Source organism: Pongo abelii, chromosome 6, assembly GCF_028885655.2.
Source record: "Pongo abelii isolate AG06213 chromosome 6, NHGRI_mPonAbe1-v2.0_pri, whole genome shotgun sequence".
Lineage (NCBI taxonomy): Eukaryota > Metazoa > Chordata > Mammalia > Primates > Hominidae > Pongo > Pongo abelii.
In genome coordinates this window covers 1,537,208-1,797,045 of record NC_071991.2, presented here as the reverse complement: position 1 = coordinate 1,797,045, position 259,838 = coordinate 1,537,208, and the positions used below count along the sequence as shown (strand labels likewise).

At 55.6% G+C, this 259,838-nt stretch overlaps 4 protein-coding genes, 3 long non-coding RNA genes and 5 pseudogenes across 15 annotated transcripts; 6 read left to right on the top strand and 6 right to left on the bottom strand.

Moving 5' to 3' along the window:
- Positions 1 to 16,527: 16,527 nt before the first annotated feature.
- Positions 16,528 to 101,739, bottom strand: ELFN1 (extracellular leucine rich repeat and fibronectin type III domain containing 1). Of its 5 annotated transcripts, none has more exons than XM_009242490.4 (3): positions 101,611 to 101,739; positions 57,566 to 57,727; positions 16,528 to 22,294 (listed from the first exon to the last, which is right to left on the bottom strand). In XM_009242490.4, the coding sequence occupies exon 3, from the start codon at positions 21,999 to 22,001 to the stop codon at positions 19,515 to 19,517; it is 2,487 nt and encodes an 828-aa protein (XP_009240765.2). In that variant the 5' UTR covers positions 22,002 to 22,294; positions 57,566 to 57,727; positions 101,611 to 101,739; the 3' UTR covers positions 16,528 to 19,514. The 5 variants fall into 5 exon arrangements, with proteins under 5 accessions (XP_009240765.2, XP_054401674.1, XP_054401673.1 ...); XM_054545699.2 differs by lacking the exon at positions 101,611 to 101,739 and adding an exon at positions 98,510 to 99,806; XM_054545698.2 differs by lacking the exon at positions 101,611 to 101,739 and adding an exon at positions 98,141 to 98,418.
- LOC129053687 (uncharacterized) lies at positions 41,087 to 46,226 on the top strand. Its single transcript, XR_008518472.1, has 3 exons — positions 41,087 to 41,885; positions 42,529 to 42,656; positions 45,169 to 46,226. It is a non-coding gene; the product is annotated as an uncharacterized LOC129053687 (long non-coding RNA).
- On the top strand, positions 71,726 to 73,980 carry LOC112131296 (uncharacterized; annotated as a pseudogene).
- A 177-nt stretch (positions 101,740 to 101,916) lies between the features above and the next one.
- Positions 101,917 to 107,216, top strand: LOC134761740 (uncharacterized). Its single transcript, XR_010140805.1, has 2 exons — positions 101,917 to 102,029; positions 105,617 to 107,216. It is a non-coding gene; the product is annotated as an uncharacterized LOC134761740 (long non-coding RNA).
- An 18,780-nt stretch (positions 107,217 to 125,996) lies between these two features.
- On the bottom strand, positions 125,997 to 154,520 carry LOC100936918 (transcription factor A, mitochondrial-like; annotated as a pseudogene).
- Positions 154,521 to 179,900: 25,380 nt separating this feature from the next.
- LOC100451597 (putative uncharacterized protein PSMG3-AS1) lies at positions 179,901 to 183,017 on the bottom strand (annotated as a pseudogene).
- Positions 183,018 to 187,359: 4,342 nt separating this feature from the next.
- On the bottom strand, positions 187,360 to 203,554 carry LOC112128536 (uncharacterized). The gene is made up of 6 exons (XR_008518468.2): positions 201,378 to 203,554; positions 200,290 to 200,438; positions 193,825 to 193,926; positions 192,168 to 192,284; positions 190,921 to 191,038; positions 187,360 to 188,084 (listed from the first exon to the last, which is right to left on the bottom strand). It is a non-coding gene; the product is annotated as an uncharacterized LOC112128536 (long non-coding RNA).
- Positions 203,555 to 205,076: 1,522 nt separating this feature from the next.
- On the top strand, positions 205,077 to 207,840 carry PSMG3 (proteasome assembly chaperone 3). 3 transcript variants are annotated; one of them, XM_002817636.5, is made up of 3 exons: positions 205,077 to 205,157; positions 205,798 to 206,034; positions 207,320 to 207,840. In XM_002817636.5, the coding sequence occupies exons 2-3, from the start codon at positions 205,819 to 205,821 to the stop codon at positions 207,470 to 207,472; spliced, it is 369 nt and encodes a 122-aa protein (XP_002817682.1). In that variant the 5' UTR covers positions 205,077 to 205,157; positions 205,798 to 205,818; the 3' UTR covers positions 207,473 to 207,840. The 3 variants fall into 3 exon arrangements, with proteins under 3 accessions (XP_002817682.1, XP_063581932.1, XP_063581933.1); XM_063725863.1 differs by lacking the exon at positions 205,077 to 205,157 and adding an exon at positions 205,165 to 205,320; XM_063725862.1 differs by having other exon boundaries at positions 205,134 to 206,034.
- Positions 207,841 to 222,739: 14,899 nt separating this feature from the next.
- On the top strand, positions 222,740 to 232,908 carry TMEM184A (transmembrane protein 184A). The gene is made up of 8 exons (XM_024241287.3): positions 222,740 to 222,975; positions 226,890 to 227,055; positions 227,479 to 227,569; positions 227,676 to 227,751; positions 227,932 to 228,023; positions 229,203 to 229,372; positions 230,360 to 230,557; positions 231,128 to 232,908. Exons 1-8 carry the CDS (start codon positions 222,757 to 222,759, stop codon positions 231,355 to 231,357), a joined length of 1,242 nt encoding a protein of 413 aa, XP_024097055.1. The 5' UTR covers positions 222,740 to 222,756; the 3' UTR covers positions 231,358 to 232,908.
- A 2,346-nt stretch (positions 232,909 to 235,254) lies between these two features.
- Positions 235,255 to 237,407, bottom strand: LOC112131312 (uncharacterized; annotated as a pseudogene).
- Positions 235,255 to 247,584, bottom strand: MAFK (MAF bZIP transcription factor K). 3 transcript variants are annotated; one of them, XR_010140804.1, is made up of 4 exons: positions 247,400 to 247,575; positions 239,049 to 239,128; positions 236,948 to 238,344; positions 235,255 to 235,975 (listed from the first exon to the last, which is right to left on the bottom strand). XR_010140804.1 is itself a non-coding variant. In XM_063725861.1 (3 exons), exons 2-3 carry the CDS (start codon positions 239,082 to 239,084, stop codon positions 237,910 to 237,912), a joined length of 471 nt encoding a protein of 156 aa, XP_063581931.1. In that variant the 5' UTR covers positions 239,085 to 239,128; positions 247,400 to 247,584; the 3' UTR covers positions 235,255 to 237,909. The 3 variants fall into 3 exon arrangements, 2 of the variants coding, with proteins under 2 accessions (XP_063581931.1, XP_063581930.1); XM_063725861.1 differs by having other exon boundaries at positions 235,255 to 238,344; positions 247,400 to 247,584; XM_063725860.1 differs by lacking the exon at positions 247,400 to 247,575 and adding an exon at positions 239,823 to 240,791 and having other exon boundaries at positions 235,255 to 238,344.
- Positions 243,544 to 244,298, top strand: LOC100450110 (uncharacterized; annotated as a pseudogene).
- Positions 247,585 to 259,838: the final 12,254 nt, after the last annotated feature.

Below are 259,838 nucleotides of genomic sequence, written 5' to 3'. Positions count from 1 at the left end.
AGTGCCTTAGTTTTCTATGGCTGCTGTAATGAATTGCCACACATTTAGGTGGCTTAAAATAATACAAACTTATTCATACAGTTCTATAGGTTAGGTGTAAAGTCCAAATTGAGTCTCCCTGGGCTAAAATCAAGGCGTCCACAGGGCTGATTCCTTCTGGAGGCTTGGGGAGAATCTGTTTCCTGGCTTTTCCAGCTCCTGGAGGCACCCACATTCCCTGGCAAGGGGCCCTTCCTCCATCTTCAAAGCCCACAGAGTAGCATCTTCTGTGCCCAGATGTCCCAGGCCCCCCTCTTATAAGGACCTTTGTGATGACCTCAGGCCCACCTGGAGAACCCAGGAAACTCCCTTTCTGCAGAGCCCTGCCTGAGTCACGTCTGCAAAGTCCCCATTGCCACACAAGGCACGAGGGTCACGGGTCCTGGGGGTCCAGACCTGGGCATCTTCAGGGCCATCACTCTGCCCACCGCACATAGGAATGTAAAAGCACAGACACGGAACCCCACTTCCGCCAGCCCTTTATTCTCTGTGACCACGTGGAGATTGTATCTGGGTTTAAAATTCAAGAGTGACACAGAGTATGAATTGCAAAGTGTCATATTTTGATTTGGTGAATGCAAATTTTATTTCATATGTGAGATATTTTACTAAAATTGGCTAATATATTTTTAATTGAAATTTACTCTTAGTTTTTTTTTTTTTTTTTTGACAGAATCTTGCTCTGCCACCCAGGTTGGAGTATCGTGGTGTGATTTCAGCTCACTGCAACCTCCGCCTCCCAGGTTCAAGCAATTCTCCTGCCTCAGCCTCCCAAGAAGCTGGGATTACAGGCATGTGCCATCATGCCCAGCTAATTTTTGTATTTTTAGTAGGGACGGGGTTTCGGCATGTTGCCCAGGCTGGTCTCGTACTCCTGACCTCAGGTGCTCCGCCCACCTCGGCCTCCCAGTGCTGGGATTACAGGCATGAGCCACCGCACCCAGCCAATTTTATTTTAGAACTAAAGAATGACTCAAGAAAATAAAGATGTTGCCTAAATTGTAGCTTTGAAGATATTTTGGTTTTATAAAATTCACTTATTTTTTGACTGGAATAATCATATACATGAAATGCAATAAAATAAAATGTTCACAGCTGCATTCCTGTCCTTGCTATTATTATTATTATTTTCTTGAGACAGGGTCTTGCTCTGTCTTCCAGGCTGGAGCACAATCATGGCTCACCGCAGCCTTGACTTACCCCCAGGGTCAGGTGATCCTTCCACCTCAGCCTCTGGCATAGCTGGGACCACAGGCTTGTGCCACCATGCCTGCCTAATTTTTTTTTTTTTTTTTTTGAGGCAGAGTCTCGCTCTGTTGCCCAGGCTGGAGCGCAGTGGCGTGATCTCAGCTCACCACAACCTCCGCCTCCCGGGTTAAAGTGATTCTCCTGCCTCAGCCTCCCAAGTAGCTGAGATTACAAGCACGTGCCACCATGCCCGGCTAATTTTTGTATTTTTAGTAGAAACGGGGTTTCACCATGTTGTTGAAGCTGGTCTCAAACTCTTGACCTCGTGATCTGCCTGCCTCGGCTTCCCAAAGTGCTGGGATTACAGGTGTGAGCCACCACGCCTGGCCACGCCTGCTTAATTTTTGTATTTTTAGTAGAGACAGGGTTTCATCATGTTGCACAGGCTGGTCTGAAACACCTGGGCTCAAGCAGTCCTCCCTCCTCGGCCTCCCAAAGTGCTGGGGTTACAGGTGTGAACCACCACACGACCTTCTTATGGGACTGTATCAAAAGGCACAAGGAACCACCATGAGCACTCCACGCTGGGAGCACTCCACGCTGGGAGCACTCCACGCTGGGGGCATTTCCCACACTGGGGCTCCAGGCTCTGCAGGCAGGGGATGCACCCCAGCAGCAAGGCCCCTAAACCAACGTGCTACCCTCAGACGAGGACCACTTTCCTTCCAGCTGGGGGTGAGGGTCCCCACCTCTCCCTGGACCTGCCCCCCTCAGGCCAGCCACCGTGAGGGTCTGTCGCCTGCAGCACTCACTCCTGGACCACTTTCCAGGTTGAGGAAGGAGCCCAGGCTCCACCACTGACCAGCTTCCTGGCCTTGGGCAAGTTATGAAACTTCTCTGTGCCCCGTTTCCACACTCGTAAATGGGATGACGATGATTTTGTCAGAGCTGAGATGCGGCTGGCACATACTGGTGTGGGGTCTGTTTCAACCAGGCAGTGCCGGGGTCCTGCCAGTCATCATCATCATTGTTATTATTGAGACAGGGTCTCGCTCTGTGGCCCAGGCTGGAATGCACTGGTGCAATCCTAGCTCACTGCAGCCTCGACCTCTTGGGCTCAAGCAATTCTCCCGCCTCAGCCTCCTGAGTAGCTGGAACTACAGGTGCTCACCACCACGCTTGGCTAATTTATTAAGTTTTTTAGAGATGGGGTCTCACTATGTTGCCCAGGCTGGTCTTGAACTCCTGGCCTCAAGCAATCCTCCTGCTTTGGTCTCCCATAGTGTTGGGATTACAGGGGTGAGCCACCGCGCCCGGCCCAGTTATTAAATGTTTTGAACATCACACCTATCTGTCCCCATGCGGTTATTGTGAGGAGAACAGGAGTCCATTCTTGTAAACTTTGGAGAGCAGGGCCTGGCACACAACAAGGGCTCCGCAATTTTTTTGTCGTTGCATATCTCAGGCAGGCAGAATCCCCCCAGACCTATCCCGTCCTTACAGATGGCAATTCCAGAGAAAGAAAAGTTTCATTTCCAAACACCCATATATCAAATCTCACGGAGGGACCGACGGCCGGGCTGTGATCCATTGCTCTGGTTGGGGAGATGGAGTTCTCTGATTGGCTCCAATTGGTTCATGGCTCCACCCCTTTGGTGGGGACCGCATCCCTGGGAGTGCGAAGGAAAGAGGCTCTGAGGCCGGGGTAGTGGTTGCTGGGTAGATACTAATACAGACACACAGGCACACACATGCACACATGCACACACATGCACACATGTGCACACGCACACACATACACAGGCACACACATGCACACATAGGCACACATGCGTGCACACACAGACGCACACACGTACACACATGCATGCACACATGCACACACGTACACACAGGCACACACACGCACCCACATGCACACATGCACACACGTACACACAGACGCACACACGTACACACACATGCACACACATGCATACACGCATGCACACACGTGCACACATGCACGCACACACATGCACACACAAACACGCACACACGCACACATGCACAAACGTGCACATACACGTGCGCGCACACACACACACACACGCACACACACAAACACACGCACACACACACACGGGAAAAAAGAGAAATGTCTTCTCCACCAGGGCATGTAAAAACCCACTTTGCATAAAAGGAGAGAGTTATGATGTTGCTGCATTAAAGACAATATTATAAAGATGTAATTTCCCTCCAAGTTAGTCTATAAATTTAAAGCAATCCCACACAAAAGCCCAGCAAGCGTTCTGCAATGTGGGATCGTGATTCTAAGGCTCATCTGAAGAATGCTCGCATGAGAACAGCCGAGAAAAATGTGGAAATAGAAAGGAATAATGAAGAGGGCTTACCCTATCAGACATTAAAATGCATCACTAGCTAAACCAGCTAAAGCAACCTGAATCTGGGGAAGAAGAGACAGATAGATCAATGAGTGAGAACGCAGGAGCCGGGAACGGACAGGACCTACATGAGGATTTAGTGAGAGGTGGGAGTGGCGTCTCGCGTCAGTGAGTGTACAATGGATTGCTCTATAACCGTGCTGAACATGTGGTCAATCATTTGGAAGAAAATTCCAAAGCTCCCTACTTCGTATGCCAAACCGAAATAAATCCCAGAGTAGTAAATGTTTAAGATAAAAGGATATTGGGCCGGGCGCGGTGGCTCATGCCTGTAATCCCAGCACTTTGGGAGACCACAGTGGGCGGATCACTTGAGTTGAGGAGTTCGAGACCAGCCTGGCCAACATGGTGAAACCCCATCTCTACTAAAAATACAAAGATTAGCCGAGCGTGGTAGTGGGCGCCTGTAATCCCAGCTACTCGGGAGGCTGAGGTAGGAGAATCTCTTGAACCCGGGAGGTGGAGGTTGCAGTGAGCCGAGATTGCACCACTGCACTCCAGCCTGGGCGACAGCACAAGACTCTGTCTCCAAAACAAAAAAAAAAAAAAAAGAAAAAAAAAGATATGGAAAAACAAAAAGCAAATTATATATTATTTTCTATTAGGAGCGGTCTGGGTTTCTTAGCGATTAAAAATAGGGCCCGTGGGAATCTTCTAGGTGAGGCCTCTGCGGCACAGCATGGTGTGGTGCAGCTCACCCGTGCTGTGCTGAATGCCAGCGATCCATCTGTCTTCACCGCTGCCGGCGTTTAGTCTCTGGTCATATTGTAATTCGGTCCTTCCCCTGTTGGTGGACACTTCAGTGGTTTCTATTTTTGGCTGTTGTGAATGGGACTATTATGAAATTCTGAAACGAAACAGAATCTGTAAAGACAAGAGATGGATAAATTGTGTTAAATAAGCGTTCAAAACATCTTCACATCAAAATAAACATGGGCCCATGGCCACATGCCTCGGTGCGGCTTTTTTTTTTTTTTTTGGAGACGGAGTCTCACTCTGTCCCCCAGGCTGTTGTGCAGTGGCACAATCTCGGCTCACTGCAACCTCCACCTCCCAGGTTCAAGTGATTCTCCTGCCTCAGCCTCCCGAGTAGCGGGGATTACAGGTGCCCAACACCACGCCCAGCTAATTTTTTTTTTTTTTTTGTATTTTTAGTAGAGATAGGGTTTCACCATATTGGCCAGGCCGGTCTCGAACTCCTGACCTTGTGATCCGCCCACCTCGGCCTCCCAAAGTGCTGGGATTACAGGCGTGAGCCACCACATCCGGCCCTCGGTGTGGCTTTGTGGTGGGCAGGGTCCGTCTGCTTGTCTGGCCCCCCAGGTCCCATAGCTGCAGGTGGCAGCACTGAAGCCCTCCCTGGAGACTTGGCCCCTGGAGCTGCCCACCCTGATGCGATGATGTGTCAGGAAGCTCGGTCCCCACCCCTGGTTGCCTGCGGTAAGTTCCTGACAGACCCAGAGCAGGACAGATTCTGTGATTCCATCTGTGTTGCAGAGTCCTCTGTGAGATCAGGCAGAGGCCTCATAGGGCATATGGCATCCAAGCAGCTCAACTTCTCCACTCTCCTTCCCTGTCGGAGGAAGGGTAGGTGGAACCGGGAACTGGCAGCGTCCTGGCCGTGCTGGTCTGTGGGGGCTGCCGTAACAAACACCCCAGGCTGGCCGAATTAAACCACTGACATTTATTGCTCACAGCTCTGGAGGCCGGAAGTCCTCAGTCAAGGTGTGGCAAGGCTGGTTCCTCCTGAGGCCTCTCTCTTTGGCTAGTGGATGGCTGTCTCCTCCCTGGGGCCTCACAGCACCGGCCCTCTGTGGTCCGTGTTCAAATCTCCTCTTCCGGCCGGGCGTGGTGGCTCACGCCTGTAATCCCAGCACTTTGGGAGGCCGAGGTGGGTGGATCACCTGAGGTCAGGAGTTCAAGACCAGCCTGGCCAACATGATGAAACCCCATCTCTGCTTAAAATACAAAAATTACCTGGGCATGGTGGCAGGCACCTGTAATCAACTACTCAGGAGGCTGAGGCAGGAGAATCACTTGAAGCCGTGAGGCAGAGGTTGCAGCAAGCCGAGATCGCACCACTGCACTCCAGCCTGGGCAATAAGAGTGAAACTCTGTCTCAAAAACAAAAGCAAACAACTCTCCTCTTCCTCCTGAGAGAACCCCCTAATTACTTGCAAAGAACTCCTGTCTCAGGCTCTGCCTCAAGGGAGCTCAGCCTAAAACAGTTAGTACCAGACGTGGCCCTGCAGACCTGAAGGATGACCTCTTGATCCTGCCCCCGCCCACTGGGCAGGTGGCCAGGGTGCCCCTGGTAACAGTCTTTGGCAGGCTGGGATGCTTCCTGAAAGGTAAAAGACAAGCGATGGTGCCTAGGACAAAGACAGGAGCACCGGGCTCAGTAGGCTGTGTTAGATGCAGGAGCAGACTGTTCTGCATTAGGTAAAACGGCTCTGCCACAGTCATCAAAAGGCATGGAAAATGCCAGGTTTAAGTGGTGCTTTGATGCAAGGACTCTGCCACAGCTCGAGGCTCAGGTACAAGGAATCCTGCCACTTGGGCCATTTGGCCGGCAGATCCTGTGGCACTCAAGGCACCGGCAGTGGGTGAGTGTGCTGGGCAGGATGTCAGGCCAGCCACAGTACAGTTGCGTAGCACAGGGCAAGACCGGAGTCCCCGAGCAGGGCCACGCCGCAGTGGGGAACCACATCCAATTCCAAACAGCAGCTCCTGGCGTGCTGGGGGGCCTGGTCCTGGCCGGGCATCTAACCATGGGGTGTCCAGTGACAGTGCCGCCTGCAGGCTGCCCACCCTGAGCCAGGGGCTGAGAAACCCAACAAGCCACGGGCACACAATGGCCCATCAGCAGGACTGGGCTTGGCCAGCCACACAGAAGGATGGCCCGGGCGCCAGCGTCTCCTGATTGTTGGTCCCATGACTCTGTGTCGGCTCACGCCTGTGGGTTCAAAGATGGGCTGATGAGAGAGAGAAGGCTGGGCTTGTGGGAGCTGAGAGCAGGCAGCCCACCAGGCCACGCTCCCCTGTGCAGAGAGAAGGGACGCAGGGTAGGGATCCACACGGACTCATGAGCAGCGGCAAATGGCGTGGCTGCTGGGCTGGGGAGGCGGAAGGAGCAAGATTGGAATACTGGGGACAAATAATTTTGGAAGAGACATGGGGGACCTGCAGGAGTGGGCTCAAAGTACGAGAATCTTTGCAGCTCACTGTGGCACCCACCAGAGGGAGCCCACGGCAGACCAGGCTCTGAGAAACCAGGTGGAAAGGATGGCTGATGCCGGGAGGCCAGCTAGCCTCCACCCTCAGCCACCCCAGCCTCCACCCTCAGCCAGCCAGCCTCCACCCTCAGCCACCCCAGCCACCACCCTCAGCCAGCCAGCCTCCACCCTCAGCCAGCCAGCCTCCACCCTCAGCCACACCAGCCTCCACCCTCAGCCAGCCAGCCTCCACCCTCAGTCAGCCAGCCTCCATCCTCAGCCACACCAGCCTCCACCCACAGCCAGCCAGCGTTCATCTTCAGCCACCCCAGCCTGCATCATCAGCCAGCCAGCCTCCATCCTCAGCCACACCAGCCTCCACCCTCAGCCAGCCAGCCTCCACCCTCAGCCAGCCAGCCTCCATCCTCAGCCACTCCAGCCTCCACCCTCAGCTAGCCAGCATCCATCCTCAGCCACCCGAGCCTCCATCCTCAGCCACCCCAGCCCCCACCCTCAGCTACCCCAGCCTCCATCCTCAGCCACCCCAGACTCCATCCTCGGCCAGCCAGCCTCTGTCCTTGACCAGCCAGTCTCCACCCTCAGCTAGCCAGCCTCCATCCTCAGCCAGCCAGCCTCCATCCTTGGCCACCTCAGTTTCTATCCTCAGCCAGCCAGCCTCCATCCTCAGCCAGCTAGCCTCCATCCTCAGCCACCTCACCCTCCATCCTCAGCCAGCCAGCCTCCATCCTCGGCCACCTCAGCATCCATCCTCAGCCATCTCAGCCTTCACCCTCACCCACCCCAGTCTCCAACCTCGGTCGCCCCAGCCTGGCACCATGGTCACCCCAGACTCCACCCTCAGCCACCCCAGCCTTCACTCTTGGCTACCTCAGCCTCCATCTTCAGCCAGCCTCCACCCTCAGCCAGCCAGCCTCCATCCTTGGCCACCCCAGTTTCTATCCTCAGTCAGCAGCCTCCATCCTCGGCCATCCCAGTCTCCACCCTTGGCCACCCCAGCATTGCCCTTGACCACTCGGTGCTGGGGCGGTGGCTCTTATTTGGTACAGCCATGGTAGCAGGGAGGGAGGTTCTGCAGGGCCCAATAGCAAGAACTTCCCCTCACCAGGGCTCGTCTAGCTTCTGCCACTGCCAAATGTCCGAACCTCGCTATGAGGCCGTCTCTCGAGGTGGTGGTGGCAAGTGGATTTCACTGGACTCCTTCCGGCCTGGACTCGTGCTACCTGGGATTCAGCCAGGACCAACCCCAAGGCTCGTGGAGTGTCTCATGTGCTGGCACGAGGACCCACCTAACCTCACTTTGGCTTAAGGGACCCGCTTTATGGAGGAGAAGGTGTGTCAGCCAGCACAGGACCCCGGGATTCTCTGATCCCACCACACAGTACAGCACCCCCAAAACTGCCAGCTGGATAGAGTGGTGGGTGGAATTGTAACGACAGCAAGGGGACCTGCTTGGAGATGACGCTGTGAAGACAGGGACACGTCCTTCGGCATGTGGCATACACGTTAACACGGTGGTGCTATTTATACAGTGCTGTTTTCCCAGTGAATAGAAGACAGGTTCCTGAGAGCTAGAGGGGAGGAGGTAGGGGTGACCCCACTGTCCGTCACCACCGGTGACCCACCTGGGGGATGTCTGCTTTCCATCCCACAACTTCAGGCTCCGCGGCTCACAGGATCCTGGCTCCCAGAGGCAAGAGGCTTCCACCTGGGGACACAAGCAAAAGGATTACTTTTGAGATAAGAAAAAAATCAATAAAAGTTATTATTCTTTAACATACTGGCTGGGCGAGGCAGCTCACACCTATAATCCCAGTACTTTGGGATATCAAGGTGGGCGGATCACTTGAGTCCAGGAGTTCAAGACCAGCCTGGGCAACATAACAAAACACCGTCTCTGTCTCTATTTTACATGTCCCACTACATTTAAAACGATTGCAACAGCGAAACAGCCAACTCACTCCACGTTTGCTAAAGGGACTTTTCCTTCTCCTGCACCTAGGCTAGGATAGTTTTAGAGCACTGAGGCAAAAATGCAAAAACAGCAATCATGTGACTTTTAAAACTAACTCTGGGATTAAAGGGAGCTGTATAAACAGATAACTACGTTTTGTTAAGGATTTACAGGAGCACTGTGACCTGGTCAAGGACTAAGAAGCGTCCGACCTCCTTGGAGCCTCCCTGGCTCCCAGATGTCTGTGGTCATCAGTCACCTCTTGGTCCCAACCACTCTCCCCTACATATAACATAAACCAAGCCTGAAACTTGTGCTGACTAAAGATGGTGTTTAGGGCGCTAGTCCACCATCTTTCCGGTGTTCAAATCTCCTCTTTCGGCCGGGCGTGGTGGCTCACGCCTGTAATCCCAGCACTTTGGGAGGCCAAGGCGGGTGGGCCACCTGAGGTCAGGAGTTCAAGACCAGCCTGACCAACATGGTGAAACCCCCATCTCCACTAAAAATACAAAAGTTAGCAGGGCATGGTGGCGGGTGCCTGTAGTCCCACCTACTCGGGAGGCTGAGGCAGGAGAATCGCTTGAACCAGGGAGGTGGAGGTTGCTGTGAGCCGAGATAGCGCCATTGCACTGCAGCCTGGGCAACAAGAGCGAAACTCCATCTCAGGAAGAAAAAAAAAAAAAAAAGAAAAGAAAAGAAAAAAGAAAGCAGTCACCAGCTGGCAAGAGTAATAGACCGTGATCAGCATGAGAAAGCAAGGCTGCCTGTGATGAGGGCTTATGGTTGGGGTTAGGGTTAGGGTTGGGTTAGGGTTAAGTTAGGGTTAGGTTTAGGTTTCTGGTTAGGTTCGGGTCATGGTTAGGTTTCAGTGGTCAGCCTGGGCGTACTGCACCTGTGGGTTAGGGTTAGGGTTAGTTTGGGGTTAGAGTTAGGCTTATGGTTAGGGTTATGGTATGGTTATGGTTATAGTTAGGTTTCAGTCTTGGGCCTGGGCATACTACACCTGTGGGTACTAGTGTTCAACCCTCTACCCCTCTCCATATGTCTCAGCAGGTGAACCAACTGAAATGCAGGCAAGCTGTGTCGGATAGAAGCCATCTAATGCAAGAATCAAATGCATTTCAATAGTGCAAAGTGAGTCGGCAGCAGATGCTGTTGGTGACCTACCCACATGCTGTGGGATTCCCCCAACCCCTCCGGGGTACCCATGCTCCAGCTGCTGCCTGGCGCCTCTGCTGAGGTTCACACCTGCTTCCCCTCTGGAGGGTTTTCCTTGGGCGGTTTGCACCACCCCTCTCGCAGGTGCCCGGGGATCCTGCTCCCTCACCCAGGGGCAGCTTGTGGTCAGTGACCACCTCACAGCAGGGCACAAAAGCCTCACTGCCTTGCGGCAGGACAGGGTCCATGACAGCCTTCCCCAGCTGAAGTTCCAGGATGGAATTAAGTCCTTCGGAAAAATGATTTGAGTGACTGTTTTCTCAAGCCTGCCAAGGATGGTTGATAGATGGTACCATACTCAATGCGTGGGAGAGAAGATAGTCGATCATAGATGGTCCAAATCTTAGGGCTAAAGTCCAGAAGATTCACTGATTATATTAGTTTAAAAGGCAACACCAATCACAATGGGTGGCTGTCCTTGTTTAGAAATTTAGTCCCAGGAAAGGAAGAATCACGAACACTTTGGACTTAAGGACACCAGGCACAGCTGAAGATGATGGCACTTATTAAAAGCAGAGAGATTGGCTGGGCATATTGGCTCACGCCCATCATCCTGGCGCTTTTGAACATTAATTCGAAATAGGCCATGAATTTAGATGTAAAAAGTAAACTATAATCTTCTAAAATAAAATACAGCAGAAACACTAGAACATCTTCAGGACCTCTGGCTAGGTAATGTGGCACCACAAGCATGATCTACGAAATTAAAAAATGGATCAATTAGACCTCAAAAAGTTAAAAAAAAAAAATCTTGCATTCAAAGGATGAAAAGACAAGCCACAGGCAGGCAGAAAATGTTTGCAAAGCACACATCTGACAAAGGTGTTGTTTCTAGAAAAATGTGAAGAACACTTAAGACCCCACAGTAGAAACAAACGAAACATTAGAAAATGGGAAAAAAAAAAAGGCTGGGCGCGGCGGCTCACGTCTGTAATCCCAGCACTTTGGGAGGCTGAGGTGGGTGGATCACCTGAGGTCAGGAGTTCAAGACCAGCCTGACCAATATGGTGAAACCCCGTCTCTACTAAAAATACAAAAATTAGCCAGTTGTGGTGGCGGGTGCCTGTAATCCCGGCTACTCGGGAGCCTGAGGAAGGAGACTTGCTTGAACCAGGAAGGCAGAGGTTGCAGTGAGCCGAGATCATGCCACTGCACTCCAGCCCGGGTGACAGAGTGAGATTATGTCGAAAAAGAGAAAGAAAGAAGGAAAGAAGGAAAGAAAGAAAAAGAAAGAAAGAAAGGAAGGAAGGAAGGAAGGAAGGGAAAGAAAGAAAAAGAAAGAAAGAAAGAAAGGAAGGAAGGAAGGAAGGAAGGGAAAGAAAGAAAGAAAAGAGAGAGAGAGAAAGAAGAAAGGAAGGAAAGAAAAAGAAAGAAGAAAGGAAGGAAAGAAGGAAAGAAGGAAGGAAGGAAGAGAAAGGGGAAAAAAAGATGTAACGAAACATTTCATCAAAGAAGAGCTACAGAGGGCAAATAAGCACATGAATAGGTTTCACATGAATAGGTGTTCACCATCAGTAGATACCAGAGAATAGAAATTAAACCACAATGAGATCACTATACCCTATTAGAACGGCTGAAACAGAAAATAGCGATACTACCCAAAGCCAATGAGGGTGTGGAGAAACTGCGTCTCGCATACATTGGTGGTGGGGACAAAAAAATGGCACAGCCACCCTGAAAAACAGTTGAGCAGCCAGCACGCACTTACTATGCACCCCAGCAACTGCATGTCTGTGCATTAACCCCAGAAAAATGAAAACTTAAGTTCACACCAAAGCCTGCACGTGAATGTTCATAGCAGTTTATTTGTAATGGCCCCAAAGTGCAAAACCACCCAAATGTTTTTCCACAAGTGAATATGGTTAAATAAACTTGGGTGTGTCATCTGTACAATGGAATACTACTCAGTGATGAAAAGGAACAAACTAAACTGTTGATCCATAAAAGAACTTGGGTGGGCCAGGTGCGGTGGTGGCTCACGCCCGTAATCCCAGCACTTTGAGAGACCAAGGAGGACAGATCACCTGAGGTCAGGAGTTCAAGACCAGCCTGGCCAACATGGTTAAACCCCGTCTTTGCTAAAAATACAAAACTTAGCCGGGCGTGGTGGCAGGTGCCTGTAATCCCAGCTACTTGGGAGGCTGAAGCAGGACAATCGCTTGAACCCGAAAGGCAGACGTTGCAGTGAGCCAAGATCATGCCATTGCAGTCCATCCTGGGCAACAAGAGCAAAACTCCATTTCAAAAAAAAAAAAAAAGAATTTGGGTGGATCTTAAGGGCCTTATGCTGAGTGGGGGAAAAACACCTCAAAGGTTACATAGGGCATGATTCCATTCATATAACATTCTCAAAACGACAGAAATGGAGAAGAGATGTGTGGCTGCCAGGCAGGGGTAGCGTTGAGGTGGAGTGGGGGGCGGCAAGATCCCTGTGGTGATGGAACAGTTCTGAATCTCGACTGGGGCGGTGGTTACTGAAATCTCTATATGTGAGGTAACTTTGCAAAGAACTACACACACATACACGCAGGTGAATGCGTGTACAGGCTGCTAGGAACTGAATCAGATCTTAGTCTAGTTAACAGAATTACACCCAGGTGCAAGCTGACTTCCTGGTTTTGATACTGTACGCCAGTTACGTAAGGTGTCACCGCTGGGGGAAGCTGGGTAACTCTATTTTTACAACTTCCTGTGACTCTATAATTACCTCAAATTTAAAGTAAAAAATTTAAAGACTCCTAGAAAGTAGAACAAAAGGGCAATGCAACGGGGTGAGAAGAAATGCTGAGAAAATCGCAGTCACCCAAAGAGACTGTCCCTACGCCCCGTGTGTGCCCCCAGCTCCCACGCCAGAGCCCACATCCCCACCTTCTCTCCCACCAAGGAGGAGCGACGGCCGAGTCCAAGACCTGTCTGGCCAAGCCCGGCCCTTCCATGGAGCACAGTGTCTCGTCCCGTCTTACTCAAACATTGCTCCGGCAATTCTCTCTCTCTTCCGTTTGCCATCAACGTTTTCTTCTCCACTGGATCCTAAAACACACGTTATTTCCCCATCTTCATGCACCACGCCCTATACCCCATCTGGGGGAACAGAGGCTACAAACACCCGTTGTTACAGGAAATAAAGAGATGCCTCTTTGCACATCCTCCTGCAGGGTAGAGATTTCAAGCCGGCTGCATTTTTAGAGAGAAAGGGCTAGAAAGGCAGATACCAATATATTCCCATGGTTAGCTCAGGGTGGGGAGTAAATGATTTCTGTTTCCTTCTTTAACTGTTTTCTGAAGTGTATGTAGCAAAAGGATTACTTTTGAGATAAGAAAAAAATCAATAAAAGTTATTATTCTTTAACATACTGGCTGGGCGAGGCAGCTCACACCTGTAATCCCAATAGTTTGGGAGGTCAAGGCGGGTGGATCACTTGAGTGTAGCAGTTCAAGACCAGCCTGGGCAACATAACAAAACACTGTCTCTATAAAACAAACAAACAAACAAAATAGCCAGGTGTGGTGGCGCGAACCTGTGGTCCCAGCTACTTGGGAGGCTGAGGCAGAAGGATCACCTGAACCCAGGAATTTGAGGCTGCAGTGAGCCATGATCGTGCCACTGCACTCCAGCCTGGGTGACAGAGCAAGACCCTTTCTGAATAGAATAGAATAGAATAGAATAGAATAGAATAGAATAGAATAGAATAGAATAGAATAGAATAGAATAGAATAGAATAGAATACAATAGAGTAGAATAGAATAGAATAGAAGACTGTCAATGGCTTCCTATGCCCAGAGGCCAACTGTCATTTCTTCACACTTGCAAAGCAGGCCTCCAAGCCTGGCTCCGCCCTGTCCCTGGTCTCAGCAGGCCAGGCCCCCTCACTGCCCCATGGTGGCCCCTCTGGGTGGGCTCAGGGTCTGTGCTCTCTGCACCTTGGCCCCCGCCATCTTCTCTAGGTGGAGGTCCACTCCCTGTCCACACCACCTTGTCTCTGCCACGCCAGCTCCTGTTTGTCCTTCAGGATCTTTTTGTTTGTCTGTTTTTTGTTGTTGTTGTTGCTGTTGTTGTTTTGTTTACTTTTTTTGTGTGTGTGAGACGGAGTCTCGCTCTGTCGCCCAGGCTGGAGTGCAGTGGTGCGATCTCGGCTCACTGCAACCTCCGCCTCCCGGGTTCAAGCTATTCTCCTGCCTCAACCTCCCAAGTAGCTAGAAGTACAGGTGCCCACCACCACACCAGGCTAATTTTTATATTTTTAGTACAGATGGGGTTTCGCCATGTTAGTCAGGCTGGTCTTGAACTCCTGACCTCAGGTGATCCTCCTGCCTCGACCTCCCAAAGTGTTGGGATTACAGGCATGAGCCACCGCGCCTGGCCACCTTCAGAGTCTTGAGCGATCACCTCCTCTAAAAGCCTCTCTGTCCCCAGTGGAGATGACGGCCCCCTCCTCTGTGGCTGCCCCCAGGCCAGCCTCCCCCATCACCCACTCCAGGTTGTCTCTGAACCTTCTCACCCTTGCTGTCTGTGGACTGAGCCCTGTGGGCCCCATCTCGGGCTCCCTGGTGTCCTGGCCATGCAGCCAGCAGGGAGCCCAGCAGGAGATGGGAGGGAGATTGGGTGAGAAGCGGGGGTGGGCATGTGTCCCCAGTCCTCCCGCGAGGCTGCCGAGGCCCACTGGGAACTTCCCCTGAGGTCCCTCTCCAGGGCCCCGTGGGCTTCTCTGCACCTCTCTCTCTCCGTCCGGGTTCAGGGGCTCTCCTCCTCCCCGTCTCCCAGGGGGCCAAGGTGTGCTGTCAGCTGGGTGTCTCTGGAAATGACCCCTTTGTAGGCAACCCCTTGAAGGATTCTACTTTGAGGTGTCTGCTCTTTCCTGTCGGGACCGTGGCTGACACATTCATGGTGGGGAGCGGAGAAGGCAGTGTGTCTGGTACAGGGTAGGCCACCGCAGCTGACTTGTTCTCGGTGGGGAGCGGCAGGCAGCGTGTCTGGTACACAGTAGGCTCTTTGCGTTTGCATGCTGAGTGAATGCGTGGGTGGCAGAGACCTGGGGCCTTGGATTTCCTGCTCTTCTTGCTCTGCCCTCTGCCCCAGGGAGGGACACCTGGACTCAGCCATGCCTTTGGCCTCAGCGCACAGAGGCCCCCTGTCTTTGCCCTCCGTGTCTGCAACCTTGGCTACGGGCCTCTGGGCTGGGGCGCCCTGTCCACCCTTTTCCTCTGAGCTCGGCCCCGTGGCTCACCCTGGCCTGTGGGATGCCAGCAGATGTGACCCTGGGGTTTTCTCCCTCGGCTGTCGCCACAAGAACCGACCTGTGCTGGCTCAATGGAGGATGGGAGACTGTGGGGAAGAACCCGGTCCTCCCTGTGCCCCGTGACATGAGAGTGTGCCCTCTTGCCAGCCGCCCCCCGAGGGGCCATACCGCGCTGTGGTTGTGGGTTAGGCAGCGTGATCACGGCAATGGATAACGAGTGCACGGCATCCCCCCTACTGGACAAACGAGGAGACTGAGGCAGAAGGGCCAGTGGCTTGCTATGGTCACATGGTCGTAGGGGTACGGCCTGGGCCTGAGCCCTCGCTGTGGCTTAGCCCTGGTCTCACAAACGAGCAACAGCTGCCCTCCAGGGCTGCCCCTCGGAAGCTGGGCACCCATCCCAGCTGCAGGGCAAGGCTGGCTCTGGGAGGTTTTTCTCCTGCTCCTGAGCCCAGCTCTGAGCCCACAGGGCACCAACCCCTCTCACCTTGGCAGCCTCCACCTCCTTCCCTGCCCAAACCAAATACCACCCCTTCCAGGAAGCCTTCCCGGCCCTTCCCAGTCAGGAGTTCCCATCCTTCCCAGACCTCCAGCGCCTCCCCTACTCCCCTGAACCAGGTCACCCACCTCTGCACCGAGTGCCCTGCCAGCCTGTGAGCTCCCCGGGGGGCCGGGGCCGGGCTGGGCTCTTCCCTGCACCCACACAGAGCTTGGCACAGATCCCTGCACACAGTGGGCGCTTCCTAAGTATGTGTCTCCTCCTGCTTATGTTCTGTCACCCCCACCACGACACCTTCAAGCAAGGGCATGGGAACTCGGGGCTCTTTGTCCCAGGACTGGCTGGGCGTTCGAAGCAGCGGCGGGAGAATCGCTGAACCTGGGGGTCCAGACCAGCCTGGGCGACAAAATAAGACCCCCTCCCACAGGGCTCCCTTCTTCCTCTCTCTCGCATGTGCTTTTTGTTTTCTTTCCTTTTTATTTATTTTTATTTATTGAGACGGAGTCTTACTCTGTCGCCCAGGCTGGAGTGCAGTGGCATGATTTTGGCTCACTGCAAGCTCCACCTCCTGGGTTCACGCCATTCTCCTGCCTCAGCCTTTTGAGTAACTGGGACTACAGGTGCCCGCCACGATGCCCGGCTAATTTTTTGTATTTTTAGTAGAGACGGGGTTTCACTGTGTTAGCCAGGACCCAGGAGGCCTGAGCTCCCGGGTGGGGTGTCCTGGCTGTTGGCGTCCCCGCACCTCGCTGCCTGCCATTTTCCCTTGTTCCTCTGTGGGCTGTTGACTCCTGGCCAGCTGCCGGGTGTCCCCAAGGCAGGTGCTTCTTTTCTGTGTCTGCCCTTCTCCCGCATTTCCTATAAATAGCCCATCTTCGCTCCTCAGTGAAAGGGAGCGGCGGGCTGAGAAGGCCTGGCCACCTCTCTGTCCCATGACCAGACTGTCATCGAGTTGCTGTGTGACCTTGGGCAGGTCAGGGCCCTCTCTGGGCCTCCACCCGTCAGCCCTGGATCCCGCTCCTGGTCCCCACTCCTCTCCCCTGGGCCTGGCGTTGTGGTCTCCAGTGGTCTCTGATGCCCTCCCGGGACCCCTCATGGAGGACAGGGAGCTGCCCAGGGCTGGGACTCCCGGGCTGGCTGGAAACCTTGGGTCAAACGGGCGAGAGCTGTTGATGCAGCGTCCTCAGAAATGGCCGCCTTTGGAGGGCTGAGTCACAGGGTGCCCGTGGAGCCCACCCGGGCGTGCACCCCCAGAGCAGGCCTCACACCCTCAGGTCCCTGGTGGGGTGACCGGGGTGCAGGTGGCAGGATCGGGCTAACCTGGAGGGGACAGATGGGCCCTCAGTTCTGTGGCCCCTGGGGGACTGCCCCCTGGGCTTCTGCTGTAAGGGAGGTCCCAAAAGCTGGAGACAGCTACAGAGGAGAGGGGTGAGCTTCCTGTCACCCAGGGCATGCAAGCAGAGGCTGCCCCTGCTCCTACCCCCACTGGGCCTTCCTCCCTCCCTCCTTGTCCTCCACTGGGTGAGACTGAGACTGGGTCCTTTCTTGGGGACCCGTCAGAGCCTGAAAACCGGCTTCCATCCCTCCGGTTCCTGCCCTGGAGTCCTCCGGGTTCCTGTTGCCTCTGGGACCCAGCTCCAGCCGCAGCCTCCTGCCTCCCTGGGACTGTGCCAGAGTTCAGAGTGGGGGGTGGGTCTGCTGTCAATGGAGGAGTGGGATGGGGACTCAGCAGTCGGGACTTTAGGAAGGACAGGGGAGGGGCCATCCAGACAGGAAGACAGGGGTGACAGGGAGCTTTGACTCGGCAGTCCTGGCATCAGGCAGGTGTCCGGACCCCAGGGCCACATGGGAGGGAGGGGCCCAGGGCGAGGCGTTCCCCTTCCTCACAGGGCCCTCCCCCTGAGCAGAAAGGCAGCTCTGCGTGGGATGCACGGCTGGAGGCTGTTTCCCTGGGGTGGGCACAAAACCCCCACTCAGCTGGCAGGTGGATTCGAGGGCCTGGGAATCCAGTCTCGTCCTCAGCGTCTCGCTCTGGCTCCTGTAGGTGGGATGAGGGGCACCCTGTGCTCTGGGCAGCAGGAAGCCAGGGACTCTCTCCACCCTCCCCTGGGGATGCTGAACAAGCTGGTGCTGGTCCCACGTGGACTCCAGCCTCTTATTCACTCAAAACGGGGGCCCACACCAGGGTGTGCTGCCTGGAGGGGTGGTGGGTGAGATGCATGTGGAGGGGGACGCAGTGCAGGGTCTGGCTCTGGGCTCAGCGTCCTGAGAGACCCCCGAAGAATTAGGGGTCTCTGGGCACTTCCTGTAGGTGGGGCTCTGGTGACAGCAGGGGAACCCGCCCTCACACAGACGCACCCTCCAACCACCTCACGCTCGCACTCGCTCACATGCAAACCCACAACATCAACTCACTCGGAACCTCACTCAAGAGCCTCTGGGCGTCCCAGGCCCACTCACACCCCCTCGGCTGCTGGGTTCTGCACACACCCCACTGGCATGCACAGCCAGACACACAGAGAAGCAGCCCCGCACCGCGGATCCACCACACCAAGACCCTGCTCCCATCCATCCTCCCGCCGCCACCTGAGCTCGGCTCCCTCCTGCCCCGTCCACACCGGCTCTCAGGCACACTCGAGCCCAGTGCGGGCCGCCCACCTCGCAAGGTTTCCCACGTGCACCCCCCTGGTCACACCACACTGTCGCCAAGAGAGCACAGCATGTCCCCACCCCAAGGCCAAAATCAATAAAACCACCCCTTAAACGGGACATAAAAGAAACCTCAACTCTTTCCCTGAAACCCACAGTAAAAACCCAGGACAAACAAGCATTTGATTTTTTTTCCTTTGCAGATTTTTTTTAAGTAGACATAGTCTTTTTTTTTTTTTTTTTAGTAGACATAGTCTTTTTTTTCTTTCCCATTTTACAGCAAACATTGCAAATATAGAAATATTTTTTTCTGTACAATAGAACGACTACAGTGTACACGGGGGCTGGGCTGGGGGACATGCCTCCCAGCCCTTGGCCGTCCCAGCCACCCCGGCCGTCCACAGGCACAGCCTCCACCCACCCTGAGTCCAGCAGGGCTCCAGGACCTGTCCCGGAGGCCACTTGGCCGCCGGCATTCACTCTGCCCCTCTGCAGTGGACTCTGGAGGCGGCAATGAAGAGACGGACTGGACAGAGAATCCACAGAAAACCACGGACCGAGATCACGTGAGGGGCCCCGAAGTGGCCACGCCGGCCACACCCCCCCACGGACGGCATTGTATGTCTTTTTAAAATAACTTGTCTTTTATTATATTTTTTTAAAAAAGGAAGAAAATAAAGAGAGAAAGAGGAAAAGAAAAGGCAGAGAAGACTCAAAAGAGGAAAGATAATGAAAAAAAAATCCCCACCCCCACCCCCCATCCCTAAGACACAGTTTTCCGAAGTCCCTCGTGTGTGTGTGTGTGTGTGTGTGTGTGTGTGTGTGTGTATGTGGACACATGCCACCCGGGGCGACGAGCGCATCCCAGGACCGGCCACAGGAGCTCGGGACGTGTCCCCCTTGTCTGTCCCTGCCCGCACCCCCCTCGCCTCTGCAGGGCCCCCCGGCTGTCACAGTTGCTGTGGTGTTGTGCGTGTGTTGGGTTTGGTGCTGAGTCTCTGGGTGGATCCTGCATCCTTTTTGGTCCAGTGGGCATCGCGGGTCTGGGGGGGCTCAGGACTTGTGCTGGGCCGACACGCCCTTCCAGTAGTCCAGGATGTCGTGCAGATCCTCGTCTTTGGCGAACTGAACCTTCTTGCGCAGCGCGTGGCCCGCGGCCATGAACTCCTCTTCCTCCTTGTGCCGCCGGCGGCTCAGTCTGAAGCGCTCCCAGATGCTCTGGGAGGCCCGGCAGGTGTACTCGGGGCTGGAGGAGTAGCTCAGGCTGTGGTACTGCGGGGACAGCTGCGAGTAGGCGAGGTCGCGGGGCCGCGGCCGGGTGAGCGGCTCCAGGATGGACGCCTTGCGCCCCAGACCCTCGTGCGGAGGCGGCGGCGGTGGCCCGGGGGGCGCAGGTGGCTCGGCCGGGTGGGAGCCGGGGTACGAGTGCCGGTGCTCGCCGTACTGGCGACCCTTCTCGGCCTCGGCCCGCAGCACGGCGGCCGCGGGTGTCACAGTGAGGATGGCGTCGGCCGCGGGGGAGCCCTTCTCGATGTACTTGGCCTCGGCGGCCGCGGCCTTGTGCACCCCGACGGCCTCGGCTCGGAAGGCGCGGGGGCTGCGCACGGAGCCGCTGGACGAGGTGCTGGCACGAGGGGGCCCGGCGGCCTCCACGCTGTGGTGCCGCTGCAGGCTGTGGCCGAAGGCGTCCTTGTACCCGGGCGCCAGGAAGCCGTGCTTGGCGGCCAGCGGCTCGGACAGCAGCACCAGCGGCGGCTCCGCGGCGGACACGGGCCCCGACTTGACGCCTTGGAAGGAGGTGGACTCGGACTTGAGCGCGTCGATGCAGTTGTTGATGATCTGGTTGACCTTGTCCACCTCCTTGGCGATGGTGGAGATCTCGGCCACCGAGCTCTGGCTGTCGGGGCCCGGCCGGCCCAGCTCGCAGTCCCTGCGTTCCGGAGGGTCCCCGGTTCGAACCTCCATGTAGCTGCCCTTGCTGGCCTTGGGGGTGTCCGCGCTCTCCACCAGCTTGTACTGCTCCACCTCGCCGGCGGCAGGCAGGTAAGGGATGCGCGTCACGGCCTCGGGGCCCAGCAGCGGGCCCTGGGACAGCGGGGCCAGGCCAGGCGCCTCCAGCTCAGGCCCATACTTGAGCTCGATGATGGTCTTCTTGAGGCTGCCAGCTGCGGCTGCTGAGGCGGCCTTCTTGTGCTTCTCCTCCTGGCGCCGCCGCCTGCGCAGGCAGTAGTAGACGGCGCCCAGCACCAGCACCATGCCGAAGAGGCAGCCCAGGATCGTCATGATGTAGTGGGTGGCCGTGGAGGGGCTGGGCACCGGGCCGGGCGGGCTGGGCAGCCGGGGCAAGCAGATGGTGAGGCAGGTGTGGTTGTGGCGCAGCCCGGCGCTGGTGGACACCACGCAGTAGGTGTAGTTGGTGAGCGTGAACAGGTTGGTCAGACGGATCTCCTCCTGGGCCTTGGTCAGCCTGGACACGGTAGAGGCCTTGCTGTTGTTGAAATGCTCCAGGGTGTACATCCGGTGGAACGGGCTGGGCAGCTGGACGGTGATGGTGGCCGAGTTCTGGGTGAGCTGCTTGACCTTGATGAGGGGGCGGGCCTCGGCCTGCGTGGCCAGTGTGGGCAGGGCCACCAGTGGCGTGGTGCCATCCCCGGAGAAGCACTCGTCGTCGGCACAGGGCATGTCACTGGGCTCTGGCGGAGGCGGGGGTGGCGGGGAGCGACCGGGCTGTGAGCGCCCCGATGCCGGACGTGGGGGCCCGACCACCTCAGCCGCGTAGGAGTCCTCCGTGCAGACTGACTGCAGTTTGCTGAGGATGCTGCGGTGGCCGCGGCGGCCCTGGCCCAGGAGGTAGTAGCCGGAGTAGACGGGCGGCGACTCGCACTGCATGCGGTCGTACGTCTGCGTGGCGTTGGTGAAGGCGGCCAGCCAGCGCAGGAAGCCCAGCAGCTCGCAGGAGCAGTAGAAGGGGTTGCTGTAGAGCTCGCACACCGACAGCTTGGCCAGGCCGGCGAAGGTGCCGCTGTTGAGCTGCTGGATGCGGTTCATGGACAGGTCGATGTTGACGATGTTGGGACACTCCCAGAAGCTGCTGGCCATGACCACCTCGATGAGGTTGGCCTGCAGGTACAGGTACTCCAGCTTGCCCAGGCCGCGCAGCATGCCCTCCGTGAGGTTGCGCAGCCGGTTGTAGCCCAGCTGCAGCACCTGCAGGTTGAACTGGCCCGAGAAGGCGCCGTCCTCGATGTAGCCGATCTCGTTCTTGGTGAGGTTGAGGTACGTGAGGTTGCCGAAGCGGCTGAGCGAGGCGTACTGCACGCTGCGGATACGGTTCTCGTTGAGTCGCAGGTCCACGATGGTGTTGTTGATCTGCTGCGGGATGGCCTCGTAGGGCGGCTGGTTCTGGCTGCAGATGGCCAGCCACACGAAGCCCTTGTCGCCCTCGATCAGCCAGCAGTCCCCGCGGGCTAGGCCGCCCGCGTGCAGCAGGGTGGCGGCCGCCACGCACACCCACAGCGCGCCCCACCCACGCCCGGCCATCGGGACCGCCCTGCAGGGAGCCCCAACTCAGCCTGCCCAGGGGAACCAGGTGGGGGGCCAGGCGGCAGCCCCCAGAGGGATGGAGGGGCGGGAGGGGGAGGTGCCTGCACTCTCAGGGGTGTCCTGTCCCAAACCGCATGGCCGCGCGACGTAAGCGCGGGGAGGGAGGGTGCCTCCCTCACGGCCGGCCGCCTCTCTTCTTCCGCCCCAGTCCTGCGGTGACCGAGGCCTCCTGCCCCATGGGCCTGGGTGTCCTGATGGCTCCACTGGCTCCTCCTGCTCCGACGTTCCTGCTGCAAGACAAGAGGGAAGACAGCAGTCAGGGGACGGCCAGCATCTCACAGCGGTGGCATCCCAACATGGCCTGAGTCCCTGCTCCACTGAGCCCCCTGAATCTCTTCTGTAAAACACAGAAGAAAACAGAAGCTCCTTCCTCAGAAGCCCCTGGGGGGTCCTGAGACAGGTCAGGATAGCGGAGGAAATGCTTCACCCTCCCGTGGAGGGGTCTCCTCGGCTCTCGGGCCTCAGTTTCCTCGTCTGCAAAATGGATGGGGCACTGCCTGCTTGGCCGCGTTCCAAGGTACTGACAGCCCAGAATCGAGGTCCCTGAAGCCCATTTCACTCTCGGCGCAACCCCGGTCGGATAAGGAAACTGAGGCAGGGGACTGGGACCAAAAGTCGCTTGGCTGAGGAGTGACCGGGCTTCTGCTCCCAGGACACGCGGCCACAATGCCCCTGAAGCCGCCTGTAGGAGCTGCCCTGCGCACTCATCGCACGGTCCGCAGCCCGTGACGCAGAATCCTTCCGGGGCACGGGCTCCTCTCCAGCCCTCTGGGAGGGAGGCACCGGGAGGTATTCTGGCCTGTCTGGGGACTCGTGTCTGCCAGGTCTCGGTCTGAGCTCGCCTGCCCTGTGTCCCTGGCACGCCGTGCCCCCTCTGGGCCTCAGTTTCCCCAAATGAGCTAGCTGGATGGTCTCTGAGGGCATCTACCAGGCACTGGGACTTGGCACTGTCTGCACCTCACCTTGATGGAGAGGGGCCGCCTCCCTTCTGGAAGGAAGGGAACCACTTGCTCTGCCGAGAATTTCCAGGCTCCACACATCCTCCTCAGGCTGGGAGAGGGACAGCTCCGAGGTCTCTGGGGGAGCCAGATACCTCTCCCACCATCCTCCCCACCACCATACGGGGTTCTCTGCTCTATTCCTCATCCTCCACTGGACCCTGAGGGTCTCCAGACAGGACGGTGCCTCCTCCATCTCCCTAGTGTCTGCTGAGCCTGGACACAGAGGATGTGGCGACCGAGCTGTAGGTGGGGAAGCCCCAGGCAGGAAGGACCCTGAAGACAGGGCTGGAGGTGTGTCCGGGGAGCGAGGCATCCCGCTGGGCTCCTGCTCCCCCATGGACCCCTCACCACCGCCCTCGAGGTAAGGGGGCCCCCGGTGTGCGGCCTCACCTCCCGGCCGCCTGTGTTTTCCCTGCAGGATAGAGAAATGGGTGTGTTTGCTTGTTAATATGTGGATTTACAGTCGGCCTCTGTCACCGAGCCGTGGCCTGGCGGGCAGCCAGCTGGGTGTATTTCACTGATATTGATGTTTGCAACTAGTCTGCACTGAAGCGGTTTAAATTAGAGAAAAAAAATATAATGATGTAAAATGGGTTTTTTCCTCCCTTTGGAAACTTCATAAAGAACAATTTTGTTCCGGCTCCTGGAGAAGAGTCTATTTCTGATTTAAAGAGAGGGAGAAATCAGATGGCATGGGGGCTGCAGCGAGGTCCTAGCAGGCCTCGGGGAGCTAACCCAGGGCTTGGCCTGGAGTGGCCAGGGGACGCCCAGCCCAGCCGGGCAGGACCTGGCTAGGCCCACTCAAAAATGGCTCAGGGGGCTGCTTGGGTCGGGAAAATGGGGTCCCCACGTGGTCCGGTTGGATGTGAAATCCACCATCATGGGAGTCAGTGCTGTCTCGGTCACCATCATGCCGTGTGCACCTGCCAGCCCGCACCCATGCCAGCCCCTCCATCCTCCCCACCATCCCCCCACCGTGCCCAGACAACCTGTGCCAATGCTGGGATTTAGCTTTCCCAGGCCTCCTGGGGGCCCAGGTCTCAGGCAGAGGCGTGTGCTGGCTGGGGGCGGGCCGAAGGCGTGCAGCGGATGGTGTCCGGCTGTGCCCGGCCTCCGGAAGGGCGGGTCTGGTCAGCAGCCGCGCAGGAAGTGTGTAGGAAGCGTGGCGCCTCAGCCACAATCGTAATCACCTTTAATCTCTTACTCAAAATAACCCAAAGTCAAGGTAAGGAGGATTACAGGGCCTAAGAGCCCTTACCACAGGCACAGGGAGGAGGCTTGGGGGCCTGGGGCTGCCCCGGCTCTCCTGGGCCCGCAGCTGAGGGCTGGAGGGCTGCGTGCACATGGGGTTCACGTGTGTGTGTGTGCACACGCACGTGTGTCCATGTGTGTTTGTGGACACATGTATACCAGCATCCACCCACACACGTGTTTGTACATGTGAGCCCTTGTACGTGTGTGCCAGGTTGTCTGTGTGTGTGTGTGTGTACAGATGTGTGTGCACAGGTGTGTACGCAGGGCGGGTGATTGTGTACATGAGTGCACAGGCCATGCTCACTGGGGCACTGGGCAGAGCAGGTGTCACTGAGGGCGCCCTGTCTGGGCAGCGAGGCCTGGGGCTCTGGTGCGTCTCGGGCTAGGTGGAGGCAGGTGTGGATGGCACCTCGGTGGTGCAGCTCGGACCCCCCAGATTTCCTCCTCATGTTCATACATGCACGGGGGTCTGTATGTCTGGCATGTTGCATGCATGCAGGAAACACGCTCTAAGTGTGCACCAGTGGCTGACATCTCCAGGGCCCGGGTGGTTGCCACACTCTCTCCCCTTTCCTGAGTCACATGGTTCCTCCCTGCCAGCCCTTTCCTTAGCACCATGCCCCACTCCCCCTATTGTGAGTATAAGAATCTGTGCATCAGACTCCTTGGGAGTGGTGCTGGGAACACACCCTCACCTCCCCACCCAGCTCTGAGCCCTCCTCCATCAGGCTAGGGAGCCTGTGTGATGAGGGAGGCAGGCCGTCCCCAGCCCAGTGTCCAGCCCTCACCTTCCTGCTCGGCCCCTGCCCCAGAGTCCAGGTGAGCAGCAGCCTGACCTGCAGGGGCTCAGGGAGTCCTCCCCCCACCCCCAGCCTGGCCTCGCTGCCAAGTCTCCTGGGCAGGGAGATCTTCAGGGTGTATGGGCACGACTCCCCAGTGTGGCCAGCGCCCTGCCAGGGGGAAAGGGTGGGCCCGCAGCCCCTTAGGAGGCACGGATTTTGCCCTTCTATGGCCCCCAGCTTTGGAGGGACCCCAAAGTTTTCTTTTTTTTTGAGACGGAGTCTTGCTCTGTCACCCAGGCTGGAGTGCAATGGCGCCATCTCAGCTCACTGCAACCTCTGCCTCCCGGGTTCAAGCGATTTTCCTGCCACAGCCTTCCGAATAGCTGGGATTACAGGCACACGCCACCACGCCCGGCTAATTTTTGTACTTTTAGTAGAGACGGGGTTTCACCATATTGGTCAGGCTGGTTTCGAACTCCTGACCTCAGGTGATCCACCTGCCTTGGCCTCCCAAAATGCTGGGATTACAGGCGTGAGCCACCATGCCCAGCCAAGGGGCCCCGAAGTTTTCATTCTGCAGCTCACTTTACAGCGGGGAAACTGAGGCAGAGACAGAAGGACCTCTCCAAGGTCACACTGTGAGTCAGCCCTGTGCAGCCTCCTGTCTGGGGCCGGGGGGAGAGGCTGGACGGGTGCTGTGCTAGGAGGGGTTCGGGAGGCACCCTGGGTCTGGGAGTCCCCAAGGGCAGAGGCTGTGGACCTGGCACAGGAAACAGGGAAAGGCTGAATCACCTAGGAAGGTTCTGGACAGACCACAGGCCCCCCAAGGCCCTTTCCAGCTAGGCTCGCTCAGTCAGTCATTCTCGATGTGCCACCAGCCTGTGCCCTCGCTGATCCACACTCACACCTGCCGCTGCACCCCACGTCCAATGATCTGCTCATTAAACGACGTTTCTAGAAAGGAGTGCTGGCTGGCACGGAGGGTGGGTGTGGAGACCCCACATGGGCGTTGCTGTCCTGCACAGACTCAGCCCCAGCCCTTCTCCCCTCCTCAGCACACTTGCCACCTCAGACCCAGAGGCTCGCATGGGTGTGGACCACAAGGCCCCAGGGAGGCCAGCAGGCCCGGGGCATCCCTCAGGTCCCTCAGGAGGGCTGCTCCCCACTACCTGAAAGGAACTCCCCTTCCTCTCAGCCCGTCTGCACCTACTCCCAGGGCCTGGCCTCCTGCCTCAGGAAGACGCAGAGGCCGTGGCCCCTCTGGAATGGGCACCCCTCGGGTCTGATACCTCCAGCCCTCTGCAATGCCATCCTTCCCACACAGCTTTCTTGGATGCACGGAGGTTCTGTACTTGCACTGTCCAACAGGGTGGCCACGGGTCCCCTATGGCTCTAGAGTGCCAGAAACGTGGCTAGTGGCTGCTGTATTGGAACTCGTAGTTCTAGAACCTTCCATAAAACCAACTTGACCTGCATAACTTCCAGCCTCTGCCTCATCACAGCAGGTTTTCTTGGAAGGATCGCCAGCGGTTCTCATCCCCCTCCCTCACCTCCTCTTCCATCCTCAGCCCCACCCCACCGGGCATCCCCCCTCAGGCCCTCTGAGCAGCTCTCACCAAGGTCACTGGCAACTTCTGCCCTGCCAGGGCCCATTTTTTGTCTTGCTCAGCCTCTCGGCAGCCTTTGGCCCAGGCAGCTCCTGGCTCCCTCCTGCCACCCTCTGCACTCCGGCATCCCAGCTACCACCCTCTCTGTCCAGCCTCCTTCACCTTCACCCCGACTCCACGTGTTCCAGGCCAGGCTCGATCCTCACCGCCTCCTCTCCCCAGCTCTCCCAGGGGCTCTTGTGCCTTGTGCTCTTGTCTCTGTGCAGCTGACCCTCGGTCTATCTTGAGGCCCTCGGCTGCCCCCGACTTGAAGATTCTCCCCCGTCGCGTCTAAGTGGCCGCTCCAAGCTCCTGTCCCCGCTGGCGTCTCCCTGCCTCACCATCCGCCGCGTTCCTCCACCAAAAGTTGACGCCGCATTCTGGACTTCTCGCTTTCCTCCCCCCACACCTGGTCCAACTCCAGCAGCATCTAATCCACCTGCAGAAGCATCTGGAATCACTCCACTCCTACCACAACTGCCCAAACCCACCTCCGGCGGGGACGACGCCCACGGCTCCACCTCGTCTCCCGGCACCCACAATCCATTCTCCCTCCACAGCCGGAGGGAGCCTCGCTAACCACCAAGGCGGTCCTGCGGCCCCGCGCAGCCCTGAGGGCGTCCAGTTCTCCGCGCGTGGAGGAGAATCTGGCCTCCAAACACGATCTCCAGGGCCCACCGGATCGGCCTCCGCTCCTTCTCGCTCCCAGTCCCCCGGTGCACGCCCCCTTCCTGGCTGAAGAACCTGCACCAGCCGTCCCTCCGCCTGGGAAGCTCCAGCTCCCTCCCGTCATTCACTCCGAGACGCAGCAGCGTTGCCCCAAGAGCCCTCCCTGCTCTGCACCCCGAATTCACTCTCAGCCCCCACCTAGTTTAAATCCTGGCACTTCTCTCTCCCTGATGTTCTGCTTGGTTATTTACTTTTAATTCACGTTGGAGCTCCCCCTGCCACCGCAAGAGCAGGAGCTGTGTGTCCTGGTCACTGCTGTAGCGTCCCAGGGCCGGCGCGGTGCCCGGCAGCCAGGACTGGACAGACTCGGGCCACACTGCGCACGGGCTGGGACGTGCCGGCTCTGCTTCCTCTTCCGTTGAATGGGAGTAAAGACCACTCCTCCCAGGGAGCTTGCGGTTTCTCACAAACATTAACTTCCTTTTGTACTTTTTTAAAGAGGTGGGTCTCACTCTGTTGCCCGGGCTGGAGTGCAGTGGTGCAATCATAGCTCACTGCATCCTTGGCCTCGTGGACTCAGGCCATCCTCCTGCCTCAGCTTCCCAAAGCACTGGGATTACAGGTGTGTGTCACCACACCCGGCCATCCACTTCATGTTTGATCAAGCCCATAGGAGCTGTTACCCCCTCAGGAAAGATATGACGTGCCCGCAGGGGGTTAGGGGGTCCTGCATCTCAGCTTTGGGCCACACCCCGCCAGGTCTCATCTGGTCTGTGCACGTCCCTACCAGCTTCAGTGTCTGACGCCCCTCACCCAGATGGAGAGAGGCCTCCACGTGCCCGGCCCTGGGCAGCCACAAGAGCACCACAGGCCACGCCATGGGACATGGACCACGTGCCCTCTCTGGTCTAGGAGGGAAGCCCCTTGAGTGAAGGGACTGGCCAAGGTCGCCTGGGCTAGTCGGGGAAATGGGCTCCCAGAACTGCTGCATTCACTCACAGCTGCTGGCGAGGTCTGCTTGTCGCACGGGGACCCCAGCTGTCCTGGGGGCATCTGCCTGTCCCAGGCCTGAGCCTACCAGGCTTCCATCTTGGGACAGCTCTGCCTTCCCCAGGCAGGGCCTGGAGGGAGCTGGAAGGGGCGGCCGGCATACCCTATTCACAGAGAGTGCTGATCAGGGGACAGACACGGAAGCCGGGAGAACAGAGAATGGGGTCAGACTTTAGGCCAGGTGACCCTGGAAATGTGCTCGGCTCTGGGCCTGTCTGGAGGGTGGAGAAGGGGCAGGAACCGCCAGTGGCCTCTGGAAACAGGAGCACTCCTGGGACCCAGCTCTGTCCAACAAGCTGTGACAGGTAGTGAGTCCCCCATCAGCAGGGGTGTTCAAGCAGGAGCTGGCGCAGAGGACAGGGGTGCAGGGAGGTGGTGTGAGCGGGAATGCCCCCGACGGAATGAGCTGGCCCCTTCAGGGAATGTTGAAGGTGGAGGGAACACTCAAAAGGATGGAGTCTGAAGCATATTTGACCTTCCCGAAGAAGCTCTCTCTCCTGGATGGGTGAAGGGCGAGTGGCTTAGCATCTGAGAGTGGGACCCACCCGCCTCGGACAGCAGAAAAGACCCCGACTCCAGCTGGAATCTGCTGGGATTCAGGGCCAGGAGCCAGCAGGTCTACCGCCTGCCGTGCCCCCGAGACCCGGAGCAGGAGAGTCCGTGTTCATCTCCTGGCCTTGCTGTGTCCACTGAAGATGGGTTGCCAGGCACTGGACATTTAGGAACCATGGGGCCCCTGAAGGGCTTACAGACCACCGTGGGGCCTGCAGGGAAAGAGGAGGTCTGGCTGGGGCTAGGGAGGTGTGCGAGACGGGGGGGTAATCAGACCACAGTGGAGCCTGCAGGGAAAGCGGAGGCCTGGGTGGAGCTAGGCAGGTGTGCGAGACAGGGGGGTAACCAGGCAGGGCTTTGGCAGGAGCTGCTGCTCGAAGGGCCCCAGCAGAGGAGTAGGAGTTAGGGAAGGAGGATAACAGATATCCCAGGCAGAGGGGGTGTGGTCAAGCCATGAAAGCAGCAGGCCCCTCCAGGGAGTGTGGGGTGTCCAAGGCGCAGGCAGTGGTGGGCAATGCTGGGCAGGAGGTGGGGCTGCAGGGGTAGCTAGGGGCAGGTGGAAGGGCTTGAGTGCTGGGAGAGAAGCCTGTTCTTTAACCGGATCATCTCCCGTCCCTGGGCTTCTCTGCTCAGAAGGGGTGGGAGGAGAGAGTGCAGCATTGCTCCCTGAGAACCCTCTCCTGGGAGACCCTCTCCCCTCTGAATACTGGGGTTGCTGGGAGAACTGGTCACAGCAGGAGAGGCCAGGCATCCGGGCCAGAGTCAGAGTCCCGGGTCTCCAATTCCCGTCTCCAGGCCTCAGTTTCCCCCATCCTAACATGAAATTGTTGAACCAGACGCCTCCAAGGACTCTTAGGATTGTGTCTGGGGCCTAGTGTCTCCCCAGCTGGAACCCTCATGACGTCTCGTGATCACTCTCACACACACTGCCCCTGCAGAGAGCACCCCGCTGTCCCCCAGGGGACGATGGGGACAGTGCGTGCGAGGTGGGCACCAAGTTCCTTCCACGGCCTGTGTAATCACTAATGAAATCAAGAAATGTGGTGGTTCCAGGCTTTTAAACTTCTTACGACTGAATTTGCATAATCACAACAGCCGTGCTGGGACAGACGTGCATCTGTCTAAAAATATTGTTCCTCGTCTCGATCATTTAAACCAGACGACAGGCCAGGGCTGGTGTGGGGCCGGGGCCAGGGCTGGACTGAGGATTCTGCTGATGGAGCGAAGTTTCCAGCTCCAGGGGGAAAGTGGGCGGAGGGCCAGACGCATGGGGGAGGCGGGGAGATGGTTGGAAAGCTATAGATCGATAACTTTTCATCGTTCCAATGTTTTGCCGATAGATCATGTTTACTGCTAACGTCTGCCTGCCTCTGCAGCTTGGCTCTCGCCCTGTCTGTCTCCCTGGGCTCTGCCGCAGAGCCCATGAGGCTGTGATGGGCATATTACGGCAGTTGGGCCTTGAGCCGCAAGGCCTGCAACAGTGACCCGGCCCAGCTAGGAGCAGGTGGGGGGCCCGCCTGTGTACCTGCCGCGTCACGGGACACAGAACCATCGTGGGGCAGATGGTGTTGGCTCTGACGTGCTCCTGCTGTGTGACCTTGGGCATGTCACTTAACCTCTCTTAGCCTCAGTCCCCTCATCTGTCAGAGATCATCATGGTGTCTGCCTCCCAGGGTTGTGGTGGGGATGCATCACCAGTTACTTAAGGCTCCTGGCATGATGCTGGGTACAAGGGGGTGCCCAGTAGACACTCATTTCCTCCTCGGTAGGGGAGGGAAGGTCAGTGCAAGGCAGTATGGGAGACGGAGCCGCACGCTGGACACACATGGGTTCTCCTTCAGCACAGTTGCCGGCCCTGGTGCCCACACAGGGGGGCCCATAGAGGGATCTCACCTGCTCTGGGGGCTCCCTCATGGCCCCTCAGGCCCGGCCCTCTCTTCCGCTCCCTGATCCCATCCTGTTGTCCAGGGGAGGCTGGCGGGGGTTGCAGGCAAGGCCGGGGCTGGGAGGGCTGACTTGGCGGGGCTGGCTCCTGGGTACATGGCCGCAGGGTTGGGTCTAGCAGGCCCCTGACCTTGGCCTTGCCCTCTAGGAGGCTGGGCTGGGGAGTAGAACGCAGGGGACTGCTGCCTGTACCACGTCCCCACTGTGTGAGGACTCAGTGAGTGCTGGGGAAGGTCAAGGGTCTGTGGGAATGGTGCCGAGTGCCTGACAACCTTACCATGGGACCTTGGGCCATCCACAGGACTCATGGAAGCTGCAGGGCTCCCCCTGCCCTGCCCCCAAGAGCAGGAACACCCTACGAGTGTGCAACAGAGAAAAGCTCCTGTTTCCTCCACGGTCCACTGGTGTGCAGCGCCTCCCGCACGGAGAGCCCCTCCCCAGGGTTCAGGGAGGCAAACGTTAGTGTTACCTCAATTGGACAGATGGGGAAACAGAGGCTCAGCATGGGAAAGTCTAGCCAGGAGGTTGAGACTCCCCCACAGCAAGGCCCAGGAAGGCGCCAACAGCACTCCATTGCTACTTAAAAATGCAGATTCCTGGAGCGGGTGCGGTGGCTCACACCTGTCATCCCAGCACTTTGGGAGGCGGACGCAGGAGGACGGCTTAAGCCCAGGAGTTCGAAACCAGCCTGGGCAATGTGAGATCCCATCTTTACAAAAAATAAAAAAATTTGCCGGGTGTGGTGGTGTGCACCTGTGATCCCAGCTATTTGGGAGGCTGAGGCAGGAGGATCCCATCGGCTCAGGAGGTCGAGGCTGCAGTGAGCCATGATTGTGCCACTGTGTTCCAGCCTGGGTGACAGAGTGAGATCCTGTCTCAAAAAAAAAAAAGAAAAAAAAAGTAAAAATGCAGATTCCTGCCTCACCCCAGAATACGCAGAGGCAGGCCCCGGAGTGGGAGCCCAGGGCTGGGTGAGGCAGCCCCTCCCCAAGGCCCTGGCCCTGGAAGGTGGGGAAGGGGGTGCCTGGTCCCCTCTGCCTCCTCCCGACCAGAGCGGGGAGGGCTCAGGGCTGGGGCTGGGGCCCTGAGTGCTGCCTCCTGGGATGCACCAGGCTTATTCTGCTGTCCCACCTCTGGGCCCACAGCCCCAGGCTGATCTGGAGTTAATTAGAGACCCAAACATTTAATGGTCTGTTATGCTTCCACGGAGCATCTTTTAAATTAAAAAACATGATGTACGGCACCGTTGGAGGGAGAAATCACTTTGCAATGGTTCCCTGCTCCGGCGCTGGCAGGGTTGTGGGGTGCGGGTAGCTGGCTGGCCCCGGGAGAGGAGGGATGACCCTCTCCAGGAACACTGGTCCCCCTCCCGCCACCGTCAGAAAGCGCATCACTTAAGCCAGGCAAGGGTCTAGGTGTCCAAGGATGCCTGGCACTTTCCTCATCATGCCCTCATAACCCTGGCAGCTGGAAGTTCTATCTTTAGTCTGACCTGAATCTCTCCAGTTGCTTTCAGGGATGGCCGGTTTGAGACTGAAGGCAGAGAGGTGCTGGTTCTTCTCTTCCTAGTAGTACCCTGACCTCCAGGAGCCCCTGAGCTCTGGGAAAGCCTTTCTGATGATCTCAAGCTTGCAGATTCTGTCCCTGTTCTGACCTGGGGTCACAGCCTGATGGTAGAACAGGACCTCCTGCTGAGATGCTGGAAGGACCCTTTAGGGGGGCTGAGGCCTGGCTCCCCTCTCCCCAGGCGCAGGTGCACAGGCGTGTGGGCTGTCTGCAAGCACAGATCCTGCCTCACAGCACCATTACCACTATGACTGAATCTGTGTGTTTCCTGGCTGCTGTTAATTGTGCTAGAGATTTGGGGCATGGTTTTGGGGTGAAGGTTAGAAATGAGCAATTAGCCCTCGAATGTTAAACTAATAAGGGAAATAAATGATCAAGCAAAGTCTAGCCTAGGAGGTTTCAGCAACGGAAGATAGGCTGGGATGGGGCTGGGATGCGGCTGCCCCAGGCAGGGAGTGGCCCAGCCCGGTTTGCTCAGTGACCAGGATGTTTCCACAGTCGGAAGGGATGCTATCTCCTGTCTGTTACTAGAAAGTTCTATCATAACCCCAGGGATGCTGACACATCACCGCGAAACAACTACTGTCCTACCGCCCAGGGCTCCTCCTGCCTCAAGATGACAGGGAAAGGATTTGCTGTCCCCACGCCCATCAGCACCCAAGAGGCCTGTCACTCCCTCCGGAGGCTTCCCTGGCCACCAGCCCTCGCTCACACGGTCACACCACTCCCACTCCCCAAGGCCACCTGTCGGGCACTGCGTGTCCCAGGGACTGGTGTCCCGGCTGCCAAGGAACCTCAGCTGGATCTGGCTGAGCTGTGAAAATAAAAATGTGGGCCGGGCGCAGTGGCTCACACCTGTAATCTCAGCATTTTGGGAGGCCGAGGTGGGCAGATCACTAGAGGCCAGGAATTCTAGAACAGCCTGGCCAACATGGTGAAACCCCGTCTCTACTAAAAATACAAAAATTAGCCGGCCGTGGTGGCAGGTGCCTGTAATCCCAGCTACTTGGAAGGCTGAGGCAGGAGAATCGCTTGAACCCGGGGGGCAGAGGTTGCAGTGAACTGAGATTGTGCCACTGCACTCCAGCCTGGGTGATGGAGTGAGATTCCGTCTCAAAAAAAAAAAAAAAAAAGAAAAGAAAAATGTGATGTCTCTTGACCTCATCACACGGCCTTTCCCCGAAGCTTGTTCAGCACTGTCCCCGCTGTGGCCTGAGCTCACTTCCCAAGAAAGAGGTTTCTGCAGACAAAGCCAGTGCCACAGCCTGGAGACGCTTGCTTTTGACTTGCTTGTCATCAGCTCCATGGGGCATATTTCTCCCCACAGACATGGCCTTCCACCGCTTTGCGGCTGGGGGAACTCCACACCATCCTGAGATGGGACACCCGCCTCTGTCTACCAACCTCTTTACTGTTTGAATTCTTACATTTAACTGTCAATCCACCTGCAAACTATTTTTCTGGTGTAAAGAAGGATCAAAATTGATTTTCTCCCTTCCCCCAAATAGGCAACAAATTGCCCTGACACTATATTGAGTAATCTATTCCCTCGGGCTGATTTCTGGTGCTCCATCTCCACCCAAGCTGGAGCGTCTCCTGCCTCTCCTCCTATCCCCTGCAACATTACGTGGCTCCCCAGTACCCTGGAGAGAGTTTGCACTTCTTAAAGGGGCTGACCGGGTGTCAGTGAGGGTCCTTGCTGTCTCTCAGCTCTCATTTTGCCATATAAGGCTGTGATTCGCCTGGACTTCTTGCATTTTTGCTGGCATGCTGTTTCCTCTGCCTGGGACATGAACTCCTCCCACCACCCCAATGTTCCCCCACTCAGTGGGCTTCTCTGTTCAGCCCCCAGGTTGGGGCTGGAACCTCCCGTCTGTAACTGGGGCTGCCTGTGCTTGCTCCACTGTGACCCCACGCTGCCAGGCTCTGATTCCCATCTCCCTCCACCTGGAGTCCACCTTCTGCACCGAAAGCTCAGGGCAGGTAGGGCTGGAGCTGGGGTTTCCTTTCCAGGCACTGAGTAGGCAATGCATGCTGAATGAATTCAGGGAAATATTAACTCCATAGCTGCCTATAAAGGAAGGCAACCAGGCCAGGCACCTGGGTCACACTTATAATCCCAGCATTTTGGGAGGCTGAGGCGGACGGATCACCTGAGCTCAGGAGTTCCAGACCAGCCTGGCCAACATGGCGAAACCCCGTCTCTACTAAAAATACAAAAATTAGCCAGGCGTGGTGGCAGGGGCCTGTAATCCCAGCTACTCGGGAGGCTGAGGCAGGAGAATCGCTTGAACCCAAAAGGCAGAGATTGCAGTGAGCTGAGATCGCACCACTGCACCCCAGACTGGGCGACAGAGCCAGACTCCGTCTCAAAAAATATATAAATAAATAAAGGAAGGCAATCCGAAATTGGCATATGTCACGGTTTTCCTGGGATGGGCCCTGTTCATGTCTATTTCCCAGTATAATGGTGAATACATCCCCTTGTCACTCTAAAAGTATCCTATTTGGGGCAATAAATTGTCATATGGTCACCCTCTCACAAGGCCTCCGTGTGGGACCATTTCTGCTATTTCTATTGATAACACCTCCCTTCTCTTCTTTTACCAATTTCAGCACAATATCCATCACCGTAACTCTATAAGAAGCTTCCATACCTGGCAGAAAAGACATCCTTCATCATTCTCCCTTTTCTGCGTTTCTTTACTCTTGCCATTTGAATATTCATTCAAATGAACTTTTAGAATGATTTTATCTTGCTTTGTAAAACTCGCCGCGAGCCTGTTGATAGATGGCATTAAACCTGTGAATTAATTCTGGAAAGACTTTCGGGTAATATTCCAACACGGCACATCTCACCACTCTTGTTTTCTTTGATATCTCTCAGGATAACTTTAGAGAGTTTTTCATAATGATCCTAAATTTCTCTTGTCGATTCGTTCCTGGGAATTGGGAGGGTTTTGTTGTTTTATTGGTGCCGTTGTAAGTGGGGACCATTTATTTAATTATGTGTCTCGACTAGCTGTTGTTAGTTCAGAGAAAAGTTATTGATTTGTATATGTTTGTTTGATTTCCAGCCCAGCACCTTCGTATTAAATTTTTATATTAAGTCATTTTTTTTCTCAGTTGCTTCTCTTGGGTTTCTAAGATCTTGAATCATTTTGTCAGCAAATAATTACAATTCTTCCCTGTAGACATCCCATTTAATTGTTTCGTGTCTTATTGCTATGTCCAGAATTTCTGGACAATGATGAAAGCATTGCTGTTTTTTAATATAAGTTTCTGAATGGGAATCATTAAAAAAATCTCATCACCTAGAATGATTCTGGCTGTTGAACTGAGACAGATTCTTGACTTCGATAAAGACGTGTGTTTCTGGTTCTATTTCCAGCAGTTACTTTAAAATCTGAAATTGGCACTGGATTTTATCAAATGCCTTTCGTCATTATGAATGTGCGTTCCAGCTGACCTGCGGACACTGTGTAGTTTATTAATAGATTTATCTAATATTAAGCCAACTTTGAATTCTTTGTATAACTTCTACATAATCATGGCCAATTCTTATCTCCGCGATATTCTGTGGAATTGGATTTCCTTGAGCGTCTTTGAGGCTTTTTGATCCAATATTCACAGGTGAGAACAGGGTGGTGTTTCATTTCCTGCAGGGTCTTGGCTGGTTTGGGGTTTGAGGCTGTCCTGGCTTCCTCCTCCAGCTCATCAAACACTGCCGCTGCTGGAAGCCCCTGGCTCGGTGGGCTTGGCCCCCCTTCCCAGTGGATGTGTTCCGGAAAGTCCCACAGGCAAACACCACGCACTGCTTTGTAAAGTGAATGATCATTTTCTCAAGTGAAATGTCACGCCTCATTTGTCTTCTGTGCTTTCCAGATTTTCACGATTCAGGGTCGGCTTGAAGTAGGGTGAACGACAGAGCAGCCTCCTCTGGGAGAGCTCACGACCGCCTGGAAGGCGTCTGACGTGGCAGATTCGGAGATGGCATCTGGGAGGGGCTGGTCCCCAGGTGTGGCTGCCGAGGGCCTTGGAGGGAGACCCCAGCTCCCTGCCCTTGAGGCTAGGCCTGTGAGACCACCCCCACCCACCTCCCGGGGCCTGCTGGTCTACGTGCCGCGGCATCCGTGCTGACAGATGGACATCCCAGTAGGCATTTGAGAGGGGAGGGCACAGAGAATACAAAATGAGTAAACTACAATCTCAGCCCCTTCGGGACGGCCGTTCTAACATAGGAGAAAAGGAACAGATGCAGGAGGTAAATAGGGGCTCAAGGCAGGACTGCTAGGGCCGACCCTGTCTGCAAAAGACAGCTGCATCTCTACCTCCCACCTGGAGTCTGCAGAGACCTTGACATCCCCTGCTGAGACATAGGGTCTAGCTCAGCACCCCTGAATCTGGGCTGGCCTGAGATAGCCTCGACCAAGGCGCTGGTAGAAGCGAAGCTGTGTCCGTCCTGGGCACAGCCCCTAGCTAGGCCGGCCGCCCTGCCTCCTGTGTCCTGGAAGCAGCCACCAGGTGAGAAAAGCGACTTTCCCAGCACCCTGCTGTGAGGCCTGGGTGGTGGGGGGTGTGGTCCCATCGAGACCGAGAGGCCAGGGCCATGGCACTGGCTTGTGAGTGAAGGAGCCGCTGCTGAGCAGAGGTGAACCGCCCCGCTGAGCCCTTCCCAGTGCCTGACCCAAGAACCCTGAGCAAAAGAAGCCGGCCCTGAGCCCTGGGGTGCAGGACTTTGTGGCGCAGTGGAGGATCACTGACTCACGCCAAACCCAAGTCCTCAAGTAAGAGGGAGTGGGTGGGGAGCCCCAGGCCTCCTCCAAGCTCACATTCCCCATCCACCACAGGGCACCGAGCTCTGGCTCTAAGAATCCACTGGAGAATTGGAGGGCTCCTGGCAGTGGGTTGAGCAGAGGGGCTCTGTGTGGTGTGAGGGCCAGAGGAAGCCGGCAGTGGCAGCTTCGTGGGGCAGGAGGAGCTGGGCTTTAAGCTGAGTTTGCCTCCTGAGCAGCAGGCTACTCCCCAGCTGGGTGATTTGCAGAATGTCCTTAACTTCTTTGAGCCTCAGTTTACCTTGCTGACAAATGGGGCCACTGATAGTCATCATGAGATGATGAACAGGACCATCATGACAGTGAGGTGTGATGGTGTTTATGAACACGCTGGGCACACGGAGGAGCTGGTGTGAAAATCCCCTTCCCTGACAGGAGCTGGGACCCGGGTGGAGCTGGATCCTCCCACTCAGTTCCTGATACTCACAAAACTCTGGGTCTTTCCCAGCCTCTGTTTTCTCTCCTCTGAAAACTGAAAATACTAACATCACCTTGGGGTTCCTGGATGGGGGAACATGAGAAAACACATGTGTTGTGTGCTGCCCGGGGCGTGAAGTGGTCCACAAACCCGTTGGTGGGATTTGCGTGGACAGAAGGAAAGGTGGGGGGTCTGAGCAAAGCCCAGGAGGTGCCTCCAAACCAGGGGACCCTGAGCGCTGGGGCAGTGGCATTCTGCGAGGGAAGGTGGCCAGGACCCTGAGTGAGGAGGACTAGGTGCCTGTTGGCAGCATCTGGCTTCTGCTCACCCAGCCAGCTCTGCAAACCCTCCGTGTCTGAGAGCTCCGTGTCTCAGAGCCTATCAAGAATCTCTCTAATAACACAGCAAACATTAATTACAGCTGAAAGCCCGCAGAATGCAGTTGGTCTGAAAGAGACTGCCCCTTGTTAGTCAGTGAGCCTCTGGGAAGGGTGCAGGCCGGGGCTGGGCTCCCTCCCCTGGGGCTAGTGTGGTGGCACGGGGATGGGGAGCAGGAGCCACTCCCACAGTACATGCAGACCACAGGTCCTGGGAGAGACCTGTTCTCACCCGTTTGGCGCCCTAAAGGAAAGCCTGTCCTCGCAACCTGGAGCAGGAGAGGCAGAAAAAGAGGCCCCTGGGTGGAGCAGGAAGGTCTGGGATCCAAGTCCAGCCCTGCCTCTCAATGGCTCTGGACAGAAAACGGTCCATGCAAAGGGGCGGTGCTTGGACCTCTCGGCCTCTCTCAAACCCCTCCCCTGCACACAGGGTGGAGAGAAGGCCCATTCCCTGGGCATTCACAAGTCCAGCAGGCTGCAAATAAGGACTAGGGGAGGTGAGGCACAGTGGCTCACCCCTGTAATCCCGGAGCTTTGGGGGGGTTAGGTGGGAGGATTGCTTGAGTCCAGGAGTTCAGGACCGGACTGGGCAACAAAGAAGACCCCATCTCTGCAAAAAATAAGAAATCAGCTGGGCATGGTGACACATGCCTGTAGTCTCAGCTGCTTGGGAGGCTGAGGCAGGAGGATTCCTTGAGCCCAGGAGGTGGAGGCTACAGTGAGCCACGATCACACCATTGCACGCCACCCTGGGTGACCAAAAAAAGACTACCGGATAAGGCCAAAGCATCCAGGCAGACAGAATATTGGAAGGGAGTGGAGTCCTCGAGTTGAATGAGGAAATGAAGGGAAGCCCCTTGAGTGGGGCTGGGGAGACAGCTTGGGGCTACCCTTCTAGGGCAGCCCAGGACTGACCATAGGGGCATCCCACTATTGAAGGTCCCAAGACTTAGTTCCCCTCCCTGACCCTCTCATGGAAAAGAGAAAAGGGAGGATTCAGCCCTAGTTTCTTGGCCCCTGGAAACATCTGATCTTCAGGAGATACCCCCACCAGAATAAAAGCCTCAGGAGATAACCCCATCAGAATAAAAGACCTTGTCTCATCATTTCTAGCTACCCCAGGGAGAAGAGCAAGACTGCATGGTGGAGAAGCCTGGCTGAAGCTTGGGGACTCACACTCACCATCTCCACCCTCCTCGTGTGCTCATTCATCCTTCATTCTCACAATCATTCATTCACTCGGTATTTATTGAGTGCTTGGAGCTGGGCAGGGAAGGAACCAAGATGGACAGAACAGGGTTGCTGTCTTCACGGATCACAGAGGCTCTGAGCGCTGAAGAGAACATGACTGATGGAATCCCACAGCCCGACCCCGATGCTGGACACCGATCCTGTTGCTTGCTGCTGTGCACCCCTGGGCAAGTGGCCCACCCACCCTGGGCTTCAATCTTTGTGCCTGTAAAATGACCCTGAGAGGACGAAATAAAAGGACACATGATGGGAAGAACCCAGCCCGGCTCCTGTCTCAGCAGACGTGGGTCCCCTGTGGAAGAATTGGGACGTGCAGGGGTGAGTTCTGGTGGAGGAGGCATCCCAGCCTGCCTGTGGGCCCTACTGGTAACAGTTGGGCTCATGTCCCACCTGAGGCTGGGACGACGGCCCCTCCCCTCTTCTCAGGGTGACACCCTTGCCGTGCCTCTGGCTGTCACCTCCCACCTGCTCACCTGTCTGTATCCAGGAGGTAGGGGGAGAAGGGACTTGGGGGCCCTCCCTGGACAGAGCCTGGGCTAGAAGCGAGTGGCTGGCTAGCTCTCCCTGGAGGCCCGGGTCCCCTCTGCAGCAGCTGCCACACCCCAGGGGATCCAGGGACCCCAGGGAGCACACACTGGTGGGCGTGAGGCCTTGGGGGAGCTGGGCCGGCTTGGCCTTGGGGAGGGACTTGGCGTGGTGTCGGGCTGAGCGTGCCGCCAGCATATGTCTGAGCGGGCACATTTGGCAGGGTCCATATGCTGACTGCTATAAATAGATCTTCTCATTTAGGCTTCAAAGGGCCAAGGTGAGGAAGAACTGACAGGGTTTGGAGAGGCACCGTGCAGGCAGGGCTGCGGCTCTCGGCTTGGGGTGGGAGCACTACCCAGAGACCCACAGGGGTTCGTGTCCCCATCCCAGCACAGTGGCCGGGACAGAGCTTGGGTGCGGTGGCCACAGGGCAAGGAGGGGTCAGGCCCGTGGCGGATGAGAACCTTGGAGCCCTGCGTTCTCCAGCTAAAGACCTGCTAGGCCCTGGGAGAGAACAGTGTGTGTGGGTGTGAGTGTGATTTTTCTGTGTGTATTGTGTGTGAGTGTGATTTTTGTGCAAGTTGTGTATTTGCGTGTGAGATTTTGGATGAGAGTGTACTCTGTGTGTGTGATTTTTGTGTGAGTGTGATTTTTGTGCGTGTGTATTTGTGAGTGCAAGGGTGAATTGTGTGTGTGTGATTTTTGTGCGAGTGTGTATTTGTGTGTGATTTTTGGGCGAGGGTGTATTTGTGATTTTTGGGCGAGGGTGTAATGTGTGTGTGTGATTTTTGTAAGAGTATTGTGTGTTTTTGTGCGAGTGTGTACTGTGTGTGTTATTTCTGAGTGTGTACTGTGTGTGTCTGAGTGTGACTTTTGTGTGAATGTGTACTGTGTATGTGCGCATGTGTGGGCATGTTCTCTGGCCCCTCCAGCCATGGGTCTACCACTTGCCCCGCCCCACCCTTTCCCGACATGCACACAAAGACATGCACACATGTGTTACACACACGAGCGTCTAATTACTGCCTCACAGCAGGCAGGCGTCCGACAGCTGGGGCAGCCAGAGGACATTCCATTTTCGGTGAAGCTGACAACACTGGAAACCACCCAACTGGGGTGTGAGTGCACCCTCTCAGGAGTGACTTAGTCAATGAGACGGCAGCCGGGCCGGGAGAGAGGCCTGTGTTCTGCTCCCACCCCACCCCCGCTCCGCCTCACACCTGCTGCTGCCCTCCCTCCCCTCCGGTCTGTCTAGCTCCCGCCTCTCTAAGGCTGCACCGACCTGGCAGACACACACACCTGTCACCGGCCTCGCCCGCGCCCTGTCCCGTCCCACTGTCTCCTCTCCTCTCCACACCACCAGGGCCCCCACCAGCTGCCAGGAGCCCCAGCACCAGCTGTGGGCAGGATTCTGGCCGGGCAGCCTCCCTCTGGGAGTCATCGGCCTATTCCCTGGGTTCCTTCTTCCCTAAACGCAGTGCCTGGCCCCTGCTGTGGGCCAAACTGCCTGCACCCACCAGGTTTTGGGGTGTCAGGGTCACCTGCTTCCCCTCCCTAATCCTGGCCTCTGCCGCACTTCTGGGAGACCCCTCTTTGATCCCCAGCCCAACCTTACCCAGGGACAGAACCACCCTCTGGGGTGCAGGGCTGGGCTGTGACACCTTGTTCTGCCTCCTGGGCTGAGCCCCTCCCCACAGGGGCCTCGCCTGTGCCATGCCTGGCATGGTGCGGATGGGGCTGGCACCTGACATCAAGGCAGGGCCAGTGTCCACTGTGAGGTAAGGAGATGAAGGTGACAATGCCCTCAGAACTTGGCAAAGAGGCTGACACAGGCCAAAAGGGGTGCCAGGGGTACAGGAGGGGAGGTGGGTGTGAGGCACAGGTAACCCTGACCTTGAGGAAGGGGCAGTGGTGGCCGTGAACCTGCGAATCCACCGAGAAGAATCAGGTGAGACACACCCAGCCTCTGTGACAGGCCCTGGGGGGGAGTCGCGTTCATGGGGACCCGGGCTCCAGCAAGGCTGTGGTCAGTGATCACTTATGCTTGAGTCCCTCAAAGGGCCGGGGTTCCCCAAAGGGGGTCCGTGCGGAGGTCACGAGCTCTGTCCTCACCTGGTTCTACCTGTGAGCAGCAGTTTGGATGAAATTTGAGAGTTTGCAGGAGGGCCAGGACCAAGACCCAAGCCTTCCCTCCTGCTGGACTGACTGAGGGTCAAATTCATCTCCACAAGTCACACAGGGCAAAACTCACACCCACATAGCCAGCCAGCAGGGAGGTGGGGCCGCACGGCACCTCAGGGAACAGAAAGACCAAGAGCAAGTTCAAGGGTAAACATGGCCACCTGAGAAGGCAACGCGGGCTGACTTAATAGAGATCTCTTAGGTAGAATAGAGGAGGTGATCTGGTTCTGCCCAGCACTGCTTAGCCACGATAAAGGGTTTGGTTTCAGACCTCCAGGGAAATCACAAAAGCTCATGCTGACATCGCACCCACCACGCGCCAGACATTGTGCTAGAAACTCTGCATATATTAACATGTTGGATACTTATGGTAACCCCATGACGTCTGTGCTGTTATTTCCATTTTACAGACGAGGCGCAGACATGTTCATGAACTTGCCTGAGTTCCCATGGAAACTAAGTGGTGGGGCCGGGGCCTAAGCCAAGGCAGCCTGGCCCCATAGCCCCAGTGACTAACCACATCCTGAGTGGCTCGCAGGTGAGCGTGGGCATGTTTCCGGGTGAATGAGTGGCCTCAATGGGAGGGAACACAACGTCAGCTCATCCAAAAAACAGTGGGAGGAGATGGGGTGTCTGGCTGAGGGAAGGGGCGTCAGGTGCACTGCAACTTGCAGAGCTGCCTACAGCAGAAGGCTCCCCTACCCAGTGCAGGCACTGCACGTGGCCACTCCTCATCCTCCCAGAGACTTCTCCACGTCTGACAATGAGAGTGGGACCCAGTACACAGTGCTGGAAAACAGCTAGGCAACATCTCACCAAGGCAAAGATGCTCGTGGCCCACGAGCCCAAGCCCCAGGCCGGGGCACAGCCCTGGAGAAGCTGGGAGAGCTGCCCAAAGATGTTCATAAATTGTTTATAATGTGACAGGGCGGACACCAGATGTCCATGAGAGAGTGGACCAGAACCTTGGGAGGCATGGGCCCGGTGGAGTACTATGCAGCAGTGAAAAAGAAGGAACCACAGAGCCGTGCACACAGAGTGGATCCCACTCACAAATATGCCTCCCAGCCAACAAGCAAGCCATCCAAGATACCTGCTGCACCACACCCCATATCCAAAGCATCAGAGCTTGCAAAAGTGTATTACATAGGCGTTTATACAAATGTGGTCAAAGTATAAAAAATGTGTCACAATAACGTTGTGGAGGTCTGTCGTACAGCACTGTAAATCCAATGAACACCACTGAACCACGTGCTGAAATGCGTAAGATGGTGAATTTTATGTGTATTTGACCACTATGAAAAAAGTTTTTTTTGAGATGGAGTTTCACTCTTGTCACCCAGGCTGGAGTGCAATGGTGCGATCTTGGCTCACTGCAACTTCCAATTCCTGGGTTCAAGTGATTCTCCTGCCTCAGCCTCCCAAGTAGCTGGGATTATAGGTGCCCGCCACCACACCTGGCTAATTTTGTATTTTTAGTAGAGATGGGGTTTCACCATGTTGGCCAGGCTGGTCTTGAACTCCTGACCTCATGTGATCTGCCCACCTTGGCCTCCCAAAGTGCTGGGATTACAGGCATGAGCCACCGCGCCCGGCCAAAAAAGTTTTTAAAGAGAAAGAGGGATATAGGATCTAGAAGGGGAAGCTTTCAGTGCACAGGGACTAAGCTGGGAAGGGGGTGGGTATTTAGGTATTCATTGTATTACTCCTTAGGTCACTGATTGTATTAAATATTTTATAACTTTAAAATATTTATAAGGGATTTCTTAAATATTTGAGACATCTTAAATATTTTATAATCAATTTTTAAATGTTTTAGAAAGCAATGGGCTGCCATATAAGACTGAGCTCCCCATTAGTGGAGGTATACAAGGAGAGGCAGGACACCAGAGACGGCATTAAAGTACTGGAGTGGAAGTTGGACTGAAAAAGTGGCTCCTGTCCAGGTGCGGTGGCTCACACCTGTAATCCCAGCAGTTTGGGAGGCCAAGGAGGTCAGATCATTTGAGGTCAGGAGTTCGAGACCAGCCTGGCCAAAATGGTGAAACCCTGTCTCTACTAAAAATACAAAGCTTAGCTGGGCATAGTGGCAGGCACCTGTAATCCCAACTACTTGAGAGGCTGAGGCAGGAGAATCGCTTGAACCCAGGAGGCGGAGGTTGCAGTGAGCCGAGATCGCACCACTGCACCCCAGCTTGGGTGACAGAGCGAGACTCCATCTCAAAAAAAAAAAAAAGTGGCTCCTAAATTGGGCTAGCTGTGAGGATGACTCATGAACTTTAGAAAAAGAGGCTTCCAAGACGTAACTCTGGGGTCCTGATTTGGTAAGTCTAGGTAGGGCCAAGCACCTGTACTTGTTAATGTGCTCACTTCTCCAGCTGCACAACCTGTCTGGTCTAAGCACTGTTTCTCTAGTCCCAAGGACCAGGGCTGGGCCACCTGGGCCCCTGACCAGCTCAGCCATTCCCAGGGCTGGGGCAGAAGACCGTCCACTTCGCACCTGTTGTAGTAAAGGATGGGATGTACACACTCCAGAACATTCCGGGAGCCGTAAGCCAGGGGCCTCTGGCAGTGAGTCACACAAAAGCTCCCATGGCACAGATAGAAGCACTGAAGACCAGAGAGGGGAAGGCAGTATCACAGGAGCACGGGGGACCGAGGGACACTTGAGCTTCTCCTTCTCGTTGGATTTACAGTGCTGTACGACAGACCTCCACAACGTTATTGTGACACATTTTTTATACTTTGACCACATTTGTATAAACGCCCATGTAATACACTTTTGCAAGCTCTGATGCTTTGGATATGGGGTGTGGTGCAGCAGGTATCTTGGATGGCTTGCTTGTTGGCTGGGAGGCATATTTGTGAGTGGGATCCACTCTGTGCGCACAGCTCTGTGGTTCCTTCTTTTTCACTGCTGCATAGTACTCCACCGGGCCCATGCCTCCCAAGGTTCTGGTCCACTCTCTCATGGACATCTGGTGTCCGCCCTGTCACCATTATAAACAATGCTGTTATGAACATCTTTGGGCCTTCTCGTTCCCTTCCAGGACCTCCCTATGCCATGGGCAGGGGTACTGATTGACTTCAAAAGCTCCTGGACAACAGATGGTGACCGATAGTTTTGGGGGCAGTTCCTCCCTCAGAACACCCTCTTCGACCCTGACAGGCCCGGCTTCCTCTGGGCACCGAGGAAGCACCTGACGGACTGAGTGTGGTGGGCTTGGCAAGTGCGTAACTCGATGCCCTGCATGCAAATGGTGCCCATGAGAAGCTGAACCTTCATCTCACAGGCTGATGGCTTTAAGGCCCCAGCTGTTCTTCTTCCAGCCGACAAGGCGTTTAAAGCACCTACTATGTGCCAGGCGCCATGCTAGGGCATGGCACAGGGCAAATGAGATGCACTGTCCAGCAAGTTCGCTGCCTTGTGTGTGCCTTCCAGCATGCCTGGAGTCACATCAAGAGACACTTCCAATATTGGCCTCTGCCCCCTGAGAGCTTGCACTCACACACGTAGGCCCTGAGAGGGAAAGGGATTTTCCCTGAGTTACACAGTGAGGTCATCCCTCTCCAAGGTGACACCCCTGTACCTCCCTGAAAACATCAGGCCTGGTTGGGCAGCCAGGAGGAGGGTGAGTGAGTAACTCACCATGTAACTGCCTCCCACCGGCTCTCCCTCCCCCAGTGCAAGTTGCTAAATCTCTCTGTGCCTCTCAGCTACCTCACAGGGATGAGAGAGCTCATTACAGTAATGCCAGATAGCTTTTATCCAATGTTTAATTTTGCAAGTGCTGACACATGTTTATTTAAACATGTTATTAAACACATAGAAACACTATGATGTGGAGAGTCCTCTGATCATTCTCATTTTCCAGAAGAGGAAACTGAGGCACAGAGAGAGTACAAGGGACACACTGGTAAGGGACACAGCTGGGACCTGGGCCCCGGCAGGATGGGTGTGGGGCTGCCTCTGTACCAGAGGCCACACAGTCATCGGAGCATGCAAGCTCTGAGTTTGAGTTAATGCTCACTATTTAGTAGTTGTTACTTTAGACGATAATACAATGATGTTCTATGTTACATAATAAAAGTAAGAGCTTACACTGTGGAAGAGAGATCCAAGTACTAGGTGCGGGGGGTGGGGTTGCTGAGGGGAGGAAGGGATCCCACCACAGGAAGGGGAGAGAGGTGGTCTCCAGGGCCTGAGATGCACTGGAATAGGAAGGAGCTTTTAAGGAGCTCGGAAAGGCATCACAACCTGCTGAGGTTCTTGGCACACAAGCTGGCGCAAAGAGCCATCTGGTCTACCACCTGCCTGGTTAGATGGGGCCCGGTTATTGAAGGCGGTTTTCCATTCATTCATGCCACAAACCTGCACGCTGGTTCCCTGGCTCATGGCCTCGGTGTTCTCTGCTGTGCCTGGGTGGAGGCTGGGGACCCATTCCTGAGGCTTGTTGGGGCATAGCTGGCTGCCCCTTTCCCGCAGCTGTATGGGCCTCCTGGCAGGCGTGAGCCAGCAGGCCTCTGGGAAAATCAAGGGCAGGCAGAGGAAGCCTGGGGCCCACTGTGGAGACGTCTGCCCCCTGGCTGTTCCCATCTTCGTCTTCCCACTGGAGTAAGGGCAGAGGCCGTGGACTCCATCCAGGCTGGGGCCTGAGTGCAAGGATAGTGGCTTCCCTGGGATGGGGAAAATGGGCAGAGGGTGGGGTTTAAAAGGAGAGGTGTCTGGCTGGGACATCTCCAGGCAGCATCAGGCTCGCAAAGGACACCGTGCCAGGATGCTGTCAGCTGAGTCTTATTTCTGGGCTGAGAAAGGGGAACCCAGGACATGGAGTGCTGGGTGGCTGGGGCTGGGGTTTGCAGAGGAGATGGTGGGGGAGGCCCTCACCTGAGTGCCAGTGGCTGGGGCTGGGGCTTGCAGAGGTGATGGTGGGGGAGGGTTTGCAGAGGTGATGGTAGGGGAGGCCCCCGCCTGAGTGCCGGTGGCTGGGGCTGGGGTTTGCAGAGGCGGTGGTGGGGGAGGGTTTGCAGAGGTGATGGTGGGGAAGAGTTTGCAGAGGTGATGGTGGGGGAGGCCCCCCCACCTCCTAGCCATTTGCTCCTGGCCTGATCCCAGTGCTTCGAACCCCGCCATTTGGGGAGATTCCTCTGGGCCCTGTTGTGTCTTTGGTTTTCAAGAAGACGCCAAAGTTCTGCCAACAGATCTGGAAAGGGCAGTGTCCTCACAGAATCAGAATCTGTGGCCCCATCCAAACTCGGCTCCTCCTTCTGTCGGTTGAGGGAGGGAGGGAGGGCACTTAGGGGGCTGGGAGGCTTGGGGAACAACAGGGCCATCTCTAAGACACAGGGGTCTCCAGGGGTGGGTGTGCCCAGAGGGCCCTGGCTGTGGAAGCGGGAATTAGATGGGGCTGCCTAGCCCAGAGCTGGTCCTGTTGGTGGGCGGGGCCCTATTGGTGGGCGGGGCCCTGTTGGTGGGCGAGGCCCTGTTGGTGGGCGGGGCCCTGTTGGTGGCTTGGGTCCAGTTGGTGGGCAGGGCCCTGTTGGTGGGCGGGGCCCTGTTGGTGGCTTGGGTCCAGTTGGTGGGCAAGGCCCTGTTGGTGGGCGGGGCCCTGTTGGTGGGCGGGGTCCAGTTGGTGGGCGGGGCCCTGTTGGTGGCTTGGGTCCAGTTGGTGGGCGGGGCCCTGTTGGTAACCCCTGGGGGTGGAGATGGAGGCACTCATTCAACCCCGGATGTGATGCAGGCTGTCAGGACCCTGGACAGCTCCGGGCTGGTCCCAGACACTCTTGGGGGCAAAAAAAAAGGAAGCTCACGTTTCCAGCCTCCTGTGCATCCCATCTTAAGAACCCCTGGAGTGTGGCTCCGCGGAGGTAAGATTCTCAGGAAGAGAAATGAGGGCAGAGGCCCAAGACACTTCTGTCCAGGATAGGATGCCAGAGAGGTCAGAGCTGAGGTCCACAAACCAATCAATGGGTGAGAGGGAATCTGAACCAACATGGCCAGGGAGGGGGGCCTTTCTGGAGTCCTAGAGTGACTCCATCATTAACTTTAGTGTGACCGAGGACCTCAGCTTCCCCAGCCAGAACACAGATGGAACAGTCTCCAGGTGGGGTGACCGCACATCCTGGTCCGCCCTACTGTCCCGATATCACTACAAACGCCGCCTCTTTGTACTCTCAGAAGTGCTCTGGTTTGGACACTAAATTACATGGTCAGTGTCTCTCTGACCATGCTAATGACTTCAAATCAAAGCATGCTAATGATTTCCTCCTGTTTCAACTTCTAGCAAGAAAGGCTTTCGGCCAGGACCAAGGAGAGGCCCTGTGGATAGGTCAGTCACCCCCGACGCTACTTCCCATTCTCCAGCCAGGCCCGCTGAGGGTGACCCACTCTCCCTTCTTCCCACAAGGTACTGCGGCCCCAGGGTGTCCAGAGGAATGAGTGGCCAAGACCTTTCGTTGGTCCCTATTCTCCTCTTCCTCCTTTACTAATTGAACTCCAAATTTAAGCTGGACCCACCTAAATACTACATTTCTAGCTGCCCTTGCAGGTAGGACCACATTCTAGTCAACAGGACATGAGTGGAGTTGAAGTGTTCCACTGGTGAACAACTTCCTTAAAAGGAATGGGCATGCATGCTCCTTGCCAGCTGGGATGCAGATGTGATGGTGGGAGCGGGAGCAGCCACTTTGGTTCCAGACATGGAAATTGAAGGTAATGGTGACAGAGCCACCCTACCAGCCCTGGGCCCTGACTTCTGGCTGTTTGTGAAAGAGAAATAAACTTCTATCTTATTTAAACTACCGTTCTTCAACAGCTTGTCCTACCTAATACAGATGAGAGGCTTCTCGCTCAGAGGAGCAGATTACAAGGGAGGGGGCCTGGCACAATCTGGAGGTACTCTGCGCATAGGGGGAAGGGAGGAGAAGCAGGACTACAACTTCCTCCTCCCCTGCAATCTGTCCCTGACATGCCCACCCTGGCACCACAGCCCCACCCTGGCCATCCCTATATGCTGCAAATGCCACGCGTGGTGGAGACGCCACTGTTCACACCCAAAAGCCCCCTGTGCCCCTCTAAGTTCCACACACTCTTCCTTCCTAGAAGGCCACTCTGATCTGTCTGATTCTCTGAGGTCTGCATGCATGCACTGTTCCTCTCTGGGAGGGTCAGGCCCCCCCATGAACCACATCCCCAGCCAGGCCTGGGATCCCAAGGGCACAGCTAAGGCTCCAGCTCCCCCGTACCTTCCTCTGAGTGGAGCACACAGTAGGACTGTAGCATGTGCTTGCAGACTGGGCACACTGCCTACCTCCACCTGTCCCTTCCTGGGTGTCCCAGAGTCTCAGAGTGTCAGCTGAGCAAGCCTGGAACTGCGGCCCACTGAGGTGCTCATGGCATCTCAGGACCATGCTGCAAGCGGCCAGGCCAGGATGCTCCAACGTCCTGAGCAGCCTAAGCTAGGGCAGGCAGAGAGCCCCACGGGCTGCTCCAGGTGCCTGTGATCTCCATGCAGAGAACAGCAAGGCTGCGACACTGGAGTGTGGGCGGCTCTCCTGGGCTCCGGCTCTGGGCAGATGCACGGCCCCTGTCTGCCTCTATTTCCTGCGTGCGGCAGCACCACTGACGCCCATCGCTCAGGGCTGTGGTGTTACAGAGAGGCTGCATCTAGAAGGTGCTCAGTAAATGTGTCCTTCTCCTTCCACGCCTTTCCCCCTCCTCCCTCCTACACACTCTCGCAGAGAAGCAGCTCCTTGAGCTCTGGGCCACGTCTCTCCAGATCAAATCATTGCTATGAAAAAACAGCAGTCCTGTCTGCTAATTTCCCTCTGGCTCCCATGCCCCATGCCGGCCGCCTGCGCCCTGGCCCCTGCAGATCCTCCTCTTCTCCCGACTCTCCTTCCTCTCCTCTCCCCATCCATGGCTGCCGTCAAGCCAGGCCTTGGCGCTGGCCTCCTCCCCAGGCCCTCCAGTTCCCCTGCACGCTCTCTGACCCACTTTAGCTGCTGGATTCACAGTTTCCCGGGTGAGGCTGGGGGAGTGCGGCTGCAGCCCTGGCTGTGAGTCACTGGGGCTGAGTTTGCAGGGGGAGGGGACGGCTATGATAGGCATGCAGCCCCCAGGGGTCATCACGCGACATGTATGCACAGGGATGCCTACACCTGTGTATGCAGAATGCGGATATCCTTGCACATGCAGGGGACCTGGGGATCACACCTGTGCAGGCACGTAGCTGGGCCAGCCTGGGGCATGGAAACACGCATGCACACATAGACATACGCCCACGTCCAGCGGCAGGAAGGAAGGCAGCTAAGGCTCTGGAGGGAGGATGGGGGAGAAAGACTCAGTGGCACCTGCCCAGAGGGCTCACCAGGCACATGCCAGGGCCCCAAGAGGGCTTCAGACTTTACCCAGGCCGTCACCTCACCAGATGCTGTGTGAGCCCCTGGAGCCTGGGCCTCCACAGCACACAGCACGATGACCCTAGACCCTCTGGCTGTGGGACCAGCAGGGAAACCTGGAATTAGCTCAAGCCAAGGCTGGGTTGCAGGGTGGCAGGACCTCAGGGTGGGCAGAACCCTGGGGTGGGCAGGACCTTGGAGTGAGCAGGGGATGGGAACAAGTGGAAGAGGAGCAGGCACAGCTGAGAGGGCTCTTGGCTTCTCATTCACTTACTCACAGACCCTCACCCCCAACTCACTGAGGAGGAGCACAGAGAGGTTACATGACTTGCCTCTGTGTGCACAGCTGTTGGGCAATGGTGCCCACAGTTAAACCTGGGCCTGGGACAGATCCCTCCTGCTGGGTGCCAAAGAGCAGGTCAGAGACCAGGGATCAGAGGCCAGAGTTCAAAGTCAGGGGTAGGGTCTATGAGGGGAGGAGACCAGAGCTCAGGCTGAAAGACAAACTCTGCGGCAGGGATGGGCAAACTGGGGCCAGAGGCAGCCTTCAGGAGCCCTGACGCAGGGGGAGGAGGGAATCTCCAGGGCCTGCCCAGCGGGAGAGGCCAGAGGCAGGGGGCTGGGCATCTGCAGCCATGCCTTCTGTCTGCTAATTAAGTTACAGGAGTCACAGGATGTAAATTACAGGAGGAAATTAAAAGACAAATGAAAATCTAGGAGCAGAAGCTGGATCTCTGCAGCCTGGCCTGCCTGCAGGAGGAGGCTGATTGCGGCGGGGAAGAGGCTTTCCGGGAGGCAGAAGTGGGCAGGAGACCCAGGTGCTGGGGAGGAGAAAGGAACAGCTCCCTTCTCATCCAGGGTGGCCCACGGGGCGACTCCGTCCAGGCTGGGCTTGGGCAGTCCTAGGTGTGTGCAGAGGAGCGATAGGATGGAGGCAGGGGGTGCCCTTGTGCTGGGCTCCTGTGAGGAGAAGCAGCCAGGTGTGGGGTGGAGGCGGAAGCAGGGAGAACCCAGGCTGGGGGAAGGGACACCCCTGGAGGATGCCCCAGAATGGGCCGTGGCTCATCTCACAAATGCCAGCATGCAACCTTGTGAATGCCACCAGGACAAGGTCTATTGCCTGGCAACTAGTAGGTGCCAAACAACTACCTGGCAAACGAATAAGACATATAGTAAGCACCAACCCAAAGGCAGCAGTGACTGCCGTGGGCAAGAGAACGGCTCAGGTGTTGGCTGCTACCTTCCTAATGACAAGGAACAGACTTAGCTGGTGTATTGCCTTCTACTTCACCTCTACCCCACTTCCCAGTTTCCTGCCTGGGATGCAGATACAATGGCCAGAGGTGTGGCAGCCATCCTGAGGCCATGAGGACAAACGTCCGCAGCGGCAGAGCAGGAAGCTACAAGGAACCTGGGCCATTGACAACCCCCTTAGGCTGTGTACCAGCTCCACTGCTGCCCTCTTTGCATAAGAAAAATTACCCCCACGTGGGGTTCAACCATGCAGTGTTTAGGTTTGTCTTGTACAGCCAAATTCAGTCCCTAGCTGACACAGCATAAAATGCTACTGAATCATTTTATGACAAAGTTACTCTCACTTTAAAACTCTTGATTACCACAAGAAGAAAGTCTCAGATCAGGGTTGGTGAGTCTTGAACACCTCTGCACACTTACTGCTCTCCCTTTTTAATAAAGCAATAGCAGGCCTTGGCCTCTGAGCCTCCCCTGGGGCTACAGCATCCAACTAGAATTTAATAACATTGTTTTGTTTCCACTGAATTTATTTTTATGATTATGAATTCTATTTATGGCAAGAGAAGCTTGTTTTCCATTTGTAGTAGTGCTATAAAGCTTCCCTTTTAAATAAACGTATTTAAGTTTTTAAAAAGTGAATGGATTTAGAGGAAGGCGGTAGGTGGTGTGGGGGGTGGTAAACGGACAGCTTTGGTGGGGATGCTGCCCAGCCCTGCACTGCTGCTTTGAGGGACAGTCTGTCCCGGGCAGGGGGAGCGGGGAGGGCTGGGGTGCTTAAGCCTGGCCCCTCCGCATGCTGGGGGCTGAGCCTCTGTCGTGAGAGGGTTTGTTCCGCCTGGAGAGAGGGGATGGGTTTCCCTTGGGGCTGGGGAATCTCTAGAAGATGCAGCCTCAGAGGCATAGGCTGGTCAACTGGGCGATGAGCTGTGGGCAGTGACTTGAAGCTGACCTGGTCACTGAGCCACTAACTCAATGTCCCAGGTTCCTTCCAGCCCACCCGTGTGAGGCACGACATCAAATGCGGGGGCTCCGGGAGCCGGTGTGACCTTTTGCTGATTAGCTCGCGCTGTTTGCTCAGCAGCCGCCAGCTGATCTCTGGACGGCGGCTCAACACGCCAGCCACAGCCGCCTGTCACCCTCTGGCAGATAAATAATTGCTCCTGGAGAGGTGGGGGAGGGGAGCCGGGTGTGCAGCAGTGCTGGGGGAGTGGCACGCGGGGTGCAGTGATTGGCGAGGTGGCCTTGGGCGAGTCGCTGGGATGCCAGCCCTGCACTTCAGCAGCACCTCTGCTGGCAAGGGCATTGCCCCCACTCCCCAGAGAGGGAAACTGAGACCTACGGAGGGGAAGGGGCTTGCAGAGAGGGTCTGGGCTCACCTCCGTGGGCTCCCAGGCCCTGCTGTCTTGAACAGTTCTCTGCCTCCTGTCACAGCCGCCGGCCTTTCTCCCTGGTGCTGAACGAGTCCAGCCAAGGTCACCCAGGGTCACAGGATACCAGACAGCCCCTTCTAGACTCTCAATCACTGCCTGGATAAAAGCAACTTCTAGGGACCAGGCCTTGAACGCAGGAAGTCGAGGAGAGGGGGGCAGGGACATTAGAAGCTAGGAAACTTCAACTCACTGAGTGACAAAAGGATGTCTCTAGAAGGGATCTCGGAAACAATGCGTCCTACCCCAAGTTCCTGAGGAAGACTCAGGGGAGCGGCTGCCTCCACCGTCAGACCGCGCAGGAGCCAGTGCCCATCTGTCTTGCCACCTGCCTTCTGAGGTGGTCCGGGCTGGGAAGCATCCCATCTACTCATTCAACAAACATTTATGCACTGTCTCCCACCTGCCGGGCTCTGAGGCTCACAGCACAGAGCCTGCAGCCTGGGGCTGAAACGAGAGAGAAGACGGAGATTTCACGCCTGGCGAGGACTCCAGAGGCTATGGGGCTGGGGTGATCCCACCAGGCTGCGGTGAGCCTGGAGGAGCCTAAACTTGGGCTGGGATGGAAGGACAGGTATCTCTGGGAGGAAGGAAAGAACTAACATGGATGGAGCATCGGTGTTCCGGAGACTGCTGAGTTCCCATTCCATGCTCAGGGCAATACCCAGGGCGGTCGAATGAGTATCTACTTGATGCCAGGTGGTCTACACATCCCACTGAACGCTTCCCTCCCAAGGGGCCTTATTTTCCCCATTTTATAGATAAAATGTGGGCAGGGACTTGAAGCTGTCCTGATAAAAGATAAGAGATAAAAGAGGGAGGTCAGAGGTAGAAGATGACTTGCCCAGCATTTCACATCCAAAACCCAGCAGGGCAGAGGTGGTCTGACTTTTAAAAAGGAGAGAAAGGCTGGGTGTGGTGGCTCACACCTGTAATCCCAGCACTTTGGGAGGCTGAGGTGGGCGGATCACTTGAGGTCAGGAGTTTGAGACCAGCCTGGCCAACGTGGCAAAGCCCCATCTCTAATGAAAATACAAAAATTAGCCGGGCATGGCAGCAGGTGCCTGTAATCCCAGCCACTTACGAGGCTGAGGCAGGAGAATCACTTGAAAATTGGAGGCGGAGGTTGCAGTGAACCGAGATTGCACCATTGCACTCCAGCCTGGGTGACAGGGCAAGACTCCATCTCAAAAAAAAGAAAAAAAAAGAAGAAGGCCGAGCCCGGTGGCTCACGCCTGTAATCCCAGCACTTTGGGAGGCCGAGGCGGGCAGATCACGAGGTCAGGAGATCGAGACCATCCTGGCTAACAGGGTGAAACCCCGTCTCTACTAAAAATATAAAAAATTAGCCAGGCGTGGTGGCGGGCACCTGTAGTTCCAGCTACTCAGGCCACTGCACTCCAGCCTGGGCGACAGAGCGAGACTCCTTCTCAAAAAAAAAAAGAAAAGAAAAGAAACAGACAAACTTGGGGGACAGGGTGTTCCAGGCAAAGGGACCCCCACATGAAAAGACACAGAGAGGGAAGGCTCATAGCTGCTGCTGCTGGGCATCTCAAGCAAAGCCCAGCTCACGCCTCCCAACCACTGTTCCATCCCCAACGGCCGTGCAATGGCCTGGGGTCCGCACAGCCCAGTCTGCTGGCCTCACCCTAACTGTCCGCACTCTGCCGCAGCCCTGTGGGCCTCTGTGTTCTGTCTGCCACAATGTGGGTCTCAGTCTGGAGGCCAGGGGGTTCCTGGGCTCCTGGCACGGTCCGAGCTGCCGCCCCCTCCCCCAGACTGCCCTGTCTTCCCAAGAGCTCCCAGCCCAGGGAAGCCCCATTGAGAGAGGGTCTGTGGGGACACCCTCACATTTCAGGTGGGGACACTGTCGCCCACAGAGGGGCAGGTGCAGGTCACTGTCACAGGGCTTTGCTCCGGTAGGGGATCAGCACAAACTGGATGAATACATGAAGAACTGAAAACTGGGATTTCCGTTTCTGAGTGTGCTTTCTCCCCTCGCTCTCTCTCGCTCTCATTCTCTCTCTCTTGCTCGCTCGCTCTCTCGCTCACTCTCTCACTCTCCCACTCTCTCTTCAAGGTTTTTCCTTCCCATGTCTCTCTGAGCCTCTGGCTGTCTCCTCCTTTTTCTGGAAGTCTCTATATTTTCTGGGTCTCTCTGTTCCTGTCTCATCTCCTCCTCTTCCCACACCCCCTGCCCCTCCCTCCCCTCCCCTCCTGTGGCCTCTGGATGTTTGGGGCACAGGCTGAGTAGGGGTCCCACAGGCTGACCTCAGTGGCAGCTGCTACCACCCACCCCTGCGCAGTGGACCCACCCCGGGTTCATTCCCTCATTTCCACTTTCTAGGCCAACCGACAGACCCACATGGAACACAGTCTGCACACAGGGAGGACATCACTCCACTCTGGAGACACAGCCGCTTGGAGACTGGCCCACATATTCCCAAGGGGAAGGGTATCTTTCCTGAAATACAAAGGTGGTATCGAGGTCAGCAGGGCTTGGAGGGATCCCAGATGGGAAGGAGGGACTATCCCACTGGGGAGCAGGAAGACCACAGATGGCACCAGGTAGGGGCTGGCGTCTGAATCCCTGCTGATCCTGGCTCAGGGGGGGCAGCCTGCCCTGCCGCAGGGAACTCCAGGCTGGGGGCCTGGAACACCTGGGACCTCGCCCCCACTTTGTGAAGATTTTGCTGGGTGGTCTCGGGAGTGAGTCCCTTCCCTTCTCTGGGCTTCAAGTTCCTTATCTATACAACAAGAAAGTTGGGTTCATGATCCCGATGGTGCCTCGCAGCCCTAATATTCTAGGCAATATTCAAGGCAGCAGAGCAGGACAGAGCTTGTTAGCAGCGGTGGACCAGGGGCTGGGGCCTGGGCAGGGAGCAGCCTGCCCTGGGGACCCCATCGCCTGCCAGCCTTTGTGGGAAGGAAGGAGAAAGACGTGGAGAAACGAACACTGGCCTGTGAGTTAGAGGAGACCTATGGCCCCGATCTGACTCTGAATCACTATGTGGCCCCCCTGGGCCTCAGTTTCTCCACCTATAACATGAGACAGCTGCAATGGATGAGACTTGAGGGCTTCCCAAATTGGAGATGCTACAAGCTGTTGGCAGGGCCAATGCTGTGCGTGGAACCCCTCCCTACCAAGTCCTGGTGAGGCTTTCATATAAGGCCATAGTGGCAGGGGTGAGGGGGCAGGATAGAGCCTGGGAAACGAGGTCCTCTAGGATCCCTCCCCAGAGTCCAGTTCAACTTGTCTTCCTGAGATACCTCCCTCTAAAAGCTGCGGAGAGGTCTGGGGAACCATCTGACCACCAGCAGAAAAAGGCAAGCCTTGGGAGGTTCTAGACAGATTGTCTGTCCCCCCATGTAATGAAGAAGAGAACCCGAAAATTCCCAGATGCCTTCCTCTTGTGGTCCACTGGAATTGGCAGAACATAAGCAACACAACCACTTTAAATAAATTCAATGTATAGAACTCTTTAATATGGAAGACAAGGTATTTATTGAGGAAACCCACAGTCTAAAATCCAGACTTTTCAGTATACTGTGTCACTTAACAATAGCGCCTCCTTCTGGTCAAGTTAGATATTACAACCGAGCTCTATTAGACAAAGAAACTACATAACAGGACCTGCTAAATTTGAAAACTGCCGAGTTGGAGTCCCAGAACAGGGTGAAGTACAGTTGCCCAAATCCAAAGTACAGTTGCTCAGAGAGGACATATCTGCTATTTCTGAAAAATGCTGCAGAAAAAGAACTTGTCCTGCTACCTTCCCACTGCAGGATGAAACTCAGAAAAGACACAGCATAACCGGGTCACCAAAAGATCTGGCAAGCCATTGGGATGGAGACCTCCACCCCCCTATTCACCTAGGCAATCAATTCAACATTTGTATATATTTTTCCAGACAAGAACCTGTTTCAGATACATACTGCAAGTCAATATTAACCTATATGACCTATGCCATGTTATTCACATGCTGGTTTTACGCTGAAACACTGGACCATGTCTGTTCACAAAAGTGGTGGAAGATAAAGTCTCCTCTAATCCTCAGGGCTGATCCTGGCTTGTCAGGGAAGGATAATGGGCATACCCCGAGTATGGCCACCACCTACTTAGACCATTTCCGGGTCCCCCGGCAGCCCCAGCCTCCTTTTGTCCAATTCCGAGGCCACTCCCTTCATCTGAGGGCAGCACCACTGAACAAGAGTCAACCCCTAAGAAACGCTTATTTCTGCAGGACACCTGGCTCTGTCTCCATCTCCTTCCAGGCACACCTACTCACAGGTCATTAGGAATTGTTCCTGTCCCCCTTCTCTGCAACCCCCTGCGGAGAGCATGAGGAACAAGAGCATGGCTTACTTGCGTGTCAGGGCCCGCCAACGACCTGGTGCACCAGCGAGGAATAGGCTGGAGGATTCCTCCCTGCTGGGCTCAAAGACATGTTCGCCTCATTCCAGCACACAGAAGGACAGCCTGGGTCCGGACAAACTGTAGGACAAATGGTCGCCAAGGCAGCTGCACCTGCACAGAGACAGAGGGGAGGAGGGTGAGGAGAGATGGAGCACCATCTCCTGCAGCCGTCTCAGCTGCTGGAAGACCCCATCTGCCGGAGCCACCAACTGTCGGTCACACATTTCGGACTGCAGGTACGTCACACCTCAAGAACAAATCAGAGAGGCTGGGGACTTCCTGACACACAGAGCAGGCTGACACACGGAGCCATGTGCCAGCCGGGATAGAGGGGAAAGGAGCCAACAGCAGATGCAAGATATGAACTGAACTGCAGACCGAGGGAGTTGCCAGACCTGCGGTCACTGCAACCAATTCCAGCTCTAGTCACTTGGCGGTCGCCCAGGTGTTTGGGGTAAAGGTGGGGCTCACCTCTGGGGCGGCTGGGTCCATGGGAACCTTCCAGGCACATCGCATCCAACATCCCTCCATGAGGTGAAGGCAGATGAAACAACAGCTGGACTGATTAGGTAGAGACCCTGGGCATGCTCACCAGAACTGCTCCACCACTGGCAGGGCCCTCTCCCTGGCACCTCCCACCCCAACTGCCTGGGAGCAGAGGATGCCAAGTGCCAGGCCAGGCCAATGACCGAGAAGGAAACTAAGTCAGAAGGCAGAAGCCTCAGGCCCAAGCCCAGCTCTGTGCTGGTCTGCTGAGCAAGAGACCTTGGGCTGGTCAGAGAACTATGCTGCCCACAGGTCAGGTCATTCATCTACCCACTGGATCAATCCCAGGAAGCTTTGTGCACCCAGCCCTGGTGCTGAGGATTCTCCAGGCCTCATCTCATTTCACCAGCATACTTGCTTCCTTCACCACGAGGAGGCACCTGATCCCCATTTTGCAGATAGGGAAACTGAGGCTGAGAAGGGAAGTCATCCTGCCAGGGTTGCAAAGCTGGGGTGTGGTGCAGAACCCAGCCCCATGAATGATGCCTTTGCACCTGGAGGGCGGGGGGGGGAGGGGGAAGTGCTGTAGGGTGCTGGTGGGGTGCAGGGACCAGAGGAGGTGGTGTCTGCAAGACAAAGGGGGGTTCTGGGTGCAAAGGGCTTCTCGAGGTTGGTGTGGAGGCAGGGGGTTGGCACTGGGCTCTGCCGCACCTGCGCCCCTGGAGGCTGAGGGAGCCTCAGGAGGCCCTGGTGGGGGCCAGGAGGGGCCCCCTGGTCTGTCTGCCTGTGCCCCGCTCCCAGAGCTCCAGGGCCAGAGCAAGTGCTAGAAGGCAAACAGGAACCTGTCGCTGGCGGAAGTGTGTGTGTGCAAATAGATGAGTGAATGGCATGTAATTACCTAAAATTGTGGGTTAGAAGCAGATGTAAATAACCAAAAAAAATACGTGGGGAAGTGGGGGGATGCTCATCAGTTAGAGATAATTACTTAACCACTAACTGAAATAATAATGGTGTGTATTTGAATATGCTAATGAGGCTGAACCTGTGTTGGAAAAGGTAACTGAAATAAAATAAGAGGAGGCTTCCAGGCTCACACCCGCTCTGCCCCAGGCCTTTGCCCCACGAGCCCCCCTGCCGTCTACCCAGCCCGTGCCCGCTTCCTTTGCTTGGTCCTGCCCACGGCCTCTCCCAGGGCATCCATCAGCCCCAGGGTTGCCCCTGCTTCCCGCGCTGGGAGGGCAGATGCTGCGATGCAGGGCATTTGCCCACCAGCCTCCTGCAAAGCCCCAGGGAGAGGCAGGAATGCATGCTTGTGGAGTGCCTACTGTATACTCAGCCCAGCTCTGCAAAGCACTCCATGTTACAGACTAGGAGACAGGCGTGTGCGGCCAGCCTGCAGTCACGTGGAGGGGTCGGGCCAGGACGCGGATTTCCAGCTGCTCTTGGACTTTCCAGCAAAGCCATCCAAAAGCGGAACAGCCAGACATCACGGAACCACCGTGTCACTGTGAGCAGAGGCCCAGACCCCTTGGGAGCGGGCTCTGCACGTTCTCACACGCGTGTGCTGGGCACGGTGTGCACGTCAGGGCACCTGCCCTGGAGCTTTTCACTCTCCATTAGCATCACAAGCAGACTGTGTGTATACACAGACACGTGTGTGCGTGCACGCATATGTACACATGTACGTGTGTTGCACATGTGTGCACATACACATGAACTCACACATGCATGCACACACAGAGGCATGCACGCTCAACGCACACAGGCACACCCATCGCTCTCCACAAAGGCTCACTCAGACACATCTGGGCCCAGGCATCCAACGCACCACCTCAGGCACAGCCCAAGCTTTAACCCAACATCCCGCCTAGCACCTGCCAACGCATGGCACCCAAGGGGCTGGACACAAGGTGGGGTGCAGGGGCCCACTCATCCACTCAGTAGAAGCCAGCCAAGCCTGGAGGGTGGTCTCTCTGGGGCTGTGCACTTTATAGGAGTGAAGGTGATTAGACAACCTCACAGTGGCCCTTGCATTGCTGCTAGAAACCCATGCTTCTGAACAGCCAGCATCGATCAGGCATTTGTGCGGTCACTGGTGATCTAACACGCAGCAGCTGCTGGCCCAGGGGCTGCACTGGGAAGGCGGCGGAGGGCGGGGGGGCACACCCAGATTTGCATGTCATGGAGATTCAGGGTGGTGTGGGTGGCAGCAGTGCACGGTGGGACTTGGAGGATGTGGAACTGCTGGTTTTTTTTTTTTTTTTGGAGACAGAGTCTCACTCTGTTGCCCAGGCTGGAGTGCAGTGGTACCATCTCGGCTCACTGCAACCTCTGCCTCCGGGGTTCAAGCAATTCTCTGCCTCAGCCTCCCGAGTAGCTGGGATCACAGGCACCCACCACCATGCCTGGCTAATTTTTGTATTTTTAGTAGAGATGAGGTTTCACCATCTTGGCCAGGCTGGTCTTGAACTCCTGACCTCGTGATCCACCCACCTCGGCCTCCCAAAGTGCTGGGATTACAGGCGTGAGCCACGATGCCCAGCCAGCTGCTGGGTTTTGAAGAAGTGGTGGCTCCTGCTCTTGTATGTGGTCCGCGGTGGCTCGGAGGAGGAACCCAGAGGGAGGCTAGACTGGCAGCTCAGCGACACCACCACTGCCGTGACCTTGACAAGCCCCTGAAATGCTGTGCCTCACTTTCCCTTCCTGTAGAACAAGGACGATCGTGACCATCCCTTTGTCGGGGTGCAGGCTCACAGTTCAATCTCGTCTGGAACCGCAGGCTGGGGAGCCTCAGAGACCACTGGGCTGGAGGGGTCAAAGCTAAGAACCCACCCTGGAAAATACACAGGCAGTTTTGTCTGTGATATTCGGGGGCTCATCAGACCTCCCCGAGGACCATCCTGGGACACTAAGACTCTACTTTACAGAAGGGCAATGAATCTGTGCAGGATGTTGTGGATGGGAAACCGAGGCCCAAAGCTATCCACTGAGTTGCCATGAGCCAGAAAGGGCAGGGCCAGAAAGGGCAGGGGCCCAGAGGGAGAGCAGCCTCCAGAGGCGAGGGTAAACTGAGGCTCCGAGCGGCTGATCACACAGGTGCACGGTGAGGTTGTGAGGTCTGCCGTCTGAGGTGCCCACTGTGTGCCGTCAGAAGTGGGGCCCAGCAGTGCCCTCCGGCAGGTGGTGGCGGCTGCTGCACTGGACTCACTCCCCTGGCACCCTGGCGGTTGGGGGTGGGGGCCTCTCCTCCTCCTTGCAGGACAAGGAACAACTCATCAACTTGCAAATGTCCGGGTGAGAGGGTTGGAAAAATGAAGGCGCCCAAACTTGACATTTGCATTTCAAACACTTATATCAGCAAAACAAATAACAGTAATTATACCATTTGCATATTTTGTGCCATGATTGTTTAGCGAGGTGGGGAGGAGGGGCGCCTGCTGATGCCAGCAGCCCAGCCTCCCACACAGCTGTGCCGCCCCGCCCAGGGTCCCTGCCACCCCGCATCTCCATGCTGCCCACCCCTGGGCCCTGTGGGTGTGACGTGCAGCCCTCAGGCTGTTACCTCCTGTGGGCTCTGCCCTCTGGCTACTGGGTGTCCCTCTGTTCTCCAATACGCCCTCCCCCCACAGCAGGTCCCCACCTCTGCCCTCTGCACTTCCTGTGCCCCCGACCTGGGAGCCTCTCGCAGACCCGCCCAGGCTGGCTCCTCCGTTCAGGGCCCATCCTCACTGTCCCCATCTCCACATTCTGATGGGGACACACACGGCTGCCTTCTCTCCAGCCGGAAGCTCCATGAGGCTCTAAGCTGACCTTGAGCCCTCGTGGACAGGGCTGACCCTTGGTGTGGGGCCTGCCCAGCCCACACCCCAGCATACAGCAGGCAGGCCCTCAGCAGGCAGGGGACATTCCCACTCAAGTCCCTGCCCCCGCACTGGGGGGCTGGGCACCTGGCTGGGGAGGGGTGCCCAGGCCTGGCACTGACCTCGCAGGGGTGATGTGATGCGGGGTCTCAGAGTGAGGGAGACGGGACTCACAAGCAAGGGCAGTGGGTGATCTGACTGCGTACCCCACGTCACACTCAGGACCCCAAGCTGACCCCCACCTAGTACTGCTACGGGTGGAGCCTCCTGGGGTGGGGAGGAGTCAAGACCCAGTGACCCACATGGCTTTGTGTGTATCACCATGTGTTTACGGAGGGTCTGGCTGTGTGTGAGCACGTGTACACATGCATGTGTGCATGTGTGTGCGACTGTATGCACGAGTGTGTGCGCATGTGCGTGTGTATACATGTGTGCTTGTGTGTGCATGTGTGAGTGTCTGTGTGCTTGTGTGTGTGTAGTGTAGGTTCTACAGGCAACGCTGGTCCTTTTGTCTGGATCAGGACCAAGAGACTGGGTCTCTGGGTGCCCATTCCTCACAACCCAGTTTTGGGGTGAGGAGGGGGAGAGTATGGCCTCCATCGGCGCTGGGAAAAGGACGTGGCCCCACCCACCAGCCCACTCACAGCTGGCAGGGTCCCCCACCCAGAGGCCACCATGCCCGGCTGCAGGCTCCCTTCTCCTGAGCGGCAGCCATAACAAGAACAACAGCGGTTGTGCACCTGTCGCAAACGCCAGGCCCTCCCGTGGGCTGACTTGCAGAATCATCCTCCAGCCCCAAGAGGAGGTGGAAACTCCAGCTTTATTATCCCTGTTTTCAGATGGAGAAACTGAGGCACACCGCAGTGACACCTCTTGCCGAAGGTCACACAGAAGAGCCAGGATTTGTACTGAGCCCACCCAGCCCCTTGCTTTTTGCAGGACAAACCCCCCGGCACACAGTCCCGGCGACAGCCCTTACAGGACAGGTGTCATCAGTACCCACATTTCACAAACCGGGAAACAGAGTCTCAAACATACACAGAGACCTCCCCAAGGTTACACTGGATGTGGCTAAACTTGGCCGAGAGTTCTTTGCTTTGGACTGAAACTCAGGCAGAGGCTGCCAGTAGGATTGTCCCCGTGGTAATTAGGGCTCCACAATCAATCCCAGCGCACAAGATGCCACCTCCCTGCTTCCTTTAATCTCCCCCGCTCAGCGCCGACAGAGGAAGCTGAGCCCAGAGACTTGGAAGTGCAAATGAGGCCCCATCCCCTGGTAAACTGCAAGCGGCAATTAACTCCTCACTTCACACCCCACAGCCCCACAAATTCCAGACGGGGTAAACAGTTAAATATGAAATATTAAGCCATAAAAAAGCTGGAAGAAAACAGAATTCAATACTTATCAGTTCTCAGGAGGGAAACAGGCTTTCCAAGCTCAGAAGGAAGAGAATAAATTTTAAAAGAAAAAGGAGGCAGATTTGACCAAATAAAAATAAGAAAAAGGAACACAAAAAGTAACCCAAATTAAAAGCTGTATAGCAGACAGGGAAAGATATTTGTGGCGAATGTGACAGATAAATGATAACTATCTTCATTATGTAAAGAACTCATTCAAATTCATTAGGGAAACATCAACAGCATATAAACAAATTTGTAAAGGAACAAACACAAAACACAAAATACAGGTGGTTATGAAACGTATGGCCCAATGCTCAACCTCCCGTATAATCAGGAAAATGCAAATGTTTAGAAAATACAATGAGACACCATGGGCCCATCAAAGTAGACATGATCTAAAAAAACAAAAACACCAAACTAAAAATAAATCGCAGTGCATTGCAGTGCTGGCACGGTTGTGGTGAAATTGGCACAATTCTTTTGGAAAGTCATTTGGCAATACAGATCTAACACTCTTAACATGTGTGTAACTTACAGCACATCACACCACGGTGCAGCTAGAACTTTTTGCAGTCAAGAGCAACCAAGGATACTTGCTGCCACCACTCTGATTCAGCATGGTGCTAGTAGTTGCAGCCATTGCAATAAGGCAAGAAAAAGAAACAAAAATTATAAGATTCAGAAAGAAAGAAACGAAGCTCTCACTATTCACAGACGATGTGATTATGTACATAAAAAGTCCAAAAGAATGTATGTTACCAAAATTAATAAAATATTAGCATAAAATTCATATACAAATATATATTGAATTTCTATACATCTGTAATGAATAGAAAATGAACATTTATGAAACATCAACACTCTTCAAATTAATTTATACATTCAAGGCAATCTCAATCAAAATCACAGTCCTTTTTTTTTTCTTTTTGTGGAACTTGACAAGCTAATTCTAAAATGTATATGGAAGAATAAAAAGCCAAGAATGTCACTAAATAAAAAGAACAAGGTGGAGTGAGAGAGGGTCTTCTTTTTTTTTTTTTTTCTTTCCCCAGATGGAGTTTCACTCTGTCGCCCAGGCTAGAGTGCAGTGGTGTGATCTTGGTTCACTGCAATCTCCGCCTCCCAGTTCACACCATTCTCCTGCCTCAGCCTCCCAAGTAGCTGGGACTACAGGCACGCACCACCACGCCCGGCTAATTTTTTGTATTTTTAGTAGAGATGGGGTTTCACTGTGTTAGCCAGGATGGTCTCGATCTCCTGACCTCATTATCTGCCCACCTTGGCCTCCCAAAGTGCTGGGATTACAAGCGTGAGCCACTGCGCCCAGCCGAGGATGGGTCTTCTTCCATCAGATAATGACAGTTGACTATAAAGCTATGGTGGTTGAGATATTATTATAAGATTAGACACACAAGCCCATGGAACGAACAGAAAAATCCAGACCCATGAGGCAGCCCTTAATAGAGAGAGGAGGCATAACTTTTCAATAAATTGAATATATATGGGAAAAAATGAAACTGAATACCTGCTTCACATCACATATAAAGTCAACTCCAGGCTGATTACAGAGCTAAATGCAAAAAGAAGAACTGTACATTTTGAAAGATAAAGCAGATAAAAAGATAAAATATGTATACATAATACAAATATATATTTGTGGATTGAGATAGGGTCTCACTCTGTTTCACAGGCTGGAATGCAGTGGCATAATCACAGCTCACTGCAGCCTCGAACTTCTCAGCCTCAGGTGATCCTCCCACCCCAGCCTCCCAAGTAGCTAGGACTACAGGCATGCACATCTGTGCCCCATTAATTCTTTTTTAGAGAAGGGGTCTTGCCATGTTGCCCAGGCTGGTCTTGAACTCCTGGGCTCAAGCAGTCTTCCCACCTCGGCCTCCCAAAGTGCTGGGATTACAAGCACGAGCCACTGCATCCAGCCAGAAAAATATATTGATGACCGACAGACAGGGAAGAATTTCTTCCCACTCATGCAAGAATATATTCATAAATATTACTACATAAAAATAAAGAATTTCTGCTCGTAAAAATATACTATGAAAAGCTAGCCTGGGCAACATAAGAAGACACTGTGTCTACAAAATTTATGTAAAAAATTAGACAGGCATGATGGAGTGTGCCTGTAGTCCCAGCTACGCTGGAGGCTGAGGTGGGAGGATCACTTGAGCCAGGGAGTACAAGGGTGTAGTGAGCCATGATCCTACCACTGCACTCCAGCCTGGGCAACAGATCAAGACTCTGTCTCTAAAATATGCACACACACGCATGCACACACACACACATACACACAAGCACGCACACACACACGCACGCAGACACGCACGCACGCACACGCACACACATACACACAAGCACGCACACACGCACGCACACACGCACACACATACACACAAGCACACACACGCGCACACGCACACATACATCATGCAAAGTATTAAAACACAAACTACACGATAGCTATCTTCTGAGAGAATGTGATCTCATTCAGAATCATAAACACCTCTGATGAATTAATAAGGAAAACCGACACCTCAGTCATAAAATGAGCAGAGATCTTGAAAAGGCATTTCACAAATGAGGACATCCACACGGCCAAAAACCCCGTGCTCAACTGCATTACTCGCCAGGGAAATTCAAATGAAAGCTTGGTAAGATATCAGGACACACCCGCCAGACCGGTGAGGCTTCAGGCATCTCATCAGATCTGGCGCTGGGGAAGGAGGATGTGGAGCAACAGGAACTCTCGTCCGCTGTCCTGAGGGTGCAAAGCCTCATCACCGCTTTGGGAAAGAGCCGGCGACTGTTCTCTGGGGTGTAAATCTCAGGGAGGGTCCCACATGTGTGAAGCAAGAGATATGTAAGGGAGCTCACCACGGCCCCAAACTGGAACCGACCTTGATGCCCTCTTAGGACAGAACACTCTTCACTGATGAGAATGAACCAGCACCAAGCACAATGAATGGGTACATCTCCCCCCGATAGTGCTGGCCAGAAGAACGAGGTCAGAAGGGAAGAACTATGCAAAGATTTCATTTATGGGAAGTTCAGAAACAGGCAAATCCAGAATCAACTGTCCAGGAATGCTGGTTGTTACGATCAGGAATGACAGAGCGCTGGGATCGAGAAAGAAAGCACCAGAACCCTCTGAGGGGCGCCAACATTCTAGGTCTTCACCCTGACTGGGGTTACACAGATACATTCACACAAAGTTCACACGGCAGTTATTCTTTCCCTGACTCAGACGGGACTTTTGCACCCTGCTGCACAGACGGTTTGTTCCAATTCAGTCTACAGCACTACAGGGCTGTGAGGGGTGGCGTGACTTTCACCCAGCAGCCCCACTCCTGAGAACCTACCAGAAGGAGAGAATCACAGACAGAAAACCATGTACAGCCAAAGATTTCCATTGCTGCTTGATAGAGAAGGAAAAAAACCGGAAGCCACCAAAGTTTTCAATAAGAAGACAATGATGAGGCCGGGCACGGGGGCTCACACCTGTAATCCCAGCACTTTGGGAGGCTGAGGCGGGCGGATCACCTGAGATCAGGAGTTCGAGACCAGCCTGGCCAACATGGTGAAACCCCATCTCTACTAAAAATACAAAAATTAGCCGGGCATGGTAGCACGCGCCTATAATCCCAGCTACTCGGGAGGCTGAAGCAGGAGGATCGCTTGAACCTGGGAGGTGGAGGTTGCAGTGAGCCGAGATCGCGCCATTGCACTCCAGCCTGGTCAACAGAGACTCCATCTCCAAAAAAAAAAAAAAAAAGAGGAGAATAACTAAATCAATTAAAGCACACCCTTATTATTATTATTATTAGACTGTGGCAATTTATTTATTTATTTATTTATGATGGAGTCTCGCTTTGTCAACCAGGCTGGAGTGCAGTGGCTCAATCATGGTGCACTGCAACCTAGACCCCCTAGGGCTCAAGTGATCCTCCCACCTCAGCCTCCTGAGTAGCTGGGCCCACAGGTATGTCTCACTACACCCAGATAATTAAAAATAAATAATTTTCAGAGACAGGGTCTCACTATGTTGCCCAGGCTTGTTTCAAACTCCTGGGCTCAAGTGATCTGCCCACCTCAGCCTCCCAAAGTGCTGGGATTACAGGTGTGAGCCACTGCACCTGGCCGCAACTTGGAAACTGCTGGAGATCAGTGAATGATCAGACTCAACAAGTCCATTCTCAAGATGGACAGACATATCAACATGTCTCTACAAAACACACGTGCGGGGAGGTGCATCACTGCTCACAGTACCCACGATAGCCCAGACAAGAAACAACCTGAAAGGCCATCAAGCAGAGAAGGGGTACAGCCTTACCTGGGAATACTATTCGGCAATGAAGAGGAAGGAACTGCCATCACATCTAACAAGGATGAATGAATTTCACAGGTGCAAGGTGCAGAAGCACCCAGACAGAATATGTGTATATAATGGATGGTTCCATTCATACAACATAAAAACACAGGCAAAATTCAGCTATGCTGGAAGGAGCCGGGGTAATGTTTACCCTGAGGTGGAGGAGAGGTGACCTAAAGAGACCATCAGGAGACTTCTGGGGCTGGTGGCGGGGGGGTGGGGGGAGCTGGTTTTGTTCTGTTTCTTCACTGGGGTGCTTGTGAAAATTCATTAAGCTGTGCACAGTGAGGATTTGTGAACTTTTCTGTATGTAACTTACATCTTACATTTTTAAGTTTCTTTTAAGAGTGATATCAACCCTGAAACAAACGCCGATCGTCAAAAGAAGAAAAAAGACCAGAAGGAGAAGCTCTAAAATGCTGACAAGCTTCTCTTGCATGGTGGAGCCAGAGTTTACATCTCCTGTTTTCAGCATTTTCCTAGTTTTCTTTAGTGTATACACATGTATATTGCTTTTGAAATTAAAGAGAGAAATAATATGTTATTACACATATTTAAATGCCAGGTCCCCAGAAAAGGATTCGTGTTTAATTAGGACTTTGTGATTCAGGATGGCACAATGTTTTATACGCTGTAAAAAAAATCTCATTGTGGCTGCTAATGGTGGCCAGGCCCCCTCGCCCCATCTTCTCACTGCTGTAGCCCAACCACTCCTCACCCGACAGGAAGCTGACGTGCTAATTTGCTTTAGCAAAGTCAGAGAGAGTGCCGAGGGTGCAACGCAGGAAAAGAAAATTGCCACAAAAGGGAGGCAGGAATATTCCGAAGGCATTAACCTGATGAATTGTATATGAGAGCTGTAAATTTGATAAATGCTTATTAGAAGTAGAAAATGAGGCTTGAAATTTGCTTGTTTGCCTGAAATGAAGGCTGAGGTTCCCTCGGAATCTAATCGGCTAAAAATTTGGCGAGATGTTCAAATGTAGGCATCATAGGAAAAAAAGACATCTAGAGAGATGCACAAGGCCAGGAGAGATGGTAACTGTTGTGTCAGGCACATTTGGAAATATTTATTAGAAAGAGAAAAGAAAGTCCAACGTCTTCTCCAAGCCCGCTGCCTCAGTCAGCACCCGCCCGCCGGCCGGCTCTGCGGGAAGCCGAGGCCTGGCCCCAGCCCCACTGCCCTGTCTGTCTCTCCTTTCTTCCCACACCTGGAGGCTGAGGCGGGAGGATCACTTGAAGTCAGGAGTTCAAGGCTGCAGTGAGCCGTGATTGCACCACTGCACTCCAGCCTGGGCGACAGAGAGAGACCCTGTCTCTCAAATAAATTACAATTAAATAATTTTTTAAAAATCAGTTCAGGTGACACATGCCTGAATGTGTTCATGGGCAGGCAGCCCCGATCTGGGTGAAAAACAGAGACAAAGTCCCTGAAGGACGAGGGGTGGGGGCAGGAAGTGGAGACCGCCCTAGAGAAGGGTCTCAGATCACACAGCAGTTGTTGCAAATGTGACAAATACCGATTTTCCCAATTGTACGCCTGGGTCTGTGGATGAGAAGACAGGCTCAGAGGTCCCAAGGCCAGTGGGAAGCTGGGAATCCAGACCCTAAACACGTGCTGTACACCGGGCTGGCCTCGGCTGTGCCGGGACCTGGCAGGCAGGGTCAACCTAGTGGTGCTCAGTCCCACCCCACGGAGCGGGGAGTGTAGGCCCCAGGGTGCTCCCAGCGCTGGCTCCTCCCTGCACAGGCCCCTCCAGCAGCCCAGATATCCCCGTGGAGGAGGAGCGGGCAGGGGCGCGATTGTTCCTCTCTGAGTCCCACACCCTGCGGCAGCTGAGCAGGGGTCTCAGGCCCTCTGCGTGTCCATGGATGGGAATGCGGGCATGAGACCCTCCCCCTTCCCCCATACACCTGGCACCTGACCTCTCTCCTGCCCGGAGGGGTGGGGGGGGTCCTCTCTGCCCTGCCTGGGGAGGCACAACTTGCCATCCTCATCTCCAGCACTGCCTCTAGGCTGTCTTACCCCTGCTGCGAAGCCCAGATCAAAGAGGGCAGCAGCTTCTCCAAGGTCTCAAAGCCAGTGAGGGGCGCTGGGCCTTGGACCCCAGCCTGGGCGAGTCACCTCCTCCGAGAAGCCTTCCAGCCTGCCCCACCGAAAGGGGACGACCAGTCCCTGCTAGTGCATTGCTCGTGGTCATTTCCCGTGGCACCCGTTGTTTTCCTAACGCCTTCCTTTGCTCGAGTCACCCCACCAGACCCTCAGCTCCTTAAGGGCAGTGCCGTGGGCTGAAGTGTGCCCAGCATCCGTGGGATGAAGCCCTGACCCCAGGCTGATGACAGGAGGCAGCGGGGTCTCTGGGAGGCGATTGGGGTTAGCTGAGGTCATGAGGGTGGGGCCCGTGATGGGATTAGAGCCTTTACAAGGAAGGATGCCAGGCTGGGCGCCGTGGCTCACACCTGTAATCTCAACACTTTGGGAGGCTGAGGCAGGAGGACTGATTGAGCCAGGAGTTCAAGACTAGCCTGGGCAACATAGCAAGACTCCATCTCCACAGAAAAAAGTTTTAAACAGTAATTAGTGTGTGGGTGTGGTGGCACGGACCTGTGGTCCCAGCTACTCTGGAACCTGAAGTGGGAGGATGGCTTGAGCCCAGGAGGTGGAGGCTGCAGTGATCTGTGATCATGTCACTGCACTCCAGCCTGGGTGACAGAGGGAGACCATCTATGGAAAAAAAGAAAGAAAAAGGGAGGGAGGGAGGGAAGGAAGGAAGGAAGGAAGGACAGAAAGAAAGAAAGAAAGAGAAAGAAAGAAAGGAAGGAAAAGAAAGAAAAGAAAGGAAAGAAAGAAAGGAGAGAGAGAGAAAGAAAGAAAGAAAGAGAAAGAAAGACACACACACCAGGGCATTTGCGTGCTCTCTCTCTCCCTGCCTCTCTTTCCCTCCTTCTTTCTCTCTCCCCCTCTCTCTCCCTCTGTCTCTCTCTCTCTCTCTCCATCTCTTTCTCTCCCTCTCACCCTCTTTCTCTCTCTCTCCGTGTCTTTCTTTCTCCCTCTCTCTCACACACACACACACACTCTGTCTCTCTCTGCCTTGGGAGGACACGGTGAGAAAGTGGCCGTCTGCAAACCAGGACAGTGGCCCTCCTAGAACCAACCCCGCAGGCACCCGATCCCAGACTTCCAGTCTCAGGGGCGGGGAGACAATGCGTGCTGCTGTCTAGACCCCAGTGTCCGGCTTTTGTTATGAGAGCCGGGGCCGACAAAGGCAGGGAGGAGGCATGTCTGCCCTGCTCACTGCTGTGCCCCCACATCTAAACCAGCCTGGGGCTCGGCATACAGTAGGCATTTAATAAATGCACACTCCAGGAGGAAACAGACTTTGTCTGGTAACCGTAGGGCCTGGTGGGCCCAACAAGATTTGCTGAGTAAATGTTTGTGAACAAATGAATGGGAGTCAGTGAAACCAAACCAGCACGGTTTTTTTTGTTGTTTTTGAGATGGAGTCTCGCTCTGTCGCCCAGGCTGGAGTGCAGTGGCGCGATCTCGGCTCACTGCAACCTCCACCTCCCGGGTTCAAACAATTCTCCCTGCCTCAGACTCCCAAGTAACTGGAATTACAGGTGTCCGCCACAACGCCCGGATAATTTTTGTATTTTTTAGTAGAGAACGGGGTTTCTGCACATTGGCCAGGCTGGTCTTGAACTCCTGGTCTCAGGTGATTCGCCCACCTTAGCCTCCCAAAGTGCTGGGATTACAGGTGTGAGTGACCGCACCCAGCTGCATGGTTTTCAAAGTGGGGTTCATGGGCTTGAGGGGCTGAGTATGCTCCTGCCTCCCAGCGAGACTCGCCCAGGCCTGTGCCAATGGTCCTGCTCCTGCCCTTTAGGGAGTGCCCTCGATGCAGACACCTGAGCCTTGAGCTGCAGCCCTGGAGGAGAAGGACGCAGCTGGTGCTGGGAAGGGCTGGGAGGCGCGCCATGCACCTGGCATGCTACTTCCTGGGGTTCTCAGGCAGGACCAGGGTCCTGTTGGCTTTCCTGGTGGACGGACAGAATCCTCACAGCCCCAGCGGGCTGCGCATGAGCTCTGGAGCCACAGAGCAGGTCCCACCATGTGCCTGTCGGCCACGTCTGCTGCCTGGCACAGCCATGTGCATCCAGAGCCGTGTGCAGTGTAACTCAAAGTGAGGGGGATGGGCACATGTTGCACGACGCCCGACGCCCCTCTGCAGCACTCAACAGGGAGGGCAGGGAGCTGGAATCTGTCCCAGCCGGGCACAGGGCTGCTGTTGGCAGCTAGGGTCAGGGACACTCTCAGAGTCCCCCACTTCTGTGGAACAGACAGTTTCTTTGGTTCTGGAATTAAACTATCAATAGCAGTGGAGACCAAGAAACTCAAGGGCAGGGCAGCTGACAGGCAGTCTCGAATGCACCCTGGGTGGGGGGGGGGTGCAGCCAGCAGCCCTCAGAGCCAGTCTAAGTTTGGCAAAGGGCCGCTGTGCAGGCCAGGCATGGTAACAGTGACGTCTTGGTGTCAGGGCCTCCCGTCTCATACCCTTGCTCGTGCAAGGGCCTCTGCACCTGGGCAGGTGGGTGTGTGGGTGCTTGGGGAGCTGACTCCTTCAAGGAGGTGGTTTCCTGTCTCAGGGAGGCGAGGGGTGCCCCTGGGATCTGCTTCTAGGGGCATAAGCCCCGGCCTGTTGAGTTACTGATGGACCAGAGCTCTATCTTTCTAGAAGGCCTGGGAGAAGCCAGGAATCCCCTCCCAGAGCCTCACCCCACTCCTCCCTCCAGCCATCCTCCTCCAGCTCTTTGTGACATCACTGCCGTTGCCATGGGAACCCTGCCAACTGAGCGGATGACTTCACAGGAGGATGGGAGACGCTGGGCTGGGCCGGCCTGGGTCTTGCAGCAAAGGTCTTTGATAACCAGCAAAATGGCAAAGGGAGGCAGGAAAACCACCAGCAGGGAGGCCAGTGTGGGTTTAAGGTGGTGGCATTCCCCAGCCCTGCCTGGCACCAGCCTCCCAAGCCTGGGACCTGGGGGCTCCCTGCCTCCTTCCAGATGGACGTGGGCATGGTGGAGTGTGAGGGGCCTGCGTCTGCCCGGGCTGGCTGGGGACCCCCGGCTGGAACTGCTTCAAGCCTCTGTTTCTTTCTAGGAAGTGAGACCAGGACCTCAGACTGGGGGCTCCCTGCTGAGTCTGTGGCCCTGAGGGCTGTTCAGCTCTAAGCGTGGGCGCACGGACAGGCCAGACGGGGCGGTATTGCTCTGATCGCCCTGCAGGAATCACAGCCAGATGGGGGCTTCCCAAGCGCTGCCCACCTGGCTGGCACGCAGGAGGAAGTGGCATAGACTGGGGAGGAGGAAGCACTCTCACTCCTGCTGGAGCCTCTTCTCCAGCAGGAACCCCGATTGGCCCAGCCATCCCTGGGGAGCCCCATCCCACGTGCCCCGCACCCCGTGTCTGTCAGCACCGATCAGGGTCTCCCAGACACCTGCTCTGGGGTTGCCATGGGGACGAGCGGCAGGGTGAGTGTGGCGCACACAGCTGTCTGTGGACACACAAAGGGCATGCACACATGTGTCTGTGCTCACCTGCACGTGTTCACATGGACTGGGCACCGCCGGAGGTGTCCACACAGCAGTGTACACGGACCCCCCTGCAGATGTGCACACACCCAGCAAGGCATGTATGTGTTCTCGCACCAGGAAGTGGGTCACGCCCCACACCACACACCGTACACTCTGTCCCTGGAGCACGCACCTGCCTGGGTGCACCAGGCAGTCTAAGCCCATGTCGCCTATGTGTACATGTATGTGCAAATACCTACTCAGGCACACCAGTGTGTGTACACGGCTGCCAGGCACACTGGGCAGTCCAAGCCCATGTCACCTATGTGTACACGCCTGCCCAGGCTCTTGGAATCAGGCACTTTCTGAGGCTGCCCCGATGGGCGTTCCCTTCCCCAGCCAGTACATCCTCTCTTCCTAACCCCACGTCTGCTGGACTCTGAAGGTGTCCACGCGGCCATGAACATCTCCAGGGCCTGCACTGCCCACCACCAGGACCCCAGCGGAACCCAGCATCTGGTCACTAGGGATCTGCGTGGGCAGTCACTTCCTAGGGGCCTGTACCCCTTAAGGAGAGTGAAGGATGGGCCGGCCCAGCTGGGGCTGAATCCTCACAGCCTTGTTCACGGGAGAGGCTGACCTGCGCCCATTTTACAGACAACAAAACTGAGGCTGAGAGAGTAACAGCCCGGCCAGCACACGGCAGAGCGTGGCGCAGGCCCAGGCCGGCCTTGTGAGGTCCCTGCTGTTCCCTGCAGGGTACATAGAGGCGGAAGCTGATGCAGCCCCCACTGGGCGTTCTTTCACTTTCTCTCCTTTGATTCCACAGTCCTCAGACCTAGGAATTAAGGAAACGTCCCTAGTTTCCGATGAAGGAAATATTAATAGAAGCTCAGAGACGTAAGGTAACTGACCCTAGGTCACACAGCAGAGTCAGGGAGCTGGTGAGGTTGAGGGGAGGGAGCCCCAGGAGGGCCTCAAGAATCTCCCTCCCCACTCCACCCAGCCAGGGGCAGGTGCAGCTGGCAAGTGGGCCGCTGGCCCCAGGTATGCCCTGTTTATGCCTCTGTATCTAGCGTACATGACGAAGGCAATTTTCCATGTTTAAAGTGCCACAGCATCGCCCGCCTCTGCTGATCAGCCCCAATCTTTCTTGGCTGTCTCTTCCCCAGCTCCACGCGGATGCACCCCCAATTCAAGCTCCCTAAGCTCTCAGCCCCACTCCTCTCCACTCTGCCTGTCCCAAGGCCCTCCCGGCCCAGGCTTGGGAGAGAGGTGTGCCCTACACTGCCGTGAGCCCCGAGTGGACCCGGACGGCCAGAGCGAGCAGCCCTCAGCCCAGGCTCCACAGCGCAGCCCAGCCCGTCCCTGCAGCCACGATCGGTACTCGCGGAACCCTCTGGCAATCCAGCCTTGGCAGGGCAGGCCAGACAGATCTGTGCAGTTTACAACCAGCTTCTGCTTCTAAAACTAGAAGTGCTACTTGGCACACAGACCACAGTGAAAGTGGAGAAACTGAGGCCCAGAGGCAAAAAGTGTCTCGTCAAAGGCCACAAAGGCAGGAAATAGCAGATGCCAGGAGGGTCATGGCACTCAGAGATGAAAGGAGTCCCTTGTGCCCGGCACTCCCCCGCCCGCCAGCCACCGTGGCCATCCTGGGCACGTGAGCACCGCTGCGCCAGCCCAGCCTGGAGCCTGGTACTGCCGGCCTTGGCAGGCAGACACTGCTGGTCAGGAATGCAGAATCGGCCTTTAAATACCTCAGCAATTTCATGCCCTGGCATCTCCTTCTTCCCCACACCGCCCGAGGCACCGCTGAGGCTTAATGAGCTGTGAAGGTCCATTTTTCAAAGTTAAACATTTCCTGGGCTCCCTGGCCCAGCCTTTAGACACAATCTGGCAATGTCCCGGGTGTGGGGTTGAGACAGCTGCACAGGGAGGCCATGGTTCACACAGATCTCCACGACACCCTAGGCTCTCACTGGCCACCGATGCCAACAGAGACCTACCCGGTGGCCAGCTTATGGGACGCAGAGCTGGCAGTGGGCCAGGCCTGGGCCGTGGGAGCGGTGGGTCGGGCCTGGGCCCCTGAAGCTGGGAATTCCAGCCTAACACAGCCTTCAGAGGTGTCGATTCTAACCCCCTGCCCATTTTATAGATGAGGAAGCTGAGGGAGGGCCATAAGTCCCCCAACATCAGGGACCACAGCGCTTACCCAACCGAATATCTCAGGGTCCAGCCCAGGGCCTAATGTTTAGACCAAAAACAGCTGGTGCTCAATCAATGCTTGTTGCCAGGAGTAAGCACCCAAGGCTGCAGAGCAGGAGGTGGCAGCCTTGGGTGGAGACCGCAGAGCCCTGACTCCCAGACTCCCTGCATCGGCCTCCGAGGGTGCAAACAGACCTCCTGTCTGCTGGGATCTCTGTCAGCATCCCGGAGGCCCCTGGCCCCTGGTTTAGACCCTGCTGTCTGCAGACGTGAAGCAGTGGAGAGGGAAGCCTTGATCTGGACTTAGGCAGGGTCAAGTTTGGGTCCCAACTCTGTCACTCTCTGACTCCCTGGGCTTGGACAAGCCACTTCTGGGGGCCTCAGTATCTCCATTTGCCATTTGGTGACATTAGCCTCTTTACCTGGGGGACTTCTACACTCCCATTTCTTCTAAGCTCCTGTCCATACTGACACTGTCTTTTTCCAGTCCCTGTAGGTCTCTGCATCTCTCATCCACTCATTCATTATCTACTTCCATCATCATTAATCTACATCCTCCCTCATTCAGGCATCCATTCATCCATTTGTCATCCATATATCCTTCTAGCATCCACCCACTTACCCACCAATTCATCCATCCATCCACCTCTCCACCCACCCACTCATCCTTCATCCATCCATTCACCCATTCATCCACCCATCCATCCATCCACCCACCCACCTATCCATTCATAAATTCACACACCCACCCCCATCCATCCATCCATCCATCCATTTATCATCCATATATCCTTCTAGCATCCACCCATCCACCCACCTCTCCACCCACCCACCCATCCATTCATCCATCCACCCACCCACCCATCCATTCATCAATTCACACACCCACCCATCCATCCATCCATTCATCATCCATATATCCTTCTAGCATCCACCCATCCACCCACCTCTCCACCCACCCACTCATCCATTCATCCTTCATCCATCCATTTATCCATTCATCCATCCATCCACCCACCTATCCATTCATCCATTCACACTCACCCATCCATCCATCATCCATATATCTGTCTAGCAACCACCCACCAATCCATCCATTTATCCATCCACCTATCTACCCACCCACTCAACCATCTACCTATCTATCCATCCACTCATCCTTCATCCATCCATTCACCCATTCATCCATCCATTCATCCACCCATCCGGCCACTCACCTATCCATTCATCTATTCACCCACCCACCCATCCATCCATCATCATCCATATATCCTTCTAGCATCCACCCACCCACCAATCCACCCATCCATCCATCCACCTATCCACCCACCCACTCACCCACCTATCCATCCACCCATTCATCTTTCTTCCATCCATTCACCCATCATCTATCCATCCATTCACTTATTCATCTATTCATCCATTTACCCACCCATCCATCCACTCACCTATCCATCCATCCATCCATCCACTTGCTCATCCATCCACCCGCCCATCCATCCACCCATGCATCCATCCACCCACCCATGCATCCATCCACCCACCCATGCATCCATCCACCCACCCATGCATCCATCCACCCACCCATGCATCCATCCACCCATCCATGCATCCATCCACCCACCCATGCACCCATCCATCCACCCATGCATCCATCCACCCACCCATGCATCCATCCACCCACCCATGCATCCATCCACCCATCCATCAGTCCATCCATCTATACATCCATCCACCCCTCCATCTGATGATGCATATGTCAGGAAGGCAATGTGCCAGTTCTGTGCCAGGGCTAGAGTCCCAATCCCCAATTCCTAACCTAATGCCCTCTCCAGATGCCAGGTGTCCAGAGGGCTCAAGGGGTTCCCATTGTCTGGCTGCATTGGCTCAGATCCCTGACTGCTTGGGGAAGAGCTCCTGTTACCACTCTAGGTCTCATGGAGACAACCAAAAGCTAAAGAATCAGAGGACTCCCCATTGGCCCTGCTTCAGGACGGTGTGAATCTGGGCAAGACACTCATCTCAGTGTAGCACTCACCATCTGTAATGGGCACATGATTGCAGAGGCTTCAAACTGGGCCATGCCAGGGAAGTTGGCTGGCTCAAGGCGCTGTAAATGGATAATGTTGTTAGGAGATTCAACATGATTAAAAATAAGGAGACAGGACATGCTTTTCCCTTGTCACCAATTCCACAGCATCTCAAGGGTCTGTAGTGCACCAGGCCCAGCCCCCAGCAAAGGTGGAACCAGGCCTGCCCAGCTGAGCCCTCTGCAGATCCCAGGGGAACAGGGTCAGTCTGCAATCCCAGAAATGTATTCATGGTTCCTTAGCAACCGGTGGCTTGGGGACTGAGCCGGGAATCTGTGTTCCTCCCAGCGTCTCACCTCATCTTTTGTTCCCCTCACTTATCCATCTGAGCTCTCAGCCCTCAGACACATTAGATGACTGGAATGGTGACTACAAGCCTGTGCAATGCTGAAATTATATTTCCACACTCACGGAAGCACACACATGCGTGAGCATGCACAAATGTATACACACTACATACAGTATGCTGAGTAGAGAGGCCCAGGTTAAGAAATAATGTCACTACTCAATTACAGAAAAGAACAAACTATTGATAAGCATCACAACTTGAATGAATCACCAGGGAATTTTGTGGGGGAAAACAAATGTAATCCGAAAATGTTACATACTGTGTGATTCCATTTACACAGCAGACTGACAGTCCCTGACTTAACGATGCTTTGATTTATAATTTTTTTACTTTATAATGGGTTTATTGGGGTATTAAATGCATTTTTGACATATTGTTGACTTATGATGTGTTTATCAGGATGTAACTCTATCATAAATTGAGGAGCATTTGTACTTGAAAAGACAAAATTATAGAAATGGAGAATGGATTAGTGGTGACCAGAGGTCAGAGATGGGATAGGGGTGAGGAAAGGGGGTGTGGCTATCAAAGGGTAACAAGAGGAATATTTGTGGGATGGGACTTTTCTGTATCTGGACTGTATCACTGTCAATATCCTGGTTGTGACACTATACTATAGTTTTGTAGGATGTTGCCACTGGGGGGAACTGGATAAAGGGTACATGGGATCTCTCTGTATTATTCTCACAATTGCAAGGGACTGTACAATTGTCTTAAAATAGAAAATTTAATTTTAAGGAAATAAAATAATGTCATTGAAAATGGATGGTATTTTTCAATAAAAGGGGTAAAATCAACTGGATTAGTATACCTGGGAAGAACTGACACTTGATCCTTACATCTCACACCATAGATAAAAAATTACAGGTGGATTAAAAGTCTAAATGTCAAGTGTAAAACAATAAAGCTCCTAGAAGATTACATAGAAGAGCATCTTCAAGAACTTAAGGTGAGAAAAGATTTCTTTATAAGCTAACAGAAAATGCTAGCCATGGAGGAGAACTTCAGAAACATTAAAATGAAGAACTTCTTCTCATTAAAATACATGACTGAAAGAGTGAAATGGCAAGCCATGGAATGAGAGAAGATATTTTCAACATATATAATCAAAAAATTAAGAATTACTAGATATATAAAGAATTCCTACAAACGTATAAGATAAAGAATGCAACTCAATAGAAAAATGGGGCCAGGTGCAGTGGCTCACACCTGTAATCCCAGCACTTTGGGAGACCAAGGTAGAAGAATTGCTTAAGTCCAGGAATTTGAGACCAGTCTAGGCAACACAGGGAGACTCTGTCTCTACAAAAAAAAAAAAAAAAATTAGCCAGGCATGGTGCCTGTAGTCCCAGCTATGTGGGATGCTGAGGTGGGAGGATTAATTGAGCAGGAAGTCTGAGACCAGTCTGGGCAACATAGTAAGACCCTGTCTCTATAAAAAAAATAAACAAATAAAAGAAAAAAGACAAATATGACTTTTAAACAGACAGGTCACAAAAAAAATGACATACAAATATCCAAATGGCCAATAAACTTATGAAAAGGTATTCACTAGTAATGCTAAAATTTAAAAGGACTGACAATATCAAAGGCTTTTAAAAAATTGTTTTAGATTTAACATTTAGACCTTTAATTCATCCAGAATTAATTTTTAAATCTATGGTGTGAGGTAGGCATCAAGTTTCAGTTTTTTCCAGGTATACTACTCTAGTTGATCTTACCCCTTTTATTGAAATATACCATCCATTTTCAATGGCATTATTTTATTTCCTTAGAATTAAATTTTCTATTTTGAGACAATTGTACAGTCCTATGCAGTTGTGAGATTCCCCTGGAGGGGAGAAGGGTAGTGATCAGGAGGAGATGGGGTGGGGGGCTTCTGAGATACAAGTATCATTTTTTTTCTTGAGCTAGATGGTTCCTACATAAATTTCACTTTGTGGTACTTCATGGAATTGCATATGTTACCTTTTTTTAAGTTTTGTTTAAAAAAAAATATACCACAGGGTGTGAATTCTGGCATAGAATAGTGAAAAGGTCACCAAATCTTCTCTCCAAAAAACAACTATAAAACTAGTCCAAATTCTCAAAAACAATCATTTCCACATCCTGGAAATTAACCAAAGGCCTTCATTCATGAAAAACTGATTAACTTAGGCTAAGACAGGGGGAATCTGTGGAGTTCTTACCTGAAGCTCTCCCATCTCCCCCCACCCCTCCCTCCGACTCAGTTGATGCAGTCATTCCAACAGGGCAGGGCAGGGCAAGGCAAATCATAAAAACTAGCAGCTTTGCTGTCAGGGGCTGATTTTATTTGAAGCAGAAGGCACAAACTCTCGTTTGGCAGAAGTGTTGTCAGTAAGAAGCAGCAATCTCGGTGGCAAGTGAATGGGGAAAGCCACTGGTTCTACCGGGCTTAAGCTGTGATCCTGACTGGGGCAGCAATAGACCAGTAGACTAGCTGGGAATCTGATAGAGAGTTGCATGAAATATGACAGTCACAGAGATACCTGATAAGCCTTCCACATGTGCCCAATGGATGGGTAGCACACATACACAGGGGACAGCAGAGAGGGCCCAAGGAATTCACAAATTTCTGGCCTGCTGAGAGCCTGTAAGCATGTGCAGAGGAGACAAAAGAGGGTCTGGAAAAAAGTAGAAACCAGGTCAGGCCTGAAAACTACATGATCTTTGGATGTGCTTACAGACCCACATGTAGATCTATCAGCAGCATGTGTAGGCCTGACTGGCTCAAGGTATTTGCAAACAACCCCAAACCAATCACTGACTGATCACAGAGCTATGCAAACATAGAGGTAATCTAGGAGGCCAGAATTAAAATAAGTAGGGATTTAACAGAAGAGAAGAAAGCCAGGAATGGTGACATGTACCTGTAGTCCCTGCTACTTGGGAGGCTGATGTGGGAGTATAACTCAAGCCCAGGAGTTCCAGGCTGCAGTGAGCTATGATCACACCACTGTACTCCAGCCTGGGCAAGAGTGAGATCCCATCTCAAAAAAAAAAAAAAAAAAAAAAAAGAACAAGGACAAACTAACAGAGACACAATGATCACACATTCACACATGAGGGGAAAATGAATTTCACAGCTTCAGTTCAGGTCAATTACTACACAAACAACAACAACAACAACAAAACCCAGCAATACTAGCAACTCTTGGGGATACAAATCAGAAACTGGAACTGCTGCAATATATTACCTGAAATGTTTGTTTTCAACACAAACTTACAAAACATCCAATGAAACAGGAAAGGGTGAGTAAAAAAAAAGTCACTGGAAACTGTCATTGAGTCTCCCCAGATGTTAGATATAGCAAAGACTTCAAAGCTTTTTATAATATAATATAAATATATGTTTATATGTAATATAATTTAATATATATAATATATATTATATAAACTGTTGAAAGACAAAGAAAAATTATAATATAAATATATATTTATATTATACATTTATATAATATAAATACATTTAAACAGATAGGTCACAAAAAAATGACATACAAATATCCATATGTTTAAAGAATTGAAGAAAAGGATAATAATAGTGACTCAAAACACAAAACCTCAATGAAGAGACAGAAATTATTTAAAAAATGGAAAATCTGGAATTAAAAAGTATAATTGCTGAAATGAAAAATTCATTACATGAGGGCAAAAGAAAAAATTAGTGTGCTTGAAGATCAATCAATAGAAGTATTCAATCTAAAGAACACAGAGAAAAAATTGAACAGAAAAATAAACTGTGCCTCTGACATACATGAGACATCAAGTGCACTAGCATATGTGGTGATGGGAGTCTCAAGAGAAGAGGAGAGAGAGAAAGAGGCAAGAATAAGATTTGAAGAAATAATAGCTGAAAATTTCCCAAATTTGATGAAAAGCATTAATCTACAGATTCAAGAAGATCAACAAACACCAAATAGGATGAACATAAGAAAAATCCAAACCTGGACACCTCATAGCCAAACTGTTGAAAGACAAAGAAAAGAGCAGGAGAAAATTGATTCACAGTGTCCAGAGTAACAGCAATATGATCAATGGCTGATTTCTCATCAGAAACTATGGAGGGAAGAAGGTGGTGGAATGGCATATTCAAAATGTGAAAACAAAAAAAAATGTGTTAGCCAAGAATGAAGGCAAACTAAAAACATTACAGATCAAGAGAAACTGAAAGAATTTGGGGCTAGTACAGCTTATTTAGAAGAAATACCAAGAGAAGTCTTTTAGGCTGAAAGGAAATGTCAGATGGTAATTCAAATTCACAGAAAGAAATGAAGAGTACCAGAAATGGTAAATATGTAGATGAATATAAAAAGCTCTATAAATGTATTACTTTCTCTTTCCTTCCCTTAACTTCTTTTAAAAACATAAGATTGTATAAAGCAATATTTTTAACACTATATTGTTATATGTTATAACACATGTCAACATATATTGATGAAATATATGACAATAATAGTACAAAACAGGGAGAAGAAAATTGAGCTATGTTGGAGTAGAGTTTCTATATTTTACCATAATTGTTAGTATTAATGAAAAATAGATGGTAATAAGTTGGTATGCATACTGTAGTCCCTAGGGCAACCAATAAGAAAATAACTCTAAAAATTAGTTTAAAAATTAACAGAGGAATTAAAATGGCACATGAAAAGTATTTACCTAGCTCAAAAGAAGGCAGCATAGGAGAAAAGAATGGGTGAAGACATGAGACATAGAAAACAATGAAGAAAACAGCACCCATAGGAAATAAAAAAATTGCATTAAGTGTGAATGGACTAAATAAAAAGCAAATAAAAAGACCAAATAAAAAGCAGAGATTGTCAGACTGGACAGCAATATGATCAATGGCTGATTTCTCATCAAAAATTATGGAGGGAAGAAGGTGGTGGAATGACATATTCAAAGTGTGGAAACAACCCAAATATATACTGTCTAGAATGGGTAGATTTTAGTTCAAATATACAAATATGTTGAAAATAAAAGGATAGAAAAAGATATACATGCAAACAGTAACCATAACAAAGCTAGAAAAAGATATACATGCAAATATTAACCATAACAGAACTGGAGTAGGTAAAAAATTTTTTTTGGGAGACAGGATCTCATTCTGTCACCCAGGCTGGAGTGCAGTGGTGTAATCATAGCTTTCTGCAGCCTCAACCTCCCACACTCAAGTGATCCTTCCTCCTCAGCCTCTCAAGCAGCTAGGACTACAGGTGTGCACAACCATGCCCAGCTAATTTAAAAAATTTTTTGTAGAGACGGGGTCTCCCTATGCTTCCTAGGGTGGTCTCAAACTCCTGGGCACAAGCAATCCTCCTGCCTTGGCCTCCCAAAGTGCTGGGATTACAGGCATGACCCACCACACCCAACCTGGAGTAGGTAAATTAATGTCAGATAAAATAGACTTTAAGACAAGAAATATTGTCAAAGACAAAGAGGAAGGTTTCATAATGATATATATGTCAGTATCTCAGGAATATGTAACAGTTATAAATAAATATGCCCATAACAACAAAGTCCCAAAATACATGAAGCAAAAATTGGCAGAATTAAAAGGAGAAATAGACAAATCAACAAAAATAGTTGGGGATTTCAATACTCCACTCCCTCTCAATAACTGATAGAACAACTAGAGAGAAAACCAGCAAGGACAGAGAAGACTTGAACATTACCACCAACTTGAGCTAGCTGACATTTATAGAACATTCCACCCAAAAGACCACACAATGTTTTCAAATGTATGTGGAAATATAAAGGAATATTATGAACAACTTTACACCAACAGATTAGACCTAATTTAGATGAAGTGAACAAATTCCTAAAAAGACACAAATTATCAAAACTGGTTTAGTAAGAATAGAAAATCTGAACAGACTTATAACCAGTAAAACAAAAAACAAAAACAAAAAAAACTAAACTAAGACATAACAAGTTAAAAAACAAACAGATTAATTTGAAATCTTCCCACAAAGAAAAGCCCAGGCCCCTATGACTTTAGTGATAGGTTTTGTCAAATATTTAAAGAAATAATATCAAAACTTCACAAACTCTTTCAAAAAAAAAAAAAAAAAGGAGAAAAACTTCTCCACTTATTCTGTGAGAGCAATATTTTCCCTGATACCAAAATCAAAAGCATCACAGAAAATAACAGACCTCATAAACAGAAGATTCAAAAATCCTTAAAATATCAGCAAACCAAAACCAACAACATATAAATATAGGTAGAATTTTCCCCAGGAATGCAAGGTTGGTTTAACATCTGAAAATCACTAATTTTGATCCCCTTAATAGATACAGAAAAATAATTTGACAAAATCCAACACCCATTCATGGAAAAGCTCTCAATAAACTAAAAATGGCAGAGAACTTCTCAACCTGATAAACACTATCTATGAAACCCCACAGCTAACATCATATGGTGAAAGACTGAATGCTTTTCCTCTAAGGCCAACAACAAAGCACCTCTGCTATTCAAGATTATTCTGAAAGTTCCAGTTAGTGCAATAAGGCAAGAAAAAGAAATAAAAGTGCTCCAAGAGGCCAAGGTGGGAAGATCATTTGAGGCCAGGAGTTCAAGACCAGCCTCAGTAACATAGAAAACCTTGTCTCTACAAAAAAAAAAAAAAAAATTATCCTGGCATCATGGCACATGCCTGTAGTCCCAAACACTTGGGAGGCTGTGGTGAGAAGATCACTCGAGCCCAGGAATTCGAGGCTTCAGTGAGCTATGATCACACCACTGCACTCCAGCCTGGGCAACAGAGTAAGATCCTGTCTTTGAAAATAAAAAAAATAAAATAAAATAAAAATAGGCATATAATTCAATGGAATAGAATTGAGAGTCCAGAAATAAACTTTTCCATTTATGATTCCAATAAAATGTAATGCAGAAAAGATAGTCTTTTTCAAAAATATGTATACAGCAAAACAAGCTATGACCCTCACACACCATACAGACATTAGCTAAAACTGGACAACAGGCCTAAGTGCAAGAGCTAAGGCTATAAACGTCCTAGAAGAAAACAGAAGAAATCTTTGTGACCTTGGGTTAGGCAAACAATTCCTAAATATGACACCCAAAACATGCTGCATAAAAGAAAACAAAATGATAAATTGGACTTCATAATAAGTTAAAAAACGTTTGTGCTCCAAAAAGATACCATTAAGAAAATGAAAGACAAGCTCCAGAGTGGGATAAGAGATCAGAAATTACATTTCTGATAAAGGACTTGTATCCAGAACATATACAGAACTCACAATAAGTCTGAATAATTTTGAAACCCAATAATAAGACAAATCCATTAAATATGGGCAAAAGATTTGAATAGACATTTTATCAAAGAAATATGAATGCCTAATGAGCACATGAAAAGATGTTCAACTTCATCGGTCATTCGGAAAATGCAAATTTAAACCACATGGGACACCATTACACATCCGCCTGAAGATCTGTAATAAAAAGACCGACAATAGCAGGTGGTGAGAGACACGCAGGGGCCGGAACGCTCACGTGTTGCTGGTGGGAATGTAACATGGTCTGGCCAGTTTGGAAAACTGTTTGGCAGCTTGTTAAGAATTTAAATATGGCCAGGCACAGTGGTTCACACCTGTAATCCCAGCCCTTTGGGAGGCCGAGGCGGGTGGATCACTTGAGGTCAGGAGTTCAAGACCAGCCTGGCCAACATGGCGAGACCCAGTCTCTACTAAAAAATACAAAAATCAGCTGGGCATGGTGGTGCGTGCCTGTAATCCCAGCTACTCAGGAGGCTGAGGCAGGAGAATCACTTGAGCCTGGGAGGCAGAGGTTGCAGTGAGCCAAGATTAAGCCAGTGCACTCCAGCCTGGGTGACAGAGTGAGACTCCATCTCAAGAAAAAAAATTTTTACAATATGAACTTAGCAGATGAACTCTACTTCCAGGAAGCTGCCTAGTTTGTGCACGCATGTTCACAGTGGTATGACTCATAATGGCCCCACGCTGGACACACATGCTCTGCATGTGTTTTGGATAATGGATAAATAAAACTTGGTCTAGCAATACAACAGAATACTATTCAGCAATAAAAACCAAAAACTACTGACACAGTCTACAAGATGATTGAACCTCAAAAACATGACACTAAGTGTTAGAATCCAGATGCAGAAGACTGCATATTGCAGGATCCAGGATCCCATTGACGTGAAATGTCCATTAAATGTAAATCCGCAGGCTGGGCGCGGTGGCTCACGCCTGTAATCCCAGCACTTTGGGAGGCTGAGGGGTGTGGATCACCTGAGGTCAGGAGTTTGAGACCAGCCTGGTCAACATGGTGAAACCCTTTCTCTACTAAAAATACAAAAACTACCCAGGCGTGGTGGTGGGCGCCTGTAATCCCAGCTACTCAGGAGGCTGAGGCAGAAGAATTGTTTGAATCCAGGAGGCAGAGGTTGCCGTGAGCCAAGATCACACCACTGCACTCCAGCCTGGGCGATAGAGTGAGACTCAGTCTCAAAAAAAAAAAAAAAAAAAAAATGTAAATCCACAGAGACAGGGTGCAGATCAGTGCCTGGGGGTAGGGTGGGGGGTGCTGACTACAGTTGGGCACGAAAACGTTCTATAGCTGGTATGTAGTTATGGTTGTTCAACTCTATGAATGCATGAAAACCGCTGCCTGGTGCCCTTGCAATGGGCTTGCAGATGGAGAGTGGAAGGCACGCTGACGGTGTCAGCGCACATGATACCTCTGTAAAGCTGCTCAGGAAGAAAGGAGAAGCAAGCTCAGGCAAGGGAAACAAGCGCAGCACAGCCGCTGCCCCTTTCAGCATCCTCCCCCAGGTGATCAGAGTCTTGTCCTAAGGGTGGCGAGAACCAGAACTTCACCAGCCGCCAGACCATCCGCGTCTTGACCATCCTGCCACACTTGGTTTTCACTCAAAACAGGAGGATCTCCCCGTGACCTTGGGGTACCTTCCCAAAAATCGAACGCACAATTTGTTCCCCTACATGATCTGCCTTGGACACTCCTCCAAGGGGTGTTCCAGCACTGCCCTGGGCCCACGGACCGGGTCAGAATGAGCCAGAGTGCCCAAGGCAAGCCCAGGCTACTCCCAGGATAACACCTGCTTTGCTTTCGTATCCAGACCACGGAGCCCAGCATCGGAGAATGTCCACTGGGTAGATGAATGAATGAATCAATCAATGAATAACACTTTTAATGTGTAACTCCCATGTCCTGACGTCATGGTCATGTTTAATGAACTGTGCACCTGCACACAGGTGCGCTCAGGGGCACACGCACCCCCTTGTGCTCCCCGTTCCATCTGTGTCCCTGCCCTTTCCTTTCCTCGACGATGGTGATCTGGGTGCCAGGGCCCCGTGGTGGACAGGACAAGGCAGAGGTGACCCTGCAATGGGGCTTTCAGAGGAGTGGGGGACACCGTGCCCACAATGGCCAATGATGCCAAGGATAGGGGCAGAGTTACAGCAGGGGGTCACTGTTGGAGTGTGGCCGGGGGGCAGGGGGAAGGGATCCTCGTTCTGAGCACCATGGCATCCAGGCTGTGCCAACGCCCCACAAATGCCACCCCGTGTGGTGGGACTCACCCCAGCAGACAGGAGTTAGCAGCTCCAGTGCACAGGTGCGAACATGAGGCTTGCAGGAACCCTCTGTTCCCCTCCCCACATCCTCCCCGGGAGAGCTTGGTAGGGATGAGGCTGAGGCAGCAGCCTGGGCCTCAGTTTCCCCTCCTGCCTCAACCTCCAAGGAACGTTCCTGTGGGTTCCCTCAGCCAGCAAGCTGCAGGGGACCCCAGAGCAGGCCCCGGGACTGTCCTCCAGGCCCCAGGCCCAGAGTTCCCTGCTCACAGCCCAGCTGGTCAGGCCAGGCACCCCCAGGCTTGGGGAGGTCCCAGAGCCTCCTGCAGAGAGAGGGATGTGCAGCCGTGATAATGCCCGCACAATGGACCCAGGCTGGGCTGTAGCTATGGCTCCCCCGCTCGGCCCCGGTCACCAGCTAGACCCTCGCAGGGTACAGAGCCCTGGCTGCTCTTTTGTCAAATGGGAGCTATGGGCAGTTCTGTGTGTGTGTGTGTGTGTGTGTGTGTGTGTGTGTGTATGTGGGGGGTGGGCTCTAGCTGAGTAGGTGCCAACATCCCTGCAAGATGGACATAATCGTTAGTGCGTAACTCAGGGTCATGCAGCCCAGCGGAGGTGACGGGAGATGGGGGTCAGGGTCCCCAGGCCTCTCCTCTCCTCACCCAAGGCCAGTTCCTCGGGGTGAGCACTCCTGGGAGCACAGGCCAGCCCCTGACATCACCCACTCTGGCATCACCCATGCTCCAAATCCCAGTTCACAGCATATCCACGCGATGCCCGCACCCCACACTCCCGATTTCGCTGCTGTGCCAAACATTCCCTCACTCGCTAAGCCGGGTAGTCACCAAGACCGTCGCAGAGATGGGGGATGCCCTGGTACCCACACGGACAGGCAGAGGGCACAGTGAGAGCCGGGCTCAGGGGCCACACCCACGACCGCTGGGGCCAGGCAAGGGCAGCAGGGCTGAGGCTGGTGGTGGGTGCAGGAAGAGGACGCCGGAGGAGGCTTGGGGGAAGTCTGGACACCGCGGGAGGTGCTCAGGCTGTTTACAGACCTTTCTGTAAAATGTGGGGTGGGGACCCAAGGGTGTCTGAGACAGGCTATGCTGGGTTCTGGCACATGTGAGCCGTGAGCCTGGACCATGTTACTTCCCCACTCCATGCCTCAGCCTTCTGGTCTGTGAAATGGGCACACAGCACCTCCCTCCGGGCTGTGTGAAGATTCCCAGTGGTGTGGGCCTTACCCACAACTGGCATGCAGGGTGCAGGGTGGGGCGCGAGAGCTGCTCTGAGCCCAGGTGTGGGGTGTGAGGCTCAGGTGCCCTGGGTGGTCACGGCAGGATGGGAGCTGAAGTCCCATGTTGGCACACGCTGCACTCCAGGACCCCATGGTATGTGTCTGTGTGCACCTGTGCCTGTACACCCCTGTGCATTCCTCCACAGTGTGTGTGGGAGCACGGTGGCACACACACACTGTGCACGGTCAGGGCACAGGCGCCCAGGGCTGGGAGCTGCCCGTTCAGCCGAGTCCCCTTGGTCCCTGACTGGCATGGATTCGGGTGCAGGAACACTGGATTTCTGGTGAGTTGTTTCTCTGAAGAGCTGTCTCTGGGGACTCACAGCCCTCAGATGTAGCATGCTCTTGCTCTGTGGGGACAATGTAATGAAGGAACAAAAATAAGCCCGGATGTCTGTCAGACAGCAAACACCTCAGGGGCCTGACTCTCTTCCTGACGTCCCTCCCCACCTACCCCAAGGACAGGGGAGCTGGCCGCTCCCAGACCCACCAGGAGCCCGCGGGAGCTCCACACGCTCCCCGCATCTCAGAGCCTCCATCCGCTCGACTGAATTTGCAAAAAAAAGAAAAAGCAGACAACAAATTCATTTTACAGAACCTACCCCTCAGACTGAAGGAATTTCACATCAGAGCCACGATCATTCATGACTCCACATCGGCTGCCCACTGTGGTGTCTGAGAGGGGAAAGGTGTGGGGGGGCCAGGAGGGTGTGCACACTCCTCTATTCATGCAGACACTAATCTACACACACGTGAGCTCATGCACGTGTGTGCACACTCCTGTATTCAGACACGAATCTACATGCACACACCCGCGAACCTACGCGCACACACGTGCACACTCCTCTATTCACACAGGCGGTAATCTACACGCACACACATGTGAACACGTGTGCCTGCTCCCATATTCACTCGGACACCCATCTGCACCCAGAGCCACACACAAACTAAGATCTGAGAATCCCATCTCCTGGAGGAAGCTGGGATGCCGGATACCTGAGGAATGCGCCCTGAACCCCACTTCTGTGGGCACCCTGAGGGGTTCTGTGCCAAGCTGACCCCGCTGTTTCACACCAATCCATTTTGGGGGGTTCATCTCCCCAAGAACACAGCTCTGAAATGCTAATGGCTGTCAAAGGGAAGCACGACTTGCTTCACACAACCTTCCTCTCCACAGGACTGCCTCCCTCATTTCCTAATGAATATAAATAGGAAAATGGGTTTTGCCTTACAGAATATTTTTCTGTATAGGAACGTAGCTCCAATTTCTAAGCACTGTCAAAACAGAAGTTACATCCTCTCTGTCTCTCCGTTGCCAGCGTTGTCACCCAGTACAGGCTACCCTCATGGCTCTCAGACGTCGGCAGTCCCCTGGGTGGCTCATTCCCTCGTGTGCCCTTAAAAACCCTTTCTTCGTCGACACTGGAGGGATGCTTTAAAGCCAGCCTTGTCTCTCAGCTGCTGCAAACTCCCCAGAGACTTCCCAAAGCAATCCGAGTACCATCCAACTCTTACCAAGAGCTCCGACACAGGAGCAGCCCTGACCCTGGGGCCTCTCCCGCTCATCTCTCAGCCCCCACGGCCAGCTGCACTGGCCTTACCCTTCACCCACATGAAGCGTGTCTCGGCTGCGGGGCCTTTGCACCTGCTATCCCTTCCCCAACATCCTCCTTCCCTGTCTCTTTGCACAGCAGGGCACAGAGGGACGCAGGGACCGAACTTGCACCCCATCCAGGATCCAGGGCTGCAGGTCTGAGGGTCCTGCAGGGCAAATCAGAAGGGCTGGGGATTCTGCCAGCAGCGGCAGCTCGGCCCTTTCCAGAACTGGTGTCAGCCATTTACACTCCCCACAGCCATCCATCCGCCCCCATCCTCACATGACGGAGGGGAGGCCGAGGCTCCAGGAAGGGAAGGGACCCACCTCAGGTCAGGCCGAACACCAGAGGCTCCCCAACCCGGGCCACCCCATGATCTGCAGCCAGGCCCTTCCACCATTCCACAGGACAGACAGATGCAGGGGTGGTCCCTCAGTGAAGAGGGCAGAGGCTGGGCCCTTCCACAGCTTCCACAGGGCAAACAGACACAGGGGCGGTCCGTCGGTGAGGAGGGCAGAGGCCTCAGTGCAGGCTCCCCTCAGGCAGGGAGACAACAGACTGGGATTCCTCTCCAGGGTGCCCTGGAGCCACTACCAGCACCCTCTGGGCAGAGGCAGGCACTTGGCTAATGCCATCTGCCTTGGGATGTGGTCTAGGAACCAGCTGCCACCTTTCCAGACATGTCCAGGAAGCATCCCAGTCCCCCTCCCAGGCAGCCTCCCTCGGTCAGCACTCTGACCCGTGTGGGGCCAGGCAGGAGCCACAGCACAGCCCAGAGTCCAGGCCCAGGAGACACATCCTGAGGGTCCCCAGCCCCTTGGGCTTCTAGGGAGGCCATGGAGGTCGAGATGGCAGTGACGGAGCCAAGCGCTGGCCACCCCTCCATGCAGCCCTGGCGGGGCGTCTGTGCTGTGGGTATTTCTGGGACACCTTCCCAGCCACTACTTCGGGCTCTGTCTCGACAGCGCAGGACTGTGAAGGCACACAGCTGTCCTTGACTGGTCCCTCTGGGCCAGCGCTGCCTCACTGTGTGCTCTGCAAAGCCCTCTCCCTGCAGTGCTTCCCGTGCACCGGCCGAGGGTCTGGGGATCCCCCCGATGGCCCCCCATTTCCAGACCCGGCTCCTCGGCCCCAGGAAGCCGGCCGGGATTCTCATCCATGTGGGGCGGGCACATGGCTGGCTGTGTTTGTATCTGTGTTTATTAAACTAGAGGGAGTTAATGACTAAGAGGTGCCTGAGTTTGATCCTGCTGAAAATAAGACTCGGATCTGTCGGTAAACACGGGGGAGCCTCCAGGCTGTCAATCACCTCCCGGGGTTTCCATCCCAGGCAGGATTCTGCCTGGACCCAACCCAACAGCCTCCAAATGTCGGGGCAGCAATGCCGGGGTGTGCACCTGTCACGTGGACAGACCCCCGAGCCCTTGGCCGCCAGCTGGCCACATGTCCAGCGCTGGTGAGAAGGTCTCAGCGCGCTCAGCGCTCTGTGACAAGCCCTCTGACAGAAGTCACCATCGGAGGGGACGGACGGCAGAGAGATGTGCTTCTGTGGGGTGGGGTCCCAGAGGGGGTAGTGGGCCACAGGGGGCCTGGGGGTGTGTAGGGGTGGAATGTGGCTTCCCAGACAAGCCAGTTCACCTCCACGCCGTGGGCTGCCGGGTCCCCGTCGGCAAGGCCAGGGGCACTCTCCCAGCTGAGGCCGGATATGAGGTGTGGGGAGCCCAGCGTGGGAGCAGGGCTGAGCCCAGATACCGCTGCCTGGAAGCCTCAGTGGCTTGCGGCCACTGCCCTGTCTGGGCCTCAGTGTCCCTATCTTTAAAATTCAGAGATTGAATTGGAGGCTCTAGCAAACACAGTGGACCTGGTGACGGCTGGGCTGGGCTGGGCTGGGCTGGGCCGGGCCAAAGGACGTTTCCCACCCGGCTGCACCTCCTCTGTCCCCACCCCTTCCTCGGAAGCCCAGAGCATGGTTTTCAATATACCCCAGCCTCATGTGGGGGCACTGGGCACAATACACAGAGAGGCAAGGCCCTGTCCCTTCCACCGGTCTCCCACACTGTGGCTGCCCGAGTCTGTCCTGGAACTGGCGGAGGAAGACATTAGGGCAGACGTCGTGGGCAAGGGGTCATCGTCCACTGTCAAGGCCCCTCTCCCCAGCCCCCTCACTGCTCTGGGGGCCTCACACCTTCCCTTCTGCTGCCTCTCCTGCCTGGATGCCCGCCTCTTCCTGTGGGGTTATCTAAACTCTGCCCACCCTACAGGGGCCAGCTAGACCCCTCCTCCTCAGCCCCAAAGAGAAGCTTGGGTCCAGCTCACAGGGGAAGGGAGTCTGGAAGCCGTGAGTCCTGAGGAACTCACTGCTGGGCAGAAGGGAGGCAACCAGGGCTGAGTAACCGAGACCCTGAGACTCCAGGGTCTCCCACCACAGAACGGCCCCAGGAGTCCTAACCATGTGAGGGAAGGGCTGTGTGGACCAGCCTCCATGACTCAGTTTCCCCACCGGCTCCTGTGTACCCCCATGGCCCGGAGCAGGGAGCGGAGGAGTGGTCCTCTCTGACTCAGTTTCCCCACCGGCTCCTGTGCACCCCCATGGCCCGGAGCAGGGAGCGGAGGAGTGGTCCTCTCTGACTCAGTTTCCCCACCGGCTCCTGTGCACCCCTCATGGCCCAGATCAGGGAGCAGAGGAGTGGTCCTCGCCGCCTGACTCAGTTTCCCCACCGGCTCCTGTGTATCCCCGTGGCCTGGAGCAGGGAGCAGAGGAGTGGTCCTCTCTGACTCAGTTTCCCCACCGGCTCCTGTGCACCCCTCATGGCCCAGATCAGGGAGCACAGGAGTGGTCCTCTCTGCCTGACTCAGTTTCCCCACTGGCTCCTGTGTACCCCCATGGCCCGGAGCAGGGAGCGGAGGAGTGGTCCTCTCTGACTCAGTTTCCCCACCGGCTCCTGTGCACCCCTCATGGCCCAGATCAGGGAGCGGAGGAGTGGTCCTCTCTGACTCAGTTTCCCCACCGGCTCCTATGCACCCCTCATGGCCCAGATCAGGGAGCAGAGGAGTGGTCCTCTCTGCCTGACTCAGTTTCCCCACTGGCTCCTGTGTACCCCCATGGCCCGGAGCAGGGAGCGGAGGAGTGGTCCTCTCTGACTCAGTTTCCCCACCGGCTCCTGTGCACCCCTCATGGCCCAGATCAGGGAGCGGAGGAGTGGTCCTCTCTGACTCAGTTTCCCCACCGGCTCCTATGCACCCCTCATGGCCCAGATCAGGGAGCAGAGGAGTGGTCCTCTCTGCCTGACTCACTTTCCCCACTGGCTCCTGTGCACCCCTCATGGCCCGGAGAAGGGAGCGGAGGAGTGGTCCTCGCCGCCTGACTCAGTTTCCCCACCGGCTCCTGTGTATCCCCGTGGCCTGGAGCAGGGAGCAGAGCAGTCGTCCTCTCTGCCTCCCCTCTGAAGGTCCCTCAAGCCCTGCTGGACCCCCTCCTGCCTCAGCCTGGGTTCCAGCTCTTCTCCAAGACCAAGACCCCGGCTGCCTCAGGACAGCCCTACAGGTGTGGAGGCCTGGTCCAGCCACAGCTCCAGCTTACTTGCTGTGTGACCTCGGGTGATGCTGGATCCTTCTGGAAAATGGGACTGGACCGGCTGATCTCCGAGGGAAAGGAGGCGCATTTATTTGTGAGACCATTGTCTTTCCATCTGGGGATGCCGGCTCCAAGGCAGCCGGGCTCCTCCCAGCTTTGTCCCAAGCTCCAAGTAGGGCACACCGTCGGCCCTCGTTTGCCATCAGCGCTCCCAGGGTGGTCTCTCCACCTCCTGCCCTCCCTCCCCAGGAGGCTGGAAGAGATGGGACAGAACCAGGTCTCAATCTACCAGCCTTGGGAAGGGGACATCCGGGGCGGGGGGCGGCGGGGGGCATGGTGCTGGGCTCGAGTGGCCATAGCTGCCGCCCTGCTTCCTGTTCACTGTCGGTGCCACTGACTGGCTCAGGGTGCACGGGGGCGAGGGGAGGCAGCAGCCCCCAACAACCAAGGCCTCCCACCCTGCTGGAATCCCCTGACCTGAACCAACACAGTAGGACACAGACGCCAGACATAGGACTCCTCCACCACCCTCTCCGGCCCCACCCCAATCCGGGCCTCAATCTCCCCATCTGCACAGCGGGTGCTGGAATGGATGGCGCCATCGTCCTCTGCACTGGCTCCACCACCAGCCACCCCCACAAAGACCCACCCAAGGCCACTTGACACCCGAGCTTGTGCTGGAAGAAACCAAATCCACAACAAAAACAAAAAAGAAAGAGCGAAGCGGTTGGGGGGGGCGCTGGAGAGATGACAAATGTATCCAATGTCCGCGGCGGTGCCACCATCCGCTCCAGGTTCACGCCCGGAAATTTATGGCCTCGTCACCCGGCCCTAGAGATCTATCTCTCGCCTGTCACTCACCTGCGTTTTTAATCCTGCCCGCCCCCGGCCCCCTCGTGTATTTATGCACCACCCACCCGGGCATCTCGAGGGCCTGCCTGTTTCTTTCTTATGAAGATATATGAACACCCCAAGTCCATGCACCTCTGCTCATAAATTTCCTCCGGTGCGATGGCGTCTGAATCTGGCACGGAGAAACAGGTCCCCTACCAAAATGGGGAATTGGCTTGTCGGGGGGTAGGGATCCTGAGGTGGGGGCTCTGACCTCAGGGGGACCTTAGAAGGAGGCTTTCCTGAGTGCTTAGAAAAATTCTACCAAAATCTAGAGCTGATGCGTGTGTGTTGGAAACAGACAGACAAAGTCACCAACATGGGACCCAGGCAGCCACTCCGATTTTACCCCATTGATCCCAGGCACTGTGGTCATATTTTAGTCCCATTAATTTTTCTCTCCTGGAGAGCAGGTGAAGCCTACAAGTATACATTTAGGGTGAAAACATTCAAATGCCAGGGTCCGAGACAGGCAGCTACTCTAGGCTCTGGCCCTGGGCGCTTGTTGGGGCCCCGGACACCTGTTTCTTGGTGGGGACCGTGGTGGGGAGGTGGAGGAGCAGCAGCCTCTCCCTGGCCCAGGTGTGGGGAGCCTGCCTCCAAAGACACTTTGAAAAATCAGTGCTTTCCAGTGGCAGTCCTGGGGCACAGTGGGGAAGGGACGCCGCCCTCCCTCCCCTCCTCTGGTCCCGGGTGCAGGTGCCCACCACATCCCTGCACCCTTACCCCGGACTTACCAGGCCTCAGGAGTGTGGCTCTGGTTCAGGTGCCCACTGGCTTTTCTGGGAGTCGGGAGCTGCCTGCCCAGCCTGCTGTATCATCCTGAATTATACGCACACAGCAGTCCTGCTGCGGCCAAGGAGGAGGGGGCTGCACAGCTGGCTGGAGGACAGGGGGAGGGGCATGGCCCCCAACCTTTGACTTGGAGACCCCCAGGTCTTCTGCCCAGCAGGGGTGGGGATCAGAACTCCCTGACCACCCTATGCCCAGGAAAATGAGGGACCCAAGTGCCGGGGTCCTGGCTGGGCTCCAAACCCCCTCAAATCCACGCACGGCCCCCTGTAGCTTGTCCCCCCGCTTTGGTGGAGTGGGGTGCAAACCTGGGCTGGGAACTCTGAGCCAGTCTTCTCAATGCTTGTTCAATTAAAAGGTGGCAGGGGCAGGGACCCAGGGGGCAGGAGGCCAGGGGGCCAGCCAGGCAGAGAAGAGGAGCATGTTGATGCTTTTCAAGCAACCTGTGCCCAACTTAATGGGGTTTCCCCCAAGGCTGGGTGCTGAAGACCTCTTTGGAGGCTGGGGGCCTCTCTAGGGGGCAGCCCCTGAGAGAGGCAATGTGGGGAGATTTGCCATTTATATCTGTTCCTGGCTCCCGGTCCCTCCACAGCTTCTGTCCCCAGGCTCTCTGCACAGCCCTTAGCCCAATCGAGGGAGTGAGCGGCAGAGCCAGCCAACCCAAGCCAGGGTCCAAAGAGGCCCCACTCTGGGTGCGCAGGAAGGGAAAGTGCTGGCACGGAGGCTTTCTGAGGACGTGCACACCTGGCTCGCCGGCCTCGACCCTTTCTGCTAAGCCTTCGTTTTTTTCAGAACGCATTATCATTCTATCCCCATTTCACAGGTGTGGAGACTGAGGCTCTGAGATTCACCTGCCCCAAGGTCACACAGCTGAGACCTGGAAAAGCCCGATTTTCATCTCAGAGGCTGTGGTTTTTATGGGGGGGGGGCGGTGTGCGGTACGGCAGGCAGTGCCCCCCGCCCCACCCTCAGCATCAAGCAGGTGACCTGCGGGTTTCAAAGGATGGAAATGGGGGCGCTTGTCTTTAAAGGCAGGTTGGGGCACGGAGGCTTGGCAGCCTCCTCCCATCCCCCAGAGGCACGACGACGAGGATGGACTCCAGGTGGGGCGAGGGGTGGAGAGCACCCAGTAAGTTCAGTTCGGAGCGAAGCCCCCCACCCCCCCGCCAGGGGTTGGACTCAGGGGCTGGGACCGAGGAATGTGACCCCTCCCCGTGCGTGACTGGACGGTCCCAGCGCCGAGCGAGGAGGCTCGCAGCGTCGGGGGGAGGGCGGCCCAGCAGGGAGGGCGATGCGAGCCTGGGGAGGGGTCAGCGACTCGGCCAGGAGGTGAGGACAGCCCCCTAGTTTCCGGGAAGGGAAGGGCAGGGGGCCGCGTCCGGGGGGCGCCGGGCAGGGTGCGGACGGCGAAGGGGGACGGAGGGGAGAGAGGCGCTGGGGAAGGGACCTCTCGGAGGGACGGGGCAGCGTGCGGGCTGCGGCAGCGACCCCGACCCGGGCCCCCGGGCTTTGTCGGGCTGAGCCTGCGCCCGCTCCGCCGCCGCCAAGTTCCTCCAACTTTGCCCGCTGCGCTCGGATCGCGCGCCGGGCCTGGGGGCGCAGCAGGGGCCGGGGGCGCACGCTGCGCACTCGGGGACGCCCGGGGTTCGAGGTGGCGCGGGGCTTGGCCGCGCCGCTCCCGGGGGGTGGTCCGGGTCCCAAGTCCCCCAGGTTCAGCGCCCGGCCGCGCTCGCCGCTTACCTGCCCGCCCGGCCTCGGTTCCGGGGCTGCGCCCGCAGCCGCCGGCGTCCTTCAGGCTCTAACTTCGCTCCCGGGATTGAAATTCCTCCCCAGCTTCGCCCATCGATCTGCGCGCGCGGCCCCGCCCCTCGCCGCGCGGCCGGGGGGGAATTCAAGCTCGCCCTGCCCCCTCCCGCCCCCCTTCCCTCCCTCCCTCCCTCCCTCCCTCCCTCCTTCTTTCTCTCCCTCCCTCGCTCCCTCGCCCGCCTGCGCGCTCCCTTCCACCCCCTCTTCCTCCGCCGCGAGTCCGGCTCGGAGCCTCTGGCCCTCCCCTTCTATCCCTGGCCTCCCGAGCCCCCTGCTCTCCTCCGCTCCCCGCGCCAACCCTCTCCTTCCCTCTCCCGGCGACGCGCAGGGGCTGGGGGAGGAGGGGAGGTCCTAGAAAGCGCAGGGGGCGTCCTCGCGGTCCGTCCCCGGCCCTCCCCGCCTACATCTAAAAGGTGGAGGGGGTGGGTGGGTGGGGGGAGTGGGGGCGACAGCTGTTGGCTGAACAAGCTACCCGCGACTCCCACCACCCCAAGCAAAGCCAAGGTCCTCCCGTCGGTCCGCCCCTTATCCGGGAGGGCAGGGACCTAGGGGCGGAGAACGCGGGGCGCAGGCCGGGCCCCCTCTGCCCAGCCCTGGCCCTGCTTCCTTCCTTCACTCACCCCAGCCTCTGGGAGGACTTCAGGGGGTTCTCGAGCACTCTTCGGCTCAGTTTCACCCTGACAACCTGCCTGTGCGGAAGCCCCCGTCCGCATGTTACAGGAGGGGAAACTGAGTCAAGAGAGGCCCAGAATCTGGCCCTACACAGCGCGTCGAAGGCAGAGCCCCAGGGGCAGCCTGGACCCCCGGCAGGAGCCTCGGGACTCCACGCTCGGGCCGGGCAGGGCCCGGCGGTGCCTGGACAAGCCCGCGTTCGCAGAACGGCCGGCGCCTGGGGGCCCTCTCCAGTCCCCGCGCAGCCCGCGCGTCCCCGCCGGCGCCCCCTCCCCGCTTCCTGTCCCCCGCCCGCCTCTGGTTCCCGGCCTCAGTACCCCCGGCACGCTCTCCGCTCGCCGCCAGCAGCTGGGCAATTCAACGAGCATACAAAAGAGTTGACTCAATTCAAAGGCAGCAAATCAAGATAAATCCTATAGTGTGTGGGGACCGGAGAGAGAATGTGAATGAACGCCCACGACGCCGTTCAGTCCTGTATGGACCGGCCTAGCCCGGCTGCAGGGCCTGACACGCCCGGGTCCTAGGGTTTTCCAGGAGCCAGAATCGGGGAGTGAGCTCCGAGCTGCCCTGACTCCCAGGCTGGAGGCCCGAATTTAGGAATTTAGAGCTTGTGGCCTCCTTCGGCTGGCTGGGTGGGGCTCCCGTGATAGGGGTGCAGAGCCTTGAAGGGGAGTGCTAGGACAAAAGCCAGTGCGCCCCCACGATTTCATGCAAATACTGGGGGGCAGGGGGCCTGGAAACCCAGCACAGCCCCAGGGGCCAGCAGGAAGGGCACCGGTGGTTTGGAACACCTAAGCTGTGGCCTGTCTCCTTCTGCCCCGACCTGGACCACGGTCAGAGCCAGGCCGCAGGCCAAGAGCAGGTCCTTGTTTACCCACCAGATAGATGCTGCAAGCTTGGGATGTGCCAGGCCTGGGCCTGTGGAACGAGGCAGGCGGTGAGAGGGGCACCCTCTCCTCCCTGCCTGTCTGTGAGGTCTCCCCAGCTGCAGCTCCACTAGGGAGAAGCTGGTCGGCCCCCAAAGCTTCCTTGCTCACGCTTGGAAGGTCCCAATAAGCTACCCTCCAGCTTCTGGCCTGGCCAGCCTTGTGCGGAAGATGACCACCGGGCTCGGGGCTCCAGCCTGTCCATTCCGCCTGCCAAACATAAACCCCAAGAGAGGTACTGGCTCCCAATTTCCAGCAGGTTCCCCCAGGCCTGTGCTAGCCAAGTGCAGCCGAAGCTCTGGAAGGAGCCTCCTGTGCCTTCGCAGGTGTCCCCCGTGTGCCCTGCGCTGTGCTGGGCGCCTGCCCGGAGGAGCTGCGCCAGGACGTCCTGCTACTTCCCAGGAGCAGGCATTATGAGCCCATTTCCTCGGGGTGCAAACTGAGGCCGAGGGCCTCTTCAGAGCGCCCTTGACCGGTACTGCCTGACCCCAGAGGTCAGTTCTGCGGTCACTCGGGGTCTGAGATCCACGGAGAACCTCAGGGGTCAACTAGAGGGGCGGGTAGGGGTACGCGCGTGGGGCCGTGGGAGGCGAGATCCCGCAACCTGAGGAGCCAGGACCCCAGCAGAGAACGAAACCTGGAGCTGGGGAGGGGACGGCAGAGGACTGGAGGCCGGGCTGCACGGCAGGGGTCGAGTCCTTGCGGCCGCCCCCCCCCCCACCCCGAGCGGAGGCTGCGCCGTCCGGCTGCGACCGAGTCCCCGGAGTCCCGGCCGGGTCGCCCCTCCCCCGTGGCCGCGCCGATTGGCGGCCTGCTGTTACCCGGACGCCGGCGCCGCCGCCGCGAGGACATCTGTCCGGGGCCCAACGCCGCGCTCCACGCCCCCTGCCCCTCCCCCAGACCCAGAACCGGGGAGAGGACGCGGCGGTGAAGCTGGGAGGTTGGAAGCGGGAGGGCGGCGGAGTCCCGGAGTTAACGGGGAGGGGGGCGGGGCCGGCGCTGGCCCTGGGGACAAAGATCCCCACGCTGCCTGCGGGCTGGGCTCTGCAGACACCGAGGCAGGAAGAAGGACACCGTATTCCCCGTCCCCCAGATCCTCAAATCCACTCAGGCTCAGACCTGAGTGTCCAGGTGGGGTGGGGGAGACCGAACCCTCCTGGGCGCTCGAGGCGCGCGAAGGCGACGCTGAAGGGGGGACGCCGGGACGCTGCTTCCTCCCTGCACACGCCGCCCGAGCTGCATCCCTAAACGCTCCAGGAGCTTCGCGGGTCCCCCCTGCCCTCCACAGCCCCCAGCGACCTCTCCCCGCCCTCAGATGGGGCCGCAGGGGCGGGCGAATGTGTTGCGCTCGCCGTGGGTTGGGAGGAAGGGCGCGGATTGTAGGAAGTCCCTGCTCCTCCCTGGGCAGCCTGGCCCCGGGGACTCGCGCTCAGCCCGCGGCGGAGGACTCGGTCGGGAACGGTGCTGAGATTGCGCGGGTACGGCCCAGGGCCCTGACCGGGTGGCCACCGTGCAGTTTGGGAAGAGAAAAAGTTCGGGGGGGCAGACACCCCGAGATCGAAGAGGGAAAATGGGAGGAGAGCAGGCGGCAGGGAGGGAAGAGCGGCAGAAGAGGGACCCGGAGAACTGGGGGTCCGCTCTGGGCCCCGGGGTCCCGCCCCACTCGGCAGCCCAGCCCAGCCCCGCCGCGCCAGCTTCCCGGACCGGGAGAGGCTAGGGCCACCGACGCCTATTAATAGCCGCGAGCGGGTCCTTCCCGGGAGCTCCGCAGCGGCCGCCAGAGCCCGGCCACCGGCTGGGGTGGGGGCGGGGGTCCCGTAACACCCCCTCCGGAGGTTCAAGCTGCGCGGGGCGGGGCGCTGCGCCCCCCCACGCCGGCTTTGCGAAGGCGAGGCACCCACAGCCCACTCCCTCCCCACCTCCGACTCCGAGACCAGGTTTCAGATGAAGAGGGGTTCGTCTGTGGTTCAACTTGGGGCGCCGCGGCTACCCCAGCGCACTCGAGGGCGCGCCCAGCCCCCTCCCCCTCTTTCTGCCCAGCCGGCTTTTTGCTCTCAGCGCGCTCCGGAAAGTTTCCGGGTCCCCGCGGCGCCTCCCTAGCCCTAGGGGTCCGGAGTCCTGGCCCTTCCAGCCGCGGCGTCGGGAAGGGAAGTTTGTCCGGCCCAGGCTCGGCGGCCGCTAACTTCGGGTGCGCCCGCCTCCGAACCCGGGTGGTTGGATGGGGACGCCCGGGAGCCGCGGGCCCCGAGCGCCGCATCCAGAGCCTCAGGCGGGGAGATTCGGCCCTGGCGCGGACGCCGAGGTCAGGGCACCAGGGATGGGGTGGCCCGGGCTGCGAGAGCCGTTGGGGACCCTGCGCTGCCCCCCGCCGCCCCCCCCGGGAGCATCTTCTTCCCTGCCTCCCCCAGGGGCGGGGACCCTCCGATCCCGCAGCGGCGACAGAGGGGTCCCCCGGCCCCGGACAGCCCCCTGCCCCGCAGGCCCCTTCTTACCTGGGCCGGGGTGCGGGCCCCGGGCTGGAGGCACTGTCGCGGGCGAGCAGAGCGCGCGCACCCCGGTTCCCCGAGCGCGGCGGCGGCGGCGGCGGCGGCGGCTTCCCCTCCTTCCTCCTCCTCTTCCTCCTCCGGGCTCGCTGGCTCCAGACAGCCCTCCTCCCCCTCCCGCCCTGCCGGCCCCTCCCGGAGCCCGCCCGGCTGGACTCGGCCTGCGACCCGGAGCCCAGCGGAGCCGGCGGGAGCCAGGCTGCGGCGCTCACTGCGTCAAGCGCGGGGCGAGCGCGGGGCGGCGGCGGCGGCGACGGGGACCGCGCGCTCGGAGCCCGGGGCCGGCCGGGCAGGCGGGGGAGCGGCGGCTCCGGCTCCGGCTCGGGCTCGGGCGCGGGCGCGGTGGTGGCGGCCGCGGTAGCGCCGAGGTTGTAGCACATTCTTTCTGAGCGTGATGGAAGGTTTCATGTGGGAGAGCGCGCGGGGAGGGATGGGGAGGGGGCGGGGGCCGCGGCGGGGGCGACCGGAGGGGCGGGGGGCGGGGTCGCTGCCCGCACGTCGGTGGGCTGGGGGGTGGCCGGAGGGGGGCTCCGGAGGGGAAGTTGGAGCCAGCCGCGGGGGCGGCGTGGGAAGCCGAGTGGCGGCCTCGCCCCCTCCTCCTGGCCCGCCCCGCTCGCCCCCTGCCCCCGCCCCAGGCCACCCAGAGGCTCCCAGGCTTCGGTTTGGAAGAGAAGCGTCCGAAGGTCTGGGGGCCGGGACCCTGGTGGCGCTGGGAGGTGGGCACCTGGGTGCGGACACGGCTGTGCTCACAGGCGCCCGGCAACCGCGTGGAAGTTGACCCCAAGTCAGACCCTCTGTGGGCGCGCGCGTCCGCGAGGGCCAAAGCACAGCCCGCAGGACGCGCGTTTGCGGGGCGGGGGGAGAGCCGGGCACTTGGGGGCGGGGAGGTGGAGCGAGAGGGTGGTCTGGCCCCTGGCGGCCCCGCGTCCCCAGGGACTCGCCCTCCCCTAAGGTCGCCGACCCCTCCCTCCCTTCCCTCCCCGTTGCGCGTCGCCCCCCGCCTTTCGGCCGGGAGGAGGGGGAGGCGTGGGAGCGGCCCGGCGCCTTCCGATTCCCGGAAGGTTCGGTTTAGCGGATTTCCCTCTCCCTTCATGCGCCTCCGGAATCCCAGCGGATCCGAAATCGCTCCCTCGGGCTCTGAGCCGAGGGGTCCCCTGCCGCTCCCTGGTGGTCCCGAGCCCTCGCCGAGCGGTCTCACGGCTTCCAAGGGCGTCTCCCACTCCCACCCGCCCCTTCCCCAGCCTGCGGCTTTCGCGTGGGCTAAAAATTCCAAACCAGGCTCAAGAGCGCCCTCGCCGGGCTAAGCCCCCGCGCGCCGCTTCACAAACCGGCCGCGTGCGGAGCTGCGGAGCCCGGGACCCCCAGCGCGCGCTGGGCGCGACCCTCTGGACGCCGCTGCCAGCGCCGCGCCCCGGCCGGGGAGCCCCACACCATCAAGAGGGCAGGGAGAGGGGAGGGGAGGTGACTGCTGGAGGGGAGGGGACTGCTCCCCGCGTGTCCTTCCCGGAGGAGGTCCCGGGACAGGGGTGGGGGTGGCGCAGGAGGCCGCAGACAGCGCGCCCCGAGGATGGCCCGGCCGGGGATGGGCGCGCGGGGCTCCCTTCCGGACGCGGGCCCAACGGCCTCTCCGCAGCCCAGAAACTCCGTCCAGCCCGCGGGACGGCCGCCCGCCCTCCGACCCCGAGCCTCTACCACACTTGTTCCTGCGGGACGGGGTTGGGGGGACTGAGACCGTGATTGAGGCCGGGACATGGAGGAAGTGCCGCCGCCTGCTCCCGGGATTGCTGGACACGAAGGGTGGAGGCCAAGGACGGAGCCCCTGCCTGCGGCTGTCCAGCCCTTAGTCCCTGCGCGGGGGCGCCCGGACCTCCAGGGAACAGGGAGCCAGAGGGGGCAGAGCCCAGCCTGGGGGGGGGGGTCTCTTCCTGGTCCCTCAGGGAGGGTCCCGGCTGCTCTGAAGCGCGCAGTGGCCTAGGTGGGCACACAGCCCCTTTCTCTCACTTCCCCCCTCCCCTACTCGCGGGGCCTGGAGAGTCCCGGACCTGGCTCCTTGGAGGAAGCTGGAAGAAGGGAGCTGTCCTGCGGACCTTCCAGGTCGCTGAGGAATTTCAGCCCTGACTGACTCCCTCTGCAGCGCCTTCCAATGCTGAAATATGCCCTCCTGTCCAGTGAGAGGGCAGGGCCCCCGCGGGACCTGGCTGACCTCGCACTGCTGTCCCCCCTCAGGCTGGGAATGGGCCACCCCAGGACAGACCCGAAGAGAGGAGATGGGAGGGAGGCTGTCTGTCTCTGGCCTCTTCTGGAGCCCTCTCTCCCCGCCTCTGTTTAACTCTGTTAGAGAATATGTTTGTTCTCTCTCTCCCTCTTCCTCTCTCTCTCTCCCTCCCCCCTCCTCTTCTGTCTCTTTCCCTCTTCCTCCTCTTCTCCCCTCTCTCCCTTTCCGCCTCTCCTCTCTTCTTTCTCCGTCTTGGTCTCTTTCTCTCTGACATTCATCTCCTCCTGATCCCGCCCCCCCAGCAGACACAGGTACCCAGAGGTAGCCTGTGTGGTGTAGACACCTTACAGCACATCCGGGTAAGATGCGTGTGGATACCCACCCCAGCTCCCCGCCGCAAGCCGGTCTCCCACATGAAGATGCCGCAGCCTCCCTGGGACAGGAAGACTGGAACCCTCCCCACCCCATAGCTCACACCGTGGTTGTGCAGAGAGTTGCAAAGGCATCCTGCTTCACACACCCCCGAATCGCACACACCCCGCCCCACCCAGTGTAACCCTCACACACACGCATGCACACTGGTGTGGCACTATGACGATCCTTCCTGTCATGGAGCTTCCTAGTGGTTGGTGGCTGGCATGAAGTCATTTAGTCCTCACAGCAACCCTAGAAGTGAACCAGCTGTGAAGATCTCCAGTTCCCAGAGGGTAAAATCGAGGGGTCCAGAGATCAAGTACCTTGGCCAGGGTCACCATAAACTGGAAATGGCCAAGCCAGGGTTTGAATCCAGATGGTCAAACTTGAAGGCAGCTGTACTAAGCATGTTCCCATCTGCATGCACACACGTTCACACACAGTCGCTCCACACACACGTGCTCGCTCAGGCCTCCTTTCTGAGGTGCTGCCACTGCCCGGCAGCAGCCCAGATGCAGCAGTGATGGCCCGGTCCATCAGACAGCCTGTCTTTCCAGAGATGAGTCGGCTGGGCCAGGACCTAGGACAGAGCTGGGGATGGTGGGTACACCCCCACCCACCTGGGCACCGTTGCCAGATCCAGGGCTCAGCAGGCGCTTCTGATGTACACAAGGTCCTCGTTCAGAATAAAACAGCCCAGTTTAAGACCTGCCTGGGCAACGTAGTGAGACCCTGTCTACAAAAAATAAAAAATTACCTGGGTGTGGTGGCGTGCGCCTATGGTCCCAGCTATTCAGGAGGCTGAGGTAGGAGGATCACTTGAGTCCAGGAAGTGGAGGTTGCAGTGAGCTATGATCGCACCACTGCACTCCAGCCTGGGCAACAGAGCAAGACTCTGTCTCAAAAACAAAAAAAGAGCTAAACTGACAGTAAGATTCTCATTTTTATGGAAACAAATCAACCGCCATCTCATGACCCACCCAGCTACCCTTCGGGGAAGAGGCTGGTCAGTAAGAGCCGGAGGGGCCTGGGGCTGTGAGGCCTCAGGGCTTCACTTTTCTTAGGTGGTTGGAAGCACACGCACTCCCCCCAACCCTGCCACTGCCCCGAGCCTGTGTCCCTGGATGCCCTGGGATTCCCTGGGCAAGTTGTCACTGTATTGACTTGATGTGTCAGTTTCATCCAACAGAGTGTGAGCTCGAGAGACCAAGACAGACTGACTCACCTCCAGGCCTCAGTGCTCCACTCCAGCCCCACATGACCACACCCACTTCCAGGATAAGTAAGGACTCACCTGGTGGCTTTGATACCTTTGTCCCCCTGCAGGTGGTTCCTGTGCCCTGTCTCTGCTGAAGATGGCCTGGCTGGAAGCGAATGACCCAGCTGCCTGAGTGTGTTTGTGGGAAGCAAGGGAGGGACGGAGCAGCTGGGATTAATCTCGAAGGAGCGGGGAGAGAAGTCCCCGCCCGCCACCCCGGACCCATCCTAAGGAAATGGTAACCAGAGAAGAACGGTGACAATCTCTTCCTGTTCCCAGAACTTCACAGCAAGAACAACAAATGCCCATAAAACCCCGAAGCCAGAGATTAAATGATGTGTCCAATTTCTATCTCAGGCAAAGAGCCAATTCCCCCTATATAAAGAGCTCTTACAAATCAATAAGAAAAATAGCCAAGAGGCCAAAAAAAAAAAATAGGCAGAGGTAATGAACAGAAAAGGAAATCAAAAGGATGTTTAAACAAATGAAAAAGTGCCTACGCTTACTCTTAGTGACAGAAATGCACACTGAAACTGTACTGAGGTGATTTTTCGCTCATCAGATAGGCACAGATTAAATAGTCTGAGGACACACCCTATTGCAATAGCGTGGGGAAGCAGACACCCTTGGAACCTCTGAAACAATGTCAAAATTCCAAATGTACACACCCTTTGGCCCAGCATTTGCTTCTAGGAATCTGTCCTCCAGATACTCCTCACAAATGTGAAAAATGATATATTGCTTTGTACAAGGTTATTTGCCGAAGCACTCTTCGTAATAACAGCAGATTGGAAGGATCCTAAGTGCCCGCTGACAGTGGAGTGCTTAAATCATCATGGCACATCCAGCTGGATAAAGGTGGACTGATTGGAGTTCATCTGCAGATGTTCTTTAGTGTGAAAAAGCAAAAGGGGCCGGACGGTGTATATGGCACCTTTTTTTTTTTTACACTGTGTACAAAAAGGAGGTAACGAAACGACATTTTAGTTGCCTGCACACACTGATTTCTGGAAGGAGACCCAAGAAACTAGAAATAGTGGGTGCCTCCTGTAGGAACCTGGGGGCTGCAAGTCTTGGGGAGAGGGTGGAAGGGGACTTTTTTCTTTTTTTTTTTTGAGACCAAGTCTCGCTTTTGTCCCCCAGGCTGGAGTGCAGTGGTGCGATCTTGGCTCACTGCAACCTCCACCTCCTGGATTCAAGCAATTCTCCTACCTCAGCCTCCCGAGTAACTAGGATTATAGGCACGTGCCACCACACCCGGCTAATTTTTGTATTTTTAGTAGAGACAGGGTTTCACCATGTTGGCCAGGCTGGTCTCGAACTCCTGATCTCAGGTGATCCACCCACCTCAGCCTCTCAAAGTGCTGGGATTACAGGAGTGAGCCACTGTGCCCGGCCAGGGACTCAATATAAAAAAATTTTTTAACATATTATTTATTTACAGACAGTGAAATTCATAATTCTTCAGTTTTATACTGTTCAGAACTACAGTTCTGAAATCGGACAAATGTGGACACTGGTTGCCATCACTACCTGGATCAAAATACTGAACATCCCCATCACCCCAGAAAATGAGACTTTTCCCCGTGTGCCCCTGTAATGCCATTTGAATTCTGTGCAATATGCAGACATGTTCCTTTATAATAAATTTCAATGTGAAAATGAAAATGCAAAATTGTTTTCTATCATCTCATCTGGTTCCACTGTAACCCAGGGAGGTGAATACTTCCTTCCCCCTTTTACAGGTGACGAAACTCAATTTTAGGGGGTGACTTCCCTAAGGGGATCCTGCAGGAGCAGGAGCAGGAGCAGGTTGGGATGGGAACCCAAGGCTCCCTTTTTTTTTTTTTTTTTTTTTTTTTTTTGAGACAGAGTCTCGCTCTGTTGCCCGGGCTGGAGTGTAGTGGTGTGATCTCAGCTCACTGCAAGCTCCGCCTCCCGGGTTCCCGCCATTCTCCTGCCTCAGTCTCCCGAGTAGCTGTGACTACAGGCGCCCGCCACCATGCCCGGCTAATTTTCTGTATTCTTAGTAGAAACGGGGTTTCACTGTATTAGCCAGGATGGTCTCGATCTCCTGACCTCATGATCCGCCCGCCTCGGCCTCCTAAAGTGCTGGGATTGCAGGCGTGAGCCACTGCGCCCGGCACCAAGGCTCCCTTTTTAAAAAGGCTTTCTTGATGATAATGCACATAGCATACAATTCACCCATTTCAAGTGTACAATTTGATGGTTTTAGTATGTTCACAGGGTGTGCAACCATCACCACCATCTAATTTTAGGACATTTTATCACCGCAAAAGGAAACCCTATATCCACTGTCAACCACTTCTCATTCCCCACCATCCCCCAGCAACGGTAAGCAACCACTCATCTGCTCTGTCTCTACGGATTTGACTATTGTAGATTTATTTTATTTTTTTGAGATGGAGTCTCGCTCTGTTGCCCAGGCTGGAGTGCTGTGTTGTGATTTCGGCTCACTGCAACCTCCGCCTCCCGGGTTCCAGCAATTCTCCCGCCTCAGCCTCCCAAGTAGTTGGGATTACAGGCACGCACCACCACGCCCGGCTAGTTTTTGTATTTTTAGTAGAGACGGGGTTTCACCATGTTGGCCAGGCTGGTCTCGAACTTCTGACCTCGAGTGATCTGCCCACCTTGGCCTCCCAAAGTGCTGGGATTACAGGCATGAGCCACCATGCCCGGCCTATTGTAGATATTTCTTATAAATGGAATCAGACAATATGTGTCTTCTGTGACTGGCTAGTTTCACTGAGCATTGTTTTTGAGATTCATCCGTGTTGTAGCATTTCAGTATTTTATTCCTTTTTATTGCCAAATAGCACTCCACTGAATGGCTGGAGCACATTTTATTACCCATTCATCAGCTGGTGGTCATTTGGGCTGTTTTCACGTTGGAAATGTGAGTCACACAGCTAGATACATTCATGTACTAGTTCTCGCGTGCAAATGTGTTTCCATTTCTTTTGGGTAAATACCTAGGAATGGACTTGTTGGGTCATATGGTAAGCCTATCTTTCACATTTTGAAGAGTTCACAAACTCTGTCAAAATTTTGATGCCACATGTTATGTTCCCAGCAGCAATGTAGGAGGGTTTCTATTTCTCTGCATCCTCGTCAACACTTTTTTTATTATTATTTTCTGAGATGGAGTTTCACTCTTGTTGCCCAGGCTGGAGTGCAATGGCACGATCTCGGCTCACCACAACCTCCACCTCCTGGGTTCAAGCGATTCTCCTGCCTCAGCCTCCACAGTAGCTGGGATTATAGGCATAAGCCACCACACCCAGCTAATTTTGTATTTTTAGTAGAGATGCAGTTTCTACATGTTGGTCAGGCTGGTCTTGAACTCCTGACCTCAGGTGATCCACCCACCTCGGCCTCCCAAAGTGCTGGGATTACAGGTGTGAGCCACTGTGACCGGCCAACACTTTTACTATTATTATTATCATTTGAGACAGGGCCTCACTCTGTCACCTGAAGGGTGACACTCTGTCACTGTCAGGCTGAAGTGCAGTGGTGCGATCTTGGCTCACTGCAACCTCCGCCTCCTAGGCTCAAGCAATCCTCCCACCTTGGCCTCCAGAGTAGCTGGGACTACAGCCATGAACCAGCACGCCCGGCAAATTTTTGTATTTTCAGTAGAGGTGGGGTTTCACCACATTGCCCAGGCTGGTCTCGGACTCCTGGGCTCAAGCGATCCGCCTGCCTCAGCCTCCCAAAGTGCTGGGATATCAGGCATGAGCCACCACACCCGGCCTCAACACTTATTATGATCTGTCTTTTTTATTATGGCCATCCTAGATGGTGTGAAGTTGTATCTCCTGGTGGTTTTGATCTGCATTTCCCTGGTGACTAATGATGTTGAGCATCTTTTCCTGTGCGACTTAACTTTTACATATCTTTTGGAGAAATGTCCATTTAAATCTTTTGTTCATATTTAAATTGGGTTATCATTTTATTATCGAGTTGTAAGTGTTGTAAAATATATTTTAGACACAGTCCCTAATTAGATGTATAATTTGCAAATATTTTTCTCCCTTTCTGTGGGTTTTCTTTTCACTTTCCTGTTGCTGTTATTTGTAGCACACAAGTTTTAGATTTTGATGAAGTCCAATTTTTTCATTTGTTGTTTGGGCTTTTGATGTCGCATCTGACAAAATTTTGCCTATGACAAAGATTTAGTTCTGTATTTTCTTCTAAGAGTTTCATGGTTTTAGCTCTTCTGTTGAGGTCTCAGATGCATTTTTTTTTTCTTTTAAACGGAGTTGCACTCTTGTTCCCCAGGCTGGAGTGCAGCGGTGCGATCTCAGCTCACTGCAACCTCAACCTCCCAGGTTCAAGCGATTCTTCTGCCTCAGCCTCCTGAGTAGCTGACACTACAGGCATTTGCCACCACGCCCAGCTAATTTTGTGTGTGTGTGTATTTTTAGTAGAGGCAGGGTTTCACCATGTTGGCCAGGTTGGTCTTGAACTCCCGACCTCAGGTGATCCACCTGCCTTGGCCTCCCAAAGTGCTGGGATTACAGGTGTGAGCCACCATGCCTAGCCTTGGATGCATCTTGAGTTGATGTTTGTAAATGGTGTGAGGTAAGGGTCCATCTTCATCTTGAGTTGATGTTTGTAAATGGTGTGAGGTAAGGGTCCATCTTCATTCCCTTGCATGTGGCTACTTGACCCAGCACTATGTGTCAAAGGTCTCCTCTTCCCCAGCCCCATCAAATTGTCTTAGCTCCCTTATTGGAAATAAATAGAGTAAAAATACAAAGGTTTATTTCTGGACTCTCAGTTCTAGCCCATTGCTGTTTGCATCTGTCCTTACCACAGTACCACACTGTCCTAATTACCATAGGAAGTTTTCACAATAGGAAGTGTGAGTCTTCCACTTTTTTTTTTTTTTCTAGAAACAGAGTCTTGCTCTGTTGCCCAGGCTAGAATGCAGTGGTGCAATCATAGCTCACTGCAGCCTTGAACTCCTAGGCTCAAGCGATCCTCCCACCCCAGTCTCCTGAGTAGCTGGGACTAAAGGTATGTGACACCACATCCAGCTAATTTAAAAATTTTTTTTGTAGAGATGGAGTCTTGCTATGTTGCCCAGGTTGGTCTCAAACTCATGGACTTAAGTGATCCTCCTGCCTTGGCTTCCCAAAATGCTGAGATTACAAGCATGAGCCACTGCACCCAACTGAGTCTTCCCGCTTTGTTCTTTCCTTTTCAAGCTTGTTTTGGCTCTTTGGGGTCCCCTGCACCTGAACCCAGTGCAAACCCCAGCTGTTCCTCAGCATCTCTGAGTAGCTGGAGGACACGTGGCTGATACTTTCAGGGCTGCGGAATAACGTCAACAAAGGGCACATTTATTAAGTACCTGCTGTGTGCCAGGCACTGTCTAAGTGCCCTGCCTGTGTTAATTCACTCACACCGTGGGCAGTGGTGCTATTACCACCCACACTTAACAGTGAGGACCCTGAGGCACCGTGAGGCTGAGAAACCCACCCAGGACCACACAGATACTGGGCCGTGGCCACCTCCCAGCAGTTTGTCTGCAAAGCCCAGGTTGTTTTTCACTGCCTTTCATATTGAACTCTGAAATGTTTCAAACATCTGGAAAAGTTCAGATGATTTCACAGCGAGCCCCCAGATGCTGTCACCTGTATTCCACAACTGACGTTTCACTAGACCCGCTTCATCTTCTTTCTCTGTCCCTCTGCCCACCCATAATCAATCTCTTTCCAAGTTGCAGGCACCAGTACTCTCTCCCCCTTAATCGGCCGACTGCATGTCGTGAACTAGAGTTCAATATTCGTTTCAGATTTTTTATTCCTTTGGGTAAAATTCACATACCATAAAATGTATAAATCTAAAGTGAGCCATTGAATGCTCTGACGAAAGGATCACTTCTGCAGCCCAAACCCTTATCAAGAGACAGACATCAGGCCGGGCACGGTGGCTCATGCCTATAATTCCAACACTTTGGGAGGCAGAGGTGGGGGGATCACTGGAGCCCAGGAGTTGAAGAGCAGCCTGGGCAATGCAGGGAGGCCCCATCTCTACAAAAATTAAAGTGAGCCTGGTGTAGCGGCACATGCCTGTGGTTCCAGCTACTCGGGAGGCTGAGGTGGGAGGATGGCTTGAACCCAGGAGGTCAAGACTGCAGTGAGCCATGATTGAGCCACTGCACTCCAGCCTGGGCACCAGAGCAAGACCCTTCCTCTGAAAAATAAAAAAGACAATGCCCCAAAAGGTTGCTGCATACCCCTGCCCAGTGCCTTCCTACCTCTGGCCCCCAGAGGCCACTGCCATTCTGATGTTTTCCACTTTAGGTTAGTTCTAGAATTAGTTCTAGTTAGTTCTAGTCTGTTAGTTCTAGTCCAGGTTAGTCCAGGGTAGATCTAGTCTGTTCCAGAATTCCACACACCTGGACTCCTGGCGAGTGGCTTCTTCCCCCTGCACAGCCTCCCAGCCTCATGCGTGGCGTAGGTGTCCCTTTATTGCTCTGGGAGCTGAGTCCTCCACGTGTGGCTACACCACCATCTGCTCGTCATCCTCCCCAGGGCAGGCACCCTGGACCCTCATCTGCATCACCCACCATATCATTTCTCAGCCTGAGGAAGGCAACCAGAATTTTGTAAGCCTTTGGACACCCAAGGAGCTCCCTGGTGGCCTCAGCCCTGGCCTCCTCAGCTGCTCATCTGTGTGACCCTGTGAAGGTGGCCATACCTCTCTGTGCACCTGGTTCCCCATCTGTTCCTTAGCCGCATGATGATCAGAGGAAGTTGGGAAGAGAGGCAGCCTTCCCGGAAGCCAGAGGTTGCAGAAATGCCACCCTTCGTTGGTGTCTTGTGTCAGGGATAAGCCGTGGGATCAAACATTAGGTGAGGAGACAGCAGATTATAAATTGCAAATTGAGGCTGGGTGCGGTGGCTCACACCTGTAATCCCAGTACTTTGTAATCCCAGCACTTTGGGAGACCGAGGCAGGCGGATCACTTGAGGTCAGGAGTTCAAGACCAGCCTGGCCAAAATGGTGAAATCCCATCTCTACTAAATACACAAAAATTAACCAGGCGTGGTGGCAAGCGCCTGGTTACTGGGCTGGTTACCTCAGCCACTTGGGAGGCTGAGGCAGGAGAATCACTTGAACCCAGAAGGTGGAGGTTGCAGTGAGTTGAGATTGCACCACTGTACTCCAGCCTAGGCAACAGAGGGAGACGCTGTCTCAAAAAAACAAAACAAAACAAAACAAACCAAAAACAAAAACAAAAACAAAACCCTAAAAACAAATAAATTGCAAATTGGGGATTCCAGTAAGAAGAATCCCAAATTTATAAAACAATTTTTAAAAAGAAAGAAAGGAGGGAGGGAGGGAGGGAAAGAAAAGAAACACTACATATGTCTACACACTACACACAGACACTTTGGTAACCAATGGACCACATATGCAATAGTGGTCCCAGAAGAGTATAATACCCTACTTTTACTGCACCTTCTCTGAGTTTAGATGTGTTCAGAAACACAAACACTTATCCATGTGTTGCAGCTGCCTACAGTGTTCAGTGCAGTCACCTGCTGTGCCGGTGTGTAGCCCCGGAGCCACAGGCTGTACCGCGCGGCCCAGGCATGGTGTAGGCTGTGTGGGTCTGTAGCCCTGGAGCCACAAGCTGTACCGCGCGGCCCAGGCATGGTGTAGGCTGTGTGGGTCTGTAGCCCTGGAGCCACAAGCTGTACCGCGCGGCCCAGGCATGGTGTAGGCTGTGTGGGTCTGTAGCCCTGGAGCCACAGGCTGTACTGCGCAGCCCAGGCATGGTGTAGGCTGTGTGGGTCTGTAGCCCTGGAGCCACAAGCTGTACCGCGCGGCCCAGGCATGGGGTAGGCTCCGCCATCTGCGTTCGTGTGAGTCACTCTAGGATGTACGCACAATGACAAAATCACGGAACCATGTATTTGTCAGAACATATCCCTGTTGTTGAGTGGTGTGTGGCTCTGTGTGTGCGTATATACGTGTGTGTATATATATGCAGACACGCACACACATATGTAGCCTGGCAGAATCACGGATGCTGCTTTTCCTCTGTCTGCCTTATTTCATTTCTCTGAATTGTCCATATTCACTAGGAGCAACGTGGATCGCAGCTGGGCGCTGTGTTCCCAGGAGCCAGGGCCTGCCCTCCCGGGCTGCTACAGGGGTGCGCTGGGCCGGGCGAGGCTGGGCGCCCCCTTCGCTCCCCCTGCATGCTGAAGGCTGGGGTGCAGATGGCCTCCTCAGTGATGAAGGCAAATGGCCAGGCCTCAGGCTCTGCTCACCTGGTCCCCTGTGATTCATTCTGCTTTATTCAGACTAAAATAGGGCTTAATGAGAAGATAACAGGAGTGACATTTTGCAGGCTCCTACGTGGACTGCGCCCGGAGGTATCCTATTTCTTAAAACAAGTTTCAACTGCCAGGATGTTTCACTTGGAGGGAGAGACCCGTGATGTCTAGGAGTGGTAAGGAAATGGTAGAGGGGCCTCAGCCTCCACCCCGTGGGGTCCCTGGGTGGAGATGGAGGCACTGTCAGCAGCCACCTGTGAACATGGCCTTGAGCTCGGCGCACCCCTCCTGCTGTTATGATGAAGGGGGGGCCTCAGGACTTGTCTTCCCTCCTCCCTGGCTTCCCTCTGTGAGCCCCTCGGGGATCAGGCTAGTCTGATCATCACTGTCACTTTTGTACACAGTAGACGTTCACCGTAGACGCTTTGGAACCCGGGTATGCTCTTCCTCAAAGCACACCCTCAGCAAACAGCCTGTACACTCTGGGCCATTAGCCCCAGGACCAGTGCCCTGGCCCAGAGCCCACCATGGCGCACTGCTCCCCAAGACCCGACTCACTGCAGCCAAGCACGGGGGCACAGATGCCCGCTGGCTCCAGGAACCGGATGGACAGGCAGGGCAGGGTCTGCATGGGAGCTGGTCTCCATCTCTAGCAGGGTGCTAATCTGGGCCTGTGTCCAAGCACATACTCCAAGTGTGTGTGTGCCTGTGTGCACACATATGTACCTGTGTGTGCCTGTGCATGTGTGTATGAGTGAGCATGTCTGCATGTGTTCACACGTATGTCTTGTGCACCTGTGCGTGTATATGTGAGCATATCTGCGTGTGTGTGCACAGTATGTACCTGTGTGCACCTGTGCATGTGTGTATATGTGAGCATGTCTGCATGTGTGCACACGTCTTGTGCACCTGCACATGTGTATATGTGAGCATGTCTATGTGTGCACACATGCATGTGCCCTTGTGTATGTGTGCCTGCATGTGCGTATATGTGTGTGCCTATGTGAGCAGGCCTGCATGCTTGTGCACATGCATGTACCTGTGTGTTCCTGTGCATGTGTGAATTCCTGCATGTATGTATACATGTATGTGCCCTTGTGTGCATGTACCTGCATGTATGTGCACATGTGCCTGTGTGCATGCCTGCATGCTTGTGCACACATGTACATGTGTGCACGCGTGGTCACCCTATTTCTTTCCTCCATCACCTGTCAGCATCTACGTGGAGCACCTGGGGCTGGAAGGGCCAACAAGGTGCCGCGAGTCTGACTTCAGGGCACACAGACAGGGACAGGTGACGGGGGCTGGTGGGGTAACACCACAAGGAGCTCATAGCATTTCTGCAGAGAGCCCACATCTGTCCCTGTATCTGCGTCCCGGGGCCACCATAACACAGTGCCACACGCTGGGGGGCTTAAGACAACAGGCATCTGCTCTTTCACAGCTCTGGAGGCCCAAAGTCCAAAATCAAGGGGTTGGCAGGGCTGCGCTCCCTCTCATAGCTCTTGGGGAGGATCCTTCCTGCCTCTTCCAGCATCCCTGAGCAAGCCTTGGTGCTCCGTGGCTGGTAGACACGTCACTCAATCACAGGGATGTCTTTCGTCTGTACATGTCTGTCTGTGCACAAATATCCTCCTTTAAAAAAATCATCGAGGCCAGGCGTAATGGCTCACGCCTGTAATCCCAGCACTTTGGGAGGCCAAGGCAGGCAGATCACCTGAGGTCAGGATTTTGAGAGCAGCCTAGCCAACATGGTGAAACCCTGTCTCTACTAAAAATACAAAAATGAGCTGCGTGCGGTGGTGGGTGCCTGTAATCCCAGCTACTCGGAAGGCTGAGGCAGAAGAATCACTTGAACCCGGGAGGCAGAGGTTGCAGTGAGGCAAAATCATGACACTGCACTCCAGCCTGGGCGACAGAGGGATTCTGTCTTAAAAAAAAAAAAAAAAAAAAAAAAAATTGGGAGTTGGGGGAACAAAGTCTTGCTCTGTTATCCAGGCTGGAGTGCAGTGGTGCGATCACAGCTCACTGCAGCCTCCACCTCCTAGGCTCAAGTGATCCTCCTGCCTCTCAGCCTCCTCAGTAGCTGGGACCACAGGCATGTGCCACCACACCTGGCTGAAATGTTCCCTGTTCATAAGAACACCAGGCACACCGGATCAGGGCCCACCCCAATACATTTTAACTTAATCGCCTCTGTAAAGACCCTGTCTCCAAATAAGGTCACGTACTGGGGATAGGACACCAACGTGTCTTTTGGGGCACACACTTTAGCTCATGATAATCCCCATCTCAGTTCCTTCACCAGCCCTGGAGCTTGACTTTATTAGTCCTTTGATAGTCAGGTGGTATTGAGGCTCAGAGATGTCAAGTCCTTTGCCTAAGATCACCCAGCCTGTGCACTAATATTCCCCACAGCAAGCTGGTGCCACAAATACCAAGAGGGAGCTGATCTCCATCCCAGGCAACCCAGGGTGGCTTCCTGGAGGAGGCGTTGTTTGACATGAGTATTGTTGGTTAGGGGGATTTTTAATCACTTACAAAAGCATCAAGAGTCAAGTTTCAGGGAAAAGTCCGACCCCTGATGGGGGCGCTCCCCTCACTCTCCCCACCCCGTCTTTCGGGCAGGGCCTCCCCCACCCAAGGGCAAGACTGCAGTTGCCCAGGGCCTCCTGCTCGGGGCAGACCTCAGGTTCCAAGTCCCCGTCCCAGTTCTCTGAGGCTACATGGGTTGGCCTTACCCCTTGATGCAGGTGACCCTCCCTTCTCCTGCCACCCTAAGATCCTCTGTCCTCCTAAAGCTGGGCCTACCCCAGGGTTCCTGACTCAACCTAGACAATGAGTTGGCCTCTAGGTTCTGCCCCCCCACCCCCAAATAGTTCCCTGATCTGCCCTTCTGCAGAGACAACAGCTCCAACCCCCTTTGGAGTTTAGAGTAGATTTGGCATTTAGAAACGTGAGTTCGCTGAGCATAAGTCCCTACCCCACCATGTTCTCTGGGAACACCATGACCGCCTCCAGATTTCGGCCCCTCCCCAGGGGCCTGGTCACCGCTCGGAGCAGCCTGGGGCAGGTCCAGCGAACATGGGAGGGGGAGGAGGTGTGCCCGTTTGTGCCTGGGGTGGCAGCTGCCTGGCTCCGCCCGCTTCACCGTGCAAGATTCTCTGGGCCTCCATTCCTGCCTGCTCCAATCAAGCCTTCCTTGGGCTGTGACTGGAGTCCAGCCTTCCAACATTCCAATCTGCAAACCCTCATGTTCTCAGAAAAAGTCCCCATCCTTGGCCTGAGGACCCAGGGCTGTATCTAGCGCTCCCCTCCGGGCCTTACTCATGCTGGTGCCTCCGCCTGGGGTGCCCTCCCGAGCCTTGGCTGGCTTCTCCCACGCCTCTGTCCTTCAGCCTCAGCTTAAGCGTCCTGGGCTTGTTCAGGCACCCGTCCGTGGGCCCATTGCCTGAGCCATCATCGTGGAGTGCCTTGGTGGGGAGCCCCTTGCCAGGAGGGGCTTATTGGACTCCACTCCGGCGGCACAGGACTTTGGACCTATGTGGCTGGGGCCGAACCAGCCTGGGGGAGGGGTGGGCAGGTGGCTCCAGGGAGCGGGGTGCTTTGGCAAAAGGCCAAGGTCCCAGCACCCCCTGCAAGCCGTGTCCTTGCCAAATGGACTGGCCCAGCCCCGGCCCCTACTTCAGTTCCTCTTCTCCTGCAGCAGGCCTTCCCCTGAGTCTCCCATGGGAAGGCCACTTGCTCCAAGCCCCCATCGTGACGGACAACCAGGCCTAAGTAGGAGCTCGGCGGGGCTCTGCGGCAGCGTGGATTGATGAGGCTTCCTCCGGGAGGGGAGCCGGCACCTCCATGTCCGTCTCCTTGGCAGGAGCTCCCTGGTTCTGGCCTGATCCCTAGGGTCAGAGGCAGTAAATGACAGTGGCCTTCACTCATAACCAGCCACATCTGCCTGGTTCGGGGCACGCTGGCCCTGAAAGCCCCCCCTCAGTGGGCATGCGGTGCCTCTGCAGGGCAGAGCTTCAGCTCTGAGGCCAGATCGACGGCTGCAAACCTCAGATCCCACCAGAAGCTGACTCCAGAGAAATCACTTCCTCCAGGGCTGTGGGTGTGGGGACCCTGAGCCCACAGCCTGACTTGCGGTGCTGCCCGGCCCCTGGGCCTCCGTCAAAGCACGAATTCATGCAGAAAATGAGGCAGCTATTGGGGATCCATCCCTGGACCCCAAAAGCCATCTCCTCCAATGCTTCTTCCCAGGGACTCAAAACTCCCCCCACTGCTTTTGATAATAAAATCTACACCTCCATGATGCTGGTCTTCCTGCTTCTCCCAGTCAAGTCTCCCCACTAAGTGAGCATCAGGATGTGCTTGATTTCCTCCAACGCCAGGGAGCTCACTACTGCCCAGCTGTGGCAGCTGCTGGCCTTGTGCACCTAAATTTACTCACCAGGCTCTGTGCTGGGGAGGGATAAGCGCCCCTCACTGCACTAGACAGTGTGGTCCCTGAGGCTGTCCCCTCCTTGCTCTTGGCTGGTCTCCTCCACATGGCCCCTCCTCCAACCTCATCACCTCCACAGGATCTCAGCAAAGGCCCCATCTCACCTCTACCTTTCCTGGTCACCCAGCCACTGGCGTCGCCCTGAGGACACTGATCTCTTGGTAGTCCCTGTGGAGCAAATCCCCAAAGCTGCCCATGGAACTAAGCACAGATGTTTCCCCAGGGTTTGAGGCCGACTCCACCCCAAATAACCTCCCTTTTTTTTTCTCTTTTTGTGAGAAGGGGTCTCACTCACTCTGTCGCCCAGGCTGGAGTGCAGTGGTGCGATCTCGGCTCACTACAACCTCCACTTTTTGTGCCTCAGCCTCCTGAATAGCTGGGATTACAGGTATGCACCACCATGCCCGGCTAATTTTTGTATTTTTAGTAGAGACAGGGTTTCATCATTTTGGCCAGGATGGTCTCGAACTCCTGACCTCGAGTGGTCCACCCACCTCGGCCTCCCAGAGTGCTGGGATTACAGGCGTGAGCCACCGTGCCTGGCCACCTCCCTTCATAAAGCTGCCTTCTCAAACTCCTCCTTCAGCCCAGACAGCGCTCACCAGGCACACCTTACTCATGTTCGTTCATTCTTTCCGTTCACCGGCCCTGAGGGAGGGATCACGACTATCTCTGTTTGCCAAATGAGGACGTGAGATCCAGGGAGGTCATATAACTTACTGATGGTCACATGGCCCGTATGTGGCAGGGCTGGGGTCCAGGCACAGGCGTCGGGCTCCAGCGTCCATGCCGCAGACATTCTGTGGGGCCTGGCCCCTTCTCCACCCTTCCCGTCACCCGCAGGCTCCCGTAAGTGCAGCACTTCAAGCTGGCACAAAAATGACCCTGATGATCCCGGCCCATCTTCACACCGTCCTTGAAGGTCATGGAGGCTGGGAGGGGAAGGGTCTGCCCTGAGTCACTCGGAAAGGGTCAGGGGGTGCCAGGAAGAGGGGGGTGTTATGGGCTGCATGGTGCCCCCGAAGCTCAAATGCTGAAGCCAGGACCTCAGAATGGGGCTGTGTTTGGAGACAGGGCCTTTGAAGACGTGACTAAGACCAGATGAGATCATACGGGTGGGTCCTAATCCAATCAGACGGGTGTCCTTGTAAGAAGAGGAGATCAGGACACAGCCATGCACAGAGGGACGGCCCCGTGAGGACACAGGGAGATGCTGCCATCTGCAAGCCATGGGCTGAGGATTCGGGAGAAGCCAGCCCTGCCCATACCTTGATCTGACTTCCAGCCTCCAGAATGTGAGATGCTAAATTCCTGTAGTGTAAGCTGCCCGGTCTGTGGGGTGTGTTACTGCGGCCGGAGCAGACACACAGATGGGGCCTTCCTGACTCCACGCTGGGGGCTCTGGGGGCGCAGCCTGCTGCGGAGCTGGGCCAAGGGCTCACTTAGTCCCGCAACGGGAGCTCCTCTTGCAGGCGCTACTCAGGGCTCTGCTGGCTCCGCTCCGCAGGCAGCCCCCCCGTCACCCCCGTCCCCGGGACAGGCTGGGCTGGGACTTCGGCAGGGCCTGGCTCTGTGACAGGCTGTCAAGCAGGCAGCAGATAAAACGCCTGGCCAGGGTGACAGAACAAGATATAAAAAGCCTCCCGGCTCCTCTGTATTGACTAGAAACCTCGTGCTTCACGTCCCATTATCTCCCAGGCTAACGGGCCCATACCAAGGCCGGTCAGTGGGGAACTCGGCGTCCTGGCAGGCAGGGAGACACGGCACCTCGCAGGGCGCCCCAGCCCTCAGCCCTGGTCCTTGCCCAGCCAGGACGATCTGACCGGGTAGGTCCTTCTCACCCCAACGCATTTCCATCCCCTTCGTTTTGGAGGGCAGGCAGAACATGACCGCCTCTTGGAGAGGACACAGAGCTGCAGGCAGCTGGGAAGTTGCCCAAAGCCAAACTTGGATGGCAGCATGGGTGTCCTGGGCATCCCCCAAGGCGAGCAGGCCCTGGGCATCGGCTCACTCAAGCCACCTGAGCATTTGATGAGGAGGTGCTTCTGCACCCCCATTCTGCAGGCAGGAGTGCAAAGCCCACAGGCAGGGAGGGACTCACCCAGCACCCCTGCAAGCTGGAGCCCATGTGGGGCTTCTGACCCAGGTCTGTGGGACCCCAGAGCCTCAGGAAGCCCCTGGGGCAGATTGGGCAGGGACCCCGAGTGTCTATAAACAGAAGCGAGGCTGCGGCCCGCAACCCAGATCAACGACCACGAGCACAAACCCAGGTAAGGCACAAACTCCGTGGCAGCAGCGGGGTCTGTGGGCCCCAAGTTTCCCTGAGGCCAACGGCCCAAGCCTGGGGGATGCAGATGGGGTCCTGGGTCTCCCCGCAGGGCCTCACTCCAGGCTGGAGTCACAGGGGCTCTCTGCCTCTCCCCGCACCAGCCCCTCCACCCCTTCTCCTCAGTCAGGTGGCAGCTGCACACTCCTCCCTCCGCACAGCCTAGTTCCCCAGGGACCTCACTGAGCCAAAAATGCCTGTGGCCTCTGAGGAAGCTGGGAGGAAAGGCATGCTGTGCTAAATGAAGGGCCGTTTCTTCCTTCCAGAATAGCTGCAGCCACGGCGCGTCCAACGTGCCTGAGCCGTTGGAGCCAATGGCAGCACCGGGAGCGGTAATTAATAAAAATGGGTAATGATAGACCATCTGTCCCAGCCTGCGCTCCGTGGCGGGGCCACGCCGGGCCCTCATTAGGCATTCCTCTGTCATTGTCCTAGCAGATGTTGGCGGTGGCCGTGTCGGTCTCATGGGAAGACGAGGTTGGACACAAACGCCACCAGCAGGCTGGGCCCCAGCTACGAAGCTCAGTGGGGTCAGCCCGTGCGGAAAGCCCCGGCGCGAGGGACCGCCATGCGTCCTCCACCCCGCATGGTGGCTGTAAGCTCAGGCTGTGAGTGAGGTGGGCCCGGACCCCTGCTGGAGCCCCACTCGCTGGCTCTGTGACCTTGGGCGAGTGCCAGAGTGCTCTGAACCTCCACTGCTAAGGTCAGAGCCAAGCACCCAAGGAGAGGGGCCAGCGTCTGTTTGGGAAGCTCGGGTGGAGAGATCAGGACTTCCCAGAGCCTCTAATTTGCTAACTTGGAAGGGAGGAATCAGATCTCACACCATGGCCCCCAGAATCCAGAGACTCAGTCAGGCTCCCAGATCATAGTCATGCTTCAGTGGAGAGGAGACCTCGGGAGAAGACGACCCCAGGGGTCCCTTGGAACTCTCTGGAAGGCGCTGGGCAGGGCTTACACTCCTTGACAATTGCAGCCGGTCTATGGATCCCTGATGAAGGGCCCCTGGCTTCCCTGGAGGAGGGTCCATCCCCTGGGGAGGGGAGACTGGGCACCCAGGAAGGGAGGGGCACCCAGCATGCCCACGGCTCACAGGCCCAGTGAGAATCGGATATGCAGAGAGGCCCGGCGTGGTGGCTCATGCCTGTCATCCAGTGCTTTAGGAGGCCATCGCTTGAGCCCAGGAGTTTGAGGGCAGCCTGGGCACACGGCGAGACACTGCCTCTATAAAAAGATATAAAATTAACTGGGCATGGTGGCATGCACCTGTAGTCCCAGCTTAAAAAAAAAAGGGGGGGGCCAGGTGCGGTGGCTCATGCCTGAAATCCCAGCACTTTAAGCAGCTGAGGTAGATGGATCACCTGAGGTCAGGAGTTCGAGACCAGCCTGGCCAACCTGGTGAAACCCCATCTCTACTAAAAAATACACAAATTAGCCTGGTGTGGTAGCAGGCACCTGTGGTCCCAGCTACTTGGGAGGCTTAGGCAGGGGAATCGCTTGAACCTGGGAGGCAGAGGCTGCAGTGAGCTGGGATGGCACCATTGCACTCCAGCCTGGGCAACAGTGCAAGACTCTTGTCTCAAAAAAAAAAAAGGATCAGCAGAGGGCAGGAGGGATGTCTTGCTCCCCCGGGGTGGAGGAAGGCCCCTCGTGGTCTACATAATCTGGAGCCATTCTGGGGCAGAGGCAGGGCCTGGCCTCCCTGCAGTCTCAAAGCTTTGGGCTCCATGGTGGTGTCACTGCTCCCCCAGCTGGGTCTACTCTGGACGAATGACCAAATGCCCTCAGAGTGGGGGGTCCCCTACACAGAGCATCCACATTTGCCAAGGGTGGCCCAGCCTTGAACACACCTGGGGAAGGCACGGCAGAGAGCAACGCCGAGGCACAGAGAAGCGTGACCTGTCCAAGAACGTGCCACCAGGAGCAGTGGAGACTGACTTCCTACGGACAGCATGTCCCGGGGCACGGAGGTCCCACTCACCCTCCACCCTTGAGCTTCGGGGTCTGAGCGCTCCCCCTGCCATGCATGCAGCCACTGCCCCCTGCCTGCCCTGAGTGCTCCCAGCTCACCTCGGTTTGGCCTGTGCCAGGGAACGGCTGACCAAGCAGCCCCTGGCTGTGGGCCGGGAGGCCAGCGGGGACACCTGACCGAAGGACTCTCTGGTTCCCCGTCCTGGGTAACCCGAAGTCTTGGCCTGGCACACCCCTGGGGAACCAGAGCCTCTCGGCTTTGTTCCCGCACAACGGAGCATTGGAAAGAGGAATCAGAGAGGATGTGCTCTTCCCAGAGCCCATCAGCCTGGCCAAACACTTTCAGGGCCAAAAGGGCCTGTGGAGGTCAGAAGGGAAACTGAGGCCGGGAGAGGGGCTCCCCCTTACACAGGAGTTGGGGTCAGACCTGAGACAGGGCCTACACCTGCCAAGCCCTGGGCCAGGGACGATTCCCACCCAGGGGTGTCCTGGGACGAGGGAGCCCTGGGGCTGCCAGGCAGACCTCTGTCAGTGGAGGGAAACCCGCCTCACTGGCTCGAGTACAAGGGTCAACAGAGACCCATGGGTGAGGTGAGTTACCAAGCTATGGAGGTACCCAAGGGCGAGAAGATGGAACGGGTGCAGTGTTCTCATAAATATTCATGTGAGCCATATGAATATTCATAGTAACCTCTCCTACTACTGATAAGGGAGAAGCAGCAGTGAGGGAGGACAGGCCTCTCCCTCCTCAAGCCCGCAGGCCAGAGTCCAGGCGGAGGCCCTGAGCATTGAAACCAGTCCTCCCAGCAGCCCCCTCAGGATCTCCTTAAACAGGCGGGAACCAGGGGCCAGTGAGGGTGGGACTAGAGCAGGAAGGAGCACGTGGCCTCTCCCTGCCACGGAAAAGGGCTCCAGCACCCTGGGTAACCTGGGGTCACCACACCTGGACCTCAAACAGGCCTGGCTTTTCTTGGGTCCGCTGGCGGGAGCCGCAGGAGCCCAGCAAGGTTGCAACTGCTTGGATCACAAGACCCTCTGGGGCTGGGTGGGGAAGGGATATCCAGTCAGAGGCAGGGCAGCTCCACGTCCAGGCCTTTTCCTTTCACAGAGATAGAAAGCAAGGATGGCTCAGAGACGGCAGTGCCTTGCCCTAGGTCACACAGCAACTTCATGGAGAAGCCCAGGGCTCCATTCCATAAGCTTCCGTAAGCTTCTGTAAGCCTGGGGACGGATTTTTTTTTTTTTTTTTTGGACAGAGTTTTACTCTGTTGCCCAGGCTGAAGTGCAGTGGCGTGATCTCGGCTCACTGCCATCTCCGACTTCCAGGTTCAAGCGATTCTCCTGACTCAGCCTCCCAAGTAGCTGGGATTACAGGTGTGCACCACCATGTCCGGATAATTTTTGTATTTTTAGTAGAGACGGAGTTTCACCATGTTGGCCAGGCTGGTTTGGAACTCCTGACCTCAGGTGATCTGCCCGCCTCGCCCTCCCAAAGTGCTGGGATTACAGGTGTGGGCCACCATGCCCAGACTGTGTGGACGGATTCCGGCGTGCAGGTAGGTAGAGTTACATCTGAGCTGGTTCCTGCCCTGAGACGGGTGTGTGGCACATAGTAGGCCCTCAGTGTTTGCTGAATGAATGAAGGATCATAACCTGAAGTTAGTTTCTATTTATAGATGGGGATGCCTGGTGTAGTGGCTCACGCCTGCAGTCCCAGCACTTTGAGGGGCTGGGGTGGGAGGATCGCTTGAGCCCAGGAGGTCAAGGCTGCAGTGAGCTGTGACTGCAACACTGTACTCCAGCCTGGGCAACAGAGTGAGACCCCGCCTCCAATAAACAAATAAAGACAGGGAAACTGAGATGAAAGGACCTGCCCAAGTCTCGCTGTAGAGGGTGGTGGGCCAGCTTCTGTTTCATTGAGTAATGTCGACAGTTTAGGTGGCGTTTGAGGACGGGGGTCTTTTTGGAAACCACTCTCCTTGATGATCTTGGCAGCCTGTTGGCTCGTGAGGAGCTTTGCAGAACCCACAGGCCTGGGGCTGGGGGAGGGGCACAGGGTGCTGCACCCTGTGGCCTGCAGGGCAGTCCCATTCCCTCTGAGTCCCCAGCCCCTTCTGTGCAACCAAGAAAGGCGTGCAGGGCACAGTGGTATGCGCCTATAGTCCCCGTGCTTTGGGAGGCGAGGAGGGCAGATTGCTTGAGCCCAGTGATTTAAGACCAGCCCGGGCAATGTAGCAAGACCCCATCTCTACAAAAAATTCTTCAAAAAGTTAGCCAGGTGTGGCAGCGTGCACCTGTAGTCCCACCTACTCAGGAGGCTGAGGTGGGAGGATCACTTGAGCCTGGGAGTTCAAGGCTGCAGTGAGCTCTGATTGTGCCACTGTACCCCAGCCTGGATGACAGAGTGAGACTCTGATGAAAGGAGGGAGGGAGGGAGGGAGGGAGGGAGGGAGGGAGGGAGGGAGGGAGGGAGGAAGGAAGGAAGGAAGGAAGGAAGGAAGGAAGGAAGGAAGGAAGGAAGGAAAAGTGTGCAGGCGAGACTCATCTGAAGGACAGAACAGAAAAGCCCAGAAGACTGGCGGCCGTGGTCAGCAGAAGGCAGCAGTGCTGGCTGGGGCAGGGACACAGGAGGGACCTGGGGCCAGAGGGAGGCCCTCGGAGACAAAGCAGGCGGGAAGCCGTGTTCATATGAAATCCAATGGGGAGGCTGACAGCGAGTGGGGAAGAAAAATAATCATAAATGATGGTTTTTATTAAAAAATATCACCAGGAAAATGTATGCTCATTCCAGAAGCCCAAAAAAGCCCAAAATGTAATCAGGGGGAAGAGAGGAGATGGGGAATAGAAAATTAAAATCATGAAAATAGCCCCGGAAAGCCTCCTGATGTCTGCCGGGCGTCCGTAGCATGAGAGGGAGGGAGGAAGGCAGGCAGGCAGGGAGGGTCGCTGTTGTGCCGAGTGATAAACATTGTTCTGCAGCTGAAATAGCACGGGGCGCGGGCAGGAGGAGGCTCAGATCATCCATCAGGCAGCAGTGATGGATCCTTCCTGCCATGACCAAGGCAGCCAGGCCGGCCCACAGGCCAGGGGCCAGCGCCTGGGCACCCGCAAGGGTGGGTGGGTTCTTGGTCTGGAGGCAGGGGGCTGCCTCTGGTGGCCCTAGCCAAGGGGGCTGCTCAGCTGCAGTCACACCACAGCGTCTGTCCCAAAAGGGCTCCCGGGCCCATGGACTGCAACCTTGGGATGAGAGAAGGGAAACTGAGGCCGGAGAGGAGAAGGCCACACCCACAGTCACACAGCAAGCCCGTATCCGCGTGGGGGCAGGGGCAGGTCTGCTAGGGCAGACGCCGCACCCAGGGCCCGTCCCACAGGGGCTTCTGCGGAGAGGAGGGGGTATCACGGTCTGGGGTTCCCCCCTCGCCATGCCTGCTCTTCCAGGGTTGGGGCTGGGGATCCACCTGGGGCCTCTCACTCCTGCATGGCCCGGGAAAGTCCCCTCACCCCCTTGTTCCTGCCTGACTTGAGAAGGGCAGTGAGGGCTGGGTCTCGGCACGAAGCGGGGCCCCCACCATGTCCACAGCTGACGCTGGAGCTCCGGGTGCCATTCTGGCTGGGGCAGGGGGTCTATTTGGGGAGAACAGCAGGGGGACAGGGCAGCACCCCAAATCCAGGCTCCTCGGGGGGCTTGGGGTTTTACAAAGCACATCACCTCCCTCCACCGTGGGAAGCTGTCCCCCTTTCACAGATGAGAAAACAGGCTGGGAGAGGGTTGGTGAGGCCACTCACAGGAGGACCAAAGAACGGAACCCAGGCTCGGGCAGGGCCCTCCCCTGGCCCCTCCGGGAAGCTGGTGAAATCGGCTTCTTCCATCTGACAGCCTTGCCGTGAGCCTGCCGTGTGGCCGGGGCTCTCGTACCAGGATCAACAGGAAGGAGCAAAGAACCCTGGCCTCGTGGAACTGACATTTTAGCAAATCAGGGAGGGAGAGGGGGAGGGAAAAACGGATTTCAGACAGTGAAGAAAGTCAACCATGGCAATGTGATGGAAACAGCTGGGGGGCGGGAGAAGGGGGCAGCACTGTGCTTGAACCCGGGGTTCCGGAATTGCCTCTCCCAGGAGGGGGATTTTGAACGGAGACCTGGGTGGTGAGAAGGAGCGAGGCTGTGCGGAACCCCAGCTGAAGGACACCAAATGCCAACACCCTGTGGCCGGGCGACCTGGCTGGGTGCACAGATGGAAGGCCACACGTGGGACGGGGTCAGGCAGGGTGACGGCTCGGGACCCTGGGGAACAGCTGGCCGTTCTGAGCAAGGAAGGGCACCTGAGTGTGAGGAGGACAGACAGGGCAGGGAGAGGACGGAGCTGGGGACCCTCTGTGGGGCCAAAGGCGGTGCAGCGAGGGCTCCCAGCTCTGTGTCTGATGACCTTAGTTAGGGGAAGACTGGGGAAGGTGTAGGTCTGGGTGGGGTTTGTGGGCACCGTAAGGAGCTCGGCTGAGAGTGGAGGGGGACCAGTGGGCAGGTGGCGCATGGAGGGAGAGGTGGGCTGGGGGAGAAAGGCGAGGTGGTAGCCAGCTTGGAGAAGGGCTAGAGTAGCTCAGCTGGGAAGAGAGGAGGTGGAGGGGAGGCCAGGCCCGCTGAAGCTGCGGAGCGCAGGTGCACAGGCCAGCATGGGCCTGGGGCAAGGCTGGGTGGACCAGGGAGCTCCAGGCTGCAGGGGTGGGAGGCTGACCCAGTAGGGGGTGCAGCTGCCCACTGAAAGGGGCAGCCTGGGCCTGCTGGTGGTGGCTCCTGGCATCGTGGGGCCTGAGGCTGCTGGGCGTGGGGGCTGGGGTTGTGGATGTTCGAAGTTGAGAGGTCTAGTTTGGGCATTTGGCTTCCTGAGCAGAGGTTATTGGGGTGGATTTCCAGGCGAATGAGTTTTGTCTCTGAATTTGGTCAAAGGCTTTCCTGAGCCTTCAAAATGCCCAAGAACAGGGGTGGGGAATCCACCCCAGCAAGGGGCCGAGGGGTGGGCCACCCCGGGCTCAGAGAGGGCTGGAACGCGCTGGCTCCACTGCCACGTGCCACAGCGTCCCCTTCCGAGACACTGCAGGAAATGGTGCTTCCAACGCCAGTGTCTCCACGGCAGGGCCTGTCTTTGTTGGAGTTACATTTTGGAAGAGGAATTTTGTATCATATGCAAATGATTCCCATCAGGAGAAGAAACCAAACCCTCCTTCTACTTGCAGACACCAAGAGGCCCCTGGCTGATCACACCAGTAATTCCAGCACTTTGGGAGGCTGAGGCGGGCAGATCACTGCAGCCCAGGAGTTAGAGACCAGCCTGGACGACATGGAGAAACCCTTTCTCTACCCCAAAAATGCAAAACTTAGCTGGGTGTGGTGGCGCACCTGTAGTCCCAGCCACTCGGGAGGCTGAGATGGGAGGATCACTCAAGCCCTGGAGGGTGAGGTTGCAGTGAGCTGTGATGGCACCACTGCACTGGAGACCCTGTCTCAGGAAAAAAAGGAATCTCCTGGCTGAGAATCTGGAGCTTCCCCCGGGCCCTGCTGGGTGCCAGACCCCTTCCTGGCCTCATCTATCTCACCGGATAAACTCCGGCCCAGGCGATGATGAGAGTGAAGCCGTGCGGCCGGGGAGCCCAGGAGGAAGCTGAGCTGCGGCCCAGGCAAGGGCGTCATCCGTCTTGATCAGAGGCCTCCCGAGAGCCAGGCCCCCCCTCACCCATGTAACAGTCCCCACCCCAGACCAGGGTGGCTCTGGACCCAGGACCCCCGGCTCCTCTCAGCTCCCAGCCCCCCTTCCCTACGACACCAAAGCCCTCACCATTTCTAACATTTCCCAAGGGTCAATTAAGATGTCTGGAGTTGATTAGACTCTGACACTGATGAAACCCAGAGGTAATTAGCAAAAGGAAAAAAAAGTTTTGATTAGTCCTCAGCATAATTCTCTCCAATTATTCAAAGTTCATGCCTGCAGGGGGTGAAATATCTCCAGGAATATTTATTTATATCCCGATTTTTTCATCAACTTTGTGAGTCTACTTAATCATCAGGCCCTGAACTTGTTAACTTGGAGAATTTGTCCAGGGCTGGGCTGGTCTGATGGTGAAGGGCTCAGCTGAGGGATATCAGGGCACCTCTTGGATCCCCCAGAAGAAAGCCTGGGGACCCCACCGACATCCCCCAGCGAGGTCACAAAAGACAATACCATTCCCACCTGGGTGGCTGTCTTGGGACACCTGCTCTGGGCACCCACATAGTCTGTTCTGAGGATGCCAGGGCCCCAGGGAGGGACCCAAAGATGGCACCAAACTGTCAGTCAAACAGGTGCTCCATCTTGAATAAGGGTCCTACAGTTCCCGTTGAGCTGCCCTGCACCGTGTAGAGGAGCAGACAAGGCCTCCCTGCCCGGCCCTGCATAGATGGAGGATTCCTGAGCAGAATCAAGAACTGTTGTTCTATGAAACTGAGTTTGGGAAGGTTTGTTAAATAGCAATAGATAATCCAAAGCACTGGATGTGGGAGGTGGTGGCGGTGGCTCACACCTGTCATCCCAGCACTTTGGGAGGCCGAGGTGGGAGGATCGCTTGAGCCCAGGAGTTTGAGACCAGCCTGGGCAACATAGGGAGAACCTATCTTTACAAAAAATATGAAAAGTAGCTGGGTGTGCTGGCACCTGTAGTTCCAGCTACTGGGGAAGCTGAAGCGGGAGGATCTCTTGAGCCCGAGGGTGAGGCTGCAGTGAGCTAGAACTGGCCACTGCACTCCTGCCTGGGCAACAGAATAAGGCCCTGTTTCTTAAAAACATATATAAAATAAAAATGAGAAAACAAGGAAGCCTGTGTGAAGAGGCACCCACACCAGGACACCAATCCTGCCCGTGACCCTCCCCAGCCCTGCCCATCACCCTCCCCCAGCCTGCAGCCCCAGTGGCTTTGGGATAAGGCAAGACCAGGACTCTCTCTGGCTCCTTTATCCACAGCCGAAGCGAGGCTGTTGCCTTCCTGTCCTCACTCGGAAACTCAGGGCTCAGGTTTTCAAAGCAGATGCTCAAAGCCCTGCCTCATCCCTCCCTCCCTCCTCTCAGCGCCGTCAGGGCTGATGGGCCTGGCATCTCATGACTCTCTCTCTGCTCGGATTAAATTAGTCCAGCCCAGCACGGGCTCTCCGGCGGTGCTCCCATCACACTTTAATGGTGAGCTTATTAGCTGGGTGGCTCCAGGAGGAGTATTCACTCCCGGTTCTGCCCAATTAATGCTGCCCTAGGCCAGCTAAGAGGGAAGCTTGGAGACAGCCGCCCCCATAACTGAGAGGGAGGTTCAGTAGCAGGGTGTTGGCTCTGCTAGTGTGGAGGAAGGAATGGGGACATGCTGTCCACAGGCCAGGGCCTGGCTGCTGGGTCCAGCTTGGACTCTGACCTGGTGGCCAATTCCTGCAAATACCCTGCCTCTCTCTTGGTCTCAGTTTCCCCATCTACAAGCTGAATCTGTTGAGTGGGATGAAAGCAGCACAGGGAGGTATAAAAATAATGGCGCAGTTGCTTAGTCCTTCCTGCCTGCCATGCTGTGCTACAGAAGTGACATCCACCAACTAAATTTATCCTCCCAGCTGGGCACAGGGGCTTATGCTTGTAGTCCCAGCACTTTGGGGGCCTGAGGCTGGAGGATTGCTTGAGCCCAAGAGTTCAAGACCAGCCTGGGCATTTTAGACAGGGTCTTGCTCTGTTGCCCAGACTGGAGGGCAGTGGCATGACGTCAGCTCACCACAACCTCTGCCTCCTGAGTTCAAGCAATCCTCCTGCCTCAGCCACCCAAGAGCTGGGACTACACATGTGCACCACCTCACTCAGCACTAAATTTTTGTATTTTTTGTAGAGATGGGGTTTCACCATGTTATTTTCCTAGGCTGGACTCAAACTTCTGGGCTCAAGTGATCCATCCACCTCGGCCTCCCAAAGTGCTGGGATTACAGGTGTGAGTCACCACGCCTGACCTTCTATTTTATTTTCAAATTCAAAAAATTAATTAATAAATCCTCCCAACACTCCAGAGAAGTGGGTACTTGTGTTCTAGCCATATGCAAATAGAGCTGCCAGGTATGCTTATATCTGAGTCTCTGTGTGGACAGATGATTTCATCTCTCTTGGGTGGGTGCCTGGGAGTGGCGTGGCTGCTTCTTATTGTAGGTGCATATTTAACTCTCTAATAACTGCCAGACTTCCCCAGCGTGGCCACACCATCTTGCATTCTCAGCATCAGCACTCAGCATAGAGTTCCAGGTGCTCCATGTCCTCATCAACACTTGCTGAGGTCGGTCTTCTTCATTTCGGCCACTCTAGTAGGTGTGAAGTGGTATCTCACTGTGGTTTTATTTTTCATTCCTGAATGATTAATAATGTTCAGTGTCTTTTCATGTGCTTACATGTCTTTTTTTCCCCACTTAAACTGACTTATCTGAAAATCTGTGTATCTTCTTTAGAGAAGTGTCTGTTTAAATATTTGGCTCTATTTTATTTTATTTTATTTATTTTTTTGAGACAGCGTCGACCTCTGTGACCCAGGCTGGAGTGCAGTGGTGCAATCACAGCTCACCACAGCCTTGAACCCCTGGGCTCAAGCAATCCTCCTGCCTCAGCCTCCTAAGCAGCTGGGACTATAGGCACACGTCACCATGCCCAGCTAATTTTTTATATTTTTTGTAGAGACAGGGTCTCACTATGTTGGCCAGGCTGGTCTCAAACTCCTGGGCTCAAGTGATCCTCCCACCTCAGCCTCCCAAAGTGCTGGAATTACAGGCATGAGCCACTTTGCCTGGCCCTACTTAACCCATTTTAAAAATTGGTTGTTAGTCTCTCGTTATTAAGTTTAAAACATCTTTGCATTTTAAATACAAGTCATTTGTCAGGTAAATGTTTTCAAATATTTTCTCCCAGTCTGTAGCTTGCATTTTCTTTCTTTCTTTCTTTTTTTTTTTTTTTTGAGACAGAGTCTTGCTCTGTCCCCCAGGCTGGAGTGCAGTGGCGCTATCTCGGCTCACTGCAAGCTCTACCTCCTGGGTTCACACCATTCTCCTGCCTCAGCCTCCCAAGCAGCTGGGACTAAAGGCGCCCGCCACCACACCCAGCTAAGTTTTTGTATTTTTAGTAGAGACAGGGTTTCACTGTGTTAGCCAGGATGGTCTTGATCTCCTGACCTTGTGATCCATCCGCCTCAGCCTCCCAAAGTGCTGGGATTACAGGCGTGAGCCACTGCACCCAGCCGTAGCTTGCATTTTCATGGGGAAAATCTTAGTGACCATGAGTTTGGCAAACAAACACTCTGAGGGGACACACAGAGACCTGGCCTCACAGGTGGATGCCTCAGCCTGGGCCCAACCCTCCATGATGAACTCTGCTGTGTTTTCAGGTCCTTGGCCTGCTCTGTTTCTCACTGACCCAGCATTGACCCACTGACCCTTTCATTCTTCACTCTGGCCTCATCTTTGGGGCCTGGAGCTGGGCCTCCCCTCCAGGATGACTTCCTGGGCCCCACAAAATCTGGAAACCCAGCTAAAGGCACAACAAAGGGCACGATGACTCGCAAAGCCCAATCCCAGTCCCTTCAAAGGAAATAAGGGAATATCTCAGGGGTTAATGAGATAATTCATGTAAAAAATCAGTTGTAGATAATAAAGTTCTGTGCAAACTCCAAAGTACTTCAAAATCCAGGAAACATTTCATAAACTGGGACAGCCAGCCTCTAAGAGGGCGTCTAATGATGGATCCTCCCCTCCTGGTGTTTATGCCCTTGTACAGTCTCTTCCCATTTTGAATAGGGCAGACCTATGCAATAATAGGATATCCTGGGAGAAACAGAGTGTGGCTTCTGAGACTAGGCCACAAAAACAATGCACTTCTTTCTTGCTCTACAGATTGCTCACACTGGGGAAACCAGTCATCAGGGCACAAGGAAACCTAAGCAGCCTGTGGAGAGGGCCACAGGGTGAAGAGCTGAGGCCTCCAGCCAACAGCCCTGTGCAGGTGCCATCTTGGAAGGGAGACTTCTGCCCCAGTCAAGCCTTCAGATAAACATAGCCTTCTCTAGCTGCTCCTGACTGCAACCTCATAAGAGTCCTTGGGCCAGAACCACCCAGCTAAGCCACTACCTAATTATTTACCCCAGAAATTATGGGAGATGATACATGTTTATTATTTTAATTTGCTAGATTTTGAGGTAATCTGAGTAATTTGTTGTGCAGTAATAAATAACTAATACCCATTTGCTTTGTGAACCAAAATAAAATAACAATAAATAAACTAAATTTGTAAGTAAGAGAGCACTTTGTCAAACTTAAAGCTTTTCTTAAACCATTGCCAGATTTTGTCCTCTCAGGGTAAAGCTAAATTCATTCCTCCATGTGGAAAACAGGGGCCATGGAGGCTTTGGGTAGGAGATTGCTTAGGAAGTGACGGGACTTGGCTGCAGAGTCCCCATGACTGCTGGGGCCACTGTAGGCCCTGTTCTCATATATGGGGTTGCCAGATGGGTGCGAGGGCCCCTGGCTGGGTGCATCACTCACACAGCAGAGCCCAGAGAGCTGGCATAACCCAACCCACTCTGGGGATGTGTGGCAGATTGTCTTTTCCAAAGACAGCTGCAATGATATGTCCCATTCAACAGTCTCTTCTCACAACGTGGCCTTGACTTTCCTCTCATCAAGCGTTGGGCTCTCCATCCCTTCCCCTTGACCCTGGGCAGACCCTCGTCCCATAGAGCTTGGCGAAGGGGATGCTACTTGACTTCTAAGTGCCCTGCACTCCGCCTTGCTTTCTTCAGGGTGTTCGTTCTTGGAACCCAGCCGCCATGATGTGAGGAAGCCCAACAGCCCATGGAGAGGACACATGGAGAGGAACTGAGGACAGTGGCCCATAGCCCAGCCTGAGCTCTCAGTGACAACTGGTGCCCACCTGCCAGCCATGGGATGCACACTCTTGAAAGTGGACTTCCAGTCCCAAGTCCATCCCTGTGCTCCCATGACCTGACCCACAATGGTGTTCAGAGATCAGTCATGACAGAGCCTGAGAGAGGAGTGAGTCGAGGGGGTGTCACTCACTCAGCTGAAGCACACAGGGAAGACACAGAAGGGCAGGAACCTAGGGTGCTCCAGGGAGACGGACAGCCACAGAGTCGGGAAGGAGGGACTTCTACAAGCTCCTGCAAAGCCTTGAGCACCGGCAGAAGGTCCCCAGGGCAGCTGCCCCCAACCCATTCTTCCCAAATCCTGCCTTGGCCACATCTACCCAGCAGCCCCACTACAAGGCCTGGAGGCAGACATGGGGATGGAGAGGGAGATCTGGGAGCTGGGCCTGGAGGGAGACACGGGGATGGAGAGGGAGATCTGGGAGCTGGGCCTGGAGGGAGACACGGGGATGGAGAGGGAGATCTGGGAGCGGGGCCTGGAGGGAGACACGGGGATGGAGAGGGAGATCTGGGAGTTGGGCAGAGAGATACACACAGAGCTATGGGAGTGGCTTCAGACCAAGCAGTCCACAGCTGCAGGGGAAGGTGGGGACAGAAGGGCCTCTAGGGTTCTGCTCTCTGACACCCTGCATGGTTGGGGGTGCTGCCTGCCTAGATCATTGCAGGAATGAGGGGAGAGCCTGAGGGCCCACCCAGACCCCTGTGCCACTGTCAGTGAAAGGTGGCTCCCCCCAGGAGAAGCCCAGGTTTGGGAGGGCTTGTTTTCTTGTCCAGAAAATGCTACAGCATCAGGCAGCATTACGGGATGCATGGTGAGACCCCAGCCTCTCTCTCTGCATGAATGCCAGCCCCCCCAAGTCCCCCACCAGGGGCTGCATGTCAGGGAGCTCAGGGCCTCCCAGCCAGCCTCGGAGAGCAGTAACAAGGACTCACCTGTGGCCTCCGAGGGCAACAGGGCTGTCTGTTCTCCCCACCACAGTGACCTTCATGGGAAAGGGCTGTCCTGAGTCGGTGTGGTGGGGGGCACCCAAAAATCCCACAGAAGGAAGATTACTGCAGAGGAGCAGGGGTTAAGGGCCATGTGGAAGCTGAGCAGTGAGTTTGCAGAACCAAGTCCCTTCTGCAGGAAGAACTCTCTGCTTCCCCAGGAATCACCCTTGTCCCCAGCCCATTCAGGGTCACCCACCCCTTCCAGCTGTCTCAGCCTCAGGGCCAGCACTCATTCTGTCCTGATTCCTCTGCCCTCCCCCTCCTCCCCCATCTGCCTGCCTGTGCCTCCACATGGGGCCCAGGTAAGGCTCCCACGGGTCCTGTGGCCAGTCTGGCCCAGCTGTCCAGGAACCCTGGCCTCCGTGTCCACTAACACCCCTTGGGAACTCTTTGTGCTAACTTCGAGACCCCCTGCTTGCTGGAGCCTGGCCCACCTCTCAGGGACCACCAGGATGTGAACTGCCCCCACGGGCTTGCCGGAGCCATGGCTGGGGCTCCTCTCCCCTGGTGGACACCCCTGTGCTGGTGTGAGTATTTCTCCAGACTTCTAAGGAGTGTATCAAGCACGGGTCTACACTGACGTCCCCCCCGCTCCCCTGGGTCTCCCAGCAGCCACCCCCATGTGGCTTCACCCAGACAGTGGCTATGTGAGGGACTGGGGCGCCCCTTCCCTGCCCCTCAATGGGCCAACACTTGCCTTCTCTCAGACAGGAAAGAGGCTCCCCGCAGCCTCCCCCACTCTACAACTTAAGCCAGTAAAGTCCATGCTCTCACTTAAAACCTTTTCCTTTCTCAAAAAGCCCTGCCCTTGCAAAAGAAATCCTCTGTGCTTTAGAATAGTGCCACTGCTGCTGGTCTTTAAAAATTCATCCTGAAAGTCCATTGATTTCTTTGTACTCAGCTCTGTCCGCCTCCCCACCGAGGCAGAAGCCACAGAGCAGAAGAACAGAGAGAAGTGTGGATGTGAAAACCTCCACCGGGGCCTAGCCAGTGCCGTCTCACCTGGCCCTGCACTGCCAGGGAGTCAAGGACTGCTCAGGGTCCCCATGGTGGGGGGAGGCAGGAGAGACAAGGGGTCAACGCCCCCCCTGCAGGGTCCTGCCTCTCCCAACCCTGGGAAGGCCATCCCTGGATGTCAGCTTCACTGCTCGGCAGCCCTACTGATGTTCAGGCCTGGCTGGGGACACAGGTGTGGATTGTAAGCAGCCTTGGTGTGTACAGGTGAGGTGGGGGTGCTTACAGGTGAGGTAAGAGTGTGCACAGGTGAGGTAGGGTGTGCACAGGGTAGGTGGGGTATGCCCAGCTGAGGTAGGGGTATGCACAGGTAAGGTGGAGGTACTTACAGGTGAGGTAAGAGTGTGAGGCAAGGGTGTGCCCGGGTGAGATGAGGGTGTGCACAGGTGAAGCTGCCCACAAGTGAGATGCCCAGGTAAGGTAGGATGTGCACAGGTGAGGATGAACTAAATGCCCAGGTGAGGTAAAGTGTGCCCAGGTGAGATGGGGTGTGCACAGGTGCTATAGAATGTACACAGGTGGCCGGGCGCAGTGGCTCACGCCTGTAATCCCAGCACTTTGGGAGGCCGAGGTGGGTGGATCATGAGGACAAGAGTTCAAGACCAGCCTGGCCAAGATGGTGAAACCCTGTCTCTACTAAAAATACAAAAAAAAAGTTAGCCAGACGTGGTGGCGTGCACCTGTGATCCCAGCTACTTGGGAGGCTGAGGCACGAGAATCACTTGAACCTGGGAGGCAGAGGTTGCAGTGAGCCAAGATCATGCCACTACACTCCAGCCTGGGTGACAGAGCGAGACTCTTTGTCTCAAAAAAAAAAAAAAAAAAAAAAAAAGAATGTGCAGGCAGAGTATGCACAGGTCAGGTGGGGGACATATGGGCAGGATCCTAGGTCTGATGATGATGTCAGCTCAAAGACCACATCTGTGGCTTGCAGCTTCAGTGGTAAGATCATGGACCTGGACACTTCCCTGGGGCAAGACAAGCCTGAGGCTTCCCTGAGGAGGCCCCTGCCCTGCCTTTAGATCGGCTCTCAGCCCTCTGTGCCCAATGACTACTTCTTCAGCGTACTGTGGATTCCGTGGCTGCAGAGGTCATCAGGTGGCTCCCACTGGAACGGGACAATAAGGGACACCCTCTGGATGCCCAATTAAGCCACCTGCAACCAATAGGGGCCATCTCTGGGATGTTTGCTACGCTTGCCCGTAAGATGGGATCTCAGTTCCTGTGGCCTTGGCTCAAACAGGGGCAAGGGAAACAGTGGTGAAATCTGGGTCTGTGCCCCACGTCAGTGGGCATCAAGCCTTCTCACATGGCCCAGCTCCTCGCCCTTCTTACGGAAGGTTGTGCCTGCACAGAAGTCAAAGAATGCCAGGGTGTGAAGGGCCCTGGGAAATGGGTTCATTCGACTCTTTCATTTAAAGATAAGGAAACTTAGGTCTTGGAAGGCACATCTGTGGCCCAGTGTACAAAACAGTTGTTGATCAGAAATTGGGATGAGTATGTGGAAGAAGATAGAAGGAGGTATGGGTGAATGATGGATGGATGAATGGATGGGTGGATGAGCAGGTGAATGGATGAATGGGTGGGTGGATGAGTAGGTGGATGGATGAATGGGTGAGTGGATGAGTAGGTGGATGGATGAATGGGTGAGTGGATGAGTAGGTAGATGGATGAATGGGTGGGTGAATGGGTAGACGGATGGATGAATGGGTGGGTAGATGGGTGGATGATGGATGCATGAATGGGTGGGTGGATGATGGATGGATGAATGGGTGGGTGGATGATGGATGGATGAATGCGTCGGTGGATGGGTAAATGATGGAAGAATGGGTGGGTAGATGGGTAGACGGGTGAATGGGTGGATGATGGATGGATGAGTGGGTGGGTGGATGGGTGGATGAGTGGGTGGGTGGGTGGGTGGATGGGTGGATGAGTAGGTGGGTGGATGAATGGGTGGGTGGATAGGTGAATGATGGATGGATGAATGAATGGGTGGATAGGTAGATGGATGAATGGTTGGGTAGATTGGTGGATGATGGATGGATGAATTGGTGGATGAATGGGTGAATGATGGATGGATGAACTGGGTGAGTGGATGGGTAGATGGATGGATGAATGGGTGGGTGAATGGGTAGATGATGGATAGATGAATGGGTGGGTGGATGGGATAAATGGATGGATGGTAGATGGTTAAATGGACAGAGTGTAGAGGGATGGATGGGTAGATGGTGGATGAATGGAGAGATGGATGAGTGTATGGATAGATGGATGAATGGATAGACAGGTGGATGGATGGAAGGGTGAATGGGTAGATGTGTGGATGAGTAGATGGGTGGGTGGATGGATAGATGGATGGGTGGGTAGACAAGTAGATGAATGGATGAGTGAATGATAGGTGGATGGGGTGAGTGGGAACTCACAGCATTAGACATCCCCACTAGCATACTGATTTTATTCCATTACATAAAGAATTAGTCTGGAAATATTATCAAAACCTTAGGAAAAACCTTCCATGTACCCAACACTGCTGAGCTCTTTGTGGACTGCAGAGAAAAACGTGATGATTTCCAGCCCCAAGAAACTCTGTGAGTAATGGGCAAGGCCATGTGTCTCTGTGAAGGCAGACAGATGGGAGTGGACAGACAGGCTGGCAGAGAAGCCATGCCAGGGAGAAGCAGGCAAGCTCCTGGGAAGACTAGCCTGCAGAGAAAATAATATAAACCATGACACCTGCCAGCTGTCAGGGGCTGAGGGCAAGCCTGGGACAGGTTTTTCTCTTCTTTTTTCCTTTCAGATGGAGTCTTGCTCTGTCGCCCAGGCTGGAGTGCAGTGGCGCGATATTGACTCACTGCAACCTCCACCTACTGGGTTCAAGCGATTCTCCTGCCTCAGCCTCCCAAAGTAACTGGGATTACAGGTGCATGCCACCATACCCAGCGAATTTTTTTGTATTTTTAGTAGAAACAGGGTTTTACCATGTTGGCCAGGCTGATCTTGAACTCCTGATCTCAGGTGATCCAACCACCTTAGCCCCTCAAAGTGCTGGGATTACAGGCATGAGCCACCATCCCCAGTCGGTTTTTCTTTTCTTATTTGTTTTCCAGAAATTGACAAGCCAAGTGTAAAATTCATATGGAATGCAAAGGACCTATAAGACCCAAAACAACATTGAAAAGAGCAATATTGGAGCACTGACACTCCCTGATTTCAAGACATATGACAAAACTATTGTGATCAAAACAGTGTGGCATTGCTATAAATACAGACAAATAGATCAATAAAACAGAATAAGAGTCTGGAAATAGATGCCCATATACATGGACAACTAATTTTGACACAGATGCAAAGGCAACTTAGTGGAGAAAAGAGAGCCTTCTCATCAAATGGGTTGGAACGTTTGGATATCTGTTCAGGCAAAAAAGGAGTTTTGGTCCATAGTTCACACTACATACAAAAGTAAACTCAAAATGGATCACAGACCTAAATGTGAAACCTAGAATTATAAAACTTCCATAAGGAAACATAGGAGAACATCTTTGTGCTCTTTTCTTACAGGTAAAGATTTTTTAGACATGGCATCAAGTGTGATCCAAATAAAACTTAATAAACTGGACATCATCAAAATTAAATACCTTCTGCTCTTTATTCTATTTTATTTTATTTTTTTGAGACAAAGCCTCGCTCTATTGCTGAGGCTGGGGGCAGTGGCACAATCTCCACTCAATGCAACCTCCACCTCCTGGGTTCAAGCGATTCTCCTACCTTAGCCTCCCAAGTAGCTGGGACTACAGATGCCTGCCAACATGCCCAGCTAATTTTTTTTGTAGAGATGGGGTTTCACTATGTTAGCCAAGCTGACCTCAAGTGATCTGCCCACCTCAGCCTCCCAAAGTGCTGGGATTACAGGCATGAGCCACCACGCCAAGCCCCTTCTGCTCTTTAAAACTCACTGTAAGGAGAATGAAAGGACAGCTCACAGGCTGTGAGAAAATATTTGCAAACCATAGATCTGAAAACAAACAAGTGAATTTTAAAATGGGCCAAAGATTTGAACAGATACTTCACCAAAAAGACACACAGATGGCAAGTAAGCACCTGAAAAGATATACCATGTCACTAGTCGTTAGGAAAATTCAAATTAAAACCACAAGATAGCTCTGAACACCTATTACAATGGCTAAAGTTAAAAAGACTGACCATATTAAGTGCTGGTAAAGATTGCAGGAACTGGAACTCTTAGACGCTCCTAATGGAAATACAAAATTGTACAACCACTTTGGAAAATAGTTTGAAAGTTTCTTTCTTCTCTACTAAAAATACAAAAATTAGCCAGGCGTGGTAGCGCATACCTGTAGTCCCAGCTACTTGGGAGGCTGAGGCAGGAGAGTCACTGGAACCCAGGAGGCAGAGGTTGCAGTGAGCCAAGATCATGCCACTGCACTCCAGCCTGGGCAACAGATCTAGACTCTATCTCAAAAAAAAAAAATCAAAATTAAAGTAAAACTACAAAAATTAGCCGGGTGTGGTGGTGGGTGCCTATAGTCCCTGCTACTTGGGAGGATGAGGCAGGAGAATCGCTTGAACCCAGGAGGTGGAGATTTCAGTGAGCCAAGATTGTGCCACTGCACTCCAGCCTGGGCAACAGAGCAAGACTCCATCTCAAAAAAAAAAAAAAAAAAAAAGGAAGATGTATTGATCAGTAAGAATCCATAAGTAAATTCATACGTCTATGAACAACTGGTTTTTGACAAGGATGCCAAGGCCATTCAATGGTGAAAGAATTGTCTTTTCAACAAATGATGCCGGGACAGCTGGATAGCCACATTTGAAAGAATGAAGCTGGACCCCTGCCTCACACAAACATTTGTAGAAGAAAATATTTGCAAATCATATAGGTCATATATCTGATAAGAGGTCTACTCTCCAAAATATTGTATAAAGAGCTATATAGTATAGTATAATATAAAGAACTCTTATAACTCAAGAACAAAAAGACAAACCACTCAACTTAAAAATGAGCAGAGGCCGAGTGCGGTGGCTCAGGCCTGTAATCCCAACACTTTGGGAGGCTGAGGAGGGCAGATCAGAAGGTCAGGAGTTTGAGAGCAGCCTGGCCAATATGGTGAAACCCCATTTCTACTAAAAATACAAAAATTACCCAGGCATGGTGGTTAGCGCCTGTAGTCCCAGCTACTCAAAAGGCTGAGGCAGGAGAATATTCTTGAACCCAGGAGGTGGAGGTTGCAGTGAGCCAAGATCACACCGCTACACTCCAGCCTAGATGACGGAGGGAGACTCTGTCTCAAAAAAAAAAAAAAAAAAAAAAAAAAGAGAGAGCAAAGTATCTCAAAAGACATTTCCTCAAAGAACACATACAAACGGCCAACAAGCCCATGAAAAGCTGCTCATAGCTAATCATTAGGGAAATGCAAATCAAAACCACAGGGAGAGACCAAGCCACACTCATCGGGTTTCTCATAATTTTTTTTTTAAAAAGGAAAGCAGGCCGGGCACAGTGGCTCACACCTGTAATCCCAGCACTTTGAGAGGCCGAGGCAGGCGGATCACGAGGTCAGGAGATCAAGACCATCCTGGCTAACATGGTGAAACCCCGTCTCTACTAAAAATACAAAAAATTAGCCGGGCGCGGTGGTAGGCGCCTGTAGTCCCAGCTACTCGGGAGGCTGAGGCAGGAGAATGGCGTGAACCCAGGAGGCGGAGCTTGCAGTGAGCCAAGATAGCGCCACTGCACTCCAGCCTGGGCGAAAGAGTGAGACTCCGTCTCAAAAAAAAAAAAAAAAAAAAAAAAGGAAAGCAACAGGTGTTGGTGAGGGTGTGAAGAAAGTGGAATCCTCACACAAGCTGGTGCCAATGCAACATGGTACAGCCACTGTGGAAAACGGTTTTGCAGTTCCTCAAAACATTACAATACAACCCAACAATTCCGCTCTTATGTACAGACCTAAAAGAACTGAAAGCAGGTGTCACACAAAAACTTGTACACAAAGGTGCATAGCAGCATTATTTGCATTTGTCAAAAAGTGGAAACAACCCAAATGTCCATTAATGGATGAATGGATAAACAAAATGTGGTCTCTCCATGCCGTGGAATATTACACAGCCATGAAAAAGGAATAAAGTATCGATATACACTGCAACATGGATCAACTCTGAAGACATTAGGATGTAAGTGAAATAAGCCAGACACAAAGAAAGCACATATTACAGGGTTCCACTAATATGTCATGTCTGGAAGAAGCAAATTCATAGAGACCAAAAGTTGATTGGTAGTTGCTGGGGCCTGAGGGCCGGGGGCTTAGGAGTGACTGTTTAATGGGGTTTCTTTCGAAGTGGGGAAAATGCCTGGGAACCAAGGAGAGCTGGGCGTGGTAGTCGTGCGACATTGTGAGTGAAATTGATTCCACTGTATTGTCAGTTTGAAGTGACTAAAACAGTAAATTTTACATTATGTGAATTTTACAACCAAAAAAAAAAAAGGGTCAGGTGCTGGTGGCTCATGCCTGAGTGCTCCTGCTCCCTAAACTGCTCCTAATCCCAGCAGTTTAGGAGGCCAAGGTGGAAAGATTGCTTGAGCCCAGCAGTTTGAGACCAGCCTAAGACCATGTCTCTGGGTTTGTTTGTTTTGAGATGGAGTCTCGCTCTCTTGCCCAGGCTGGAGTACAATGGTGAGACCTCGGCTCACTGCAACCTCCACCTCCTGGGTTCAAGCAATTCTCCCCACCTCAGCCTCCCTAGTAGCTGGGATTACAGGCACCTGCCACCATGCCCAGCTAATCTTTGTATTTTTAGTAGAGATGGGGTTTCACCATATTGGCCAGGCTGGTCTTGAACTCCTGGCCTCAAGTGATCCATCCGCCTCGGCCTCCCAAAGTGCTGGGATTACATGCATGAGCCACCAGGCCCGGCCAGACCACATCTCTACAAAAGATTTAAAAATTAGCCACACACCTACTCGGCTACTTGGAAGGCTGAGGCAGGAGGATCACGTGAGCTCAGGCAGTTGAGGCCGCAGTGAGCCGTGATCGTGCCACTGTACTTCCAGCCTGAGTGACAGAGCGAGAGAGACCTTGTCTCAGAAAACAAAATTATTTTTTACTTTTAAAAGTAATGAAAATAAACACAAATTTAAAACACAGAGAAGGTGAAGTCCCGAATGGAGGGAGGGGGAAGGTGTAAGGTGGGCACCCCGCCACGCTCACCCCGATCAGTGGCCCCTTCCTTTCCACTGCCCCTCCCTCCCCACACACCTGCGTGGAACCCTCTCACAGTCCGAAGCAGATGCCTCATGCCCGGGGGCTCAGCCAGCCTCAGAGGGGCCGCCGGTCCCGTCTCCCACACCTAATCCCGCCTCGGGAGGACTCCCGTTCCCGGAGGGAGCTGGAGGAGAAGGGACCCAAGGGCTGGACACTGGGGCTGCTGTTTCCCCCTCCACACCCACAGCTGAGCCTTCAAGCCTAAGACCCCACCGATGTCACCTCCCAGACCACAGCTTTCAGGCTTCAGATCCAATGATAAGGCATGGGGGAGAGAGCAGCGGGGAGCTGGCCTGTCAGGGATCCCTCCTCTTCCCCGGACCCCTCTTCTTCCTACAGGTGCGGCCCCTAGCTCTGAGCTGGTTGGTGTCCCTGGACGAGGAAACTCTAAATACTGTGGCTTCAGGCATTCCTGTTTCTGGCTTGGAGGGGACTGGTCTTTCTTGGTGACTTTGCCCCAGACTCTGGGGGGATGTGTGGACCCCAAGAGAAGCAACAAGACACAGGCACACTGCAGGGCCAGCTCAGGCCCCAAACTGAGGGGTGCGGGGGAAGGGGCGACTCCTGATTTCTGTAACCAAGGTGTGGGCTGCCTCTGCCTCTCCAGGGCAATGGAAACAGCCTCAGTCCACCTCAGCTTCCCTCCCTTCTCCCTGCAGTGCTGGGTCTGGGCTCCTGACGTATAGAGGGCAGGCGAGTGGGTTCTCAATGTCACCTGTCCCTGGGGCTTCCTGCCAATGGCAGGGTGTGGTCCCTGTCCTGGCAGTGCCATATCCCACATGTTGTCACACCTGCACACACCCGTCTTCAGTGATACCCACAACCCCATTCGTGCGACCTCCCGCAGGCCCCTTGCAGGTGGAAAGGGCTGGGCCCACTGGCTCCAGGTCCCACTGCCCCTCACATTCCTCCCTCCCTTTGCCCCCTTTTAGGGGCTCTGTTGTGTTCTCCCAGCTTCATACCCTGAAGACTTGACCCCAGAACCTCAGAATGAGACTCTGTTTGGAGACACAGCCTTTAAAGAGGCGATTAAGGCCAAGTGAGGTGGCTCACACCTATAATCCCAGCACTTTGGGGGGCTGAGGTGGGCAGATCACGAGGTCAGGAGTTCGAGACCAGCCTGGCCTCGATGAAACCCTATCTCTACTAAAAATACAAACATTAGCCAGCCATGGTGGTGCATGCCTGTAATCCTAGCTACTAGGGAGGCTGAGGCAAGAGAATCGCTTGAACCTGGGAGGCAGAGGTTGCAGTGAGCCGAGATCATGCCACTGCACTCCAGCCTGGGCGACAGAGCGAGACTCCATCTCAAAAACAAAAAACAAATGAAAAGAGGTGATTAAGATGAGATGAGGTCACAGGAGTGGGCCTTAATCCAATCCCAACTGGTATCCTTCTAAGAAGAGGGGATCAGGACACACAGGGCTGACCCCATGAGGACATGGGGGAGACGGCGTCTGCAAGCCCAGGAGCGAGGCCTCAGGAGGAGCCTGCCCTGAGGACACCTTCATCTTGGACTCCAGCCTCCGGCACGGTGAGAAATAATCACCTGTTGTTGAACCCTCTGCTCTGTGACACCTGTTACAGCCCTGCTCGCAAACGAATATACCTCCCAGCCCACCCAGGCCCCCAGATGCCCAGCTACCCCTGCTTTCCTGAGGATGGCTCCAGTGCTTCCACTTCCCTGGGACCCAAACCTCTAACTCCTACCTGAGCATCCGCATTGGACCCCATGTCCCTGTGGTATGAGGACCTGGAGCCCGGGGGCTGAGTGAGGAGGGCTGGGCAGAGAAGACGCCGGGGCAGCATCACTGGGCATCTCCAGGTGTCCCCGCCCTCAGCCGTGGCTGCTGTCCTGCACAGGCAGGGCTGCCTCTGGGAGCACAGAGTCTGGGGTCTGCTCCTTGCTCTTCTTTTGTCTTTTTTGAGTGTTTCTCTCTGTCACCCAGGCTGGAGTGCAGTGGTGTGATCATAGCTTACTGCAGCTTCGACCTCCTGGGCTCAAGTGATCCTCCCGTCTCAGCCTCCTGAGTAGCTGGGACTACAGGTGCATGCCACCATACACAGCTAATTTTTTTTTTTTTTTTTTTTTTGAGATGGAGTCTGGCTCTGTCGCCCAGGCTGCAGTACAGTGGCGTGATCTTGGCTCACTGCACCCACCACCTCCCAGGTTCAAGCAATTCTCCTGCCTCAGTCTCCTGAGTAACTGAGATTACAGGTGTGCGCCACCATGCCCAGCTTTTTTTTTTTTTTTTTTTTTTTTTAGACAGGGTCTGGCTTTGTCACCCAGATTGGAGTGCAGTGGCGTGATCTCAGCTCACTGCAACATCTGCCTCCCGGGTTCAAGTGATTCTCCTGCCTCCAGTAGCTGGGATTACAGGCTCACACCAGCATGCCTGGCTAATTTTTGTATTTTTAGTAGAGACGTAGGTTTCACCATCGTGGCCAGGCTGGTCTCGAAATTCTGACAAGTGATCCTCCTGCTTCGGCCTCCCAGAGTGCTGGGGCTGCCGACCCCCAGATAATTTTTTTTTTTTTTTTTTTTTTGAGACGGAGTTTCGCTCTGTCACCCAGGCTGGAGTGCAGTGGCGTGACCTCGGCTCACTGCAAGCTCCGCCTCCCAGGTTCATGCCATTTTCCTGCCTCAGCCTCCCGAGTAGCTGGGACTACAGGTGCCTGCCACCATGCCCAGCTAATTTTTTTGTATTTTTTTTTTAGTAGAGATGTGGTTTCACCGTGTTAGCCAGGATGGTCTCGATCTCCTGACCTTGTGATCCGCCCACCTCAGCCTCCCAGAGTGCTGGGATTACAGGTGTGAGCCACCGCGCCCAGCCCCCCCGGCTAATTTTTTAAACAAATTTTACAGAGATAGAGTCTTGCTATGTTGCCCAGGCTGGTCTCAACCTCCTGGGATCATGGGATCCTCTTGCCTTGGGCCCCCAAAGCAGTGAGATTATAGGTGTGAGTCGCCTCGCCAGGACTGCTTCTCACTCTTCTAACTTGCCACGTGGCCTTGAGCAAGCCTGAGCCCCTCTGTGACCCTGGCTGGCATAGCAGGTAGATGGTGAACCTGGGCTGACTTTGATGACACAAGCCCACTGCCTCCACCCCACTCCCCCACCTCCCCTACCTTACTTCACACATCTCATGTCCTGGGTGGGGTGGGGGGAACCTGAGGGCAGAGAGGTCTCAGGGATCAGATAGGCTGGGCTGGCAGGGAGCTGGGCGCCCCAACGTGAGGCCCTGTGCTTGCCCGCCTTGAAGACCCACCCTCAAACAAGGCCTTTGTGTACGCAGTAGACTTACAGGAAGCTTTTGAGGGAATGAAGGATGTTTATATCATCACAGAACCCCAAAAACAGAACCTGAATGCTGTCCTTCCCTTTGGAATGTCTCCTTTCTTCATTTGTTTTTGTTTTGATACAGAATCTTGCTCTGTCACCCCAGCTAGAGTGCAGCGGTGTGATCTTGGCTCACTGTAACCTCCGCCTCCTGGGTTCAAATGATTCTCATGCCTCGGCCTCCTGAGTAGCTGAGACTACAGGTGCCTGCTACCACGCCCAGCTAATTTTATATTTTCAGTAGAGACGGGGTCTCACCATGTTGGCCAGGCTGGTCTTGAACTCCTGAGCTCAGGTGATCAGCCCGCCTCGGCCTCCCAAGGTGCTGGGATTACAGGCATCAGCCACTGCACCCTGCTAATTCTTGTATTTTTAGTAGAGACAGGGTTCTACCGTGTTGGCCAGGCTGGTCTCGAATTCCTGACCTTAAGTGATCCTCCCACTTCAGCCTCCCCAAGTGCTGGGATTACAGGCACCCGCCACCATGCCCAGTTAATTTTTGAATTTTTAGTAAAGACAGAGTTCCACCCTGTTGCCCAGGCTGACCTCAGGTGACCCCCCTCCCCCACCTTGGCCTCCCAAAGCGCTGGGATGACAGGCTTGCATCACCACACCAGGCTAATGCTTGTATTTTTAGTAGAGACAGGCCTCGCCGTGCTGCCCAGGCTGGTCTCGAGTCTTGGTTTGTTGTATTATTCCCACTGCACCCCCCAGGAGTTCCCCACCTGCCACCCCTTCCCCGGGATCTGGCCACCTATGCATGGGGCAGCCACCTGTCACCCCAGGCCCTCCTCACCTCTCTCTGGTCCTGCAATCCTGGGCCCCTCCCCTTGGCTTCCAGAAACTCAAATCGCCCCATTCATCACCCGGAAGCTTTGAGTAGACGGAGGTCTAGCAACACAGCCTCTCAGAGAGGCCAGCGTGGGACCCCGCGGAGCACGGGCTGTGCAGTCAATCTGGGGAAATGGGCTCACCTGATGGAAAACGCTAAGCGAAGCCTCTGCCCCAACCCGCCACAAATTCCTGTGAGATGGACTAGAGACCTCAGCGCACAAAGCAAAGTTTTTTATGCTCTCTGGACCGGGAAATAATTTGTACATAAACACCAAAAGCACAAATCACGAACAGAAAGATTGCCAAGTCCAGACAGAGCAAAATTAGAAATGTCTGCATGACAAAAGCACACCATAAACAACGCAAGGCAAGCCACTGATACAGAGGGAATATCTGCAACCCCTATCACCAACAAAGGGTTCATACCCGAGACGGACGGGGAGTCCCACAGATCAAGGGGAGATGAACAGCCCCGTTGGAGCGGCGACGTGAAAACCCTTCGGCGAGTCCTAGAAGAGGCGGCCGGTGGCCGCTACGAAGAGGCACCCGCTGTGGTCACAATGGGGGCAACGTGGACAGAGACCTCCGTGAGATGCGGCCACCACACCACCCGCCGGGCCTGAGTGTGGCACAAGGGGGTGTTGGTGAGGACCGAGAGCCTCAGTGCCTCTCCCCCCGGCAGGAGCGCCGAGTGGCACGTCCCTTCGGAGGCTGTCCGGCTGTTCCTCCTGCGGTTGAGACCACACCTTCTCCATGCCCGGCGGCTCCACCCTAGGGTGTGTCCTGGCGCAGGTGCAGCATCGCTGGGGATAACCGGAAGCTAGAAACAGCATCCACGCGCCTTTTCAGGGAAACGAATGAATCACCTGTGGTGCCTGGTGGGGGACGCCACCGCGTAGTTCACGCCAACAGATTCCTGATGAACCACACCTGCGTCTATCAATGCAGATTAACCTCAGAAGGGTACTGTGGGGTGAGAAGAGCAGGTTGCTGAATATCACGGACAGCAAAATACCATTTATACAAAGTTTAAAAATACGAATTTCACGGCCGGGTGCGGTGGCTCACGCCTGTGACCCCCAGCATTTTGGGAGGCCAAGGCGAGTGGATCACCTGAGGTCAGGAGTTTGAGACCAGCCTGGCCAACATGATGAAACCCCGTCTCTACTAAAAATACAAAAAATCAGCTGGGCGTGGTTGCAGGCACCTGTAATCCCAGCTACCGGGAGGCTGAGGCAGGAGAATCCCTCGAACCCGGGAGGCGGAGGTTGCGGTGAGCCCAGGTTGCGCCACTGCACTCCAGCCTGGGCAACAAAAGCAAAACTCCATTTCAAAAAATAAAAAAATTAAAAATAAATAAAAGGAGCCCCAGAGGGCTCCCTCACCCCTTTCCCACAAGAGGGCACGGCGGGAAGGTGCCGTCTATGACCCAGGAAGCCTTCGGTAGACACGGAGCCTGCCTGGGACCTGTTTTTCTGGGCTCTTCGCTGCCTGTGGCCGCCCCGTCGGAGGCTCCAGGGTGCAGTTCACCTGCTTGCTTCATCACGGCCTCCTGAGCCCTGAGGCCCGGGCGGGGGCGGGAGAGCAAGTCTAGGGTCACAGGCCTGCAGGGGTGCTCCGCGTGGGATGCGTCCCTCCTCCGAGGCAGTTCAGATGAGAGGGGGGCCCCCCGAGAGCGACGGGGACTTGGGGTCCCTGGGAGGAGTCAGCAGCAAAGCAGCCGCCACGGTGGGGACCGTGCAGGTGGCCAAGGAGGGCTGGATGCGGTCACCTCTCTCACCGGCCCATCTCCCTGCCCCCGGCACAGGAGGGGCTCGCGTGGGGGGCTGACGGGAGCAGAGGGGCCGTCCAGGCCCACCCCTCACTCCCGGGTCCAGACCTGGGGGCAAGAGCAACTGCAGGCATTGGATGAGGACGCCTGACACCGAGCCAGAGTCACCCGGAGGCCCAGGGCTCCGCTCGGGCGGGAGAGTTTCCGCACGACGCCAGCTTCCGGGGGAAGCGGAAACCGTTCACACTCACGCTCCACCCAGGAGGGCCCTTCCGGAAGCTGGTTCCGCTAACGTGGTGCCGGCTTCACACACGGGCTCCCCCGCCGCTCAGACGGTTCCAGCTGTCCCCCTCCCCTCCTCACGTTCTTATCATCGCACTCAGGGCTGGAGCACCCTCCCGCCACCCACACGCACACACACACCTACATGTACACACACCCCTACACACACACACCTACACACACCCCCTACACACCTACACACACCCCTACATACACACACCCACACACACACCTACACACACACCTACATGTACACACACCCCTACACACACACCCCCTACACACCTACACACACCCCTACATACACACACCCACACACACACCTACACACACACCTACATGTACACACACCCCTACACACACCCCTACATACACACACCCACACACACACCTACACACACACCTACATGTACACACACCTACACACACCCCCTACACACCTACACACACCCCTTCATATACACACACCCCTACATACACACCTACATACACACACCCACACACACCTACATGTACACACACCCCTACACACACACACCTACACACACCCCCTACACACCTACACACACCCCTACACACCTACACACACCCCTACATACACACACCCACACACACCTACATGTACACACACCCCTACACACACACCTACACACACCCCCTACACACCTACACACCCCCCCTACATATACACACACCCCTACATACACACACCCCTACACACAGCCCTACATATACACACCCCTACATACACACACACACCTACACGTACACACCTACATGTACACACACCTACATACACACACCTACACACACACCTACATACACCTACACACACCACACAGCCCTACATATACACACACCCCTACATACACACACCCGTACATACACACACCCACACACACACCTACACACACACACCTACATGTACACACACACCTACACACACACCTACACACACCCCCTACACACCTACACACACCCCTACATACACACACCCCTACACACACACCTACATACACACAGCCCTACATATACACACACCCCTACATACACACACCCTTACACACACACCTACATACACACAACCCTACACATACACACCTACATACACACACCTAAACACACACACCTACACACACCCCTACATACACACACACCCCTACATACACACACCCCGACATACACACACCTACACACACACCTACATACACCTACACACACACCACACAGCCCTACATATACACACACCCCTACACACACACCTACATACACACACCCCTACATACACACACACCTACACACAGCCCTACATATACACACACCCCTACATACACACACCCCTACACATACACACCTACACACACACCTACACACAGCCCTACATATACACACACCCCTACACACACACCTACACACACCCCCTACATACACACACCTACACACACACCCCTACACACATACCCTACATACACACACACACCTACACAGGCACACACACACAGGCACACACACCCCTACATATATACACACCTATATACACCTACACAGACACACACATCTACACAGGCACACACACCCCCTACATACACGCACACCCCTACATACACACACCTACACAGGCACACACACACCTACAGAGACACACACACCCCTACATACACACCTACATACACACCTACACGGACACACACACACCCCTACACACACACATCTACACAGGCACACACACACCCCCCTACATACACACACACACCCCTACACAGACACACTCCTACACACTGGTCTCCCAGCCTGGGCCTCTCCCCGTGGAGTGCCCCCTCCGCCCTACAGCTGAGGAGACCCCAGCCCCGTGTCGGACCAAGGCTTCAAAGCCCCCACTGACCCCACCACCCATAAGATCAAAAGCGAAATTCCTCGGTGGGTCAGATTGCTTGGGCCACCATAACAAACTCTCACAGACCAGGCAGCTGAAACAACAGACGTTCATTTCCCACAATCCGGAAGATCAAGGTGTGGGTGGGGCTGGATCCCCCGAGGCCTCCTCCTCAGCTTCCAGACAGCGTCTTCTCCCCATGTCCTCCCGTGATTGTCCTTCCGTGAGCATCTGTGTCCTAATCTCCTCTTCTTAGAAAGACTCCAGTCAGATTGGATCAGAGCCCACCCTAGTGACCTCATTTTCCCTCCATTATCTCTTTAAAGAGCCTGTCTCTGGCCAGACACAGTGGCTCGGGCCTGTAATCCCAGCACTTTGGGAGACTGAGGCAGGAGGATTGCTTGAGGCCAGGAGTTCAAGACCAGCCTGGGCAACATAGTAAGACTCCATCTCTACAAAAGAATTTTTAAAAATTAGCCAGGCATGGTGGTGCATGCCTGTGGTCCCAGCTACTTAGGAGGCTGAGGCAGGAGCATTGCTTGAGCCCAGGAGATGGAGGCTGCAGTGAGTCCTGATGGGGCCAGTGCACTCCAGCCTGGGTGACAGGGTGAGACCCTGTCTCCAAAAAATAAAATAAAATAAAAATATAAAAAGATTCTGTCTCCAAATACAGCCATATTCTGAGGTCCTGGGGGTGAGAACTTTGGCATATGAATTTGGGGGAGACAATTTACCCCATGACGCTGGGCATGAGAGTCAAAGACGTTCACAATCCGGGCACCATCTTCCTTCCCAAAGCGAGATCCCGGGGGCCATGAGGGGTGTCCTGACAGCGGGACTCCACTGGGTGGCCCCCAGTGGAGGTCCTGGCATCCTTGTCTCTGGAGGTCAGAAATTCTTAAAGTAAGCGTGGGCTGCCCTCCCTGATCTGAGCCTCCTGTCCACTTGAAAGCACACACTTAGGAGTGGGCTTGATCCAGGCTGGGGGAGGAGAAAGGTGCCCTGGACCAGGAACCCAAACACCAAGGGAGCGGCAATGGGGAAGAGTTCCGTCCTGGCCCCACACACTGGCAGACCATGCTGGTGCTCCACACATCATCATTGTCACAGCAACTCCGCAGGGCAGGAGGTGTGAACCCATTTCACAGATGACGAAATAGAGGCTCCTCAAGGACGCAGGGCTCACCCGATGTCACACTCAGGAGGGAGGAGCTGCATGTGGGCCCGCAGGTTCACGTGCCTGTTACGCAGTCACAGACCAATGCGCGGAGGCAGCAGGGTTTGCAGCAGAGAAAGAGTTTCAGGATCGCTCGGAGCCAAGCAGGGAGATGGGAGGAGACCCTCAAATCCATCTCCCCAAGGAGTTCTGAACTGGGGTGTTTTGGGTTTTTTTTTTTTTTTTGGTTGTGTTCCAATAAACTTTATTTATGAACACTAAATATTCATGTTAATTTTCATGTGTCATAAAAGTCTTTAAAAACAAAGCATTTAAAATTATAAACACAATTCCTAGCTCACAGGACACAGAAAGCAGGCAGCAGTCTGGATTTCGTCCACAGGCCATAGTTGGCTGTCTCTTATACAGGCTTTAATACGTTATGCAAAGTGTTTCAAATTCCAGAGACTTTGGATACTTTTCTTTCTTTAGATTTCTCATTTTAAAATATATACAATGCAAGTTTTCTTTCTGGATCAATATACTCACGAGAGAAAATAATTCAGAAAAAATATATTTCCTTACTTAAAAAAAGGGAAAAGCGCCAGGCATGGTGGCTCACACCTGTAATCCCAGCACTTTGGGAGGCCGAGGCAGGAGGATCACAAGGTCAGGAGTTTGAGACCACCCTGGCCAAAATGGTGAAACCCCGTCTCTACTAAAAAATACAAAAATTAGCCAGGTGTGGTGGTGCATGCCTTAGTCCCAGCTACCCGGGAGGCTGAGGCAGGAGAATGGCCGCAACCTGGGAGGCGGAGGTTGCAGTGAGCCCAGATCACACCACTGCACTCCAGCCTGGGCGACAGGGTGAGACTCTGTCTCCAGAAAAAAAAAAAAAAAAAAAAAAAAAAGGGTAGGGGGAAAGCTGTAAAACAAATGTTTAATCTTAAAATATAAAATTAGGCAATGTAAAGTTAAAGATTAAAATTTTTATCCTATGCAACATAAAATAATATGCATAGATCTGGTACATAATTTATTAGTTTTTACTTTAGAAAAAAAGACAGTGAGAAAAAGGTTTATAAATTTCTCAGTCCCTTTTATAAAAAGTTGCAACTAAAACCAGCCATCACTTACGTGTATAACCATCAACTCTGAATATAATATTAATTATATCTAGGAACTGGAATTTACCTAGATGAGTTCTGGCTGCTTTTTGAAAAATGCACAATTATATCACAGAACACTGTAGCTTCTACAATTTGTAACAATTTTGAAAAGGAAACTCCTGCTTCCATAATATAAGGAAACAAGAATACTCTTTCCATAGTTATCATCCTGTATAAAAAAAAACCCGCATAGTCTGATTTACCTTTATCAAAGGTAAAATGATTCACATTTGCATGGATTACTCTGATCCTCAGTAGTTCCTAAACACAAAATACATTTTGCGTAAACCTTTTTCTGGGTTTTCCAAAGCAAGTATTACACTGGCAGAAGTCCATAAGCTGAAGAAAAAGAAATTGAATATAAAAGGTTTACCGACTTTATCCTTTCTAATTTTACAATAGCTTCAGGCGTTGAGACCCAGCTGGTTTCTTGTGCCTATCCATTGTGAACTTCTAACACTTCCCAGTGCCATCTTTTGGTGGTTGCTTTATTTTGCAACGTAGAAGATACTTTGGTCCAACTTCAATCATTTGTTCTTCCCAAGACTTCATTTCATTATAATAATGAATTTTATCATCTTTAGCAAGTTGAATATATACTTTCTTTTGAGAACCAGACAGATTTTTCCAGTTTTCATTTACAGTCTTCAGCTTTGCCTGCGGTGAACCATCCTTAGCTTCTTGGAAGCTTTCAGCTACATAAATGTTATAAGCTGAACGAGATCGTTTTGGTTTTCCAAGCAGTGTTAACTCTCTTTTTTATTAAAGCTTTCCTTTTTAAATATTCCTGTATGATTTCTTTTTCCAAAGACATAATCTGACTTGGAGTTAGCTGTTCTTGAATTCTGCTTATCTCTTCTTTGTATGCCTGCCAGTCCACCCTATAAGCATCTTCATATATTGTTTTCCTCTGAATTGGGAAGTTCCGTCCAACACACAGCGTATTCTTCTAATTAGTTCTGTATTTTTTGCGTCTGAGTTCTGAGCTTTAAATATGGGTAGTTGTCTTTAGAAAATCGAAGGTAAGAAGTTACAGGTTTCTTTGGATAACTTGCCAAGGCAGGCGAAAACCATTTCCATAAATACACAAAACTGAAGGGGAAGCACGGTCGATTTCCGCAGCTGGTACACAGCTCCGCCAGGACCTTCCCAGGGTGCTCAGCACGCCCCACGTGCTTCGGAGAAATGCCATCGCACCAGCGGACCAGGCAGTGACCAGGCCCCAGTCTCAGAGAGCCTCCTGGCACGACAGAACCACCCCAGCAATGGCAACTCGAACCTGCCTGCGACCCTCCGGAGTTTGTTATCATGCCGGCCACTCGCGAGGCACTGTGTCCCCCAGGCTGGAGTGCGCGAGGCACTGTGTCCCCCAGGCTGGAGTGCGCGAGGCACTGTGTCCCCCAGGCTGGAGTGCGCGAGGCACTGTGTCGCCCAGGCTGCAGTGCAGTGGCGCGATCTCGGCTCACTGCAACCTCTGCCTCCCAGACTCAAGGGATTCTCCTGTCTCAGCCTCCCGAGTAGCTGGGATTTCAGGCACGTGCCACTATGCCCGGCTATGGGATTTCAGGCGCGTGCCACCATGCCCGGCTAATTTTTGTATTTTTAGTAGAGACGGGGTTTCACCATGTTGGCCAGGCTGGTCTTGAACTCCTGACCTCAGGTGATCCACCCACCTCGACCTCCCAAAGTGCTGGGATTACAGGCGTGAGCCATGGCGCCTGGCCCTGGACTGGGGTTTTTAAGGGGCTCATGGAGGGTGAGGGGCTGGGTAACTGGGGTCATTGATGGGTTGGGGTGACAGGAGTGTAGAAATGGCATTCTTTCATGAGTCAGTTCCTCGTTGGGTCCTTCAGGTCAGCTGGCATCAGTTGTTTCATTGGTGGCCAGACCCTGAAGGGATATCTCAAAGCGAAAACATTTGGTGATGTTCAAGTTGTTATCTGTAGAGTAGTTAAAGGGAGCTATAATCTAGATTCTACATGAATCTAGGACAATAGGCACCCAACAGCTATGAGGAAGTGGATCCGAGAGCAAACGGACCCAGTGATGGACGCTGAATTTACCACAACCGTGGTGTATTTTCATTTCTCCCCCTCTTCTTCCCTGACTTATTTTATTATTATTATTATTATTATTATTTTGAGACAGAGTTTCACTCTTGTTGCCCAGGCTGGAGTGCAATGGCGCTATCTCAGCTCACTACAACCTCCACCTCCCAGGTTCAAGCAATTCTCCTGCCTGGGCCTCCCTAGTAGCTGGGATTACAGGCACCCACCACCATGCCAGCTAATTTTGTATTTTTAGTAGAGATGGGGTTTCACCATGTTGGACAGGGTGGTCTTGGACTCCTGGCCTCAAGTGATCCATCTGCCTCGGCCTCCCTAAGTGCTGGGATTACAGGCGTGAGCCACCGTGCCCAGCCTCTGATTAATTGTATAAAGTTTATAGGGACGGCCAAGCACAGTGGCTCACACCTGTAATCCCAGCACTTTGGAAGGCCAAGGAAGGAGGATCACTTAAGCCCAGGAGTTCAAGACCAGCCCGGGCAACTGTGAGATCCCATTTCTACAAAAAAAAAAAAAAAAAAAAATAGCAGGGTGTAGTGGTATGCACCTGTGGTCCCAGCTACTCAGGAGGCTGAGGCAGGAGGATCACTTCAGCCCAGGAGGTTTAGGCTGCAGTGATCTACAAGCATGCCACTGCACTCCACATTGGAGTGTGTGTGTGACAAGCAAGACCCTGTCACACACACACACAAAGTTTATAGGGATGGCTTCAAATGTATCATGCACCAATAGCCACATGGCCACCTTTCTTTCTTTTTTCTTTTTTTTTTTTTGAGACAGAGTTTTGCTGCTCTGTGGCCCAGGCTGGAGTGCAGTGGCCCGACCTCAGCTCACTGCAACATCCGCCTCCCAAATTCAAGCAATTCTCATGCCTCAGCCTCCCGAGTAGCTGGGGCTACAGGCATGTGTCACCAAGCCCGGCTAATGTTTTGTATTTTAGTAGAGATAGGGTTTCACCATGTAGCCCAGGCTGGTGTTGAACTCCTGAGCTCAGGCAATCCACCGCCTTGGCCTCCCAAAGTTCTGGGATTACAGGTGTGAGCCGCCACGCCCGGCCCACACGGGCCACCTTTCTGATCCACACTAAACCTGTTCCTGCTCCAGGGCCTTTGCACTCTCTGTTCCCTCTGCCCGGAGCGCTCTTCCTCCACAACCGCCTGTGGCCTCACTGACCGTCCTAGCTAACATCACCCCTCACAGCACCCTGCTTGTCATCTTTTCTTTTTTTTTTTTTTTTTTTCGAGATGGAGTCTTGCTCTGTCACTCAGGCTGGAGTGCAGGTGCGCCATCTCGGCTCACTGCAACCTCCGCCTCCCGGATTCAAGAGATTCTCCTGCCTCATCCTCCTGAGTAGCTGGGATTACAGGCATATGCCACCATGCCCAGCTAACTTTTATATTCTTAGTAGAGATGGGGTTTCACCATGTTGGCCAGACTGGTCGTGAACCCTTGACCTCGTGATCCACCCGCCTCAGCCTCCCAAAGCGCTGGGATTACAGGCATGCCTGCTCGTCATCTTTAGAGCACCTATCACTATCTGAATTATCTTTATTACTGGTTCCCTTGTTTATGGTCTGCCTCTCCCAGCTAGATACGGAACAATGTCTGACACACAGCCCAGTGTCAGTGAACATGAGATGAATGAATAAACCCCAGCCACGCAGTTCTAATGGAAGCTGCCGTGTGGACTCAGGGTGAGCACCTGACCAAGCCAGGCCATGCACAGTCCTTCCATGGGGTTTTCCCAGCTGAGGCTAAAGAAAGATGTGCAGATCCCTCCCGGTGGCAGATGGCATGGCATGTGGCTCTGGAGCTCTCTGTCCCCCAGTAACCCCATCCCCATCCCCCAAGAGGAAGAGGCTGCCCGGCCGGAGGTAGATGTGCTGAGAGCAGCAGGGATGAGGCTAGAGACGTCCTGGGATCTCTGAGCCTTCCTTCTGTTGCAAAACCACAGAGTCCTGACTTCCAGGAAATTCCTTTCTTGCCTCAGCAAATTTGAGCCAGGTCTCTGAGACTCATTAGTAAAGGACCCTGATGGGCACAGATGGAACAAGAGGCCACGGGAAGGGTGGGGCCTCTTTGTTATAAACGAGGTGCAGCTGGGCGTTGTGGCTCACGCCTGTAATCCCAGCACTTTGGGAGGCCAAGGTGGGCGGATCACTTGAGGTCAGGAGTTCGAGACTAGCCTGGCCAACATGGCAAAACCCCGTCTCTACCAAAAAATACAAAAATTAGCCGTGCATGGTGGCAGGTGCCAGTAATCCCAGCTACTTGGGATACTTGGGAGGCTGAGGCAGGAGAATCGCTTGAACCCGGGAGGCGGAGGTTGCAGTGAGCCGAGATCACACCACTGCAGTCCAGCCCGGCGACAGAGCAAGACTCGGTCTCAAAAAAAAAAGGCACAAGTCAAATGGTCACTCTGCTGAGACAACAGAGATGGGAGTCAGATCTGCTTTAGGGTTGGATTAGACCAACCTCTAGGGGTCTCTTCCTGCCCCTGTGTATCCCAGGGGATCCCCCGCCTCTGTGGGCCTCTGTTTCTCCCATTATAAAATGATGGGGTAGACGAGATGGCCCCTCTGCCAAGTTTGGTAGAAGTGTGGCATTCAAACTGACTCCCAGTAGATTTCTGACCAGTCTAGCCCATCACCCCACTGGAGGAGGGAGACACAGGCTGAGGACCACTGACCAGTCAGCCAGGAGACCCAGGCCCTGGGCACTGCTGGGCCGGTTCAATCCAGTGCCCTGCCTGGCAAAACCCCGCTACAGCTCATTAACACGCAGCAACTCCCCCCGCCCCCAGCTCGGCAGCTCCAGTGTGGACAATCGGCAGAGCTGCTCGGGTGGATCTAAGACTCCCCTAATGAGATTCTTGACGATTTGGAAACTAACGATATGCTCAACTCATCTTTAATTGGCACGGTGCTGCTGGAGATGCCAGCGCGGGCGAGACGTGGGGCGGCTTTGACTCAAGCCATCATTATCGCTCCTTGGCGGCACCTGGTCCTCGCCCACCCTCGGAGCCATTGCCCCCGCCGCCCCGCTGCCCCTACCTCCCAGGCTACAGTCTGCCAGCTGGGCCCTCAGTGGCTCTTTCTGTCTGGCCTGCAGGGGACCCCAGGCCTGTCCCCATGCAGATACCCCGCCCTGGGAGGCCGGTCGCATTCTTGGGCGCTGAGAGGTCCCTCCCTCCCTCATCATCGGCGTTTCCCTCGCTGGGTGGGCCTCAGCCCTATGGAGGGGTCTCATGAATAGTGCAGGAAGCAGGAGGGGGGCACTGACCGGTGCATGGGAACCTGCTTTCCTGGAGACCCATCTTAGCTCTTTCCATCCTCAGCTCCTGACCCCTTTCTCAGCCTCATTCTCCCCACGTGCAAAATGCAGATAACGTTAGCCCTTCCCCCAGGGGCTCACGAGTGGGCAGCCCGCACTGTGCGGTCAGACTCATGGGAAGACGAAAGGGTGCGGGAGAGGTCTGATGCCCGCTGCTCACCTCCTCCGGGGGTGTCCAGGCTGGGCACAGCAAGCTCTGCACGACCAGCCAGGGTAACCTGAGTCCAGTGACGGCCCAGTGCGTGGGGTCCACGAGGGAGACCCAGTGCCAGGCCAGCGTGGTGGGAAGAGGAGCTGCAAGTCACGCTGGGAACCGGGGAAGGCAGACAGTGCCAGGCTGCAGACTCAGCCAAGGTCCAGCCAAGCCTGCTGCGCTGTGGCACCTGAGACACAGGTGCCCACCTTCTCCCCCTTGAAGCTCTCTTCCCAGAGCTCCCCAGCCCCCGGCTTCTCCTCCTGCCTCTTTGACTTCTCTGTCTCAGCCCCGATTGAGCCAGCCCACAGCTGTGGGGTTCCTAGAGGTTCAGTTCGAGGCCCTCTTGCCCTCTCACTCACTCTCCCTCCCTAGGAGAGCTCACCTGTGACCTTACCTCGAGTAACCACCCGCATGGATGATCCCTAAATGTCTCTGTTTGGATGCCAGCACCTCCAGATGCCCTGCAGAAACCACTCCCCTTACTCAGTCTCCTACCGCAGCGAATGACACCAGCTATCTAACCAGCTGATCAAAGCAGAACCCTGGAAATCATTTCTTTATTTTCTTTCTTTCTTTCTTTTCTTTTTTCTTTTTCTTTTTTTTTGAGATGGAGTCTCTTTGTGTTGCCCTGCCTGGAGTGCAGTGGCACAATCTCAGCTCACTGAAACCTCAAGCAATTCTCCTGCCTCAACCTCCAGAATAGCTGGGATTATAGGTGCACGCCACCACACCCGGCTAATTTTTGTATTTTTAGTAGAGATGGGGTTTCACCATGTTGGTCAGGCTGGTCTCGAACTCCTGACCTCAGGTGATCCGCCTGCCTCAGCCTCCCAAAGTGTTGGGATTACAGGCGTGAGCCACTGTGCCCAGCCCTGGAAAGCATTTCTTGATCCCACCTTCTTTCTACATCTGGTCAATCAGCAAATCCTGCCTATTTGACCTTCTAGATGTCTCTGGAAGTCCTTCACCAAGCTCTCTCCCCACTGCCCCCAGTGCAGGCCCAAGCCTCTCCCTGATGCACTGCCTGGACCAGTGGCTGCACAAAGCACGCCAGCACATCACCTGCCCCAGCATCCCTGGTGCACTGTGGCCAGAGCCCAGCTGCCAGTCATGGAGCCGACCCCTCCCGAGCACGACAGCAGCTGACCCCCGGGCCATGCTGAGCAGCTCGGGCACATGGCTCGATCTTTCCTGGAACTTCTCTCCCAGACAGAATGATCGCTCTCACCCTTTGGGTCTCAATGCTGGGAGCATGGGCGTTTAGAACATCTGGTGGCCACTGTCCCCAGCAGCAAGGAAGAAATCTATCCCCAGAAAGGGCAGGACCCAGAGAGGAGATCTCAATGGTACCCTTGACCAGCCACACCTGAAGGCTTGCGTTTCCCAGTTCTGTGAGCCGCTAAATTCCCTTCTATTTACTTCATCTTATTGGAGTTGGGCTCCTTCGGCTCATCTACAAGCCCTGAGGGACATGCTCTAAACATCAGCCTCCCTGCTGCAGGAATTAACCCCTTCAATCCAGCCACCCCTGAAGGCCTGCGTTTCCCAGTTCTGTGAGCCGCTAAATTCCCTTCTATTTACTTCATCTTATTGGAGCTGGGCTCCTTCCGCTCATCTACAAGCCCTGAGGGACATGCTCTAAACATCAGCCTCCCCGCTGCAGGAATTAACCCCTTCAATCCAGCCCCTGAATTGGGTGGTCACTGAGATCTTCTAAAGGCCACGTCTGCCCTCCGGCCCTGCCTGTTATCCCCCTCTCCAAGGCTCCCCAGTACCCACAAGGTGAGATCCAGATCCCTCGGTGTGACTTCCAAGCCCCATCTGTCTCCACCTCTCCAGTCGTATTGGTGCCCACTGTCCCCCTCGAGCTGAACACAGGTTCCTGTTGGACGGAGAGACCTGCAGCTCCCCAGGGGTGCTGGCCTTTGAACATGCTGCTCCATCAGCCGGGAACATTTCCACCACATCACACCTGCAAGGCCCAGCTCCCTCCTGGCCACTCCCATCCAGCCTGCCCTGGGCCCCCAGGATGGGGAGATTATGAGGACTCCCATGTACCCCTGGAGCCCCCAGGATCCCCTGTGGGAGGACTCTGAACCCCCGGAGCCCCCGGGATCCCCTGTGGGAGGACTCTGCACTCCTGGAGCTCCCGGGATCCCCCGTGGGAGGACTCTGCACTCCTGGAGCCCCCGGGATCCCCCGTGGGAGGACTCTGCACCTCTGGAGCCTCCGGGATCCCCCGTGGGAGGACTCTGCACCCCTGGAGCCCCCGGGATCCCCCGTGGGAGGACTCTGCACCCCTCGAGCTCCCGGGATCCCCCGTGGGAGGACTCTGCACCCCTGGAGCTCCCGGGATCCCCCGTGGAAGGACTCTGCACCCCTGGAGCCCCCGGGATCCCCCGTGGGAGGACTCTGCATGCCTGGAGCCCCCGGGATCCCCCGTGGGAGGACTCTGCACCCCCGGAGCCCCCGGGATCACCTGTGGGAGGACTCTGCACGCCTGGAGCCCCCAGGATCCCCCGTGGGAGGACTCTGCACCCTCGGAGCCCCCGGGATCCCCCGTGGGAGGACTCTGCACCCCCGGAGCCCCTGGGATCCCCCGTAGGAGGACTCTGCATGCCTGGAGCCCCCAGGATCCCCCGTGGGAGGACTCTGCATGCCTGGAGCCCCCGGGATCCCCCGTGGGAGGACTCTGCATGCCTGGAGCCCCCAGGATCCCCCGTGGGAGGACTCTGCATGCCTGGAGCCCCCGGGATCCCCCGTGGGAGGACTCTGCACCCCCGGAGCCCCCGGGATCACCTGTGAGAGGACTCATCGCTGCAGGATAAATGCATGCTGACTTCTGATCTCTCCTCTGGGCTACACCTCTTGGGGGCAGGAACCACCTTGATCACGGCACCCTCCACTCCTTGCACACACGGGGGCTCACAGAAAGTTGCTGAACAGTTGGAAGAATTCGGGGCTCCAGAATTCAGCAGCTCCAGGTCCAAGCCTTGGTTCTGCCACTTCCTGGCTCTGCGGCCTTGAGCAAATCGTTGAGCTCCTCCAGGCCCTACCCAGCCCCTGTCCAAACCCTGCCCAACCCCTGCCCAGCCCAACCCTTGCCCAGCCCCAGCCCAGCCTCAGTCCTAGCTCAACCCTAACACAGCCCCAGCCTCAGCCCAGCCCCAGCCCAGCTCAGCCCCTGGCCAGCACCACCAGCGGCCACACAAGGCCAAGAGCCCCCCGCCCCCCCACCGTTGCCTGGAGTCCCTGAGACAGGATGTGTCGGCGGAAGCTGTGAGGTGCTTTGAGTTCCCCAGGTGCAACTGGAGACCTTGTTATCATGATTAATATTTAGTTTCTCATCAGGGGTGACCACCCAGCTGTCTCTATGCTGCTATTGTTCCAAATTTCCTCCTTTTCTATTTCTGATTCCTTCTCTTTTGTGAGATTGTGCTGACTTTGCCCTGAATAAATCTCATTTTATTCTTCTAATTTACTCAGACAAAGTTGGATAGTTTTAATATCATCTGAATTATTAGCCGTTCTGTCGGTTTAATGTTAACTGCAAATTTTGGTCAATGGATTTGCCATTCTGTCCTCCGGATCAGAAATCAACATGCTTTATGGGGGCAGCCCCAGCCAGGGGCCCGGGAGCCCGTCCCAGTTCCAGCTTTGAGGGGCTGAACACCACCATTTATGATGCCTGTCGCCCACGTTACCTGTGGCAGGGAGCAAATAACAGTGCGTGTGTGTGTGTGTGCACGCGCGTGCGCGTGTGTGTGTCTGACGGGGTCGGCGGAGAGAGAGAGAGAGAAGAAAGAAAAAGAAGAAAGAGAAATGAGGGAAAGAGAGGAGAGAGAGAAAGGAGAGGGGAGAGAGAAGAGACAGGAAAGAGAGAGAGGGGAGAGAGGAAAGACAGGGAACAGACAGAGAGAGAGAGAGAGGAAAGAGAGAGAGGAGAGAAAGAGGAAAAAGGGAGAGTCTGGCTGCTGACCTCACCTGTATTAGAGGGGCAGGGGGCAACAGGGGAGCTTGGGGGTCAAGATAAGTGAGTAGAGGGAGGACAAGAAGGGGGCAACCTCCAAAGAGGCAGGGAACCAGAAGGTGCCCAGCATGAAGAGGAGGAGGAGGAGGGGTAGGAGGAGGGGGAGGGAGGGGGAAGAACAGGGGGAGGAGAGAGAGGGAGAAGAGGAGGAGGGGGAGGGAGGAGGGAAGGGGAAGAAGAGGAGGATGAGAGGGAGCGGGAGGGGAGGAGGGGGGTAAGAAGAGGGGGAGGAGGGAGGGGGAGAGGAGGAAGGAGGGGGAAGAAGAGGAGGAGGAGGGGGAAGGGGAGGGGAGGAGGGAGGGGGAAGAAGAGGGGGAGGCCGCTGCTGGGTCCCCTCCAGGGTGACTATTAAAATCAGGGCTGGGCATGGGGGTGGTGGGTACCTGTGGTCCCAGCTCCTCTGGAGGCTGAGGCGGGAGGACACTTGAGCCCAGAAGTTCAAGGCTGCAGTGAGCTGTGATCCCACCACTACACTCCAGCCTGGGCAACAGAGTGAGACCCTGTCCCCAGAAAAACAAAACAAAAAAAGCCACGAACAGAGATGTCTGCCTGAAACTCAGAGTTAAACAGAAATAAGACAGGAGAGAGTGGCTGTGGCTGACAGGGAGGGTGGCAGGGGTCTTGAGGAAGCCCCCTCGGAGGCCTTTCCTGTCGGGGCCCAGTGGCTTCCTGGAGGAGGCAGGGCTTCAGGTGCTTAAAAGGAATGTATTATTTTTTAATAGCTAACATTTATTGAACATCCGGTAGGTCTCAGGCACTCTTTTAAATATTCTACAGAAAATAACGGATACTTTTAACAACCCCACCTAGGCACTGTGATTTTTCAAACAGCTTTATTAAGATATAATTCATATGCCATGCAACTCACCCACGTAAAGCACACAATTTGATGCTTTTTAGTGTATTCACAGCGTCGTGTAACCATCACCACGATCAACTTTAGATCATTTTCATCACCCCCAAAAACAAGCCCCACACACCTTAAACCATCACTCCCCACTATCCTTCCTCCCAGCCCCTGGCAGCCACGCCTCTATTTTCTGTCTCTATGTATTTGCCTATCCTGGGCATTTCACATGAGTGGAATGCTACAGATGTGGTATTTTGTGTCTGGCTTTTTAAAATTAGCATCTGGGCTAGGCACAGGGGCTCATGCCTGTAATCCCAGCACTTTGGGAGGCCGAGGCAGGCGGATCACTTGAGGTCAGGAGTTTGAGACCAGCCTGGCCAACATGGTGGAAACCCCATCTCTACTAAAATTACAAAAAGTAGCTGTGCGTGGCGGCACATGCCTGTAATCCCAGCTACTTGGGAGGCTGAGACAGGAGAATCATTTGAACCCAGGAGGTGGAGGTTGCTGTGAGCCAAGATGACCCCACTGCACTCCAGCCTGGGTGACAGAGTGAGACTCCATCTCAAAAAAAATTAAAAAAAAATAATAAAATAATAAACTAAGCATCTAATATTTTCAGGGTTCATCCACGCTGCAGCCTGTGTTGGACTTCACTCCTTTTTATTATTGGAAAATATTCCATCTTGGCTACACCACCTCCTGTTCACCCATCCTTCAGCTGAGGGGTGTTGGCGCAATTTCCACTTTTTGGCTATTATGAATCGCTGTGATCATTCACATATAAGTTCTGGTGTGGATATATGTAGCCATTTCTCTTGGGTATATACCCAGGGGTGGAATTACTAGGTCACATGGTATGTCTATATTTAACCATCTGAGTTGCCCGGTTTTTTGTTTTTTGTTTTGTTTTGAGACAGGGTCTCACTCTATCACCCAGCCCGAAGTACAGTGGCATGATCTCGGCTCACTGCTGCCTTGATCTCCTGGGCTCGAGCGACCCTCCTGCCTCAGCTTCCCAAGTACCTTGGACTGCAGGAGTGTACCACCACACCCGGCTAATTTTTTTTGTATTTTATACAGATGGGGTCTTGCCATGTTGCCCAGGCTTGAACTGCCTGTTTTTAAAGGAGTTTATTTTAAAGATAAAAGAAAGGGAATTAAAGAGCAGTACTCGAGGGCACAGTCCACATCTGTTGGCCCCAGGAAAAGAGAGATTTTCTTTCTCATTCATTTCTGTATCCTCTGACACTGAAGAGACCTTTCATTCATGGATGGATGGATGAATGAATGAACGAATGAATGAATGAATGAATTAGGGGATCTAAGGGACTTGAGAGAAGCGGAAACAGAAAAGAGAAAGGAGAAGTTCAGTTTTTTCCAGTCTTGAAGCTGAGCACTGCCTTGGACTGGGACCCTGAGACCTGCCTGCCCAGGGGGCTTCCAGAGGAGCCCCCAGGAGTGGCCGTGGACTCCCTCTGGCCCCTGGGCCTGGACCTCCCTCTCACCCACCTGAGGGCCTCGGCTCTGCCCTGGGAGGTGGTAGCTCAGCACTGCAGCCTTTGCCACTAAGTCATGCTTTTCCAATCTGTCTTGAACAACGTCTCCCAAAAAGTGTCATTTTTTGCTCCACGCCGTCTGAGACGGCAGTAACAGCCCGTTAAGCAAAATAATGAGAGGAATAAAATCCGCTGAGACGCGGGACCTCCAGATCCACCCGGCACACAAATCTTGAGGTTATAGAGCCTGCCGTCTAGAGGCTTTCAGCGGATCAAAGTGCCGGGTGGGAGACATCAGGCCGGACGAGCGGGTGGCCCGGGGTGGCCCTGTCCCTGCAGCCTGGAGCTCCGTGACGGGGGCCGTCTTCTGTCTCTGAGCGGCGGGAGCCTCCTGGCAGCCTCCTGGGCTGCATTTTTGTACTCTGGGGGTCTGAGCCCCGTGCACCTGCCCTGAAGTGTTACAGAAATGGCCTCGGTCAAGCCTGGGACTCTCTCCAGCCCAGGCCGGGCTTCCTGAACTCCTCAGCCCACCGCAGAGGCCCAGCTGCCTCTCTGGCCTCCCTTGCCTGTGTCCTGAGGACCTGGGCCTGCCTAAAGCCCCCAGCCCTGCTCCCCACCCCTCTCCCGACCTGAATCCCACCCGGCAGCTCACCCTCTCCTCAGTCCAGCTGGGGGACTCTCAGTCTCTATGGGGGCTGCGTGGCAGGCAGGGCCCACAAACCACTGCCACAACGCCCCTGTACCACCACTCTCCCGACACCTTCCCCCCCAGGAGGCAGGATCTCCCGTACCCCCTCCTCAACCCGGACAGGCCTTCGAGAGGGTCTCGATGGAGACAGTAAGACCAAAGAGACGTCGCACCAGCCTCCCGGGGTTGCCAGAACAAACACCACACACCAGGCGACGCCGGCCACGGGCATCCATCCCTCACAGTCCTGGAGGCTGAAGTCTGAGACCAAGGCGTGGGCAGGGCTGGTTCCTGCTGAGGCCTGTCTCCTTGGTTTGCAAACGCCATCTTCCTCCTGGGTCCTCACAGGGTCATGCGTGTGTGTGTGTGTGTGTGTGTGTGTGCGTGCGTGCGTGCGTGTGTGTGTGTCCTGCTCTCTTCATATAAGAACACCTGTCAGATTGGATTAGGGCTCACCCCTATAACTTCACTTGACTTTTTATTTTGAGACAGGGTCTTGCTCTGTCACCCAGGCTGGAGTGCAGTGGCACCATCACGGCTCACTGCAGTCTTGAATTCCTAGGCTCAAGCAGTCCTCCCACCTCAGCCTCCCAAGCAACTGGGACCACAGGTGCAACAAGATGCCCAGCTAATTTTTTTTTTTTTTTCAGTAGAGATGAGGTCTTGCTGTGCTGCCCAGGCTGGTCTCAAACTCCTGGGCTCCAGCGATTTTCCCACCATGGCCTCCCAAAGGGCTGGGATTACAGGCATGAGCCACTGTGACCAGTGTTTTTTTTTGTTTTTTTCTTTTCTTGTAGAGATGGGGTCTTGCTCTGTTCAGCCCAGGCTGGTCTCGAACTCCTGGGCTCAAGTGATCCTCTCGCCTTGGCCTCCCCAAAGTGTCTGGATCACAGGGGTGAGCTGCCACACCCAGTCTCCTCATTTTACTGTCACCCTCTCTTTCAAGGCCCGGGCTCCAAATACCATCCCATTCTGAGGCCCTGTGGGTTAAGACTTCAACATACGAATTTAGGGTGACAAAATTTAACCCGTAACGGATGCCATCTGACCTCCAAGGCTGGGTCCTCAAAGCCAACACTCTTGCCCCCGGAGCCCAGGTGCGGGGCCGCGGGGGTCCCAGGCCATGTGGACAGGAACCAGGGCCTCCAGTCCTCAGCGCTGGCTGAAATTCCAGCCGAGACCCAGACCCATTTTCCAGCAGCCTTATGAGGTGCGGACGCCATCATCCCTATTCCACAGAGGAGAAGACAGAGGCCCAGAGAGGACAGGTCGCTGGCACCTTCCAGAGAAGGGCATGTGGGGGATCTGAATACTCACACCTTAACTGCCCTCGGCCCAAGCTCTTCATCATGATGCTTCAGCCTGGACCGTCATCCTTAATCCGAGGCTGCACCTGGAATGACCAAGGCCGCACCTGGGACACACAGCCCCAGCAGCCAGTAAACATCCTCAAGGAGCGGCCGGAAGTAAGGACAAAAGAAACCAAAATGGCACAGACAACAAGAGCCCCAGGCGACGGGCTCGGTCCTGCCTGGTCTGCTGACCTGCCCGCCTGGCGGTGAGAAGACTGGGACCCAGACAGAGGCCGGCATGTCCAGGCTGACCCAGATGGCCCCACAGTGCGGAGGTGCATCCCGAGGACGTTGAAGAATCTTGGCGCTGGGAGGGCTGAGGCTGGAGGAGGAGCTAAGTCCCACGAGCCCCACCCCGACGAGACCCTCCTGGGTCTGGTAGCAGGCTGGTGACACAGGGGGGCTCTGGGTGTGTGCCCACCCCGCTTCTTTCTGCATCTGCTTCTTGCTTCACTCTTCCCTCCCGACTGCTTCCCTGACCCCTTCTCTCCTTCTCCACTTTTTTTTTTTTTTTTTAAGACGGAGTCTCCCTCTGTCTTGCTCTGTCAAATGAGGAGACCGGGTGTGGCAACTCAAGCCTGTGATCCAGACACTTTGGGAGGCCAAGGCGAGAGGATCACTTGAGCCCAGGAGTTCGAGACCAGCCTGGGCTGAACAGAGCAAGACCCCATCTCTACAAGAAAAGAAAAAAACAAAAAAACACTGGTCACAGTAGATCGGTCACCCAGGCTGGAGTGCAGTGGCTCGATCTCAGTTCACTGCAGCCTCTGCCTCCCGGGTTCAAGCAATTCTCCTGTCTCAGCCTCCCAAGTAGCTAGGATTACAGGTGCCCACCACCACGCCTGGCTAATTTTTGTATTGTTAGTAGAGACACGATTTCATCATATTGGCTAGGCTGGTCTCAAACTGCTGACCTCAGGTGATCTGCCCGCCTCGGCCTCCCAAAGTGGTGGGATTACAGGCGTGAGCCACCACACCTGGCCCCTTCTTTCCTTTTTCTGAAAACCAGACTTTAGATCTCCCACATCCAGTGGGAAATAAAGCTACCCCATGGCCACCAGCAGGGACAAACCCACTGTCCCCAACTCCTCCAAATAACTGAGAAAGAGGATCTGACTGTTTCAGCTTCAGCCCTGGTATACGGGGCAAGTTTCCCCTGGGTAGCAGCTGAGCCCCACCCTGGACTGGCAGGTTCATCCTAAAACCGCCAGCTCCCATCACTGTCAACTCCATTGCACCCACCGGATTTAACCTCCTGTGGGCTGCTTCTCCCACCCTGTCCCCCACAGCACTGGCCACAGCACCCCACAAACAGAGCCTGCTCCCCGACACCCAGGCGGGATGACAGGTACCTCAGAAGCTCTGCATGAACGTGACCTTCCCCGCCTTGCTGGGTACAGCGCCCAGAAGCGGAAAAGTGATAGGAATCTTGGCTGCTCCACCAGGAAAAGGAACATCGTGTTGGTCCCAAGGCCTCCACTTTAGAGACACTGGAAAACCAGACCATTCCCAGGGACCAAGGTAGGCTGGACCCAGACATCAGCACACATATGCGTGCTTAAGGAATCAGAGGTGGTCAGCAGCAGATGAGAGAGCCACTTCCTCGAAGACAAGGAACGGGGATTATTTTGTGTGTCTTCAGAGGGCAGAACAGAATCAGCAAAAGCAGATTTGACCTAACCCCAGAAAGACCTTCTCACAGTCAAACCCAACCAATGTTAGACTTGGCCACTCCTAGAGGTAGTGAGCTCTCCGTCACTGGAGGTATTTAAACAGAGACAGGACAGCTATGGGTCAGGGACATCACACAAGGTGAGTGTTCGGCCTTCAGTCTCCCTCGGATTCTTCTCTGATTGCTGCCATCCTGGGCTGGCTCTAGGGAGAGAGCGTGCAGTCCTCTCTGTCTAAAAATGAACTCTTGCTTCTCATCATTTCTGTCATGTTGCGCCCGACAGTAACAGCTGTTAAGAAATCACATTTGTACCTTTTCAGGAGCTCTCTTGAACTTGGAGTGCAAATTAACTTCATGTGATCTGAAATATAAAAGGTCGCTTCTCCCACAAATTAAAAATCCAGGAGATGCTTGCCAAGCTCACGAGCAGATCGGGTTCTGCGGGGACGTGAGCCACGGAGGACTTGGCGGCTGCCTCACTGCCCTATGCATGGGGATGGCTCCTGCTGCCGTCACTCAAGGCCGTCCACTCTGGTCACAATGTCCCCAGCTGCGGCCTCTTCGACCTTCTCCATCATCATTGAGGGAGATTCTGTCCTCCATTTGAGCTCTCCGGGCTTCCAAACACCCTCAACACCCAGGACTCTGAGGAGCTGGTCTTCCTGATTTCCTGCCAGAGACCCTCATGTCGGAAACAGGCGGGCATCGCCCAGGGCCTTCACTCTCCCCTGCCTTACCAGGGAGGCCCTGCCAGGCCCTGTTCTCCCAAATCACAGGCGTCCCAGCACCCAGCCCCTCGGACCACAGCCCCGAAAGTGGGGGAAGCTCTGGCTTCTCCCTGTTCCTGCCCCGTAACTCCCTGCTGATACTCCCAGCCACCAGGACCGGGCTCCCCTCTCCTGTACCTCCTCCCGGTTCTCTCTGGTCCACACCGGTCACAAGTCCCACACATCTGGGATGTTGTCACCCGGGCCCGGCCCTGGGGAAGCTAAATGGGAGCTGAAGGTGTTGACAAGAACGCAGCCCAGAGAGGCCAAGTGACTTCCGTGTGGCTGCACAGCACCTTCGAGGCCTCGCCTGCTGGGAGCCACCTCTCCTCGGACCCCACACAGCCTCGAGCACCACCGCAGCTGAGCCTCTGAATCCCAGTTCCAGAGTGACCTCCCCACCAAGTCTGTTTCTCCAAAACCCTCCCACTGTCGCTCCAGGGATAGGCTGGGCCTCACAACAGCCACCCCTCCTCCCCGCCTGATCAGCATTTTCAGAAATCCACCCCCACAGACCCTGCTCCCACCACAGACTGTGGCCATTACAGGCGGGGTGGTGTCCACCAGAGCCCCTCTCTGGGGTTCTGCATCAGCACAGCCCCACCCCCCACCCTTTCTCCCATGCAAGACCCTTGGCCTGGGAATTCTACTCAGCCCAGGACACTCCTGTCTTGCTGTCAACCAGAAGTCTGACCCGCCTGGCAGGGCAGCCCACCCCCCGCACACCTGCCAGGTCAGGCTCAGCCTGGAGGGCTCCAACCTGGCCCAGTCAGGCCCCTGGGGGCCTGTGCACCACTGGCCTTCTGAGTCTCTGGAGGCTGCACACCCCTGTCCACACACCTGTGCACACACACGTCTATTGACTGTGTCCCCACCCAAATCTCATTTTGAGCTGTAGTTCCCCACCCAAATCTCAGTTTGAGGTGTAGTTCCCATAAGCCCTACGTACCATGGGAGGGACCCAGTGGGAGGTAACTGAATCATGGGGGCGGTTACCTGCATGCCATTCTCGTGATAGTGAGTGAGTTCTCACGCGATCTGATAGTCTGATAGTTTTCCCTGCTTCACGCCGCACTTCTGCACTTCTCCTTGCTGCCGCCACGTGAAGAAGGACGTGTTTGCTTCCCCTTCCACCATGACTGTAGTTTCTGAGGCCTCCCCAGCCATGCTGAACTGTGAGCCAGTTAAATTTCTTTCCTTTATAAATGACCCAGTATTGGGTATGTCTTTATTAGCAGCAAGAGAACAAACTAATATACCTGTCCACACACACACCTGTGCACATGCCTGTCCACACACACACCTGTCCACACCCCTGTGCACACGTCTGTCCACATATTTGTCCACACACCTGTGCACCTGCTGCCTCCCTCCAACACATCTTCCCTCTGCAGCTGACACCCACTGAGCCTGCCCTGGCCAGTCCTGCAGAAGGCCAGCAGCCCGGCCACCCACTTTCCAAAAGCTGCTTATCTGACATCACAGCTCCCACAGGGGAGAGAAACCCGGCGAACATAATGAATCCAGAGAAGCTTCATCATTAGTTCAACCTTTTAGCTGAGGCCGTGTTTACACCAGAGAGCAGGCCTGGAAGGCAATCGTGGGTGGGAAGCTTCTCTCAGATTTTGGGGAAAATTACAGGCAGGAAGATGCGCCGGAGGCCTGGAGACCTCGTAATTGATGCAGAAGGGCGGCCCAGAGGGGGCAGGGGCTGGCTCAGGGTCACACAGCGCATGCCCTGCACTGGCCCCTGCACCGGCCTCTGCCTCCTTAACAACCCCCGCAAGGAGGCATCAGAACCCAGCCGGTGCAGCCCCTCAAGGCTGGCGAATACTTTTATGTTTTTGACAAGTGTAATTTAAAAACTCAATGTGACATCCTATCCAGCCACGGGCCTTGGGATACACTTAACCCTCCTGCTGGCCCTTCTGCCCAGCTGAGCCTGGGATCCCACCTGCGAGCCGGGGACTGTCACGACCCACACTCGATCCCCTCCGTACGTCCCACGGCCTCCCGCGGCATCTCCCCTTCTTCCTCCGTCACTGCTCCATTTTCCCAAAGGCCTCAGGAATTCTGGTTTCTCCATCTTCCTCTCGATGAAATGGGAGAGGCCCTGCCCCCCACAGATCCCCTGGAAGCTCTGAGAACCATCCTCTTCCCTGTGCCCACATCCAGGCCCCTGCAAACCCCACAGCAGCTGCCAGCTGCACCCTGAACACAGCCAACCCCGTGCCAGGGGCCAGGGGCCTTACGGAGCCTGGCCCCACCACCTTGGCTCCTTCATCTCGCACCGTGAGCCTCCTGGGTCACCACCGAGACCATGTGCTGCCTGCCATGGGGTGAACGGGGACCCCAAAAAGATCTACCCAAGCGCTGACTCCTGGGACCTGTGAATGGGACCTTTCACCCTGTGAATTGGTCTTAGGGAATGGAATTGATTAAAGATATCAAGATGAGGTCATCCTGGATTCAGGATGGGCCCCAAATCCAATGACAGATGTCCTTGTAAGAACAGAGGAGGACACAGAGACACAGACGCCATGTGACGAGGGCCGTGGGATGACAGCGACAGAGATTGGAGCGGTGTGTCAGCCACGAGCTGTTAGCAGCTGCCAGAAGCAGGAGAAGGGCCTGGAATAAATTCTCCGCCGCCAGGACCCTCAAGAAGGAACCAGCCCTGCTGACTCCGACTCCTTGGTTCCCTCATGACCTGTGGGACAGTAACTTTCTGTGGTTTTAAGTCCCACAGTTTGCAATAACTCATCACGGCAGTTGACAGTTGAAGGAAGCTGCCTCTCTTTGAGTCCGCAAAACATTTGAGTCCTTTTCTGCCTCCGAGCCTTTACATACGCTGTTCCCTCCGCCCAGAATGCTTTTCCCTCGACCTCCACCTGCCTGCCTTCTGCTTGGCATTCAAGCCTCAACCGAAACATCACCTCCTCAGATGCTCCTCCTCGAACCACCCCCCCAGGCACGATTGCACCCCTCCACGTTGGTACCTTCGTGGCGCTGATTGCCGGAAATGGGCTCATGTATTGACTGGTGTGCTCCTCTTCCCATCTGTCCACGCCCCCGGATGTGGCCATCAGCTCTCTTGGCCCCCGAGGTGACCCAGGGTGGGCACAGCACCTGGCACAGGGTACATGGTTGGTAAAAGAGCATAGAGTCAGTGACTCAAGCAGAAAGACCACGGGGAGAATAATTTGCAGGACTGGGGGAAGAAAAAGCAGCGTGGACCCAGGGAACCACATGTTTCGCCTGCGTACACTGTTGCCACTCTCTGCAATGGCAGGAGAGAGGCTATTGGGTTTTAAATCTCCAGGAAGCTGATAAATGCATTTGACTCCCAGCGCCTCGTAGGTGGAGTACACCCCCACCCACACACAGCCATTAGAGCCCTGGGGATAGGGCACGGAGCCTGGAACACGTCGGACCCCACTAACGCCAGGCCATCACTCCATCTCCCTAAATATCTGATTTCTGTCATGTGGGGTTGTAAACTGTCCCCATGCACACGGCACCCAAGATTGTATCAGGGGCTGAGTGGCCTCCGCTCCTCCAGGAGATCGTAGATAAACGTGGCTGTTTCTCTCTTGGCTGACACGGGAGGGGAATGTCGCAGCCATGAGACGTTGAGAGGTTAAAATGTTTAATTAATTTTTCCTGACCAGTCTTTGCAGGGCCCCTTTGCAGACGAAAGGCACTGTGGCCCCCAAGGTGTGGCTTCACTAATGGAATCAGAATCTGTACAATGGGTTAAAAATGCACAAATAAATCCCCAGCTCCTAAGGGTTTGCCTGGGAAACTAGAGATGGCTCCCTGTTGAGTGAGGAGGTGAAATTGAGGAATTGGAACACGATTTGGGGAGAGGGGTTTATCTGGATCTCCGCACCCTCCCTCCCCCGACTTGTTTTCCGGGCTCTATCCTGGAAGGAGCCGGGGGTGTGGGCAGCGGCGGGTGAGGGAAGGGACGAGGGGATCGTGAGGTGAGGGGTGCTCACCGATCCCACCCCACCCCATGCCCGCGCCACAACTAGTCCCAGGACTCTGGTGCACTGGAGGTGCTTGTGAAACAGCTCCAGAATGAACGTCCAGGTCCCTGTCTCACCCTCACCCCCGCCCCACCCCCACCCTCTCCAGATTTGACACGGGCAGGACTGGCCTTTCCTCCATCCCAGGGCCAGCTTGGCCCCTGCTGCAGCCCCAGCCCAAACATCTCTTCATCAGAAACATCCCAGGCCCCCGGATCCCAATTCATCCCAGCTGTTCTCCCCAGATTCTCAGCATTCATGTATACAGAAATACAGGCGTGTTCGTTTCTTGTTTTCTTTCTCTCCTACTAAACAGGGAGCTCCGTGGAGGCAGTGGCCTTTCTAGTCCTGTTCACTTTTGTATCTCCAGAGCTGACAGAGCTCCTACTGTCCTAGACAGGCAAGGACTGCTTGGATGGGTGGGAGGGTGGATGGCTGGTAGGATGGATGGGAGCGTGAATGGATGGGAGGATGGATAGATGGATGGATGGGAGGGTGGATGGGTGGAGAAGGGATGGAAGGATGGATGGATAGAAGGGAGGTTGGGTAGATGGGAGGATGGATGGATGGATGGATGGATGGATGGATGGATGGATGGATGGTAAGGTGGATGAATGGGAGGATGGATAGATAGAAGTATGGATGGATAGAAGGGAGGGCAGATAGATGGGGGGATAAATGGATGGATGGATGGATGGATGGATGGATGGATGGATGGATGGGAGGATGGATAGATAGATGGATGGGAGGGTGGATGGATGGGAGAATGGATAGATGGATGGACGGGAGGGCGGATGGATAGATGAATGGATGGGAAGGTGGATGGATAGGAGGATGGATAGATGAATGGATGGGAAGGTGGATGGATGGGAGGATGGATGGATGGATGGATGGGAGGATGGATGGATGGATGGATGGATGGATGGATGGATGGATGGGAGGATGGATGGATGGATGGATGGATGGATGGATGGATAGATGGGAGGATGGATGGATGGATGGATGGATGGATGGATGGATGGATGGATGGGAGGATGGATGGATGGATGGGAGGATGGATGGATGGATGGATGGATGGATGGATGGATGGATGGATGGATAAATGGATGGACAGGAGGGTGGATGGATGGCAAGATGGATAGATGAATGGACGGGAGGATGGATGGGTGGGAGGGTGGATGGATGGGAGAATGGATAGATGGATAGGAGGATGGATGGATAGAAGGGAGGGTGGGTAGATAGGAGGATGAATGGATGGATGGATGGATGGATGAATGGATGGATGGATGGATGCATGCATGCATGGATGGATGGGAGGGTGGATGTAGGGAGGATGGATGGATGGATGGATGGATGCATGCATGGATGGATGGATGGACAGACGGATGGATGGATGGATGGATGGATGCATGGACGGATGGACGGACGGACGGATGGATGGATGGATGGATGGATGGATGCATGCATGCATGGATGGATGGATGGACGGACGGACGGATGGATGGATGGATGGATGCATGCATGGATGGATGGATGGACGGACGGATGGATGGATGGATGGATGCATGGATGGATGGATGGACGGACGGACGGACGGATGGATGGATGCATGCATGGATGGATGGATGGACGGACAGACGGACGGATGGATGGATGGATGGATGGATGGATGGATGCATGGAGGGATGGACGGACAGATGGACGGATGGATGGATGGGAGGGTGGATGGGTGGGAGAGTCGATGGATAAATGGTTGGATGGATAGATCTATGTATGGATGGATGGCTGGATGGATGCATGGATGGATGAGAGGGTGGATGGATGGGAGGGCGGATGGGAGGATGGATAAATGGGAGAGTGGGTGGATACGAGGGCGGATGAATGGGAGGATGGAGGGATAGAAGGGACGGTGGATGGATGGAGGCATAGATGGATGAATAGATATATGGATGAATGGGAGGGTGGATGCATGGATGGATGGATGGATGGATGGGAGGGTGGATGGATAGGAGGATGGATGGAGGACGGAGGGAGGGAGAGATGAAAAGAGGGAGGATAGATGGAGGGAGGGAGGCATAGACGAGAGAGGGATGGAGGGAGGAGGGAAAGAAGAAGGAGGAGGGAGAAAAGAGTGGGGAAGAAGCGGGAAGAAAGGTGGCAGGAAGCAGGGAAGGAGGGAGGAAGGAGGGCAGACTAGCGCCCTTGGCCTGGGGCTGTGACCCTCTCTGGGGTGGTGACCTTGGGACTGTCTCGGAAAGACAGAGAACCTGGGGCACTATCAGCAGAGGTGCTTCTGGGGTTGGGGGTCTCCTGCGGGGGCTCCAGTCCACCCTGCCTGGATAGCAGCTTCCCAAGGGCCCAAGGTGCCAGGGCTGGGCTCTGGCTTCTCTCCCCATCTCCAGAGGCCTCCTTCCTTCCCCTTGGCCAGCAGGGGGCTCAAAGGGAGATCCTGCAGGCGTCCTGCCCAGCCTCTGTGAGCACCGCCCTGAGGCAAGGTGGGTCTGGCTGCCCCAAGGCCTGGGGGCCACCCGGCCTGGTCACACACAGGCATCCTGCACTCAATCTGCCCCAAGCCTCCCTCCCCCCAGCCTTTGTCCCGCACTGTACCCCTGCCAGGGATGCCGTCCCCAATGCCACAGTCCACTTGGACCCCCAGGGAGATTCTCTCCTCTGTACCCACAGCAAATTGCAGGAATAAAGCCTGATCCGGGACCGGGCATGTTCTAGCTTGTGTGATAGCTTCCTATTCGCACATTTTATCCTCCAAACCTAATTGAAATCCCAGAGACCCCGATTGTCATCTCACAGCCACCGTCGTCACCGTCCAGGTGCCCTGGGGCCCGTTGCCTTCTGAGCCTTGGTTTTCTGGGGTTACGATAGGGACCGCGGGGGTGTGCGAAGCTTCAGAGTACAGTAACCAGATGTCACAGAGGTGCACGGAGCACGGGACACACTGAAAGGGGCTGGTTGCCCTCTTCTTCCTGGGAAAGGGCTCTGAGCCTCAGATTCCAGACCCCTGGAAAGGATGGACAAAAAGGTGAGAGCACAGCTGCCTCGGTCTTGCTGTTACCAGGTAAACAGTTCTATGGACTTGATGGAGGAGCCTGGCTCCCTGCCCACCCATACATGGTCTCCGAAGATGTTCCTGGACAAGGCACTCCCCAGCCACCCCCTCTCCACGCCCCTGCCTGCTACGTCCTGTCCTCTGAACAACAGAAGCGGGGGAGGACGAGGCGTTTGAGGAGTTCAGGGAGTTGGAAGAGAGTTAGCAGATTTCTGAGAACCCCAGGTGCAGCTTAACCTACAAACGGAAAATTATGGTGATGAGAAAGAGGATCTTTGATGAGGCAGAGTCTTGGGGGAATCGAATTTTGGCTGACATGCAAGGAAAAGGCAGGCTGGGCGGGGAGGCAGGAAGAGGCAGGTGTCCCTGCAGGGAGAGGGGGCAGTGGAGGTGGGAAGCGCGTCCTGAGCGGATGTGGGTGGGAGCGAACAACGGGAGGTGCCCCCCAAGGCCTCGGGGACCCCATTTCCTGCACTGCCGGCTGCCAGCCCTGGGGACCACTGAAGAGAGCTTGGACCTGCCTGGCCTGCTGTTTACGTCTCACCCTTGATGCATTAAGCATGCACCTGCTGGGTGCCCCCAGTGACTCCTGGTGCCACCGAGGCACGTCCATAGAGTGCGTGTCTGTCCCCACACCCCCGCAGAGTGGGCTGCTCCTGCCCGCCCAGCCCCACCACCCACTCCCACTGGTGCATGGCCTCGTGTAGCTAGACGCCAGCTGGCCGGTCTCTGCATGGCCGCCACGGCTCTTCCCATCCTTTGCGCCCCATTTTTCCTACCTAGTCATGAGTAGAGTGGATTTCCCTCCCCCGAGGGCTGGGCCAGCCATGCTTCCTGTTGGCCAGTGGCACGCAGTGAGGACATCCCACCTTTGGAAGCATGACCTCAAGAAGCCCCCAGTTTCTGCTGAGATCCTGAGATGCCCAAGAAGGAAACCAGTCCAGCCTCCCGCAGGCAGAGCCCTGTGAGGAAAGCGAGGGGCCCCGGCGCCTTGGACCACCAGCCGGATGCTGCGGAGAGGGGAACCCCCCACCCCCCGCCAAACCACAGCCGTCGGATTGATTTGGGCTCCCGGTGGTGGATGCTGCAGCCTCCCAAACAGCTCTGGCTCAGGCTGGGCCCCTGGGAAGTGCACACAGATTAGCCAGGGTTCTCCAGAGAAACAGAACCAAAGGATATATGTGTGTGTCTGTGTGTGTGTGTGTGTACAGAGAGAGAGAGACAGAGAGAGAGAGAGAGAGAGGGAGACAGAGAGAGAGAGAGAGACAGAGAGAGAGCTACATGGGAATTGGCTCACAGAATCACAGAGGCTGAGAAGCCCCACCATCTGCTGTCTGCAAGCTAGAGGCCCAGGGAAGCCAGTGGAGCAATTCAGTCCAAGTTTGAAGGCCTGAGAACAGGAGCTCGATGTCCAAAGTCAGGAGGAGATGGATGTCCCAGCACAGGAAGAGAGAGAATTCTCCCTTCCCCTGCCTTTGTCCCAGGGGGGCCCTCAGTGGTTTAGGTGACACCTGCCCACATTGGGGAGGGTGGACTTGTCTACTTGGTCTGCTGATTCAAGTGCTGATCCCTTCTGGAACCTCGGGGGAATGGGATTTTGGCTGTCGTGCAAGGAAAAGGCAGGCTGGGTGGGGAGGCAGGAAGAGGCAGGTGGTCCTGCAGGGAGAGGGGGCGGTGGAGGTGGGAAGCATGTCCTGAGCAGATGTAAGTGGGGGCAAACAATGGGAGGTGCCCCCCAAGGCCTCAGAGACCACAAGACCTGCTAGCTGCCAGCCCCAGGAACCGCTGAAGAGAGTGTGGACCCACCCAGCTGGCAATTAGGGCCTCACAGACACGCCCAGAAGTGATGTTTTTTACCAGCTCTCTAGGCGCCGCTTACCCCAGTCAAGTTGACTCCTAAAATTAACATCACAGCCAGGTCAGAGATATGCACAGACTTTCCCTCTGAATTCCCTCGACGCCCTTTGAAGGGGTCCTATTATTATTCCTGTCTTATAAAAGAGGATGTTTGAGAGTTTTAGTGATGGCTCCTGGCCACACAGCTCAGGGGTGGTGAAGCCCAGACACACATCAGCCTTCACGCCTAGGCTCTCAAATTCTCCCCAGCCTGGTTTCCTCCCAACCCAAGTCTCTCCAGTCCTGAGGGATGATACATGCCCACCCCTCTCTGGAAGCCTGGACACCCACCCTCTCCTTCCATTTCTCCCAGCTGCATCTCCCAGCCACGCTGCCTCTGACCTGTCTTCCCCAGACCCAGCCTCATTTCTCCAGAACCCGGGCCCCTATCTCCCCTTTCCTCTGCCATTTGGCAGATTTGCTATGTGGCCCCGGGAACACAGTCTTCAGCAATCTCTGTCTAGCACAGTGCAGGGGATTAAAGGTGACTCACGCCTGTAATCCCAACAACTTTGAGAGGCCGAGGTGGGAAAATCCCTTGAGTCCAGGAATTTGAGATCAGCCTAGGCAGCACCTCCAGATCCCTTTGCTACAAAAACATTAAAATTAGCCAGGCTTGGTGGCATGCACCTGTAGTCCCAACTACTCTGGAGGCTGAAGTGGGAGGATCGCTTGAGCCCAGGACGTTGAGGCTGCAGTAAGCTATGATGGTGCCACTGCACTCCAGCCTGGGTGACAGAGCAAGACCCCGTCTACAAACAGACAAACAGAAAAAAGACTGCAAATTATTTGCCCCCCTCCCATTGAGAGGAGGCTGTTCCCCCTCCCGTTCAATCTGTGGGCTCCAGGCTCCATCAAGAGCATGTGGGGACTCAGTCACTTGTTCACCCGTGTTCACAGGAGCACCGTCCCCAGCAGCCAAGAGGGGAAAGCAGCCCAAGTGTCATGCACTGATGAATGGATACACAAAACATGGTCCTTCCACACAGTGGAGCATTACTCAGCCTTAAAAGGGAATGAAGGCTGGGCGCGGTGGCTCACGCCTGTAATCCCAGCACTTTGGGAGGCCAAGGCAGGTGGGTCACCTGCCTGAGGTCAAGAGTTCGAGACCAGCCTGGCCAACATGGTAAAACCCTGTCTCTACTAAAAATACAAAAATTAGCTGGAAGTGGTGGTGGGTGCCTGTGATCCCAGCTACTTGGGAGGCTGAAGGAGGAGAATCACTTGAACCCAGGAGGCGGAGGTTGCGGTGAGCCGAGATCGCTCCATTGCACTCCAGCCTGGGTGACAAGAGCGAAACTCCCTCTCAAAAATAAATAAATAAATAAATAAAATACAAATTTTTAAAAAGGGAATGAAGTGCCCTCACGTGCTGCAATGTGGATGAAACTCGAGGACATTATGTAAAGTGAAATAAGTCAGTCACCAAAAAACGGATACTGTATGATTCTGCTTATATGAAGTGTCTGAAATGGCCTTATTCATAGAGGTAGAGCGCAAAATGGTGGGTACCAGGGGCAAGAGGGACAGAAGGATGGAGAGTTATGGTTTAATGCATACAGAGTTTTTATTGCAGATGATGAAAAAGTTTTAGGTATAGACAGTGCCGATGGTTGCACAATATTGTAAATGTATTTAATCCCACTTACAAATGATTAAAATGATAAATGTTATGTTTATTTCATCACTACCAAAAGGCTGTGGATGCAGGGGTGCTGGTTTCTGGTCCTAGCCTAAGAGACTGGCAGTTTCCACCTTCTGTCTCTTGGGACAGTGGCTCTGGGAGCCCTGAGCTGACATGCAAGCAGTCCAGCTACCCTGAGACCACTGTGCTGGAAAGGCCACAGGGAGGAGCCCTGTGGAGAGTCCCAGCTGAACGTTGCCTTCCAGCTGTCCCTGCCAAGATGCCAAGCATGTGAGTAAAGCCATCATGGACCCTCTAGACCAGAGTGCCCACCAGCAGGGTACCATCTGGCAGCCACATGGAGTGGAAGAACCGCCCAGCTGAGCCACTTCCAAACTCTTGACCCACTAAGTCATGATCCACAATGAACCCATCATAGGGATGGTTTGCTTTGCAGTGTGGATAATGAGGATATCATGTGAGGGACAGCTGAGGTACTGACCCAGGGTGTGACTGATGCTCCCCATGTACCCAGAGCTCACTTGTGAAATGAGGACCATGGGACATCATGAGGATGAGAGGTGGTGATCCAGGAGTGTGGACATTCAGCCAATGCCTGATAGAGCTGGGGTACAAATACCCCAGCTCCCCTCTCCCTCAGGGAAGACTTTGAGGCGTGTGCTCCAGCAGCTCCCCACAGTGGTGGCAGGCATGGAGACACACCCATTGCGGCCCATCTTCCCTTACCCACCTCACTCCCTGGGATGGTTAATTTTATGTGTCCACTTAAGTGCACTGTGGGGTGCCCAGACTACACATTGTGTGTATAAGAGTGTTTCTGGATTAGATCAGCATTTGAATTGTGGACTCAGGAAGGTGGGCTGCCCTCCCCAAGTGGCTGGGCATCATCCAATCCCTCAAGAGCTTGAATAGAACAGACGGCAGAGGGAGGAGGAGTTCACCCCTCATTTCCTGCCTTGCCACTGGAGCCAGGACATCTCATCCTCTCTTGCCCCGGGACTGGATGTCCACCATCAGCTGCCCTGGTTCTCAGGCCTCCGGACCTGAGCTGAGTTTGAATCACACCTCAGGCTTCCCTGGGTTTCCAGCTTGCAACACAGATGGTGGGACTTCTCAGTCCCCAGAGTCACATAAACCAGATTCCTCATCCTAAATCTCCTCTGTGCATTGGTTCTGTTTCTCCGGAAAGCTGTCACTAACACGCTCCCCCTCTTTCCCCTGCAATTCCTGAGATCACCTCCCAAAGGAAGCACGTATTCTCAACTGCATCCTTCAGGGTCTCCTCCTGGGGGGGCCCTGGTCCGAGACAGCTGGGATTGACTAGCCCCAAGGCTTCTGAACAGCCACTACCCTGCTTTGACTGGGAGGGCCAGGGCTCGGATAGGAGGGCAGGAGCAGATGGCTCAGGAAGGGAGAGCTCGGGGATACCTGGAACTGCAGTTCTACAACGGAGTAGCTGTGGGAAAAGTTGCTGAACCTCTCTGAGCCTCCATTTTCTCACCTTTGAAAAGGGGCAATGGTGCCCTCCCCGTCGGGTGGCTGTGAGGTGTGGATGTGGGTAGACGCTGGGCTTGGCTGGGCTTGGCTCTCCTCTCACACTGGTCCTTTTCTCGCCGTTTGTCCCTGCCCTGCCCGATGGGCTGTGTGACCCAGGAGGCATCACTCTCCCTCTCTGGGCTTCAGATTCCTTCACCGTTCTGCAAAGGGATTGACCTAGATGGCCGAGGACCCTCGGACTCCTAGAAAACAGTGTTTGCTCAGGAGACGTGGCCCCGGGGACGCCCCTACTCTGGACTTGTGGGATGGTTTCTCTCCTGGAAGGGCTAGAAGGAGAAGAAGCCCATGGGAAGGAGGAACGTGGGTGGCGTCTTCGCCCCGGACCCCTCCTCGCCTTGCCCTGTCTGGGCTCCGACATTGAAGATGGCGAGAGAATTCAAGCCTTCCCTGTGTCCCTCGTCTCTGCACTCTCAACCCTCTCAGCAGCCTCCGGGGCACCTGGGCTACTCCTCGGGGGGCACCTGCCACCCCTCCCACATTTCCCGTGGCCTTGGCTGCTACAGCCTCCAGCCCGGGCCCTCTGTGTCACCCCAGAACTCCCCAAGTCTCCACAGCCCATCCTGCCCCTCCGCGGCCGGGGTGGGCAGGGACCGGCAGGTGGCCCGAGGACACGGGCACGGGGGCGAGCCTCCCCCCTCCAGATACCGCCCCGGGCTAGGAGGACAGGGGACCAGGAAAAGGACACCCACCAGGGCGTCTGATCCCAGGGCAGGAAACGGGCAGGCTGCCAAGTCACACGCATCCCAGGCAGTGTCCACGTGCAATCCATCATCTGCCGGCTGCCTGAGAAGGATCCCGGCTCCGTGCAGGAGGTCTGCTCGCCCGGCCAACCCGGCTGCCCGCTCTGCGACCTCAGCGTCCTTCTGCTCCGGTCACCGGGCGGGGTGGGGGCTGGAGCTACAAAGCCCAGCCTGGGAGGCCGCAGAAGGGCAGGGTGCTGTTCCCCATGTGTGGATGGGAACACTGAGGCGAGGTGGGGAAAACGCCTTTAGGTCCCCCTGAGGGAGGAGACGGGTCCTGGGAAGCAGGTCCTTCAGCCTCGGTTAGGATGGGTTACGTGAGAGAACCGCCCGGTGTCAACACCAGAGCCGGTGAGGCTGGCCTCCCGGCACAGTGCTCAGGTATCCCCTGCATCCAGGAACGGGAGCCACCGCACCCGGGGCTCCAGCCTCCCAAGACTGCCTCAGCCTGGAGCTGGCGGGAGGGGCGGATCCGGCGGGAGTGGCCCTCACCCTAATGAAGCTATCTCGCCACTGTAATAAAGACCTCGTGTACCTCCAATGACACTTAGCAAATCCGGGCACAAATAAATAACCCAAGTCCAATTGAATTAACCTTCAGCTGATCAGCACAGCTAAACAAATTACCCCGAGGCCCGAACGAGATTAAAAGACCGGGCGCAGACTGCGATCGTTTGGCGAGAGGGTTCACTGGGTTTAACGAGTTTAAGCCAAATTCCCCGGCGTTCTTTTCTCTGGTTTCAGGCCACTTTGCTCCCAGAGTGCAGCCTTTCTGGGGGCCGCAGCCCCCCTGGGGGGGTCGGCGGGGAAAAGCCAGGTGCCTGGCGGGGAGGGTGAGGCCGAGCGAGTGGCGGTGGAGGAGGGAGACCCCCTGCCTGTGCTGGGGAGGAGAGCGGGAGGCCACGGCAGACAGTGTCCTCAGGGGCGTGTCCCCAGGGGCGCAGCCAAAGCTGGTTTCCAAAGACACATGCGGGTGCCGGGGCTGGAGGTCTCATCCTCCTAACTCGACATCCGATGGCACCCCCTTCACACCCAGCTGCGTTTAGACCCGGGCTGACTCCCAGGAGGAACCTGCTTTGTAAGGTCTAATCCCAGAGTCGCGCTTCTCCCACCCAGACCCCAGGCTCTGCCCCAGCCCAGGCAGAGGGTAGGAGCTGGAGGCTCGCTGTGGTTGGACAGAGATGCTCCCTGGGTGGGAGACTGCAGTGATGCAAGGCTGTAACGACAGATCGAAACGCCACTCTGCCAGCTGCCTGCGACACGGTGGTCAACATCACTTTTAGAAGAACGGAGACCACTCCAGGGGGTTTCTCTGCCTGCCCCCACACCAGGGCTGCCGGCCTTTCTGCCTTCAGCTGGCAAAAGGGGCCTGCCCTCGGCTGGGATGCAGCCGCCAGGGAAGGTGGGCCCTGGAGAGAAGCAAAGACGATGCAGTGCCCAAGGAACCACTGCCCAGAGCACAAGGCCCTCTTCCTGCTCCAGGTAAAGCACTCAAACAGGTTGGAGAGGCTGCCCACCCGGGGGCAGCTCCCAAGCAAGGGACCCAGCTGTAAACACACGAGAGCCATCCACCCAGGCCATAGCGCATCCACTAAGATGTGGCTTTGGAACTTACCCAGAGAGAGAGAACTCTGCAAACAGTGCTCCCCAATCATCTGTTCTAGAGGCAAATGAGGTGTGGCCTCCCAAGGCAGGGGTTCAGGAGGCTGTGTCAGCCTGGACTTCTCCCCTCGGGGGATTTGCTTGTAGCCCAGGAGACTCAAGGGGAACCTTAACCTCAGGGAATTCAAAAGGCCCCGTTGTGTGCATCGGCCCGAGAGCTGGTGGGGCAGGGAAGAGCTTCCTAGCAGGTCTGGCTTGTATGGTGGTGAGATCCGCAGTGGCACTCTGGTGCCCTGGGTCAGGACGGAGGTCGGGGCTGCTCTGCTCATGATTGGAGCCATGCAGACGCCGTGGAGCTGGGGCCACTCTGGGAGAGGTTGGGGTCCCAATGCCTCAGCTGAATTTCCAGGTATTGCTCTGTGGGTGTTTAGGAAGTCGTGCCTGGTGGCACCCACAGTGGTGCTGGGAAGGCATTGCCTGTGTCCCCGTGTTGGGGTTCACCATTAGGTGGTGTGGGTAGGAGCCACCTGAGAATAGGGTGGGGACGGGAGAGGGTCCCTTAAAGCACCAGCTGATGATGGCTGCATTTGACAAGAGAGAGCGGAGACTCCATTAGCCATTAACTCCCCAGGGAGCTCATCCACGTGGTGGGGCGTGCAGGGCGGGATGACGGGTGCAGGGCGGGATGATGGGTGCAGGGCGGGATGACGGGTGCAGGGCGGGATGACCACCAGCTGATACGGAGAGGCCAGAGACAGGACAGAGGCAGGAGAGCAGCCCAGCCCTAATCATCCAGGCTTTGCCGGGGGCCTGGCAGGCACAGACCCTAGCCTGGGTACTGTGGGGGTGCATGGATGCTCTTCGCCTTGTCCCTGAACACAAGAGGCCACCGTCTGCCTGGGACCAAAAGCCAGAGAACAGTAAACCCAAAACACAGCAGTTCAGAATGGGAGATGTTCCAGGCCCCAGGTGAGAAAGGCCGAGCTGGCTACAGATGCCCAGGACTGGGAAGGCTTTCTGGAGGAGGAGGCTTGAATAGGGCCTAGAACCAGCCACGGGGCACCTCAGAGGTCCTTCAAGGGTTGGACGGAATCCGAAACGGAAGAGAAAAGCAAATCCGATCAAATCACTGTGCTTCCTCCCTCAGGACTGTGTGCTGGGGTCACCCCAATGCTGAATCTCTGCATTTACCTGGTGAATGTCTTTTCCAGGAAGGGGTGGGCACGGCCCTCCTGCCCACTGGTGGGTCCCAGCACCCAGCAGCTGGGGATGCTCCGTAAATATTTGTGGACCGAATGAATTTGGACAATGAGTGGACCAGTGCCAATGAGGTGGGTGCTCTGTAGTTGAAGAGTGTGGCCCTGCCAGGCATGGTGACTCACGCCTGTAATCCCAGCACTTTGGGAGGCCGAGGCTGGCAGATCACCTGAGGTCAGGAGTTTGAGACCAGCCTGACCAACATGGAGAAACCCCATCTCTAATGTTTAAAAAATTAGCCGGGTGTGGTGGCACATACCTGTAATCCCAGCTACTCGGGAGGCTGAGGCAGGACAATCGCTTGAACCCAGGAGGTGGCAGTTGCAGTGAGCCGAGATGGCACCATTGCACTCCAGCCTGGGCAGCAAGAGCGAAACTCTGACTCACAAAAAAAAAAGAAAAGAAAATTAGCTGGGCGTGGTGGCGGGCACCTATAGTCCCAGCTACTCAGGAGGCTAAGGCAGGAGAATCGCTTGAACCCAGGAGGTGGAGGTTGCAGTGAGCCAAGATCGTGCCATTGCACTCCAGGCTGGGCAACAAGAGCGAAACTCAGTCTCAAAAAAAAAAAAAAACCCAAAAGGATTAATTTGTTGTTGTTGTTGTTGTTTAAGCCTGTCTCCCAGGCTGAAGTGCAATGGCGAGATCTCAGCTCACTGCAGCCTCTGCCTCCCAGGTTCAAGAGATCCTCCTGCCTCAGCCTCCAAGTAGCTGGCATGACAGGCGCCTGCCACCATGTCTGGCTAATTTTTTTTTTAGTAGAGACAGGGTTTCACCACGTTGGTCAGGCTGGTCTCAAACTCCTGACCTCAGGTGATCCACCCTCTTTGGCCTCCCAAAGTGCTGGGATGACAGGCGTGAGCCACCGCACCCAGCCCCCACCCAAAAGGATTGAAAGCAGGATCTGAGAGGCAGGTGCTCACCCACATTCCCAGAGACGTTATTCACAGGAGCTGAGAGATGGGAGCTGCCCATGTGTCTACCGACAGGCCAGTGAATGAGCACAGTGTGGTCCATCCATACCACGGGAATCCACACCACGGGAATCCACACCATGGGAATCCACACCACGGGAATCCACACCACGGGAATCTACACCATGGGATACTGCTCAGCTGAGCAGAGTAAAGGGAGTCAGACACCTGCCTCAGCATGGATGGACCTCGACGGCATCGGGCTCTGTGAAATAAGCCAGTCATGAAAGGACCAATAATCTAATTCCACACCCACGGGGTCCCTACAGCAATCGAATCTGCAGAGACAGAAAACAGAACAGTGGGTGCCGGGGGGCGCAGGGCGGAGGGAGAGTGAGGGTTTCATGGGGCAGAGTTTCAGTTTGGGGAGATGAAAGAGCCCTGGAGACAGGTGCTGAGGGTTGTGAATGTGTTGAGTGCCACTGACCTCTGCAGAGGGACGTGGTCATGATGCTGATTTTCTGTGATGCGCATTTTACTGCGATCAAAAATTAAAGGCCGGGCGTGGTGGCTCTTGCCTGTAATCTTAGCACTTTGGGAGACCAAGACGGGCAGACCGTGAGGTCAGGAGATCGAGACCATCCTGGCTAACACGGTGAAACCCCATCTCTGCTAAAAATACAAAGAATTAGCCAGGCGTGGTGGTGCGCACCTGTAGTCCCAGCTACTCGGTAGGCTGAGGCAGGAGAATCGCTTGAACCCAGGAGGCAGATGTTGCAGTGAGCTGAGATCGTGCCACTGCACTCCAGCCTGGGTGACAGAGCAAGACTTTGTCAAAAAAAAAAACTAAAATAGGATGGGCGTGGTGGCTCACGCCTATAATCCCAGCACTTTGAGAGGCCAAGGCGGGCGGATTACTTGAGGTCACAAGTTTGAGACCAGCCTGACCAACATGGCAAAACCCTGTCTCCACTAAAAATACAAAAATTAGCCAGGCATGGTGGTGTATGCCTGTAATCCCCGCTACTTGGGAGGGTGAGGCAGAAGAATCGTTTGAACCCGGGAGGTGGAGGTTGCAGTGAGCCGAGATCGCGCCACTGCACCACACCCTGGGCGACAGAGTGAGGCTCTGTCTTTAAAAAAAAAAAAAAAAAAAGAAGATAAAAAGTGTTCGGCTCATGGACCAGGAGAGACAGTCAGGCAGATGGACAATGGGTTGGGCATGGGGTCCATGGGCTGCCCTCGGGAACAAAGGCAGGAGCAGGGAGACCGCGGGTGGGGCTGAAGCTGTATGGGTAGGTGAATGCAGTGACCACGTGGGCACAGAGGGGCCGGAGGGACCAGAGAAGGAGAGACAGAGCTGGCCCCAGCCACACAGCGGTGAGTCCTCAGGTCCCACAGCCCCTCCACAAACACACAAGCCTCCATGTATGCACAGGTTTCCATGCTCACATCCGCACACACTTACCCATATGTGCTGGTAACACACATGTACAGCTCACCCCCATCAAAGTCAAGCTGGCACTTGATGTACAATCTCACATGGGCGACATTCTGGAGACAAGGCAGGGAGCCGGTCAGGGCTTCAGCGGGCAGAGGGCTGACGGCAAAAGATGGTGAGGGGATTGGGGGAGGACGTCGTTGGTTTGGGGTTTTTGTTTGTTTGTTTTTGTTTTGCGACAGTCTCACTCTGTCACCCAGGCTGGAGTGCAGTGGTGCAATCTTGGCTCACTGCAACCTCCGCCTCCCAGGTTCAAGCGATTCTCATGACTCAGCCTCCCGAGTAGCTGGGATTACAGGTGCCCGCCACTACGCCCAGCTAATTTTTGTATTTTTAGTAGAGATGAGGTTTCACCATGTTGGCCAGGCTGGTCTCAATCATGGTCATGGCTATAAGATGGTCTGCATTTGTCAAAACTCATAGAACAAAACACGAAAGGGGTGCATTTTACTGTATGCAAAGTAAACCTTTTTTTTTTTTTTTTTTTTTTAAGAGACACAGTCTGTCTGGCTCTGTCACCCAGGCTGGGGTGCAGCGGTGCAATCATAGCTCACTGCAGCCTCGACCTCCTGGGCCCAAGCGATTCTCATGCCTCGGCCTCCCTAGTAGCTGGGACCACAGGAGCACGCCACCACACCAGGCTAATTTTTAAATTTTTTGTAGAGACAGGGTCTTGCAATGTTGCCCAGGCTGGTATTGATCTCCTAGGCTCAAGCAATCTGCCCCCCTTGACTTCCCAAAGTGTTGAGATTCCAGGTGTGAGCCACCATACCCAGTGCTTATATCGTCATTTTTTAAGTTAAAAATAGAAGAAAATAAAACACCATCCCAGCCAGGAGCCCCCAGACCTGGCCCTGGGGGAGGCGGGGTCCCTGGGCCACCCCCTATCCTAACGCCCTGTCCGTTGGAGCTATGTCCCAGGGGAAAAGCGTGAGCGTGCCACACATGTGCTGGACAGAGAGTGCCCATGCACTGCCCTGACACCAGAGAGACCCTCAGAAAGCCCCGGACAGAGCCGCAGGGCTGTGAGCAGCTCAGAACGCGTTGCTTTCGCGGAGCAGCCGGTAGGCTCCTTGCCCAGGACAGTGAGTCAGGAACCTGGCTGCCCGGTCTTGTTTCCCTTTTCTCTAGGGCTACCAGGAAGGTCAAAGCTGAGACTGAGGCCCAATAACAGCAACTGCAGAGGACCCGGCACCAGCACACACATGCCCTGCACTTCTGTTATGGCCTTGACAGTCTATTCCAGCTTCTGACTCCCCGGGCCAGATTCTGAACAGTCACGTCCTTGTCTGATTTATAATCCTCTACCTGCGTGCGCCTGGCCCGTCTCCCCAGAGGACTGTGGGCTGGGCCTGTGTCCTGGCTACCTCTGCAGAGCCAGCACGGGGTCAGGCTCAGCAGGTGCCTGTGACGTCAATTACAGATGCCAACACCTTCCAAAGACAAAGTGCTTTGTCATTAGGTGACTGGATGGGGAGAGAGGGACCCAGATAAGAGAAAGACAGAGAGAGAGAAAAGGAGACAGAGAGAGAGAGAGAGAGAAGGAGACAGAGACAGAGACAGACCAAGGGAGACAGAAAGAAACAGGTAGACAGACAGACAGAGAAACCAATAGAGACAGACTGTGAGAGAAGGAGACAGACAGACACACACAGACAGGCAGGCTGGCAGAGAAAGAGACAGGCCAAGAGAGACAGAAACCAGAGAGACAGAGACAGACAGAGAGACAGAGACAGACAGCCCATGGGAGACAGAAGGAGACAGGCAGACAGACAGATGGAGAAAGAGACAGAGACAGACACAGAGATGCAGAGACAGACAGACAGACAGGCTGAGAACGAGAAAGAGACAGACCAAGAGAGACAGAAATGAGAGAGACAGAGACAGACAGACAGACCAAGAGAAAGAGAGACAGAGACAGACACAGACAGAGATGCAGAGACAGACAGACAAATAGACACATGGAGACAGACAGACAGGCAGATGGACAGAGAGAGAAAGAAAAAGAGACCGAGAGAGAGGAAAGAGTCAGAGAGTGGCAAACAGACAGACAGAGAGGAAGGCAGAGAACGAGAAGAGAAAGACCCAGACAGACAGAAACAGACAGACAGACTGTCAGACAAAGAGAAACAGACTGAGACAGAAAAAGAGACAGACTGAGAGGGACAGAGACAGAGAGAAAGAGACAGAGAGAGACAGAGGGATGATCTGGCTCCTGGCCTCCTAGGAAGATGCATAATTTCTGAGAGGAGGAGGAGGACCTCCCTCCCCCAAGCAGGGAGTGAGGAGAATAAGACACCTCCGACCCTCCCCAACCCCGGACCCAGCCCCAGCCCCAGCCCAGCCCCTCCCCAACCCGGGACCCAGCCCCAGCCCAGCCCCTCCCCAACCCCCGGACCCAGCCCCAGCCCAGCCCCCTCCCCAACCCCGGACCCAGCCCCAGCCCAGCCCCCTCCCCAACCCCGGACCCAGCCCCAGCCCAGCCCCCTCCCCAACCCCGGACCCAGCCCCAGCCCAGCCCCCTCCCCAACCCCGGACCCAGCCCCAGCCCAGCCCCCTCCCCAACCCCGGACCCAGCCCCAGCCCAGCCCCCTCTCCAACCCTGGACTCAGCCCCAGCCCAGCCCCAGCGCTGCACAGGAGCGTTCTGTGGCCTCTGCTGCCCCCCAGAGGCGTTCACTGGAAACACATGCCCTCCCGACGCCGCTTCCCAGTGGCTGGAGACAGTCCAGTCGCTCCTGCTTCCCGCCCTCATTCCCGCCAGGACCCCGCTCAAATCCCCTCCCGGGGTGCACCTGGGGATCACGGGTGTGTCTGTCCAACGCTAACCTCCCTGGCTACAACTACTGCAAGTATTTTTCCTTATTTTCCCTTTTTATTTCTTTTTTGGTTGTAAAAATAAAATGTTAGCTATAGCCGGGCGCAGTGGCTCACACCTGTAATCCCAGCACTTTGGGAGGCTGAGGCGGGAAGATTTCTTGAGCCTGAGAGTTCAAGGCTGCAGTGAGCAGAGATCTTGCCACTGCACTCCAGACTTGGCGACAGAGCAAGACCCTGTGGAAAACAAAACAAAAAACAAAAATGTCAACTATAAAAACTTCAAATAGAATACGTGTGGACGTTGAAAGCTGGAAGTCCCACCTAATTCTGCCCCACCACCCCAGTCGACCTTGGTGACACGGCATCACTGCTGGCCTTCTCCACCAAGCAGGAGGTCCTGTATTTCCAGGAGGTCTTTGCTTATGTGCCCATCTCATTCTTTTTTACAGCTGTCTTCGTAGGGCAGCATTTTCTCCTTCCTTTCAAATCTCTTTGAAATTACTTCCTGTTCCACTTGTTGGCAGTGGGGTCATTTCTGCTTTTCCTGGCTCTGCCTTGACCTGCAGGCATTTGTTTATTGTCTGTCTTATATCTTCATGGGGGTGGTAGTGGGGGCCTTGGACCAGCTTCCAGCAGAAAATGCTCATCGAGTGAATGACCAAGCAAACATTTCTCTTACGGATGGATGGATGGATGAGTGGATGGATGGGTGGGTGGATGGATGGATGAGTGAATACATGGGTGAGTAAATGGATGAATGAGTGGATGAGTGAATACATGAATGGATGAGTGGATGGATGAATGAGTGGATGAGTGAATACATGAATGGATGAGCGGTTGGATGGGTGAGTGGATGGATGGATGAATGGACGGGTGGATGGATGGATGGATGGATGGATGGATGAGTGGATGGATGGGTGGGTGGATGGATAGATGGGTGAATGGATGGATAGATGAGTGAATGCATGGGTGAGTGGATGGATGAATGGACAGGTGGATGGATGGATGGATGGATGGATGAGCAGATGGATGGGTGGGTGGATGGATAGATGGTTGAATGGATGGATAGATGACTGAATGCATGGGTGAGTGGATGGATGAATGGACGGATGGATGGATGGATGAGCGGATGGATGGATGAGCGGATGGATGGATGGGTGGATGGATGGACAGATGCCTGTTTGGCAAGAATACAGAGCAACTGAGACGTGCCTGCACTGCTAGAGGGAAGGTACAGTGGTGCACACACTTTGGAGAGCAGCTTGGAAGCTTCTACAATTAAGCACGTATCTGCCATGCTACTTAGCAATCCCATTCCCAAGTATTTCCCAAGAGAAGTGAACATTCATGTTCTCACAAACACCTGTACATGAAGGTCAATGGTGGCTTTATTCATAGTGGACCAAGCTGGATATAACCCAAATGTCTTCAATAGGAGAATGGATAAAGAAACGGTGGTGCATCCAGACAATAGACTACACTATGCAGCAAAAAAAAAAAAAAAAAAAAAAAAAAAAAGAGAGATTAATTACTGATGTGGGCAACAACATGGCTGAATCAGTATCCTCAGTGGGAGAAGCCAATCAGGAAAGGCTACACACCGCATGACTCTGAGATAGGAGGTAGCAGGACTGGTTTCAGAAGACACAGGTCACAAAGACCCCGCTGATAAAACAGAGTGTGGTAGAGAAGCCGGCCGAAACCCACCAAATCCAAGATGGCGAGGAAAGCGACCTCTGGTCGTCCTCACTGCTCATTACATGCTAATTATAATCCATTAACATGTGAAAAGACACTTCCACCAGTGCCATGAGTCTACAAACGCCATGGCAACAACCGAAAGTTACCCTACATGGTCTAAAAAGGGGAGGAAGCCTCAGTTCTTGGAATTCCTCACCTCTTTCCCAGAAAACGCATGAATAATCCAGCCCTTTGTATAGCATATGATCAAGAAATAACCCTAACAATACCCAGTCAGCAGCACCCAGGGAAGCTCTGCCTGCAGAGTAGCCACCCTTTTATTCCTTTACTTTCCTGTCACCCAGGCTGGAGTGCAGTGGCATGATCATAGCTCGCTGCAGCCTCAGACCCCTGGGCTTAAGCAATCCTCTTACCTCAGCCTCCCAAGTAGCTGGGATTACAGGTGCATCTCACCACGCCCAGCTGATTTATTTATTTTTTGTAGAGACAGGGTCTTGCTATGTTGCCCAGGGTGGCCTCAAACTCCTGGCTTCAAGTGATCCTCCCAACTCAGCCTCCCAAGTAGCTAGGTCTGCAGGCATGGGCCACCACGCCCAGCCTTATCTTTAGTTTGAATTTGCGTTCTGTTTTTTGTTAGCTGTCAGAGTTGCATTTAGCAGTATCCCCTGTGGCTATCAGTTGTACCTTCACTTACAGAATGACAGCCGTTTGGGTTTACAAAAGCCTTTCACGGTCTGAGTGCAGCCTCCCAAATGCAGAAATCTCTGATGCAAAGCTCCACAGGCCCAGGGCTCTGTTCCTCTGGGACAGGGCTCTCCCCACCTGCCATGGAAGGCCTCGGAAAGTTCCGGTGTTCAGAAAGTGCTTGTGCTGTGTCCAGTCTGCCTGTTCCGGCCCGCCATGCAGTCAGGCCTCTAGACTCACCCACAGACACAGACAGGACCTTCGGGCAGTGTGGCCCTTCCCACCTTCCCACCCCACCACACTCCCTCTCTCCTTATACAAAATCAACTCCAGGTCTGTCTCTACCTTCCACAAACAGGACCACCGGGCCACCCCTTCCTCCTTGGTCCCCCATCCCCACTCCAGTTCAAGAGTCTTAAGAGCAGACAGGAACCCCCCAGGAAACACAGCAATCACAGAAGTACAGACCTGGTGGCCACATTGCCAATCTGCCCATTTTACAGATGAGAAAACAGAGGCCCAGGATGGGAAGGGAATCATCCAAGGTCATCAGCCAGTTAGAGGTGAGGCCGAGGCAGGGCTTGGGCCGTGTCCTGCTTCCCGGGTCAGTCCCCAGCCCTACATCCCCACACTACCTCGTGAACCACTTGCTTTGCACGTCTTGTTTAATTCAATCCAGTTCCACAAACGTTCATCCAGGGACCGTGACACACAGCATGCTGGCTCTCCATTCTCTCCTGGAAGAGCAAAAACGCAGCAATAATGAATGAGCTTCCACTCAGGCTGATGAACTTTGTCATTGAGCTCCACACCGGGCAACGGGGCGGCTTCTTTGCCAAGGGAAATAACTTCTTAAAATATTGAAATAAAGGCTTTTAGAAATTGTATGTGGATTAAGGTTTCATTTCTTCAAGAACTAAACAAATAGTGCAAGAGGTGACGTGGCAGATTTCAATATTTGCAACAAAGACAGAAAGCCTCATGCTAGGAACAAAAAGATTGTAAGACCGGAGCTTGGCTAAGTTTGGCGGAAAACAAAGCGACGTGCTTGACTCTCAATTCTGCGCCACAATGGAAGGCGGCCCAGCAACAGTGGGTTTACTTTGTGTTTACTGTGTGGTGTTAAACGAAATACTTCAGTTCACAAAACTCCGAAGCTCAGCTGGGCTCCGTGGCTCATGCCTGTCATCCCAGCCCTTTGGGAGGCCGAAGCAGATGGATCACCTGAGGTCAGGAGGTCGAGACCATCCTGGCCAACAAGGCGAAACCCCGTCTCTACTAAAAATACAAAAATTAGCCGGGCGCAGTGGAGGGCACCTGTAATCCCACCTACTCAGGAGGCTGAGGCAGGAGAATCTCTTGAACCCAGGAGGCGGAGGTTGCAGTGAGCCAAGATCGCACCACTGCACTCCAGCCTGGCAACAGAGCGAGACTCCGTCTCAAAAAACAAAAAAAAGCAAAAAAGAACAAAACTCCAAAGCTCAAGGCATCCCTGGGCCACACAGCACTCACAGCCCTGGCGGAGCTGAGACTATAACCAGCAAGAAACGCCACTGGTCTCTGTTTTAATTTTTTTTTGGAGACAGGGTGTCACCTGTTGCCCAGGCTGGAGTGCAGTGGCACCATCATAGCTCACTGCAGCCTTGACCTCCCGGGTTCAAGCAATCCTCCTGCCTCAGCCTCCTGAGTAGCTGGAACTATACGTGTATGCCACCACACTCAGCTAATTTTTAAACATTTTTGTAGAGATGGGGGTCTCCCTATGTTGCCCAGACTGGTCTCAAACTCCTGGGCTCAAGTGATCCTCCCAGCTCGGCTTCCCAAAGTGCTGGGATGACAGGTAAGAGTCACCGCGCCTGGCTCCAAGCTATCTTTAAATACTCCCCGAAGAGAGCTTTTATTTCCTTTCTAGATGAGTCTCTCCCTGGATCCTTATAAACTGGATTTGTTTTTTAATAGGATTCTTTAATTTCCTTTGGGAAAAATTTGAATTTTACATAGACGACCCTGGGTTTTGGTCTTGTGATAAAATATATGTAATTTTCAATTGCAGATTGAATCTTTTTTTTCTCCAAAAACTGTAGCAGCAGATGCTTCTTAAATCATGCCTCCCCCCACCCTCCACTTGGACTATCAAAGTTTAGAAAAAAAAATAAGGGTTCATTATGTCTTTCCAGATACCTGGGTACTAAAGGTCATCTCTGCCTCGTGGAATGCTCTCACTGGAATCATTTACATTTCTGTGCTGCTATTTATTCAAGTGTCTTTGCAACCGTAGCTTGCAGGTTGCTGCCAACAGCAACTCTACAGGCACACAGCAAGACCACAAGATTGTCATACCCAGCTGGGGGCACAGCGAAGGCAGTGATGAGGCCGATGGAAAAGCCGGAGTCCCTGGGGCACGCAGTCTCCCAGGCCTCGGCTGCAGGTCTGCCAGCGTGGAGGAAGATCTTGGCTGGCCACAATGGCCCATGCCTGTAATCTCAGCAATTTGGGAGGCTGAGGTGGGGGGATTGCTTGAGCCCAGGAGTTTGAGGGCAGCCTGGGTGACATAGTGAGACCTTATCTCTACAAAAAATATTTTTTAAATGAGATGGATGTGGTGGCATGCACCTGTAGTTGCTGCTACCCAGGGGGCTGAGGTGGGAGGGTTGCTTGAGCCTGGGAGGTTGAGGCTGCAGTGAGCTATGATTGTGTCACTGCACTCCAGCCTGGGTGACAGAGCAAGACCCTGTCTCAAAAAAAAAAAAGAAAAAGAAAAAGGCCGGGCATGGTGGCTCATGCCTGTAATCCCAGCACTTTCAGAGGCCGAGGCGGGCAGATCACCTGAGGTCAGGAGTTTGAGACCAGCCTGGCCAACATGGCGAAACATCGTCTCTAATAAAAATACAAAAATTAGCCAGGAGTGGTGGCGGGTGCCTGTAATCCCAGCTACTCAGGAGGCTAAGGTAGGAGAATCGCTTGAACCTGGGAGGCGGAGGTTGTGGTAAGCCGAGATTGCGCCATTGCACTCCAGCCTGGGCAACAAGAGTGAAACTCTATCTCAGAAAAAAAAAAAAAAAGAAAAGAAAAGAAAAGAAAAAGAAAAAGATCTATAGCCCAGCAGTGAAGCCTGCCCACAGTCATCCCTCCTGGCCCTGACCTCACCTCCTCTGCAGGGACATTGTGTGTCTGCTTCTCCAAGTCAATATCCAGGTTCTTTGTTTTTATTTGTTTGTTTGTTTGTTTGAGATAGAGTCTATCTGTATCACTCAGGCTGGAGTGCAATGGTGTGATCACGGCTCACTGCAGCCTTGACCTCCTGGGCTCAAGAGATCCTCCCACCTCAGCCTCCTGAGTAGCTGGGACCACAGATGCCCACTACCATGCTCACTGATTTTATTTTTATGTTTGGTAGAGACGGGGTCTTGCTGTGTTGCCCAGGCTGGTCTCTAACTCCTGGCCTCAAGTGATCCTCTCACCTCGGCCTCCCAAAGCTCTGGGATTAAGTGTGAACCACCACGCCTGGCAGTGTCCAACCTCTACACCATCACAGCCCATCTCGGGAGCCAGAACTGTGGCAAAGAGGCTGTTTTGACATTTGCCAGGCCCGTCAAGGGGAATTCGGGAAGTGTAGGTTGGCTTCATTGCTATGTCTAGTCTTTCTGCTTCTTGCAAAAGCCTGGGAGTGCAGAGAGCTCAGAACCATTGACCACAGTGGGTGTCTATTCATCTGTTACGACCAGTGGGTCCCCGTGACCCATGAAGGGAAGGAAGCTTCACTGAGCACCTCTAACATGCATGTCCTGCACTGGGCCCTGCTGGAAAGGGGATGTCATCGACTCCTCCCAACTATTCAGCAAGCAGGAATCGGTTTCTCCAAAAGGAATAAAGCACTCGACACAGGCCACAGCAGGAACAAACCTCGCCGTTGCGCTCAGTGAAGAGAGCCAGACACAAATGGCCACGCAGTGGATGTTCCATTTACAGACAATTTCCAGAACAGACAAATCCGCAGGGTCAAGAAGTGGAATCGTGGCCGCGCACGGTGGCCCACGCCTGTCATCCCAGCACTTGGGAGGCCAAGGAGGATGGATCACCTGACGTGAGGAGTTCAAGACCAGCCTGGCCACCATGGTGAAACCCCGTCTCTACAAAAATACAAAAATTAGCCAGGCATGGTGGCTCAGGAGGCTGAGGCAGGAGAACCACTTGAACCCGGGAGGCAGAGCTTGCAGTGAGCCAAGATTGCACCACTGCACTCCAGCCTGGGCGACAGAGCTAGCCTCCATCTCAAAAAAAAAAGAATTAGAATCATGGTTTCTAGGAGATGGGGGAGGGAAAAATATTCGAATATTTAGAAACCCCCATTATATTATGTAATTGAAGTATTTTTTTTAACTCCCAAAAGCATGGGAAGTTGCTTTTACATTCATTCGTTTATTGTCTTTTATTTTATTTTTTTTTTGAGACACGGTCTCTCTCTGTCTCCCAGGCTGGAGTACAGTGGCACGGTCTCGGCTCACCGCAGACTTGACCTCCTGGCCTCAAGCGATCCTCCCACCTCAGCCTCCCAAGTAGCTGGGGCCACAGACACACACCGCCATGCCTAATTTCTAAATTTTTTGTAGAGATGAGAACTCCCTGTGATGCCCAGGCTGATCCCAAACTCCTGGGTTCAGGCGATTCTCTTGCCTTGGCCTCCCAAAGCGCTGGGATTACAGGCATGAGACACTGCGCCCAGCTCTACATTAATTTAGTTTTTGAATAGTGATTGGTTCAAGGACCAGCATGTGACCCAGACTGGTCTAAGGAGAGTCAATCCTGGGACTTCTGGAATTATTGAGCAAGAGAAGCTATGGAGAGGTAACTAGGCCAGGAGAGACAATTTCACCATAACCCACGGACAGCCCATCTGAGCATGAGGCCAGCACAATTACAGAGTAAAGAGGCCAGGCGCGGTGCCTCACGCCTGTAATCCCAGCACTGTGGGAGGCTGAGGCAGGCGGATCACTTGAGGTCAGGAGTTTGAGACCAGCCTGGCCAACATAGTGAAACCCCGTCTCTACTAAAAATACAAAAATAAGCCGGGTGTGGTGGCTCACACCTGTAATCCCAGCTACTCGGGACGCTGAGGCAGGAGAATCACTTGAACCTGGGAGGCGGAGGTTGCAGTGAGCCCAGATCATGCCACTGCACTTCAGCCTGGGCGACAGAGCAAGACCCCATCTCAAAAAAAAAAAAAAAAAAGCCAGAAAGAGAAATCCTTTCAGCCCAGGCTCCTTCCACTTGGATGAGCCCATCAGTCCCCCTGCAGGAGCAGAAGACAACTGGACACGGGTTTCTGTCTCCTACCCTTCCCTCATTCATTCCAAAACCTCCATAGCCTAAATAGAATAAAATATCTATGTCTAATGTCTGTGTCACTGGCCTGTATCACAAATGTCTTCTCCAACTGTCTGCTAACCAGCTCCTCTCAAAAGGCTGGCTGAGAGAAGTGAGAATAATGATCATTTCTGTAGTAAGATGATTCCACCCACGAGTGCACCACAGAAAAACTTTGAGGGGATATTGCGTTGACAAGATGGCCACGGCCAGACATGGTGGCTCGCGCCTGAAATCCCAGCACTTTGGGAGGTCGAGGTGGGCAGATGACGAGGTCAGGAGATCAAGACCATCCTGGCCAACATGGTGAAACTCCGTCTCTACTAAAAATACAAAAATTAGCTGGGCATGGTAATACACGCCTGTAATCCTAGCTACTCAGAAGGCTGAGGCAGGAGAATTGCTTGAACCTGGGAAGATGGAGGTTGCTGTGAGCTGAGATCACATCACTGCACTCCAGCTTGCTTGGGCGACAGAGCAAGACTCTGTCTCAAAAAAAAAAAAAAAAAGCCAGGCGTAGTGGCTCACACCTGTAATCCCAGTACTTTGGGAGGCCGAAGGGGGTGGATCACGAGGTCAGGAGATCAAGATCATCCTAGCCAACATGGTGAAACCCCATCTCTACTAAAAATAAAAATAAAAAAATTAGCTGGGCATGGTGGCGCAAGCCTGTAGTCTCAGCTACTCAGAAGGCTGAGGCAGGGGAATTGCTTGAACCCAGGAGGGTGGAGGTTGCAGTGAGCTGAGATCTCATCACTGCACTCCAGTCTGGGCAACAGAGCAAGACTCTGTCCCAAAAAAAAAAAAAAAAAAAGGCCATTCAGGCAGCCCCTGGGGGCCCTGTGCAGGGCCTGATAGTCACCACTCCAGCAGCTTGTAAAGAGCCCTGCCAGGCCCAGGACGTCCCAGCCATATGGTCCATTTGCACTCAAGCTGGTCCTCATCAGGTCTAGAGCAGCAAGGTCTGTTTATCTAAGGATTGGGAGAACAGCTGGTTAATCATAAATGTAACAGCTACATTTTTGATATTCTGAGTCTGGGTAATATGGCAAAACGTCATATCTACTAAAAACACAAAAATTAGCTGGGCATGGTGGTGTGTGCCTATAGTCTCAGCTACTGAGGCAGGGGGATTGCTTGAGCCTGGGAGGCTGAAGCTGCAGTGAGCCATGATCATGCCACTGCACTCCAGCCTGGGTAACAGAGTGAGACCCTGTCTCCAAAATAAATAAATTAATAGATAAAATAGGCCAGGTGCAGTGACTCACGCCTGTAATCCCAACACTTTGGGAGGCTGAGGTGGGTGGATCACCTGAGGTTGGGAGTTCCAGACCAGCCTGACCAACATGGAGAAACCCCGTCTCTACGAAAAATACAAAATTAGCCAGGTGTGGTGGCACATGCCTGTAATCCCAGCTACTCGGGAGTCTGAGGCAGGAGAATCGCTTGAACCCAGGAAGTGGAGGTTGCGGTGAGCTGCAAATAGCGCCACTGCACTCCAGCCTGGGCAACAAGAGCGAAACTCCATCTCAAAAAAAGAGATAAAATAATGAACGTATGATGTTCCAGTGAATTGCTGCTGCGCGTGGGCTGCCCCTCTAAATCCCAAGAGACAGGCACCCTCATTTTTCATCTTCATTTTTAAGCTAAGAAACTGAGGCGAGTTGCTCAAAATTAACAGCCAAGGAGGTTGATTCTCATGCCTAAAATTTTACCTAATCTAAGATTTGCCATACCTGGGAGTCCTCCTGGTCTGAAGACCAGACTATCCGAGTTCCTGTCATTACAGGGCAGCAGAGGAAAACAGAAATCATCGTAACACAAAAACTGTTACTTCACTGGTCTCCACTCACACATCCCTCTCGGCCGAGCTCCAGAATCTTTCCTGTTGAGAGGATGGGAGAGCGTGTCGTGAGGCTGTGGAAGTACAAAGCAGATCAGCTGCAAAGCCAAACCATCTACCTTCTAAGAGGCGTAAGGTTTCAGGAATCTAGGCCAGGCGCGGTGGCTCACGCCTGTAATCCCAACACTTTGGGAGGCCGAGGTGGGCGGATCACCCGAGGTCAGGAGTTCGTGACCAGCCCAGCCAACATAGAGAGACTCCACCTCTACTAAAAATACAAAATTAGCCGGGCGTGGTGGCACATGCCTGTAATCCCAGCTACTTGGGAGGCTGAGGCAGGAGAATCGTTTGAACCTGGGAGGCGGAGGTTGTAGTGAGCTGAGATTGAGCTATTACACTCCAGCTTGGGCAACAAGAGCAAAACTCCATCTCAAAACAAAAAAACAAACAAACTAAAAACGGTTTCAGGAAGCCCACAAATGGGATGCCAGGGATGCTCAGATGGAGACCAAAGCCGTGGGTCAGCGTGGGAGGCCCTGGCAAAGCCACACAGTCAGGTGGCTGAGAGTGAGGCCATGCCCATGGCTGATGGCTGGATGGCCCTTCAACAAGAAAGGGTGTGACTATCAAATGATGAAGAGAGACACGGCCAGGCGCGGTGGCTCACGCCTGTAATCCCAGCACTTTGGAAGGCCAAGGCAGGCAGATCGCGAGGTCAAGAGATCAAGACCATCCTGGCCAACATGGTGAAACCTCGTCTCTACTAAAAATGCAAAAATTAGCCGGGCATGGTGATGGGCGCCTGTAATCCCAGCTACTCGGGAGGCTGAGGCAGGAGAATTGCTTGAACCTGGGGGGTGGAGGTTGCAATGAGCCGAGATCTCACCACTGCACTCCAGCCTAGTGACACAGTGAAATTCTGTCTAAAAAAAAAAAAAAAAAAGAGAGAGAGACTCATGGGGAAATTGAAGGTGCCCTTACTCATTTTTGTAAATCCAATCCTCTTCATCCTGGAGCTGGGAAAATCACACAATGGGAAGGATAACGTGTGTAGCGATCATACAATTTGTCAGAAAAATTACAATCCTACCAAATCGGCACTTGACTCTTTGTTGGTTCTACAAATGGACACACCATGGCATTTATCACCGACAATGTACTGAATATAAGACAAATTTAAGATACTTTGCTTTTTTTTCATTTTTCAAAATAACTCCTCAAACTCTTTGCCCCACGATTGGCACCATTACTATTAGATTCCCATTTTATGTGAATGCACTGAGTGAGTCTTTCTTTCCACTTCCTTTACCCTTGAGTACTGGAGAACAGTCAATGGCATGCAATGAGGTCCTCTTCCATTCTTCTAGATATATACATTCCGCCCAGGCATCCATTCAGGCTGCCAGAAAGTCCCTGGACCACCTGAGCCTAGGACAACCTTCCACCTCTCATTTCTTTCCTATTGTCTTTATCTTAGCTCTAGACCCAAACCAACCAAGCGATCCCTCACATATGTGCTGAACAGTGTCATCAAAACAACATCCAGGCTGGGTGCGGTGGCTCACGTCTGTAATCCCAGCACTTTGGGAGGCCGAGGCGGGCAGATCACCTGAGGTCACGAGATCGAGACCAGCCTGGCCAACATAGCGAAACCTGGTCTCTACTAAAAATACAAAAATTAGCCGGGCGTGGTGGCAGGTACCTATAATCCTAGCTACTCGTGAGGCTGAGGCAGGCGAATCGCTTAAGCCTGGGAGGCGGAGGTTGCAGTGAGCTGAGATCGCACCACTGCATTCCAGCCTGGGCAACAAGAGTGAGACTCCGTCTCAAAAAATGACAACAACAATAACAAAAATCCATCTTGTTCTTCAACATCCCTTTTTTAAAGGTGATAAGTTTACTTCAGAGGGTTTTCTTTGAGAGGACAGGATCAGATTTCTTCTATCTATTTGCCTACAGAGAGGGAAAATACACAAACAGGTGAATAAAAGCGAGTGAACCTTTTGAAGATTTCAGATGGCAAAGCAATCCACTGGCAATTTGCTTGTGGGGTATGTGTGGGTGGATGTGTGTTTAAATTTAGAGCTGACAGAAACTTAGACTTTCCTGAGAAGTTGATATGCTTCCTGTTTTTTGAGTATTAGAACCATGAAACTCATCATCTCTCCTTTTGTGTACTGGCTGCAAGAATGCTCAAAAATGAATTTCCCCTTGATTTATGTCTATTTTGATCATTTTCTGTATGCATGCTTTTTATTTTAGGCCTCCAGAAATCATCATTGGAAGGAGCATGCTTCATTTGACTTGACTTGGATTGGATATGAAGTCATCAAATGGTGAGAAGAGGGAGTCAAGATCTTCCTTGGGGCTTCAGTGGTGTAAATGTCAGAGGTGTTTGAACCAGAGCAACTCCATCTTGAATAGGGGCTGGGTAAAATGAGGCTGAGATCTGCTGGGCTGCATTCCCAGACAGTTAAGGCATTCTGCGTTACAGGATGAGATAAGAGGTCGGCACAAGCTACAGGTCATAAAGACCTTACTGTTAAAACAGTTTGCAGTAAAGAAGCTGACCAAAACCAACATGGCGATGAGCGTGACCTCTGGTCGTCCCGACTGCTACACTCCCACCGTGACAGTTTACAAATGCCATAGCAACGCCACGATGTTACCCTAAAGGGTTTAAAAAGGTGAGGCACGAATAATCCACCCCTTGTTTAGCATATCATCAAGAAATAACCACAAAAATGGGCAACCAGCAGCCCATGCTGTTCTGCCTATGGAGTAGCCATTCTTTATTCTGTTACTGGTGGAGGGTGTCCAGGTTCTTGGCATCTTGAACAAAGAATTGGACAAAATGCACAAAGCCACCGGGCACAGTGGCTCACACCTATAATCCCAGCACTTTGGGAGGCTGAGGTGGGCAGATCACCTGAGATCAGGAGTTCAAGACCAGCCTGGCCAACATGGCGAAACCCCATCTCTACTAAAAATACAAAAGTTAGCCGGGCATGGTGACGCACGTCTGTAATCTCAGCTACTCAGGAGGCTGAGGCAGGAGAATTGCTTGAACACGGGAGACAGAGGTTGCAGTGAGCCAAGATCATGCCACTGCACTCCAGCCTGGACCACAGAGTGAGACTCCGTCTCAAAAAAAAAAAAAAAAAAAAAAATGCACAAAGCAAGAAAAGAATGAAGCAACAAAAGTAGAGATTTTTTGAAAATGAAAGTACACTCCATGGCGTGGGGGCGGCCGAAGCACAGGGGCTCAGGGCCCCATTACAGAACTTGTGGGGGTTTAAATACCCTCTAGGGGTTTCTACTGGTTACTTGGTGTACGCCCTATGTAAAATAAAGAGGATGAAGTAAAGTTACAAAATCATTTACTCAGTGTACACCCTATGGAGAGGGTATTTCCTGTCATAGCTGAAGTGTTTCTTGCCTCCAGACCCTATTTTCCTGCCTCAATTCCTTTACTTTTCTAGTAAACTTGCTTTCACTTTGTGGACTCGCCCTCAATTCTCTCTTGGGGTCTGGATCGGGACCCCTTTCCGGTAATATAGACAGAAAATACGGCCTTCACATGGTTGTCAGGAAACGACAGTACAGCCTCTGAGGGTGGGGTTCTGAAGGGGTGTTAAACCCCCCACCCCGAGGAAGGCTCTGGACGCTCCAATCACTTTCAGCCTCTGCTAAAGATGTCCGACCCTGCCAATAAAACTTCCAGCAGCGGGGCGCGGCGGCTCACGCCTGTAATCCCAGCACTTTGGGAAGCCGAGGAAGGCGGATCACCTGAGGTCACGAGTTCAAGACCAGCCTGACCGACATGGTTACAACCCCATCTCTACTAAAAATAAAAATAAAAAAAGTTAGCCGGGCCTGGTGGCGCACGCCTGTAATCCCAGCTACACAGAAGGCTGAGGCAGGAGATATGCTTGAACCCAGGAGGCGGAGGATGCAGTGAGCCGAGATCGCACCACTGCACTCCAGCCTGGGTGACACAGCAAGACTCCGTCTCAAACAAAACAAAACAAAAAACCTTCCAGCTTGGAGAAACTGCGGGTGAGCAGTAGGGAGTGAGGGGGTCCCTGGGAGGAACCAGAACTCATGCCGCTTCAGGGTGGGGCTGGCCCCCGTCTTGGCCTTGGCCGGGGCTTCGTGTCACGGAGCGCCCAAGGGACGGGGTTCGGAGCCCACCCCAGCCCGCCAGCCGCCTGAGCCTGGCTGAGCTCTCTGCACCTGCACACGTCTGTAAAACGCGGATGAAAGGCTTCTACTGAACCAGGTGGCTGAGATGAAAACAGTTATGGGTATAAAGCGCTTAGAACGATGCCTGGCGCACACTCGGTGCCAAATAAGCGTTCGCTGTGGCGACGATGATGCCTCCAGCCCAAAGCCCGTGGTCGAGCAGGGCCGGGCTCCCAGCGCTAGGGGGTTCCTAGGCGCGGCGCTTCGGGGGTCCTGGACACAGACACGGGGGACAGAGCTCCTACCAGCGACGATCCCGAGGGTCTGCAGCAGAGGGGCTGAGGCCCGGGACGGGGGTGGTCGCAGCGCCCTTTCCTAAAAAAACAGGGTCCGGCTCTAAGGAGCCCCGAAGCCCTACCGGCAGCGCGGAACCCGAGCCGCTCAGAAGCCCGGGAGCCCCACGTCTCGGGGACCAGAAGCGCTGTGGCCCTGACTTCCGGAAGGTGGACGGAACCTGCGGACGGGGCGGGCCCGCGGGGCGCACGCAGAGCCACTTCCGGGCGCGGCGCCGGCTTGGTGAGCGCGAGTACCCGCGGGCTTCCCCGGGCGGCTGTGTCCCCCGTAGCCGGCCGGCTTTGGCATCGCGTGTCGTAGGGGTCCCGGGCCCGCGGCTGCAGGGCCGGGGCGGCGGCAAGACCGAGGGGCGGGAAGCCACTGCCCGGCCTGGCAGTGTGAACGTGCAAGTCGATCCCCTAACCCAGGCGCGGTCTCTACGGGCGGCCCCGCTCCTACTTGTGTTTTATTTTTTTAAGGACGGGGTCTCGCTCTGCCGCCCGGGCTGGAGTGCAGTGGTGTGATCACGGCTCACCGCAGCTTCGACCTCCCGGGCTGAAGCGGTCCTCCCGCCTCAGCCTCCTGAGTAACTGGGACCACAGGCGCGCCCGGCTGATTTTTAATTTTTTTTTTTTTTGGTAGAGATGGGGGTCTCGCTATGTTGGCCAGGCTGGTCTCGAACTCCTGGCCTCAAGCGATCGTCCTGTCTCGGCCTCCCAAAGTGCTGGGATGACAGGCATGAGCCACCACGCCTGGCCCCTTCTTTTGAATGGGTCTCCTTGCGTTTCCGTTTCAATGCCCGGTGCTACTTTTTTGGGAGCCCCAAGGCTGTACTGTTTGATTGACTCCTTTTTTTCCCCTTTCTTTTTAACCTAAATTAAAGCTGCCACTGAAGAGCCCCGCCATGGAAGACACGCCGTTGGTGATATCGAAACAGAAGACGGAGGTGGTGTGCGGGGTCCCCACCCAGGTGGTGTGCACGGCCTTCAGCAGTCACATCCTGGTGGTGGTAACCCAGTTCGGGAAGATGGGCACCCTGGTCTCCCTGGAGCCCAGCAGCCTAGCCAGTGACGTCAGCAAGCCTGTGCTCACCACAAAAGTCCTTCTGGGGCAGGATGAGGTAAAGTGGATTGGCTGGGAACCGTGGCTCACGCCTGTAACCCTAGCACTTTCAGAGGCCTAGGCGGGCAGATCGCTTGAGGCCAGGAGTTTGAAACCAGCCTGGGCAACACAACAACACACACACAAGTCACTACAAAAAAACAAGTGCCTACAAAAAATATATATATAGAGAGAGAGGCTGGGTGCAGTGGCTCACACCTGTAATCCCAGCACTTTGGGAGTCAGAGGTGGGCAGATCACTTAAGGTCAGGAGTTCCAGACCAGCCTGGCCAACATGGTGAAACCGCATTTCTACTAAAAATATAAAAACTAGCTGGGTGTGGTGGCACATGCCTGTAATCTCAGCTACTCAGGAGGCTGAGGCACAAGAATCGCTTGAACCCGAGAGGCCGAGGTTGCAGTGAGCTAAGATCGCGCCACAGCACTCCAGCCTGGGTAACAGATAGAGACTTGGTCTAAAAGAAAAGAAAAGAAAAGAAAAAATTAGCTGGGCCTAGTGGTGTGTGCATGTAGTCCCAGCTACTTGGGAGGCTGAGGTGGGAGGATCGCTTGAGCCCTGGTGGTTGAAGCTGCAGTGAGCCATGATTGTGCCACTGCACTCCAGCCTGGGTGAGAGAGCAAGGCTCTGTCTCTAATAATAATAATAATAATAATAAGGTGGTCAGGAAGGGACCCCCAGGGAGGAGCATAAACCTCTTCAGTGGCTGTGATTTGTCAATATCAGTGGCTGTGGTTTGTCAGTAAGGACATGGGGCAGCTGGCGGACAAATCCCCCTACAGCGATAGCATTTTCCGGGCATTTGTGGGTCTCAAGGCGCCCTGCTTGCCCTCAGTGGATATTTGTCCAGCCCGCAGGCATTTTATCCAGCAGACAAGCAGAAGTAGCAGTTTTGTCATTCGAGCCGCCTCCCCTGCCATGGTACATTACGTGAGCAGGCGGCTGGCTGTGCTGTGCTCTGCGGAGATCACACGTGAGATTCGACAGCACTCGCCTCTGCAGGCTTCTCTTTCCTGGGTTCTTTTAGATGAGAGACAGCCAGAAGAGGCGGGGCTGCGGAAGGCGCTGGGAAAATGAATGGAGTGACGCGTCTTTAGCAGTGTGCCCGTGACTGGAGTGTTCTGAGTGCTGCCAGAACTCTGAGTCACGCTTGCATGGACTTATGTGGTGGTTAATGGTGGTGTGGGAAGCCTGCCTGGGTTCCTAAGGGATACTTCATGAAAGCATTGAAGAAAAAAACAGATTTCTTGCAGTTAAAATGGTTTCTTCTCCTTCCTTTCACCAGCCTCTCATCCATGTCTTTGCAAAGAACCTGGTAGCGTTTGTGTCTCAAGAAGCTGGAAACAGAGCAGTGCTCCTTGCCGTGGCCGTGAAGGACAAAAGCATAGAAGGGCTGAAGGCGCTGAGGGAGGTGATCCGGGTGTGCCAGGTGTGGTGACCTGGAGGCAGCCGCCTCGCGCTGCTCAGCAGGACACGTGAACACCCAGACACCCACTCAGGGACTCAAGTCTCGCCTCCCTCCCCGGTGGAGGGAGGAATTTTGGCACTAGCCCTTGGAGCCAGGAAAAAATATTCGTGTCTCAGGCAGACTCTTACTCTGGTTACTAAGATCATCTGTGCATGGCGGGGAGGGTGGAACGGGTCCCAGAGGAGTCGTGAATGGCTCTCACCAGGACCTGAATCGTTGCTTGTGTTTGAGAGTTGGAGGAATGAGTCAGCAGGCGTGGCTCATGGCCCCCCACCATGTGCAGGATCAATTGTAGGAGGAAATTTCTTTTTTATTAAAAGCGAATGTGTATCCCAAAATACTTCACCGTCCTCCTTAACAGTAGCGAGACATTGCAGCCGCACAGCATGAGTTCAGTTTCATGGGCTTCATGTGGAAGGGAAGCTTGTTGGGCAGAAACACAGAGGGACGTAGTTCCCAGGGACTGGGTGGATCCCAGGCTTGGGCCTGTGCACGCTGTCACCCAGCTCCTCCTCCAGTAACTTCTCTGAGCCTGCTGGGAAGCTGGTGGCCATCAGCGGACACCTCTTACTATCTTACTGTGTTTGCCCGTTACTGTGCTGCAGCTGGGGACAGACGCTGGCCTCTGAATCCTGAATAGCAAGGGAGGGGGGACGCTTCTGTCAAGGGAGCAGCGTGTGCAGAGGTCAGGAGGCAGGAGCACGGCAGGGCAGGGCACTGTGGGGTGGGTCGCCAGCGTTCACTGGTAGGCAGCTGGGGTGTGGCTGAACGTGACCTCTGTGTGGGTTAGGCGGGGGTCCTTCTGTGCTGAGGCCGCAGGACTTAGTCTTTCGGGGAGCAGTGTTGGCAGGCATTGGCCTCAGGGTGGCATTTACGGCCCTGACAAGTGGCAGCCTGGGCCCTGCCTGGCTGTCCCTCCAGCCGCTGCGAGGGAAGCTTCGCTGATCATGCCCGGTTGGAATTTCTGAGGCTGGAATTCAGAGCTTTGGACCCCTTCACTCTGACAGTCTCGCGAGAAACAGTGGCAACTGGAGAGCTGGGTTGGGTGACGGGATCCCGAAGCAGAAACCAGGCGAGGCTCTGGAGCGGAGTGAGTGCCCAGCAGGCCCTTCCAGGGAGTTGGGGGTTTACTGCCTTAGGTACCTGTAAACAAACGGGCATAGGGTGTGTGTGAAATTAGAAAAGAATATTCCCCCTTTTTTTTTTTTTAATGGAGACTGGTCTCTGTGTTGCCCAGGCTGGTCTCAGAACTCCTGGCCTCAAGTGATCCTGCCACCTCAGCCTCCAAAAGTGCTAGGATCACAGGCACACGTCCTGCTTACTTCTTTCCTTTTTCTTCTTCTTTTTTTTTTAAATTGTCACGCCTATTACCCCATTCTGAACCCCTGCTTGTTTCTTTTTTTTTTTTTTTTTTTTTTAAGGCAGAGTCTCGTTCTGTTGCCCAGGCTGGAGCGCAGTGGTACACTCTCAGCTCACTGCAACCTTTGCCTCTCGGGTTCAAATGAGTCTCAGCCTCCCGAGTGGCTGGGACTGCAGGCGTGCACCACCACGTTTGGCTAATTTTTTGTATTTTTTAGTAGAAATGGGGTTTCACCATATTGTTCAGGCTGGTCTGGAACTCCTGACCTCAAATGATCCACCCTCCTCAGCCTCCCAAAGTGCTGGGATTACAGGTGTAAGCCACCGCACCCAGCCTAACCCCTACTCATTTCTAATGGCTTCTGAAGTCCTGCAATTTTCTTTTTCTTTCTTTCTTTTTTTTTGAGATAGGGTCTCACTCTGTCGCCCAGGCTGGAGCGCAGTGGTGCAATCTCAGCTCACTGCAGCCTTGACCTCCCAGGTTCAAGCGATCCTCCCATGCTCAGCTAAGCCACCCAAGTAGCTGGAACTACAGGTGCTTGCCTCATGCCTGGAGCGCCTAGTTTTTGTATTTTTAGTAGAGATGGGAGTCTCGCTATATTGCCCAGGCAGGTCTTGAACTCCTGGACTCAAGTGATCCTCCCACCTCAGCTTCCCAAAGTGCTGGGATTCCAGGTGTGAGCCACCACACCTGGCCAATTTTCTCGCTATTAGAAACCCTCGAGGACAGGTGATGGGAGGGGCCGTTTCAGATGCTGGTCCGATTTCAAAGGAGTTTGGAAGGTGAGTTTGCTAAAGATGGGACAGAAGGAAACTGACTCTTCAAGGGCTCACTCCTTCAGCAGATTGAGGACCTGCTGAGCACCCAGTGCCATGATGCCTGCTGGGTCACCCACAGCCATGGTCCCTGCCCCTGTGGGTTCACAGCCCAGTCAGCTGTCAGCCAATCTTAGCATGAGAAGAGAGCAGAGGAGTCCCACGTGGGGATCCTGCCAGACTTCCTGGAGGAAGCATTGATGCTTGAGGGCACCTTGCAGGGGCCTGCTGCCCCCACCAGTGTCTGCGTTTGGGGGGGCCACCAGGGGATACTGAGGCAAACCCATCCCCGGCAGATAGGACTCCCGGCCCAGGGCTTCCACCCAACCTCCCTCAGGCAGGCTGGCATCGGGGTCTTCAGCCCCTCATGAAATCCTATGTTGAGCCCCATTTGGTGTCTGCCTCTTGGGGGACCTGAGCCCACAATTGTAAGGGCCACGAAGGAGTCGATGGGAGGAAAAGGGGAGGACTGTCTGCACAGGAGCGAGGCCCCAGCAGGTAGCACGTGTGTCAGGACGGCTGTGGGGACTCGGCCACCGCCAGAGGAAGGGGATCTGTCGGGACGGCTGCGGGGACTCAGGATCACCGCCAGAGGAAGGGGATCTGTCAGGGGGCGGCTCAGGATCACCACCAGAGGAAGGGGATCTGTCGGGGGCGGCTCAGGATCACCGCCAGAGGAAGGGGACCTGTCGGGGGCGGCTCAGGATCACCGCCAGAGGAAGGGGACCTGTCGGGGGCGGCTCAGGATCACCGCCAGAGGAAGGGGACCTGTCGGGGGCAGCTCAGGATCACCGCCAGAGGAAGGGGACCTGTCGGGGGCGGCTCAGGATCACTGCCAGAGGAAGGGGATCTGTCGGGGGCGGCTCAGGATCACCGCCAGAGGAAGGGGACCTGTCGGGGGCGGCTCAGGGGATCTGTCGGGGGCGGCTCAGGATCACCGCCAGAGGAAGGGGACCTGTCGGGGGCGGCTCAGGATCACCACCAGAGGAAGGGGACCTGTCGGGGGCAGCTCAGGATCACTGCCAGAGGAAGGGGATCTGTCGGGGGCAGCTCAGGATCACTGCCAGAGGAAGGGGATCTGTCGGGGGCAGCTCAGGATCACCACCAGAGGAAGGGGACCTGTCGGGGGCGGCTCAGGATCACTGCCAGAGGAAGGGGATCTGTCGGGGGCAGCTCAGGATCACCGCCAGAGGAAGGGGATCTGTTGGGGGCAGCTCGCCGAGGGCTCAGCCTTGAACCGGGGGCCAGGGTGTGACATCAACAGGTTAATATCTTAGAGCAGGTGCCCAGGCAGAAGCCTCGCCATTCAGTATTAGCCCATAATTACTCAGGCTTGTCTAAAAGTCAGATGTTTTTGCTGGGTGTGGTGGCTCATGCCGGGAATCCCAGCTACTCGGGAGGCTGAGACGGGGAGGATCGCTTGAGCCTGGGAGTTTGAGCCCAGCCTGGGCAACAGAGCAAGATCCCATCTAAATACATACATGCCTGTCTAAATACATGCCTATCTCCACCAATAAAAACCAGACAACTTTGTTGAAGAGCCACAGCTTCGCTCATTTAACCAGCGGGGACACGGCATGGACGGGGCTCCAGTGTGAGTCCGGATGCGGGTCTGCGGCTTGTGCTTCCTGACCTGTCCCTTAGCAGTAATGGTAGACCTGCTCACTGGTCGTGGGATTGCCCTTCCCACCGGGGCCGCCCATTCAATCTTCACCCCGTGAGTGGCTCCCCGCATTTTCCCTACACGGAAGCAGGCCACACCCCAGAGAATGGGGAAGCTGGAATCACCCTGCAGGGTGCCCTGGAACCCCCATCCCCCAGTCAGGGGCCCCCATGGTTCTCCTTCATGCCTTCCTTTTTTTTGAGACGGAGTCTTGCTCTGTCGCCCAGGCTGGAGTGCCGTGACGTGATCTCAGCTCACTACAACCTCTGCCTCCCAGGTTCAAGTGATTCTTCTGCCTCAGCCTCCTGAGTAGCTGGGATTACAGGCGCCCGCCACCATGCCTGGCTAATTTTCCTATTTTTAGTAGAGATGGGGTTTCATCGTGTTGTTCAGGTTGGTCTCGAACTCCTGACCTCAGGTGATCCGCCTGTCTCAGCCTCCCAAAGTGCTAAGATTACAGACGTGAGCCACTGTGCCCGGCCATGGCTTCCTTTTCTTTCACGCCACAACTGCACCGGGGCAATGGTTCTTGTCAAGGCCAAGGTCGGCTTTGCCTCCATGCCTGCTGGTCTGGTGTGGCGCTGTTTTGGTGCGGGACTGTTTTCGGGAGAGCATTGGCTCCTGAGAGCCAGGCCTGGGAGGCCTGTCCTGTCTAATTGGGCCCTCATGACTGCCCTTCAAAGGTAAGCCATGGAGGCCGGATGCAGTGGCTCACACCTGTAATCCCAGCACTTTGGGAGGCTGAGGCAGGCAGATCACCTGAGGCCAGGAGTTTGAGACCAGCCTGGCCAACATGGTGAAACCCCGTCTCTACTAAAAGTACAAAAAGTTAGCCAGGCATGGAGGCATGTGCCTGTAATCTCAGCACTTTGGAAGTCTGGGGCAGGCAGATTGCTTGAGCCCAGGAGTTCGAGACCAGCCTCGGCAACATGGGGAAACCCCATCTCTATATCTAAAAAAGCGTATAAAGAAAAAAATGAAATTCATAAAAAAATAAAGGTAGGTTGTGGAGAAGCTAAGGCTCAGGAGGTGCGGGCAGGTCGCCTGGAGGCTCCTGGGGTGTCCACGCAGCTCTGCCGCATGTCATGTGCAGGGTCCCGCAGCCACCCGCCTTGAAGGCAGTGCTGAAACGGGCATATAATTGAGACTGGCCCCCCCAGTGCCCTCCTGAGGTCCTCCTTCACAGCCGCCCGGCAGCCGGTAACAACACAGACGAAGGCTAAGCACCTCCGCCATCTGGCTAGCTCCTCTGCTGTAAATCAGATGGCAGCAGCTGTGGAAGGGCCCTGGCCCTCTGCTTTCTGGGCCCGCTCCCAGCCTCATCACTCAGGAGCAGCCCGAGCTCCAGCGAGGAGCTCTGTGGAACCGGCCGTGGTTGCAGGCAGGGCCATCTGCTTTGGGGATTGCTGCTCCTTTAGGAGGACGAGCTGCCTGTGGTTTTTACCCAGAGATCCAGCTGGAATCGCAGCTCCCAGAAACTCACGGCTCACTGTGAGTGATGAACACGGGGCCTGTGGCAGCCGCTGCGGCCGAGAGAGTGGACAGTGTTCACTCTTTAAAGCAATGCCCTTGCGCCCACACAGTGCGACGTCCAGCACTGTTTTCTGCTCAGCTGCGAGGGAATCTCCCCAAGCCTCCCCACCACCCCCTTTTTCTAAGTGGATCTGGGGGCCTTGGAGGTCAAGAAGAGCCAGTGGGAGCCCTGTTCTTGGCTGTCGTTTCAAGCGGCTTCTCCAGGGGGTTGACAGAGCCCTGGGCCCACGTGGACGGATGATGACAAATGACCTGCGGAGGGAGACAGTGGCACGTGGGGACCAGCGGAGTGAGCTGGCCTCGGCTATCTTGTTGAGCGCCTGGGAATGGAATTGGAACAGGAGCCCCGGTAAGTGACTGGAAGACTGGAATGAGGGCCTGACCGGTGGGAATGAACCAGAGACGCTGGAATGATGTGCAGATGGAGGCGCCCTGCCACGCTGGTTTTATAGTTTGGCATCGCAGCGAGAAAAACAACAAACCCCGTCTTGTGTGTGGTGAGGGGTGTCTCGGGCAGAGAGAGAGGATTCATGAATTCCAAAACAACTGTGAGAAGACCAAAGGCACCGGAGCTCTGGGGATTCAGAGTCGTCTTCAGAAATAAGGCTGGGCGCGAGGCTCACGCCTGTAATCCCAACACTTTGGGAGGCCGAGGCGGGAGGATGGTCTGAGCCAGGGAGGCAGGTTGCAGTGAACCCAGATCACGCCACTGTACTCCAGCCTGGGTGACACAGTGAGACCCTGTCTCCAAAAAAAAAAAGCATGAAAGAAGCACACACCTGGGGATGTTTTGATGAAGACTCTGCTCTCGTGGGCCCCAGAACACCCCGAAGTAGGCTGCACGAAGCCGCGAGCCCCGGCACCTGAAGACGCGAAGCTGGGCTGGGAGTTGCTCACTGGCAAGGTGGGTGCCAGGCTGAGGAGGGCAGAGGTCAGCTGCCCCTGGCTGGGCTCAATTTAGGACACAGGACGGGAGGGGGCACTGGATCTGGAAGGAAAGGCGGGGGAGGGAGGGAGGGGTCTCCAAGGAAAGGGAAGCCAGCAGTGCTGTTCCTAAGCAGGATTCCATGGAACTCACAGGCAGGACTTGGGACACGCACCTGCTCTGTCCGTCTGACCTCACCCCGACCACCCAGGAGGGGAAGCGCCGTGGAGGCCACTTCGCAGGAGGGAAGATGGAGGTCCAGGGCCATGCACAATGATCCCCGCCCAAGGTTTAGCCCAGGAAGGGGGAACAAACCGCAGCTCCAGCCCTGCCCCCCACCCATTAGCCAGGGGCTTGCAGCTCCTGACTCAGCTTCCCCCATCAAACGGGGGCTCGTCCTGCCCCACCTGGGTGGGAGACTCAACCTTCCAGGCCCACGGGAGCTCGTGCGTGCATCTCACGTTCCAATCACCTGGGTAGCAGGCATGCTTGGGCAGGGGCAGAGCTTGGTGGTGATCCATGTCCCAACACCCTCAGGCTCCCGAATGGGACTTTTCAGGGGTGAGGGGGCCAAAGAAGGGGAGGCAGTGGCTGCGTCACTCGTGAAGGGGCATTGGGACCCCAGCCCACGTGTGGTCCCACGTCTGAAATCCACTGGACAGGGAGATTGGTCCGGGCTCACACCCGCTGGGACGGCAGGAGGCAGGGGTGGCACGTGGACAGACATGGGTCCCAGAATCCGGGCAGGGGGGAAGGTGGAGGGTGTGGTCTGTGCCAGCTGTACCCGGGCAGGTAGGGCCGACTGGGTGGCGTGGGGGTGGGGCTGGGAGGAGTTCCTGGGTCTGGGGAGAGGCCACTGCTCGGGAGCAATCATCTCTCAGGGACCCAGGCTGCCCGCCACTGTGAGGAAGGGGCAGCAGAGGCTAGGAGGCCAGGGGCCGAGCTTCGGGCCCACCCCGTCTTGGCCGCCCCTCTCAGGCCCAGAGACCTGCAGCCAACCTGCCTGACAGGCTGAGCACCGCCAGAGAGGTGAGCTGCGTGGGTGTGGGAGTGCGAGAGTGTGTGTGGGGGGGGGAGGGGGTGCATACCAGAGGGGTGTGGTGTCCAGGCTGAGCCCCTGCACTTCAATGGGGTGGGGGGCTCCTGGAAAAAAAAACATACCTTGAAATTCTGAGAATCATAGTCCCCCAACCCCTAAGCTTCACCTCCACCTCAGACGCTGGGCCCCAGGACGGCACCTGGACACTAAACAGGGTCTCCAGCCAGCCTGGCAAGTCCAGGCCAGACCAGCACCCCCCACCCTGGCTCCAGATGAAAGGGTGCCCCCGACCCGTACACGCCCAGGGCTGGCAGCTCCCTCAGGTGAAGGCAAGTACAGGCAGGCCCTGGGTGACTTTCTGGGGATGGGGGCAACAGAGGGACCAGGGACAGCAGCAGGGAAGTGGGGGCTGGGCCCCGGAGGACAGGACGGGAGACCTATGGGAGGAAGAGAGCAGATCTTTGGGACGGCCCCGCCCCGGGATCTGGGGCTGATGGGCTCAGGCAAAACAGAATTGCTCGAGAGTCAGAAGCTGAGGCAAGGGCCCCCCTATGCTGCACCTGCCTGCCAGGTCGCCAGGCCAGCTGAGACAGTGGGGCTGAGTCCCAGGGCCTGGCCAGGCTGGCTCTCCCATGCAACAGCCTGTGTCCCTAGAAGGGCAGATGACAGGGAGGCCAACCTGAGGCCCTGGCCTGGCCTCCCTGACCTGCCGCATAGCTCGTGCCGGTGGAGACAGGCACAGGCTGGCACAGGCTCTGCCTGAGGTCACAGACACCGTACACAGCCAGAGCCAGGCCCCAGCTTGTGGCATCTGGCCCAGGGCCTGCTCCTCCTGGCTGTGGGGGCTGCTCCCCAGCCCCAGTGAGGAGGGACATGTGGATCACCAAGAGGCCATGCTGCCTGCCCGCCCCACTCAGCTCCCAGGAGGCCGTGCCCATGGACAGGAGCCGGGGGAATCCCAGAAGCAGAGCTGGGAGGATGTGGAGCCCCATCCCTGTCACCCCCTGCTCACACCCGGGGCTGCTGCCTTGGTGAACTGCTGGTCAGGGCCCCCAGGGGAGGGCCGCAGGACTGGGTGGGGCAGGCCTGGGAAGCCGGGTGTCCAAGATGCGTGCCCACCGGTCACCTCATCCCTCTGGTGTGCATCTCAGCCTGGGACACTGAATGAGCCAGCCCTGAGGAGGTGGCTCCCGGGAGCCCCGAGTTCCACCCAGCAGCGAAGGAGGCAGGCAGGGGGTACACCTTGTCTGTCCACATCTGCAGAGAGACGAGCAGGCAGGGGGTCGGGGTGGGTACTAGCAGGGCGGCCGGCCTGGAACCAGGCAGCAGCTCATGGACCCTCAGCTGGGTTTCTCATGAGGGCAGGAGGTAGCTGTGCCAGGGCCAGGGTGTGGGACTGGCTGGGCGGCTTCTCGGCCTCCCCACAGCTCCGGGCACCTGGACACAGTGAACAATGGTCAGAGGGCCCCGTCGCCTGGATCTGGGCAGACAGGTCTGTCCTGCAATGGGCTTGGTCAGTGTCCCGCCCCCGCCAGAAAAATCAGGCCCAGCCAGCCCTGCCGCCTCCTGTGACTGGACGCAGAGGCTGTGACACCAGCACTGGGTGAGGCCTCGATCAGCCGGCAGCCCTGTGAGCAGGTGGCAGAGCGGTCAACCTCCCAACTGCTCCTCCGTGGGGACCAGGCCCCGCTCCTGACATCCCCAGACCAGCACCCTTGGTCCACGGTGCCCGAGCTGGCGCATCCGGCTCCTCCCACTCTTTCTTGCTCTGGGCCAGGGGCAGCAATGCACCATGAGCCTCCCGGGCATGACACGGGCCGCACCCTGGCATGAGGTCCTGCGCCGGAGGCTGGGAGGGCCATGTGGAGACCAGACCCCAGGGCAAGGCAAAGTGTAGGGGGGTCCCAGGTCCTGCACCACAGCAGGGACCTGTGTTCATCCCTGAACAGAGTCAGCAGCAAAAGCCCGGCCCACTCTCCATAAAGGCCCCGCAGCCCCCACGGGTAGTGGAAGGGGGTCCGCACCTCCCCGCAGGGCACCTCCCCGCAGGGCGCCTCCCCTTCATTAAAGCCAGCGGTGGCTGACCAGGCTGGAGGAGTGAGGGGCCCTCAGCCAAGACCCGCTTCCTCTTGGGGAGCCAGGTTCTCCGGGCAGTGCCATGGGGTCTGCCCGCCTGGCCGTGGGACAGGAGTATGGGTTCTGCTTCGGGGACGTGAAGGCCTTGGCCAGTCCTGACCCCTCACCTCCAGACCCGGGCACGTATCAGCTGCAGGCCGAGGGGGACATGGGACCCCAAGCCCTGGTCTGGCTGTGCCCTACCTGCTGGGGGCTGAGGCAAGTCCCTGCCTGGGGAGCTGCCGTGAGGCTTGGGAACGGTGGTCCAGCCTCTGTGCAGGCTCTGGATACCCACCAGGCAGAGGCCCCTCACGGCAGGGCCGGCCCTGATGGAGACAGGTGGGGGTAAGGGAGACGCAAGGCCTCAGATTCGGGGTCCCATCCCCACTTGTCCCCTTCGGGGCTGTGTGACCCTCTTCAAGGAATTACTTCAGTGGCATCTCAGAACCACGTGGAGTGGAAGGGGGTCAGAACTAAGCAATCCACCAGCATTTGTGGGGTGCCTGGAGGCAGCAGGGTGCAGAGGGGCTCCAGCCAGGCCCCCCATAAACTCCCTGTGGGACTTGGGGCCGGCGTCCTCCCTGGGGAGGAGGAAGAGGACTGGCTGTTCCGTGGGACCCTTTCTCACCCAGGGTGTCTCTCAGTGTGCCCAGAATGGACCAGGCCTGGGCGGGGGCAGGGGAGGGAGATGGGGGCTGCACTGCAGGGCTCAGAGAGACTTGGAACCCGCTGGGGAGACCCTGGAGACACCCACAGACACTGGCAGGGCCAGAACCAGCTGAGAGCCAGGCGGGTGAGGGCCAGACCCATCCCAGGGGCTCAGGAATGGGAGGACTCACATGTCCGGGCAGGTGGTCACTGGGTAGGGGAGAGAGGGAAGCCAGTGGCCATTCAGCACGGTGTGCACACGTTGTGGGCCTCACTGTGTCCACTCAGCAGCCTCGCAGGGCAGGCATTACTGCTCCCATTTTCCAGGTGGGGACGTGGAGGCTGAGGGGCGCACACAGGGGAATGGCAGGGCTGGAGTTCACACCCAAGAACTCTGAGTGTTCGCTTTGCTGAATGATCGGGCACCTCGGGCAGGGATTTGGAAGAAACCCTGGTAGTGCCTGGGCCTGCCTGGATGTGGGGACAAAAGAGGCAGATGTGATGGAGACAGAGCTGGGGTGGGGACAGCAGGGATGGGGACAGAGGCAGGCTGGTTGGGGAGTGTGGCCCAGGAGACGAGGAGCAGGTGATGGAGAGAGAGCTGGGGTAGGGACAGAGGCAGGCCAGGTGGAGAGCGTGGCCCAGGAGACGAGGAGCAGGTGATGGAGAGAGAGCTGGGGTGGGGACAGCAGGGATGGGGACAGAGGCAGGCTGGTTGGGGAGTGTCGCCCAGGAGACGAGGAGCAGGTGATGGAGAGAGAGCTGGGGTGGGTACAGCAAAGGTAGGGCCAGGGCTGGGACCAGGGTTGGGACAGCAGGGGCAGGGACAGGCAGGCCAGTGGGGAGTGTGACCCAGAAGATGGGCAGGCAGACCAGCATGGATCAAATCCTGCTTTGGCCAGGCCTTGGAGCAAACCCACTTTACAGATGAGAAAACAGAGGCTCCAAGAGGCAAAGGCGCCTGCCAAGTTGGCCGAGGCCATGGGCAAGACAAAGGGCCAAGGGCCGAGGCCACATCTGAGAGTGACGTGGACAGAAAGCTGGAGAAGGAAGGGTGGGTGGAGATGGCAGAGGCCTCCTCTCTTTTCAGAGCCTCAGGTTTATAAAAGGCCTGCAAGGCCCAGTGCTGGGGAGAAGGGATACAGCCAAGGCTGCCTGATAAGGAAAAGTCATTTCCTCGAGTGTGCAAGAGCACCTGGAGCTCTGGGCTTAGGGGCCAGAGCCCGGGCTCTCGGGACGCCTTCCTAGAGGCAGCGGCTAAACAAGAACATGCTAGGGAAGGGTGGCTGTGAGAACAACCCGGAGCCACGCTGGACCTGCCCCCCACCATCAGGGCAGGAGGAAGCCCTGACTGAAGGGGCTTCTAAGGATCAGGGACCCTCAGGAGCCATGAACCAGCTCAGGTTGACACCAGAGACCCTGCACCTGGCCGGGCTCGGTGGCTCACGCCTCTAATCCCAGCACTTTGGGAGGCTGAGGTGGGCAGATCACGAGGTCAGGAGATCGAGACCATCCTGGCTAACACGGTGAAACCCCGTCTCTACCAAAAACACAAAAATTAGCCGGGCGTGGTGGCGGGCGCCTGTAGTCTCAGCTACTTGGGACGCTGAGGCAGGAAAATGGCGTGAACCGGGGAGGCGGAGCTTGCAGTGAGCTGAGATTGCACCACTGCACTCCAGCCTGGGCAACAGAGCAAGACTCTGTCTCAAAAAAAAAAAAAAAGACCCTGCACCCACACTCCCCGCTGGGACAGCTGTGGGCTGAGGAGATCAGCAGGCCTCTCTGTCCAGTGCCCAGCTGGCCTTGTGAGAAAACCCCACCTTTTTCCACAGAGGATCTGCCTCTGGCGGAAGGCAGAGCTTTGGAGGTCCCTCGATCTGTGTCCGGGGCTCAAGCCCTGAGCCTCCCCAAAGCCAGAGCCCTCCCAGAAGCCTGGCTCTGGTGGCTCCCGCCAGAAAGGTCCTGCTGACATCTAGCCACAGTGCTTCCTGCTGTCTGCACAGCCATTCCCACCATCAGCCCGGGGAGGGGCCTGAGGCTTCATCCTGTGCTGGGGGCCGGACACAAATCAAGCAGGGGCTGGGGCCTCAGTTTCCCTGCCTGTAGCATAAGCGAGTTGGATGAGGGGATTCATGGTCCCTTCCAGCTCTGCACATGCCCAGGCACCAAAGTCTTCACCCTTCAAACGGGCCCCCAGCCATCGTCACTTCATAGTTGTCCGTGACCGTGATCCCGACACTTAACAGCCAGAGGGCGACATCCGCACGCGCTGAGCCAACTGCCTGGGGCTCTGCGGGCTGGGTGGGAGGCTGGCGGGAGTACCTGTGGCTGCAGCGGGAATGCAGCTGGACGGAAGTTGGGGACCGCTTTCCAGCACCCCTGCCTGGCCAAGGGGAGACCTTAGCCCACAGGGCCACCGCCTCAGCATGACAGCCCCTACCCCACCACCGCCGTGCCCCGAGCATGGACAGGGCACCGCTCTAGGCTCTGGCAGCTCCCGCCGAGGGAGGACCAGCAGCAAACACAGACAGGTGGACCGGGAGTCGAACACACAGTGAGGAGGGTGATGGGACAGCGGGGATGGTCTCTCCAGAAGTGACGCCTGAGGCTGCAGGACAGAGTCACCCGGGAGCAGGGTCGGTTGGTCCAGAAGGTCCCGGCCTGGGGAGCAGGCTGTGGCTCTGGGCCCGGGCTCGGGTGGGCGCTGATGGGGAGGTTAGGCAAGGAGGGCCTGAGAGCTGGGCACGACTTCCTGAGCTTGTTCCCCACAAGGGAGCCTCCCTGGAGGGACAGTGTCTGTGGAGGGGTTGGGGAGAGCAGGCAGGGTGTCCCAGGGAAGGATGGGCCTCAGCCCGGGCCCCTCACGGACCCCTCGAGGATGCTGGACACGTTGATGCGCCCCTCGTTCCCATCTCTAAAAGGCGAACAGGCCGGACGTGGTGGCTCACACCCGTAATCCCAGCACTTTGGGAGGCCGAGGCGGGCAGATCACCTGAGGTCAGGAGTTCGAGCCCAGCCTGGCCAACGTGGTGAAACCCCGTCTCTACTAAAAATAGAAAAATTAGCTAGATGTGGTGGCGGGCGCCTGTAATCCCAGCTACTCGGGAGGCTGAGGCAGGAGAATCACTTGAACCCGGGAGGCAGAGGTTGCAGTGAGCTGAGATTGCACCACTGCACTCCAGCCTGGTGACAGAGCGAGACTCTGTCTCAAAAAATAAATAAATTAAAAATAAAAGGGGAACAGTGGCTCCAGTCATTCCAGCCTCGACCCCTTGAGCCCTGATGCCCAGGGCTGTGGGAGGGTAGGAGACATGAAGGACAAGGAGCACGTGGATCCGTTGCGGGCATGGAGCAGGACTTGGCAATGGTGGCCCCAGCGGCATGAGCCCAAGCGTAACCAGAACAGGACAAGAGATGGGCTGAGGGCCCACATCCCTCTCCCAGGAGCCGGGGTGGGTGAGTTTTTTTTCCACAGGGGCCTCTGCATGGGGGTGACAGGGACCCTCAGGGCCCCCCAACCCCTTGCCAGACTCCGAAGGGTCCAGGGACTGGGCTGTCACTCGCCCCCTCCTGCCTGCCTTGATCCACAAAAACCAGAAATATTTCCTTTTTTTTTTTTTTTTTTTTGAGACAGAGTCTCCCTCTGTCCCCAGGCTGGAGTGCAGTGGTGTGATCTCAGCTTACTGCAACCTCCGCCTTCTGAGTTCAAGCGATTCTCCTGTCTCAGCCTCTTGAGTAGCTGGAATTACAGGTGCACGCTGCCACACCTGGCTAATTTTTGTATATTTAGTAGAGACAGGGTTTCACCATGTTGGCCAGGCTGGTCTCGAACTCCTGACCTCAAGTGATCCACCCACCTTGGGCTCCCAAAGTGTTGGGATGATAGGCGTGAGCCACTGCGCCTGGCCCAGAAAACATAAATGTTTTCAACACATCTCTTGGGGCGTGGATTTTTTTTTTTAATTCAGATGAAATTCACACAACCTCAATTTACCCAGGTTTAAGTGAACAATTCAGTGGCAGTAAGTATATCCACAGTGCTGTGTGCCTGCCACCTCTACCTCGTTTCAGGACCCCTGTCACCCCCCAGGGGTACACCCCCTGTACCATTAGCTCTCCACCCCTCCTCCTGCAGCCCGGCCCTCCTTGGCCTGCCACAGACCTCTCCCACCTGTCCGCACCGGGTGGCAGCTGCCTGGCCGTCTGGCACAGGCAGGTGAGGGCGCCAGGCGGCCAACAGGTTCCTGGGAGCCAGCTGCCACCCAGCAAACAGCCGGGAGGATAGGGTGTCAGCCGTGGGAGGGGACAGGAGGGGACGGGCCTGCAGCCTGGGGCCCAGGTGGGCCACTGGGGACGTGAGGCCCTGGCCGCCCCGCCCCAGCCTGGCACAGCCCTTCAGATCCTGGCCTTGCCCCACCCACAGTGGGGCCTCCAGTTGGGGCCACGTGGCCATGAGAATGACCAGCTAGGCTTCCCTGGAGGCTGGGCCTCCCTGGACTGGGCCAGGTGCTTCCTGCCAGCAAATGTAGAGCCGGGCCCTGTGACCGCAGACCAGAGGGAGAGGAGGAGGCTGGACTGGGCTGTGAGTGTGGGAGAGGGTGGACTCAGGGCCCCAGCAGGTTAGTGAGAGACGGAAGAACAGGCACCCAGTGCTGCCAAGAACCCAGCAAAGCCGAGCTCCCAGGCGGGTGGGCAGGTCCCAGAGCCAGTGAGGGCCGGCTCCTCCTATGGGGGTGGCTGCACACCCCCTCCTGCCGGGGCAGGCAGTGCTGGTCTGCACCTGCTCCCCAGACCTCCCAGGCGGGCAGGGTGGCAGGGGTTCCCCCTCTTCTGCCCCACTGGAAGACGGTCTTTGTCCCCTAAGAAGCAGGCTCCCTGCAAGGCTGAGACTCGGAGGTGGAAGCTGGTTTTATAAGGGGGAATTGAGGTGGGACCCTCAGGTCGCAGGTGGCTGATGGGTGAGCTTGGATGGCTGAGCTCGGAGCAGGGAGGGAGCCGGGCCTGGCGCTGGTGTCCGTGTGGGGGGTGCGGCCTGGTGGGTGGCTCAGCCTCAGCGCCCGTCTCACTGTCTCCTCCCTGCCCGGCTGCTTCCTGCTGCCGGGAGCCAGTACCTTTGCCCTTACTCCTCCCGGTGTGTGTCCTCCCTCCCTCTGCAGATGAGTAATGTCTCAGGGATCCTGGAGACAGCCGGCGTCCCCCTGGTGTCAGCGACCTGGCCGCAGCCCAGCCCCCCACCGGCCGTGCCAGCTGGGCTGCAGATGGACCACATGGGGAACGGCTCCCAGGGGGACCCCTGGCTCTTCCTCACCTCCGCGCTGGCCCGAGGCGTCTCAGGGATCTTCGTGTGGACTGCCCTGGTGCTCACCTGCCACCAGGTAAGCCCTTCCGCCCTCCCCCGAGCCTCCTTCAGGACCCTGGTCTCCACAGGACGTGGCCGTGGCTCAGCCCAGCCCCTCTGGGTGCTGCTGCTAGAGACGCTGTCAGAAGTGGGATCGGCCAGGGCACGGGGGAGGGGATGAGCTTCCCCAGGACGTGGCATGTGGGAGCTGGGCCTGAAAATGGGGAGGTCTCTGCCAGGCTGAGGGCAGAGCGCCCACTGGGCACCCCTGGCTGTTTCACAGGCTCGTAACTCGGCTCACTGAGGTCCGCAGTGTGGTCCCATTTCACAGACAAGAAGACTGAGTCTCAGAGAGACCAGAGGTCTTTCCCGGGCTCACATAGCTGGAAAGGGGAAGGGGCCTTCTCCTTCCAGAGGCGTGGTACCCTGGAGAAGGCTGGTGGGAGGTTGGCAGGGAGTTAGACTTTGCTCTGTAGGGAGCTGGGGAGCAAAGGTCACAGCTTGGCTAGAGGGACTGGGACTCCTGTGCAAGAGACGGGTGAGAAGCAACTTCCCCAAGCCCTAAGCCACACACAGCCCCCGACCCGGAGCAGTCCCCAGGTGGGAATAGAACAGCCCCCAGGTAGAGAAGCGGCCAAGCGCTGTGGCAAGGAAGGGCCAGGCAGGGGCAAGAAAAAAGTGGTGCCCGAGGGCAAGGGCTGGGCAGAGAGGGCAGGGGGTCAGGGACGGGACCCTCCTGAGAGCCTCGGATACACAGAGAGGCCAGGGCAGTGTGCGCAGGGGTGGGGTGGGAGTGCGTGTGCAGGCCTGCGAGGGCCACACGGCTGCAGGGGTTTGTCCAGAACCCTTGACCCCAGTGTGGTGAGGTGGCTTTCAGGGGGTGCTGGGAGCCCAGAAATGCTGTGGAGGGCTGGGCTGAGAGCAGAGCTGCTTCCCGGGTGCACGGGGCACTGGTGTAAGGAATGGATCTGTAGGTGAGCCGGGGCAGGGGGCCATCAGGAGACTGGCAGGCAGGGACACCGATGGCCACAAGCCTCCAAGGCAGCATCTCAGTGACAGTTTATTAACTGCTTATTAGCCGGGCATGGGGGCCTGCACCGTTAGTCCCAGCTACTTGGGAGGCTGAGGTGGGAGGATCGCTTGAGCCCAGTTCAAGGTTGCAGTGAGCTATGAACAGATAACCAGAACCCAAGGTAGACGTATATGAGTGTGGCCTGGAGGGTGCAGAGCCGCGGAGGCGGTGCCGAGGCAGGCCCTTCCTGTAAGGCCATCAGAGAGGGCTTCCCGGAGGAGGCCGTCTTTGCGCTATAATCCTGGGAACAGGCTGTGTGTGCGCGGCTATAGTGTGGTTTCAGCTTCATGGGGCCTCGCAGTCAAGACAGGGCTCATGGAGACCCCTTGGTCTGGAGTTCAGGCCCTGTCCTACCCCTGAGCCCACCGCCAGAGTCACCCTTGACTGAGGAGTCCCAGGCAGGACACAGAGTGGCTGGATCTCCCTCACTTTGTACATGGGAGGACCGAGGCCAGAGAGGACAGTGGCTTGTCAAGGTCACCCAGCCAGGTAGCGCCAGCCCCCAGAAAGGTCTCCTGATGGCTGGTCATGCCGTCCCTCCCAGGCATCGGTGGGGAGCGTGTGACTGATAAGGAGGTTCCTGCCTCCAACCTCCCCCAACTCCCTGAGCTGCACCCCAAGCGGCCAGGTGCACGTAGCCTCTGTTCGCCCACTGCCGTACATGCACCTCCTCCAGAAGGCCTTCCCCAGGAGCCCCCGTGCGCCCATCTCCCAGGTTCAGCTGACCCTGTCTCAAAGACCCTGTAGTTGAGTTGTATCCTCACAGAAAACATGGAAAATCGGTCGGGCGTGGTGTCTCACACCTGTAATCCCAGCATTGTGGGAGGCCAAGGCGGGTAGATCACCCGAGGTCAGGAGTTTAAGACCAGCCTGGCCAACATGGGGGAAACTCTGTCTCTACTAAAAATACAAAAATTAGCCAGGCATGGTAGTGCGCACCTGTAATCCCAGCTACTTGGGAGGCTGAGGCAGGAGAATCACTTGAACCCGGGAGGCGGAGGTTTCAGTGAGCTGAGATTGCAACACTGCACTCCAGCCTGGGCAACAGGGCAAGACTCCGTCTCAATAAAGAAAAATAATAATTAAAAATTAAAAAAAAATAAAAACATGGAAAATCTAGAAAGGTTTAAAGGCAAACACTATAATCACCCATATTTTTTCCCAGGCTTGCTTTTCTTTCAGGCAATATCTCACTCTGTGGCCCATACTGGAGTCCAGTGGCACAATCATTGCTCACTGCAGCCTCCACCTCCCAGATTTAAGCCGTCCGCCCACCTCAGCCTCCCGAGTAGCTGGGACTACAGGCGCCCGCCACCACGCCTGGCTAATTTTTGTATTTTTTAGTAGAGATGGAGTTCGCCCTGTTGGCCAGGCTGGTCTCGAACTCCTGAGCTCAGGCAATCCGCCCACCTTGGCCTCCCAAAGTGCTAAGATTACAGGCGTGGGCCACCATGCCCGGCCCCTAGGGAGGGACAAATTCTTAGGAATCAAAGGATGCACATCCTTTGGATGTCCCCACAGCAAAAGCCAATGTGCCTTCTGAAAGTCTGCCCAGCCCAGGACCAAGACATGTCCCCTCTCTGTCCCCCAGGTGGGACACTTAGCTGGGCTCCCAAAATGCCTGCTGAATGAAGGAATTACTGAGCATTCCCATTCCCAGGCTAAGAACAAACAGGACCCTCACTCATGCCCAAGGAACTTATTCAGAAAAAAAAAAAAATCTATTGTACAACATGGTGACTATTATAAATAACAATGTATTCTATGCTTGAAAATTGCTAAGAGAGTACATTTTACATGTTCTCCCTGCAAAGAAATGCTAAGTATGGGAGATAATGGAGATGTTAATGGGTTTGACTCAGCCATTCCCCACGAACACACATATCAGACATCACGAGGCACACTGTAAATGCATACAATTTTGATTTGCCAATTTAAAAAATAAATTTTAGGCCAGGTGCAGTGGCTCACGCCTGTACTCCCAGCACTTTGGGAGAGGGAGGCAGGAGCATCACTTGAGCCTAGGACTTTGAGACCAGCCTGGGCAACACAGTGAGACCCTGTCTGTACAAAAAATACAAAAATTAGCCAGGCAAGGTGGTGCACACCTGTAGTCCCAATACTCAGCAGGCTGAGGTAGGCAGATCACTCGAGCCCGGGAGTTCAAGGCTGCAGTGAGCCATGACTGTACCACTGCACTCCAGTCTGGGCGACAGAGCAAGACCCTGTCTCAAAAAAAAACCTGGGCAACAGAGCGAGACCATGTTTCTCAAAAAAATGTATATTTTTTTGAGACAGGGTCTCGCTCTGTCACCCAGACTGGAGTGCAGTGGCGCAATCTTGGTTCACCGCAATCTTCACCTCCCAGGCTCAAGCGATTCTCCTGCCTCAGCCTCTCGAGTAGCTGGGATTACAGGCGCACGCCACCACACCTGGCTAATTTTTGTATATTTAGTAGAGACTGTGTTTCACCATGTTGGCCAGGCTGATCTTGAACTCTTGACCTCAAATGATCCACCCACCTCGGCCTCCAAAAGTGCTGGGAGTACAGGCGTGAGCCACTGCGCCCGGCCATAAAAAGTAAATTCTTAAAATGTGTATTATTTTTAGTTGTAATCAGAAATATGTATTTAACATATACATTCATACTTATATGTACTTCTATAGTAAATACGTATAAAAGTATTTATCTAATTACAATAGGCAAACAATTTATTTTCTCTAATTGTAATAAGGATGCCCATTGTAGAAAACTAGAAAATGCAAACATAGAAGGTGCCTGGTGGCCTACACCCACCCCCACCTCCTTCCCAGCTCACCTGGGCTGGTGCAGGGGTACCAGGTGGACCTGGCTCTCACCCGAACCTTCCTGCACCCAGATCTACCTGCACCTGAGCTCCTACACCATGCCACAGGAGCAACGTTACATCATCCGCCTGCTCCTCATCGTGCCCATCTACGCCTTCGACTCCTGGCTCAGCCTCCTCCTCCTGGGAGACCACCAGTACTACGTCTATTTTGACTCTGTGCGGGACTGCTACGAAGGTGGGCCCCGGGCCACGTCAGGTCGGGGGAGCGGAGGGAGAGACTCCCCGGGCCCTGCATGCACAGACGCACTTCCATGGCCAGCCCCCAGAGCACCCCACTCTCGGGGCCCCTGTCAGAAGGGCTGCCAGGATAGTCAGGGTTAGTGGTGCTGGCAGGCCTGGAACACATGACCGACCCCACAGCCTCCGTGAGACGGGCTCGGTGGACCTACCCTGGCCTGGGGTGAAAGCGGGGCCCTGATGGAGCGCCCTGACCCTCTCAGGCTGCCCCGCTGGGGATGGGGTTCATCAGGAGCCTCTTGCTGTGTGGCCTGCCGGGCCTGGCCACTCCCGAGCCTCCTCCTCTCCTGGTGAGATGGGCGCCATGGGGTCCCAGTGCAGCTCAGGGCTCACGGCTGGTCCCCCTCTGTGCTCCCTGCAGCCTTTGTCATTTACAGCTTCCTGAGCCTGTGTTTCCAGTACCTGGGAGGCGAGGGCGCCATCATGGCTGAGATTCGTGGCAAACCTATCAAGTAAGCCCGTCACCCCAGAGCCCCCACACACCACACACCTGGGACGGGGAGCCCGGCGGCGCTGGGGCTGCGTTCTCCCACACCGGCTCAGGGACGTCCTCCGCAGGTCCAGCTGCTTCTACGGCACCTGCTGCCTCCGGGGCATGACCTACTCCATCGGGTTTCTGCGCTTCTGCAAGCAGGTGAGGGGGCCCACCCAGCCCTGCCTGCCCTCCGCCCACCCAAGCCCCTTCGGGGGCCCTGGCTGGCCCAGCGCCACCCCACCCAGTGTCGGGGGGCTGCTCACTGCGGGCTGCCCCAACCCCCGTTCCTGGGCCCCTGGGGGACCTGGCCCCAGGCCCACCGGGTGCCGTCGCCCCCAGGCCACTCTGCAGTTCTGCCTGGTGAAGCCCGTCATGGCCGTCACCACCATCATCCTCCAGGCATTCGGCAAATACCACGATGGGGACTTCAAGTAAGGCGGGAGCTGCGGGGGCGCCTGGCATGAGGTGGGCACTGGGTCCCCCGGGGCCCAGGAGTGGGGCCCAACAAGGCGGACTTGGCACCCAGCTGGGCTCAAGTAAGGCAGGAGCTGCGGGGGCGCCTGGCATGAGATGGGCACTGGGTCCCCCGGGGCCCGGCAGTGGAGCCCAACGAGGAGGGCTTGGCGTCCAGCTAGGCTAGGGACCCCGCCCAAGACAGGTACCCACTTCCTCTCCACAAGGACCTCGGTGCCTGCCAAGGCCAGGGGCCTGGACCTCCCCTCACAGGACACGGCCGGGGTGAGTCTAGCGTCTGTGCCAGCGTCTGTGCCGAGGACCCCAGGGCTTCTGGCCAGGCAGTGACGGCCCCAGCCCCCGCCCAGCCTTGAGCACTCTTGATATTAAGGGCACCTGGGGCAAGGGGACCAAGGTCCACCCCGACCTGTTGGCTGAGCACACAGGCAGCCACCCGACACAGGGAGGGCCTCTGCCAAGGTCCACACACATGCTCATCAGTGCCACACACATGCTCACACACGTGGACACATGGGCTGTCACCTGTGCACACGCATCATACACGTGCATCACATGTTCACACATGCACACAGCATATGCGCAAACCATGCACACACCACAACCACACACGTATGTACACATGCACGCAATATGTGCACACACAATGAACCCCAATATGTGCACAATGAACCCCACGCAATATGTGCACACACAATGAAATATGTGCGCACATGACATACATGCACACACACCTATGTGCACACACTCACACGGGAACGACACCTGTGTGTCCACCACACAGAGGATCTTCAGGCAGTGGCCGGGTGGATGGGGTTGGGAGGCAGCGTTCCGACAGAGGCAGCCTGGATGCTGCCTGAGCAGAGGACGGGATCCTGGGACGAGGAGGAGCAGGGCCGGGAGGGAGAACGGCCACATGTCCCTGCCCTACCCCTGCATAGGCCCCCCAGCCACCCCCAGCTCCCCACGCTCTCCTGCAGGCCCTGGAGTGAGGATCAGATCTGGGCAGGATCCCTGCAGGGCCCATGCTGCCAAGCTCAGGGTGGGGGCCAGGCCAAGGGTGCGGCGACGGCGGCTCTAGGGTGGGGACGGTGGCGGGGTCGTGGGACCGCCCTGACCACAGCCCCCGTCTGTCCCAGTGTCCGCAGCGGCTATCTCTATGTGACCCTCATCTACAACGCCTCCGTCAGCCTCGCCCTCTACGCCCTGTTCCTCTTCTACTTCACCACCAGGGAGCTCCTGCGGCCCTTCCAGCCCGTCCTCAAGTTCCTCACCATCAAAGCCGTCATCTTCCTGTCGTTCTGGCAAGGTGTGTGGGGCAGGTGGGGCAGGGGTGCTACCGAGGTGGGGGCTGCAGTCCAGTGAGCCTGGGGTCACCTCACGCCCCCTTCCCTAGCCCCCACGTGCTTCAGTTTCTCCAGCTGCAGCACAGGTCAGCTGGAAGCCAGGGTAGAACCTGCGGGCACGGGGGAGTGGGGAGGTCCCGCCAGCACGGGGGATTCGGGAGGTCCCGCCAGCACCACGGGGGAGTGGAGAGGTCCCGCCAGCACCACGGGGGAGTGGGGAGGTCCCGCCAGCACCACGGGGGAGTGGGGAGGTCCCGCCAGCACGGGGGAGTCGGGAGGTCCCGCCAGCACGGGGGAGTGGGGAGGTCCCGCCAGCACGGGGGAGTGGGGAGGTCCCGCCAGTACGGGGGAGTGGGGAGGTCCCGCCAGCACGGGGGAGTCGGGAGGTCCCGCCAGCACCACGGGGGAGTGGAGAGGTCCCGCCAGCACGGGGGAGTGGGGAGGTCCCGCCAGCAGGTCTGGCCCCACGGTCGGTGGAGAGAGGTTGCACAGAGGCCACACTGGCGTTTCCTGAGTCCCGGTCCCCACTGGGCCCTGGGCCAGGCCAGGGCACTCACAGCCCACCTTGGCAGAGGAGGATGGCCACCAGACAGGGCATGGGCCCAGGATCTGGGGCTGGAGCGGCAGGGCGGGCCCGGGAGAGCTCCTGAACACCTGCTGTGCTGAGACCTCCCCGACTTTGGAGGCGCCCTGCCCCCCTGAACCTCAGTCTCCCGGTGGGACAAGACCACACGGACGGTCACAGCACCCGTCAGAGGAGCCTCTGGGGGGTTCAGGACCCCTGACTTTGGAGGCGCCCTGCCCCCCTGAACCTCAGTCTCCTGGGGTGGGACGAGACCACACAGATGGGGTCACAGCGCCCGTCAGAGGAGCCACTGCGGGGTCCAGGGCCTCTTCCTCCCCTGCAGAGCCCGTCTGGGGCTGGGGCTGAGCGGCCGTGACGTCCGCAGGGCTGCTGCTGGCTGTCCTGGAGCGGTGCGGGGTCATCCCAGAGGTGGAGACCAGCAGCGGGAACAAGCTGGGGGCTGGCACACTGGCCGCCGGCTACCAGAACTTCATCATCTGCGTGGAGATGCTGTTCGCCTCCGTGGCCCTGCGCTATGCCTTCCCCTGCCAGGTGTATGCAGAGAAGAAGGAGAACTCACCAGGTACACCCTGCCTTCCAGCCGGGGCACCCGGAGCGCACAGCCCTGCCCCGGGCACCGAGTCTGTGTCCGTGCCATTCTTGAGGCCCAGGAATGCCAGCTCGCTGGGCAGGGAGACGGGCAAAGGGCATCCGGCTCCAGACAGGCACCTGGGCTGTGTGGGGTCCAGGCGGTCCCGGACCCCGATGGTGATGGGGGATGGGTGTCCCCTGCCAGGCACACCCCCCATTAGGGCGGGGACAGCCTGTGGCCTGCCTGGCTTCTCATCAGTCTCGTGGAGAGACCAGGGTGCCCACCCAAGGCCAGCCAAAGGCGTACTCCGCTGCTTGGAGCCCCTCGGAAGCTCTAGGGGATGTGGTCCTTGGCAGGGGTCTGGCCAGGGACAGGGCCGGTGCTGGGTGGAGCAAGCTGGGCTGGGGCCCGGGGTCTGGGGTCACCCTCCACTGGCCGAGGCCAGACCTGGACACGCGGGGACTACAGCTCTGGGCATCTTGGGAGGGGGGGCTGAGGAGGCTTGTCTGGGGGGCTGGAGTGCAGGGGGGACGGTGGGGCTCATACGCTGCCCTCCCCCAGCCCCACCGGCACCCATGCAGAGCATCTCCAGCGGCATCAGGGAGACAGTGAGCCCCCAGGACATCGTGCAGGACGCCATCCACAACTTCTCCCCCGCCTACCAGCACTACACGCAGCAGGCCACGCACGAGGCGCCCAGGCCCGGCACCCACCCCGGCAGCGGCTCCGGCGGGAGCAGGAAGAGCCGGAGCCTGGAGAAGCGGATGCTGATCCCCTCGGAGGACCTGTAGGGGGGCCTGGGCTGCCGGTGCTATAGGAACCCAGTCTGCCCAGGCCTCTGGGGAAGAACAGGGCCCCCTCACCCACCAACTCCTGCCAAAGGTGGGGCCTCTCCTGAGAGCCCTCCTGTGAGGCCCTCGGAGCCCACTTCCCATCCTCCCTCCAGCCCGGGGGTCAGGGCACCTGATGGCCCTGCCAGGCACCCAGGTGGGCCCGCCGCCCCAGGAGAGGGCACCTGAGCCAATCGGAAGAGCCTGGGGACCCCCTGGGATCACCTGGCCATCAGCCCCCCAGGGGCCACTGTGGGGCAGAGAGTGAGTGTGGCTGCGGGGCCTTGGCTGCACGGGCCCCACAGGAGCTGTGAGTGGGTCAGACTCTCTGGCTCAGGAGACAGACAGAGGATGGATCCCAGGCTGGGCAGCTAGAGGGAGGGGCGCCGGGGTGCTGGGCAGCCCGGCTGTGACACAGTCAGCAGCTCCGGGCGCCGCAGGCCGGCGGGGTCCACACAGGCTGGACGGGGCTGGGCCTCCTCGGAGCCTGCTGCGGAGGTTGTGGGCACGTGGAGAAGGGGCCACGTGTCTCCACACACCAGCCACAGGGGAGCCCTGGCCAGGCTCCCACCCAGGGGAGTGTGTGCCTGGGATGGGTCGCGGAACCACCGGGTGCCCGTGAGGCTGGCCGGCACGGCGGGGTGTGGGAATCGCTCTTATTTATATTTAAACACCTTGGATTTTCTACTGGGTCTTGGCTTCTGTTCCCACAGGCCCTGAGCCTGAGGAGCAGGACTCGGTGGGGGTCACAGGAGGCTGCTGCTCAGAGTCTGCGCTCTGCATGTGGGAAAGGGGTCCCACCTGTCTGGGGTGGGCAGCCTCGTGGTCCAGGGCAGTGCAGGGCAGAGCCTGGCCTGTGCGATCACAGCCGCCGCCTTTCTCCCGGGAGCCTCTACTTCCTCCAAAATGGGCCTTGTGCCAGCCCCACCCACGGCGAGCGGACAAGTCCACGAGGGCAGGGCCCTGAGTACCTGGTGGGGGGGACACTCCTAGGGGGCACAGAGGGGGCTCCCACCTGGGCACCTGCCTCCTCCCCTTCTCTTCTTCCTCCACGTGCCAGGTGCGGCCCTGGGTTTGAGGAGCTGAGCCTCAGACACGTGCCCTGCCCTCAGGAAGCCGGAGGCACCCAAGTGGCCTTGGAAATCCTGGCGGCGAGAACAGTAGCTGCCCAGGGACTAAGGGGGCTTCTGGGAGGACACACACTGGCCCAGGGTGAGGGGTGTCACTGCAGGGTGCCCCCCAGGCCCAGGGCCCGTCAGGGGACAGTATGGTGACCTGGCCTACAGGTGGCAGTCGGTTCTGTGTGTCTGGGGCCCGCAGCACAGGTTGGGTGGGGGCTGAGGCAGAGGCAGCAGAAGTGGGCAAGGCCTGGGGGGCTCAGGCACTGGGCATGGAGAGCAGACAGGAAGGCCTAGTGGGCACCACCCCCAGACCGTGGCTCCCACCCGTGCTGCCCCCACCCATGGCCACGGCCACCGGGAACAGTGGGACCTGGGGTCTCCGAGGGACTCAGCAGGGTGGGCACAGACCAGTGGGGTCTGGGCTAGAGAGAGCCGGCTCCCAGCCTCTTGCTTTCTGGGCTGAGGACATGGGGATCCAAGGCCAGTGGGTCTGCAGGGCCCAGCCAGGTTGCCTGATAAGATAGGCCCACCAGGCGCCCCCCGTGTCTCACTCTGTCAGCAGGTGGGGGCGTGGTGCTCCCCAGGGACCTGCTGCCAAGGGGCAGTTTCTGGAGGCTGGGGGCACTGGCCGGGCTCTAGGCCTGCTCTGCCCTTGCCATGGGGAAGGCTGTCCTGTTAGGGATCGAGTTGCTCAAATCTGCGTTTGGAGGGTGCGTGGCCGAGGGCTCCCCTTCTGGAGACCCAGACACCGTGTGGGCTCTGGGCGGCAGAGGCTGAGGTGTCGGGGGCTGAGCTCCTATGTCAGCAACACTTCAGGCCTGCGCTTTAGGACAGGGGAGAAGTCAGTTTCCCCCAAATGCCCCCTCGGACCAGCCAAGGACTGTGCCAGGAAACTGACATGCTCGGCGCTCACGCCAGCTGGGACAGCGACTGAGCCCAGAGAGATGGAGCAAGTTGCCTGAGGTCACAGAGCAGGGACTTGGACACCAGGGAGCCAGCTCCACAGAGGCCCTCTCTCCTCCCGGCCTCCTGACCCTCAGCCGCCTCCGCCCCACGGGTGAGGCTGCTTCTGCTTCTTTCCAACACGGCTTGAAGGAAAGCCCTGAGGGCCGAGCCCGCTCTGCGTGGACGGAAGGCAGCGTGGGGCAGTCCAGGCCGGGGCTCAACCTGCCTCGAGAGGGAGTGTGGGCGCATGTGAGCAGGAGGGACGGAGACCAGCTTGGTTCCAGTGTCATCATCGCTGTTGAAAAAGGGGTTTCCCGGTGACAGGCCCCGACAGAGGAGCGGGCCGCGAGGCAGGCAGGAGCCGCGTGTCTGGGCCCAGCGCACCTGCCAAGCTCTCTAGCCTCTCCTGGCCTCAGTGTCCTCGTCTGGGAGGTGGTCCAGCTGAAAATCCCCAGCATCCACAAGAAAGGGTGGAAGCTCTGGGGGCCCTGGCCTGGCCCGGGTGCAGGCTGCTTGGCCGGGCGGGGCGGCGTCTCCTTTCACAGCTTCCCCGTCTGTCCACGGCCTCCAGGAGCCCCACACAGGGCCGGGGCTCTGTGCCCTCAACTCACACCCGTCAGCTCCCCGAGGAGGAGCAGGCTGGGCCCAGGGCCGCAGGGTGGGCTGCAGGGAGGTCTGACTTAGCTGGGGAAAGTGCCATCCCTGCCATTGCTAGTGACAAGCTGGGGCTGCCGTGGCCCCAGCACAGATTCAGCACTCACTGCACCATGTGCCGGCTGCTGCACACTCACCTCCACACCCAACTCACAGGAAGCGAGGCTGGGAAGGAGGGAACTGGCCCCAGGCCACACAGATGCTGAGAGTTGGGATTATGATCGGGTGCAGTGGCTCACGCCTGTAATTCCAGCACTTGGGGAGGCCAAGGCGAGTGGATTGCTTGAGCCCAGGAGTCTGAGACCAGCCTGGGCAACATGGTAAAACCCCATCTCTACAAAAAAAAAAAAAAAAACAAAAATTAGCTGGGCGTGGTGGTGCGTGCCGGTGGTCCCAGCTACTCAGGAGGCTGAGATGGGAGGATTGCTTGAGCCTGGGAGGTCGAGGCTGCAGTGAGCTGTGATCGCGCCCCTGCACTCCAGCCTGGGTGACAGAGCAAGATCCTGTCTCAAAAAACTCGAGTTGGGATTTCACCCTGCGTGGTCCAGCGCTGAACGGCATTCACACCTCGGTCAGCTCAGCCCCAAAAACGGGGATGGGTGGGCAGGGGCTGCTCTCCCCGGAAGGCCGGGCGGGGTGGGGACGGCATGTGGGCAGGCCCGTGGCTTTTCGGAGTCCATGGGCTTCCGGCCACTGTGCAGGGGCGCTTTGCTCTCTGCTCCCAGACAGACCCTGTCTTGCTCACAGCTTCCTGCAGGTTCCTCTGAGAGTCCAGCAAAGCTGGGCAAGAGGTCTCCCGGAAAATGGGGACACTGATAGCCGTGCTGCTCTCTGCGCCTTCCACCGAAAGGGAGAGGCTACATGGACAGGGGGCTCCAGGTGGGGCAGATGGGGACACACAGGACTGCGGCCTGGCCCTCGGAGACTGAGCCCAGGACATGGCCACCTGACCAGCACCTCCCCTGTGGCTGTCCCAGCCTCATGGTCAGGGGCCAGCAGGCCGGGAAAGCCACTTACACGTAGTGCCCGGATCCTGACCCTGGTGAGGGACAAGCGGGGTCCCCTGGGATTGGGGGGGGGTTGTGGTTCTTGGCCCAAGAAAGCCCCAGCTGAAAGCACCAGCTACGCCACGAAAGGGTCTGAAACCAGAAAATTCTTTATTGCAAAGGTACAAAAGCAGTCACAGCAGCAGGACGCACGGCAATAAATTAGGTGGTGGCCGCAGGGACAGGGCAGGGCGGCGGCGGCCAGACACAGGCCCACATGTGATCTGTTTTAAATAATTTATATCATGATAAAAAGCAGCACAAAAAATAAATAATGAAATGGAACTGCCAAGTAGCACAAAGGCCAGGGTGAGGCGGTGTGGCGGCGTGGTGGCATAGGGGGCCGGGGTCCCCACGCCCTGGAAACGCAAAGACCTGGATCTCTTTGGGAAGCCGGAGGCACGGAGACAGAAAACAAACCCACGTGACAAAGAGGCCCTCGTCTTTTTCTTAAATAAAAAAATCCATATATTAAATCATGACAATGAAATTTCAACAATCTGAAAAGAAAAGCAGAACACAGCGTGCTTCCCCGGCCCAGCTCTGGGCGTTGACAGCGGCTCCGTCCACCCTGGGGACCGGGGAGTCCCTTCTCCGGCAAAGCACCGCAGGCCGAGGGCAGGTGGACACCAAGAACCCCAAGATGGGACAGAACCGGCCACCCGCTGTGGCCTGTCCTGCGGGGCCCAGCTGCCTGGTGCAATCCGTGGGAAGATGGAGGGGGACGGCGGGTAGCCCGGGCCTCCGGTTTGCTCCCAACTCCCACCTGTGCCCGTGCCCCCGGCTCTGCTCTGATAGATTTACAGTATCAAACTGGAAAAGAAAGATTGTTACGAAAAATCTGTAGATAAACTGTGAATATAATTTTATATCTCTATATATTTTCTGTTTCTCTCTTTAAATATCCCCCTGGTCCTTATGACATCCAATATGGATTACCTACCACGGCCACGGGGGCAACGGCTGTTTGGGAACACGCAGGCCTTTGCTCTGTAGGGACCCAGTGGTCCTGGTGGGCCTGCAGCTTCCCACTCAACTTCTAACAGTAGACACAGAACCAAGTCGCAGCCCCGGGGCTGTCTGTCCTCTGCCCTCCCAGCGTGGCTGGCACCGGCCTGGGCTCTGTAGCCGGTGGGGGCTGTTACTGGCTGGGCAGGGGCAGCTGAGAGGGAGCCGGGCCCCCAGGCACCACCTTTTGCACGTCTTATGTGGCAGCCCCTGGCCGACGGCTCACATTCCGCCAGCTCCCCCAGGCAGGGCCTCCGCAACCCCCCCGGCTCCCACTGCAGAGACCCCAGTCACAGGAGGGACCCTCAAGGCGGCTCTCCAGGAAAAGGAAGCCCAAGGTGGAGTGCCAAGCCCACCGGTGCCTCGGTGCTCTCGGAAGGAGGAGCAGGCAAAGGCTCCGGGTGAGGACTGAGTGCCGAGGCCACACCTGCAGTCCGTGTCTATGCTCCAGGGGGTGTGCACGGGGGAGCCACGTGAACGAGGCACTCCTGGCCTGGTGCCTGCTGCCTCCCCACCCGCCGCGCCCTCTGGAGTGCCAGGCTCACTCCTGAGCTCTTCTACAAGCCAGCCGCATCCTGGTCCTGCCCCTCAAGGCTTTCCACCTGCTCTCGCACACGGCTCCCGCCTCCCCCCACCACTCCACGCAACGTCCTCTTCCTTCCACCTCCACATCCATGTCCACCAACGTCCCCCAGGCTGCACCCCCTCTCCCTAGACTGCAGCAGCCCTTCCCCCCACCGGGCCCCCAAAAGACCTCCTTGTTCCCCCTGCACTGACCACAGCTGGTGAGAAGTAGCTCCAGGACACAGAGCCTGAGTCCTGCTCACTGTCAAATGATGGGGCGCTCCTGCCTGTGTCCGCTGAGATCTGGGACGGCCTGTGGGGTCAGTGTCTGGGGGGCCGGCTCCTATGGGCAGGAGCTTCTGCGCTGTGCTGCACAACCTCCTCGGGTCACCAGAGCACAGGGGAGACCTCACAACGTATGAGCCACTCTCTCTGCCACGTGTGCCCACAGGCCCCCCCCCGCCACCAGTGAACACCAGCAAGCTGCACCCCCTCAGCCCCGCTGCTGTGATGGCAGGCGTGCCTGCACACACACGCGTGCACACACACAGACATCACCCCACGCAGGTGACCTCCCACACCGTGCCCCCTCATGCAGGCCCCTGCTAAGCCAGACGCGGGTCACGGGCACTGCAACAGGACAGCTGGAAGGACGGAGCTGCCGACGCACCATCCATGCTCCTCCCTGGGGACCGCGGAGTCGGTCAGGGCAGTGAGGGGCTCCCGCACCGACTGGGAGGCCGTGGCAGGACAGGTGTCGAAGGCTGCTTACAGCAGGAGTGGAAAACAAGCCCCACGCTAGACCTGACCACGGGGGCCTGACTCCTGGGGCCGTGTCTTCTAGCAGGCCCTGCAGAGGACGCAGAACTTCCCGAGGGCCTTTCCATTATACGTCTCGACTCCCACGGGCGCAAGATACCAATTCCCACACACAGACACATCCTGCGGGGAGCAGGTGGCGGGCGTGAGTGTGTGTGTGGACCGGTGTGCAGCTCTGGGCCCATGGGAGCCCACTCTTCACCCTGCACCATAGTCTCATCCTGGTGTGAGCTGCCTGTGCCCGAGGGGCCTGCGCTTGGACTCGGATGTCGAGAGTCTGCATCCCAGTGACAGGTACAAGGGGCACGCCCCCGCCCGCCTGCCCGCCGCCCGCCACCCCCCGCCCCCGGCTGGCACTAGGATGCGGCCGAGAAGGGTACGGAGGTGGAGGAGAGCTCGGCGGACTTGACGATGGTGATGACGCTGGTGGTGGCCACCTTGGAGGGCGCCACAGGTCCCCGGGCCACGGTGCGCGCGAAGGTCTGCAGCGCCTCGTACTTGGAGCGCAGGGCGTCCAGCTCCAGCCGCATGCTGCTGTTCTCCCGCGCCAGCTTCTCCACCTCCTGCTGCAGCTCCACGCGCTGCCGCTCCAGCTCCTCCTTCTGCGTCACCCGCTTGATGCGGCAGCTGGCCGCGTAGCCGCGGTTCTTGAGTGTGCGCCGACGCTGCTTCAGGCGGGTCACCTCCTCCTTGGTGAGACCCCGCAGGTGCTGGTTCAGCTCCCGCACCGACATGGACACCAGCTCATCATCGCTGAGCACCGGGGCGTTCTCGCCCGCCTCCTTCTTGACCTGGGGGGCCACAGCACGGGGTCAGCGGTGGGAGAACATGGGGTGTCTGCCTGGGACTGGCACGGGGGTGGCCAGGGACCCAGTGGTGTCCCTGCACACCTGCGCTCTCTCAGAGCTGGCCTTCACCATCCGCACCAGGGACCGCAGGACACTGCACGCAGGCAGCCCACATGACAGCTGTGGCCCCACAGGACCCTTTCTGAACGGCAAAAGCCAGTGGTGACATCAGTCACTCCTGGTTACTGACAGCCTCAGAACTCGCGAGGACCCGGAGCGCATGGGTCCTGCTGCTGGGACTGAGCCGGCCCACAGGCACGTGCTGTTGCGGAGGCGGCAAGCGCCAGCCACAGGTGGGCTGGGGCCCTGGGAGCTGGAGCATCGCGTTCACCAGAGGCCACGCTGCCCACGCCTGGAGCCAGGGGATGAGCTCATGCAGTAGCGCCCGACGGACACACAGCCCAGGCGGGCAGGCAGCAGACCCTGCCACGCCCTCAGCCTGGGAGTCATCTCCTGGAACCACAGTCCCCGATCCTGACCCCACATCTCCTGTGAACATCCCTCGGCCACAGCAGCCCCCCTCCTCCTGGCAACAGGGAGGCCTCCATCACAGGCTCAGGACGGCCCTGGGAAAGCAGGGGCTATCGGGCCGGAGGGCCTTTCCCACGCCTGTGCTTGAGACGGGGCCTGCCTGGAACCAGCCTTACCTTTAATGCCTTGTTCGGTTTGGGATTAGTCGTCATAACCCGGGCACAGTCACCAGGACAGAGCTCCCTGGAACTCGTAGCTGGAAAATATGGACAAGCAGAGAAGCTGGCGCAGGTCAGGGCCGGCAACGCCGCACGGGGTGGCCACCTCCCATGCAGGGACACTCCTCAGCCCGGGGTGGACGGTCACAGCACCCTGAAAACAAGACAGGGCACCGTCCCGGCCCAGCCCGTCCTGGGGGGCTTCCCAGGGGGTGGGGCATCCTGGCCCGGCCTCTGTCCCTGCCTGAGCTGAGTTCAGGGGAAGGTCTGGCTGCACCTCACACTCTAGCACAGTCCACAGAGCGGCTGGGACCCCATCGCAGGGCCTGGCAGCCAGGTGTGGCCCCCTGCGGCCCTGCAGACCTGGGCTGCAGCTGCCGGCGCTGTGGGGTGACCAGCAGGCACCGGCAGTGGCTGCTTCCTGTTCTGACTCTCCCTGAGGTCAGAGAAGACGTCTGCACCTGCACAGCACAAGGTGCCCCGTCCCGAGGACCAAAGTGACCGATGGCGAAACCTCCCTCCCCCAAGACAGCTGTGCTGGCCCCAAGGAGCGTGGGGCCCCGCTGGACAGCGACCCTACCCTGGCAAAGGCTCCGGTGCTCCGGACCCAGCCTGGATCCCCAAGAGGGGGCCTCTGGGGAGCCCCTGGCATCACCATCCCCCACAGTGGGCCTGGGTGGAGCCCCAGCCGCCCTCCCGCCCCACCCTCCCCACAGGCCACGGGACACCTACCACGGCCCCGGCCGCTGCGGCTGTGACATCACCACCTCCACCTAAGCTGCCCCCGAGCGAGGACCCTGCGGCCCAAGGGGGTGTGCGGTTCCTGAGGCGCGGCAGGTCCGGGGGCCACAGCCAGAGACCAGGGAGGTGGGGAAGCTGCCGCCCTGCCCAGCATTCGACCGTCTGGCGGGAGTCGTCCCCGCCGCCGCCCCCGCCGTCCTCACGTCTGCATTGTGTCACACATTCTAATCATTCATGAAAAACCCAGCCAAAGCATCCCCGGCATGAGCCCTCCGATAGTTGCCATGGCGACCTTGGGACCGAGCCAGCCCCCACGGTCGTCATGGAAACCGAGAAGCCCAAACGCGATCCTGACTTCAGGTCAGGTTGCACAGACATCACGAGGCCGGCAGGCAGTCAGCAAACCCATTTGCACCCGGCGGCCAGGACGGGCGGGCGGAAGGTGCCGGGCAGCTCGCGGGACAAGGGTCCACAGCACCCACTCCCATACCCCAAATACCAGACAAGGGTTCCCGCAGGAACGTCAGAGCAGCACACGGCGGTGGGGGGTGTCCTTGGTCAGTACCTCCACTGGACATGGACATCATGGGGCAGGTGACCCCATCCCGTCCTCCCTGCCGGCCCAGGACCTTCTCCACACCCTGGGCCAGGGAGCCCTCGGGCCCAAATCCCTCCACCCTCCAGCCCTGCCTCCGATGGGGGCCCCACCCCTGCAACCCACAAACCACCACAACAAGAGGGCCGCACAGGTGAGACGGGGTCCTGTGCCAGGCTGCCGAGTCCGCTGCCCCTGCCAAGGCCAGCTGCTCTCAGGGTGCTGACGTAGATGGCACAGGACGGCACCAGCCGGTCCCGGGGAAGGCCAGGTGGGCTCCAGGCTTCTCCGCACCCCGCCCTGGGGTGAGGGTGACAGTGGAGAGGCCGGGGCCCAGCTGCCTCCGCCACCGTGGGGACCTGCAAATGCCGGCGGCTGGGAGCACCATGAGAAACTTTTCCATGTCAGAGGGAGGGGCCGCGGGCACCGCTTCCAGCTCCACTGCGAGCACGTCAGTGCACAGGCCGGCCACGACATAGCTATGCGGTGAGTCACCAAATGTTTACAGAGCCGCGCGCATTCCCACACACCCAGGCCTCCCACCCAGCAAGGACCCGCTCCTGGGCCCCCGGGCCCACTGCCCGCCGTGGCAGCACAGCCGGGCGGAAAAGGAAGGTCCGGGGGACAGGACCGTCTGGCCAGACCCACGATGACGTGTGGGGCTTCGCCAGATGCCGGGGCAGAGTTCAGCGTGGGGATCTTTCCACTAAAAAGATGCCTCCGCGATGCCCTGTGACACTGCGGAGGCACACGGTAGCCGGGGGCGCCCCAGGAGGGGCGGCTGACTACTTCCAGGAGGTCAAGGTCGCCAGGGCTGCTGGAGCACGCCTGTGCCCTGCTCAAACCCCCAGTACTTCGAGGCACACCTGCACTGGGGCCCTCCGAGGAACCAGAGACCTGGCGGACGCAGGGCTCCCAGGTGGCCCCCACGCCGTGCTCACAAGCATGCCCCCCACTTCCTTGGGCAGGTCACGACTCTGCTCTGCCGAGGAAGCCTGAACCAGCCACGCGCCCCCCCGAGAGACGACGCAGCAGGGACGGCCCAGCCAAGCAGCAAAGCTTCTCTCAGGAACCCAGCACGGGATGGGATGGTGCTGGCGCCTCCCTCTCCCCACACCATGCATAGAATAAATCCAAGCAGCATTAACCTAACGTCGCTTTAAACATCAGAGGCAAGAAAGATGACAGCTTGCTTTTGGAAGGACATTCGCAAAAAAAGTTTGTAAAGCAACTGATCTAAAAATGACGACTGCCCTAAACGGGGTTTTGTGAACTGTCCGACCTCACACGGCCTCAAGGGTCGCCAGAGCACATGTAGAAAGGGCTCCCTCCCCAGGCCCAGAGACGCAGCCTTAGGGTGTCATCCGGGGGAGAGCGTGCCTGGGGTCGCAGAGACGTCCATGACGCCGGCTTCCCGCTACCCCGGGCCCAAGGCAGGGGCTACTGCATCAGCACCTGGTCAGCACTGCAGCCAAGCTCCCCTCCAGCAGCCCCCAAGGAATGACGTCCTCGCATTCTGTCTTACACCCAGCAGCTAACAAAACACCAGCATCGCCACGCACAAGCACCGGACGCCCCGAGCTCCTCTGAGTTTCGGTGGAGTCACCAGAGAAATGCACTGTTCAGCGCCACAGCGGGGGCCTGGGTGGACGGGTCTGAGTTTCCGCTGTGGGGCCCCAACAGCCGACCTAAGTTAGGGTGCAGCACTCACACCCCACGTCCCGGGAGCAGCACCGGGCAGCAAAGTTCTCCAGCACCACCTATAACTCGGAACAGCTCTCAGGTGACTGGTTTTCTGATGGAAGAGGCAGGGTTTTCAACCCAAGGCCAGACACCTCACCGTGACGCAGAACTAAACAAGGCTCAGCGGGTTTATAATTTCCTCTCAAGGAAAAGGAACTGCCAGCAGCCTCAGATGGAGGCAATTCCTGCGCCTGCAGCTGGGGATAAGTGACGGAGCCGGGACGCTGGGCGCCCCCTTCCAGGATCCAGACCGAGGGCCTGGGCTCCATAAAGCGCAGGGCAGGGCGGCTCCACCCAGGGAGGCACCTTGCAGAGGGTGAGGACCCAGAGCCCGGGGCTCCCGGCGGCAGGGCAGGCAGCCCAGGGTCAGCCATCTAGAACTGCGCTTTCAGGAGCAGGTGAGCCCCAGGCAGCCACCTCAGCTTCTGGAGGATCATGTTTTCCCTTTTAATTTTCGTTTTAGAGACAAGGTCTCACTCTGTCACCCAGGCTGGAGTGCAGTGGTGCAATCACGGCTCACTGCAGACCTCCTGGGCTCAAGCGATCCTCCTGCCTCAGCCTCCCGAGCAGCTGGGACTACAGGTGGGCACCACCACACCCAGAGAATTTTAAACTTTTTTGTAGAGACGGGGTCTCACCATGTTGCCCAGGCTGGTCTTGAGCTCCTGGACTCAAGTGATCTTCCTGCCCCAGTCTCCCAAAGTGCTGGGATTACAGGCATGAGCCACCATGCCCAGCCATTTTTAACTTTTTAAGTCCCAGCAAATACTCACTGGTCACCCATGGGTCTGACCCTGCTCAGTGGGGGGTTGGCAGCCTTAGCATCTCTTGCTGTGCTGGCACAAGCTGAGAAGGACCTGCTTTGGGGTCCGGGAAGGAACATTTTCTCCATAAAGTTGGGACTGGGCACAGTGGCTCTTGCCTGTAATATCAACACCTTTGGAGGCCGAATGCTTGAGCCCAGTAGTTTTAGGCCAGCCTGGGCAACATAACGAGGCCCCATCTCTACCAAAAAAAAAAAAAAATAAGAATTTTAAATAGCCAGGTGTGATGGCACACGCCTATGGTCCCGGCTACTCGGGAGGCTGAGGTGGGAGGATTGCTTGAGCCCCGAAGTCGAGATTGCAGTGAGCTGTGATCCACTCCAGCACTCCAGCAGCCTGAGTGACAGAGCAAGACCTTGTCTCTTAAAAAAAAAAAAAAAAAAAAAGAGAGAGAGTGCAAAAGTGAGTTGAGCAGCTGACATCTGGATGACCCCTCTGAACGGTCCTGGCTGTGGATGCCCACAGAGAAACGGGGATTTCAGCTTCGGGGCTCTGACTCTTCCCAGATGAGAGGACGCATCGGGGCCGCCGCTCGCTCTCCGAGGCCAGCATGGGGGCTCTGGATGGGTCACTTGTTCTTGCCCAAGGGGTGAATGATGACACAGACTCCATGCCCCACCCCCTCAGCCGCCCAGCCAGTCTGACCAAGACGGAGTGGCCCTTCCACTTCTATTCTTCGCGGGTCTCCGAGGATGTGGGATGCGGGAGAGGGAGGAGGGGCGGGAGGCAGACCACGAATGGAGGATGGGAGCTCTGTGCGAGAGACTCGGGTTCAGAAACCCAGCGGCACAGCACCAAGCGCCCTCCCACCCCACCCCACCCCACCCCCACCACGTGACTCCCACGACAGGTGCAATCCACAAAACCAGAGGCTGCCCAGGGTGTACCCGCCTCTCCCGGGAGCCTTTCTGCCAGAGACCCCAAGCCGGGCGCCCTCCACACTGGGCTGCAAGGGTAGGTGAGGCCACTGTGGCACTGGTACCCAGTGGGTGCCTGTCAAACAGGTGTCAACCGACTAATTGCAGCTCAGCTGGTCCCAGAGACCAGCCAGACACCCTTCCTACTGAGGATGAGGTCCTACACTGGGAGGTCCCCCACTGTCCGGCTGTCCCGGACACAGCCCCACTCAGCATGCGGGAGGCACCCCACTTGGCACCCCCCAGCCCGGCCCATACCAGCCAGCAGCCTGGCCCTGGCTGGCTGCCCTCCAGCAAGCCACGACTGTCGGCCCGGCTTGGAGGACGTCTGGTCACCTTGCATTTGCAGTCTGAGGAAGCTGTGTCATTCCACTACATCCAGAGGTGACTCAGGCAGCTGCAGCAGCAGAGAGCAAACTGCAGAACACACTACACCCCCTCCAGTCCCCGCCCTGGCTCCCACCACACCATCCTCCTGTCCTCGGCCTCCAGCTCCCCGTCAGCATCCTGTTCTCCCCCGGCCGCCCTGGGGCTTCAATCCGCTCCCAGCCTCCAAGTCCTATCAGGGGCATTCTGGGGGGCCCAGACGCCCCCCAGCCCCCAACCGCATCATTCACCGGAGTTGCCCCTGCCCCTCTCTTTTCCTCGTCCACGCGCCATGCGGGCTCAATCCCAGCCCTCAAGCATCTCCCACCTGAACCCACAGCACCTGCCCAGGCTCGGGCCTCCAGCTTCTCCTGTCTGGACCACAGCTTTGCCAAATGGGATGCCCTCACCCTGATCCTGGTGCCCCCCACACAGCCCCAAAGGCAGTCAAAACTCTTGGGGGTTCCTCCCAAACCCCGACTCCCCCACCCCAATGCCGTTTCGGGTTTCTGATCACCATCTGCAGAGAGCACGTGGCTCCCTGCCCTGCTTCTTCCAGAAACACTCCCCACTGCTCTCCTCCTCGCGTAGGCAAGCACCCTCTACCAAGGCCTGGTTCTAGATCCTTCTGGGGACAGGGGGCCTCCCCATGGCATGGTGAGCTCCTTGCAAGCAGGGAGAAGGTCTTCCCTACACCCCACACGAGCCCCCGCTGTACGAGATGAGCCGGCTCTGCATGGGAGAGCAGGGAGAGGGCAGTCTCCACCCCAATACCTTCCCCAGGACACCCGACGCACAGTGCGGAGAAGCAGGCAGGCTCTCAACCAGACCCCACCGGCCCTCCGGACAGGCCAGCAGACCTCACGGCCTGGGCTTCCTCATCTACAGCAGCCGGTTGGGGGGGCGGGGCATGTGGCCACTCAGGTTCACTTGTACCTGCTCTAAAACTCTATGATTTTAAGACAACACTCCCAGTTTCCTGAAACTGTAGGAAAGCGGAAACATGACGAGTCTGTGACTTATAAAAAGCAACAATAAATAGCGGGGAAAGGCATCTTCCATTCGCGGAGAGCAGGGAGGGTGGGGACGGAGCGGTGAGTCACTGTTTACTGTTGAAAGGCGGCCACACGGAGCCTTCTCCCAGCTGGCCAGATTTCCATTTCCCGTGTGGACTGGACCCGAAACCCAGAAAGTCCACTCCAGAAACCTTTAGACTCAGAAACAGCTGGGACAAGAAAAGGCACAACTTCTTCTCGGTCTGGGTGGCAAACAGCTTTGCCAGAGACTGTAAACAAACGCAGCCATTGCTGAGCCCCGTGGGTGAAAGCACACGCCTTGTAGACAGCGAAGTGGCCCGGAAGACGGTCTCCCTTAACAGCAGCCTCCCGGGTGCACACAAAGGCTGGCACTACGACAACCCCGACCCTCGGTAAACGCTGGCTCCCGGGTTTACCAGCACCTGGGGAGTCGACGCTGGGGGGAACCAGCCCCTCAAAGCCCTGGCTCGGTTCAAAGATAAAAGGCAAGAGAAGCCTGCTTTGTTTTTCTGCTTTAATAAATGTCTTATTTTGGAATAATGAGAGGTCTAGTTTTAAAAGCAGACTCCCTCTCCCAAGGTCAAACTCAAGACATTCCTACTGGGTTACCTAAGAAAGGGAGATGTTCTCATAAATGGCACTGGACACCCAAATAGGGTGTAGGTGTGTCCCAGACACCTGTACAGCCCACCTAGGTTCTCCAGACCCCGCCCACGGCTCTTTTAACGCTCCATGTCCCTGAAGACATTGGGCTTGGAGAAGCTGCACAGGGCACCCCGCTCTGTGCTGGAGATCCCCTTACAACAACACGCTGTGACGGTGAAAACTCAGTGCCAGTAAAGAGACCTGGCAGCCCACCCTGGAGAATCAGAGGGGTGGGAAGGGCGGTGCCAGAGCTGAACCACACAGATATCCCCTAGCCCACGGTGTCCGGCGGTGGGGGGCGTTTTGAGTCTCAGGATCTTCCCAAGGCCAGGCACCTGGCCAGAGAGTGGCTGGCTGCCTGTGGGTCACCTGGTGAATGAATGGTGAGTGGATCTAATTTCTGCCTCAGCTACAAGAGCTACTTAAGAAGCAAGAAACAGCATGCTCAGAGACGCAGGACACCGGGAGAGGGACATGGGAGGCCCCGCGAACACGGACACACACGGTGTGAGCGTGAGAATGCAGCGCAGGGCCACTGCTGTGTCCCAGGCGGACCCAGGTCAAGGGCCAAGGCCAGGCGGGGTCCTGGCTTTCTGGGTTTCTCGGTGGCGCCTGGTCCCACCCCCCAGGATCTAGAGGCTGTGCAGACGCAGACACACACACACACACACACACATTCTCTCTCTCGCGGGCACATACACAGTTTCCTGAACTTGATAGAGCCACAGAAGAACCCACGCAGTGGGAACGGGAAGAGGCCTGAGCCCCTGCCCCACACGTGAGCAAAGGGACTCGCCTTGGGGCCACTGTCGCCTGCCCCCCTCCCGCCTCCCCACGGCCTTCCTTCCAGCAACCCTGGCAGGTGGGCGGCTGAGAGCGACACCAGTCACAGGATCCCGCCTGTGGGGAGACCCGGTTACCCCCACCCCGTCCCCGGGCACGCGTGGGCCCAGCCATTGGGCCAGAGCGCCGCCCGTCACCGGGAGGAAGCGCGGGGGGCAGTCCGGGGCGGCACGCGGAAGCCACGCTGGGGCGGAAGCCGCGGGGAATCCACGCGCCCGCGCCCTCCCCGCGCCGCCCGCACGTGGCGCCCGCCCCGCCCCCCGCAGGTGTGAAGGCGCGGGCCCGATGCGCGCCGCCGACCCGCGTGGATCCGCGTCCTCCCAGGTCTGGGGTCCGCGCCCTGGGGCCCCCGGCGCGGCAAGCATGGCCCGGGCGGCACGTGCAGGGGAGAGAGCCTCGCGTCCCGGGGAAGCCCCCGGGCCTGCGCGGCGGGGCCCACCTGGGCAGGTGCCCGGGCCGCGCCGCGGGCCGCATGAGGGTCTTGGGCCCCGTGCACCCAACCCCGCCACCCTCGGCCCGCGCCCCCGGGCGGCCGTGACTCAGCGGCCAGGTAGCCCCGGCCCCGCGGCCCGGGCCCCGCTGCCCCACCGCCCCTCACCTGGCGTCGCGCGGAGGGCGCGGGCACGCGCTGTCCTCCCGCCGGCGCTCACTCTCGCGCTTCCCTCGGCCGCCGCCGCCGCCGCCGCCGCCTGGCGCTCGGGCTCCGACTTCGCGAAGAACAACAAGTCCCCCCCCGCCGCCCGCAACCGCCGCACCCGCCCGCCCGGCTCCCCAGCATCCGACACCGCTTCCGGGATCCGCGGCGCGCGCGTCACACTGCCCTGCCCCCCCGGGCCACGCCCCCTCCCCGCCCCCGCGACCACGCCCCCCAGCCACGCCCTCCTCTCCCGCCCGGGGGGCCGCTGGCCCCGCGCGCACCTGCAATCTCCGCGCTTTGGGAGGCCCTGCGGGAAGATCTCTGGAGGCCGGGAGTTCAAGACCAGCCTGGGCAACATAGCGAAACCTCCCTTCCCCCATTCTCCTTCTCTACAAACATAAAAAGCATTAAGGCCAGCTGGGGACGGTGGCTCATGCCTGTAATCCCAGCACTTTGGGAGGCCAAAGCAGGAGGATCCCTGGAGCCCAGGAGTTCCAGACCAGCCTGGACAACATAGTGAGACCCCCATCTCTACAAAAAAATTACAAAAATTAGTCGGGCGTGGTGGTATGTGCCTGTAGCCCCAGTTATTCAGGAGGCTGAGGCAGGAGGATGGCTTGAACCTGGAAGGTGGAGGCTGCCATGATTTCATTTCTGCACTCTAGCCTGGGTGACAAGGTGAGACCCTGTCTCAAAAAAACAAAACAAGCAAACCAGCAATGTAAAAATGGGGATAAGCGGCCAGTGATCACAGCCTCTGTGGGTGGGGCCAGCCCCCTTCTAAAGCCCCAGCTGGTGGTTGCCAGGGGACACAGCAGGCCCAGGATGGGGTTAGGGCACCACTGGCCCAAGGAGTCCTGTGAGGGATCCTCAGGTGGGGGCTGGCCCCTGAGGGAGCTGCCTCTGCTTCCTGTCACAGGTGGAGGACAGGCTGGAGAGGGGATCCGTCTAGTGCCCCTTGCCACACTTCTGGGTCCCCAAGTCCTGCCGCCCTCTGAGCGCTGCAGGAAGAGGAGTCTCAGGCCTGGGCAACCAAGGGCCCCCCAGGGCACCCATGGCATCTGCCCAGGGTTCTGGGAAGCCTGTTTTCTCAGCTCAGGTGGGACCTGGGAGCCTGTTTTCTCATCTCAGGTGGGACTCAGGAGCCAGTGCAGGGAGGTCTTTGCATCTTCTGGGTGTCGTCCTTACCACCACGTGGCTGGGGATTTAGGCAGCAGCCCAGTGGCCTCTTGCTGTGGAGCGCGGGGGTAGCCTCCCAGGCCATCTCTCACCCCCACTTGCGGGTTCTGCACTGGCCACCTGGGAGGCCCCTCCTTGCTAAGGCCCACACGGCCATCTGGGGCAGCCAGCCACCGTGATGCCTGCAACCTGGCCGCAGAAACAGGTGCCAAGAAATAACTCAACAGCAGCAATAACGACAATGTCCCACGTCCCCAGGATGTTTGCAGAAAGACGTCCCCAGGGGATGGGAAAGGTGATTCCCTTGTCCCAGCCCACACTCTGCACTCCAGGTCCTGGGATGCGCAGGGAGTCCCCGGAGAAGCTGTGGCCATCTCCGAGGGACTCTTTACGTTACTCATGTGGCCGTCTCCGCCGGACTCTTTACTCATGGTGTCGCTCCTCTAACCCAACTGCATTCTTTCCATAGCAGGCTTTTGTTACTAATCACACACTTTTATTATCTTTTTAATTTTTTAATTTGTATTTATTTATTTCTGAGATGGAGTCTTGCTCTGTCGTCCAGGCTGGAGTGCAGTGGCACCATCTCGGCTCACTGCAGCCTCTGCCTCCCGGGTTCAAGTGATTCTCCTGCCTCAGCCCCCCGAGTAGCTGGGATCACAGGTGCCCACCACCACATCTGCTTAAATTTTGTTTTTGTTATTGTTGTTGTTTTGAGACGGAGTCTCACTCTGTTGCCAGGCTGGAGTGCAGTAGCGCAATCTCGGATCACTGCAAGCTCCACCTCCCAGATTTAAACAATTCTTCTGTCTCAGCCTCCTGAGTAGCTGGGACTACAGATGCCTGCCACCACGCCCGGCTAATTTTTTTTGTTTGTTTGTGATCTGCCTGCCTCGGCCTCCCAAAGTGCTGGGATTACAGGCGTGCACCACCACACCGGCTGATTTTTGTATTTTTAGTAGAGATGGTTTCACCATGTTGGCCAGGCTGGTCTCGAACCCCTGACCTCAGGTGATCCACCCGCCTTGGCCTCCCAAAGTGCTGGGATTACAGGCATGAGCCACTGCACCCAGCCTAATTTTTAAAATTTTGAATTATTTATTTGTTTGTTTTATGAGACAGCATCTCACTCTGTCGCCCAGACTGGAGTTCATTGGTGCAATCAGAGTTCCCTGCAGCCTCCACCTCCCAGGTTCAAGTGATCCTCCCACCTCAGCCTCCTAAGTAGCTGGGACCAAGGGCTGGTGCTACCACGCCCGGCTAATTTTCTTTGTTTTTTTTTTTGTAGAGACAGGATCTTGCTCTGTTGCCTAGGCTGGTCTTGAACTCCTGGGCTCAAGTGATCCTTCTGCCTTGTCCTCTCAAAGTGGTGGGATTACACGCATGAGCCACTGTGCCTAGCCAAAGTTTACTTTTTATTGTGGTAAAGTAAACATCACATAGAATTTACCATTTAACCATTTTTTTAAGTTAAAAAAACTATTTTTTCAGAGATAGGATCTTGCTACGTTGATCAGGCTGGTCTTGAACTCCTGGCCTCAAGCAATCCTCCTGCCTCAGCCTCCCAAAGTGCTAGGATTACAGGTGTGATTAGGTGATTAGGCTGGGCATGGTGGCCATCACACTAGACCAATTTAACCATTTTAAGTGTACGGTTTGGTGGCGTTAAGTACATTCACGTTGTGGTACAAACATTGCCATCATCCATCTCCAGAAATTTTTCATCATTTAGTAGTTCCTTTTGTAAAAAATGTTAAGTTCTGGCCGGGCAAGGTGGCTCACGCCTGTAATCCCAGCACTTTGGGAAGCTAAGGTGGGCGGATCACCTGAGGTCAGGAGTTCAAGACCAGCCTGACCAAAATGGAGAAACCCTGTCTCTACTAAAAATACAAAATTAGCTGGATGTGGTGGCGCATGCCTATAATCCCAGCACTTTGGGAGGCTGAGACGGGCAGATCACCTGAGGTCGGGAGTTCGAGACCAGCCTGACCAACATGGAGAAACCCCATGTCTACTAAAAATACAAAATTAGCTGGGTGTGGTGACTCACGCCTGTAGTCCCGGCTACTCGGGAACCTGAGGCAGGAGAACCACTTGAACCCAGGAGGCGGAGGCTGCAGTGAGCCGAGATTGCACCATTGTACTCCAGCCTGGGAAACAAGAGCGAAACTCTGTCTCCAAAAAAAAGAAAAAGTGTGTGTGTGTGTGTGTGTGTGTGTGTGTGTGTTTTGAAACAGGATCTCATTCTGCCACCCAAGCTGGTGGGCAGTGGCACAATCCTGGCTCACTGCAGCCTGGACCTCCTGGGCTCAAGCGATCCTCCTGCCTCAGCCTCCCAAGTAGCTGGGACTACAGGCATGCACCATCGTGCCCAGCTAATTTTTATATTTTTAAATAGAGATAGGGTCTCACTAGGTTGCTCAGGCTGTTCTTGAACTCCTGGGCTCAGGCAATCCACCTGCCTCCGCCTCCCAAACAGCTGGGATTACAGGCATGAGCCACTGTGCCCAGCCTTGAAGAAAACATGTGTAACTTTCTTTATAACTTCAGAGTGGAAAAAGGTTTCTTTAATCATGATTAAAAATCTAAATGCCATAAAACAGATTCAAGGCAAAAATCCTCGCAAGTAAAGTCACAACACAAAGCACACACTAGGAAAAATACTTGCAACTCAGATCTACCAGGCAAAGGGCTCCTAAACATGTGGGAAAGAACACAACCAATAAAAGAAGGCAAAGGAGGTGTATAGATCATCCACGGAAAAAGAAATCCACAGAACAAACACGTGAAAAGGTGTCCATAATCAGACAAATGCACATCAGAGAAAGACATTGCAGTTCTGCTTCTCATCCAGGGGAATACCCAAATCAGACCTCGCGCCCCAATGGCACGGCTCAGGGAGCGCGCCCTTGGACACATTGCTGGTGGAGGGGCCAGGCAGCGGAGCCCCAGGGCAGGAGTCTGGCCACACTGTCCGTGAGACCATGGCCTCGATTTGTGCTAGAACCCAGAAATCCCACTACTTCTTTCTCCTTTTCTCCTCCTCCTCCTCCTTCCTCTTCATCTTCTTCCTCTTCTTCCTCCTTTTTCTTCTTTCTTCTCCTCCTCCTCCTTCTTCCTCCTCTTTTTCCTCTTCCTCCTCTTTTTCCTCTTCCTCCTCTTTTTCTTCTTCCTCTTCCTCCTCTTTTTCTTCTTTCTCCTCCCCCTTCTTCTTCTCCTCCTCCTCTCCTCCCCTCTTCTCCTTCTCCTCTCACTCCTCCTCCCTCTCCTTCTTCTTCTTCTTCTTTTTTTTTTTTTTTTGAGACAGAATCTCGCTCTGTCACCCCGGCTGGAGTGCAGTGGCGCAGTCTTGACTCACTGCAACCTCCACCTCCTGGGTTCAAGCAATTTTCTGCCTCAGCCTCCCAAGTAGCTGGGATTACAGGCACCCGCCACCATGCCCGGCTAATTTTTTGTATTTTTAGTTGAGACGGGGTTTCACCATCTTGGCCAGGCTGGTTTTGAAGTCCTGACCTCGTGATCCACCCGCCTCGGCCTTCCAAAGTGCTGGGATTACAGGCGTGAGCCACTGCGCCCGGCCTCTTTTTTCTTTTGAGACAAAGTCTCTCTCTCTTCTGCTCAGGCTGGAGTACAGTAGTGCAATCCTAGCTCACTGCAGTCTTGAACTTCCAGGCTCAAGTGATCCTCTCACCTCAGCCTCCTGAGTAGCTGGGGCCACTGGTGTGTGCCACCACATCCAGCTAATTTTTATATTTTTTTCATAGAGACAGGGTCTCCCTATGTTGCCCAGGCTGGTCTTGAACTCCTGGGCTCAAACAGTCTTCCCGCCTTGGCCTCCCAAAGTGCTGGGATTGCACGTGTGAGCTACAGCACCCAGCCTCAGAAATCCCACTTCTAAAACTTGTGCCATTGATCTGCTTGTTCATATGTGAAAGGGACAGGTGCAAGGATCACCGCGGTGACATCAACGGTCATTGTGACCGACTGAAAACAGCCAAGTTGCCATTGTTGAGGGACTAGCTGAGTCACTTAGCACAGCCACAGAGTGGAGTACTATGCAGCTGTGAAAAAGAAAGCAGAAGACCTCTGCATGCTGATTTGGAAGGTCTTCTGGGGTACATTGCTAATGAAAAAGCAAGGTGCAGAACTGGTGTATAATATGCTACCTTGAGTGTAAGAAAGGGCAGGAGAAAAAAACGTAGATTCGTGTTTGCACCAGTACAAGGAAGACTAGAAGGATAAAGAGAAGCTAATAGAGGCTGGGACGGGCACGGTGGCTCACACCTGTAATCCCAGCACTTTGGGAGGCCGAGGCAGGTGGATCACGAGGTCAGGAGATCGAGACCATCCTGGCTTACATGGTGAAACCCCGTCTCTACTAAAAATACAAAAAAAAATGGCCGGGCATGGTGGCAGGCGCCTGTAGTACTAGCTACTCGGAAGGCTGAGGCAGGAGAATGACGTGAACCTGGGAGGTGGAGCTTGCAGTGAGCCGAGATCGCGCCACTGCACTCCAGCCTGGGCGACAGGGCGAGACTCAGTCTCAAAAAAAAAAAAAGAAGCTAATAGAGGCCGGGCACAGTGGCTCATCCAGCACTTTGAGAGGCCACGGCAGGAGGATTGCTTAGGGCTAGGAGTTCAACACCAGACTAGGCAACGTGGCAAGACCCCATATCTACAAAAAAAATTTTAAATTAGCCAGACATAGTGGCACGTGCTTGTAGTCCTAGCTGCTTTGGAGGCTGAGGTTTGAGGATGGCTTGAGCCCAGGAGTTAAAGACCAGCCTGGGCAACAGAGCAAGACCCTGTCTCTACAAAATATGAAATAGCTAGGCTCATGCCTGTAATCCCAGCACTTTGGGAGGCTGAGGCAGGCAGATCACTTGATCTCAGGTGTTCAAGACCAGCCTGGCCAACATGGTGAAACCTGTCTCTACTAAAAATATAAAAAACTAGCCAGGCGTTGTGGCAGGCACCTGTAATCTCAGCTAATCAGGAGGCTGAGGCAGGAGAATCACTTGAACCCAGGAGGAGGTTGCAATGAGTTGAGATCGCACGATTGCACTCCAGCCTGGGCGATAGAGTAAGACTTAGTCTCAAAAAAATAAAAAAAATAATTAGCAGGGCCCTATGGTGCACACCTGTAGTCCCAGCTACTCAAGAGGCTGAGGTGGGAGGATTGCTTGAACCCAGGAGTTCGAGGCTGCAGTGAGCTAAGATTGTGCCGTTACACTCCAGCCTGGGCAAGAGAGCGAGACCCTGTCTCTAAAAAATAAAAAGAAAAAAGCCAGTAGAAACAGGTGCCTTTGGCGGGGTGGACGGGGCAGGGTGAGAAACCAGACTTCTCTGGAAAACCCGTTTTATGTTCTTTTGGCTGCCGTCAGGCCACGTATTCAAAACTGTACAATTCAATGTAAAGTGAGATAGAGGAAAGAATGCCTGCCTTGTAGGGTGGTTGTGTGGGTTCAGGTTCTAAGGGGCCGTGCAGACCTTTGCCCTGTGCCTTGGTGAATATCCCTGTTATTATGGGTTTATGGCAGAGGCAGCCTTAGTTACGCCCAGATAGGCTGTCTCTGTTTGCCCTGGGAAGAGCTGTGTGGCAGCCGGGTCTCTGGGACTGGGGTACAGAGCGGGGCCTGCCCTGGGACCCCAGCGGTGGGGCTGGTTCTTGCAGGGAGATGAGTCCAGTTGCACCATAAGCCTGGGGCGCCCCGGGAGGGGTGGGGTCTCTCCTACCCTACTTCTTCCTGAGAGTTGGAGGTATGGAGGGTAACCCGGTGGGACTCAGGTGGCCCCGGCTGAGGTCGGGGAAAGGAAGGGACATGGAGACCACCAGGATCAATTCTACTGCAGGGAGAAGACAGGCAGGAGGGGCCCCAGCAGTTCTACCCTCAGGATGCCCACAGGCTCTCCCCCAGGGACTCAGATCCCAGAAAAGTGGAGATTGGAGCCTGGAACAGGCTGGACTTCAGAACCCTCGGCCGCATCCCATCCCCAGCTCGGGAAGCTCAGCGTGGCTCCCTGGGAGCTGAAGAGGGCCCAGTGTCTGCACATGATGCATGATGCATGCTTCTCTGCAGGACGGCAGGGCTCAGCGGCACCCATCCATCTCCAGCACTCCCTGCCCCCGTGAGGAGGAGAGGGGATGTGACTCTCTCGGCAGAGGCAGGGCCGCACCTCGACCTGGTCCGCCTGCACGCTCAGGGCCGTCTTGGGTGCGGCTGGGTCAGTCCTGTGCCCTTGGAAGGCTTCACCTGAACAAAGGCCCTCCCAGGAGTGTGGGGGCCCCCAGCTGGGTCCCAGCATTCAGGCTCCTCCCAGGAAGCAGTGATGGGCTGGGCCTGTCAGGATGGCGGGGGACCTCTGCCTGTGCAGGGAGCAGAGGGAAAAGGGGTCCTTGTGCATGTCAAATCTGGGAGAGGTACAAAGGGCCCAGAAGAAGGAGAAGGTGGGATCTGACTTCCCAATGCTTCACCACTTGCCCTGAGGGCACGGCCACCACCCTTGAGCCTGCTCCTCATCCCTAAAATAGGAACAGGATCAACTTGAGGGTCAGACACGGGGAAGTTCTTTGTAAACTGCAAAGCGTTCTCAAATGAAAAGACTGGCTGGGCACAATGGCTCACGCCCAGGACTTTAGGAGGCTGAGGTGGGCAGATCACGTGAGGTCAGGAGTTCGAGACCAGCCTGGCCAAAATGGCGAAACCCCGACTCTACTAAAAATACAAAGATTAGCTGGGCATGGTGGTGCGCGCCCCTGTAGTCCCAGCTACTCAGGAGACTGGGGTGGGAGGATCACGGGAGCACATGAAGTCAAGGCTGCAATGAGCTACGATGGCGCCATTGCACGCCAGTCTGGGTGCCAGAACAAGACCCTGTCTCCAAAAAAACACTCAAACCAAACAAAAACACAGTAGTTCCCACCCAGTGGTGACCTGGCCTCTGGGGGCCCCTCGGCCTGGACAGCTTCCCGCATCCTTGGTTGTCATGCCGGTGGTGGGGGAGGTGACCAAGGTTCTCTCCCGGAGCAAACCCCAATCAGGCTTCTCTAGCTCTTTCTTTGCTTTTTTTTTTTTTTGAGATGGTGTCTTGCTCTGTCACCCAGGCTAGAGTGCAAAGGCGTGATCTCAGCTCACTGCAAACTCCGCCTCCCAGGTTCAAGCGATTCTCCTGCCTCAGCCTCCAGAGTAGCTGGGATTACAGGTGCCCGACACCACACCCAGCTACTTTTTTTGTATTTTTAGTAGAGACTGGGTTTCACCATGTTGGCCAGGCTGGTCTCGAACTCCTGACCTCAGGTGATCTACCCACGTTGGCCTCCCAAAGTGCTGGGATTACAGGCGTGAGCCACCACGTCTGGCCTAATTTTTTTGTTTTTTATTTTGTGTTGAGAAAGACAGGGTCTCACTCTATTGCCCAGGCTAAAGTGCAGCAGCATGATCATCACTCACTGCAGCCTCGACCTCCTGAGCTCAAGCGATCCTCCCACCTCAGCCTCCCAAAGGGCTGGGATCACAGGCATCAGCCACGGCTCCAGGCTGCCTTCCCATCTTCCACAAGCATCATTGAATGATGTTTTCTTTTTCTCTAACAGGGAGTTGCTGCTGGCATGGAGTAAGTGGGAGCCAGGGAGGCTGGTCAACACCTGCGTGCACAGGACAGACCCACAGCAAAGAATCTTCCACCCACGGGCTGGGGTTGGGGCACCTGTTCCGGGGAAGCCCAAGTCCCTCGGTGACAGCCTTTCCCTCATGCTCAGACAACAGCAAGAAGCAAGTTAAGAGCTGCCGAGGTTGAGTTGCTTTTGGGTGCCAGTCACTTGGTCAGGTATTCCACATTCCTCCATTAGACTCTTCCGAAGGGCCTGGCGAGACAGCCAATATGGTTCGGCTGTGTCCTCACCCAAATCTCATCTTGAATTGTAGCTCCCATAATTTCCCCATGTTGTGGGAGGGACCCCGTGGGAGGTAATTGAATCATGGGGGTTGTTTCCCCCACACTGTTCTCGTGGTAGTGAATAAATCTCACGAGATCTGATGGTTTTATCAGGGGAAACCCCTTGTGCCTGACTCTCATTCTCTCTCTTGTCTGCCACCACGTGAGATGTGCCTTTTGCTTTCCGCCATGATTGTGAGGCCTCCTCAGACACGTGAAACTGTGAGTTTATTAAACCTCTTTTTCTTTATAAATTATCCAGACTCAGGTATGTCTTTTTTTTTTTTTTTTTTTTTTTTGAGATGGAGTCTCACTCTGTTGCCCAGGCTGGAGTGCAGTGGCACAATCTCGGCTCACTGTAACCTCTGCCTCCCAGGTTCAAGTGATTCTCCCGCCTCAGCCTCCTGAGTAGCTGGGATTACAGGTGTGCACCACCACACCCTGCTAATTTTTGTATTTGTAGTAGAGACGGGGTTTCACCATATTGGCCAGGCTGGTCTCGAACTCCTGACCTCAAGTGATCCACCTGCCTCAGCCTCCCAAAGTGCTGGGATTACAGGCATAAGCCACTGTGCCCAACCAGGGCATGTCTTTTTCGGCAGCATGAGAACGAGCTAATACAACAGCTTTGTGGTCTCCCAGGAGGACCAGAGAGCCAGGACCGTGGCCCGTAGATGTGCGTGCAGGTGAAATCAGGCTTGTCCTAGCCTTGTTCATAATCGCCCCAGACTGAAACCACCCAGGTGTCCACCACCCGGGAGACATGCCTCATTCCCGGACGTTTGTGGTCCACAGCCCAGGCAACAGCCACGTCACCTTTCATGATGTCACAGGTGGCATTTTCCAGAGAGGGCTGTAGCAATCTCTCCCGTCCTCATGTTCTCATTACGGTGACCTCACCACTCTTCCAGCAGGAGGTCGAGTGGGGCCCTCACCCCGTGAACTTGGGCCGATTTACGACAGCCTTGGCCAGCAGGGGACAATGAAGGTGATGTCATGGGACGTCCAGGGTTGGGTCTATGAAAGGCAATTGTTTGTTTTTTCAAAACACCAACTGCATTAGTCAGAGGTCTCCAGAAAAACAGACGCAAGAGGACGTAGAGAGAGGGATGTGAGGAGACGTATTATGAGGAATCGCTTCATGCAGTCTGTCCGAAACCCAGAGGTCCCAGAACACTGCTGGTGAAACTCACCTGCGCGCAAAGGCCTGGGAGCCAGGGGAGGCGATGGTGGAAATCCTACTCTGAGGATGAAGGTCCAAGGGAGAACTGGGGAAAGTCCCAGATCCAGAGGCTCGAGAACCAGCAGCTCTCATGCCCAAGGGCAGGAGAAGGAGAGAGAGAGAATTCAGCCTTCCTCTGCCTTTTGTTCCAGTTGGACCCTCCGTGGATCAGATGTTACCTGCTCTCACTGGGGACGGGGGGCGCCTCTTCACTGGGTCCACTGATCTAGTGTTGATCTCTTCCAGAGACACCCTCAGGGACACACCAAGAAAGAATGTTTTAGGCCAGGTGCAGTGGCTAGCGCCTGTAATCCCAGCACTTTGGGAGGCTGACGCAGAAGGACAGCTTGAGCCTGGGAGGTCAAGACCAAGCTGGGCAACATAATGAGACCCCATCTCTAAAAAGGTATCAAAAAATGGCTGGGCGCAGTGGCTCATGCCTGTAATCCCAGCATTTGGGAGGCTGACACAGGCAGATGACTTGAAGTCAGGAGTTCAAGACCAGCCTGGCCAACATGGTAAAAGCTACTCTACAAAGAATACAAAAATTAGACTGGCATGGTGGCACGCACCTGTAACCCCAGCTACTGGGGAGGCTGAGAGAGGAGAATTGCTTGAACCAGTGAGGCAGAGGTTGCAGTGAGCCGAGATTGTGCCATTGCACTCCAATCTGGGCGATATAGTGAGACTCCATCTCAAAAAAAAAAAAGTATTCAAAAAATTAGCTGGGCATGGTGGTGGGTGCCTGTGGTCCCAGCTACTCAAGAGGCCAAAGTGGGAGGATCGCTTGAGCCCAGGAGGTCGAGGCTGCAGTGAGCTATGATTGTACCACTGCACTCCAACCTGGGCAACAGAGGAAGACCCTATCTCAAAACAAAAAAACAAAAAAACAAAAACCTGTTATACCATCTGTCTGCCATCCCTTAGCCCCGTTAAGTTGACATAAAATTAACCAAGAAAAGTTAAACTCTGTGAGATAAATGCACACATCACAAAGAAGTTTCTCAGAAAGCTTCTGTTTAGTTTTTATGTGAAGATATTTCCTTTTTCACCATAGTCCTCAAAGCGCTCTAAATATCCATTTGCAGATTCTACAAAAAAAGTGTTTCCAAACTGCTCCATCAAAAGAAAGGTTCAACTCTGTAAGATGATTGCACACATCACAAAGAAATTTCTCAGAATGCTTCTGTCCAGTTTTTATGTGAAGATATTTCCTTTTTCACCATACACCTTAAACCGCTCACAAATATCCCTCTGCAGATAATACAAAAAGACTGTTTCCAAACTGCTCCATCCAACACCAACTGGTGTCCTACGAGTCACTACTTGTAGTGTGGAACCCACAGGTTAAGGACTTGGTCCCCCCACACTATTCTCACTGTAGCTGCCAGCCACAGAAGGGGTCCCCAGGCTACTAGATAGCTTCAGGATGGGGGCTGGCGGCCTTCACTTGGCTGAGGACACATGTGGGGCTTCCCATGAACTCCCCATTCATTATCCAGTGTGATAATTCGCTATCACAGGGCAACTCACGGGTTGTGAGTTGTGATTAGAGTTTATTATAAGGGGTACAGCTCAGGACTAGCCATGTGGACTTACCACATAAGGCAGGGAAGTGGGACACACAGGCACCCACGCCCTCTCCAGGAGCTTCTCCTACTGGCACAAGGATACAGCTCAGAAGCTCCCCGAGTGGCTGGGTGCGGTGGCTCACACCTGTAACCCCAGCGCTTTGGGAGGCTAAGGTGAGTGGATCGCATGAACCCAGGAGCGCCATGCACGTAGAAGGCCAGCCTGGGTGACATGGTGAAACCTCATCTCTACAAAAAATACAAAAATTAGCCAGATGGCTCCACCAGATGTGGTGGAGCGCACCTGTAGTCTCAGCTACTCTGGAGGCTGAGGCACGAGAATTGCTTGAACCTGGGTGGTAGAGGTTGCAGTGAGCTGAGATCCCACCACTGCACTCCAGCCTCGGTGACAGAGTGAGACTCTGTCTCAAAAAAAAGAAAAGAAAAGAAATGAAAAGAAAAGAAAAGAGAAAAGAAACTCCCTGAGCCCTGA

Coding starts and splice junctions, on each gene's coding strand:
- ELFN1 (XM_009242490.4), bottom strand. CDS start 22,001: ATGGCCGGGCGTGGGTGGGGCGCGCTGTGGGTGTGCGTGGCGGCCGCC.
- PSMG3 (XM_002817636.5), top strand. CDS start 205,819: ATGGAAGACACGCCGTTGGTGATATCGAAACAGAAGACGGAGGTGGTG. Junction 206,035..207,319: donor TCCTTCTGGGGCAGGATGAG/GTAAAGTGGATT, acceptor TCCTTTCACCAG/CCTCTCATCCATGTCTTTGC.
- TMEM184A (XM_024241287.3), top strand. CDS start 222,757: ATGAGTAATGTCTCAGGGATCCTGGAGACAGCCGGCGTCCCCCTGGTG. Junction 227,752..227,931: donor TTCTGCGCTTCTGCAAGCAG/GTGAGGGGGCCC, acceptor CGTCGCCCCCAG/GCCACTCTGCAGTTCTGCCT. Junction 228,024..229,202: donor TACCACGATGGGGACTTCAA/GTAAGGCGGGAG, acceptor CGTCTGTCCCAG/TGTCCGCAGCGGCTATCTCT.
- MAFK (XM_063725861.1), bottom strand. CDS start 239,084: ATGACGACTAATCCCAAACCGAACAAGGCATTAAAG. Junction 238,345..239,048: donor AACCGAACAAGGCATTAAAG/GTAAGGCTGGTT, acceptor GTGGCCCCCCAG/GTCAAGAAGGAGGCGGGCGA.